The sequence below is a fragment of the Anabrus simplex genome, chromosome 8 (genome assembly GCF_040414725.1).
Source record: "Anabrus simplex isolate iqAnaSimp1 chromosome 8, ASM4041472v1, whole genome shotgun sequence".
NCBI lineage: Eukaryota > Metazoa > Arthropoda > Insecta > Orthoptera > Tettigoniidae > Anabrus > Anabrus simplex.
In genome coordinates this window covers 33637113-33925470 of record NC_090272.1, presented here as the reverse complement: position 1 = coordinate 33925470, position 288358 = coordinate 33637113, and the positions used below count along the sequence as shown (strand labels likewise).

At 38.6% G+C, this 288358-nt stretch overlaps 1 protein-coding gene and 1 pseudogene across 1 annotated transcript; both read right to left on the bottom strand.

Moving 5' to 3' along the window:
• Positions 1 to 72478, bottom strand: part of LOC137501895 (uncharacterized) — a 142756-nt pseudogene extending 70278 nt beyond the window's left edge.
• An 11863-nt stretch (positions 72479 to 84341) lies between these two features.
• Positions 84342 to 239310, bottom strand: Rassf (Ras association family member). Its single transcript, XM_067153106.2, has 9 exons — positions 239193 to 239310; positions 238326 to 238420; positions 226846 to 226985; positions 193292 to 193367; positions 181325 to 181480; positions 150730 to 150927; positions 133246 to 133831; positions 106968 to 107187; positions 84342 to 84937 (listed from the first exon to the last, which is right to left on the bottom strand). The coding sequence occupies exons 1-9, from the start codon at positions 239230 to 239232 to the stop codon at positions 84877 to 84879; spliced, it is 1572 nt and encodes a 523-aa protein (XP_067009207.2). The 5' UTR covers positions 239233 to 239310; the 3' UTR covers positions 84342 to 84876.
• Positions 239311 to 288358: the final 49048 nt, after the last annotated feature.

The following is a 288358-nucleotide window of genomic DNA, read 5'->3' as shown; positions in this document are numbered from 1 at the left end:
ATTTTCATTGTAATGATAGCCCCGCTTGCCTACCATCAGTCACAACCAGGTTGGGGAGTTTTCATTATAATGGCAGACACTCTCCACGAGCCATCTTACATCCTCAGAAAGACTGTCTTAGTGGTTTTCCCAACTGAAATGAACATAGGTCATTGCAATGACGTCAGTAGGAATGGCGCGATTAAAAACAATGCTTTCATATGAAATACTCCATCAAATGAAAGACCACACACTTTCTCACTTTTAACGAACAGTACAATGCTGGAATTCCAAAGCTGGGATGACCAAGCCGCAGACAGCTGTGATCCGTGAACACTCTTCGTCTTTTTTTCGGCGGTGCGGGAGGAGGGGGGATGCGAATATGGAGAGTTCCAGGGCAAAAGCTATGCCCTTTTACCAATCTGTTTCCTAGGAGTACCCGATGAGTCGGAACATTTCAATTCACTACACTGGCAACGGAAAAATCTGACTTGGAGGCAATTTTTTCCTCCAAGCCAGAGGAGAAGCCCCCTCTTCATTGCTAATTTGGAATTAAATGAATGTAGAATTTAATAAAAGTGAAGAGGAAGAAGCTTTTCTTAAGAAATGGCTCTTTTCAGGGTTGACTTTTGAATTATTTAGTGAATTGTGGTGCTATAATTTGAAACGGGCTTAAATTGTAATTCTTGACCAGGTCATACTACTACTACTACTACTACTACTAAGTGAGCCTCTGCCGTAAGTGCGCATATAGCTCATTCAAAACAGCGCGTCAGAGTAGGGATCGAATAGCTGGAATACTATGACGAACCAGTGTGTTACGTACCTGCAGTATCAGAAAATGTAAGAACCAGAGGAATGGCATGCTAAAGAAGAAAGTTTTCCAACTCCCCAACTATTTCCCGCCAGTGTTCAGTCAGGTTGTTATACTTGGTACGCAGTAGTAATCCCATCTACCGGAGTTGAGCGGCACCATAAGAAACGAAGAACATCACAACAAACAATGGTCAATGTAAAGCTATTGTTGATCAGTGTTATGCGCTTTGGATATTGTAGGTCTTCTGAAATACCACTCTTTTCATAGTGGTACCGTAAAACAAAATGAAACATAAATGATCGGAAATTGTATTGTCTATAAGTTTTGTTATGTAGTACTGTACTTTACGATAGCACCAATAACATAGGTACCGGTATTTAAAAATTAAATTTTTGGCGCCTTCCCCTAAACTACCATTTCATCTCGGGAAAATAAAATTATTTACAGCCTAGACTGTAGTTTCTTATTCCCCGACTCTATATAGCGGTTTTCATTAAATTCTGTTAACCCATATTCTCGTGACTCGGCGTTGATATGGACTTAGCAACAAAAGTACAAATTCATTAATATCTGTGTTATCAGAGCCGGTACGGTAAAAATGTATAAGACATAAATGATTGGAAATTTAATTCTATATAACTTTAGTTATATAGTATTTATCGATAGGACCGCTAATAATATAAATATTCGACAATTAAATTTCAGTCCTTCCCCTAAACTACCATTTCACTCAGCGTGAATAAAATTATTTATAGACCAGATTGTAGCGGCTCATCCCCCGACTTTACATACCGATTTTCATTAAATTATCTTCAGCCGTTTTCTCGTGATGCGTGTACATACCTACAGACAGACAGACAGACAGACAGACAGACAGACAGACAGACAGACAGACAGACAGACAGACAGACAGACAGACAGACAGACAGACAGACAGACAGACAGACAGACAGACAGACAGACAGACAGACAGACAAAAATTACGGAAAATTAAAAAGTACATTTTCTTGTTACTATGGACATGACTGATACAGAAATTCCATTTTTTTCAAATTCTGAGCAATGTACAGACAAAACTCTTATTTTATATATATAGATATGAGCAAAGGAGTGGAATCGGAGGTAAGACTTTTTGCGGATGATGTTATTCTCTATAGAGTGATAAATACGTTACAAGATTGTGAGCAACTGCAACGTGACCTCGAAAATGTTGTGAGATGGACGACAGCAGGCAATGGTATGTTGATAAACGGGATTAAAAGTCAGGTTGTGAGTTTCACAAATAGGAAAAGTCCTCTCAGTTTTAATCCGGCATTACTCGCTAGGTCTTTACGTGCACCGTTACTCGCTGGTGAGCGCTCACCTTTATGTTTAAAGGCTATAATATGTCCATATGAATATGGAGGTATTTTTAATATGTCCAGTTGAGATAGTTATTTATTTAGGAACACGGCCGAGTGGAGTGGCTATGGAGGCAAGCTCAACATTCGGGAGACGCGTGAGTTCGATCCCCACCGTTAGCTGTCCTGAGAATGGTTTTCTGTTTACGCTTCCAGGCAAATACCGGGGCAGTTTCTATTCACAGACTACAGCCGATACCTTACACCTGTTTAGCCAACTTCGTTCACCATCATTTATTTCGTCTTTATTAGCTCTTCAACTGAGGTTGACGTCATGAAGGGCATCCGGTCGTAAAACAAGCTATGTACATTGATATCACAGTTTGCTATAAACGAAAGTTCCTCTCCTTCCCCAGAACTTGCAGACACTCTGAAACAGAGTTATGATCACTTCCGTAAACCTCATCTGTTTCATACCATCAGTCTTGATGTTCAAGAACTTCCCTCCTTCGTTTCACACAACCACGAAAGTATCTGATCACTGGATGCCACAATAACTTGTAAATATTGTCTAACAACACCCACAGTATAAACATTTCGCATTAAACACAAGCATAAAACGAAACCTGACTTATTACAATGAGCGAAATATAAGTAGCACAGTTCCTCGCTACTGAAGGCACCGCTCACCAAACATACACTGCCGTGCCTAATAATGAATTGCGGGTGTTTATCTTCAAAGATAATGAAAATGACTGACACATCCCCTTCATAATACTCTGTTACAAAGGTACAGGGACTTACAACGGTGGAGGTTTTGTAATATTCCAACAAGAAGCAATATACTACGAAGGTGAGCGCCGCGCTCACCATGCGAGTAACCGCGGGTTAATTACTGCCTTGATGGAGTGAAAGTTCCCTTCGGGGATCATTGTAATCACGTAGGTGTTCATATAAGGAAAGATCTTCATTGGGGTAAACACATAAATATGGTTGTAAATAAAGGGTGCAGATCTCTGCACATGATTATGAGGGCATGGGCGCCCGCAAGGGGGGGCAAGGGGGGGCATTTGCCCCCCCTGGAATTCTAAAGATGTTGATGTTCAATTGTTTAATATCATACCAGATTATTTCATAAACTGAAATTACTGACAGTCATCTAGCATATGTTATAACTGGAAGTTTCTGTAAACAATTTAATGTTGCTGACGTTATATTGGTTTTTATATTCAAGAAAATTGTTAATGTGCCCCCCCCCCTGGAAAAGAATTCTGCGGGCGCCCATGTATGAGGGTGTTTAAGGGTTGTAGTAAGGATGTAAAGGAGAGGGCATATAAGTCTCTGGTAAGACCCTAACTAGAGTATGGTTCCACGATTACCTGATTCAAGAACTGGAAAAAATCCAAAGAAAAGCAGCTCGATTTGTTCTGGGTGATTTCCGACAAAAGAGTAGCGTTACAAAAATGTTCCAAAGTTTGGGCTGGGAAGAATTGAGAGAAAGAAGAAGAGCTGCTCGACTAAGTGGTATGTTCCGAGCTGTCAGCGGAGAGATGGCGTGGGATGATATTAGTAGACGAATAAGTTTGAATGGTGTTTATAAAAGTAGGAAAGATCACAATATGAAGATAAAGTTGGAATTCAAGAGGACAAACTGGGGCACATATTCTTTTATAGGAAGGGGAGTTAGGGATTGGAATAACTTACCAAGGGAGACGTTCAATAAATTTCCAATTTCTTTGAAATCATTTAGGAAAAGGCTAGGAAAGCAACAGATAGGGAATCTGCCGCCTGGGCGACTGCCCTAAATGCAGATCAGTATTGATTGATTGATTGATTGGAATTAGAGAAAAGTCTTCCCTAATCTCAGACTTATTCGCAAAATTATGTATGCACACTACAGTTTTGTCATCAACTTCAAAATAATCACGATGCAGCCCATATTCCTATTTCAATTCTCTCTTAATGTTTTATACCGTAGGAACTTACGAATAGTTGTGTGAGAGGCATTGCCATAGTTAGACTAAAACCTGGTTCACAACACGATCTAAACAATCACATTCTCACATTACTGTGTATAATTACAGATCCTAAGTGTCCACTGACTCATATAAATACACTCGCACACTTATATTCTACAAAGAAACTAACATTTATAGTTTTATTTATTTAATCGTCTCAGAAACATACACTATGCTTACAATTATAAGGACAATAACAAATCCGGTACCATAATCATTAATCATGGCAGGTAACGATGTGATTTAAGCTCTACATAAATGCAAAATTAATGAAATGTGGTATGACCAATAAGCGGCTAATTTACATGCTTCCTTGGTAGTGTCGATCACATTCTGGAGAGAGCAAGTAGTTGGACAGAAGTTACAAACAAGAAGATGGCTCATTGTCTGTTCTTCACCATATTCACATAGAGTGGAGTCACAAACAAAATCCCACTTTCTCATGTCGGTCTTTGTTCTTCCAACTCCTGAACGCAACCTGTTGAGCGTCTTCCATGTTGACCAGCTTTCCTCGTGGCCTGGAGGAAGTCTTTTGGGAGGCATCATCCATCCTGCAAGGTGGCTGGATCTGGAGCGCCATGAATTCACTCTGAAGTTCGATGGTGATTTAGTGAGGCTTTCAGTTGTATGGAGAAAGCTTTTCCTTGATTTGAGCCGTTGGGTGGCTGGATAGTACCCACATAAAGTATGGGTCGTCAGGTTCAGTGCTTTAGATTTCTCCAGTCTGGATGCACACTCACGGCGAATATGTGGAATTGGGACACCTGCTGGACAATAAACTTTATCAAGTGGTGTAGGTCTCAAACATCCTGTAATGAGTCTGCAGGTTTAATTTAAGGCGACATCCACTTGATCAGCATGACTAGATCTACACCAGACAGGGCAGGCGTATTCTGTTACTGAATAACAGAGGGCTATTGCTGATGTTCTTAAAAGGAGAGGATGCGAACCCAGGTTGAACCCGATAATTTCCGAATAATGTTGTTCCTTTCAAATACCTTCCTTTTGGTGTTCAGACAGTGTGTTCTATAGGTTGGTGCTCGGTCAAGAGTTACTCCTAGATATTTGGGAGTGAAGCAGTGTTCTAATATTTTACCTTCCCAAATCACTTGCAATTTTCTCGCAGTCTGTCGATTTTTTAGTTGGAAGGCACAGACTTCTGTTTTTGCTGGGTTTGGCTTTAGTTAGTTCTCTTGGTAATAACCACTTAGAATTTGTAAAGCTCTATGTAGATCTTCAGCTAGTTCAAACGTTTCCTCAAGAGCTGCCAGAGCGATATCGTCTGCATAAATAAAGCTCTTTGTCCCTTGTGGGCGAGGCTGATCATTGGTGTAGATGTTGGAAAGTATAGGTGCTGGCACACTCCCTTGAGGAAGGTCATTCTTTAAGTTCCTCTATCTACTCCTCTGGCCTTGGAATTCAACAAAAAACCTTCCGTTTTGTAGAAAGCACTCAATCATTTGGGTGAGTTTATAGTCCTTATTTATACTGTGCATTATACGAAGCGGTATATGGTGATTAACTATATCGTAGGCTGATGTCAAGTCAACAAAAACTACTCCAGTGACTTTGTTGTTTTCATAGCCGTATTCTATATATTGTATGAGGTGCAGTATTTGGGAAGTACAAATTTTCCCTGGTCGAAAGCCGGCTTGTTCTGATATGAGTAATGGGTCTATCACTTCAGATAGTCTGTCAAGAATCATTCTAAGATTTTGTATAAATGACACAACAAAGAGATTGGTCGGTAGTTCTTCGGATCACCTGCGTTCTTGCCAGTTTTGAGTATAGCTATAACTCTTGCTTTTCTCCACAGTTTTGGAATTTTGCAATATTTGATGCAGTTGTTGAATAAGTCCAAGAGCCATTGCTTACTGACAGGACCAAATCTTTTGAGTTGCTCAATACAAATGTCATCATTACCATTTTTGCATTTATTCAGCGCTCTATGTAGATCTTCCATAGGAAACCTGTTAGAGAGAATGCTGTATTCCTGATTAGTCGGCTTTTCTTCTTTTTGTTTTGATCCTCTCCCAGCTTTATTTGATTTGCCGCTCTCTACGAGCTGACTAGCTATTTCATTTGCCGAAACGTTGCTATGTACTAAGGTCTTAGATGTATCATTACTGAGGTGCCTAAGTAACCTCCACGCGTTGTAACTGTTTCTTCCCACATCCAGCTCTTCCATTCATTTAATCCATTGGTTACGTTTGGATTCTGAAATGGAGGAAATAACACGCTGTTCGCTGTGGATAGTTTCGTCACTGAAGGGACCTTTTTTGAAAAGGTCTTGATATTCTTTCAGCAAAGTGGATTTTCAGAGGTAAAACCTCGAATGTAACTGGTCCTACATCCTCTAGGAATAGCTTTTCTGGAGCAATACTAGACGACTTCCAAGAAATCTTCATATGCCTTTGGAACGGGATCAATTGTTGTAATCCTCTCATCAAGCACTGTGGTGATTTTTTGCCAGTCTGCCTTCTTGAAACTGTACCTTCGGCTGAAGTGCACGGTGTGTGGCCGGATTGCTGATACCAACTGACACATAACTGGGCGGTGTTGTGTGTTAGGAATCGGTGTACAAATTGACTTTATGCTTTGATTAGCTAATTTCTCGCTCACAGAAATAAGATCAGGGTTGTATCCACGTTGCCAACTACCACTATTAAAAGATGGAGGAAGATTATTATCATGGAAAAAGGATAGTCGATGCAGTTCTGCCCACTCTAGTACGGCATCTCCATTTGAATAATCTTGAGAATAGCCCCAAACAGTGAAATCACCAAAAATAACAGAGAGTTTCCGACTGCTGAAATTAACAGGAGGATTAAATGAGAATTCCTCATTGGGAGGCTTGTAGACAGAGGAAATTACAAGGTTACTAACTTCTACAGTAATTAGTTCAACGTTATTTTGTTCTGTGATGGAAGTCGTAAGAATCTTAAGATCTGGTTTGGCAAAAATGGCATGTATTCACAACGACAGCTAACTTCCAACTGAGCGTGCGAGTCTTTTGTTTTTCCGGGGTTCCCCGGAGCCCGTACCACACGCGTGACGGTCGACTCTAATATACATCGCCTCTGACATGCTATTAGTCCTAAGAAGAAAGAGTTAGCAAGGAGGATTAGGAAGTGATACTACAGAAGTATCGGTCTGTTTCCCTGTCAGACATGCTACCAGCCAAACTTTGTGTTGGTAAGGTGGTGTAAAAATGTCGTATTAAGGGTCAGGACAAAGCCACATAGGCGGAAAGAGAAAGATGCCTACATGTAAAACCTGATTTATCGTAAATAGCACATACAAAAATGTGGCTCTGGGAAGGTCAGGGGATAGTGTTAGTTAGGAATAGGTAACATGCAGTGGCGAAGCTATTAGTTAATTACCACGAACCTGCTACGCAGGCGTAGCAGGGGGAGAGGTGATACTCCCACGTGGCGCGTCCCAGGTGGCGGATAGGGGGGTCCTAACCGGCTTGCCGGCGGACTTGAGGGAAATAAAATACCTCTCGCGGACCAAACACACACCCCCTGTGGGTGGGGAGGCTGACGAATAATACACCCACGGTATCCCCTGCCTGTCGTGCGAGGCGACTAAAAGGGGCGACCAAGGGATGAATGAATTAGAACCATGCAACTACTCTTGATTCGTACCATCATGCGGGGAACACCATGGGTTGCATGTACTTGCGAGTAGTATCACTAATATGGTACGAAATATGTTTGTGATTCGTTGCAGTACAAAGCCTGGCCTGGTGGATTCCAGTACCCGTGCGTTGTACCCATGTGGGCAACACCGCGGGTCTGGGCGTAGCCTGTGAGTTGTACCACTATATGAGCGACACCGTGGGTCTGCGTTGCCTGTGATTAGTACTCACTATGTGCGGAACACCACGGGGCCCTTGGGACCGGCACCCGTGACTAGTACCCTAGGTGCGGAAACTCATCGGTTTGCGTTGGCTGTAAGTGACGCCATTGTGTGTGTAACACCATAGGTCTGCGTTACCTGTACGAAGTACAATACTTGTGAGTAGTACCATCTTTTGTGGAACACCGTGAGTGTTCGCTACTTCTGATTAATACCCCAACATGACACTTACCATGGTTCTATTTTACTCGCGACATGTACCATTCTGTGGGGCCTTAGACGTGGATTTTGCACCCCCTTTAGACACCAAGCATCATTGTGCTTTATAAGTGGTTCCTTGGTCGGTAATACTGTTATTTTCGTTCTCTATTGAATCCGATCCACTGGTTTTTGTTTTTGTTTGTTTTGTGTTTTGTTGGGTTCCTGTCCATCCATTCATTCTTCATGACATTTTTTATTTTTATTTTGGTCAGTGGATGCCTTTGTAATTTTTGTTCTTTCATTTCGTACCATTAGGGGCCGATGACCTTCGCTGTTAGGCCCCTTAAAACAACAAGCATCATCATCATTAGTTAATTAATGGGTAGGCAGTAAATCTTACCTTAAAGTTTCTTGTACAGTAGTTCCAAACGTCGAGTTGTCTTGGTTGCAAAATGGTCAATCACTCGGTCCTTCAATACTTGATCACTTACCAATTTCTTCACAAGCATTTTCTCGCTAGAAATGGTACGAAGACTGCCGAGTCTTTCATTGCTCATTGAATTACGCAAGTATGTTTTTATCCTCTACAGAGTGCTCATACTCCCTTCAGTGGTCACAGGAAATGTTCATATTAAAGGAATCAATTTTGACATTTCCACAACCGGGCGAGTTGGCCGTGCGGTTAGAAGCGCGCAGCTGTGAGCTCGCATCCGGGAGATAGTGGGTTCGAACCCCACTGTCGGCAGCCCCGAAGATGGTTTTCCGTGGTTTCCCACTTTCACACCAGGCAAATCTACCTTAATTTAGGCCACGGCCGCTTCCTTCCCATTCCTTGGCCTTTCCTGTCCCATCGTCGCCATAAGACCTATCTGTGTCGGTGCGACGTAAAACAAAGAGCAATAATAATAATAATAATAATAATAATAATAATAATAATAATAATAATAATAATAATACATTTCCACATACACTGGTTCGAGGTCATTGAGGACAATGTAATGTAAAAGTTTTAGAGGACAAATGTTTTTCTATATCGAAATAAATCTTAATCAATTCACTTTCTAGTCTTTTTCTATTAAAACAGCGGTAAATGTTCATAAGACTGTACAGTTTAATAGCAGGGAAGCTCTCTTTGTAAACTATGAACTGAGTTTGATCCAACAACTCAAACTGGATGCTTTCAAAATCGCCAAACCGTATTTCCATTTGCATAATTAAGGTGGCAAGAATTTCATATGTTAACATTTTGAGCTTTTGGAATGTCCTGTCGTCTACATTTATCTCGTTATTTATTTTTGCGACATTTTACAACGCAAGATGATACTGTACATTCTGATCGCAGGACCTTGAGGATACAGTAGTTTTTCTAATTTCAGTATTGCACAGAATTACATCAGGTGTGCTTCTATGTTGCAGTAGAGCAACGATATGGTCTCTACAAACAAAATTTTATCTACAGAGACAGAGCAAATAAATGAATTGGGCCTTCTTGAGTATGTTAAGCAACCCTACAGCAGAATTTTACGACTCACTGTCCCAACCCTCATCATTCTCTGCAATGTCTTCAAAAACCTTAGATCATCATAGTGTGAAAATATTGTGTGGACTGCTCTCGAGTGAAAGCTCTCACGGGTAGCGCATGCTTGTGGAAGTCTGAATCCTTTGGATGCCAGACGATGAGCTCTTTTTGAGGATCTACTAAAAATGAATGAAACGCTGTCAGATTATGAATGAAGAGCCTGCCTGATACTATTGTCTCGTTTTACACAACTAACAGTCCATGTCTGAATTGTCACAAATACAGCCAATAATGCATGGATTGTCTACTAATTCAAAAGAAAAGCACACTCTTAACAATAGGGTACTTCATTGTCACCTTCGCGCGGGGAGTTACTACACTCTCAAATAGCAAGGAGGCTTGCCTCTCTGGGCTCTAGACCTTGGGGAGAGGGGAGTGCGGGCGGTAAACGTACCCTTCCTCCACCAACCCGCGACATTCACAAGCTGACGGAAGGGAAATAAAACAAAAAGTCCTGGGTGAGACAAGTTAGAGACTACCTCCCTGTCAGAACAAGTAGTCTGCTGTCGCCATCTAGCAGGGCGATCAGCGAAGCACATCATCTGCTATCATCATGTAGCACATATCAAAAAGAGATTATTGTTGATTTAACACAATAACAACGGCAGATACATTTGTTACGATAGTTATGTTTAATCAATCAATCAATCAATCAATCAATCAATCAATCAATCAATCAATCAATCAATCAATCAATCAATCAATCAATCAATCAATCAATCAATCAATCAATACTGATCTGCATTTAGGGCAGTCGCCCAGGTGGCAGATTCCCTATCTGTTGCTTTCCTAGCCTTTTCCGAAATGATTTCAAAGAAATTGGAAATTTATTGAACATCTCCCTTGGTAAGTTATTCCAATCCCTAACTCCCCTTCCTATAAATGAATATTTGCCCCAGTTTGTCCTCTTGAATTCCAACTTTATCTTCATATCGTGATCTTTCCTACTTTTATAAACGCCATTCAAACCTATTCGTCTACTAATGTCATTCCACGCCATCTCTCCGCTGACAGCTCGGAACATACCACTTAGCCGAGCAGCTCTTCTTCTTCTTTCTCTCAATTCTTCCCAACCCAAACATTGCAACATTTTTGTAACGCTACTCTTTTGTCGGAAATCACCCAGAACAAATCGAGCTGCTTTTCTTTGGATTTTTTCCAGTTCTTGAATCAGGTAATCCTGGTGAGGGTCCCATACACTGGAACCATACTCTAGTTGGGGTCTTACCAGAGACTTATATGCACTCTCCTTTACATCCTTACTACAACCCCTAAACACCCTCATACCCATGTGTAGAGATCGGTACCCTTTATTTACAATCCCATTTATGTGATTACCCCAGTGAAGATCTTTCCTTATATTAACACCTAGATACTTACAATGATCCCCAAAAGGAACTTTCACCCCATCAACGCAGTAATTAAAACTGAGAGGACTTTTCCTATTTGTGAAACTCACAACCTGACTTTTAGCCCCGTTTATCAACATACCATTGCCTGCTGTCCATCTCACAACATTTTCGAGGTCACGTTGCAGTTGCTCACAATCTTGTAACTTATTTATCACTCTATAGAGAATAACATCATCCGCAAAAAGCCTTACCTCCGATTCCACTCCTTTACTCATATCATTTATATATATAAGAAAACATAAAGGTCCGATAATACTGCCCTGAGGAACTCCCCTCTCAACTATTACAGGGTCAGACAAAGCTTCACCTACTCTAACTCTCTGAGATCTATTTTCTAGAAATATAGCAACCCATTCAGTCACTCTTTTGTCTAGACCAATTGCACTCATTTTTGCCAGTAGTCTCCCATGATCTACCCTATCAAATGCTTTAGACATGTCAATCGCGATACAGTCCATTTGACCTCCAGAATCCAAGATATCTGCTATATCTTGCTGGAATCCTACAAGTTGAGCTTCAGTGGAATAACCTTTCCTAAAACCGAATTGCCTTCTATCGAACCAGTTATTAATTTCACAAACATGTCTAATATAATCAGAAAGAATGCCTTCCCAAAGCTTACATACAATGCATGTCAAACTTACTGGCCTGTAATTTTCAGCTTTATGTCTATCACCCTTTCCTTTATACACAGGGGCTACTATAGCAACTCTCCATTCATCTGGTATAACTCCTTCGACCAAACAATAATCAAATAAGTACTTCAGATATGGTACTACATTCCAACCCATTGTCTTTAGTATATCCCCAGAAATCTGATCAATTCCAGCTGCTTTTCTAGTTTTCAACTTTTGTATCTTATTGTAAATTTCATTTTTATCATATGTAAATTTTATTACTTCTTTGGCCTTAGTCTCTTCCTCTATCTCGACATTATCCTTGTAACCAACAATCTTTACATACTGCTGACTGAATACTTCTGCCTTTTGAAGATCCTCACATACACACTCCCCTTGTTCATTAATTATTCCTGGAATGTCCTTCTTGGAACCTGTTTCTGCCTTAAAATACCTATACATACCCTTCCATTTTTCACTAAAATTTGTATGACTGCCAATTATGCTTGCCATCATGTTATCCTTAGCCGCCTTCTTTGCTAGGTTCAATTTTCTAGTAAGTTCCTTCAATTTCTCCTTACTTCCACAGCCATTTCTAACTCTATTTCTTTCCAGTCTGCACCTCCTTCTTAGTCTCTTTATTTCTCTATTATAATAAAGTGGGTCTTTACCATTCCTTACCACCTTTAAAGGTACAAACCTGTTTTCGCATTCCTCAACAATTTCTTTAAACCCATCCCAGAGTCTGTTTACATTTTTATTTACCGTTTTCCACCGATCATAGTTACTTTTTAGAAACTGCCTCATACCTGCTTTATCAGCCATATGGTACTGCCTAACAGTCCTACTTTTAAGACTTTCCTTTCTATCGCATTTATTTTTAACTACCACAAAAACAGCCTCATGATCACTAATACCATCTATTACTTCTGTTTCCCTATAGAGCTCATCTGGTTTTATCAGCACCACATCCAGGATATTTTTCCCTCTGGTTGGTTCCATCACTTTCTGAATCAGCTGTCCTTCCCATATTAACTTATTTGCCATTTGTTGGTCATGCTTCCTGTCGTTCGCATTTCCTTCCCAATTTACATCTGGCAAGTTCAGATCTCCCGCTACAAGCACATTTCTTTCCATGTCGTTTCCCACATAGCTGACTATCCTATCAAATAATTCCGAATCCGCATCAGTGCTACCCTTTCCCGATCTGTACACTCCAAATATATCAAGTTGCCTATTATCTTTAGAAATGAGCCTTACACCTAGAATTTCATGTGTCTCATCTTTAACTTTTTCGTAGCTTACAAATTCTTCTTTCACCAGAATGAAAACTCCCCCTCCCACCTTTCCTATCCTATCTCTACGATACACACTCCAGTGCCGTGAGAAAATTTCTGCATCCATCATATCATTTCTCAGCCATGATTCAACTCCTATTACAATATCTGGTAAATATATATCTATTAAATTACTTAATTCTATTCCTTTCTTTACAATACTTCTACAGTTCAGCACTAACAATTTTATGTCATCCCTACTTGATTTCAAGTTCCCTGTTCCCTTATCACCGCTCCCTAGGCCATCCCGTTTCCCTGAATGTACCTCCCTATTACCCTCCCAAAGAAATTTCCTAACTTATACGTACCACTGCGGTTTAAATGAAGGCCATCCGAGCGCAGATCCCTATCTCCTACCCACCCATTAGGATCTAGAAATTTCACTCCCAGTTTCCCACATACCCACTCCATAGTCTCATTTAAATCCCCAATCACCCTCCAGTCAATATCCCTCCTACACAGTATTCCACTAATAACAACCTCCGCTTTCTTAAACTTCACCCGTGCTGCATTTACCAGATCCCACATATCTCCAACTATGTTGGTACTTATATCAGCTTGCCTTACGTTGTTGGTACCAACGTGAAACACTACCACCTTCTCCTTCCCCTCCTCCCTCTCTTCTACTTTCCTCAACATCTGCCTCAACCTAATTCCTGGATAACATTCTACCCTGGTTCCCTTTCCTCCATACACTTTCCCCACGTGTCTAACGGTGGAATCCCCCATGACCAGAGCCTCAACCCTACCGACCTCATTTGATCCCCTCCCCTCCTGGTCAGCCCTATCTTTCCTGATAGCTGCAGAAGCTACTTCCTCCTCCCTTTCCTCCTTCCCATGACCCTGTTCCACCTGTCTTTTCCTATCCTCTACTCTACATTTCCCTTTCCTACCTTTTCCCTTCCTCCTACTTCCATGCATCTCAGCAACAGTTCCCTGTCCCTCATCTTCCCTCTGTTGTTCTACCTGGAGTGACTCGTACCGATTTCGCACAGACACCTGTCCTGAATTCTGATCCTGAATAGAGCCCTTGGCCTGCAATCTCCTTCCCCTTAGAACATTAGACCACCTGTCTTCTACAACTCCTCCCTTTCCTTCCCCTCCCTCTTGTACACCTACTGTAACCTGTACATTGTTTGAGGGAGTCCTATCTTCCTTCCTGTCTTCTGTGAGAATCCTAATTATCTCCCTCAAACTTTCCAACTCCTCCCTCATACCCCTCAATGCCTCACCACACCCACAATAAGTACACTCGCGCTCCTTAGCCATTCTTTATTTCTTAGGGTAGGCATTGCCTCAAATGACTCCAAGTAGTTTCGCCACTGGTAACATGTACAAGTCATTAGCCTATTCCTCCCAGTCCAGTTATTCAGGTGATCAGTCCTTCTGAGCACTGCCGTAACTAGCCACGGGCCTTGCCGGTTGTGATCTATGCGGCAAGAGCCACCAGGGCCTGCCGCACCGCCCGATCCCCTTAGGGTCTCTCGTACCCAGTCCCCAATCCCGGAGAATGAGGCCAAGCCCGTCTAGGCGGGACCTGCTGGATGGTTGCAGTGCATTGCATTGGGCCTCCTTCCTCTCCGTCCAGCTCCATGGCTAATGGTAAGCGTGCTGGCTTTTGGTTACGGGGGTCCCGGGTTCGATTCCCGGCAGGGTCGAGAATTTTAACCTTAATTGGTTAATTTCGCTGGCACGGGGGCTGGGTGTATGTACCGTCTTCATCATCATTTCATCCTTATCACGACGCGCAGGTTGCCTACGGGATTCAAATCAAAAGACCTGCATCTGGCGAACCGAACTTGTCCTCGGACACTCTCGGCACTAAAAGCCATACGCCTTTTCATTTTTCCTTCCTCTCCGGCCTGGCCATGTCCCTGAAGACCGGGCAACTGCGATGAGAGGCCGGGTGCCCCCCCCCCCACGCAGTTGGCACCACCTTAAGTGCTGCGCAGGCCGTGTAATGGTGATCACCACTACAGCGGTTTCATTTCATTTGAAGCCCACATCTATCCTGACGGTGGCCCCACCTCAAGTAGCAGAAACACTGCAAGAGCTGGTGATGGGGCGTTTCGATCTCACCTGACTGCAGCGACCCGCGGAAGTCCTTTCCTGACTGGCCCTTCGTTCGACTGCCTTCCTAGGAGCAGTCCTGGGGTGCTGCTGGGCGGCCCTTTACTGATGGGCCGGCGTCTCCTTCTTGGGTCTGAGGCGGCGCCTGCTTCCAACCAGGTTGCGGTCTCTTCTCGGCAGGGGAAGAGACCTCGTCCTATTCTCCGGACCACCTTTTGAGCAGACTAAAGCGGAAGTGACGTCATTGTCTCGTCACACTCGCCGTGGTTGCCAAATGAGCCGGCGCGCGATTAAAAGTTGTACTCCACCACTATAATACAGCACGGCTCACGGATTGAACCTCGAATGAATTTAAAATAATTAGTACATTAACGTATGCGTGTTAGAATCCCGTACAGTTTTTTAACGGCTTACATCTTTAAACAATTAATTTACTGAATTACATTTTAAATGTGAAAACCTACAATCTGTTTTCCAGTCAATGACAGGGTCAGGGATGGAATAAATGAAGCCCCATCTTGCGGCGAGGACAGGAATTGAGCCGGCTGCCGAAGCCTGTTTCACTCCTCTGGGGAAGATGAAATTAAATGATACTGGAGAGTGATGCTGGAATGAAAGATGACAGGGAAAACCGGAGTACCCGGAGAAAAACCTGTCCCGCCTCCGTTTTGTCCAGCACAAATCTCACATGAAGTGACCGGGATTTGAACCACGGAACCCAGCGTTGAGAGGCCGACGCGCTGCTACCTGAGCCACGGAGGCTTTCACAATTTTAATGTACTAACTACAATTTCATAGCACAATTTCAATAAATTACTTATTACAAATATATTTTTATAAAATATTCTTCTTCTTAATCTGTTTACCCTCCAGGGTTTTCTTTACCCTCGGACTCAGCAAGGGATCTCACCTCTACCGCATCAAGGGCAATGTTCTGGAGCTTCAGACTTCGGGTCGGGGGATACAACTGGGGAGAATGACCAGTACCTCGCCTAGGCAGCCTCTCTTGCTATGCTGAACAGGGGCCTTGTGGAGAGATGGAAAGATTGGATGGGACAGACAAGGAAGAGGGAAGGAAGCGGCCGTGGCCTTAAGTGAGGTACCATCCAGGCATTTGCCTGGAGGAGAACTGGGAAACCACGGAAAACCACTTCAAGGATGGCTGAGATGGGAATCGAACCCCCCTCTACTCAGTTGACCTCCCGAGGCTGAGTGGACCCCGTTCCAGCCCTCGTACCATTTTTCAAATTTCGTGGCAGATCCGGGAATCGAACCCGGACCTCCGGGGGTGGCAGCTAATCATGCTAACCAGTACACCACAGAGGCGGACTATAAAAATATTATTACATATTATTATTATTAACATATATAATTATTTATTATTCACTATTATTATCTAAATATATGGCCTGATTTCTGATTGAAATGAGTTGCTACTCACGAGCGATTTATGAAAAAGGGAGAGAAGTGAGGATTATATATGGGCCTACTCGTACTGGAATTAACTTGGAACTGACGGATGAAGTTGGGGATCCAGCAAAAACCTGTCCCACCTCCGCTTTGTCCAGTACAATTTCAATAAATTAGTTATTACAAATATATTTTTATAAAAATATTATTACATATTATTATTATTATTATCATACTTACTTACTTACTTACTGGTCGGCGCTACAGTCCTTGTAGGTCCTTGGCCTCCTTTATCACCTGCCTCCATTCATCTCGGTCCTCAGCTTTTCTTCTCCAACGTTTAACTCCTAACTTTCTAAGGTCATCCTCAACATCATCAATCCACCTTTTCCTGGGTCTTCCTCTTCTCCTCCTTCCATCAAGTTTCCCTATAAACACCTTTTTTACGGTGCAGGTTTCTGCCATTCTCTGAACATGACCGGCCCACCTAATTCTTCCCTGCTTAATTTTAGCAACAATATCTGGCTGGCCAAACAGTCCTTGCAGCTCTACATTTGTCCTCATTCTCCACCCATCCTGCTCTCTTACTGCACCGAATATCTTTCTCAATATCTTCCTTTCCCACCGTAACAGCCACTGTTCTTCTCTGGAGGTCATCACCCAGCATTCTGAGCCATACATAACTATTGGTCTTAGTACTGTTGTGTATATTTTAATTTTTGTATTCCTGCTGACATTCCTGGATTTAAACATATTTTGCAAGGCGTAAAAGCATCGGTTTCCACTTGTTATCCTCTCCTGTATTTCCACGGAGGTTTTATTGTCCTCTGTTATTATAGAGCCTAGATATTTGAAAGATGTGACTCTTTGATATTCCTTCCCATTTAATCTTACTGGGGTCCTTCCTCTTACTCCCTCTGTATCTCCCATCTTCATATATTTTGTTTTGTTTATATTCACTTCTAGTCCTAGGTCCCGTGCTTTCCCTTCTAATACTGAGTAGCTCTCTTCAAGAGCTCTTTCATTTCTTGCAATTATTGCTACATCATCAGCATATGCTATCACTTGTACTAATCTGTTCAAAATGGTTCCCCCTGGGTTGATGGGCAATTCACGGATTACTTTTTCCAATGCTAGGTTAAAAAGAAGTGTGGAAAGTACATCTCCCTGTCTTAGTCCTCTCTCCACTAAAAACTCCTCTGACAGATCTTGCTCCACTCTCACCTTGCATACCATTGTTTTCAAAGTCATTTCTGTTAATCTAATCAATTTCCTTGGGATTCCAAATTCTTTCATAATCTTGTAAATTTTACCCCTATCTAGACTGTCATGTGCCTGTTTAAAATCAACATACAGCTGATGTAGCTGTTTGTCATATTCATAAAATTTCTCTAGCACTTGTCGTAATATAAATATCTGATCCAGAGTAGAGCGATGTTTTCTAAAACCTGCTTGGTAATCCCCTAATATTCTTTCCATCCATAATTCCAATCTTAAGGCTAGTACCTTACCAAAAACCTTGTACGTTCCATCCAGCAAGGTGATCCCTCGATAATTTCCACATACTGCCTTATCTCCCTTTTTATGTAATGGGTAAATTATACCCAATGTCCAATCCTTGGGTATTTCCTCCTTTGTCCAAACCTCCTTAATCAATTCATAAACAGCCATTTCTATTCCCTCTCCCCCATATCTCAACAGCTCTGACTCCATTCCATCTTCACCTGGGGCTCTATTATTCTTTAATGCATTAATTGCAGCTTTGACCTCTTCTAAGTCTGGCTCTTTTACTGATTCCTCTTCCAATTCTCTTTCTTCCCCATCAACATTTATATTTTCCTCCTCTCTATCATCTTCATTATTTCCATTGAGTAACTCGTAAAAATACTCCTGCCATCTTCCAAGCACTTTGCTTTTATCACCCAGAAGGTTTCCATCTTTATCCTTGAAGAAAACAGCTCTTGGTTGAAACCCTCTCTTAATGTCTTTTGTTCTTTCATAGAACTTTCGTACCTCGTTTCTATCCTTCATTTCATCCAGTTCTTCGATTCTCTTTCTTTCAAAAGCTCTTTTCTTATATCTACATATCTTATCTGCTCTTCTTCGTTTCTCTCTATACTCTTCTACTGTTTGTCTTGTTCTCCTTTGAAGCATTCTGTTCCTAGCATCATTCCTCTCTTGGATTAATGTTGAACATTCCTCATCAAACCATTCTGCTCTCTTTACCAATTTCTTCTTTCCCAAGGTACTATCTGCAACTTCACTGATAGTTGTTTTCAGTATCTCCCATTTATCTTCCACTTCTCCTTTCTCCCATAATTCCCTTTTTATTGCCAAAGATTCAGCTATTTTCTTTTTGTATTTCTCTTGCAATTCCTCATTTTTTAGTCCTTCAATATTGTGCTTTGCCTTTCTTGTTACTTTTTCCGTTCTTGCCAAATCTATTTTTTGTCTGTACTTGACTCTAACAAGATAGTGGTCTGTATCTGCATCAGCACCTCTGCAGCTTCTAACATCCATAATATCTGATGCATGTCGCCTGTCTATGATAACATGGTCTATTTGATTTCTTGTCACACCATCTGGTGAAATCCAGGTCTCCTTGTGAATGTTTTTCCTAGGATGCCAAGTACTTTTAATTATCATCTGATTTCCACTCACAAAATCAATCAATCTCAATCCGTTATCATTACTTACTTCAAGCAGGCTTTCTTTCCCTACTAAGTGTTTGTACACTTCTTCTCTTCCAATTTTTGCATTTAAATCTCCAAGGATAATTTTTACATCATGCCTTTGAACTTTATTAATTTCTTCCTCCAATTTGGTATAAAATGCATCTTTCTTCTCATCTTCTGCCTCCTCAGTAGGGGCGTACACACAAAACACAGTTACGTTGAAGAATTTTGCCCTAATTCTCACAGAGCACATCCTATCATTGATTGGAGTAAAGTTGATCACGCTTTGCTTTACTGACTTATGTATGAGGAATCCTGTGCCATTACTGCCTGCTTTTTCTCCACTGTACATCAAAATATGTTGTCCAGACATCATCATCCCTTGCCCTTTCCATCTTAGTTCCTGTAGAGCTGCTATTTTCACTCCATACTTATCCATTTCATTCCTTAATACTTTTAACTTGCCAGGTCTCTTCAATGTCTTAACATTCCACGTTGCTAATATAATATCATTTTTCCTTCTCTTTAGCCGTTTTTCTCGCCGGTTCGCCACCAAGTTTTCCAGTCCTGCATTATTCATTCTTAAGGTATCCGTAACAGTTGGTTTTTTTACGAGGTAGGGGAGTTAACCCTACGCTCAACCCCCAACCTGGAGGACCAGGGTATCACTCTTAGTCTGGATCATCACCTTAGACCTGTCCGGCTTGGGTGGCCCTACCAGGAGCAGATGCTCCCGCCGGCATAGCTCTAAGGATCATTTGACCACGCAAGCCTCCAATAAACACCCGGCAAAATATATTTTGCCTTCGTCAAGGTGGTGATACCTTCGGGAGGTTATTATTATCATGCAGGAGGATTAAGCGTCAGCGTATCTTGTGCCGCAGTAATTAACCTGTGTCACTATCGAGTGGCTGCACACCCAAATCGGAATCAGAACCGGGGTCAGCACACGAGGTAAACTAATCCCGCCGTCAATACTGTTCGCTCGGAAATGCTTATAAACAGACAGAATCATATTTCTCTCGCCGGAAGTAAATATCTTGCGTTTCTTCTTCAACTGATAACAGTCTGGTAAATTTTTGTTCGGATCCATTGCACAATAATATCCAATAACGAGTAAGAAGAAACCTACAAACGTACAAGAGACTACAAGAATTATGAATTAGCACACAATACGCACATACACTGTTTTTGTAAAAGCGAAGCACACTGATAAAATTCTCTCACTGATTCTTTAAACAGACTGTGATTGAAACTGCACTCACGTGTTCAGGACATCCACTGAGTGAGTAAGTATGGCAGCTCCGCATTGACTGCACATTGCCAAAACTCGCTCTGAGAAGCGTACCCTTCTTGCCCCCTCACCAACCGTGTGACAACACCGAAGTCGCTGCCCCTGTCGCCCGCGCCATCCCCTGGTCTATACAATCACTTCCGCTTTAGTCTGCTCAAAAGGTGGTCCGGAGTATAGTGGTCCTTCTCCTGGCCTGGTGATCGTGGAGTAGCGGGTCGCCCCGCTGCAGTGTCAGCTTCTCCCTCCAGGCTGGTGGCCGTGGCGTCGATCGTTGCTGGCATCTGTGTGCATTCTCTGCCTTATGAGGCACACGTTGATATATGCTTCGTGAAAGAGGCGCTAGCAGCCGGGCCTGGGTAGCAGCCTCTGAACGCCCGGGGCCATCCTTCTCTGTACCTCCTTCCTGGTTTGCGCCCGGGTGATGGGCCTTCCTGGGTGGCCTGCGCAGGTGGCGGACGGCTCCGTCGTCTGAGGGTACTTCGGGAAGTACCCCAGTTATTTTACCGCAAAAATTACTAAGAGTTCTGCTAGTGGTAGAATAATTGTCACGTCTTACGAAGCCTGGAGTCACTGGCGTGCCAGATTTAAAATTTAACAGCAAGCTCCAATCACTGTTCATGTTGACATGAGTCCCGTCTACTGCTGGTGCGGTGATGCCACTTGTTTGAAGAGAAACACGTGGCCTCAGTTGCTCTCTAGCCTGCATGAAACTCATGTGTTCACGGTGTGTGTAAGCCATTTGTTTTTGTTATTGTGGCATGGCCAGTGGATCATCGGAAACAATTAAGAAAAAAAACAGTTGTTATACGAGCAAATGCCGTGAATTTATACACCGGCTATGTGAATATTTTGAGAAAAAGCGTGATAAAGGTGAGCCATTTCTTCCTGTTATAAAAGTGGCGGATCGAGTTTGTGACGCTTTAAAAGTAGGTAGGATGACTGAAAAGTGTAACAAAAGAAAAGTGTCCAGTGGATTTTTACACACCTTTTAAAGTGCTGCATACTCCTGAAAAACGAAGACCAAGGCATCACTAGATGCATTTAAAATGATACGATAAGCAGACATAATAGTTATTGCATGAGGAGGGAATTTGCCATATGTGATAAACTACTTTCCTCTTTGGAGGAATCTGTCTTATTCAGTGGAGGAAAGACCAGTTTAAGTAAAGTGCTGAGAGAACTTGGCTTTCGTTGGAAGAAATTTTCAGGGAGGAAAACTGCGATGGAGAGAAGTGAAATTGTAGCATGGCGAGGTAGATTTTTAGGGAAATTCTGAAGACTAGTCCTGATAGAGAGGTGAGGTTGGATGAAACGTGGGTAAATGCCAGACATTCTAAAATGGTGGCTTGGACAGATGAAACTTTAGCATGGACTTTCAAAACACCTATTGGGGAGGGAAGTAGGCTTAATTAGCTTGATGCTAGTGGCGTTAATGGATTTGTTCCGGGAGCTATGGTTCTTTTCAGATCAAAAAAGCACTCGTAATTATCACGAAGAAATGAATGGAATTACTTTCACAACGTGGTTTAAAAATGCTTTGCTACCAAACATACGGTAAGTCCCAATTCCGTAATTATAACAACTCCGTGAAACTAAACAAAGCACAGACAATGAAAGACAGAACAAATATCATTCTTTAGTGGTTGGTAGGAAATAATGTACCGGGGATATCGGCAGATATGACAAAGGTGAAGTTGCTACAAAGTATAACACTCCATAAGCCTAGATTTTGCTCTACGAAGTAGACTCCATCGCTACGGCTAAGGGTCATAGGGTAGGTATGCTTCCTCCTTACCATTGCAACTTCAATGTAATATAGCTAATTTCGGCACAAGTGAAAGGATATCTTGCCGAAAATAAATATTTCCGTCTCACTGATGTCGAAAGCTTAGTGCACCAGGCAGTCAAACATGTTACAGAGGATAAGTAGAAAAGTGTTGTGAGTCAAACCTGGGAGGATCTACATCAGGCGAAGGAAGCTGATGGAGTTGTTGAATGTCGAGTGGAAGACTTTATTATTTCCAAGGATAAGGATAACAGTAGTGACATTAGTGACAAGGATGAAGGCACCGATATTTTCGAAGAGTGCGGCGTACGGTACTCCCTTTGGATTAGTTAATGTGAGTACCGGTACATACTTCGTTTCATTTTATTGCAATATTGTATTATTTCAGCGCAACTATTCCTGAACATGTTGACATTTTATTCTACCAGCGACGTTTTTATTACCACGGTGATACTATCCTCAGAGTTTTATTTGTTATTCTGACTTATTTTAATTACGACGATACTATTTACAGAGTTCGGATTTTAATGTTATTATTTTATTATTACGTTTATATTCTACTATTATTGAGTTACGGTTATTCTGTTCTCTGGAGTGTGCTTAAGTTAATAATATAACGTTATTTCCTTTACGTCCCACTAACTACTTTTACGGTTTTTGGAGACGCCGAGATACCGGAATTTAGTCCCGCAGGAGTTCTTTTACGTGCCAGTAAATCTACCGACACCAGATAGTCGTATTTGAGCACCTTCAGATACCACCGGACTGACCCAGGATCGAACCTTCCAAGTTGGGGTCAGAAGGCCAGCGCCTCAACCGTCTGAGCCACTCAGCCCTGCTGTGCTTAATTTTGACTGGAATGTTTTGTTGTTATATTTGCGCTGTTCTTGGAGTGCGTGCGGTTAATTTTAATTGGAACGTTTTATTATTATTATGATTACACCATTCTTGGTTTTCAATATATTCCAGGTCATTTTCGCGTATTTCCATCGCATTAACACAGAATCTGATCTACGTATGCGTGAAATATTTTATGAGTTCACGTTTGTTATATCGCACGGTTCAAAATAGGCAACACTTTCTGAGAAATGTCAGGGTCGGACAGCCGGTGGCTCGACTATAGGGACGTCCCCTGTCCTCCTCCCCCCCCCCCCCACGATGAAGCAGTCGGATGATCTTCAATAACTGGGACAACTGCTTCTCGTAGTAGGCGTAGTCGACACAATCCTGGTTGGTAGGGGGTATGAAAATCCCCCAGGGGAGGACCGTGTCCACGTCTTCGTCCCGGCCGCCCTTTGCTCGGAGAGCGCCCAGGATCAGCTGCGTCTGCATGTTAGCCCCATGCCTTTTCGGTGGTAAACCAATAGGGCCGGTAGGGCAGGGTCGGCGCGGTCCGTTCTCCCTGCTTGTTCCTTGATTCAGTACCCGGTACGCTGTGCTCTCCATCTTCTTCTGGATGCCCACACCGTTGTCCACATTATTCCTGTAGATGCTTGGAAAAGATTGGAGAAGTAGCGCTGAGAAGCGTGAACATAAAATACACAAGTAGGCGGTGCTCATAAAAGTGCACAGGCGCAGACGAATGTTTCTCTTTCTTGTTTGTACTGATGAGTACCGGTAAAAGTTACCCGATAGTACTCAGAAGTACAAATAGCCTGTCGAGGAGAGTGACTCAGCGGGAACCAGGTATGTCCTTTCGCTGTCAACTTGCTCCTCTGTCAGTGAACAAGTCAACACAGCCCCATCTTATAACAGACTATGCGTGTGACGTCACAAATTTAGCACAAATTTTGCCTTACTTTGAAGCGCTATTTCATGAAAACTACATTTCGGATTTTCAATTTTGTTTGCAACAAGAAGCCTCCTCTTTTATCTGTGAGTTGAGACATTAAACATAATCGGAAAGTGAAATACTCTAGGTGATATACGCGTTCCAGCCAAACACTAAAAGTTTCTTCATATTTTTCTTTCCATGTACCCTTACTCCTCTTTCGAAAACGAACATGTGTTGAGACTGAGAATGATATTTTGGAAAATATCACAAAGCTAGAAATCAATTGGAGAAAGTTTGAGTCTGGTTCGACCAATGTCAATTGATGTTGGTATCTGACTCAATAACACCTTTTATAATCGCTGTAGGCCAGTGGCGTATCCTGGAATCTCCACCAAGGCATGCAACTAGTAACCATGCAGTGACACAATGTAATCAGTAAATTTCAATAGTACTCACCCTAATTACATGTAGGTGAACTCGACTCTGCGATTCTTTTTGCAGAATTCCTTGATGACGTCACCGTAGAAGTCCTCACGTGTTTTCATCTCGGCAAGAAGGTCCTTCTCTACAGACATCATTCCTAATGCAGAGAGACGACTTTGACCTTGAGAGTTGCGGACGAAAGATTTTATTCGCTTTAGAGCCGAGAAAGAGCGTTCTAAAGTTCGGGAAGACCGCTGTGGAGACCACTGGTCAATAGGAATTTCTGGATTTGAGCCACAGTCTTATCATTGAAGTGTTCAGAAGTGAACATTGCCCTCAATTCGGATGTAAGTCGTACTATATCAAAATATTTTCCATAAACTTCAATCAATTTACTGAATTGCTCTTCAGGAAAATCGACGGAAAAAAATGAAAATTTCTTACAATCAAGCATTTCAATGAAGTACAGATCTCCTAATGAACAAAAGCGATATTTTAACTGTGCTAGAATAATATCATATATTTCCAGGTAAACCCTCTTATACTCATCTTTAACCGAAAATGAAGTTTCTTCCTTTCTTCTTTTCCTTGGTGGATCACATTTCTCTTCTGTTCTGTCCCAGATGTTAGCAAATCCACTGTTTCGCATTATAGATACTTTAGTTTCTAAAGAACTCACTTCTCTGGTACAATATGCAATGTCTAGTGTCTTAGATTGAAGGATGTTATATGTAACATCAGTCAATGAAAATATTTCATTAAAAACGTTCAGAAGAAAATTGAACTGAAATTCTACTAACTTCGCAAGAAACCCGCTTGCCTCATTAATTGTATTGTTATCCCAGTTTCCAGGTTCCTCCAAAATGCTTTCGTAAAGCTCTTGGAGAGGAGCACGATATTCCGCGATGGTCTGTACTAAACGGCTAGAATAGTTCCACCTTGTTGGAGCTAGTTTAGGAAACCTTTTCTTGAGGACACTGTCCAGCAGGTTAGTTCTCTTAGAAGAATTACTAAAAAATGTCGCAAAGCCACTCATCGTTGCGAAGAATATACGGCATTCTTTTGTGCATGATACGGCTTGAGAGAGGACTAAATTAAGCTTGTGAGCGTAGCAGTGGGTGAATACAGCCTCAGGAACTACTTCTTATAATTTAGCCTGCACACCATTCAGCTGACCTGCAAGCACCGCAGCTCCATCGAAAGTCTGCGCAACTAACTTTTCGCGGCAGTCAAAGTTATCCAGACACTCAATCGCAAGTCACACCAATGCATTCGCTGTCCTATCAGAACTCACATTATAGAAACCAACAAATCTTTCAACAACATCACCATCATGAACGTATCTGAGGACAATAGATAACTGTGAAAAGTTCGAAACATCAGAAGTCTCATCGATCATAATTTCTACGAATTTAGCTTCCCCAACCTGAATCTTTATTTCAGCGGTCATTACGGTGCAGATGCTTTGAATTAAATCGTTCTGGATGAGTGGAGAGAGTCCTGTAAATACACTCGCTGTTGTGAAGTGACTGTCTAATTTTTCATCAAACTCGGCTAACAATTTAATTAGTTCTATGTAATTCCCTCTGTTGTTGGATTCACTAGCCTCGTTGTGACCATGGAATGGTAACTCTTGCTTCCCCAAAAAGCATGTCACCGCGGTCAGCCGTTTCAGAATTTCTCTATTTTTCTTAACGGCTTCGTTATGCCTTAGAACATTTTCCTGCTTCTGCTTATCCGACTGCAAATCTATCCTAGTTTTTCCAAAGGTACCTAAGGATATCCATGCGTGGATATGACAATCTGATTTCCCGTGCCTCGCAATAGCAGTGTGCAGATTGTTTAGATCTGCATATCCACGTTTCTTGCTGTTCCAAGGGGAATTTTCAGCAACAAACAATACGCAAGGCCAACAGAATAATTTGTTTAGTGACTCAGAGCCGCAGAGCCAAACCGTTTTACTATAAGTTTCTGGATTGAACGTGCGAACGAAGTTCTTGTTTTCTGTTTTTAAATTTGCGAGGGAAGGGAGAGGTCTTCCGGCTTTAACTATTTTAATCTTTTCATCAAACGAACGGCCAGCAAATGGCTTTTCAAACAGATTTACAATTATATCCGTTTTAGACTCATCCATCGTTAATACCACATAGGCATAAAATATAACAGAGCACCGAAAACGACGAATTGCACAGGAACAGCACACACAGAATGAACTCACTAATCAGCAAAAAAACACAATGAATGAACTCACTAGTCAGCCAGAACTCAAGCACTGGAGGTAGGTCTAAGTCACCCCAGTGGCATTGGTCAGTTTCATCACATTGGGTTCTCGCTGGGGGTAATCCGTGGGTCCCGTTAGGTGTAAATTTGGACATGACTTTCTCCAAGTTGCTAATAGATGGCAGACGGTAGCACGTGTATGGGGTGACAAAGTCTGGCCAAGTTTCAATTGCAACGACATCATTCGGAGGGTTTCAGAACTATGTATGCCGCCGAATGCAATCTTAAAATTGAATGCCTTTCATCCTTAACTACTCCGTTTGCTGTCTCTTTCTTCCTAGAGTGGAGTAGACGGCGAGACTACACCAGCACCACACGCAGTCAAGCAACGGAACTAGTACAGTTGCGCGTAACTTTTGAACTTCTGAGAGATGAAATCGTTAATATTTGATTTGAAACAACTTAAAATCGTACATCAGACAGTTCTTTGTATTATCATAACGCATGCAATGAATGCCTTGCATTCAAGGAGAATACGCCCCTGCTGTAGGCCTAATTTGATATTTTATGGATATAAAAGTGGAGGTTCTACTAGTTCATGTAGAATTAGTCAAATAGACGCTCATTAAATAACCCTCAATTTCGTCGTCACATTGTTGGTATCTATGAAGCTCTGTGTAAAGTCTGTGAAGAACGTAAATTCTACCATAATCTAACAAGGGATTCAAGTGCTATATGAAGCTGGCTACCTGCTGGTTCCAAAAGCCCTATAAGAGTTTCAACTGTCACTGTGCTTATCCACAACTTCTATAGCAAGGGAAAGAATGTGAAACAGAGAATTTCCTCACTCCACCTTTCTACTACTCCTCTCACCTCTACATATTCGCCACCAGAATGTTGGTTGGCAGCGAATCCTAATCACTAGATTGTGTGCCAAAAGCCTGTATTCAATACCAAACCTCTCTGCAGTTCTCAAGTGGAATGAGGGCACATGATGCTGTTGGTACCGGTAACGATTCATCTGTCAGATAGGGATGTTAAGCCTTAAACAGACCCGTTGGTGTTATCTGACAGAAGTAGACTTTGAGCCAACGCTGAGTTTCACCCTCTCCGTACCCCAGTATCGTCATTATTACATACTACACAACACCCAACATATAGTCATCACACTGAACATTCATTATACTTGTGTAATGACCTTAGCCTTTGAGCAGTGGCGGCTCGTTTGGGAGGCGCTAAGGCCCCCAGGGGGTTCCATTAAATTAGGGAATTTTAATCTTAAATGTTAACAAGGGAAATGTTGTTGTTGTTTGAGTCATCAGTCCATAGACTGGTTTGATGAAGATCTCCATGCCACCCTATCCTGTGCTAACCTTTTCATCTCTACGTAACTACTGCATCCTACATCTGCTCTAATCTGCTTGTCATATTCAAACCTTGGTCTACCCCTACTGTTCTTACCACCTACACTTCCTTCAAAAACCAACTGCTCAAGTCCTGGGTGTCTTAAGATGTGTCCTATCATTCTATCTCTTCTTCTTGTCAAATTTAGCCAAATCGATCTCCTCTCACCAATTCGATTCAGTATCTCTTCATTCGTGATTCGATCTATCCATCGCACCTTCAGCATTCTTCTGTAACACCACATTTCAAAAGCTTCTATTCTCTTTCTTTCTGAGCTAGTTTTCGTCCATGTTTCACTTCCATACAATGCCACGCTCCATACGAAAATCTTCAAAAACATCTTTCTAATTCCTATATCAATGTTTGAAGTGAGCAAGTTTTTTTTCTTAAGAAAGCTCTTCCTTGCTTGTGCTAGTCTGCATCTTACGTCCCCCTTACTACCCAAGTAACAATATTCATCTACTTCCTTTAAGACTTCATTTCCTAATCTAATATTTCCTGCATCACCTGCCTTCGTTCGACTGCAGTCCATTACTTTTCTTTTGGACTTATTTCTTTTCATCTTGTACTCCTTACCCAAGACTTCGTCCATACCATTTAGCAGCTTCTCGAGGTCCTCTGCAGTCTCAGATAAAATAACAATATCATCGGCAAATCTCAAGGTTTTGATTTCCTCTCCTTGGATTGTGATTCCCTTTCCAACTTCCTCTTTGATTTCCTTTACTGCCTGTTCTATGTAAACATTGAAGAGGAGGGGGGACAAACTGCAGCCTTGCCTCACTCCTTTCTGGATTGCTGCTTCTTTTTCAAAGCTCTCGATTCTTATCACTGGAGACTGATTTTTATACAGATTGTAGATAATTCTTCGTTCTCGGTATCTGATCCCAATCACCTTCAGAATCGTAAATAGCTTGGTCAAATCAACATTATCGAATGCCTTTTCTAGATCTACGAATGCCATGTACGTGGGCTTGTCCTTCTTGATTCGATCCTCTAAGATCAGACGTAAAGTCAGGATTGTTTCACGTGTTCCTACATTTCTTCTGAAGCCAAACTGATCTTCTCCCAACTCAGCGTCAACTTGTTTTTCCATTCTTCTGTAAATAATACGTGTTAAAATTTTGCAGGCATGAGATACTAAACTAATGGTGCGGTAGTTTTCACACCGGTCAGCACCGGCTTTCTTGGGAATAGGAATAACAATATTCTGCCGAAAATCGGATGGGACATCTCCTGTCTCATACATCTTGCACACTAAATGGAATAACCTTGCCATGCTGCTTTCTCCTAAGACAGTCAGTAATTCAGAAGGAATGTCATCAATTCCAGGTGCCTTGTTCCTATTTAGGTCTCTCACAGCTCTGTCAAACTCTGACCTCAAAATTGGGTCTCCCATTTCATCAGCATCAACAGCCTCTTCTTGTTCCAGAACCAAATTATCTACATCTTTACCTTGATACAACTGTTGGATATGTTCTTGCCATCATTCTGCTTTGTCGTCTTTCCCTAGAAGTGGCTTTCTATCTGAGCTCTTAATATTCATACACCTAGATTTCCTTTCTCCAAAGGTTTCCTTGATTTTCCTGTATGCAGCATCTACCTTTCCCAGGACCATACAACCTTCGACATCCTTGCACTTCTTCAGCCATTCTTCCTTAGCTACCTTGCACTTTCTATCCACTTCATTCTTTAATCGCCTGTATTCTTTTCTGCCTTCTTCATTTCTAGCATTCTTGTATCTTCGTCGTTCATCAATCAGGTCTAGTATCTCCTGAGTTATCCACCGATACTTAGTTGATCTTTTCTTCCTTCCTAACATCTCTTCAGCAGCCCTACTGACTTCATTTTTCATGACTATCCACTCTTCCTCTATTGTGTTTCCTTCAGCCTTTTCATTTAGCCCTAGTGCCACATGTTCCTTGAAACAATCCTTCACACTCTTTTCTTTCAATTTGTCTAGATCCCATCTTTTTGCATTCTTTCCTTTCTTCAATTTCTTCAACTTCAGATGGCATTTCATGACCAACAAGTTGTGGTCAGAGTCCACGTCTGCTCCTGGGAAAGTTTTGCAATCCAACACCTGGTTTCTGAATCTCTGCCTACTCATAATGAAGTCTATTTAATATCGTCCAGTGTCTCCAGGTCTCGTCCACGTATACAGCCGTCGTTTGTGGTGTTTGAACCAAGTATTGGCAAGGACTAAATTATGATCAGTGCAGAATTCAACCAGCCGAGTTCCTCTTTCGTTCCTTTGTCCCAATCCGAATTCTCCTACTGTATTACCTTCTCCTCCTTGGCCTACCACTGCATTCCAGTCTCCCATCACAATTAGAATCTCGTCACCTTTTACATATTGTATTAAATCTTCTATCTCTTCACATATTCTTTCGATTTCCTCGTCATCCACTGAACTAATCGGCATATAGACCTGCACTATTGTGGTGGGCATTGGTTTGGTGTCTATCTTGACAACAATAATTCTTTCACTATGCTGGTCGTAGTAGCTTACCCGCTGCCCTATTTTCTTATTCATTATTAAACCAACTCCTGCATTTCCCTTGTTTGATTTCGTGTTGATAATTCGGTAGTCACCTGACCAAAAATCCTGTTCTTCCTGCCAGTTCACTTCACTTATACCAACTACATCTAACTTTAGTCTATCCATCTCCATTTTCAGATTCTCTAACCTACCACAACGATTCAAACTTCTAACATTACACGCTCCGACTCGCAGAATGTCAGTATCCATCTTCCTGATGATCGCCCCCTCTCGTGTAGTCCCCACCCGGAGATCCGAATGGGGGACTAGTTTACCTCCGGAATATTTTACCCGGGAGGAAGCCATCACCAGTACATCATTCATACAGAGAGAGCTGCATGTCCTCGGGAGTTAGTTACGGCTGTAGTTTCCCGTTGCTTTCAGCCGTGTATCAGTATCAACACAGCTAAGCCATGTTGAGTATTATTACAAGGCCATATGAGTCAATCATCCAGACTGCCGCCCTTGCAACTTCCGAAAGGCTGCTACCCCCCTTTCGATGAACCATTCGTTAGTCTGGTCTCTCAACAGATACCCATCCGATATGGTTGCACCTGCGGCTCGGCTATCTGCGTTATTGGGACACGCAAGCCTCCCCACCGCGGCAAGGTCACATGGTTCATAGAGGAGGACAAGGGAAATATTTTACTATTATTATCAAGGGCGCGAGTTGTACTGTACTGCGGCCCGATGCGCTGCTGGCCCTGCGCAGGAGGGCGCTCTCTCGTAGGGGACCAAATACTCCGAGTCTCGCTCGACTGGCCTTGAGGGAGCCAATCAGAGGCACAGTGGATGTGTGCTGTTCTAACGGAGATTCCGGCGCGTTTCTGCCGCGGCCTATCGTTGCAGACAACCTACCCGAAACATGGGTGATTTGATTTCTATTTAACAAGGACCAGTTTGTGCCATTTCTCTCCTAAAACTAGGAATTATTTTACTGAGACACTTGCCTGAGTTAAATGTGCCGGTATATATTTAAAATAGCCTTGTAATTTTTAGGACATTTAACTAACGAAACGAGTAACGACTGTAACTACTGTCTCCTCGCACTTGACTCATGTTGGCGATACTCACTGGAGAGCGCGGTGTTTAGCTGTGTGTTGATGAATGATCTCGTGAGGTGACTGTGACGAGGTGAAATTAGGAGAAAGGTTGTGATTTATATGTAGGCGTAGTGTTATGTTTGCACTTCGTACAGTCTGATTACCGTCGAACATATTAGAACTAACGTTTTCTTCTCTTTCTATCGAAAAGAAAGTCGAACTGAAGGAGTGTGGTAGGCCGACACCAAACTTCTCGTTGAAAAAACCGGAGACCAAGGAAAATGAAAATAGGGGTTTTCAAAGACAAATTAATTCTCCTGACGTATATAACAAGAACGCGCAGATATATGGAAGTGATATCTCAGAAACCTTTTACTGCATTCCTTGCCTGCTATTCACCCGTTCTAGGAAAGGAGATAAATGAATCACCACAGGGATGATATCAATAGTACCGGTACCATGGACTCTGAAATGCTTGGTAAAGTCAATGTCGTGTCTTGTTTGAGTGATCACTACAGTGAAACTATTCGTAAACATAATTCGATCGTGGACAAGAACAGGCAAATGTTAATAATAATCATAATAATAACACAAACAAAAGTGGACATGACGAACGCACAAATTCAACCCGAAGACATTTTGAATCGAAATATATATAGAAAGAAAATTGAGAAGTGGGAAGTTAGTCCAGAGAATGAAGTACCAAAAAAGAGCAGATACCAAGTGGACGGAAGAAAGGAAGAGGATCTTTAGTCAACAGATGAAAGCATCCTGGATCCTCCGCAAACGAAATCATAAATAAAGCTTCGTGTGTTCCGAAAGGGACCATTCACGCATAATAATAATAATAATAATAATCAAAATAATTGCATATGCATTGCACCGTATAGTGTTCGAAGTGTGTATCTTGATAACATGGTTTGAAGAACTTGAGATATATTATGGAATTATGAAACTAAGGTGCGCCCCCCAATGCTGATATCCACGAGCCGCCACTGCCTTTGAGGCAAGGGGCGTACATGACAGTCTTTTCATTTCCTAGGTTTTTGTGCTCTGCATCACATCATTTCACTCTACAACCATTCATACTGAAATGTAATAATTAACCAATCACACACCCACAAAAAAACCCAACACCACTCCGTACAACTGCTAAAAAAATTGCACAATAAAAAACGGCTGATCGCTTGGAGTTGGAAAATGATGATGATGAATCCTATTATATCCCATTCATGGTATAGTGTCACACTACTGAATACCACCTACTGATGCCATGTCTGTGCACTGGTATGTCCAAAATGGATGCAAGTCAAGTGGTCATACCTGAAAATTACAGCTTTCTGTGGCAGCATCATGTGTAGCTAAGAAAAGCATTGGGAGATAGAGCTATGCCTCTCAGATTGTTCTGGCCTTTAAGTGCAGATGCATAACAACTGTTGATCTGATGCAGAGCAGGTGACCCATGTAAGTTGTCAGTGTCTGTCATCAACAGTTATGAAGAGTCCAGTTTAAAATGACACAAAACTGAAAATGGCTGGAGTAAAGAAACAATAATGGACCATTTGGTATTATTAAAGAAACACAACAGTGTTTTTCACATCAAGAATTCGATCGTGCATTTAGGAGATAAACAGCTGAGTATCGAATGTGGTGACCAAACAGCAGCGTACGTGCAACAAGATTAATGCAGTTCTTAAATAAATTGGTGATAGTTGGAAGGTGCCACAGTTTTTTTATGTTTGGTTGCAATTCTAAACTTGGGGAACGAAAATCCTAACAATAAAAACTATACAAATTTTCACTGGTTCCCTAATCGTGAAAATTAACTCAAATGATTTAAGTCTTGGGAAATTAAAACAGCTACAAAGAACATTAAACCTTCTAAAACAAGTTTAGTGTGTTCAAAACACTTCAAAACTTCAATAAAGCAAATTGTAATGGACTATTAGGTTAAGACTGCATTGGAACGAAAGGTAAATATTTTTTCTTAACTAAATCAAAACTATACAGTACTAATCTGAGAAAAAAAGACAGTAGCTGGTAGATACAAGAAAAAATAATTTCTGAATTGTTATGGATATTGCAGAAACTACTCCCAAATGAACACAAAATAATACACTGATTCAATGCGAAATGGGTGAGGAAGTTTTCTGTAAAATAAAAGACACAAATGAAGAAGGGCCATTGGACCAGATGAAGATTGAGTCAGAAGAGGAAATGCATGAAGAAATGGTAGTCACAATAAGGATAAGAGGTGTAATATGTTTATTAAGTATGGTACCGTACTCAATTTTCTCCACACAAGTGTTTCAGTTGTGAGCTCAGATTAACACAATGTTTAATTTTTATGACATCTGACTCACCAATTAGGCTGCATGGAACCAGCATTAAAATATTCTCCTGACCCCAAATACTCCACAAAATTTCTGTATGATTATGAGCAAAATGAAACCATATTGTTTCAAATCCAAAAAGAACTCTACACATTCAAATAGCAGATTGCCATTCCACAAATAAACTGTTGTATTAAGAAGAAATAGTATTTTATGGTGTAAATGTGGAAGTGTATTCCCAAGCATGTACTGTCTATAGAGTTCCAGAATATAAATGAAGTAAAAGGGTGTGTAACTGCTGTTCGTTCATTTGATAACTTACTACTTGACACAACTTAGCCAAATTACGAACAATTAAAAAAAAAGAAATGTGTCATACAGTGGGATATATAAGCAGGACTGGTGGCAGATGAACTCATTAGAATCGACAGTGTCCAGGTCAGTGAGACTAATCTAGCTTGGCGTCAGGTGGCAGCTGGCTATAAAACATTTTGCCAAGCCATGCCAACCATGAGAGTAAGATCTATTTGTAGAGAGATAACCGATAGGTTGCCTCTCCGTAAAAGCGAGGCTATAGATAAATCGCCTCCTTGCAAAAGTGAGGCAAAAACTACGACACCTGCCCTTGAGCAGAAAGATAAAATAATCGGTACGTGGAACATTGGCATGCTTACCGGAAAAATGTCTGAAGTAGCAGACAATCTAGAAAGGCACAAAGTGGAGTGAAGGAAAAGCCAAAAACATCAGTTGAGCTATGAGCTCTTCTACAATGGTGAAACCAATGTAAGAATCATCCTCAACAACCATCTTATATACGGCTGATTTCAGTCACACAGATCAATGACCATCTAATAGCAGTGAATTTAGCCATGGGTACCGTCTGCCTGAATATGATCTCTGCATACGCGCTGCAGGCTGGCTGTGATGGAATCCTAAAACAAAATTCTGGGAGGACTACTATCATCTACTGCACCAGTTGCCACATGAAGAGAAGAAATCAAATTCATCAATTTAGTGTTTTAAGGGTGTATTGATGAAATATTTCATACAAAAGAAGAACGTCTACTTAGTCCATGAAGTTCTAGGCAGTACAGAGGTAACAAAAAAATAACTTTATGACTGTTATGTTATATAAAAATGTGTACCGTTTTATGCTGATCTAGAATATATCCTGAACTGTTGTAAGGGTAAGAGAAATGAAAGAAAGAGGACTGAGTAATATAATACAAGTATATCACTCCAAAACGCAGATTGCTTAGTTGGCCTCATCCTTAGCATCTTCAGGGTAGCTTCTCTTTCATCCTGCCTTCATGGGTCTCCAGTGAAGTTCTAATTTATGGTAGCAGTGTTGATGTACACCACAATTACATCCTGGGCACCAGAAATGGGTGCATGACTTTTTCTACAGTTGAACAGACAGTGCACTAGCACAGTTTCTTTCCTGGAGGTGAATCAGCTGATGTCAAAATTATTATCATTTCCTTCTTCCAAAACATCACTATCTTCTTTGTCTTCTAAATCTAATACAGTGAAGAATTTCACTGCTTCATGACAATTCGCTCATTTTAGATGCAAATATCATGGAAACATGCGCTAAGCAACGACAACAAACAAGATGGTTGTCTGCAATATGTTCTTTTCTTGTGTGTATTCCAATCTTCTCCATGATTCTAAATTATTTTACTGATGTGTTATAATTATAAACAGTCTTTCCTCTTTAAAATGATATATAATATCTGATCAATACACTGACAATTAAGGAGCTATCACAAGATTAGTAATGTGACATAATGTGTTGGGATTGCGACTTTAGTGGTAGAGCCACGCGATAAAGAGACAGCACAACCACTCAAAGATACTGGGGCTTATATCATCCCGGACATGCAGGAGAATGATGACGGCACTCCAAAGCAAACGTGGGAGATATTCCAGAAGTACTGTATCAGCAGGGGAAGGCATCACTTTGGAGTTTCTAATGGCAGACTGAAAGTAGACAAGGAAACCTGGTAGGGGAGGTGGAAATATAACGATGAGGCACCAAAGAGGAAAACACTGCATTTAAAGCATGGTGAAAAGAGACAAACAGAATGGACAAGACCTAAAGGCATCATAAAGCAGGCCAAGAGAATAGTAGCAATAGCTAAAAGTGAAGTGAAGCCCTCTATGATGACTTTGAGACACCACAGGTGTACAGCAGATCTACAAGGTTGCTGCTAAGTGCAAAAGACAATCCAGTGATATTGTCACCACCAAATATATTAAAGAAGATTGGGGAACGTTCCTAACTTATGATAGAGCCATTAACAACTGCTGGAAGGAGTATTTTGAAGGGTTACTAAATGAGGAGTTTCCACAGGACAGAGCAGCTTCATAGTGTCCAGCTGAGGAGCCTGTGTCTGAAGTTACCCCTTCTAATATTGCAGTAGCTTTATCAAAGATGAAGAATTGCAAAGCAGTTGGCCCTGATGATATTCCAACTGAACTATGGAAAGTCCTAGCTGTTGAATGAAATGAAGGGTTGACAAAATTGTTCAACAAAATCCTCACTGGATTTCCAATGCCAGAACAGTTCTATCAAAGCTTCTTTGTGTCCATCTACAAGCAAAAGGGTGATGTCCGAGAATGTGAGAATTACAGAGGCATCAAACTCATTTCACACACACTCAAAATCTGGGAGCACATCACAGGAGACTGCATCAAGGGTTCGATTAACATCCACCAGAACCAGTGTGGTTTCACATCGGATATGTCAAGAAGTGACGGAATTCAGACTCTGCGGATCTTGATTGAAAAGCACTGTGAGCTATATAAAGTCCTCAATATTGTATTCATCGATCTGGAGAAAGCCTTTGATCATGTTCCTAGAGATACTGTCTGGGGAGCACTCACTACATCCATCTACTATGGCGAAAACCAATGCAGGTGTTTCAGATAATTTCCATGTTGATGTCAGTGTACATTAGGGGCTGCTACTGAGCCCAGTACTGTTCAACATTGTCATTAACTACAGTACCTGATGGAGCAGCTGATGACAGACCTGCCGTGGATCATATTTTATGCAGATTATATTGTTTTAGTTAGCGAGTCATGTCAGGAGTTGAGGTAGTCTTGAAACGATGGTGACAAATACTAGACGATGATTTGGACGAACAACCGCTTGGTAATAGCCAGAATGATCGATTACCAATGTCAGATGAGATATACACCACTAGCAGAAGAAGTATCAGTTTCTATTCCCTGAATCCTATACTAATACAGAATCTGGTAATGAGAACATTTTTGTTGCTTGCATGTCTTATTTCTTTGAAACATTTATTTTTAAAAATAAGTTGCTAATTTTTGGAGACAAAATACCACTCCAGAACAACTGCCCTGATCTATTCTTAGGTAAATATGGGCCTGGAAACAGCTGCTGTATCTCATGACTCGTATACCAAACTCCTACAGCTCTTGTGTGACAATGAAAGGAAAGGAAAGGAAAGGAAAGGAAAGGAAAGGAAAGGAAAGGAAAGGAAAGGAAAGGAAAGGAAAGGAAAGGAAAGGAAAGGAAAGGAAAGGAAAATGAAGCATTGTGATGAATTCTTGTTTAATCAATAAATTAAGTCATATGAGAATGATGATGTATTGCCAAAATCAGGAATGGGGTTTTTACAAAGGCATTTCATAATAAAAGTAATGAAAGTTCCTTTTCTGATCTTCTTTTATTCAATATAAGTTCTTTGGTGTTAGTTCTACAACCTTGCACACATTCACATAGGCTCTCCACACATCACAGAGCTTGGCATTGTATGTCTGTTACCTCATGATGTGCAATGCTCTTGCTCCTTTCACATTTAGACAACACATGCATTTTGTATAAAAGGAAGGAAACTTCTCAGGTCACATCTGATCAGTCTATCAGTGTGTATAAAAGGTTCCATTCAAATAAATCCCATCAAAATCAACTAATACTTAAGAAAAATGCTAGTCTTTTCAGTAAAGCACAGAGACTGGGACTCACTGTATCACATACTCGACAGTATAAATGTCACATTTAACACAATAAAAACAAGAAGTATCAAGCTGCATTAATTGTAGAGTACTAGAAACCAAACACTCAAGCCAAACAGCACTATAACAATCAATGCAATAAAAAAATAAATAAATGGAATGATGAAAACATTTCTTTTAATGTGATAAAAGCAAGAAACACATAAATTCCCATGAATGGCAAAGCAGCTTTCAGACAGAACATCTGTTCTGATTAGACCACTTTATATACAGATTATGTTCTTTTCCAGTGCTGAATTCAGTGGTATACATCTCTATTTAAAAATGAAAGGTGGTAATAATAATAATAATAATAATAATAATAATAATAATAATAATAATAATAATAATAATAATAATAAGCTACAAAAATAGAATCATTAAGGTCAATTAAATACCCATCTGGCTTCTAACAATGGGAAAATGATTGGATATATTATACTTTTATTATCAAAACTTCCTTTAATAAAAGACTACCAATTCCAATTCAAGGAAAAGTTTACCACGATTAGTTTGATTTTTGTTGTCATTAGATAGAAATTTTTGTAATTTTAATACTTTACAGTCAACCCTGGAAAGTATGCCATACTTCAAAGAAAACACACATTTCTGATAAAGCGAGAATTTACTGACTTTCCAATCTTTATTTCAGGTGAAATGACTACGATGTCTAAATGCACTCAACCGAACTTCCCACATCAAGACTCAAGATCTATCAATGAGCACTGAAGCCTGCCCTCCTAATGAAATGGGGAAGCAGAAACTTGGTCATTGGGTGCTGAGAAGAAATGGATGCAGAACTGGGAATGATGTCGAGAGAGCAGTGTAAGATCTTGAAACAGTCTTTGTCCTCCTATTCCTCCCTTTACCCAGACTGACTTCTAACTGTTTTTTCAATATTCCTATCTTTCTATATATAACTAAATCAACCAAACTCTACGTTTACAATACAGATGTACATTTTACACGATTTCTGACTCAGACCTATCTGTGTCGATGCAATGTAAAGCAGATTGTAAAAAAAAAAAAAAGAAAAACCACCACCAACAACAAACTTCACACAGGAGCAATTCTGAATTTATGCAGATAGGTCTTACAAGATTTTCTTGTAGACAACATTAGTTGGTTTTCCCTCTTGAATGTTTGTATCTCAGTGCAATATTTTTCCAAGGCCCTTCTGGCTGCCTGTCTGCCTGCTAGCTCACTCCCATCTCCCCATGTGATATTTAAACTATTATTTCACTTTCAACAAAAGAATGATAAACTCTTAAATGACTCATGCAAATTATATACTGTAAAGGGCATTTTTATCTTCTTCAATGTGATAACAGTACAGCGCCTGACAATGACTATCAATCTGGCATTTCAACAGTGATGGAGGGAATGCATATTGTTCCTGAAACATGTATGATAGAATAAATAATTTTCAATCATTAAAAGTGTACTGACATGGTGGACCCAACATAAACTATTTTAAATAGTTTCTTTTATAGATTCTGGCATTTACTCAGTTTTAGATTGATCCAGTGGGTTTTCATTAGCTCACTGTGTCGAACACGGTGTTCATCGGCCACTTTGCACCAGTTGTCCACTTCACACCCCAGAAAGTCCCAAAAGTCACAATGCTTGTTCTGAAAAGGTCTCATTTGTCCATGTTATCTGGTTGTAGACCCATTTCCTTGAGGTTTTTCTTGACATTAATGTACCAGGGAATTGTTGGTTTTGAGTCAAAATTGTTAAAAATGTGTTTTGTCCATCCGTCTTAATTGACCATAGAAGCAAGCCCTGTGTTTCCGCATTGTGTCTGTGATCTTTACTATCTTAGAGTAGATTTCTTGTCAGCATTTTCTTACATACATACATATTATTATTATTATTATTATTATTATTATTTATCATCATCTTGACTGAGTTAACTCAATTAACTCACAGATCTCAAAAATCATATTCAGCATTTCATTTTAAATGTTAAAGCATAAGTTGTAAGGGTGTAACACCATCCAACCATAGCCATAGTTATCACTTATACAAAAGTAGAAACTGTAATTTGTGCTGCTGTTCGAACAATGCATTGAGAAAGAAAAATCATGCAGATTGATACATTGTAAGGTGAAACATGGCACATTGCTTAAATAATACAGGTATTTTTAAAAATCTCATAAATAAAAAATATATATATTTGATAGGCTAAACATCAAAGATAGGAACCTAGGAGGGAGGTTAGAAACACACAAAACAGGTCAACGAGTGTAGGGGGAACAACAGTACCAGCTCTCTCCTCATCAATTCTAGTCTTTCCAGATCCATTTCTTTTCAGTTCCTGATGAGCTTGTTTCTACTTCTTAGGTTCAATAGATGATGGTTTCCTTAAGGTGTCACTGGGAGGATAGATCTAAGAAGAGGGGGGAAACAGAGAGAAAGAAACAGGTGATACAAGACTGGGAACACAAGTAAAATGTACGTGGAGAAAAGTAACCCGCATCTTTGATGTATTCCAAATTGCTTGTTTCCTTTCTGTTATGTAGACATCTTTATAAATGCTTTTACTTTTCCATGGTCACTTAAGGTATAAGAAGCTAGAGCACTACATATACCACGTCTGAGCAACTGTGTACATATAACCCATTTAAAACTGCCAGTCATAAAATGTGAAACGTGACAAAATATTTCTGAAAATAATTAGCATTCTAATTCTGCCATGTCCATATCCAACCACAATCTCAACTGAACAATATCGGGTACAAAATGTATCCAAATGATTGACCTTCAAACAGTTGTACCTGACTGAAAAACTGTAGTATTGGTAATGGCTGTATTTAGCCATTTCAGTGCTAAAATCTAGGTCAAGCTCAGAACTGCACACATTAAGTACACTCTTTGCAGAGGGTATCATTAAACACAAAAGACATAGATTAATGTTTTCATGGTCTGATATCTTTTGGGTTTTTGCTGTGTGAGAGACAGACTGTAGGAATATTTTGCAAACCTTGCCCCACAACTATGATCATTCTAAAATGACAAAGTTTGCATTCCTTCTCTCTTTATCTTCCTTTTGTTGCACTTGATTTTATTTTTCATTTCCCCCTCATCTTTGAACAGCCTAATGACCTTGTATTCTCTCTTCTCCAACTCATAGACGTGAATGTTTAAAACAGCAATCATGGGACATGGAGCAAAATGGCAACAACTCTTTTTTGGAATACAATAGCTCATTGTGAACCATGAGAGCTATTCTGTATGAAACAAAGACTTTCTACAGTTTGTCTCTTTCATATGGCAAAATTCTAAAAGATATTCTACAAAAGGCTTACTCCTGGTCAGAACCCTCAGTCAAGCCAAGGTATCACAGCCAGTTCAGTCCAGCTCCTCCACTAACCAGTAGCACTGGTCACCTTTCAATGTGCCAACTGTGCTCAATGTTATTTCATTTATGAGATTTCATGGAGGTGTGTACACACACAGGCATTTTTCAATCAGTGGTATGTGTACTGCCAGTGGTACTTCAGATATTACATTGAGAAGGGTTCATTTTAGAATAAATAACTGTTACATGACCTCTAATATATAATGGGAAATTCTTCATAAGTCTGTCACCTATTAGCAGATGAAATATTTTCTTAATATCCTCTCTCTCTGTTTTGAATTCAAACACAATGGGACAACCCTGAGCTTGCCAAATTCATGGTGCCCTTATTGAAGACATATTTATACAAGCAAGAATTTCAAGGCTTGTGCTCAAATACTGTAACAGACTGCACGTCGCGACCAACAAGGCTAATACAGAATAAATTTCAGCCTGATGTAAATAAACTGCTTTCAGTCAAGGTCAACAAGACAGACAGGCCTTGGTGCTGGACTGTCTCATGATCCAGCCAGTTTCCAATACGGCGAAGTTTTATGTTGTCTTGTGCATGTCTGTTGCTACAAGATCATACATATTTTAAGAGTAGCATTTCAATTACATTCCATGAGTAATTTTGTTGAGAAGAAAGTTACCTTTGCATGTGTAACATTATTTGTTTATAAATATGTGTACGTGTGAAATTATGGTGTAGGTAAATTTCGTTATCGTTCAAGCGGGATAAACATTTCAGAAGTGTGTACAAGATTTGGAGCTTGAAAGTTATAGTAAATGGGATACATGTTTATTCTTTCTGATGAGATATCTCTTAGCACTCTTGTACACTTATACATGCAATATACTATAAATTCCTATTTCAGATAATGCTGAAATTGTGTGACCTAATGTGCAATGCAGCATGCCTCCTCACTGTAGTGTGAAAGGGTGCAAGTCCAATCACACCCCAGGAGAAGTGGCTGTTTCTATGTTTTCTCTTCCCAAGGATGAAAATTTGAAGGCTCAATGAATAAGAAAGTACCAACCGATTTCAGTTGTCTAAAAACCCCGTTTTTCTGTATCAGACATTTTTCAGAAAGTGATATTACTGGCGTTGACAAGTGCATTGTTAAAGATGAATGAAAGGAATTTCCTCGAAAAATTCCAAAGCTAAAAGAAGGTACAATTCCTTGTGTTTTTAAAAATGTGCCAAAGTATCTCAGTGAAATAAAAAGTGTACCAAAAAGATTAGCAGATGTGGAGGAAGAGCAACTCAATGTGGCAATTGCAGTGAGCCTCAAGTCAAACCAAGAATTTTTTTTTTTTTTTGCTTAACGTTGCACCGACACATATGTCTTATGGTGACGATGGGATAGGAAAGGTCTAGGAAATTGAAGGAAGCGGCCATGTCCTTAATTAAGGTACAGCCCCGGCATTTGCCTGGTGTGAAAATGGGAAACCATGGAAAACCATCTTCAGGGCTGCCGACAGTAGGGCTCGAACCCACTATCTCAAACCAAGAATTTATTAAAGGTAAGCTGATATCTAGTGCCTATGATGTTGTTTATCATTATCATGAAAGTCTGTCTGGGAAAGGATGGACATTGTAAATTTATGATGGAACAGTTTACTTAATAGATTTAACTGCAGTGCCAGGTCCTAGTATTTCAGCTTCTATAATTATTGGCGGCAACCTTGTATGTAATGTGGTTATAATGAACAAGAAGTTGGGGTTAGATAAGATTCCGAAGCATTTACATAAATTATGATCACTGGACGTACTTGATGAGCTCGGTAGATTTTGTAAAAAAAAAAAAGAATACAGTAATAGGTGTTAACAGTGGCAATGTAATAGATCATTTGATTGAAACATTATCTGAAATTGGTAGCAACTGTGAAACTTTCGATTTCCTGAAAGAGCAGTTGGTTTTATGAAAAACTTCTGCCAACAACAGGCGATATATAGGTCACACAATGTTACATGCTTGTTCTCTTTTCCTTCATTCAACAGCTGCTTATATCGCACTGTACAATAGCAAATTGTTACTTTTACTCCACCCGAGCAACATTAGGAAACTAATAGGTACTTTTTCTCTGGCTGACTGGAGTCAGTTACTTAAAGAGTAAGGTAAAACTGTTGAAGGAAAATGAGTTAATTATGAATGTACATATTGACGAGATATATGTAGGCCTAAATCCTCAACTTAATTTTAAAGCAGGCACAATTTTCGGGTCCAGTGTAAACAATCCAACCTGTATAGGTAAAAGAGCACAAGCATGCATGTTATCTGCTGTAATTTTAAATTATAAAGATGTTGTGACAATTGTACCCGTTAGCCACACGGCAGCCTTGCAATTGTACGATTTGTTGATAAAGGTTATACAAGAAATTGAGAACATGGGATTCAGGGTAATAGCTTTGGTTTCTGACAATAACTGCATCAATAGGAAGGCTTTTGAGCACTTTTCTGTCAGTCAGTTCCTGTGACAGTGACAGGAAACTCTTTTTATTTTTTATTTGATGCTGTGCACATAATTAAATGTATTAGGAGCAACTGGATAAGTAAGAGAAATGTAATTGCCTCACATTTCCATATTTCAATAATTTTGATGCAACTTCTGAAGCCAACGTTTGGAAACACTCTATCAAAATAAAAAGAATGCACTTGAAAAGTTTGGACATACTTTCCTATAAAGCTGTCTATCCAACCTCAATCGAAAACCTAGCTCTAACCATTTTCAACAAAACAGAAACAAAAAAAATTGCAGCACTTGAGTGTGTGTCTAAAGAAAATGAAATTTTTTCTGGTTCCGAGGACACTTGCCAGTTTCTACACATTATTTGTTCAGGGTGGAAGATACCAAAAAACGAAAACCCCACGGCACTTAACGCCCTTGAAAGGGCCTTGGCCTGCCCAGCGACCGCTGCTCAGCCCGAAGGCCTGCAGATTACAAGGGGTCGTGTGGTCAGCACGATGCATCCTCTCTGCCGTTACTCTGGGCTTTCGAGACTGGGGCCGCCATCTCACCGTCAGATAGCTCCTCAATTCTAATCACGTAGGCTGAGTGGACCTCAAACCAGCCCTTAGGTCGAGAGAAAAATCCCTGACCTGGCCAGGAATCGAACCAGGGGCCTCCGGGCGAGAGGCAGGCACGCTACCCCTACAACATGGGGCTGGCCATGGTGGAAGATAGCTAATGTAAAAAGTGCATTTGAAGGGAAAAGGTTTAATGATAATTTGAGAGAACCAATTAGAAAATATGGAAATTTTCAATTGAACTTTTTTTTTTTTTTTTTTACAAACATTGTTATCATGGTTAAAGGCATGGAGAATTAATATGTCTACAAATGAATCCCTCCCCGCACAAACTTTTCAGGCATTCATTATAACTGTCGATTTATTCATTCATCTCATACAGAATATGTTTCCTGTATACAAGGTAGATTACTTACAAGGGAACATAGACGTGTTACGCTGGGATTGGGTTGAAATTGGGTAGGAACATTCGTGGGAGGCAGTAGAATGCTAAGGTGCAAACTGCATGTGCCCAGCGCAAGTTTGAATGCCAACACTGAACAAATAAATAGACGTAAAATTAAAAGTGCCGCGGGAGCATCGGGGTGTGGCGGAGAGTTAGGGAGGAGCGAAGCAGCGGACGTGATTCAGCCGGGCCATGTCGAGTCGCGCCAGCACCCAGGCAGCATATAGTTAGCACGTACCCCGTAACATCTCGATCAAATGTGCAGAACATAAATATGAAAACAGCACATGAAACGATTGTCTGCTAGGACGATGTTTAAACAACGATGCCAATAAGGTTAGAAAAATTTCATGCCCGAGTTTCTATTTACCTATTGTAATTACTACGATAGTGATTGTTTACAAGAAAGTGGACAAGCCACAGATAGTGTGCACGATGCACATCCTACAGCACTTCGCTTTCACAAGTATTACATTGAGTATCGGAAGGTTCTTCTTTGAAACAATAATCGACTGGATTAACAAATGGTGAAGGTTTCTTGTTAACATACTGTAGCCACATTTGTACGAATTCTACTGCCACATGTTACAAACTCGCAGAGAGGAGAACTGGTTGTGCGTCAAAGATTGCACTTTTAAAAGGTTGTTCCTTAAATGTACATTGATGTCTAACGAGTTTAACAAAATTAAATCGTACAAAAGGCGAATAAATGGCTTCCAAATGCGGAAGCCCAAAACATCTAACGGCCGGATAAGTCCAGTGGCTCCCTTCGGAACTGTTTGAACATTAATGATTTTCTTACTCCCAACTTTAGCATTTAAAATATTTTCTTCTTTCTGTCCGGTCCATGAATCCAGAACTAAAACACTGTACTCTGGTTCTAGCTCACAATAAACATCCCGTAAACATTCCTGCACAAGTTCTTTGGTCAGTTTTGCAGACTTTGAAGGCAAAGTGTACAAGTCTGGTGTGGTAAATAGGTTTTTCCCATCTTAGGACCAAATTTGCCATTTTGTTCTTTCAACACCACTAGCAACTTTGGCAGGAGTTGTCCATCTGCCGAAATTACTGGCTCTATTGTGTAGCTATAAGTTAGCGAATTCATAGATTGTGCTACCGCTAATAAGACTTTTTCCCCTCGTTCATTATGGGTCCTCCCAGAATGCAACTCTTCATGAAAACCAGACTGATCAGTATTAAACACGCACTCTGGGCCGTGACTTTATATTAATTGTGACACTTCTTCCACAAACAGTGTCGCGTTACAATTAGTATCTTCTTGTTCAAATTGGTATTTTTTAGACATGAATTTGCAATTCTTTCCTGATCCAATTTTAAATTTCTTTTTGAAACAAATTACACAGGAATGAGACGCTCAAAACGTGTCATAGCTAATTAGACGAGCGTACTTTAAAGCCCATTTTTTTACATTTATTTTGTGAACAATTTTGTTTCGTTGTCTACTTTCTTTCAACTTATGACAAATCTTCTTCGTAACAAATTTACTTTAGTCTCCCGTTGTACCACCGTTTTCCAATTGTTGTTCCCACCTGAAAAGCTCTTCCCGGCACTTTAATTTACGAAACCTGTGTTTCACTGATGCGAAGCTCTTCTGTTTCTCACCTTTGTTTCGGCAATATTCGACGACCTTCTTCTTACAAGTTATTGGGATTAGGCATCAGCCGTTGTTGTGGATGAAGGGTTATGGTCATCATTTTCGGAGATGGGTTCAAATATCGGTATTTCAATATTGTCTTTCTCAAAAACAAAGTCATCATCTGCCATATCCAATGTGCCACCCAGTTCGACTGTCACACTGGTATCCAAAACCCTGTCGGCAATTAAGACCTCTAAAACGGAGACAAGAACAGAATTCCTGTGAACACTTTTGTTTCCCTTAAAAGCATATATATATATAAATTGATCTACTTACGATATAATTCCTATCCCAAATTTCTTTCATCTTCAGAAAAAGGAGCGTCTTTTTTGCCACACTCTTCAAAACAATTCTCAATGGACACTGCTACATTCCACGGATTGAATGACTTCTGTAGTGGGTGTTTTGTTGTATCTAGGTCTAAAAATCAATTATTACCATACAAGCTTAAAGTAAATATACAGTTACCATTCATAAAAATTACTATAATAATGTCAGATTTTATCTAGCATTGTAAGAACATTGTCTCATCGGACGACTAATCAATGTGCACCTCTCGAGCTGCTTTGATGTTTCTAATCGGGAAGAAACAAGGAATGCGCGAACTGCGCTGGGGAAGGGGGGGGGGGCATTCATTCGACTCGAGCAAGCAGCCCGACTATGCGCTCTGCCTGGTTGCTGACGCGGCTCATCACGGCCCGGCTGGCTCACATTCGCTGCTTCGCTCCTCCTTACCTCTCTGCCACACCCTGATACTCCCATGGTACTTACCATTTGACGACTATTTATTTGTTCAATGTTGGTATTCAAACTTGCGCTGGACATATGCAATTTGCACCTTAGCATTCTACTGCCTCCCACGAATATTCCTACCCAATTTCAATCCGATCCGAGTGTAACACATGTATGTGTTCCCTTGTTGGTAAATTTCAGAATGATGTGTTAGAAGGAAGGTTTAGATGCTATAGACAGTTAAGTGGACACTGCAAGTTCATGATGGAACAGTTTATTTGTTTTTAATCCTCATATCATTCTTGCAGTTAAGTGAGAGTGAGAGGAAACTCAGGTTTAAGTCTGTAGTGTTGTTAGCAGGCAAGAATGGAAATATTTCAGAGACAACACTATTACCATGCTGTGATGAAACACAGAACTCTGTGGATATTTCACCATTCAGTTCAGTTTTGAAATCAAAATTTTCAATACAATGTATACCTGAAGAAGCACTTCCAATTTTAAGTTATATTGCAGGATATGTAGGCACGCATGAAATACGACAACGAAACTGTGAATTATGAGTTTCATGGCTGCAAAGTAAGAAAACTGTGGCTGTTGAAATACCACCTTAGTTCAAATTAATTGAGGCATTAGACAGAGGTAAGCTTATGTTACCCTCATAACTGTCTTTAATTTGCGCAATATGGTTTGTAATGCAGATCATAGCTGATAATTTTAACCACTAATTTTTAGCTTGCATGAATCAGCTGAGACTTCTGAAGAAACTGACTTCACACATACTGACCAACTATCTGAAAGATTGCATTACTAGAATGGTGATAGATTCTGAAGAATTTTGTTTGTGTTCCTGCAAAGTGGCCATAAAACTTGCATTAGTAACCGTGGTTGTCAAATAATGTTGAATAATCTCTTGTAAAAAACGAAAATGATAAAAAAAGACGGAATGATGAAGGTCATGTTAAAACTTAGACTGTAAATAAATGTATGTACAGCAAATAACATTGTTTTTTTTTCTTCCCCAACATGAATACTGACTCAATTAGTCACCAGAGTTGGGAAGTAAATGCAGTGTCATAATATTTTTCAATTCATATTGTTATGAAATTAAAATATGAGTTTCATATTGTAACCGTTCATCACCATGCCATAGGCATGTTAGGAGGTTTAGTTAATTATATATGCCGTTTTCCGCAACATTCTATGACATATAATGTAATAATTAGCAGCCTACATGCTGAACCGGGATGTGATTTGCGATATTCCAGCACGAAGGGAGCAGTTTTCTGCGCTGTATCGAGAAAAGGATAGCGCAGTACTGCTGAACCTTGAAATCGCGCTCTTTTTTCAAGCGAGCGAGAAGGAAAGATGACGCTACGCGTGGAAATGCATGTTGTTGGAGAGTGGGCTGAGTTAAGGTGTGTTAACCCCTGAGAAATAAATGTCCTCTACTAATTCAACACCGCATTCATTGGTGCCACTTCACCATAATTTACTAAAAAGAGGAAGAAGAAGAACACCTTCATCTGAAATAATTTTTGAAAATTTATGATTCAGGTCTCATTCGAACCGATGTATTTAATGTTAATTGTTGATGCATATAAATGCAATACTTTAATGGTGGATCAGTAATGACGCTTGTCATACAGCAGTACGCAGAGTAAAGATGACTGCTGAAATTTGACGTGTGGAAAAAAGTGGGAGATCTTGCGTGATGAACCATGACGCGTGATTTTCTAAAAGGACGCTTTTGAGATTGTGAATGACCCACTGATCGCTTTAGTTTTATACGTGATCACTAGAAAGTAGAGGTCACAAGTTATAATTTGAGTGTTTTCACGTCACTAAAAGATTCCGATTACTGGACCTTCAATTTCAGAAGGGGCATAATTTACCTCCCTCCTGATCATTTTGTCTGGAGGCTATAAGAAGAGCCAGGACCTAGATACAGTATCTCATTGTCATTTGTGTAGCTGCAGTACTAACACGATAGGAGTGAACTTGGATATCAGTTTATGAAGTGTTGTGTCATAGAAGAAAAACACATCAGTGTGCTGTAAAATATCGCAAAATAAGCCGTGTGGTACCAGACAATGTACAGTATTGGTGAACAGAAGCCTTATCTCAACATTTTATATTTTAAATAAGAACAACAGTCAGTTGCAGCTCATGGTGCAATCATCAGTGAAAGGGCAAACGCGTCAGGTTGTTTAGAGGTAGTGAGACAGCTAATTACGTTCATTAATTAGCAATAACCGATCCAAAGCATTTTACGAGTGAGTGACGTTCAGTAAAATTAAAGAATTATTCCTGACAAAATTAGCGTTTGCATACTCCATGGACACTCGTGGTGATAGACTGTGTGATTAATGGGGAAATGAACAGTGATTTCTACAAACTTGCCATTATTTGCATTAATCTATTTAAAGTTAGCAGTTGATTTTATCATCAGTAGATTCCTTTGAAAGTACATAAACAGTGCTTAATAACCGATTTCCCATTTTTCCTGTATGTTTGTGAGTGGTTGTCGAACCTCGAGATCTGGAGCCTACAAGAATCGCGCCTAAGTGCCTGCAGTTATTTCTACAGGAAACGCCCAGAGACTTAACTAAGAAGACCACAGTTCGAGACATGGATCGTGGTAGTACGAGGAGGAACCAAGGACTATCAAAGAGAAGACCGCTCATCATGATGGAGTAAAAACCTAAGGTGTACCTCGAAATGACGGCAAACCATACCCAGTATTCGATAAGTACAACTGATTTTGTATATATTAAACCACGAGATTTGCATGCCAGTAGCAAATTTTATTTTTGTAAATATTAGAATGTTATAATTAATAATCATATTAAATGTAGTGAACACTATACGCGTGTGACTGAGAAAATATTATTTATTAATTTAATTAGGGTTTTCAAGTGATTTAAGAGTAATCATTGATATTTAGCAGGTTTATTTGCATGAATTATTATGTAGATCCCATAAATTCTTAGTTTATATGAAGCACATATTTGGGAAGAATAGCAATTTAGCTAAACTTATAATTTCTTCGTAATGCTACTATCTGGTAAAGATTTTCATAGTAGTTTGAATATAAACTACATGTTTGCTTCAAGGTGATTCAGGTATTTATAAATCCCGTATGATTATAGATGATCATTGAAGATGTCCCAAACTGAGGTATTATGCGAATTATATAGATATGCGAGAAGAATTAAATAACCTGTAAGAATGGAGTCTTCTCTGTAAATTAATAGAAAGGGTTTGAGATGCGGTGGTATGATATGGAAGAGTGAAGCTGTAACATGTTATGTTGTTGGAATGATAAAAGATAATAGTAATTATGGCTGTTGTGATATATTGAATTGGGCTGAATATATAGCCAAATAATGAATAATAAGAAGTAATGGCTCTCAAATGAACGTGAACTTGAGAACAAGCCGAGATGATATATAAAAGAAAGAAAGAAAGAAACGACAAGTTCAATGTGTTTTTGTAGCCACGGAGCTGTATACACAACTGTTGTCATGATTGACAGTTTTACTACGTGCGGACTTAGGGTCGAGGAACATTCCGTAGTTCCCAGCAAAGCTTAAGGTTTACTTGCGAGATTCCTTTCATTCGTCAGAGCAGTCTCAATTCCATTCTAATGATACGTTATGAGTAATGCGGATAATTTTCTGATTTTGCGAAGGATAGACCCCTTCCCATGTTTATGCATTGAATTAGCTCGTGATTGGAGTTTTAAATTTTTTACCTTGGAAGCTGGAGTACTTGAGTTCGACCCATGTTGGAGCGAAGAATTTAAGCAGGTACTATGGCTAGGTTAAGCCATAATCTTCGAGATGTATTGTGTGATATATGTTTGACATTTTTTTAAATGTAATGTGTTTGTGTGTTTTATTATTCCCCAAAGTGTTCTATGGTGATTGGTTCGATTCCAGCGTTGGCTGATTTTTCTTTGAATATAATTTGTTAGGTAAACCCAGGATACACGTATGTGTTCAGTGTAAATATATAATTGTCATGGTCAAATGGACCATGTGTTTGATATACGGCAATGCAATCTCGTGTTTTAAGGGAACTGTACTTATGGGAATGTATACTTTCGACAACCATGAATAAACTACAAGGACATTATTCTTGATTGTTTCTTGTTTATGTGTTGTAGTATGGTACTATATCGTGTGATTTTATCAGTATAATAAAATGTTTAGCAAATAATATTTTAACGAAGATTCTTCTCATTTAATATTTATTTATTTATTTAGTCTGATCCAGGACACCCTAGATTTGCCATAAGACACAGAATAATACACAATAACAATTTTGAGAGAAGATAAAAAGATTAATGTTTAAAAAAATGATAAGTTACAATTAACCATGTTAAATGGCATGAACTCCATATAAATGGTGACGAAGAATCGAAATGGAGTACTTGATGAGTGAGACGACTATCTCATCTTGTAGGCTTCTCGCTAGTTTATATTTTTGTCGCCATGTGACGAAAGATTTGGGAATTATTCCCCTCGCGCCAAAGAAAAGTCCAGTCACCGTAATTTTTTTAAGGTTATACGACTCAAGAAAGAAAGGGATGGTTGGATTATAGATATCCTTTTTCTCATTGTCTACGTCAGTCGGCTGAGAGGCTGAAGATTCAAAGCGTACCGTACGATCAATAATTTCTGCTTCGTTCCTCCGTCTGTCAATCGCTATAATATCAATCCTGCGAGTGTTGCCTCCTTCGGCGAGGCAGTGGACTTCTTCGTACACTTCTAGATTTTTGAGACGAAGAGCATTAGCAATCAGGTTTCTGATGATGTTATGGCGTTTGATCCTAAGCAGTTCCCCTTGAGGGCAACTCCCCAGCACATGTGGTAAGATTTCATACTCACTGCAGTGTCTGCAGTGGCCTGTGCTGGTAGAACGTCCCGGCAGAGTACGTACTGGTGCAACCATCGCTGTCATCTTCAACATCTCCCTCCATTCCGAACAAGTTAAACCATCTCTTCTGGTAACCCAAGAATTAGCAGCAGGAACTTGAGCAAATAACTCAACACCTCTTCCTTTTTGTGGATATGCATACCAAGCTTCAAATTCGCGTGTTCTAAGTATATCGCGCAGTTGTCTAACAGATTTCGTTGATGTCTCTTCATTGAGTTGAAGTTTAGATAGGCAGCGAGTTTTTATTGCTGTGAAATTTCGAACAGCATTTACGTGCGAATCATTCACAGCTTCTAGCTTAAGATTGATGTTCAGCTGTTGAAGGTACGCTTCCCAAGTAGCGCGCATTAGTGCTAACCCTTTACATTTGTGGCTCGAATATATCATACTTGTCGGTGTGTCACTCGGAAGTTGTAGAATTTCTTTAAGTGCGCTTCTGATCATGTTGTCGGCTTTTAACAGACTTGATTTGGGAATTTTCTCAACCGAAACAGTCTGGAAGGGGTATATCAGTGTAGGGCCAATAAACTGATTTATTACAGTCAATTTTTGATGCGGTTGGAGTAAGTGAGTCCTGGTAATCTGATCTAAGTTAGCTTTCAATTTTTCAAGTGCCTGATGTTCACTGAAGACTAAAGTCTGTCTGAAAGTTGCCCCTAAATATTTTATTTCTTCACTATCATTTATACTTCTAATGTTTCCAGAGACCGTCACGATATCGTCAGAATGAAGTTTACCATTTTCTATAATAATGGCATTTGATTTGTCTGCATTTATATGCAAACCTATTTCTTGAAGCAGATTTATGACAGAAGTGACTAGGATTGAAGCTGCTGCTTGATCTTTAGCTATGATCACCAGATCATCGGCAAAGCATAGGGATGTTAAAGGTACAGTGTTAGGACTCAATTGAAAACCATACATTTCTGATACTTTGATGTCTGTAAGTTCATCAAGGATGTGGTTTATACGCCAGTTAAATAAGAAAGGTGAAATGGGATCTCCTTGCATCACTCCACATTTGATGTTTATCTTATCTGTATGACCACGAGCAGTTTGAACTTGTGTTGTGTTTTCTGTGAGAAGGTTGACTAGTAACTTCTTAATGGATCTGGGTAGTATAGAGTTCTCTATTGTAGCCTTTAAGTGATTGTGTCCAATACTATCGAAGGCTTTGCTGATGTCGAGGAATACTACGCAGCCTGAAATCTTTTTCATTACAGCTGTTCGTAAAATGCCATCAACAATATTCACGTTAATGAAAGAGCCAGGGGTCATGACAAAACCTCTTTGGAACTGGTTCAAAGGGATGTATTCCCTTACAATTTTATCAAGGATCTTACTTAATATGCGCCGAATAATGGAGCAAATACTAATCGGTCTCCATTTGGACAGATCATTCTCTTCACCGCCTTTATGTATAAGAACAGTTCTCGCTGCCTTAAAGAACCTCAGGAATGAACCCACTTTCAAATATTCTTCTGATGATATGGGCTAAAATATTAGCAGCAAGTGGATCATAAACAGATTTCAATAAAACCTTATCCGGACCTGGGCTAATGTCAATTGCTATGCTCTTGATAATAGAGAAAACTAACTCTTGAGATATTGAAATTGTATCATCTAAGGTTTCATTCGTATAATCGATATAGGAGTCTCTCATGCAATCATTAGGAGTTTTAAATCTGTTCCTAAAATATCCTTCAACATCTTTCTCTAGTTTCAAATTATTAGTTCTTTTGCCACTTAAAATTTTTCTAATTGTTTTCCTCCTTTGGTAAAAATATTCATATTGAGTCACTTCATACTCGAATTTAGCCTTCCGACGTTCACGATCATTCTTAGAGGATCTCTGTGGGTTACTGGAGGTTTTATACTGTCGGTTGTTATTTTTGTAAGTGCCACGTTTACGAGCTTCAATATATCTAGTAACTGGACTCTTTGGACCTGGCAGTAGGTCTGTAGCTGTGGCAAGGAAGTTTACAAAATTAGTGACTTGTTCATTGAATTCAGCATCACTCAATTCATGCTGAAAAATATCTAGCCATTTACTCAGTTCGTCGAGGTAAGGTTTATTTTTTTGCTCTCTTTGATCAGAGGTTATTTCCAACCTCGATGACTGACCATTTTTACTAGAAATAGGAATAGGATCTGAAGGTGGAATTTTAGACTGGCTAGGTGTAGTCATAGATGGATTCAACAAGCAGGCTCTGTATTGCTCTGGGTGTGATTTACTTATATGTATCTTAAGGCCTTTATACATTTGCCCGCAAAATTGACATTGTGTTTTGTTATCAGTGGTACTCTTATTGGTGTCATTTGCAGCCATATTACAGGATGTATAACCTCGATAATATAGTTACAGATTATATTTGTCAATGATGATAATTTATTAGGCCCATAGACATTATTACTATGAAACTGTAGAATATATCAGAAAGTAGGGATGTGTAAATTATTTCGTCTTGTAAATGCAAACCATGAATTGTACGTATTATAGTGGGATATTTTATGTAGTGCCTATTTTTCTTTTTCGAACATTCCATTGCCCGTATGCTTGATGAGTTCAGCCGGTGACGAAATGAAAGTAGGGAGGACGAGACTTCAAACCTGGTAAGTGACTTCTGGAGGTTCTCATCCAACTATTCCATCTATATATCTGTTTGTGAAACCAAATTATGTAATAGCTGGCCTAAAATACCCAGTATGGTTACACTAAATAATCTTGTAAAATATTTCCAACTTTCTGAATAAGATTTTGGTTCTGAACTCTGCTTTGTTTCCTTTATTTTGGTGCCCTTTTCTCCTGTGTTATTAATGCTTTTCAGTAATTATTTTACCACTTTCACTCCTCTCTCAGGGACATCAACTGTAGTGTACTAAACTACAATGACTCTACTCATGGAAATATAAATGAACAAATACAGCAGAGGAATGTTATTTCACATTGTGAGCATTCCTTCAGTAGGACCGAAGAGAGAAGTAGGATAATGGAAAACTGGGGTAAGTTGGTAAGTTATTTTTTGTTTTCTCATGCAGTAACAAATATGAAGGAAGAGTACTGTATGAGATGAATTTGATTAAAATAAAAATGACTAGAGATATCTTTCAATCCCCAAATTAAGCTGTTTATTTCCCCTGCATTTTTCACAACGATTTCTTTTTTTTCAGTCGCTAGCGATGCATAATACAGCTAGCCATGTAAGATGCAGAGATTTCTGTTACAGTGTACAAATGCTTGTAAAATAAATAAAAAAGATAGGTATTTCATGTGAGCAAATCCAAGAATCATTCATACAAGTGCAGTTGTTCAGCAAAGACTGGACAGGTCCCGTGACTTCGCTCGCTTGTGCCCGCGCCCGAGCCTGTTTACTTGCTGGCCTTGGTTTCAGTGATGCAAGCTCAAGTATCTCATTGGTATTATTCTTTGTTGTATCTGTTGTACTCGCTTTAATAATTACTATTAACTAAGAAGATTACTTTACAGAACATGTTTCAATCTTTAATGTGTTTTTTCTTATTGTTTTAAGAATTCAGGTATTGGTGGTACTTAAGAAACAAACGACAGATATGTGATCAATGTTGATTCACAAACTGCACTAAAAGCTATCTCATCCAGTCTCACCAACCCAGCAATCATTAAGATAGAAAGGATATCCATGCTGTACTTGCAACCAACAAAATCGCACTTCACAGGATCCGAGGACACACCGGACATTACAGAAAGGAATGGGCTGATTTTCTAGCTAAAGTGGATTCCACGAGACAGAAAATTATAATATACAATAAGCTCCCATTATTCCAATGTAAGCAGAAACTAAGAGACTTCTACAAACACCTCTAAAACAGGTTGTACATATCCTCTGCAAATGTGTCATCTACAAAACTGTTCTTTCCAGATGCCGACTACACACCTACTCCCCTCATTCACCCTAGTACAATTCCTATTCAACCATGAGAAATTCTTTCAGTACCTTCACAGAATCAGTAAAGCCACATCACCAAGTGAGGAAGAAAGTCAGATGGCAGTTCAGCTTCCCAATCAATGCAAACAGTTAGTCCCAAAGAGGCCCATGTACCTCCTGCAACCAAGTTATTTCCGATCCTAGGTCAATTATATTTATAAACAAACTGTACCAGACTTTAACACATTCACACCCATCATCTGAGGGGACTAGTTAAAGGGCTGGCCCAGCTATTCCAGCTGTTGGTGGCAGAGCAAACAACAACGAATTCTTTTCACAATAAGTTCTAAACTAAACAAGATATGGAAACAAAATTTTCCACATACCTTAATGAAGTCCTCTAGTATCTCTGCAAGGTGTGGTAGGTAATGTCACACTTTCCTGGGTAAATGGAACACCATACTTCCCACAAAAATAGCGTGTTTCACTAATAATTTTACTTTTGAAGCACACTTTGCACCTTCTTGAGGAACTTGACTTTATTTGATGGTGGAAACTTCAAGAGAATATGCTCTTTTCTCTTCCCATCTAACGTAACTGGTGATTCTTGGCGGTGCCCTTTTTGACGGCAAAATCGCGGGACGTTGACTTGGAGCTGATGAAGTAGATGGAGCTGAATTTTGGAGAGAGGTGACTGTACTTGTATGTCAGGTTCAATTTTCCTCCCATATGAGAATTCCCTGATGTTCCTTTAGATCTTTTGGTACACCCCTATTTGACTGTATTATTCCACATACGGCAGTGTTCTGTTCCTGTAATTGTTTTGAGAGTCCAACGCTATTGTAATAATTATCCATATAGACTGTATACCCCTGGCAAGATAATTTTCAAGCAGCTGAAAAACTGTGCTTTGTAAATTCGCACCACTTGCATCATTTATATTGTCCCTACACGCCATGGTTACACTTCAGAACGTGATTATACACATGCTTGTGCAATCACAAACCAACTACGCAGCTAGGTAGTTGGACCAGCGGAAGGCCACCTTCAGAAACAAAACAAAAGAAGTGCATTTGGGAGGGAATATCGCCGTGGCCATGTATTTCGGGTGAGTAGAAGCATTCATCTCTCTCGCACCAATTTGTGACCAAAATAGATCCCAGCTACGTAGGAACGGCTCCAGTTCAAGGTTGCGCTTATCCGGGGTAATGTATAATATAACTATTTATAATAGTTTATTTAAATCCGCCTTGATCAATACACTCATTAAATGAAAGAAACACTATTTATTAAACCATACATGTTTCAGGAAATCTCAACCATTCCCTTCATCAGTGGTTAGATCAAAGAATAACACAATATGACACAATCTTTTGTTTTACAATTTGAAGGAGTATTGTGTCCCAATACATCATATTAAAGAGTAAAGAGAACTCGGATACGGTTCACAGCATGGTCACGCGCTATAGGCAATAACTCGGATATGGGCGTGAATGTGTTAAGTCAATGAGGCATACTAGACAAACTCGACAACTGTAAACTACATCTTTCATACACACTCTGATACTAAATATTGTGTGATATACCCAAAAGGAGAAGTGGGTTGTAACAGATTAAATATATAATTTTAAAAAGTCCCCTACCTGTCATAAGACGCAACTGAAAGGAGAAACCCCAGAGGCTCTAATCGTGAGAGCGTGTGTTGGCGACCAAGGGGACCCTAGCTGAGTCACACAGTGATTCAAATTACTTGTACTAATTTCCTCGACCACCTCATGTTCTTGTCTGACCTCTTACAGTGATAGGCCTAAGGCCTATGCAAATCAATACTCTGGTCATTTCCCTCCTCTCCAGTGAATTTGGGGTACATCCCCTAAGAATTGAGCGATATTATTCTGTTGCTACTAACCAAATGTTGCTAAAAAGTACACCACCTACATGGGAGTTTTTGATCAGATGGCAATATTTTTGCTTACCCGACTACAATCGGAAGGAAAAAGTTGTAGGCCTAAGAGGTATGTTCCTATAATTTTCTGGATGTTTTATGTAAATGGTATGTACTAATGAAGCATTTTGATCAGCAAATTTTGACCCAATTACATTTAATATGACGGAAATATAATTGATTAAAAATAAGTGAAAAGTGTACAATGAGTAATTACTATCGGTATGAAGTGATAAATAGCCAAAGAAATAGAAAACTTACTTATTTTCTACACCGGGCCATAAACGACCCATTTTAATTGAACAACAATAATATAGATGATCATAGATTATTAATTGTGGAATTAAGACAAGTAAAAATCCCTAAAATTGTACTAAAGAAACCAAAGATCAGGATTTGGGAATTGGAGGAGGAGGATAAAAGAATGACATTCCAAGATTGGATAAAAAAGAAGTTGCCTAACACGGACATACAAAGTGGAGAAGAAGAGTGGGACAATTTAAGACAGACATTTGTGGTTGCAGCAACTGAGGTATGCGGGAAAACAAAAGCAAAGGTTAAGGGAAGAGAGACACGGTGGTGAAAAAAAAAAGGAACAAGGTAAAGAAAGAAATGGATACGGAAAAGCAAGAAACATATCATCGGGATGAGAATAAGATATGACGGATAGAAAGGTTACATGTGGAATACAAAAGATTGAAACTACAAGTAAAGAGGAGTATCAAGGAAGAAAAGGAGAAATGTTGGGGAGAGTTTATGAACAAAATTGAGCAAGATAGTCGAAGAAATCAGAAACTATTATACAGAGTAATACAATCAAAAAGAATAAATCAAGAAAAAATCAGGGCATTAGAGAGAGAAGATGGATCCATAGTACATGACGAAAAGGGTCTTCGGAAAGTGATGGCAAAGTATTTTGAAAAACATAATGAGGATGAATGCCTGGAGGAAGAAGGAGATAAGAAAATGGAAATAATGGATGGAGAAAAAGAAGAGAACCTGATAACATGGTTGAAACTTGAAGGGGCAGTGAAAGCAATGACCAAAGGTAAAGCAAGTGGAAAAGGCAAATTCAATGCTGATATGATGAAGGCAGCAGGAATCAGTGGACTACAGTGGCTATATAGAGCCCTCAATGCCATATGGAAGGATGAAAGGATATCTGAAGATTGGCAACAAGGAAGCATTGTACCATGGTTCAAAAAAGGAAATAGGAAGAAATGTGAAAATTATAGAGGTATAACCCTATTATCACATGGGCTAAAAATAATGGAAAAAGTCATAGATAAAAGACAGAGGGATATAATAGAAACACAGTTAAAGGAAGAACAATATGGCTTTAGACCAAACAGATCAACAACAGACTTGATATTTACAGTGCGGATGATAATGGAAAAACATCTGCAAAGGAACAAGGAAATCATCTTCGTATTTTTGGATTTGGAAAATGCTTATGATACAGTTAAGAGAAAACATGTATGGGAATGCCTACTGAAAAGGAATGTACCAAAATTATTAATTAACAAGATAAAAATGTTGTATCATGAGAGTAAAAGCAGTGTACAAGTGGGGAGTGGTGACTCGGAAACATTTTATACACAAAAAAAGTCTCAAGCAAGGATGTGCACTGTCACCATTATTGTTTATTATATTGATGGGTGAAATCATAAAACGTGTGAAACAGAGTATCAGTAGTGATGAAGTGAATATTTTGGTGTTTGCAGATGATGTGGTGATTTGGGGAAAGGGAGAAAAGGAAGCACAAAGGAGACTGGACATTTGGAATGAAAATCTGAAGGAGTTTGGATTGATAATTAGTAAAAAGAAAACTGTAGTCATACACTGTGGAAAAGAGAAAAAGAGAAGCCAAGTGAACATAGACGGAGAACGGTTAGAGAATGTAGAACAGTTTACATATCTGGGTAGCATTATTAATGGAAGTTATGAAATCAAAACTGAAATTAATAACAGACTAAGTAAGGTACAACATTTTATGAAGTCAGAGAGCTTTTATGGGATAACAAAGCATCTAAGAGAACCAAATTAACATTATATAAACAGTATTTCATACTAATTGTAACATATGGACTAGAAACACTGGTAACTAATAAGAGACAAGATAGTAAGATCCAAGCAGTAGAAATGAAATTTTTAAGAACATCGGTTAAAAAGACAAGAAGAGATAAAATTCAAAATATTAAAATCAGAGAAGAGCTAAATATAGAACCGTTAGTACAGAACATACAGATAGCAAGACTGAGATAGTTCAGACATGTAAAAAGAATGGGAAAGGAACGGGTTGCAAGAAGGGAATTGGAAAGAGAAGTTAAGGGAAAGAGACCAGTTGGAAGACTGAGAAGAAGGTGGATGGATCAGATTTTGAAGGACATTAGAGAAGCTGGATTGGATGTGGCGGAAGTAATGGAGCAGGAAAAGTGGAAGGACAGAAAGGAGTGGAGGAGGCTTGTTAACCACACCCGGGCGACTGGAATGGGACAGTGATGATGAAGATGATGATGATGATGATGATGATGATGATGATGAACATACTGTCATTTAACGTGTGTAATATAAGTTCGGTACCTCTTAAGGACTACTTCAGTTGAATATCACGAAAATTTTACATAATAAAAGATAAAGGCATATATGAGTTCAGCATTCTTAAGAAGCAACCAATTGAGCAAGGTCTGTTTGGCAGCTTAATGGATAGCACTGAACTTAGCACAGATAAAAGAGGTAATATGACAGAAAGAATTCTTCTCAAGTGAATTTCTATAACAGTCATGTTTCAGAAATTTTGCAGTATAAAACTGTATTCACTGTTCTTCAGCTCTAACAAAATATAAGGAAACAGATGCAATGCAGAAATAATAAGAAATAATAAAACAAAATAAAATAATCTGCTTTCCATTTATTTCCTCAATTGTATTTTGCTGCTCTTTGTACTAATACACAGTCAAACTGGGAAAGGAAAATCCATAACGATATGAAGGAACTGAATATAACTAGACAGCTTTGTTTTGCATCCATTTTGTCTTTGCATTATGATGTACAAGCTTGACAATGCTTCCAGCATATTGTTTTATTCGATGATAAAATTACATCTCTAAATGTATTTCTAAATACAATATTGAGAGAGAGAAAGCCAGAATTCCAAAAACCTATTACTTAGCAATTGTCTAGCATATCAAAGTAATTAAAAATTTTAAACAATCCTGTGAATCATAGGTTTGGAAATACCTAATTCTAAACTCTGATTTGCAACTGACTGTTATGACTTCTTGCACAGGATTGCAAGCTATGCACTATATTCTTCTTTAAAACATTCTGTTTTACAACACTTTACTTCTCTAAGCTGGTTCAACCAATGATTCAGGATGATCCTGGATCGACTTATGCTGAACTTCTTGCAGTGCTACAAACAGTTTCAATTCTGCATATCATAAAACAAACTCAGCTCCACATCATACCAAAGCCGCAGGGCTTGGAAAGACTGACAGCTGGCCCCCCCTCTCTCTCTTTCTCTCTCGTAAAAACACACACACACACACGCGCGCGCGCGCACATTCTCTCTCTCTCCACTCTCGTTAACATAGTACAATTAAACAAGTTTTATTCTCTTAAAAAAAAAAAAAAAAAAAAAAAAAGTGAGTCATTCTGGTACATCTGACAGTATATGAATGATACAATTTTTGCATTCTGGTAATCTTTTATGATGACCTTAGAGTAACAGTATCTTCATCATAGCGGATGAGTATTAGAATCTGATTTTATATAGAAATAGAATACAACAGCCATTTACTGTAATTCTGCACAGTTTTCAACATCAAATATAGAGTGGTTGTAACTTAACATGTATCATATTGAGGACATTTTTGTTGTTGAATTCTACATCAATTTAACTCAAGATACATTAGTACATATTAGTTTACAACATAGCACATCATCATCATCATCATAATAACTTAAAAAGATACACATGACAACAATGGAACAGGTTAGTTCTGAAATGTCCTCTTTGAGTTTCTGTGCACATGTATGATAGGAGAGCACACTTTTCCTGTGACCACACAAGTAGTTATCTAAAGGTGGAAAATCCACATTATTGCCTTTCCAATTGCAAAAATCATTGTCTAAAGTTCCCAATCTTAGCCTTGTTTATCTTATAAACTATTAGAATTTCTACTAATGTCCTTTCCCATAACTGTGGTCCAGGCATACAACCATGGACCAGCCATTTCTCATACTTTAAAACATCACAAAATGCAGTAAAGTACTTTTTCAATATCCTCTCTGAATACAAGAGAAAATGGAAAATTGCAGAGAAACAGTAACAATGTTGTAAAATGTAGTTGATACAGATGAATGTGTAGTCTACAGTTGCATACTGGTACCTATAATGGAGAAGTGGAAAGTTACGATGTGTTAAATAACTGTAGAATTTAACAAGTTATATATCCTCAAAATGATGCACACTATGTTGATGACCACTCCATATATAAAAACATTTATATGGTCTTAAAAAAATAACATGTGAAATTATATGCACTTTTAGAAATAATTGATGAGCTGATATGGATGATAGCACCCGTTTTGTGGTATAAACTTTACAGGTTAAGAAGAAATAAAATAAAAAACACGTATATACCAGATGCTCTAGACTTTACCTTCACACAAGCTCCATGATGTGATGTGACATCAAATACAACAACAGTTACACAAACAATAAAATAAGAATTCTATCAAAATATGGAATGGTTGTATATTAATATTGTTAGCTGTTATGCTATGTGATGTTATTTTTCTCATGGAATGAGACTTGCATCAGTGAACATGATCACTAGCTGCAAGTTGCTAAGCCCAACAATGGTTCTGTCCAGAACTGAAATATGAAACAAAAATAATCTGTCCTTATGATAGGATACAATCTTCCATTCACAGTCTTCGCATTTTGCAGTAGCACTTGTGATAGCAACGAGCATGAAAAAAGGATCTAGGAATATAAAATCATACTTGTAGTCATATTCAACCTACTTTAGTACATACCTTTTCTGAAGATTATCAGAAAGGGGCAGTCAAATTCCAAAATCTTTAGTAATGCTCATTAAAATAATATGTGTCGATGTGCAGATTTTCTACATGACCCTACAGAGTCTCATTTCTGTACAGCCATTAAAAATAACCAGCTACAGCAGAACCCTGGTAATCTGAATTAATTGGATTAACTGAATTCTGAAATATTTTGATTATCCAGAAAAAAATTACCCATGTAATACTGTACATACAAGTGCCAGCCCAACAGACGTGATGTTTATGTAATGCTGACATAGTATCGCATCATCAAGCTGGTTTAGCTCCTTAAGGCAAAAGTTTATGAGTGATTTTTCTAGTTAAGCGAAAGTCACTGTTTTCAAACAAAACTGGATGTCACCTAAATTAAGAGAAAAATACAATATTCTTAAACAGTAAAAATCAGTCCTGTTAAAGAGTGCATTATAGAATACACTCATGACATTTTTATGCAACAAACACGTTTTGTATGTACAGTACAGAACACAATATGAAACTGCTTCCAGTATTAGTCATTTCTATTTCATACCCTGATTTGTATTTGAGCTACAGTATTAACAATGTACTGTAACATATGTGAAGAAGTTTTTATCTTTAAAATTAAATTCTTCTCAGTGAGATATTAATCTTTACCTCTATCACAGATTCTGTTTGAATTACTGTATCAGGAATTTCAGATTTGTGGGGTTTGGATTACTGAGGTTCTACTGTATTTGCTTGTAAACAAATGCTATTTTCATTATTTCACTCTTCATAGAAACAAATATGCCTTTGAAGAGAAACTGGTACTGGCTGCAAGAGACTCATTTCTTACAAAGCTGTGCTTTAACTCTATTACAAATATAACAAGTGTACTGTATTTTTGCCTTTAAAAGTAGAATATAATACAGTACAGATCATTCAAAAATTTCTTTGAGGATGAACACAAAGGGAACTGCCCATCAATAGAAGCATTGAAAATAGGCAGAGCTTATCAGAAATATCTCACTGCTGACATAAGCACTGAATAATATGGATTGAAACATTCATTTTTTATCCCAAGGATATAAAAAAGAATTCATTGTCTTTAAAATCATCTGTCATGATTTACAAAATAATATCACAAAATTCAAATTCAATTCTGTCATGTAAGACCTAGTTACAAAAAGATCATTAACGTACACATCTGAAAACACATCTGAGATTCAAGCCAGAAATACTCATAACATTAATTTCTGCAATGGCACTTCCAAGATATTAAGAGAGCTTTACTTCAGTAAGTGACCAAAGCAAATATTCCAAATTTCAATAGAATGAGCAATAGAACTTTAAAGCCACCAAGAGATAAAAAGCAAGCATTAGGGAAGCTGTGATGTTAATGAGTAGCAACTGACAGTCAGAATAAGTCAAAATGGACTTGGTTCAATATCCCAAGGGTGATACAGAGAAACAGCACATCATCTATACATTCCACAAATACTGCATTTGTTTGGCAGTGTACGGTATTGAAAATGAGTCAACTCCTTGGTTCATGAGAATTAAATGTCCCAGCTGCTATACATTAGGGCTTATTAAATATTCTGTTCTTGTAAAGCATACCCTACAGTGGTGGTTTGTGGTATAATTTATAGGTGGTTGCAGTTTATTTTAAAGTTTAAGTGTAAATATTGTAAGAAGGAAATGCACTTTTTAATTTTCCGTAATTTCTGTCTGTCTGTGGCTATGTATGTACGCACATCACGAGAAAACGGAATAAGAGAATTTATTGAAAATCCGTATTTAAAGTTGGGGAATAAGTCATTACAATCTAGACCAGAAATAATGTTATTCACGCTGAGTGAAATGGTAGTTTGGGAGAAGGCCTAAAATTTAATTCTCAAATATTTATGTTATTAGTGGTCATACTGGTAAATACTACATAACTATACAGTATTAAATACCTGGTAACTTATGTCTTATACATTTTTACCGTACCGGCTATGATAACAGAGATATTCATGAATTTGGATTTTTGTTGCTCAGTCTATATCAACGCTGAGCCACGAGAAAATGAATAAACAGAATTGAATGAAAATCGGAATGTAAAGTCGGGGAATAAGGAGCTACAGTCTAGGCTAAAAATAATGTTATTCACCCTGGTTGAAATGGTAGTTTAGGGGAGGGCGCCTAAAATTTAAATTACCTGTGTTATTGGTCCTATCGAAAAGTACTACATAACAAAAGTTACAGAAAATACAATTTCCGATCATTTATGTTTTATTCATTTTTACCGTACAGACTATGATAAGATTAGTGGTGAATGTTGTTATTGTTTTGGATGAATTTAGACTTTAGTTGCTTAGTCCATATCAATACTGAGAATTTGTGACATGGAAATATTGTTCAATCGTGTTAAATGATGATGGATTTTGTCATGATTGTCTTAAGCTGTAAAAATGCATGGTCACTGGTCCATATCGACAAGGGAAATTGTGAAGATGAATATAAAAATGAGAAAAAATCATAAAGGAACGATCGCTTGAATAATAAGACAAGAGGCAGTCATGAAAGAAAGGAGGATTCACTTTACATTAGATGCCCTAATATCACAGAGTCGGAAGAAAACTAAATGTAAAAGCCTACAATACAGAAAGCAGCTCATAAAATTGATCAACAATATCACTGACCATTGTTCGTTGTGATGTGCTTTGTGTCTCCTGCTGCCAACTCATCTCGGATAGGTGGGATTACTGCTGTGTACCGAGCATAACAGCCTGCCTGAATACTGACGGGAAGTAGCTGGGGAGTTAGATCTCTCTCTTCTTTAGCATGCCATTCCTCTGGTTGATAAATTTTCTGATACTAGTGGTACGTAACACACTGGTACATCATAGTATTCCAGCTATTCAATCCCTTACTCCGAGCCACTGACTGGAATAAACAGTGTGCACGCTTAATGGAATAACGGCAGAGGAGTCTTCATGGCTGTCTGCGGCCTGGTCATTCTAGCTCTGGAACTTTAGACTGTTTGTTAAAAGTGAGAAAATGTGTGGTTTTTTATTTGAACGAGTATTTCATATGATAGCATTGCTTTTAATTGCAACATTCCTACTGAAGCCATTGTAATGGCCTATGTTGACTTCAGTTGGGAAAACCACAAAGTTAGTCTTTCTGAGAATACGTGGCGTAGCACGGGTACATCAGCTAGTTCAATACTAATCACATTCTTACAATCTTTAACTTATTATTATTATTATTATTATTATTATTATTATTATTATTATTATTAACATTGGCTGAAGAAAATGCAACATTGGGACACCAGACTGGTAGAATATTCTGGATATTTCTGAATAAATACAAGAAGAGAGAACTGACTCAAAAAGTGTAGGGAAGATGAACACTACTGGGTTCATACCAGTCTTTGTGGTGGTGTATTGGAAAAATCATATAGCAGGAGTATTGCATTTTTCTTGCTAAGGTGTCATAAGAAGTAGTCATCCAGCACAGGCCAGAGGTCTACACATGTCAAAGTGAAGAAGTGACTGCACCACACCGGTTATGGAATTTTCCATTCTGAAGACAGATATAACATGTGAGGGACATAAGAGAGAGTGGAGGTTTGAAATCTTGATGCTAAGTATGATCCAGCAAATCAGAATGTAAGCTACGTGTAACTAGGAAGATATTCAGGTTGATCAACTTTGTTTCTATTAAAACTGAAATTATTTTGTAAACCAGCATTTTATTTATAAATTAAGAAGACAAGTAATATATGTGGTAATTTATAAAGCAACGTGGTTCACTTAGTTGAGTTAGTCGCATGCTAATTACATGGATCAAGACAGCTGTGCAATGTAAGTGTGGGGGAATCCCCGGCTGGCATTCTAGCCACGGGGAGATGCAAAGCTTCGATTCATTCTATGTTGACATTGGGGACTGAGCTGTTCTTTGTGGAAGTAGAGGAGGAATATGAGTTTCTAGCATCAAATAGTATGAACATTCAATGTTATACGGACGTAATCTGCCGGGATTTAATTTTGGTAAAAATAATGGGAGGACATGGCTTGTAAGTGGTGCAGAACTGCTTGTAAGGAGACTACCTTTCATCAGCCAAGGCATTATTTGGGTCCACGAACTGAGGAAAATTATTGAAGTTGTATTGTGATTGTTTACCAAGGACAATGGGAAATGTAGGCTCAAATGATAATATACTGTGCTTTTCAAATACGGTATCCATTGGACGGTGTGCAGCCGAGTGAGCTGGATGTAACTTTGTGAAATTGTATCAGCCTGTTCAGTCATAATATTGAATAAGGTGATGGATGAATACTACTACAATCATTACTTGTTAATACTTGTTCATAATATCATCAACTCTCAATTAATGACAAGTTTATTTGCAATGTAAACAATATTATACATATATATATATATGCATGATTTGAAGTGATCTGATAGATGATGATGATAATGATGATGATGCTTGTTGTAAAAACAGACCTAACATCTAGGTCATCGGCCCCTGATTTGATAGAATCTGAGGATGTTCTTGTAGAACAAAACATGTCATTTCATGTTATAGTGTTATATGTTTTATAGTTCATGTTTTCGACAGACTAAAAGGATGTAAAGTTACATTCATTTATTAGGTCATGTGATGTTCCCTTGTATGATTTTGTGGACAGAGGATCTATCCTGGTGTTATGTGTTTATGTTTCCATTGGGCCCTTTGCTAAGTTTATTTCCTGAATCAATGCAAGTTCAGGACGACTGCTAGATTTCCTGTTTATGTGGTTACAGTAACGGTCTATGGTAATCTAAGAAAATCATATTTAGTATTTATCCGGATCCAGTCATATTACTTGAAATAATGACTCAAAGAGGCTTCAGTACACTTATCATATAGGCTTTTATTACGATGGGTTCACCACTCCCAAAGGCATTTTAGAGCCACTGCCAGCCGAAACTTGTAGGCCGCTCCTAACATGGAGAACGGCCGCCTTTTGTAGCCGCTCCTCTGGAGTACAGACGCTACAGTTGATATGGGGTTTCAGTGGCATTTTCTCCACTGACGGCCCATTTCCCTCCTATAAGGACTCCTCTGCCCTTATAGGTCCTTATAGTGGGTCAGGCTATTTACTGCTGCTCAACACTCAGTGTGGAGACACTGGCTGTATGGTTTACACCATTACCATAACAGATTTTAAATATTTGGGCAGCGTGATGTCACAAGATGGAAATTTGGATGTAGAAATTGATTTAAGAATACAGCAGTCTGCAAGTTTCTACCAGTGAGACACATTGTATGGAACAAAGATGTGCCAATGAAGTGCAAGAAGGTTTTATACTCGTCCTATTATAAACCTACACTGACCTATGCTTCAGCATCCTGGACGTTGACTAAGGGGAACCAAAGTAAGATACAAGCAGCTGAAATGAGGTTCTTGAGAAGCATATAGGGAAAGACAAGAACGAGATAGAATATGAAATGAGGAAATAAGGAGAAGCGTGGGAGTGTGTAAACTTCAAGAAGAGATTGATATAGCGAAGCTAAAATGGTTTGAACACATAATGAGAATGCTAGGAGAGAGAATACCAAAGAGAACATTCATGGATACAGAGACTGGAAAGAGGCCTAGGGGACGAACTAGAATAGATGGAGTAGCTCTGTTGTGGACTGTATTGCAAATAGAGGAATCAATAGCAATAAAGTACTAGAAGACGAATGGTGGAAAGATCGAGTAAAGTCGAGGGCTTTGGTACACTACCCTACCCAGAGAGAATCTGGAAAAGGGAATGGATGAAAAGAAGAGAGAATGACTCAAAGAACTTTAAACTCATCAAGTCACTGAGAGCCAGTGGGGTATTTGTATTTCTACTTTTATCATTATGGTTATTGTATTTTCGATTTTCCTTAATTTTTGCATTTTTAATTTGTTTTACCTGCCAAAAGGCTTTTAATATAATCAGTTGCCTATATGAATGTTTCTGTTATTATTACTAATAATAATTCTGCAATATAATTGGTGAGACAGCACTCAAAAGAGTTTAAGAATTACAAGGCCTGTGGAGAAGAACAAGTTTTTGCAGAAATGTGGAAATGTGGCAGCGACATAGTTCGGACCTCCTTACACATGGCTCTATCAAAAATTTGGATAACAGCAAAATTTCCTAAACACTGGACCATGTCTATAATTCACCCACTCCACAAAAAAAAAAAAGGAGAAAAGAACAATCCAGATAACTACAGAGGTACATCTCTCCTTGACTGCACATATATGATTCTCTCCAGAATCCTATATGGTAGGATTAAAGAAGAACTAGAGCAAGAATTAGGTGAAAACCAGGGAGGTGTAAGACCTTGGAGAAGCTGCAGAGAACAGACCATCACTTTAAAATTAATTTGGACTCCACCCAAAATTAATCAAATTAATAGAAATCACCTTAACCAACACAAAATCTAAAGTTAAGTTCAGAGGGGAAATTTTCTGAGCCATTCCTCATAAAAACAGGATTAGGGTTGTGGCACTATATATTGAAAACTTAAGGTTATCTCTATGAATTACTGATCAGTATTTTTTTCCAGTGAAGAACAGACCTCTGAAATAGTTATAAAATCTTAACGGAATATCCCCTGGTTGCAACTAGCTTGTTCAGACTTTTAAAATGTATAATTTGTAGGCTCGAGGCGCCCTTAAATGCAACAGTTGTATTCCTTCATACATTGAACAGTCTGAATTATATATCGATCAGTGAGGTTTTATTTATTGAACATGATTTTTATATATCGAACGGCAAGGTTTTAAATTATTAGAATAATAACAGTAAATTATTTATTAAATTGACCACCTAATCAATACAATAAGTCATTGTCTTGGATGATTTACATTGATCTATTAACTAAAAATGGTACATGTTTCGCTTAGTATGAAGGCATCATCAGCCATAGTCTTAACCTCGAAATAAAAAATAAGCACTTGAAATAAATATAATAACATGAAACTGATTTAAAAAGTCTTGAAGAGACTTAAACTAAAATTAACATTCAAAATAACGATGTTGGTTTAAATTTTTTTTTTTACAATGTGAAGAATTACAAAGGTGAAAGTATTAAAATTATTGACATAAAAGTTGCTATAAGTAAAATGGACAAAGCAACAGACTGTGATGAACAAGTAGTAAGATTGCTAAAAATTAAGTTGACTGATTGGCGGTTATAATTATACTCTGACGAGAATGACGATCAGTCATATTTATTCAAAAAGTAATACTGAGGAAATAATGTTGAAGGTTGGTCAGGAGATGACTAAATTCCTTTTCAGGAGACAAAAGACGAAAGTCATAAGCATATGGTAGAAATGTCAATACACAACACAATACACAACTGTTATTTTGTCAAGAGTTGGACAAACTTGATTCATAACGTACAAACTACCTTCACCTCGTCAAATGATTCAACTGTCAATAAACTCATATTCTTCACAACATTTTAACATCGCTTCAAATTGAGATGGTCCACAGAGGTTCAATTTTAACACTGTTCTTCAACATTTAATCTACAACTTTTTATCTTCTCAACAGTGTGTTCTACATTTCTACCATATGCCTATGACTTTCGTCTTTTGTCTCCTGAAAAGGAATTTAGTGATCTCCTGACCAACCTTCAACATTATTTCCTCAATATTACTTTTTGAATAAATATGACTGATCGTCATTCTCGTCAGAGTATAATTATAACCGCCAATCAGTCAACTTAATTTTTAGCAATCTTACTACTTGTTCATCACAGTCTGTTGCTTTGTCCATTTTACTTATAGCAACTTTTATGTCAATAATTTTCATACTTTCACCTTTGTAATTCTTCACATTGTAAAAAAAAAAAAAAAAAAAAAAAAAAAAAAAAAAAAAAAAAAAAAAAAAAAAAATTTAAACCAACATTGTTATTTTGAATGTTAATTTTAGTTTAAGTCTCTTCAAGACTTTTAAAATCAATTTCTTATTATATGTTATTTCAAGTGCTTATTTTCTATTTCGAGGTTAAGACTATGGCTGATGATGCCTTCATACTAGGCGAAACATGTACCATTTTTAGTTAATAGATCAATGTAAATCATCCAACTTATTGTATTGATTAGGTGGTCAATTTAAGAAATAACTTACTGTTATTATTCTAATCAAATATCATCAATACGGATCAAAATGATATTTATTACATGTAATAAGGTTTTGAATACCGAACAGAAATATTTATTATAAATCACTTTACTTTAGACATTATATGACTGTAATAACATGAGCAAAATAGAATGATTCTTAAATATAAATCACAAAAGTAGAGGAGGCGATATTAATACACATTAAAACATCCTGAGAAACACACAAAAAAACAGTTTCTTTATCTCTACCATTCCACAGACAGCAGAACATGTCTTTAGTCTTCCTTATTTCTTTTCTTTCTCTTAAATGCTTCCCGGTACGCCTTTGAAGATATCGCGTATGTTTTCCTTAATCTAAACTGATGAGGTTTTTCTGATACTTGAGGAACTTTGAGAAAATCTTTGAAAGAATCCTCGCTACTACTTGAGGTGGGTGAGCAAGTTCCGAAGCAATTTAATGCTCATTCAATATTTTTGGCTTGTGAACTTTTACTCCACTCTTCAAAATGATGGCGCCAGGAAAATCTTTCTTGGGCGAAGGTACATACACCTCTAAACGTTCATCATTCCACATGAAATCACCTCTTCCCTGATCACCATCATCTTCTGATGAACTGTCTGTCATCGCTTCATTCTGATTAGTTGATATTATTTCACGTGTTGCATTGTACCGAGTTGTAACATTTTTCCAATAAGCATACAAATCTGGTTCGCCATCATTCCGTTTTTCTCCATCACATCTTAGTTTGTCATCGAACTAATCGAGAATACGAGGAGGTAAGAATTCTTCCAGGACATCAAGCACAAACTTTAACTTCTGATTGGAAGTGGAAAGGGTAGATGGGGCTGTCTTTGTCACTCTATTGATGTTGCCTTTCCACTGGGGATTTCAAAATATCTGCAACACATTTTGTGTAGTCCACAGCGTTGAGATCTAGTGGATAGAGATCACACTTACGAAAGGTGCTTTTCACAATATCTGGCCTAACAGCATCATCCCAAACTTTCTTTAACATGGGTGCAAAGTTTACCTTGGTTATTGGTGCACCGAGAGTTCGTATTTTCTTGTCTTGAAGAGCATTTTCCCATGCTCTCTTCTGCTGGTTGCAGAAGATGGGTGGCATTAGGAAAAAGGCAGTACAATATTATTCCATGATCATGACAATATTCACTGACTTGAAGGGATAAGTGACTCCTGTGTCCATCAAGAAATAAAATAACAGGAAGTGTAATTTTCTCTACCTCTAGCCATGACCTAAAGTGTTGAAGGTGGTTCAGAAACGTTGGGGCCTTCATCCAGCCACTTTCAGTTTTCTCGTAGATCCAAGGCTCAGGTACACTATCTTTGATAAGTTGCTGAAGTCATATGTTGCTGTAGACAGTCATTGTTGGGGCACAACGTCCGTTAGTACAGAAATTTCCGAGCACTGTTATGACTTCTTTTTCATTAGAGGTTGCTGTAATTTGAAGCTGTTCCCCTCTTACTCCAAGGTACTTTCCTGAAACCTTATGGAACAGAAAATTTGTCTCGTCTGCATTGAAGATCCTGCTTGGGTCTTCCATAATTGATCTTACATCCTCAGATTCCAGGTTGCACGACAGTCCAGCAAACCAACCACGTATTCTCTCTTCCGAGACAGCAGCCCTGCCCTTGCGAATAGTTTCAGCCTTCTTCCGAGACAGGGAAGGATGCCGCCCCATAAAATATTTGAACCAGGTTTTACCAGGTCTTCCATACTTAAACGGCGTGCTACTTCCTGATGACTGCACAATTTGCTGAACAGTGTCGAGTAAATTCTTTTTCTTCAACGGAAATCCTCTCTTAGCCATGCTACTATCCATTCACTAATGCCCTCTTCTTCTCGTGGACTCCGGAATGGCTTCCGGCCAAGGGCAGCCTGAATCTTCTGAAGTCCAGGTAATTTGCCGTTTAACGTTGTTAAAGGGACCTGGTATGTTTTAGATGCCTGCCTTTGAGACAACATACCAGGCTTAACCTGTTGAACAGCTTCAGTCAAGGCAGATAATGAATACTGGCACCGTTTAATTTTTTCAAAAGGTTTAACTTTGGCTTTTGGGACAATTCCCCCATTGGGCATCTTAATTTTGACCATAGTCAAGCTCTGAGCACTAAGTAACGGAAATAAGGAAGAACTGCAAAATAATTATTTTCTGCTTTGTAGTTTTAAATGGTTAAAAAATAATAAAATTGTTTTTTGTTTCAAAAAGTGAGGGGTAACTGCCCCCACACACTACCTCTTGTTGACGCCACTTTATTTGCCGACGACGAGAAACCTTGGATAGTGACAGGAGGGTTAAATAAAGTGATTAGAACAACGTACGGCATCAGATATACACACACACATTGTAAAGGAAATCTAACTATTACCCGATAAGGTTCAAAATTCAGGCCCTCTCAAGTTACAGATAGATGCCTCAGCAGTCATGACCACAGAAATCCGAACTTTGGCGCCAAATAAAACAATACTACAAATTAAGATCATAAACAGCCCAGTAATTTTCAGTGGTGTTCAATATTAAAGGTTGTTTTTGTATTAAACGAACCTCGTTTATCGAACGTCCTTTCGATATTATAAAATGGGAGTCAAATATCAAACAGTATTTTATTTTAGAAATAAATACGAAGGTAGGTGAAAACTCACAATACAAGAAATTAATAAACATGTATGTATGTTAATACAACCTATCATTTAAAGGATACCTTCTGAAGACACTATTTTACCGGCAAAAACAGGTAACAATACAACGATCTCATCAAAATCCCACCAACTCCAAAGTTCGGAGACTTTCCCGCGCTCGCCAACACGGTAATGACTTCGACCTATCGACTGACATAAAGCTAAGTTTAGAAATGTGAATTTAGAAATCTCAGGTGTTATGTAAACTTTTCGATATTCTTATTTTGCAATGAGATGTGTGAACAGTTCGATATTTAAACGGCGTTTGATATATAGTGCCATTACCCTACTACTGTTTCATTAGAAGCTAATCTCCAGTGTCCATTTTCTTCGTAGTGTTCTGTGACTATTGTTATTTTATTGTATATGTTCTTAGTGATATATTGTGCTCTGGCCAGTTTATTTGTTCTATTATGCCATGTCTACTTTTCTTGAGAGAGATTGCCTGTCACCACTGCTGTTCAACTGTGCCTTGGAATATACAAGTATAACCCGAAGACATGGGATGCTGGATCTGCAAATGTTTACTATATAAACATGAATAATCCCCGCACCCAATTTCTATGAGGGGAAATTTAAAGAAAAAGAAGAAAAAAAAGGGACTCTGTTTGTGTAGCTGTGTTAAATATTTATATTGAAAACTGCAATTATTACAGCATTCGCGACTTGTCATTAAGGGGATTGATATAGATGTTGATTCCAATAGGGAAACCAAAATATTTGTCCCAAATGAGTAAATTTATAACATAAATGGTCCGTTATTGGACATTATAAATTTTCCACCCAACTCATTCCTGGTTGCCAGGGTTTTGCCCTGAAATTTATTTATTTATTTATTTATTTTTTTTTTTTTTGCTAGGGGCTTTACGTCGCACCGACACCCTGAAATTTATAATATCCAATAACGGACCATTTATATTGGTATTAAGGGGATGACTGAAATTTTGCGATTTCCTTACAAAAAATAGATTTTCGGAATTATTGTTAAAAAATAACACCGATCCTTCTATTATCAGAAAATGGCAGAATATTTCATTTTTCGCCATTTTTAAAGGCCGTACGGACATTTTAATGGGCTGACGTGTGGGTGTCTCTGCCAAGCCCACCTCACACTGATGGCACTTTATTGCATACTTACCGAGCTCGATAGCTGCAGTCGCTAAGTGCGGCCAGTATCCAGTAGTCGGGAGATAGTGGGTTCGAACCCCACTGTCGGCAGCCCTGAAGATGGTTTTCCGTGGTATCCCATTTTCACACCAGGCAAATGCTGGGGCTGTACCTTAATTAAGGCCACGGCCGCTTCCTTCCCATTCCTAGGCCTTTCCCATCCCATCGTCGCCGTAAGACATATCTGTGTCGGTGCGACGTAAAGCGAAAAAAAAATTATTGCATACTTTGGCGGTATTTTGCTGTTTCCATTTGAATTTGGCTCCAAGGTTTGACAAATTACAGTGGTACGGTGTCAACACTTTAAGATGTTCCAATGTTTACTTCATAATTTTTATAAATAATATTATCATCAATCTGTTTTGAAACTTCTCTTCTGAAAACTTACCGCTCATACCAGAAAATGATAAGCATTTCTAGAATTGATTTTATGATGTCAAGATAGCTGATTTGTTCAGGCCTAAATTAAATATCTGAAATGATTCATGTAAACAACATGGATGCTGTTTGTTTACAAACATCGTAGATACCACACTGGTTTGTGCAAGGTTTTTTTTTTGCTTTACGTTGCACCGATACAGCTATGTCTTATGGCGACGATGGGACGGGAAAGGCCTAGGAAGTGGAAGGAAGCGGCCGTGGCCTTAATTAAGGTACAGCCCCGGCATTTGCCTGGTGTGAAAATGGGAAACCACGGAAAACGATCTTCAGGGCTGCCGACAGTGGGGCTTGAACCCACGATCTCCCGATTACTGGATACTGGCCGCACTGTGTAAGTTTTGAATGGTGTTGTTTCTAGCATGTTTTCGAATGTTGGTTCTTGGTATGGAGAGCCTATGAAATAGCAACAGAAAATTCAAAAGATGCCCTTCCAGGAGATGTCGCACAGGTAAGATGAACATTACTAGAAAGGCTGAATCAAGGTTGGAGGCAGAACAACCTGTTGCAGCAACTATACAAACTGAAGATGGTCAAGGATATTGCTGGTATGAATAGTTCTCCTTCATGTCAGAAAGTATGTGACATTTCTACAAGTGAAAGGTAGTTACAAGCCTTTTCACAGCATATATCTGGCAGTGCTGAGTACTTGTTCATGTTAGTGTGTGACAAGAGCTCATGAAACATTTAATGTGTGGTGAATGTAGCTCCAAGTCACGGTCGTTGCAGTAAATTAGTTTTGAAATGTAAAAGACATGACTATGTGTCAACCAGTGTTTACTCTTCACTGAGGGTAGAAACTAGAAATTCTCCAAGGTCTCCATTTCTAGTACACGGACAAATGGTAGATACAGTTATGAACATAAGCAAGGGGCAGAGTGTGATGCTTAAATTTTCTCAAGGTATGGGTATGCATTCTTTAGGAAAAACGCCATATACCAACCATCTAAAAGGAAGGGCAGGTGATCAAGAAAGTGGTTTTTGAAATGGCTAAACAAGCTGTGCGAAAATCCTGTGGTTGTGATAATGAACAAGTGCTTGACATTGCAGTGTCATACGATGCAACATATAAGTACAAAGGAAGAAAGTGCCGTACTCAATTCACAGACAGAAGATATTATTCAGTGAGAGAATTTCACGATACTTACTGACTGGCTGTAAGCAAGGGACCCTGTCATAATAATGAGAACCTCCTAAGTCAAGTGTGAACAGCAGTAGGCAAAGAGACCTGCCATTATAACGAAATACTCCAAATAGATTGTGACTGGCAGTAGGAAACGGAGCCTGCTATTGTAATGAAAACTCCTGAACTCGAATGTGACTGGAGGTAGGAAAGGAAGCTTGCCTTTGTAATGAATTCTCCCTAAATCAATTGTGAATGGCAATAGGCAAGAGGACCTGCCATTATAATGAAAACTTCTGAATCAATTGTGACTTCAACAACAACCTTGGACTGCATAATTTGAACAGCAGTAGGCCTTTTATAATGACAACTAGGCAATTCAATTGTGACTACCTGGAGGCAACAGATCCTGCTATTATAATGACAGCTTCCAAAGTTGAACATGATTGTGATTGTCGATTGTGACTGGTAGTAGGCACGGGGCGTGCCATTATATGAAAACTTCCTAACTCGAATGTGATTGGAAGTGGGAAAGGGGGGCCTCCCATTGTAACGAAACTCCCCAACCCGGACCTAACATGAGGAACGTTGTATGACGACCTCCCCATGGTGTTTCTTGGGTAACGCTAAGAGCAATGCAATCTGATAAAATCTATTTTACCTAGAACTCCGTTGCGAAGCATGGGCACATGCACTAGTATAGCCTAAATATGAGCACCGGGAGAGTTGGCCATGCGGTTAGGGCCGCACAGCTGTGAGCCTGCATCCGGCAGGTAGTGGGTTCGAACCCCACTGTCAGCAGCTCTGAAGATGGTTTTCTATGGTTTCCCATTTTCGCACCAGGCAAGTGCTGGGGCTGTACCATAATTAAGGCCATGGCCGCTTCCTTTTCACTCCCAGACCTTTCCTATCCCATCACCGCCATAAGACCTATCTGTGTCGGTGCGATGTAAAGCAAATTGTAAAATAAATATGAACATGGTACTTCAAAACTTGTCTGCGACTGTACTACAGTAAAATAAATTATAAAATTATGAAGCAACTTGTTGTGGAGTGTAGTATAGTGACATTTCAAAATATACTGGCATCTGGTCTTTGTCACAAATTTGAGAGTAAATGCAAATTTCTCTGGCACAAACCAATAACAAATCTATGGAAATTCACAATCCTTTCTTCATAACTGGCTGGGAGACATTGTGCAATGCTAATATTCTTATAAAAACTGAAGTTATTTCACTCTAAAACACGTGAGACATCCACAGCTATGCCTTACACCCCATAATTTAGCTCCCAATCGATACTTATCACTTGTGGCTGCACATCCAAACTGTCTCTTTTTAGTCACATATTCGCATATCCTGTTTTTGATTTCAGGACACTTCACTTTTTATCAGCAAAATGCCTGTTAGTTACTGTTTTTGTCTAGTCCTCATTGTACTTTCTTCATGCAGAGAGATTACCGATTTACTTTGCCTCTTAAATAATGTGGAACTTTTCTTCAGCCATGAATGACCTATAATGAGAACTCACACCGGTCATCCCAAATATCTGCTACAACTTGAACCGATGCCATGTAAACAACACAGTATGTACACGGCAGGTTTCTAGGTTGTGGTAGGAACAGAGTTGGGAGTGAGTGAAAAAAATACCAACTTCCAGATTTCTGTATATCCAAAGCAATGTACACTCACCTTGGAGCATATGATACCTGCACCCCAAACATTTTCTACCAAACTTTGAAAAAAAAATTAATAAGCGGGGATTATTCATGTAAATGCAGTACTGTATATCAAAAAGAAAAGTAAATGATATTTGACAATGCAAGAGCAAAATGGGCTACAAGATGGGAAAATGAAAGATTATGTGAAAATGAAGGATTATGTGAAAGAAAGTACATTACCTGGCACTCCTCAGTGCAAGAAACGGTCAAATTAGCAAGAGTCAAGAGTAGTATGTATTGATATGAGAATCATGATTATGTCAATTACTAGACATTCTAGCAACTTTCAGGCTGACTGTGCTCCAAGTGAACAGAAACTGAAGATATAATTGATTCAACAAATGCATATTGGTTCGACTGGTTGGTTCAGATGTTTGTTTCATGCTCTAGTCTAAATAGACCAACAAATTCATCCCAATTTACAAGACATTTTAAAGCACCATTATGCAATAGTTGGGACAGTTCTGAGACCAACAGACTCTTACAAGTTTCATGGATCTACGATCTTCCTTGGAATAATTTAAATCCCTGCAAACTACCAATGCTGGCTACATCTCAACTCCCCATACTTGGCAATTCAGCACCAAATCATCTAGCAAAATCTAGAAAGCATTGTAAATACAGTATTAAAAATTGCTATTGTAACAAATAAATGAAATAGAACTTTACAATAATACACTGATCAAAATAATTAAGAGAACATGTTTCTGAGTGCCTGGAATATCCTTTTATTACTGGAACATAACTCTTAGAATATAGAGTAGCCTAAAAATGTTGTCATTTTGAAACCTGTTTCGTGCCATCTCTTAGATACATAAAAACAAAGTGATCGCCAGCATGCTTTGACTATGAGCGTATTCAAACAGGACACATGGAACGAGACATACAAGTAAAGTGAACCACCACTTTAATCCTGTCGAGACATAAATGACCTACCATATCTTCTTCAGTTGTTCATCTACGTGGGTTAGAGACATGACTGCTTTCAGTACGTTAGTGTAAAAAATCAGCTCATATGTCCCCAGTCATTCAGCAGTAACGGTCAAGATCTTTCTTGACTTGATATGATGTTGCATTTATGCAAACCACATCCTGGGTTCTTGACATCATGGAGAGCTTCTGAGAAACCCATAGTATCATAGAGTCAGATCTTTTATCACTGAACAACTGACAAAGAAAATCTTCAAGGTTTATAAAGAAGTACATAGACTGGATGAAAATGGTAGCTTACGATGGACTGATACAACTGACAAAGAAAATCTTCAAAGTTTATAAAGAAGTATACAGACTGGATGAAAATGGTAGCTTATGATGGACTGATACAATAGCATTTAAAGAAAATAGCTCTAAAAGTTTTATAACGACCAGGCGAGTTGGCTGTGCGGTTAGGCGCGGACAGCTGTGAGCTTGCATCTGGGAGATAGTGGGTTTGAATCCCACTATCGGCAGCCCTGAAGATGGTTTTCCGTGGTTTGCCATTTTCACACCAGGCAAATACTGGGGCTGTACCTTAATTAAGGCCATGGTCGCTTCTTTTCCACTCCTACCTCTTTCTTATACCATCGTCAAAATAAGACCTATCTGTGTCGGTGCAACGTAAAGCAAAATTGTAAAAATTTTAAAATAAAGAAGAAGTTGTATAACAGATCCGACTGCCCATTTCGAAACCATAAAGGTCAGCCAGAGGAGGTTAGTCAAGAAAATAATTTAATATTATGAGCCAACTATTTCCTATTACAAAGAGAAGTACCACATTGAGGAGATCAAGGTTATGTACGACATTAAAAAAATGTTGAATAGGTGGACCTTCTCACGTGACAGTTGGATATTTTGTTAATATCACCAACTGTAATAGGACCGATGGTCAGAGAACGCGGCACCATACCTCGCCTTTTCGTCGATACATGGAAGCAGTTCCAACTGCCCATGAAGGACATCCACGATATTGTGGTTCTCATTCTCGGAAACTCCATCTCAGTCCTTCAATATCAAATCTGTGGTGTAAATCTGCAAGCTAGTCTTCTCGATGCATGAATTCCATTTAAATTTTCCTGTTGCCTCATTTTTTGATGAAGTCCAGTTGTTGACTTTCTTTTTGCCTTGTCTTAAACAGCAGCCTGTAATACAGGAGGCTGGTTTTTGTGTAAATAAAAAACAAAAGACATTTAAGACGCAGACCTGAGGTAGTTCTGAGACAGTAAATGCACAATTCATCCATACCTATAGTGACCCAATGCAAGGGCCATATATTATCTGTTGCATATGGCACTCAATCCAGCTTCATCAGGGACTTCCTGAAGGTAATGAACTGCTGGTGATGAGATCCACATAAAATTAAATCTCATTAAGCATAACTGATATTCCAGGGCCACACAAGAATACGAATGAATAGCTCCAGAGCGAGCCAGCAAGTTTGTGTGGAATATCCCATATAGTAGCCAGAGGCACAAACAGATCCCGTACTAAGTTGATCTCAAACAGGCTGACTGAGCAGATAAACATTAGCATGCTGAGTGCCAAGCAAAAATATGAACATTTCCTATGTGGACTAAAAAGATATATTTTTACTCTCTGGCATTTCAGAAGCAATATGCCACCATGTACTTAAATTAAAAGAAAAGAAAGACCTGTGGGGAGGGGGGCACGGCAGTCTCAGAACTGGACACTATTCATGCACATGCGTGTGCATGCCAAATACCGTCAAATTGCCAACTTATGGCCCCTGTGGATGAGGGAATGAGAGAAGAGTGAGACATGTGAGGTAAGCATGTGTTACGTGACAAGTTCAGGCTAGTTGCACAAAAAAACTGACCTCCTATGTCTCTGTGTGTTGATGGCCAACCACTAGTGTAGGATATGTTTTTTAGCCAAACAATATGAGCAGTAGTGGAACAGTCACCTGTTTGTTAACACATCCTCACATCAATTTTCTGCACACCACTCTTGGATCTCAAGCCCAGCATTGAACATTTGAGTCTTGACTGCTATACACAAGCTGAAAACTAAAGAAAATGTTTCTCTATCTGAATGTAAATGTAAAAATCGAAGCCTGTCGTGTGAATTATAATCAGGAGTTGACAGTAATTCAACACTGTCAAATCCTGTATACAAGCGAACAAGTGTGCACGGAATCAATTCTGAGTCAGAAGACACCTGTGCCCACCATGGCATAGCGGGAACAATCAAAATAGACAATGGTGTCTGCTACGGGCACTCAAACTGTCAATATTTGTCAATTATTATTGTGTGTGTGACACATTACAAACTTTGTTCACTTAATTCTTTTGACCAGATTAATAATAATAATAATAATAATAATAATAATAATAATAATAATAATAATAATAATAATAATAATAATAATAATAATAATAATAATAATATAGTAAACTTCAAGTAATCTCCATTCATCAAAAGAACTATGAAAAGAGATATTTGGTCCTCTCTACAGACCAAGAGAACATCAAGTATACAGCCCCTCGGCTATTTATAGCTGTAGCATTGACTCTCTTTCTAATCTGATAACTTCCTTTTCAAATTGATATGTCATAAATTAAACTAAAAAAGAAGTAAAAAATCTTAAAGTCGGCTGATGATGGAAGTCTGTTCAACCAGCACAAAGTAACTAAAAGAGAGGAAAGCAATGACCATTTATTGGAAGAGATTAAAAGGAAAGAAGTACAGTAGAAGTCCGCTATAGCGAGTACGGCATATAACGAGAACTCCGTCATAGCGACACTTTCTTTCCGTCCCTTCAAAATTCCTATATTAAGCTGTGTATCGTCCTTCAGTTACAGCGCGAGCCCTATCACTGACGCATCCGTTATTACAAGCGATTAAGCACGCACGATTCTTTCCATTACTGATATTTATATGCATCCAGCGATTATATTGCAAGCGATCGATTATCTTTGGAATCGTTTCCTCGCTATGTCCACTAGAGAGTTCTCTCGTCACCATTCAAGGCGATGTTGGAGTCGATTAGTAATACCCGTCGACTGCTGCACTCTTAAAAAAAATATTCAAAATAAAAGAGGATAACATGTTTTCGTAATGAATGCATAAATAACGTGGCCGATAGCAGTTGTTAATCTGTTAAAAATAAATACAGTAGTAAACGATCTCTTAATGTTAATGTTATATGGAAATTAAGTAAGAATGTGATACACCTCAAGATATGGCAGAGTACATCACTGATTTCAGAGGATAGTTCATATCTCCTCGCGTCTATTAAATTTCAGAAAGGCTATTTACAGGTAATAATTTCTCTACATGCGTTTCAAATATGTTTTCATGATGCATATACGGTTAGGTTAGGTGACGCCGTCTGAAGAAGAAAACTGAAGTGCTTGCCACAGAAACCTCTGGAGTGATACCGTATTTCCCCGAATCCAAGACGACAGGTTTCTTTCCCTGTCAGAATCTCATGCGAAAACTCACGGGTTGTCTTGCATTCGCGGCCTAACAGTGAGTTAATGGATACCCCTGGCAACTGCTGCAGTAACCATGTTGCTTCTTTTCACCCCCTCACGTGCAGACACACAAAAAACTCGTTGACAATAAACGACCGCCTCTTTATTATACATCGCTAGGCATGACAATCGATTGTACAGTGCCTGTGTGTAAATGTCACTGGATCTCGGGTAATAGTGAAGAGAGAATGACGTTCTATTAGCCTCTACAAAAATGTTTCTCAAATCTGCAGAATGGCATCAAAACATGCGAGTCTTCGAATTCTTCGAAAGGCCGGATACTCCGTGGCAGAGTTATAACGCGTCTATTATACTTGACGCTTAGTAAAATTAAGTTTTATAGACAGCAGGAATATTTTCGTGATGGATAGTCGTATTGTAAAAATACCTACGTGGAAAAGGTATTGCCGGCAAATTTTCAACTGGTTCTCATTGATATTATGATGCCAATTTTAAGTTAATGGTTATTAAACACTCGGAAATGTAGAATAATTGTGCAGCCACAAGAAAGTACAGCATAGGCCTAACTAAAGCCAATATTTGGCGTTAGCGTGAAGAGCTAAAAAGAATGCATACTGTACAAAAAAAATACATTCAGTGGTCCGCAACGAGGACGCTATAAAGAAGTCGAAGATGAAATTGTGAGGTATGTGCACGAAAAACGCAAGGGTGGAATAGCCATAACGTGGCGCAATAAACTCGTTCGTTGACTTTCAAAGTCCGTGATTAGACCTATACATCACTAGCCCCTGAAATTGGCTGAACCTGGCAAGTGAGACATGCGTTTAGTGGTAGCTGGTTATACCTGACGCTGAGTTAAACTAACAGTTTTATAGACAGCATGAATAATTTCCTTATGGATCGTCGTATTGTAGAGACGCATGGAATAGGTATTGCCAGCAAATTTTCAGTGGGTTCTCTTCAGTATTATGATGCCAATTTTAAGATAATGGTCTTTTAAACGCACAGAAATAAAGAATAATTGTGCAGCCGAAAAAAAAAGGCATGACGAAAACCAATGTTCGGCATCTAAAAATGCGTAGGCCTACTGTAAAACAAAGGTACTCATATGATTTTACAAAGTACAGTACTTTTTGAGCCTGATTTAAATTTTTTGAAGGAAAAAGTGGGGTTCGTCTTGGATTGGGAGAAATATGGTACTATATTTTTTCAGAATGAAATTAAAGATACACTTTTACGTAGTATTGGATTTTGAAAAATAACAAACAAGAAAGCCATAGTGTGGATATTATCTGTGGAAATGCAAGTTCTGAACAAACTGATTGCTGTTTCATACTTTTATACAAAAGTCGGATATAACGACAATCCGTAAACTCTTTCATAACGACAATCTGCTATAGCGAGTAAATTTTTCGCTGTTACGAATTCTCGCTATAACGGACTTCAACTGTATTTCAACCTGGCATCTGAAATGCAGCAAAGTCACTGAAAAGAACTTGCAGTCCCCTGTGTCGAAAAAGACACTAAATATCTCTAAACTACTCTCCATGCAGTTATCAGCTTTTGAAAAATGTAATACATTCCTGAATTAAAGTTTGCATAAGAACTTACAAATAGTTGTGATTCATGTAAACTGATACTAATTCTGGGTGTGTGAAGGGCTAGAAAATTGGTATGGCAGTGGATTAAAGGTGCTGATGAGCCAAGAAGTTATCACACCAGAGAGAGAGTCAGGTTCTTCCTCTAAACATTAATAACAACAATAACAAGCTCTAGGACTATAATTCAGTAAATGATGTCTTGGTCACTTAAAATAAATTAGTTTCTTACTTTTAAAAAGAAAATATCTACTGCATTTGAAACTCAAATAATAATAACTCTTCATATATACTAGAGAGCAATTCATTAATATAGCATATCACCTTCCAACTGCCTAATATCATCATAATCTTACCTTCAGGTCTTCCATTCTCTGTTTTATTCTTCTTCGCATTTCTCTGAATCTAAACAAATAAAAGCAGAAATTTAAATTACCAAGCACAAGCAAAAAAGTCAAGCATTTAACAAAAAGAAAAGGCTGACATCTAAAACACAGATGAAATTTATAAAACATATATACATACATACATACATACAGACCTAAGATGAAACGCTCGTTAATAGAGCAAACGCCTGAAAAGCCTTACATCTGATATGTTTTTGACATATAAGAGCCCCATCCGCAGTTGCGTCATAACAGGAGGGGCCTTGAATTCTTGAACTTCACAGGATAAATTGCACCTTCGGGAAGGAAGCCATTAGCCTCAGAAATGCTCAGTTTTGCTTGCCGGTTAGCAGTGAAACTGCAGAATAACACAATGAGCCTGTTTGTACTTGTATTTCGCATTCCATTCAGAAGTTAGAAATGTATTTCGTGTTTAGTTGTGCAGCGAAGGGTAGGGAATATTTGTCACGTGATAGCCTACATCTTGAACATAATCGTGTGAAACTGACCAGCGTGGAGCATATTTGTCTTGTGATAGCCTAATTATGGATACGATAAAAGTCATGAAATTCCTTACTAATGAACACAAAATTAAAGTCTCGTCGAAGTTTTCTTCAATTCAAAATGGTGGCCAAAGTCATTCTGTTGCAGTCACACATTAGTGATGGGTCGAACTAGCTCTTTCAAGGGAGCTAGCTCATTTGCTCCCGCTCCCAGCTCAGAGTCACTCAAAAGAGTGAAGGGAAGCGGGAAGGTTGGAGCGAACCAAAGAATTCAGGCCGCTCTCCGCCTCCAAGTTCGTTCGTTCATCCGGTTTAGGGCAGAAGGCTTTTCATGACTTCCGGTCGCTCTTTATGACTTCTGGTTGCTCTTTATGACTTTCAGGAATGAACGAGATAGCACAAATAGTTTACATTTCCCACAACAGATGGCAACACAATATCCAGTTTGGTACGCTACTCTTTCAAGACTGAATGCACCGTATGAGACGTATGTTTGAGATATTGCTACTAATCACACGTTAATAAATAATTGTTTAAAAATGTAATGCGATGTATATACTAAGGCATGAGTATTTTATTCATTAAATCCCAAAATAGTGTTATTTTACATTTTACAGATTACTCACGACTCCTGTTTTTATTTGAAGAACGAGATAGCGCGAGATAGTTCATATTTCTCACAACAGATGGCAACACAATATCCAGTTTGGCACGCTACACATAACAATTAGTATGTGCACTGCTGGCAACATTGGCAAATAATCCAATGAAAAAAGCTTTATATACAGTAACGAAGAAACGTATCACAAATATACAGTGTTAATAGATGGCATAAGTTCCATTCTTCTTAAAATGATGTCTTTCAAGATTGAATGCACCGTACGAGACATATGTTCGAGATATTGGCACTACTTCCATTCGGTCGTGGCAGTCTACTGGAATTTTTTCCAGATGAGCATGAGACGAGTCTCCATTCTTGTTCACATAGTTTACATTTCACTCAACAGATGTCATCAGAATAATCTGTTTCGAATGTAGATACAGAAAGTTTCTTGCTCCACTCTCCACATTGGAACAACAGATTCCTTCATTCAATAATGTAGCATAGGAAACATAACTGATTAAATGCAATCTTTAACAAAAATAATGGAAAATACTATCAGCAGAAATGTACATATAACTATGTATAGCATCTCTTACTACATACTGTATTTTTTTCTTTTTTCACATACAGTGTTTCACACACTCTTCTAATGTTTTTTCAAGAACGATTATACCATAGGAGACGTATATGTTTGATATGTACATAGAGGCACTCCTTACATGAGTACACTTCTTCTTCTTCTACTACTGCTTTTCCTACACTTGTAGGGTCGCGGGTGCGAACTTTTTCGCATATGTGGATTTGGTCCTGTTTTACAGCCGGATGCCCTTCTTGGCACTAACCCTATGAGGAGGGATGTAATCACTATTGTGTTTTTCTGTGGTGATTGGCAGTGTGGTGTGTTCTTTGAATATGAAGAGGAGAGTGTTGGGACAAACACAAATACCCAGTTCCCGAGCCAGAAGAATTAATCAGAAGAGATTAAAATCCTCGATTCTGCCGGGAATCGAATCTGGGACCCTCTGAACTGAAGGCCTCAACGCTGACCATCCTGCTAAGGAGTCAAACCCCTTACATGACTACATGTTAATACATAATTATTTGAAAATATATTGCGGTATATACTTTGGCATGAGTCATTTAGCCTATATTTTACAGCCGAAACTAGCGTTATTTTATATTTTCCTTAATTCGATTTAAAACTATGGTATATCATTTTATCCACTATACCGTAAAACCCAATGATGTTGGCAATATGTTGATTCCTAACTATGACCGCATTTACGAAATAGGTGAGGATTTGTCAGAATATTTCTTAATTATTTCAGACAGAATAAAACTAAGCTGTTTCTACTTGCTGAGTGGTACATTCAGTATTTGGGATAGTGACTGTTGTTCGTGCTTAGTTTAGGATAGTTAACCCGAACTTGGTATCGTTTATTTGCTTTTAACCTACTGGATCGACAGTACATCCTTCATAGATTATGAGCTTTTTATTATTATTATTAATCACATAAAGTAGAATTCGCACACTAGTAGTAGTAGTAAACTCGTGTCCTCATCCCGAGGTGGTGCAGCTCTTTTCAGGCACACCCCCATTGGAGGTGAGCTGCATGTACCATTTCAACCACATACCAGCCCTCCTGCCATTCTTAAATTTCTGGCAGTACCGGGAATCGAACGCGGGCCCCCAAGGACAGCAGCTAATAACACTAACTGTTACGGTACGAAGGCGGACATCAGCATACTAATATGATATGACCTATGTGATTAATAATAAGTACTACCATCAGCACTGTTACTAAGATGACTTTGATACAAGGATTGGGGCAAAAGTCATGGCAACTATTTTTTTCTTGTAGATATGTGAACGGATCACAAACGTATATGTGTCGTGTGGAAGTTCTGCAGGCATAGTGTGTATGCAGAACAACAGATGGCTCTGTAATAGCTGGTAGTAGCGCAGCGAGGACTGTGAAATCAGTCAGTTGGTAAGTGTCGTGCGGGATGGAAGTAACCCGTGTTGAGCAGCGCGCTTACATCAAATTAGCCGTTCTCCGAGGGTGAAATGTGATGGAATGTCACAGTGAATTAGTGGAAGACCTTGGGAATAATGCTCTACCATACCGTACAGTAGCATGGTGGGTAGGAAAGTTTCAGTAAGGACGTGTGTCAACCAGTGATGAGCAATGTTCAGGACGACCTGTCAGCGTGCGGACCAACGTGGCACATGCTGTCATCGAGCAGCTCCTGGATGAGGACAGAGGATGGACGCTACTCAAGTTAGATAGGGCAAGTGGCATCAACAAACTCACCATCCACAGGATATTGCGTAATGAGCTGCAACTGCGCAAAATCGCATCGGGGTGGGTACCGCTTGCACTGACGGAAGTTCAAAGGTGGGTGCGCTATGCAATATGCTCCAACCACCTTGCACGCTGGCAACAGGATGGCGATCAATTCTTGTCACGAATAATCACCATCAATGAATTTTGGGCCAGGGCATACGGACCAGAACTGAAACGTCAGTCCGCGGAGTGGCGACATGCTGGATCACCAAGGAGGCAGAAGGTCCGTCAAAATCCTTCCCACCGAGCTCGACAGCTGCAGTCGCTTAAGTGCGGCCAGTATCCAGTAATCGGGAGATAGTGGATTCGAGCCCCACTGTCGGCTGCCCTGAAGACGGTTTTCCGTGGTTTCCCATTTTCACACCAGGCAAATGCCGGGGCTGTACTTTAATTAAGGCCACGGCCGCTTCCTTCCAATTCCCAGGCCTTTCCCATCTCATCGTCGCCATAAGACCTATCTGTGTCAGTACAACGTAAAGCAAATAGCAAATTTAAAAATATCCTTCCCCAGTCAAATTGATGGTGATCGTCGCGTATGACGACAGGGGTGTAATTGTTTACCACTTTGTTCCACATGGCAGAACAGTGACCGCACAGTACTAGAGGGACTTCCAGGTGCGACTGGTACGACGTGGCGTTCGGGAGAATCGTCCGGATCTTGTGGACAGTGCAATAATCCTGCACGATAATGCAAAACCACATAAAGAAGAGTGTGTAGGGCAGCTACTGCGACTTTGGGGATGGGAAGAATTGGAGCACCCACCATACCCTCCCGACATTTCGCCCTGTGACTTTGATCTCATTTGAAAGATTAAGGAACCACTATGTGGTAGGCGGTTTGCAACATGAGAGGACATTGCTAATGCTGTGCACCAACAGGTAACCCGATTCACACATGGTGCGGCAAATGCTGAGGCAGATGGTATTCAGCGCTTCCCACACCGTTGGCAGCATGTGGTGTCAGTAGCAGGGGACTACTTAGAGGTCTTTGGGCACAGGTTTGTCATGTCAACTTTATGTGTATTGTGTTGTCATTCTTTTGCACCGGGAAGGCCATATTGCCCTGTATGCTGCTATAATAAATTAGTGTGTTACGGTATTTCAGTACTATTCATTGTCCACACATGTAGTTAACACCTTGTCCTTTCGTCTGTATATGTCATATTTTCCAACCGGACTGGTATCTTCAAGAGAAAAAAAAATCGTTGCCACGACTTTTGCCCCAACCCTCGTATTTTATAAGGATTATAATTTGTAGATTATGAGTGCATACAGGAAGTGAACTGGTATGTACTGCTCAATAACATGTTATTTATTTCATTTTATTGTTTTGTTAGGTAGCAGGTTGCCAGAACTATGGCACAAATAACGTACATAGCAGACAGACCACAACCACTGGTGCATGGAGTGCGGGAAGAGGCTAGACTGGGTAGTCTATAAAAAAGAAATCGGCATATGTACGTCACCTGATTATCTGAAGCATGGTATTGGCTGGAAATGAACGAGAGTCGATGTTACGAGCTAGCTCTTTCTTGGAGCCGGAGTTGATGGTGCAGGTCGTTCGTTGATAAAAGAGTCGGCTCGTAAATGAACGACTGGCTCTCAAGGAGAAAGGAGGGAGCTAGCTCATACAAGAGTCGACTCGTGTTTGAACGACCAGCTCTCAATGAGAGAGAGCTAGCTCTCTCCAATGAGTCGTTCAAAAGAGTCAGTTCGTTCATGAACGACCCATCACCATCGCACATGGCCGTGTATAACCTGCAATTCATTGTCCAAGGGCTGGTATTATAATAGAGGGTTAAACAGTTGGTTCAGTTTAAACTTCGGTTTATCTGTTAGTCATGTATTATAAAACTTAAGATTAAGTTTACCTAGAGATTAATTTTACTGCCACTCCTCTACCGTTTAACCCTCTTGGAGCCAGGAGCCGATCTGGTCGGCTGCTCACCATCAGCTGGAAGAGGCCAGAGCTCCGCCTTCACTCTACTACTGTAAAGAGCCAGGCCGTTTTTAGTGGAAATACATGTATTTTAACATTCATGTATATCTACCGGTGTATGGCAAATACAGGCAAGAAATTTTTTACACGTCGACTACATAAAATAAACAATTGATCCAGAGTGATATGAAGAATTAAAAAGTATTATTGTTGATATTATAGTTGTCAATATCGTTTATTTTTAGGAAGAGAAAAACATTTTCGCACTTTCTCTCTCAATATCTACTTTGAAAATATCACCTAGGATGCAAAAGAATATACGTGATAATGTAGAATTTATTTCTAAATATAATTCTATAAAATAATTACGCTGAACGGGAAAAATAAAAATATAAAAAATAAAACTTCAAACATTTGCCACTAATAAAAATAAGACAATTTTCCTCACCGATAAAATTCATGCATATATCGATGTATGGCAGATACTGAAAAGAAATTTTATATGTGTGGACTAGATTGTATAAAAATTGTTCTGAGCTATTAAAAAGCGAAAAATAATAGTTGAGATTATAGTTTTATTTTAACGGAAAACCCTTTTTCTCGTTTTCGGTTCCAGTATCCATTTTTAAAAGCATTTTACAATACAATTCAATATGCGTAATTAAGACGTGTATGGCACTAAAGCCCTGATGGTCCTTGGTCTACCAAGCGACCGCTGCCCAGCCCGGAGACCTGCAGTTTACGAGGTGATGGATGGTCAGTGAGACGAATTCTCTCGCTCATTATTCTTGGTTTTCTAGACCAAGGTAGCTCTCTCAGCCTCAGATATCTCTCAATTGTAATCACTTAGGGTCACTTAGTTTGAGTGGACCTCGAACCAACAGTCAGACCCAGGTAAAAATTGTTCACCTATCCGGCAATCGAACCCATGACTTCCGGGTGAGAGGCAGCCACACTACACTTGATCCGTGGGGACTGGCATTTACGTAATAATAGAGAATTTATTTCTGAACAGAATTATAAGAATTACTCTGAACGAGAAAAGTAAAAAACAATAAACGTGCAAATTCAAATTTATCATGTCACTAGTAAAAAGAAGGAAAATGACAAAATAAATTTACTCACCGAAAATTGTTGAGAAGAAGACGCATCACCAGCTATATAATGTTGTTCAAAGTTTGAGACCACTGTTGAAGCACTTAAGGGTATTTACATTAACACTAATCACTTATCACATCTCTTCTTTAGCTTTGGTGATCCCGGGGGCATGTCTGGTATAATTTCCTCACTGCTCCCTGAACTAAATTCACTATCGCTATCCGACAAATCATCTGCATTAACTTTGCATTGTTCCAAACACTGCATTAATTTATTGTCATCAATACCTGCTGAAAATATATCACGTGAACCACTTGCCACTCACTGCAAGGAGCAATCTTGTACTGACCGGTTAGCGGTATTTCTAAACACAGGAAACAACTCTCGTGAAAGCTAGAACACCCTCTTAGAAATTCCAAAGCTAGGCCAGGCACACAATAACTTGTAGCCCCTTTACTATAGGTTGTCACATATGTATGCACATCACTGTAGGTTGCCACAAAATTATACATATCATAGAATTTTCTGGCAACTTCCGACTGGATATTTAAAATGTAGGATGTTAAAAGGTTTGTTTTATCACCTATTCAATACATATAAATTTTATAAATTAGGAATTTATTATTGATTCCACTTGAGACATGTTTCGCCCTTCATTGAGGGCATCATCAGTCAAATTATCACCTCAAGGCAAAAAATCAGGTACCTGGTTAGTAGTTGACATGCACAAATTAATACATATTATTAATACACATACAAAAATTAAGTATGGGAAATAGTTGTACAAAAGTGATGGTTGAACATATAGGTTTATAGATGAGAAGTCAGCACCAATGCGTAAAATTAAAATAGTAGAGTTCGGCAGTGGTGCTCTGGAGAACAGTTGACGCAATCATAGGAAAATATAAAGTTTAAAAATATTTACATTATAACAATTAAGGGAGAAAAGGTGTAGTGTTCGGCGTCAATGTTTGTAACCAAAAATTAATGTCAAAGGTTGGTAACTATACAGCGTAAATGTTTTATTACGCTGAATGTTATACCGGTAATGTAAATATTTTAAAACTTTATCTCAACTGTTCAATTGAACAATGTAAATACTGTATAGTTACCAACCTTTGACATTAAGTTTTGGTTACAAACATTGACGCTGAACACTATACCTTTTCTCCCTTAATTGTTATAATGTCAATATTTTTAAACGTTATATTTTCCTATGATTGCGTCAACTGTTCTCCAGAGCACCACTGCCGAACTCTACTATTTTAATTTTACGCATTGGTGCTGACTTCTCATCTATAAACCTATATGTTCAACCATCACTTTTGTACAACTATTTCCCATACTTAATTTTTGTATGTGTATTAATAATATGTATTAATTTGTGCATGTCAACTACTAACCAGGTACCTGATTTTTTGCCTTGAGGTGATAATTTGACTGATGATGCCCTCAATGAAGGGTGAAACATGTCTCAAGTGGAATCAATAATAAATTCCTAAATTATAAAATTTATATGTATTGAATAGGTGATAAAACAAACCTTTTAGCATCCTACACTCAGTATCTTCAATACGGATAACAATGATTTTTATCACTTGGATATTTAAAGGCCGACCTGATAGGCTCTGGCAATTTAAAGGGCGGGTGCTCGCAGTACCGCCTGACTCCAAGGGAGTTAAACTGAAGTTTAAGAATGCATAACCTTACAACATGGCAGAACAAATGGATCTCGAAGATATTTTTGAGGTGTTTGAAGAAATACTAAGCGATGACGAAGAAGTGGTTCAAATTATTGAACGACCATGGGCACCATGAGTTTTTCAAGCAAGGGCACATCACTTTCACATATAATTATAATTTAATGTATTTTACAATGTGTTGAATGGTGGAATATCCCTCAAACTCTACCTTATTAGTTAAACGTCAACACGGAAATGAAGATCATAATCTACGATACTTTCGCATATGGAACAAAACAGTTTTTTAAACAGGTTTAGGCTTACAAAAAAGACTGTCATACCCCTATTTCAGCAAATTGGTGCTGGAATAAAACATGCAATGAAAAGGTAAGAATGTAAAAATGACTTTTTGAACTGTTTAAATGTCAAAAGTGTAAATTTTAGAAAATAAAGTAACTTCCTTCTATTTCAGATATCATGCTGTACAACCTCTCAGTCAGCTACTAATAGCATTGCGGTTTTATGCCTCCGGTAGCATGTTTATTACAATGGGAGATTTCAGAGGAATTCATAAGGCCACTGTTTCACGGACTACATGTAAATATTTCTGTACTAATTGCACAAGCAATTCTATTTCCTTACAAGTAAAATTAGGACAATGTTTATTGTTTTTATCTGCCATTTTACCTACAAGAAGTAAACAAAATTTTATCGATAGTAATCTTTTCTTGCAAGTCACTGCAAAACATTATCGACAGTCATCTTTTCTCTCAAGTCACTGCTACCAAGATCATATATTTCCTCCCTTCTTCACCTCAGTTTAACTTAGGCCGGCCATTATAAGACTCAACATCGGTTTAAATTCAAGTTACAGTTTTGTTTTTGTTTTTTTGCTAGTTGTTTTACGTCGCACCGACATAGATAGGTCTTACGGCGATGATGGGACAGGAAAGGGCTAGGAGTGGGAAGGAAGCGGCCATGGCCTTAATTAAGGTACAGCCCCAGCATTTACCCGGTGTGAAAATGGGAAACCACGGAAAACCATTTTCAAGGCTGCCAAGAGTGGGGTTCGAACCTACTATCTCCCGAATACTGGATACTGGCCGCACTTAAGCGACTGCAGCTATCGAGCTCGGTAAGTTACAGTTTAACTCAATCTTCAGTTTAAACCTTCATTATAATACCGGCCCTAAGTGTGACCAGAGAAATAATGTTTAATAATAACCAACTGGTCCGAAATAAAAGGCTTCTACTATCATTTGTTTTAGAAAGAGTGCGATCTGTAGTAATAGTTTGATATTTTTATATTTGTTGTTAGGTGTTTTTAAAACTTTTAAAACTTTTCAGTGCACTATTAATTTATAAGCCCGGGATGAATAAGTTTTCATATTTGTTCTCTCATGTTTTTCACACCTTTTAATACTCTCATCTGATAGAGTTTTCACTATACCCGCGGGTATACGACATAAAATTCCATTATGTCGGAAAAAATCGTATCTAGTGTTACCATATCTCTGCTGGATAGTTTTTATTTGTGTATTCAGTAGTACGTTTTCTCGCTTAACATGTTCTTTTCCCTTGTCCCCTACAGAAATGTCTTAGTGAGGTAAACACACCTGAAAAAAAAAAAAAAAAAGAAAAAAGAAAAAATCATTTAAGTAAACTAAGAAAGTTTCCACTTTAATAAAAAACTTGTGACTGTTGGCATCTTTCACAGTCACGACGGCTAAAGAATCTTCTGTTCTGTGTAGGTCAGTCAACACCTCAGATGTACTGTAATAACCACTGTAAAGTATCAGATATATTTGTTAATTCCTCTAATGCGACTGAAAAGGCAACAGAATCCTTAGCTTTATTAATTAGCTGCCTGCTTACATCACTAGGATATGGCATGCCACCGTCTAGCATCTTAGAGACAGGGAAATTTTGTGGTCTTGTTATTTTCAGCACCATCTTATAAATGGAACCTACTGCCTCCAAGTCACAATTTTCTTCTTGGACAATTGACAGTGGCAAACAATTAAATATTATTCATGAAAACATTATTTACAAATTAAAACTTACATCAGAATTTGATTGCTGAAGACAGTCATGTGTCTGAAGCTCTCGAAGCTTAGCTTCATGTTTTTTGCCTACTAAATTATTCATCATACTCATCCTTGTAAACACCACTATAGTGACATTCTTTTGTAAATTTTTGGTGAAGTGGTGAAGTGGATTCATTCAAGGTTATGAATTTCATTATTGGTTCTGTATTGAATTAAGATTACATGTAATTTTACAAAGTTTATTCCACCTGCTCAATACTGTACAATAATTGCAATGTCTATAAATACATTACAATATGTTATCAAGGGACTAGTTTCGACCTTATGTGGGTCATCATCAGCCTAAATAAGATACACTTTTGATTTGCCAATGTCCTAAAACAAAATTACATTGTGGAAATAAAAATTAAAAGAGTGAGCTGTGTATGTGGTGCGGTAATATACATATAAAATGGTGGAGTGGATGAAATGTTCATAGATAAAATTATGTTTTACTAATCAATGACAAATAACATTTCAGGTTTACATGTGTTGCAATTAGACTGCAAGAATAGTATCACAACAATTTTCTTCAATGATGATTGAAATGTTACCCCTTCTTTTAGTGAATACTCTAAAATTGCACATTAAAAGTATAAGATGCCGGTCTGAATACAAAGTACAGATGCTTCTATTGAGTTCTATATTTCAGGTGCATCTTCAGGTAGAAAACTGAATGTTGAACATTGGCACAGAGGATGTCTGTCTTGCTTAAGGTCCAATATTTCTGATACGGAAATTAAATGTAGAACTGGTGGAGCAAAAAATTCTAAGGATATGAGGAGAATTCCCAATCCAAATTGGAACCAATAGCACCTTGCACGCAATGTGAACGACTTGACCAGTAGTCTGCAACTAGAGTAAGTACAACATAATTTTATCTATCAACATTTCATCCACTCCACCATTTTATATGTATATTATCACACCACATACACAGGTCACTCTTTTCTTCCTTCTTTCTCTCTTTCTTTCTTTCTTTCTTTCATTTTGGCCAACTGTGGACCATGTTAATTCAATTTCAGCTGCTTCTGGGCTTTGGTCTGCACCTAGTAATCCTTCATTCTTTCTCTCTGCAACTTTCTTCTCTCTTCCGTCCATGGTGTTTGGGTCCGCAGACTAATTTTTTCTCGGAAACTCTTTGTGTTCTTTATTTTCAACTTGTAAGTTTCCCTGTTGCTTATTTCTGATCCTTGTATTTCCATTTCTGTCAGGTCTTTCTTCACTTCCTGATGCCAGCGTACCACAGTTTTCCTGGTCTCAAAAAACCTTACTATCTGGTTGGTCTGTCTTCCCGGGTCCATTCTGTAGATGTGTCCAAAGAACATGGCTCTCCTCTTCCGGATGGTGTCTGAGATCTTTTCTATCTTGCAGTACAGTTCTTGGTTTGCTTTCTTTCTGTATGATCCATTCTCTGTTCTTTGGGCTCCCAGTATCTTCGTTAGAATTTTTCAATTCCACCAATTCTAACTTCTTGACCAATCCTACCTTTCTTCTTCTTCTTTTATGACCACATAGGATCACTTTAGTCAGTCCGTCGTTCAGGTCTCTTTGAAGGGATTGTTCGGGCTTTGCGGTCCTCCCAGTACTTCTTCAGATGCTCCGATCTTCGTGCCCTTTCCTCAGTTGAAAATATGCGTGTTGTTGGTCTGTTTTGTGTAAGGGTAAAGCGGAGGTTTGTATTCTTGAGTTTTGCATTCAATTTTATCTTATTTGTGGTGTCTTCTGTTGTAAGGCCTATTTCCTTCAGATCCTCTCTTACTTCTCTGTTGTGGTATTTTTTGAGACGAGATTGTGTTGTACCAACCCTACCTTTATTAGGTTCAAACATTCAGCTGCATATAAGGCTTCTGGACAGATCACTGTCTGGTAATGTCTGAGTTTTGCACTGATTGAGATGTTCTTCTTGTTATAGCTATTCATACTTAGCTTGTATGCCAAGCTCATTTTGTTGATTCTCGATATCAGTGCCTCTTTCTCTGACAGGTTGTTATCTATCCACTCTCCCAGATATTTAAATTTCTCTACTTTCCGAATCCTCCCTCCCTCCACTGTCATCCATCTGGGTGCTGTTTCGATGTTGGTCATGTACTGTGTCTTCCCGAAGGAGATCCGCAAGCCTGCCTCACTTGCTTGTTCCTGGAGCTGGGCAATCTGGTTCCGTGCCTCCTCTATTGACTCTGACAGGATCACAATGTCATCCGCAAAGGCTAGGCAGTCGACTACAGTCCCTCTCTTCTTATATCCCATTTGTATACCACCTATTCCTTGCATTTTCTTGTGCCACTCTCTAATGACCTTGGTCAAGAACACAGTTGAATAGAAGGGCAGAAAGCCCATCTCCATCTCTGACCCCTGTTTTAATCCTAAAGGATTCTGATAGTATCCCCCTGAATGTGACCTTGGATGCTGTGTCAGTCACAGTCTGTTTGATGAGCTCTCTGGTCTTCCTATCAAGACCCATTTCTTCTAGGATATGGATCAGTGTTTCTCTATCTCCCGAATCATAGGCCTTCTTGAAGTCCACAAATGTGAGCAAGAATTTTTTTGTTCCTCTGTTTCTGGTATGCTGTGATCAACTTCAGGTTCAGGATCTGTTCCACACCTCCTTGATACCAATTTGCGGTTCCAATTATTTTTCTGCTCTGAAAAGATCTTATATGTCTCTAGTAGTAGCGATATTCCCCTGTAATTGTTGACGTCTGCCTTATCTCCTTTCTTGTGAAGAGGGTGTATTAACGCTGATGTCCATCCATCTGGCAGCTTCTCTTCTCCCCAGATTGTGTGTAGGATTCTTGTCAGTTCAACGATCACTCTGTTGTCAGCATATTTCCAAAGTTCTGCAATAATCCCATCTTCTCCAGGTGCTTTGTTGTTCTTTAAGGTCTTGATGATTCTCGTAACTTCGTCCACAGTCGGAGGGTCCAAGCCTGGGTTTGGTTCCTTGTGACTGTAGTCGAATTTCTGAGACGGTGGCTCACAATTGAGGAGTTTTGGGAAGTAGTCTGCCAGAATCTAGCAATTCTCCACATCACTGTGAGCTACTTTTCCTTCTTGGTTTCTGAAGTTGAGGCATGGTGGATCATATCTACTCAAAGTGTTCTTGAATGTTTTATAAAAGTCCCGCGTGTTATTTTTTTGAAAATTCTGTTCGATCTGAATGAAGCGTTCCTTTTCATTCCTTCTCTTCACATTCCTGATGGTCTTGGATGTTCTTTTCCTTATTTCCTGGAACTTCTTCTGGTTCTCTGGTGTTTTCTGGGAACACCAATTCTCCCACGCCTTTCAGCGTTCTTCGATTGCATCATCAACATTCAGATGACCACCATGCATGTTTCACCTTTTTCTCTACAGGAACTGTGACTCTTACAAAATCAATCATAGCCTCTTTTAACTATTCCCATCCTTGGTACTGTCTTTTGTTTAATTCTGTTGCAAAATCTTCGTGCATTCTGAGATTTTCTCTGTCAAACTTTGTTGTTCGAGTTGTATTCCTGTTTTTCTGGGATCTTGGAATGATCTTGACTTTGATCTTGGAGAGGAAGTGATCTGAATCTAAATTTGCACCTCTCAGGACTTTGACATTTTGGATCTCCTTTCCCGCATGTTTTGAGATCGCTACGTGATCAATCTGGAACTCTCCTAGGTTGGGGTTGGGAGATATCCATGTTTTCTGTTTTCTTGGGAGGTGTCTGAATGCTGTAGATTTCATGACCAGATTGAAGGTCCTACATAACTCTATCAATCGCTCTCCATTTTGATTAGTCCTTTTGTGGGCTGGATAGTCTCCGATGATGGCTCTGAATCTCCTTTCTTTCCCCAGTTGTGCGTTAAAATCTCCAAGGAGTATAATCACATTGTTGTTTGGTACCTTGGATATAGTTTCCTCCAAGTCTTCCCAGAATTCCTATACTTTCTCTGGGTCTTTCTTGTTGCTCTCATTTGTAGGTGCATGTGCGTTGACTAGCGTGTAGAGTTTATTTGCTCCTTTGAAGGAAAGGGTGGAAATCCTGCCGTTCCTGGAAGTGAAGTCTGCGATTGTTTCTAGGATTCGTTTATTGATTATAAAACTCGTTCCCAGGTGAGGGACATTTTCATCACTCTCTTGCCTGGTTTTCCGTTCAAAATCCTGTACCTTTGTGATTCAAAAGCTGACTCATCTGTGAATCTGGTCTCTTGTAATGCTGTTATCATGATGTCTTGTTTGGACAAAGTATTGGTCAGATGTTTGAGTTTTCCAACTTCAAGGAGTGAATTGACGTTGAAAGTTGCAAAGTGAGTTACTCTCTTGCTTTTTAATCTCTTGCATGCTGGTACGAGCACCCTAGAATCCAAAGGCTCGCTGACGTTCTTGACAATGGTGGATTGGTTACCACCTGGGGTAGTGCCTATGCTAGATTATTCCATCATGCTGAGTCGAATGATTTTGGCTTGGGGCCGATGCCTAGACATCGACAAGAGATACAACTAAGGTTGTTAGCCTCAGAGGAGTTAGGTTCACAGCTGCTCATAACATGGAGATCAGACGCTGCCCCTGAGCCGCCCTTTATGGGTTCAAGCACTCAGAGTAGTTTTGGTAACTGCACTCTATTAATCCCGAGTACTAGGCTGCCTCCTCCACCACTTACGCCGTACCAAAGTCCACCTTCTCCGCCGTTAACGCCGTTGAGGTCTTCGCTCGTCACCCTGAGCTGGGACCCTTACTAGATGTTACACACTGGGTAAGTGTGCTCTGGGACTCACGTGGGCAGGGTCGCCACTTCCTGAAGTAGAGCTGCCTCAAAGAGGGTCTCTACCCACTACCCTAAGTTAACTCTTTTAATTTTTATTTCCACAATGTAATTTTGTTTTAGGACATCGGCAAATCAAGAGTGTATCTTATTTAGGCTGTTGCTTGTTGTTTAAAGGGGCCTAACATCTAGGTCATCGGCCCTTTAGGCTGATGACCCACATAGGGTCGAAACTAGTCCCTTGATAACATATTGTAATGTATTTATAGACATTACAATTATTGTACAGTACTGATGCATTTTGCATGTAACCATGTCTTAACTATAACGCTGACAAGAGGAGGTTGCCATGCGGTTTTATACAAAAGTGTTCAAATTTTGAGGATTTTCCTTTCATTAAAAAATATTTTAGCCCTGTTCGAGCATTTTTGCTAATGGACCTTATTTTGTTCAAAACTTGATGTTTAAAATCTATCCTCAATCTTTCATAGTCGTATTCCCGCAGATATTTCCAACTTGTCTCTGAGGCGTAGTTGCTAGTGCACTGACGTTGGGAACTAAACGTTTCGAGTTCGAGTCCGACCTTGGTCAGCACTTTTTTTTTACTGATACATCCCTTATTTTATTTTTTCAATAACTTATTTGCTCTGGTCTCTTTTGTTTTAGAGCTACTTGCAATATGTTAAATCATTATTTGCCCTTTTCACTTCAACGTGTCTTAAGTGTCATCAGTTAGAATTTAAATGCAGCATGGCCAGTACGCTACATTCATTCACACTGCACCAAATCTAATGCAGTAACGCAGGAGCCCTTCCGTCTGTTCCATCATCAAGCTAATCTTTCTGTATTATCCTAAACTCAATTGGGAACTTGTGTGAGCAATATTGCAGTACACTCTCCGTTCCGCATGTGCCGCATAACCAGGTTCGATAAGCCAGAGGTTTTAATTTATGCTTATGGAGATTCAATATTACATGTGCGCGGCTGTCTACAATCAACAGTATCTTGAATGCGGTCAGCGCGGTCATTGACGATAAAATGGGACTGATGCCACCTAATTTTACAATATTTACAAATGATGAAGACGATGAATTTGGCATTCTTGCAGTTTATTTATGCCAGTACATTACAGATGCACTGACTATATGCACGCAGACTCTAAAATTGCACAAGTTTATCCTAGAAGATTTTTAGCTCATCGTCAAATATCACGCATAAAGCAATGCTTATTGGAAAATGTTTTACAGAGGCCATTATCAAGGTACTGAAAAAAAAAAAAAAAATTTGGAAGATAAACTTTTTGTGGAAGGCAATGATAATTTCCGAGAAGAAAACTTGAAAAACATGGATATTCTAACAAGTGGCAATAGCCAGACCCATCAGCTAGCGAAACTGATATAGAAGATTATGAAGTACAGGCAGATATTTCTTTGGACATAAAAATCAACATGGTCTGTAAAAACTATTCATCAGTATGGAGGAGTTGCTCTTCATAAAAAAGTCAAGTGAGAAGGTGGTTTGTGGAAATTTCAAAACATGGTAGTTGTAGAGAAAAATATGTTATGATCGAGATATGGACCCTTGATCGATTTCACGAGGCACGGAAGCAAAGAAGGCCAGTGACTACCAAAATGCTACAGAGATGGGCATTGCAAGGTGCAGTCCAGCATCAATGTCAAGAATTTCGCTTCACAATATCCAATGCGTGGGTTAAGAAATTCAAGGCGAAATATAGAATCAAAACAACGTAAAGGAATGCATTACATCAAATCGAAACGAGGTTTGAACTTGGATGCAATTTTTCAAAAATGTGTTTCAATGAAAGTAGCCTCTGGAAAATATAAGAAAGATATGATATTAATTTAATTTCTTCGTACTGATGGGACAGCAATTCACAACATCCCATCCTTATATATAAGAAAGATTTCGGGATTAATACTGATCAGACAGGCTGTGAGTATAGGGTACATATACAAAGGACGTTATCTACCCAAGGAGAAAAAGTAACAGAAATTTACTTGGCAGATTTTATTAAGGTTACACATAGCTATACAGCACAGCATGCTGTAATGCTATCCAGGAAACTTCTTCCTATGGAATTTCTCTGCACGCAAGAACCAAAGGGCATGTTCAGCCCTTGTGTAGCCATCAATGTAGAGAAAGTTGAAAAAGATCACTTCAGAGGTTTTCTTAAAAATGTAATAATGCCGTTCGTGGGAAAAGAAGAATTTTTAATGATTTTGAATTCGTGGGGAGGACAAACAGATCCATACCTATTGAAGGGCTTTATGACAGTAGATAGCAGGTGCACGGCAGACGTAGATAATAATGTTATTTGCTTTACGTCCCACTAACGACTTTTATGTTTTTTCGGAGACGCCGAGGTGCCATAATTTTGTCCCGCAGGAGTTCTTTTATGTGCCAGTAAATCTACCAACACGGGGCTGAAGTATTTGAGCACCTTCAAATACGACTGGACTGAGCCAGGATTGAACCTGCCAAGTTGGGGTCAGAAGTCCAACGCCTCAACCGTCTGAGCCACTCAGCCCAGCGGCAGACGTAGAAATCATCCCACCACATTGCACCCTATTTTACCAACTATGCAATATCCAGTCTTTTTGACAAGTAATAAAAAAAATTAGCCTGTCTATTGAATACTTTGCTTATATGAAATAAAAGTGTAAGCATACTCTGTTTTGATGAATACTGAATTTTCACGACCGCACTGTAATCGAAATTGACTTTCAACTTATTAGGTCATGTTATGTACATATAGTATGTGTTGAAGAGATGTCAAGAACAGAACAAAAATGGCCAACCGGACACCAGTGGGATCCGATCCCACAAACTTCCAATTTTGCATCGGTTGCTCTATCAATTGCGCTATGGTGGCCTAGGTCATATTTGTTCTGTTGGAAAGGATCTAAGCTACAGGTCTGGCACAATTGCCATCACACTGCAGAGTGCGTGCAAGTCATCTGTTGTAGGCCAAGTCAATGAATATTGAATTTTCACAACCACATTGTAATCAAAATCAACTTTCAACCTGTTAGGTCGTGTTATGTACATATATTAGGTGTTGAAGAGATGTTAAGAACAGTACAGAAAAAAATGGCTAACCAGAAACCAGTGGGATCCAAACCCACAACCGGTTTTGCGTCAGTTGCTCTACCCTTGGTTGGGTCTTTTTAGTGATGTGTTAAATTTTTAGATCTTGCTAATGTTTTTCAAGTTGTGTGAGCTGTTGTATATACAGTATGGCCTCTGAATGCTGGCTGTCAATTGCATCTAATAGTATTTTTGTGTTCTTTGTATTTGGTCGGAGATGGCATTTTATTCGGCCTATACATGTGGCGCTGCAGTTTGGTTCTTGACATCTAAGCTCTTTTGGGGAAGAGGTATTTTTTTGTTCAGGTTGCATTTGCAGATGTGTCTTTGTATGTATCATAATTAATAATTTTCATGCTAAAATTTAGCATTCACAGAGCACATACATGACAGCAGATTTAACCAACCTCGATGACCAAACACATCTTCGCGCTACTAAAATAATTTACATAGTAAATAGAAATAAAAATTTAAAAGTAAGGAAGCATTCAAACACAAATCGCAAAATAGACCAACCAAACTTAACGACCATGCACTTCTGAAAAACTGCCCTCTTCAGGTTGTTAAATTATAGCAAAACAAAATTTCACACTAATTTTCATTAGCCCTTAATGAATTCCATCAGAGGTTACTCTGTCATGAAATACACCTGGAATGCGGGTCAGGTTATTCTTACCAGTACTAAATTTTATGAATTTAGGCTGCGACTTGGCATTCAAGACCGTTATGTAAGTTATTCACAGTATCACTAAAAATACAGTACACAAGGTACAAGGTACATGTTCCCTATGGGAATCAACATCTATGTCATACAAGATACTGTTTAATCTATAACTACACATTTTTTTCTTTCAAAGTTACTGTCATGCATTCATGATATTAAACGCCAAGACAAATAAGCCATGGCCAGGTAGCATTCTCCATGCCTCAACTTAACAAAGAAATTATCTTTCCGCCTCCCCTCACACCCACAATAGGAAGCAACTAATCTGGACTCAGTCCAACTGTTAGCGGCAAAGAAAGCTGGTCATGGATAATTACACAAACTATCTCAAAGTTGCAAAAGACCATCTAGATTCACATTTTATCTGATTTGTTTCATAATATCAACAATTCACAATTACTGACAAGTTTATGCAATATAAACAATTTTGTACATAATATATATGCATAGTTAAAAGTGATCTGTTAAGGCTGGTCTCCACTGATTAACATTTAACACCAACATGTTAAATTGAACATGTTAGCACTGACATGTATGTTGTCATTGCGTCTTCCAATTGTCGGCACATCGGCAACTTCCGTGCTGTTTCCATGCCAACAGATAGCTTAAACGACGTGCTTTTCAAGAAAAAAAGTACGATTATAGTTACAAGCTACAAATACAGTACGAGCACATGTCGTTCTCTCTGCAATATACTAAAATTTATAGTCAGAAATGGAAAGGAGCAAGGAGATCATTCTGGACTTAATTAATGATATAATAGGAAGGCCTTCTTTGTGGGATGTCTCATCGAAGGAATACCAAGATAAAGCGAGGAAATCCGACAGTTTCCCAGAACTCGAAATTTATTATGATTGCTCCCGCGAGTGCATTGAAAAATTGTTAGCCTCCCTCCGCTCCCAGTACAATCAAGAATTGCACAAAAAGTTCAGAAAAGTCGGTAATTGAGGATGGGAGTGGATGAAGTTTACACTGTGTGGAAATGCAGAGTTATCCCAAAGACGCAGGTGAGGTGGAATGGCGGCTCGTAACTGTGTGTCCTCCTTTCTTATGGTAGGAAGTATTTTTTCCAAAATTACATTAAAATCATGCTCAGACATTATCAGAAAGTTTTAAAATCCAAACCTGGCTTCTACTTTTAGCTCATTCAGAATGTCATCCACATTCTGCCTTTTATTGAGATATTGTCGTACCTACATTCTCCTTTCCTTCCTTCTCAAGATCTTGTAAGAAGCAACAGTGGCAATAAAAAAGGCTGAATCCTCTTCATCTGAATCCATTGTCCTTGTTTGAAAATACAAAACACCACCTGAATGTATTATCACAAACTGATATGATGAACTACCTGTATATAAACAAAGGAAGTCAAGTTTAGTAATAATGTTATTTGCTTTACGTCCCACTAACTATTACAGTTTTCAGAGATGCCAAGGTGCCAGAATTTGTCCCACAGGAGTTATTTTATGTGCCAGTAAATCTACCGGCATGAGGCTGGCTTATATGAGCACCTTCAAATACCACCAGACTGAGCCAGGATCGAACCTGCCAAGTTGGGGACAGAAAGGCAGCGCCTCAGCCGTCTGTCACACAGCCTGGCGAACTCAAGTTTAACATATTCATAAGTGTGGACACAATGTTAAATGGAACAGTATTTAAAAGTTAACCTGTTGATGGTGTCACCAGTTAACATTTAACAGTTTTAATATTTAACCTATTGTTGTTAAATGTTAAGCAGTGGAGACCGGTCTTTAAAGTCCGAGTATTTTGTCGTAGAAAGAAACATGTCATTCCACTTATATTTGCTCGTATTTTACCAATACATTATAATTCATGGAGGAAGCTTCAACAGTTGAAGTCTCTACTCCATAAAGCAGTGTTAACCAGATGTCACATTTCAACTTTTGCCTGAGTTAGAGGCAATATTTTTATGTTATGATATTTATACTAATACCACTCTGACAATGAGATATATACAGAAAGACAGGATCATTGAAAGGAAATAGGACAAACATGGGCTTTTCCCTCATCAACCCCAGTTCTTCCACATCCATGTCTTATCAGCCAGAGGAGTCCATTTCTGCTTCCCAGCATCATCAGGAGGGCACACTTCGACACTCATTGAGGTGCCACCTTGACAGAACTTCAGTCTTTAATAATAATATTGGCTTTATGTCCCACTAACTACTTTTACAGTTTTCGAAGATGATGAGATGCCAAAATTTAGTCCCACAGGAGTTCTTTAACGTTCCAGTAAATCTACCGACATGAGGCTGACGTATTTGAGCACCTTCAAATACCACAGGACTGAACCAGGATCGAACCTGCCAAGTTGGGGTCAGAAGGCTAGCATCTCAACCGCCTGAACCACTCAACCTGGCTTCAGTCTTGATATGGGAAGCGTAGGATAAGAAGAAAGCGAGACAAACACAGAAAAACAAAAGAGACAAAAAGATAAGGTTGAATATAGGTGGTAATAATAACGGTGCGTGGCCTCTGAAGAGGCCTGGATCAGGTCTTTTGAGCTTGATGCCGTATAGGCGACCTGAGTGTTTATGAGGATGGGACCCTACCTAAGATGAATTCTAATGATAAAGATTGCATGCACACACCCAGCCCCCAAGCCAATGGAACTCACTAATGAAGGTTACAATCCCCAATCCGACCGAGAATCGAAGCTGGGACTCCCTGGACCAAAGGTCAGCAAGCTAACCATTTAGCCACGGAGCCAGACACTTTAGGTTTAAGACTAAGAACATAGGACACTGCTTATAATAATAACAGTTAAGGTGGTCTTACAACATCTAAGCAAAAGAGAGGGTGGTAAGGACTGTTATTTTATAAGGCAAAACAATGAGAACGAAGAATCCTATTGGCTGTTATTTCTGGTTTTCTAGACCGGGGCTGTTACCTCATCATCAGATTGCTTCTCAATTGCTCTCGCACAGACTGAGTGGACCTCGATCCAGCACTCAGATTCAATAAAAGTCTGTGACATGGCCAAGAACTGACCTGTGGCCACCGGATAAGAGACAGACGCAAAACCTCTAGACCATGGGGCTGGCATTCCAATCCTTCAAACAATCCTAAACAAAACTGGAAGGGCCACGAAAAACTCTCTAACAAGCCCAATAATGTTGGTGTTCATCAAGTGAGGTAGGATAGTAAAGGTCAGACGGAGATATATACGTCTCACAAATTGATAGTACTCACAGACTACAGTACTTACTTGAGGCGCACTCTTTTCGTTTCCCGCTCCTCTTCCTCTTGGTACCGCTCCAGAATAGCCCGACACTCGGTAATACTCAAGTTGAGAAACTGAGCTACCTCACAGCTTATCTCTTCGGTGTTCTGTCGGTCCATAAGGAACAGTTTGGCCACATCTTCGTGAGGCCCCAGCATCACTCGTACAAGCAGTGGGTATTCATCATCTCGCAAACGGCGCTGCTCTGTGGACCATGCCATTGACTGATGAGATTGTATACTTGTAAAATATTGATAAAGAAAATATCTGATTCCACATTAACTGCACTAAATATTGGCGAAGTGATCTTTCAGAAGGCATTACACTGTAATTTGGTCACACTTTACTGAAAAATTAATAAGACAAAGATTTCACATATTACTATACAACTTGCTTTCCATGAAATCATCAGGATTATTTGGGAGAATTATTATTATACCTACTTTCAAACTTAGCATAAGTAGATCATTTTAATGTTTGATTACTTAACTCATTGCAACAATATGTTTAAGCAATATGACTTCAAAATTACCATCACTAAGAAGGACTTATCAAGGTGACATGCATCTGAGATGTTCACAATTCTAAAAAACAAAACTGGACAAATTATTAAGGAATAACATGATGAGAAAGGAAGCTGGGATTGAGACAGTGTTAGATTGCATCAGCATTGTTTAGATTGAGAAGGTTAATTTTGTCGTAAGTGAATTGTGTAACAACATACGTAAATTAGGCCTACTGTACTTATGCATAGTGTTCTGTAGGACATTCAGTTATGGAGAAGTTTACAAAAAGAATATTTTGAGAATGGACGACAGTTTAGGCATGTGGCAGAAAAATAGATGGTGAGACGACCAAGAAACCCACTGGATGGACATCCTTTTGAAAAAGTGGATGCTAAGCCACATATGAAAAGTGTGAAAATCGCTCAGATGGTGGACATTCTTATGATGACTTTAAACACAATTGTAAGCAACCGAAAGAAGACTAAGGATGCTTGTCTGGCAGGAGGAAGCAGCCAAATGAAATGTGTTTATAAAAACGAGTTTCTAGATTTAAAATATATTCTGGTAAAATGGTTTAAACAAACTCAAACTTCAAATATTCCTACTGAAAGAACAGTGATTCAGGCCAAGGCACTACATTTACAGTATTATTAAGGAATAACAAATGGGATAATGTAACTTCATGGCATCTAAAGGATGGCTTGAAGGTTTTTAAAAAAGGAATAAATTTCATATAAATCCATATATGGGGAGGTCCAGCGTCATTATCAATACTGTTCAGACTTGGAGAGATACAAGACACTGTTGGCAATCTTGAAGTACTATAGGCCTGATGATATTAATGGAGATGCAGCGAGGCTATTTTTCCAGTTTCTTCCTGATAAAATGTACGCATTGAAGGGTGAGAAATGCCATGGAGCTAAACTCAGTAAAGAGAGAGTAACAGTACTGTTATGCTGCAACAAGAGAAGTTCAGAGAAATTGACGCCGTTCATAATAGGGAAGTGTTTTTGAGAACTTCTTGTGAGCACTTCATACCAGAATGGGAGTGTGGAAGAAGAAAATTGTAGTGTTCATTTGCCAATGTGCTGCACACCCAATTGATACATCTTATTTGAGAAATGTACGTGTAGTATTTCTTCCCGCGAACTATACAAGCCAGCTCCAATCTCTGGACTAGGGCATCATCCAGTGCGTGACGTAGAAATACAGAAAGATACTCGTGCAGAATAGGTTGGATTTCCTTGAAACGGCTAAACATAAAATCTCAATTTGGGTGCCATGCATTTCTTAAAATTTGCTTGGCAGGTTCAATCCTGGTTCAAACTGGTGGTGTTTGAAGAAGCTCAAATATATCAGCCTTGTGTTGGTAGATTTACTGGCACGTAAAAGAACTCCTGTGGGGCAAAATTCTGACACCTCAGTGTCTCCGAAAACCATCAAAAGGAGTGGGACATAAAAACAATAACATTATTACATTATTATTAAAACGTACTTGGGTACCTGTAAACGGGACTACAATTCGAAACTGATTATGCAAAGAAAGCTTCGCTCATTCAGCCACTAATGATATATAAATGGAAATAATAGAATGCACTGATAATATGGATGAAGAATGTAGCCAGCTTGGGACAGATGAAGAAGAGGCAAATCTTGCCACATATGTTGAATGTGATGACAATGTTGCCACCCGCAAAGTGCACACAGTAGACAAAAATCATGAACAGATGATGAATTGATAAAGACAGTAATGAACATGAACCTGAGGACAAAAATGCAACTGGTGAGACCTGCGCAGCAGTATCAATGCATTTGGCAGCAGTGGAAGCTACAGACACAGTGCAACGTTATGTGTCAAGTTTTGTTATGGATGGCGGTGTAATGAATTACGTTACCAAACTCGATACTCAGGTATGTAATTTGAAAGAAGTAGTCTACTTTAGATATGTTTCTTACATGCAAGTGATGTCAGGATTCCCACTAGTAACCTAAATCTGTTTTCCCTGTATACTCCCTGTGTTTTACCTGGGATATACCTGTTTTCCCTGCATTCATTTAGTGGGACATGGTTCATAAGAGTGATGCTCAAGCATGTTTATCATACTCTGGAATCATCATCTAGAAACATATTTTGGAAGAACACTTCCAATGGCATAAACTAGAGCCTCCATGGCTCAGGCGTCAGTGCGCCGGCCTCTCACTGCTGGGTTCCGTGGTGCAAATCCTGGTCACTCCATATGAGATTTGTGCAGGACAATGTGGAGGCGGGGCAGGTTTTCCTCCAGGTACTCCAGTTTTCCCTGTGATAATTCATTCCAGTAACACTATCCAATGTCATTTCATTTCATCTGTCATTTATTAATCATTGTCCCAGAAGAGTGTGACAGGCTTCGGCAGCCAGCACAATTCCTATTAATTATACGTCAACACGGAAACGAAAATCATAACTTATGACAATTCTTATCCTCGCCGTTAGATGGAGGCTTTATTCACTCCATTCCTGACCCGGTCAAATGACTGGAAACAGGCTGTGGATTTTCATTTCACTTACAATGGCATAAAGAACTTGAGATAAATGTATCATAAGTCAAACAAAGTAGAACTTGTCATAATGTGCCAAACTGTGAAGTGGGTTATCAGTAATCCCATTATACACAGCCACTACAGGAAATACGACAACCAAAGAAAAACAAATTACATTGCTCACAGCAAGCCATCAGTCACTCATTCTTCAAACTAACGCCTGTGTTCATCAGGTCCTTTAATTTTGAAACTGACATGAGTGCGCTTGCCAGTTTCTAAACATACTTGTAATAGAAACAAATGGGTTAGTGTTCAGAAACTCAGGAATAAGTTCCCAGTTTCTTTAGCAAATGAAAGCGTCATTCGAATACATATGCTGGTCAACTAGTGTACATAGAAACAAGCCCCACTGACATATTCTATTCTTTGTAGAATTATTTTCTGTGATAATTTTGCTTTACCATAAAAAATACGAGCAGTCCATAATAGTTAGCACCTCTATGTTATGTAAATTACATGGGTAGCTTTTAAGACACTGGGCATTTTATAAACAAACATTAAGAAGATAAGAGTTATTGTCTTTCTAATTTCTAATACACACCTCAAAAAAAAGTTTTGCACCACCTGCATTTTTTGTGTACGTGAAGGATGTTCACTCTAAAAGTTGTTGCATGGCAAACAGACATCCGAATGACTTGCAACGCTACCTGTTAGTGGCCGTGGAGGTAATACATGCAGCCTCAGAACATTCCAAAAGAGTGTTCTGTTACCGTCACCTGTGGACACATGACAAGAGCACATTTGTGTCCTGTGCAGTATACAAACATGCCCTGACAAGTAATTACCACTTTTGACCATATGTGCATAGTGACATTGCATCAGCAAGGTCTGCATGTGAGGGCAATTGCTGGCCTGGTTGGTGTACACCATAGCAATGTTGTCAGGACATACAGTCACTATCGTGTGACACAAAATGTTGAAGATTGTCTATGCAGTGGTTGTCCACGGTCAACAACAGGACCTGATGACCATTATGTGCGAATCCTGCCTCGCAGGAACCCGCAACAGAACTGCGTAATGCCTTACGGCAGGCAAGTGGGAGGGCTGTGTCTACGCAATCAGAAATGGTCTCCATTCAGGAGTTCATTAGCAAGCACCTGCATATACATCCCAACACCATAGTGTCAGATACAGATGGGCAAGGGAACACTTGGACTAGACTCTGGAAAAATGGCAGTGGATCCTCTTTATGGATGAGTGCCAAATGTGTCTGACACTGGATTATCGTTGGAGGAGGGTTGGAGAGAGTGAGTTAATGCATACGAGTATACTGTCCAACGTGTCCATCAGGGAGGCGGATCATGTTTTGGGGCAGTGTTGGACTCCACTCATTGTCGTAGAGGACAATAAGTCTGGTACACAAGATCAGAACAGAATCCTAGGGGCCCACTGTTCAACCATACTGACAACATTTTGGCGGCAGATTCATTCTGCAAGATGACAACGCGTGGCTGCACCGCTCCAATCTTGTGAACCTCTTCCTTAGGGAGGTCCACATCCATTGGATGGATCGGCCTGTGGTGTCTGTGGACATTGAACGTGCCTGGGATATGCTGAAACAGGCAGTGCGACGATGAACGAATACACCTCTCACGTGGCTGGCGGGCTGCTGTCAAAGAGTGGGCAGGATTGACCAGGACAGCCATAACTGCCTTGTGGACAGCATGCAATGACGGGTCCAATCAGGCTTCACTGCTTGGGGTGGGGTGACACCAAACTGAGAGGCAGAATCAGATTCCTATGTTCAATAGGTGGACTGCATGTTGCCTATGAATAATGTTTGTGTGTTTAGCCTGTCATTGCCTTTTCTTTACACCAATCATGTTATGCTTGACTAAGGCCCGGTTTCATCAACGTGGGTTAAATATTCTCTAACCCTGGGTTTGTTAACTTAGGGTTAATATTTTAACTCATTCTTACAAGTCACGCGTTTCACCAAGCTGTCCTAATAATCAAGGAGGCAGTGACTAAAAATCAGAGATCATGAACACACTTCTTGCGTGGTTCTTTTGTTTATTTCTTGCGCTGTATTTCGTTTTCTTCCTCAGGTCCATGGTAGATATTCTTCTTTCGTGATCTTGAACGAAAAATGGAAGAAGTGCAGAAGAAAAATAGTGGCACGAATTTTTCTGCTTTAGAAAAATCATTACTTATTGAATTAGCCACCGAGTACCGAAGTATTATAGAATGCAAGAAGATTGACGGTATACAATTAAAAGAAAAGGAGGATACATGGAAAAGAATAACAGGGGAATTTAATAATATTGCCCACGTTACAGTGTGATCTACGAAACAACTAAAACAGTTCTATAAAAATTTTAGCTTCTCTGTGCCAAGAGTTGTTTTGAAAGTTGGCACACCTTCACAGCAATAATACATACGGAAGTAAATATACAGTTTAATTTCAAAGTGCATTTCTGTATAACCACTGCGTAATACACAGTATAATGTTCATAAGTGTTGTGCTATTGAAGTGGTGGTGTGCAGTTGCATTCCTATATGCCACTGCAGTGCTGTCGTTATCAATGTGAAGAATGATGTCATTCTCAATTCCAACATTTCTGTTCCTTCTCCTTCCTGTGAGATATTGACGCAGAGTCAAGTCCTGTGGGGGAAGTTAATCTCGGGTCTCCACAGCAATATTGTGTAATACCGCTGTTGCTACCATTACGGTCAATGTAGTTTCTTTTAGTTCGCAAGCCCAAGTTTGTTTCGATCAGCTGTGTATTCTAACCTCTCGCGAACTTCATCGACAAATTTTCTGACGACGGTTTTTGAAGTCTATCTCTTCAGAAATTATTCCTCAGATAGATTTGCAAAGTCTCTCCTTCTTATTACAGGCCTATTTCTGTTAGGAACACCGTTTAACAAATCTAAATAAAGCAACTTTGCATCAAATGCATGATTTACTGTGGCCATATTGCTTTTAACCTCGAATAAACAGTTTAACCCAGGTGAAAGGAGGGGTTAACTTAACTCCGGTCTTAACCTAGAGTTAAAAATAACCCTCCTTGATGAAACGGAATGAACAGTCAAACTCAAGAGTTAAAACTGTGTAACTCGGGGTTAAGATTTAACCCACATTGATGAAACCGGCCCTAAGTGTGTATATGCATCCCATACATTCCCTGGGGTCATCAGCAACCTAGAAACTCAGACTCCAGGTGATGCAAAAGGTTTTTTGCTGTGTGTATCATTATACTTTAAGGTTTGGTTTAATGAGAACAAAGCAATTAAAATTAATTGGGGGGAAGTCACTATCTACGAACATTTAATTTTACTATCAAAGTAAAGATCTGGAATAGCTGCCTCTATGGATCAGCGGTAGAGTGTCGGCGTCCGGATCCCAAGATAGCGGGTTCAAACCCGGCAGAGGTAGTCGGATTTTTGAAGGGTGGAAAAAAGTCCATTCGACACTCCATGTCGTACGATGTCGGCATGTAAAAGATCTCTGGTGACACATTTGGTGTTTACCCAACAAAAAATTAATTAAATCTCAGCCATAGACGCCCAAGAGAGTGTCTGTTTACTCGGTCTGCCATCTAGTGGGCCTAGAGTAAAACGGAACGTCGAAATTGACGAGCAGACAGCCAGATGGCATCAAATTGAAATGTCTGCACACGGTAGCTGAGACCATATGATTATTATTTTTTTTTTTTTAAGATCTGGAATTACGTTATCATTAACATTGAATTGTAAGCTACACCACACTTTAACTAATGCAATACTAGATATGTCACATGCCTCATGTACTGCCACCTTTGAGCAGTTAGCGCAAGTATGTCTTTTTCATTCACTCTCCTTCACTACCAAATGCGCTCACTCTGTCTGTACTTTTCTCTCAAAGTACTACTCGCTGCATATGACTCGCATAGCGTCTACTTATCAGTCTCGTTCAATCATTCCATTCAGATCCAGTCTTAGATCAAAAACTTAATTTAGGTGTGACAAATCATTTCCCTGTGCTCTCCCTGTTTCTCCAGAAAATGGGTACCCTGAACGTGCAAGTTACTGTGTATTTTTAAACGTGTTTCTTCATGCAGAGTCAAATTCTTGATAATTTTTGTGCATTTCTTCATAGTTTGTGTTTCTAGGAACGCTTTTCCTCGATTTTTTACTATGTCGGTGTTTTAAAATGTACTATTTCTTTATTCATTTCAGTAATTATAATTGCAAACACTTGTTTCTTTGTTATCATAATAATTTTTACGTTCATACCTAACCTTAAATTAACAGCTTTTTTAAAAATGTTTTAGCATACTCTTAATACTGCCATTTCTGTACATTTTCTTTTTGGTCCCCACAAAAATTCCAAATTAGTTCTGGCTGTAATCAGCAACCAAAACATTATTTGCATATCTGTTGGTTATTTCAGCTTGGCTGATGTTTATGGATTTTGAAAAAAAAAAAACAGAATATAATAAAAATATTAGTTTATCATATAGTTAAGCAAAAATAAGTAAAATATGAAAAATTAGAGATTTTACCAAAAAAAAAACAAAAAAAAAAAAAAACACAGGAATCTGCCCCTTACTGATTACAGGTTGAGAGGGTATCTGGATACTTTGAAGGTGTACTAAAAAGGAGAACTTCAGAAAAGAGTATTAACTGATTATCCGAATAAAACGGGTCATTGGATATGCGACATACATTAAAAGGTGATATATTCAATGACTCACTCTTATTATAATCACTAGAATGATGCTGAATTACTAATTTATGTATAATACTATGAATTCATTATCATCACTGAACCACCTTCAGTTACCCAGGTGCAACATCTATTTATCTATCTATGTCTAAATGGGTACACTTCTTTCCCTTGTACTTGGCATCATTCCAAACCCTTCCTTTCAGGTCCTGATTTATTTATTTATTTATTTATTTATTTATTTATTTATTTATTTATTTATATTCTTGCTCAGCCACTAGATCTCTTGCCAATTAATTCCTTTTCAAACTATTCTCTTGTTTTGTTATATGGATCCAAATTTGAAAAGTTGATGATTATTATGACAACATTGCAAGAGAGATGGACGGTATAATGAAAAGTATCAAGAAAATCTCTGGTGAACCTAATGCAACGGCTTTTGCTGACAAAGTCATGATTTGGGGAGAAACTGAGGTACAGGCATGGTTGAGACAAGATGAATGGAAGGTTAAAACGTTCACTGCCACTGACGCTTTCAAGCGTCAAGGTGATAAATGCAGCAATGCCGCTGCCACTTTAGAGTGTCCAGAGCCCTATGTTTCTAAAGCTACATAGACACGCACCAGCTTGGCGATTGGTGCTTGTGGTTATGCCGGCACTGCAGGAAGGTTATCTTTAGAACAATTTGCTGCGCGCGGTTCCATTGTTGAGTAATTAGTTGACAATCAGTATTGTTTTGAAATGGAGAAGAACAGGTCAGAGCCCGGTCTGTCTCATCCTAAGAAGAAGAAGTATGAGAGACAATTTTATACTAATGATTTAATTAAAATGTTAAGAGGTTTCTGACAATGAATCTGATATACTGCCAGGCAGTGAAGACGATGAATGGAGGATTCTGATAGTGAAAGTGAAAGCGACAACATTGCGCTGAATGGAGCCGACAACGTTCATGAAAATATGCAAATCAACATCCGCAAATGAAGAGGAAATTAACCGGGTAGGTAATCCAATAGGAGTTGTTTCCCGTTTACTAAGAAGGAAACTCTTCTTATTTGCCCAGACGGTAACCAGCCTATTGACTACTTCCATCTTTTATTGGAAGATTTATTTCTCCAAGAATTTGTAGACGAAGTAATAAAACTGGATTTCGTCACAATTTGGGACAAACGGATGTTTGTTTGCAAAACTGTGCCCTCCGATCCATCACGTTGTGCACTGTTATACAAATAATTAGTACAAAAGAAAAGTACTGCTTGAAGCTTTAAAGCGTCAGATGGCACTCTCATCCGAAACTGATGCTTTAAAGTGTCAAAAAATAAATATTGTTTAAAATACGTAATATTTACTTTTTAACTTGATGGACACGTTTTTGATAAAATTTAGTGCCATTTATTAGGACTGACTGATACTGCTAAAACAACTACTGAGAAAGATAATTTACAAAATGGTGGCAGCGAATGTTTTAAGTTCCAGGAATTCAATCTCAAGATAAGCAAAGTCAAAACAGTAGCGATGGCAATAAACAAGGAGGCATGACCAGCGAACAACATGCTAGGAAATTGTCCACTGGAAATTGTGGAAAACACTGCATAACTTGGAAGTGTAGTTTCTCAGGATACACTAGCCACAGAGGTGGCAAACAGAGTGCAGAAGAGTTCTCACTTTTATCAACAGGTAATAACACTCTAACAGGACCCCAAAGAACTAAGAAAAGACAAAGCTGGCACTTTTCAATTAATACTTCATATCGCTCTTAACCTACGGTATCAAAACAGGCACCCTTACTAAAAGGGACTTATCGAGGTGTCATGCATCTGAGATAAAGTTCGCAATTCAAAAAACAAAACTGAACAAATTATTAAGGAATGACATGATGAGAAAGGAAGCTGGGATTCAGAGATTGTTAGATTGCATCAGCATACCCAGACTGAAGTGGTTCGAGCATGTGATGAGGATGAATAACAGTTTAGGCATATGGCAGGAAAATGAATGGTGAGACGACCAAGAACCCACTGGATGGACATCGTAAAGATGGAACTTACAGATAGGGGCAGGACACCAGAGGATGTCTAACAACAGAACATTTTGCTATAAGACAGAGTGGAAGAGGCTTGCTAAGCGTACCTGGGAAACTTGACCTGTAAAATAATGATTATTATTATTTTCAATAATTTGATGAGCTGAAACATAAATTAAACTTAAAGTGAAATTATCAGGTATTTACTTATTATAATATCATTATTCCTTTTATAGAGTATAATGCATATGATTATATGATTACAGCTGACAAAATCACAATACACCACACTGGAGGTCATAGAAACATTTAAATACCTCAGAAGTATTTTCTTAGAAGGCATGTTCATACAAACTAATACAAAGGTAGGGCAAGCAGCAAGTTTTTATCAGTCTTAAATAAGACAGAAGAAGGTGGCGTCTATGAAATACAAAGAGGCATTATGCTGAGGTACATGGACCGCAACAGAAGAGAAAGATCCAGGCAGTGGAAATTATCGTATAATCCTGAATACCACCCGCCACCGAATAAGACCCACACCCTAAATTTGAGATGGCAAAATACGGAAAAAATCAAAAATCAAATAACTTACATACCTATTTCATTTTCTTCAAATATACCACAAATATAAATTCAAACAGCTTACAATTAATAAAATAATCACAAAAATCGTAAATAAAATCGGACCAATACTCAGATCATTCACAATTCACCATAATCTGAAGTTTCACCATAGGAACTTTCGTTAAAATTGAATAATTGAAAAAGAGGTTCAACCTATTCAATACATAAGAGAAAGAAATGTAGTGATTACATTTTTATTTAATAGTAATTAGAATTGGGACCGGTTTCGACCATAGTCCAGGTCATCGTCAGCCGATCAAAACATAAAAAACATGAAAAACAATGCAGATGAAAAAGAAAAAGATTAAGTGAACTCTGGATCGGTATAAGAGGCAATATAAAATGATGATGGGGGTAGAAACTGTGAGTCACTTAAAAGAAAACAGTGCGTAATTTTATGAATGGTGGTACGGCACACGCAATGATAGGTAAAGTCTCACAATGTTTATGAACAGCGGAGAACGGTCAAATGGGTCAGTTTTTACACACCGTCAGGCACAAAGTCACAACACTATCGAACAACATATGAAGATCTATCAATATGTTGAAGTCGAAGACGAATAGATTTATAGAAGCAAACTGCCAGTTTCCCAGTGATCAGCGCGGTACACTCAAGGTCATGCGCTGTAGTCTCGAACGCCGAAGTAGAATGGAGAATATCCTGAAGATCCAGTATTTGCCTCGGTTGCGGGAAATTAAGTACGTATATATAGATACATACAACGCAATTCAGTATAATTGAATGAGTGATTGTGTTACTGCTGAATTCTTGGAAAACAGTTGACTTGAAAAAACAATTGTAAAGAGAAAAAAAATAGTAAAGAGCGCAATATCGGAAAAACAAATGAAAACATATATGCACAGTGCGCTATTTTTAAAATGAAAAAATTCAGGTCATGAATGAAGTAGTCGAAGTCGGCGCAAGACAAGAGTTAAAATTTGAATGAGGAGAACCGAAATGAAGGTGGTGTTTTTTTTTTTTTTTTTTTTAGAAAAGGTACAATAAATTAATAGAGGAAGAGGGATAGTGAAATAAGAGAAGAATAAAAGAAATTGAAGTTAAATGGTGTTGAGGAAGGATAAGATAGGGAAATGAAGGAGGGGTAGTTTAGGGTGGGTTATTGGAGGTAGAAAATGTGGGTAGGAACTTTGTAAGGCATGGAAAATAGAATTGGGGTTTTGGAATTTGGAATTTTTGAGAAGAATTAGGAAGTCGAAAAGAATGTTGGGTTTTTCAGAAATGTCGTTTAGATTGAAATTAGGGTTGAAGTACTGGTCAAGGTGGATAAAGCAATTTTCAGTAATGTTTAAGAGGGGGCCTTTGTTAATGATTTTAAGTATTTTCATGTCATTGTCAATATTGGTGAAACTATGCTTGGAGTCTTGTATGTGTTGTCCTATGGCGGAGAATCTGTTGTATTTAATGACGTTGATATGTTCGGAGTATCTGATATTGAAGTTGCGGCCAGTTTGTCCGATGTAGGAGGAATTGCAGTAGTTGCATTTGAATCTGTATACACCAGATTTAGAAAAGCATTAGACTTATTTAGAGATTTAGAGTTGTGTAAAATATCAAGATTTCTATTGTTAGTTCTAAAAGAAATTTTCATGTTATGTTTTTTAAAAATATTAGTTATTTTATAAGCATCCTGAGTGAAAGTGAAGGTGGAAAAAGCAGTTGGTTTTATTGTGTTTTTAGATAAAGTGGTTTTTGGACAGTGTTTGAATTTGTTGATGATGCGGTTAATGAAGGAGTTGTTAAAGCCATTGAATTTAGCGATGTTACGGATGGTGTTTAATTCGTTATTTAGATCTTTTTTAGACATAGGGGTGTTGAAGGCACGAAAAATTAAGTTGTTATAAGTAGCACGTTTATGAGCTTGAGGGTGTGAAGAATCCTGTCGTATTGTGGTCGCCGTTTGGGTTGGCTTTCTGAAAATTTTGTAAGATAAAGAAGAAGGATGTCTAGTGATAGTTAGGTCTAGAAAATTAAGAGTTTGGTTGTGTTCTGATTCGAGGGTGAATTTAATGTTAGAGTCTAAGTTGTTGAGATGATGAAGTGTAGAGGCTGCATTGGTTGATTCTTCATTTAAAATTACTAATGTGTCATCGACATATCTGGCCCAAAAGAGGATGTTGGAGAAATTATTATTATTAATTTTTGTGTTTTCTAAGAAGTCAAGGTAAATTTCAGCAAGAATGCCAGAAGCTGGTGAGCCCATAGCCAAGCCATCTTGTTGATAAATGGTGTTGTCAAAGGTAAAATAATTATTGTTGAGAACAAATTTTAAAATAGACATGAAGTCTTGAATTTCAAGTTTACTTAGGTTACTGAATTTGTTTAGGTTGTTTATTATGGGGAATAATTTGGAAATTGGAATACTAGGGTACATGTTTACAAGGTCAAAAGAATGGAGAGAAAAATTTGGTTGGATTTCAAAATTCTTTTAATTTGTCGATTAGATCAGAAGTGTTTTTGATAGATTTGTTGGATAAAAATCTATAGTTTTTTAGTAAAAATGTTTGGATGAATTTAGAAGTGTTGTATAGGGGACTGAGTCTGTAATTGATTATTGGACGGATGGGAATGTTAGTTTTGTGAATTTTTGGGAGGGCTTTGGCAGTGGGTAGTCCTGGGTTCATGTTTATTAATTTAGTTTTTTCTTGATCTGTGAGGAGAAAGGAAGCGTTTTTTAAAGTATGTTTTAGTAGGCGTTGGATTTTTGTGGTTGGGTCTTTTTTTTACTATAGAAAAAGAAGGGTCACTGAAAAAAATTTGGTTTTATCTAAGTAGTCGGTTTTTTCTATTATGACAGTAGTGTTGCCTTTATCAGATTTGGTGATGATGAGATTGTCATTGATTTTCTTTTTAAGATCTGAAATGAGTTTATTATCATTAATTATTATTATTATTATTATTATTATTATTATTATTATTATTATTGTTATAATTATTAAGAGAAATGTTTTTTGTTATTGTTTTTGTTATTGTTAATGAAGATTTTTTCGAGTTTTCTTTTTACTTCATATCTGATTTCATCTTGTTCATCTGTTGGCATTTTGTTAATGGCTATTTCAGATACAATAATTAAATTGGTGGCTACATCGAAAGTGTTGAGATTGGGCCAATTGTGTATGAGGCCCTTCGAAAGAATTGAGTTTTCAACATCACTCAGAGTTGTTTTCGATAGATTTACAATGGGAGGATGGAATTGTTCAATAGTTTTGGAGGGGGTGTTAATGTTCTTAAACTGAAATTTATGTGAAGAAGAGTTGTTCTTAAGAATTTTGAGTTTTTTCTCTGGGGTTTGTTGTTTAATTGACAGTACATGAAATAATTTATTGTCTACTTGAGTTAGGAAGAGGTTCCATTGTGCACTCAGGAGAAGATTAGCAATTTCTAGATGTGTTTCGTATAATCTGTTGTTTAAAAATGATTTTTTCATGTATAAGAAACGAATTTTGTTTTTTAACCAAATTTTGTTGGTTATTCGTTGGGTTTTTAACATGTGAGGAGAAGAAAGGTTTTTTGTGGTACAACTTTGAAGAAATTTGGGGGTAAGATTGTAGGATATGCATTGTTTCAGGAAGTCGATGTCTTTTCCTAATTGTTTAGCTTGGTTAGCTTGTGCATTTAAAGATAAAAATTTCATTGTTCCGTATTGAAAGTATTAACGTTAAAATTGAATAATTGAAAAAGAGGTTCAACCTATTCAATACATAAGAGAAAGAAATGTAGTGATTACATTCTTATTTAATAGTAATTAGAATTGGGACCGGTTTCGACCATAGTCCAGGTCATCGTCAGCCGATCAAAACATAAAAAACATGAAAAACAATGCATATGAAAAAGAAAAAAAAAGATTAAGTGAACTCTGGATCGGTATAAGAGGCAATATAAAATGATGATGGGGTAGAAACTGTGAGTCACTTAAAAGAAAACAGTGCATAATTTTATGAATGGTGGTACGGCACATGCAATGATAAGTAAAGTCTCACAATGTTTATGAACAGCGGAGAACGGTCAAATGGGTCAGTTTTTACACACCGTCAGGCACAAAGTCACAACACTATCGAACAACATATGAAGATCTATCAATATGTTGAAGACGAATAGATTTATAGAAGCAAACTGCCAGTTCCCGGTGATCAGCGCGGTACACTCAAGGTCATGCGCTGTAGTCTCGAATGCCAAAATAGAATGCAGAAAATCCTGAAGATCCAGTATTTGCCTCAGTTGCGGGAAATTAAGTACGTATATATAGATACATGCAACGCAATTCAGTATAATTGAATGAGTGATTGTGTTACTGCTGAATTCTTGGAAAACAGTTGACTTGAAAAAACAATTGTAAAGAGAAAAAAAAATATAGTAAAGAGCGCAATATCGGAAAAACAAATGAAAACATTTTTTTTCTCTTTACAATTTTTTTTTTTCAAGTCAACTGTTTTCCAAGAATTCAGCAGTAACACAATCACTCATTCAATTATACTGAATTGCGTTGTATGTATCTATATATACGTACTTAATTTCCTGCAACTGAGGCAAATACTGAATCTTCAGGATTTTCTCCATTCTACTTTGGCGTTCGAGACTACAGCGCATGACCTTGAGTGTACCGCGCTGATCACCGGGAACTGGCAGTTTGCTTCTATAAATCTATTCGTTTTCGACTTCAACATATTGATAGATCTTCATATGTTGTTCAATAGTGTTGTGACTTTGCGCCTGACGGTGTGTAAAAACTGACCCATTTGACCGTTCTCCGCTGTTCATAAACATTGTGAGACTTTACCTATCATTGCGTGTGCCGTACCACCATTCATAAAATTACGCACTGTTTTCTTTTAAGTGACTCACAGTTTCTACCCCCATCATCATTTTATATTGCCTCTTATACCGATCCAGAGTTCACTTAATCTTTTTCTTTTTCATCTGCATTGTTTTTCATGTTTTTTATGTTTTGATCGGCTGACGATGACCTGGACTATGGTCGAAACCGGTCCCAATTCTAATTACTATTAAATAAGAATGTAATCACTACATTTCTTTCTCTTATGTATTGAATAGGTTGAACCTCTTTTTCAATTATTCAATTTTAACGTTAATACTTTCAATACGGAACAATAAAATTTTTATCTTTAAATAGGAACTTTCGTCGCTGGCATCTTTCCACAAATAGTCGTTCTCACTACCGTCCACTGAATTTGAAATTCCAGATTTCTTAAAGCTTTTGGACACTAAATCGTTGGAAATGCACACCCATGCAGTCTTGATTCAGCTGCATATTAGTCTCACTTCAGGCCTCCTCACTCGTCTGGCTGGTGTTTACGCATGATCACCATCAGACATCCATTTGGTGTACAGCTGTTTCATTGCAGTTTTGAAAGGCCAGTTCACGGACACATCCAACAGCTGTAGAATAGAAGTGAGTCCTCCGGGAATTATCGCAAGATCGGTTTTTCCTTTCCTCATCATAACTTTTACGGCATCAGTTGTATGTCCACGTTAACTGTCCAACACAAGCATGTTTCATTTTTGTAACAAAGCTCCCGGGCGATGTTGCCAAATGCACTTCACCCAGTCCTCAACTAACACACTGTCCACCCAGCCAGATTCATGTGTTCTAACAATAACACTGGATGGCAAGTTTCCTTTTGGAAGTATTTTCCTTTTCAGAACCAAATATGGAGGGAGTTTGGTTCATCTGCTAATACACACAACATTACCGTGCATTGTTGCTTTTCGTTACCACCTGTTCTGATGGTTACACTTTTAGAACCCTTAGTATCCACTGTATTTTCCAATGACATTTCAAAATAGACAGAACTACCAGAACACTGGACAACAGCCCTCATTCATCCTCTGCACAAAAAAGGGGACAAAACCGACCCTAATAACTACAGGGGAATCTCTCTCCTAGATATAACATACAAAATATTTTCAATAATCATCCTTAATAGGATAAGTTTACAACTTGAGAAAGAACTAGGAGAATATCAAGGAGGTTTCAGACCCTGGAGGAGCTGTCCTGATCAGATCATGAGTCTTAAGTTGATAATGGACTATAACAGGAGAAGAAACAGAGATATGGTGATAACATTTGTAGATTTCAAGAAAGCTTATGATTGCATCCATAGAGAATCTCTGTTTAAAATTTTAAGACACCTTGGACTACACCCCAAATTAATAAACATGATAAAATTGACTCTCACCAATACCAAGTCAAAAGTGAAGTTTAGGGGTGAAACATCAGAGACATTTGAAATTAAAACTGGACTACGGCAGGGAGATGGGCTCTCACCACTATTATTTAACTGTGCTCTAGAAATGGTAATGAGGGAATGGTTTAGAAAATGTCCCCCCAAAATAAAGATTGGCCGAAAAATCAAAACAAATTGCCTGGGTTTTGCTGACGATTTAGCATTACTAGCAGTGGACATAAAAGAAGCAAAAACCCAGATATCAGAACTTCAAAACATTGCAAATAAAATTGGCCTCAAAATATCATTTGAAAAAACAGAAATTATGCCCCAAAAACCAACACAGCTAAAAGAAGTCACCATAAATGGTAATAAAATCAAAATAGTAACTCAGTTTAAATATCTTGGAGAAGTAATAACACATAACTTAAATGAAAAAATCTCAATCCAAGTAAGAACAAATAGATTAGCTAAAGCACAAAAATTAACATGGGATATCTACAAAAAGAAATGTCTATCAATAAATACAAAAATAAAACACTACAACACAGTTATAAAACCGGAAGCTACATATGCAGCAGAAACACTCTTTTACCTGAATAAACAATCAAAGACTGACAGACTTCAGAAAATTGAAAGGAGGATTGGAAGAACCTGTATCAACAAAAAATATCAGAAAGATGGACAGTGGCGGTTAATACCTAACAAAGTCGTGTACAAAGAGCTAGAACCCATTACAGATACTATGCGTAAGAGGAGACTGGGATTCTTTGGACATATCATGAGGATGCAGGACTCGAGACTTCTGAAACAACTAGTACAACACAATCTCGTCTCAAAAAATACCACAACAGGATGTAAATGGATCAGAGAAGTAAGAGAGGATCTGAAGGAAATAGGCCTTACAACAGAAGACACCAAAAATAAGATAAAATTGAATACAAAACTCAAGAATACAAACCTCCGCTTTACCCTTACACAAAACAAACCAACAACACGCACATTTTCAACTGAGGAAAGGGCACGAAGATCGGAGCATCTGAAGAAGTACTGGGAGGACCGCAAAGCCCGAACAATCCCTTCAAAGAGACCTGAACGACGGACTGACTAAAGTGATCCTATGTGGTCATAAAAGAAGAAGAAGAAGAAGAAGAAGACAGGTGTCTGGTCAGCATTCCCAATTTGCAACAGCAAATAAGAATTTTGCTTCATCAAATGAATAATGGGACGCTGAAAGGCCATTAATTTTTCTCCATATGCCCCAGGAAGACGTTGTAAAATAGATGTACATCTCCGAATGCACAATCGCTTTCTCTGATAATAGTTTCGGATCCATCTGCGGCTTGCAGTAAAATACTGTATTTTGAGTTCTTTTGAGTCTCTAGTGCTTTCAATTGACACATTTCACTAGAAACACCATATCCTAACTCATGTTTTTCTATCACAAATTTGTGGAGTCGTCTTTCAGTTTCCGGAAATGCTGCACTCCACCCACGGAACGCTCTGTGATCACCATTACTTTTTAGAAGTATTTCCTTCATCTTCCGATAATCACGAATATACGATTCATCAATATCGTACTTTCTGCCAACGGCACAATTTCTGTATATTTCAGCTTTGTTTACAACTTTAAGTTTCTCATGCTCAGTAAATGACTACAGACGCTGTTTTGAATCCATCGCTTACTATCGAGACAGCACTTTCACGGGACAGATACGGAACTTGAATGTGAGCCAGGTAGACTTCCGTAACCAACAGTCTCAACTCTCGCAAAGTAAGATATCCCACGGGATCAGCTATTCGCGCACCCAGCATGTCAGCAACACTTGTGAAACAAATGACGATCAAGTATCTGCAGCAGCGGCTTTCATATTTACCCATATTCTTCGATTTACCGTATTTCATTACCTTACATTTTGCGTTTACAAGCCACTGTAACCGTATTGAAACAAAATCGATCCTGTTTTCTAGAACGCAACTAAAACACAATAAGACCTGAAGCCCGTTTACATGTGGTATATTGAGTACAGTAACGGTTTCAAATCTATTTCAATACTCCATGTAAACGTAGTAAATATTTACGAGAATGAACGGCTTGAATACGACCCGCACCCAAGACTTAGAACCAATACTTTGGAGAAAGAAGTGCGGGTGGTATTCGGGATTATACATTAAGTTCGAAAAAGTATGCTGGACAAAACCAGGGGGGACAGAGTATAGAAGGAAGAAATCAGGAAAGTAAGTGGAGTAGACAGAATTCAAAGCAAAACCGATACAGTAAAACCTTGTTAATTCGAATTCGTTGGGACGCAAAAATCGGACTTTGAATTATGTGATTTCGAATTCACCACCAATTCTTAATTCAGAAATCCTAACCCTTGCACGTCACAAAATTGTTTAAGACTTGTCACTGCATGCAATCACCTTGATTCACAGTTTAAACCTGGAGGAAAAAAAAAAAAAAAAAAAACCTATTTCCAAAATGTATCCAACATGGTGCATTTACAGTTTTCAAATAATGCACTTGGATAACTCACTGAAAAACATAACGTCACGTAAAGAAAGAAAAAAAAAAGCATGATTCAAAGACGAGGAGAAATCTATGCTGGCTCTCCTGTGCAATTGCTTTATTCACTGGATTACTGAAGTGTATGCTTTTTAGATGCCCTGAACTTGCACGGAAAGTACCCGATGCCCTTAAAACATTGTGGCTTATCAAACTTTCCTGTGACAAGGGGAGGAAGTCTCTAGCTTCCGTGTGCATTGCAACACAGGACAATGACCTCCCCCTTTGTACAATTTCCCAGCTGGTACTTCTCTGCTTTAAAACCGTAAGTCCGTTTGGGTTCGGGATTTTAAAAAAATGCAGTTTCATCGGCATTGACAATATTGTTCAGTGCGTACGAATTGATTATATGAGCCACGCTTTTTCACCAACTGTCGGCATCGCCAGTGTTAATAAAAGTTATATACAATTTTATTTGTACCCACCTATTCAATACAATACACTACTATTTCTTGTATTGTAGGGATGTGTTCGTAGAGGCGGGGAGTGAGTCGGGTGGGGAGGTGGTGGAACACATCCCTACAATACAATACAAGAAACTGTAGTAAAGCGACTTGCCAGATTGCCTCACAGAGCCAACGATAGTTGACTCTTTCTACTAGTCCAGGGGGTAAGCTTGTTTTGTCTTTCTCCAAACTTGTTTTATTGTTTGATACAACACTTACACATTTCTCCTCTTATTTCAGACTTCAACATGTGTCAAATTGCTTTCTATATCTCACCGAAGGCCTAGTTGAACTCCCCATTCTGTCTTCGTAGAAGATATACAAGTTTACATAATATAATTACTGCTGAATTTATTATCTTGTTGTGTCTTCGAGATTGCACAACTATCTTCAGCTACTACTGTTGGTTAAGTGTCATTTGACTAGTACAACATGGATGTATTATGGTTCAGCTTATCATTTCTCTGACACTCGATTTATTATTCCATGATAAAGAATTTTAACAATTATAAGTTTAATTAATCCACGCTTTATCCGCTTATGTATTTTATAACGTTATAACCATTGTAAAACATTGGTGCTCTTTATGACTGGTTTCTCAACCACAGAATCACTCCTTTGTAATTTTATGACGCTGTATGAATTTTTTTTAAAAACCTGCTACACATATTGTAATATTCTTAAAATACCTTTGTGTTTTATTTTACAACTTATTGTAACCAATGATTATTCTTTTATTGTAATATGGCAAACTTTAAATATGAAAAGACAGTCATAGGTTCAATTCTGACCCAGGGTCCTGACCTAATGTACAAGTATTAATGGTTGATGATGCTCGCTATGTTGAGCGAAACATGTCCTATAATTAATATGATGTAATGATTATACCCTAATTGTAAAGGGTACAGTATATTGTACTGAATAGGTGGTTACAATACGGTCACATTATGAGATTAATCACATGTAATTGCCAGTGTTGGCGGATTCTGCTTCTCCACACACCGCGTTCCTTAAAACACTGAATACATAGAATTCCGATTTCACTCGAACTTAACAAATATGAAACACACAGTAGACACAACGAAGTGTGTGAAAGTGTACAATGCTATCCCTGGACGTTCCAAACGACGCGTTCTATCATGACGTGGATAAATTTTGAATTGAATTTACTCTATAAAATACTATTTTTTCTAAAATATAAATGCAGTTTTGAATTTAAAGTATGAATTTCGATAATGGGACCAACATTGTTCTTCAAATCAATCAATCAATCAATCAATCAATCAATCAATCAATCAATCAATCAATCAATCAATCAATCAATCAATCAATCAATCAATCAATCATCTGCATTTAGGGCTGTTGTTCAGGTGGCAGATACCCTATCAATTGTTTATCTAGCTTTTCCTTAAAAGTCTCCAAAGAATTTGGAAATTTATCAAACATTTCCCTTGTTAATTTATTCCAATCCCTTACTCCTCATCCTATAAGTTAATATTTGCCCCAGTTTGTCCTCTTGAATTCCAGCTTTATCTTCTACTTTAAAAACTCTACTCAGCCCTGAAGATGGTTTTCTGTTGTTTCCAATTTTTAAACCAAGCAAATGTTGTGGTTGTACCTTAATTAAGGCCATGACCACTTCCTTCCCACTCCTACCCCTTTCTTATCCCATCGTCGCTGTAAGACATATCTGTGTAGGTGTAATGTTAAGCATAGTTGAAAAAAATAAATTATTTGCGAGGGTAATGTTTTTAGTAGGTAGGAATTCTCCTGTATCATAAATTTCAAAAATCGTTCTATGCAAAATCGTTTATAAAAGTCGTCGAAGTTTATTGCTCTTTTCTGAACATTTATGTGTTTTCTACGTGATGAAAACAGTTTTTGGTAACCAATTTGTTTTCCCACCTTGCTTCCCTACATATGCGCAAACAGTCTTACTTACACAGCATATTTCAGCTGTTAGATCCTGGCGTTTAGAAAAATCAAGACTTCTCTGTTCTTGAGACACATACTTCTTGAAGAAATTATACACATTGTAAACTATTTTACCAACACTACTACCATAACCACTGAACTACTGCCACTATTTGTATTGGGCTTTCTAAGAGACCTATCTTCCAACAGATTGCATAAAAACTATGATATGAACTAATGCAATATTAAACACTGATAAATCTACACAACCATATGAACTGCACACAGGTATCACCGCAATATGTGGTGAATGAAATAGAGAACTTCTTTCGAAGAGAATGTGTTCCAATGTGTAATTAAGGCCGCAATGTAGGGTACATTGAATATTTATTTACATAGTTTACGCCCACACTGGAGCACCTAAATCAAACCCAAATACATTTATGTTAACAAAGAATTAACTGAAGATTTAGCTTGCATCATCTTCTTCCTTTCCCAAAACCTCTTCATTCTGGCTGACCTTTCTTCATCAGATATGACATATTGTTTGTGTTGTACAGTTTTTAATGACAATCTTATTTGTTTGTTCTTGAGAATCCTTTTTTCTTCTCTATTTTCAATTTGCTTCATTGTAATATTCAGCTCTTCTAAATCATTCTGAACTTCTTTAAACCAATTATTTTTTGCTTTACTTTTCCAAAAGTAATTAAATAGTTGTTTTATTATCCTATTATCATTTAATCTAGAAAGATGACAGAAAAAGGCAATTCTTCTTTTTCTCATCGTATCTATTATAGATTCACTTTCCCTATAAACCACTGCATTAGGCAATAATCTCCACTGTCCATCCACCTGATGTTTTTTATTAATGATGGTTCTGAGTACCCTTCTGTCAACCTTTTGCAGTGTATCAGTTGTTGCTTTGGTGTTCAATTTAAATAGTGTTTCACAAGCATAAGTCACTTCAGGTTTAATGACGGAACAGTAATGTTGAAGTTTAGCATTTACTGAAAGAGATTTTTTCTTGTACGTTGGCCATGTAGTTCGCTGTGCTTTTTTTTAACTTAGATGTTCTGCTTTCTATTGATGATTTTTCATTGGTGTTCCAAGTTATAATTTCACCAAGATATTTAAACTTATTCACAATTTTAATTTGTTTGGTATTGGCTAAGGTAATGGTTGGTGCTGTAACAGGGAAGGTTGGCATTATTTCTGTTTTTTCATATGAAATTTGCAATCCAACTTTTCTTGCTATGTTATCAAGTTCTTCTATATGCAATTTAGCTTCTTCCATATCATTAGCAAGTAGTGCAAGATCATCAGCGATGCTAAACAATTGAGTCTTATTTTTCTGCCAATCTTGATGTTAGGTTGACACATCTTATTCCATTCCCGCATGATTTTTTCCAACACACAATTAAATCTTTCTGCACGGGAAGGAAATAAGGAAAACTGTCTCCCAGATATCTTCAGTCGAATCAGTTAAAATAATAAACGACAGCTGGAAATGCCATTTCATTAGATGACTGTGTTCTTACTTCTCTCACAAGTCAGGATCAGATTTAAATGCTGTGTGCGTATTTCAGTATGTCATCAATGCACATACTCCTGCTATCAGACAGGCTGCAGACATAATTATTTAATTGAAAAGATGATTGATTTACTGCAACAGGCTTCCTCCAGATAAAGGTACAAGATTGGTTTTCATTATCTTAGCAAGACTGGCAGTTGTTTACTGCATGCATGTAGTCATATCTTAAGAACCACATGAGCTAGAAACTTTTTTTTTTCTTATACACTTTCTATGCACTAAAAACATAACAGTTTTTCCCAAATACATGCTTCACCTGGAGTTTTTGGGTAGTTTTGCCCAGCACACTCCCTGCTGAATTGTAAAACACTGTATGAGTGAGTGATGATGATGATGATGCTTGTTGTTTTAAGGGGCCTAACATCGAAGGTCATCGGCCCGTATGTGACCATGCTTCAAACATCACGAGGTTTGAAACACACACTAGTTTTTTTGACAGCAGTGAGGTGATACAAGTCGTCCATTTCATGACCGTATCGATGAGTATAATCAAGAAGTTAATATAAAGAACCACCTAATCAACTAGCAGTGAAGCGAGACAAAATAATTCTTCAAAGTGTGAAAATGTCAGCGAAACTGATGTTACAAAATTATGAAACTAAATTAGCAATCATGATTCCTTTAACTCACTGGCGCAAATTTACAGAACCGCCCCGTATGCCGCCATTTTGGCCCGAACTCCAACATATGGAACTGTTCCATACCAACATATAAATGTTTGTGGTTTTAGTTACTAGTAAGTGATGAATCTTGCGCTGCATGTAGATTACTCCTTGAAGTTCAGTGAATCTTCTAAATGAAATCCACCCTTCTAAGTTCATAGAATACTGTATAAAAAAACAAAATGCTATCTGCTTGCGCTTGTTAGTAAATAAACATGGCTGATGATTAGGTAGATATTGTAAAGTGGTTAGAAAGTGATAATGAGAATGATTTTTCTTCAGAAGACAGTGATATTTCTTACACTAATGATCATAGTGTTAGGGAAAATGATTCTAGTGATGACAACACCATGGATGAAGTAAATGAAGACCGAGGTGCTTTACGAGATGGATCTTCAACATGGAATAGGTCAAACATTTCCAATACACCGAAGACAATTCCATTCACTCGTGTTTTTGGTCGCAGTGCCGTTATTTCGAGAAGACTGGGCACAAATCCTTCTGCATTAGATGTGTGTTCCAAATTTCTTGGGGATAAGTTCTGGGAAATAACTGCGATAGAAACCAATGACTGGTCTAACAGGAAGGTTATACAAACTAAAATATTTTCAGAAACTATGACATTTGAACAATTCTGTCAAATTTCACGATTTCTGCACTTCTCTGATGACATGTTTACAGATCCAAATGACTGTCTAACAAAAATCAGGTCAGTTATTTCATATTTGCAAACAAAGTTTCAGAATATCTACATTCTTGACAGAGATATAGGTACTGATGAGAGTCTTATGAAATTTCGAGGTAGGCTCCCATTTGTGCAATACAATCCTTCCAAAAGAGCCAGGTTCAGAATTAAAATTTATAAACTCTGTGAAAGTGCTTCTGGATACTGTTCACAGTTCAAAATTTATACCGGACAAGACAAACAGTGTTATTCCAGCATCAAAAGCAGAAGCGTTGGAATTAATGGAAGCAAACTTGAACCAAGGTCATATATTATATCTTGATAACTGGTATGTTTCTCCAGAACTTTTTCGCACCTTGCTGGGGAATGGAACTCATACTGTGGGTACCGTACGCTTGCTGGGGAATGGAACTCATACTGTGGGTACCGTACGCTGTAACAGGAAGAACATGTCTCGTGAGTCCCGCATAGTAAAACTGATGAAAGGTGAGGCTATCAGTATGATAGCTAATAACATTCTCGACATAAAATGGAAAGACAGGAAGAATGTGCATTTGCTTTCAACTGTTGATAAGGACTTGGACTTTGAAGTTGTAAAAATTCGAAGAAAACTAGGTGGAGGAGAAGTAGTGAAAAAAACCAAGGATATTGGAAGATGCAACAGGAAAATGAATGCTGTAGATCGTGAATACCGAGTCCTTACATGTTTCCCCACAACACGATGGACTATCAAGGGTTATAAAAGGACAATGACCGGGTGAGTTGGCCGTGCGGTTAGAGGCGCACAGCTGTGAGGTTGCATCCGGGAGATAGTGGGTTCGAGCCCCACTGTCGCCAGCCCTGAAGATGGTTTTCCATGGTTCCCATTTTCACACCAGGCAAATACTGGGGCTGTACCTTAATTAAGGCCACGGCTGATTCCTTCCCATTCCCAGGCCTTTCCTATCCCATCATCGCCATAAAACCTATCTGTATCGGTGCGACGTAAAGCGAGTAGTAAAAGTTTAAAAAAAAAAGATAATGCTGTATCTATTGGATATGCCTATCTTCAATTCATATGTTGTATTCATGAAGGTTACTGGCAGGTGGCTGCATTACACAGACTTTCGCACAGCATTTGCCAAGCAATTGTTGCAGTGTGTTGTTCTCCTGCCTAGAACAACAAAAGGAAGACCGCGCAGTCAAGATAGCTCCCTGCGGCTCAAGGCAAAAGTATGGGGACATTTTCCATTGCCTATTCTTCCAACAGAAAGGAAGAAACATCCTTCTAGGCCCTGAAAATTGTGCAAGGCTCATAAAATAAGGTCTGAAGTGAGGTAGCTATGTGAAAAATGAGGTGTTCCATTTCATCTGGAGAGCTGCTTCAAAAAATATCACAGGATGATTCACTACTGAAGACTGAAAAACAGTTAACGAATAGTTAGGCATTGATCTGTGATATATATAGCTTTGTAAAGATGTAACTTTTTGACCGATTCACAATAAACAAAATTAAAGCATAAATTTCAAAAATAGAGTTTCCTGTCTCTGCAAGTTAGACTATTAGTCAGGTTCCAATGGGTTAAGTTTCAAGTCTGACTATGCCTGAAGTGTACTGGGAAAGATTGTTGAGTTTCTTGAAGCATGGTCTTTTTTTCATTTGTGGCCTACAACCTATTTAGGTGGCCTACGAAAGTATATTTTTGCAAGATTTTTTTTTACAAAATGTACTCTTAATTTGGAAAATCATGAAATTATATAGGTCACTGCACAATCTTTGTAAACAGGAGGTAAATAAAAATTGTAAAAGCTGGCAGACTGAAGTCCACACTTACCTCCGTTGTCCCTGACAACAAACAGAGCAAAGTTAGTGGGCTTGCTATCCACCTTGTATTTCTCAAGCAGCAGGTTGATCACTTCCTGAGTGTTCACCAACGAGGTCACCCACACGCTCATTTGGCTGCCATGAGGGGGAGTGAAGAAACTAGTTTCACGGTTGTAGAAATGCCCATTGATGGAGCACCTTCTCTTCAGTTTGGTGCGAGACCTTCGCTTGGTACCTGGTCGCCGCCTTATGGCTGTGGAGCCTGTTTTGGCCGCCCTCCTCAGCACGACAACCTCCTCGTCTGCTGCCGGTCTCAAATCCTTCTCGTCCCAGTGCCTCTCCAGACACTCTGGACCACTCAGGGAGCGATTTAGATTCTTTTCAAGAGATGGGAATTCTTCCATGTTGGCGAGTTCATCACATGTGCAGCCGTTGCGATGCCCCTCGTCACTCGTGAAGCTCTCTGTCGTGTCCACGCTCGACTGTGTTGAGATGCTGTGAGAGGTAACGTCCGAGCAGTCAATGCTAGACTGAGTAGATATACTGCCTGGCATTGTTTGGTAAAGTTTCTCTGAGTCATCCACCTTTCTCTCCACCTGCAGAAAAATCACGTCATGGGTTAATTAGAACACAACATTCAAAGTTACTGTTAATAAAAATTTTAAACTTTATGAGAATGGGAAGAAAACAATAATATCACCCAAGACTTGCACATGGTCAGTATTTCTAGAGTTTCAAATTCTTGCAAGTTCTGACTGTAGTATAATGACAATCTCATTTTGATGACAGTTTCTTACTTAACATCTATATACCTATGATACCATATTTACTTGCTATTGTGTATATCACACATTGTCAGGAAATTAATTGCAAAAAACAATCCTTACATTGATAATATAAATGTAACAAGAAATCACCCTGTAGCATGCATGTTGGAACACAGTTCAAAGTCTAATGGTCTCCCTTTGTTTGGATGAAAGGTAGATAGGTGTTTATTGTACTGTATGATCTTTGGTTATCCTTTGGCCTAATGAACTACCCAGATGGAATATCAGACTGTTGGACTGTGTGTAATTCGACAGCAGCAATGACGAATAGATGAGTCAAAGTAACTCTACCAACTTTTTTACATTTGTAAATTTTAAATAACGTGTGTACTTACTGCTGTGGTCACTGGTGCCCAGTTGGTACTTAACTCAATTCACAATGAGCATGAATGACAACTTTGAAGAAGTCAGGAAACAGCAATGAGTTCACTGGAGATGCCTATCTAGAAAGACAAACTTTGTACATTCCTGCTTTTTATGTTCATCCTTTCTTCAAATATTAGCCTGTGTTGTGTATTTTATCATTCCTCTTGGCTTTGAAGATTAGCTTGAAGATACTGTAATAGTTTAATTGGTGAACTCCTCAAAGACGTTGATGAAGATAGAACAGCATAAGGCTAAACACAATTTGATAAATAAATTATATTTCTACTAGCTGATGTACCCGTGCTTCGCTACGGAATTCTACATTGTATACAGATTCTAGGTTGGGTAGTGTACACTTTGCGAGCAAGATTGTATTAAATTGCATAGCTCCTAATGTTACCCTAGAAACGCGACGGAGAAGTCACCAAACGTCTTTTCATGTATGAAGAATGGGTTAGGGAATTTTCATTGTAATGGTAGATCCGCTAGCCTACCATCAGTCACAATCAGATTGGGGAGTTTTCATTATAATGGCAGACACTCACTCTCCACATCTCCACCTGCCTTTTTACATCCTCAGAAAGACTGTCTTAGTGGCTTTCAGAACTAAAATGAACATAGGTCATTACAATGACATCAGTAAGAATGGCGCAAATAAAAGCAATGCTTTCATATGAAATACTCGATCAAATGAAAAACCACATGTTTTCTCACTTTTAACAAACAATACTATGCTGACAATCTAACGGTCCAAAGTTCCAGAGCTGGAATGACCAAGAAGCAGACAGCCGTGATCCATGAACACACTTTGTTTTGTTTTCTTTTTTCGGCGGGTGGGGTGGGGATGGGAGTGGGGGCTTGGTTTAGAATAGTGGAGAGTCCCAGGGCAAAAACTATGCTCTTTTACTAATCTGTTTCCTAGGGGTACCCGATGAGTCGGAAAAATCTCAATTCACTACAATGGCGGCAGAAAAATCTATCTTACTTGGAGGCAAAATTTTCCTCCAAGCCAGAGGAGAAACCCCCTCTTCACTGCTAATTTGGAATAAAATGAATGTAAAATTTAATAAAAGTGAGGAGGAAGATTCTTTTTTTAAGAAACAGCTCTTTTCAGGGTTGAATTTTGAGTTATTTAGTGAATTGTGGTGCTATTATTTGGAATAGACCTAAATTGTAATTGTAGACCAGGTCATACTACTACTACTACTGCTGCTGCTGCTAAGTGAGCCTCTGCCTTAAGTGTGCACACTGCTCATTCAAAACAGCGCATCAGAGTAGGGATCGAATAGCTGGAATACTATGATGAACCAGTGTGTTACGTACCAGCAGTATCAGAAAATGTATGTACCAGAGGAATGGCTTACTAAAGAAAGTTTTTCTAACTCCCCAGCTATTTCCCGCCAATATTCAGTCAGGGTGTTATACTCTGTACGCAACAGTAATCCCATCTATCGGAGATGAGTGGCAGCATAAAGACAAAGAACATCACAACAAACAATGGTCAATGTAATGTTGTTGTTGATCAATGTTACGCGCTTTCGGTATTGTAGGCCTTCACATCTGAGTAGTATAGTTCCAAAACCTGCCTTCTCCATTTTCACAAATTTTTCAGGAGAGAGGAAAAAACTGTTTCAATATGATGCTGACATATTAATGATACATGTCTTATACCACTGATACCGATATGAATTGTAGAACCAGGAAATGTTAAATCTATTTACTTTAGAGAAACCTGTTATTAAATATGTAAAGTTTAAATATGGATAAGGCACCTTTTGGAATTGTACAGGGTGGATGACTGTTTTTGGAACAAACATGGTTGGATAAGGCAGTTTATGGAACAAAAACGTCAAATATGCAGAAAGCATGTTTTGGAACTAACAAGGAAAAATGGCATTTTCTGGAATAAACTCTGGTGGTGTAGACTGGTTTTGGAAACTACATAGTGAAGGTTGCATTGCGTTAAAAGATTAAATTTTCAAGATTAATTTATAATGTTAAAAAGATTAAATTGCCAAGGTTAATTTATTAGGTACATGTTAAACATATTACCCTTTATTACATAAAAACTTGACAGTTAATGTAAATTCCAAATATAAAGCAGTATCAAGAGGTACTGAGAATAGAGTACAGATTGGATGAACCTAGACTCTCAGTTCATTGTTCTCAAAAGTCTTCTTGATGTTCGCACTGTTGGTCAGCTTCAATATCATCTGCGAGGGAGTTATTCAAAACTTCTACATACAAAGACAGTTCATTCAAGTTCTTCCAATCTTCACCGTAATGACTTTTCAACAAACTGTCGACATCTCTAAGTTTGGCCGGTTTTAGAGCATTCCCTTTATGTATTGGAAGTGGATGGGTGTCACTAATTACTTTGTTCTTCTGAGTTACGGATTGTGGTTTGTTAAGGTCACTCTGATAAAAAACTTCCCCTCTTACCAAAGTATTTGTTCTCCTTTTGTTTCTACTAATGATGAACCTTTTTGAAGCATTAAACTGAAAATGCCATTTTCCCGGTGGCTTAAGGACCTCTCCGACAGCTTCTTTCCAATTAAAGTTTGGGCACTCAGATCCAAGTTTAAACACGGTACAGTAATTAGAGTAAATGTCCCTATACTCCTGGGGTGAAATAATTGTATCCTTCTTGCGGATTTCTTTTTCAAAAAATGCGAACACTCTATCAGAGGGCATAAAGGAGTGGCCAGGAACAGGAAAGATAAGCTTAACTTGACCGACATTTGCTGGTGCATGATCAAGTAACCACTTTGATACCATTCCGATGATGCTGTTTTTATTCTGGCCCCCACAGCCATCTGCAAAGAGGCTTATAGACTTATAGCTCTAGTATTAAGGGAATGGAAAACAGCACTCGCAATTTCATTGGAGCCTTTTGGGTGTTCGTGTTCTCACCAGGTGTATGAAAAGACGTCCTTACCAAGCCTTTCTTGTGACGAACCTTCGACAAATGTAAAATTGTACGTATATAGTTGTCGGGAATAGTATGCTCTCTGATCAGGTACTTTAGGTAGTACCTGATTCTTTTGGCAATCATACGAGAGGACTAAAGTGTCTTCAGTTGTCTTTTTCCCGAGCATTTGAAAAATGCTTTAGCTTGAAGGCTATGAACACGTTTTTGAGTCATAAGGTTTTGTTTTTCAATTGCACTTATTGCACGTTGCAATTGTTCCTTAAATCTTAAACAGCATGAGCATGCATCCACTGCTGGAGCTCCGAACCCAATATTTTAATTCATATTAATATGATTCCTGAAAAAGGATTTTGTGACTTTTGAGGTTACATCTCCATCATTTTCAGACCTGGAGTTGTAAAGTCTCCACAACTTATTTATATTTAAGTCGCTAACCAAGTATTGTCTTTGTGACTTACCCCGGCAATAGTGCTTTTCTATTACTTGAATTTGGCCCATAAATTTCCCAATTGCCTCTCTTTTACTGGTATACTTTTTAGTGATCTCTATATAAACTCTTAGAGCTCAATTACTGCCAAACTATACGTTGAAAATGTAAAATCAGTAAAGTGGATAAGGCACCATTTGGAACAAACTATCAAATGGTATAATGGAAAGCAATGGGAGTAGACTGCTTTTGGAATGAAATGGAGAAGGCATCTTTTGGAAGTAACTTTTGGTGGAGAAGACTGCTTCTGGAACAAACTTTCATTTCCTTATTAGTTTTTGAATAGGAGATTTTTTTTGGAACCCATTCCTGGTTTTAAACGACGCAGTTTAGAATGTACAACAAAATGGCGTCATTAACTAAATTTCTGATTTTTGTGGAGAAGGCAGGTTTTGGAATTATACTACTCATTTAGTTTTCTTCCGACTCTGAAGTACCACTGTTATCATAGTCGGTATGGTAAAACTGAATAAAACAAAAATGATTGGAAATTACATTCTCTATAACTTTGGTTATGTAGTACTTTTCGATAGGACCAATAACATAGGTGTTTCAAAAATATATTTTAGGCGCTTTCCCCTAAACTACAATTTTATCCAGGGTGAATAAAATTGTTTATAGCTTAGACTGTAGTTTCTTATTCCCCGACTCTATATACCGATTTTTATTAAATTATGTTAACCCATTTTTTTTCGTGGCTGGGCGTTGATATGGACTTACACAAAAAATACAAATTCACGAATATCTGCGTTATCATAGCCGGTACAGTAAAAATGTATAAGACATAAATGATCAGAAATTTAATTCTATATAACTTAAATTATGTACTATTTATCGATAGGACCACTAATAGTATAAATATTTGAGAATTACATTTTACGCCTTCCTCTAAACTACCATTTCACTCAGCGTGAGTAAAATTATTTATAGCCCAGATTGAAGTGGCTCATTCCCTGACTTTACATACCAATTTTCATTAAATTCTGTTCAGCCGTTTTCTCATGATGCATGTACATACATACAGAAATTACGGTGCATTTCCTTGTTACTGTGGACATGACTGATGCAGAAATACCATTCTTTTCAAATTCTGAGTAATGTACAGACAAAACTCTTATTATATATATATATATTTCTACTCAATAAACTGACTGAGACTGATCTCAGTTTTGCCATACTTATTGTTATCTATTAAGCCGAGAGCAAAATTCTTAAAATTCTAAGAAAAGAAAAAAAGATGAGATTACAGAATTACAAGTAAAATATAAAATTAGTTATACAGAGTGTTCTCCATGTAAGAAGTAAATGAAGTGGACAGTACACATCAACACAACATAAAAAGTCCCACTGAAATATGCCCTACAGTCAATCGTTTATAAGCTATGCCTATTTAGTTATTAGTTGGAATGGGGGAATTGCTTGTCATCAGAATCATTTCCTTTTATTCAGCTGTAGCCGGGTAGGGGCAAATATGGTTCCTCTCCACTTTCTTCGGTCTTTCCACCACTCCCCCTCCCACAATGTTGCAGTCCAGATTTCTTTCTATAATACTGCATTAGATTGTGTCCTTCCATCTCAATCGTGGTCGTCCACAGCCTCTCCTTCCTTGCATTTGCATTTCCATAACCTTTTTTTGGCATTCTTTTGTCACTCATTAGCTTTATGTGCCCAAACCATCTTAGTTGGCTCTTCTCTATTTCATCATTCATTTTTTCCACTCCAATTCCTTCCCGGATTTTCTCATTCCTTATTTTGTCTCTTCTACTCTTCGTACCATACTTCTCAAGAACTTCACTTCAGCTGCCTATATTCGACTCTCATCCTTCTTTGTCACTGTCCAAGTTTCTGCTCCACAAGTTGTTGTGGGTACATAATACATCCTATACATAGTTTCCTTCGCTTCCATGGCACATCTTTGTCCCATAACATGTTTCTTACACTATGATAGAAACAGCTTCTAGCTTGAATCCTCTTACTAATCTCAGCATCCAGCTGAGGAATCTCCATTAATTCACTACCCAGGTATTTTAACGTCTCCACTACTTCCAGAGGCTTGTCTGCAAGTCTAATCTCACCTTTCCCTTCTTTCTCCCCTCTATTCATAACAAGAGGTTTGCTCTCTTCTACACTTATTTTCAATCCACATTCTTCGATCTTCCCATTCACCACATCCAACTGTTCTTGAACTTTCATGTCCTCTTCTCCCCAAATCACAATATCATCTGCAAATAACATGATGTTCATTTCTCTTCCTCTATATGTTGCTTTTGTTGTTCTCATGATGTCATCCATTACTACTGTAAACAGGATTGGCGATAGACACTTCCCTGTCTCAGCCCACTAGTGATTTTGAACCAACTTGTCCTGCCCACTTGTGTTTGCATGCAACTACAACATTCCTTGTACATTGCCATGATCATTTTTTTAATCCCTGTCCAATTCCTTTTTGCACCAGACTGTCCCAAACTTTAGTTCTGGGGACACTGTCAATGAATGTCATCACCATATCATTCCCATACTCCAATTGCTTTTCCATTAGTTGTCTGATAATGAAAATGGGCTCTATGGTTGACCTTCCACTTCTGAAACCAAACTGATTTCCCTATAACTGAATTTCAACCCTCAACCTTATCCTACTTTCCTGTATCCTCTCCATTATCTTAGCAACATGGGATATCCGAGTAATTCCCCTGTAGTTCAATACTTTCTTATCGCCTTTTTTGAAAATTGGGATGATTATTCCTTTTTCCCAGTCCTCAGGGACTTCTCCTTATTCTCCCAGACAATCCTAAGAACTTGATATGTCCACTGCAGGCCTACAGCTCCAGCTGCCTTTATCATCTCGACTGAAATTTCATCTATTCCGGCAGTTTTTCCATTGTTCAATACGGGTCTAATAATGAGATTAGTTACATGCAAAGTTTTTCCATTCTTCATCTTTCTTACTGCCATTTCAATTTCATTCATTGTAATTTCTTTATCCATTTCTTCATCAACTAATTGCCTTTCCTGGTCGTCCATTGAATGACTGTCATTCGTTTTCATTTAAAGATAAAAATTTCATTGTTCCGTATTGAAAAGTATCACAGTTAAATTGAAATAATAAATATGGTAGTTCAACCTATTCAATACAAGTAAATAAGAGATGTAGAGATTACATTCTTATTTAATTAAAAGTTAATTAATTCGTTCTCATGTTCGGCAACTTCTGAAAATATACAATAATAAAGTTTTATTATGAATCCACCTGTTCAATACATTATAATGTTGTCACTTTTAAAATAACTTCATTAGTTAAAAAGTTATATATGGGACATGTTTCGCTCCCTTACAGAGCATCATCAGCCAAATCTGAATCTCGAATAATTGTTATTTACTTAAATAATGACTTAAGAACTATTAGAACATTTTTGACAAACTTAAAACTTATTCTATTAGAATATCATAAAATATAAAATCTTTGTATACATGGCTTAATTACATATGCTTAATAGGAAGATACATTAAAATTATGGAAGAGAGAGTGCTAAAATATAAAATAAAATAAAAATATATATATCATGTCCAAAATCTTAGAGAGACGTGAAAATCAATCTTAGGAGTTAAATTTGAGGATTTTCTTGGCAATGAGATCTGGTAAAAAAGTTATTTATCCCTAGTGGATAAGAGTCTATAAAGATTCAAATTATCGTCAATTTGATGATTGAACTTGTAACAGGATAAATGTTGGTCTTCAAGAAATTTAAATGCTTGTTGTCATATGACCTCGGCGAATGCTGTTGAAAAGATATGTTCTTATAGATGTCAATGACCGTTCGTTGAACTAATGGATTTGATAAGGATGATTGAAAGGGACGTAAATCAACGTTTGTATTGAAAGCTGCTGCTTGATTTATCTTGTTGAATGTCTGTAACAAGAAAAGGAATCTTGTAAGTAACCGGAATTTGTGTTGCTATACTCCGAACGGCTCTACTTCTAAATTGACGTTTAGGCCGATTTTGGCTCTGTCTGGTGGTTGTGCACCGAAGCATAGACATCCAACCAATCCCAACCTGCCATTTATATCGATTTATATCGGCAGAGCACGATCTCGAAACCTAGTTGCCAAGTCTGATATTTACATTCACCACGTGGTTAACCTATCTCGTTCAACGTATATGGTATTCGGTACGGTTCGCGATCTTTTGCATTTTCCTCTAGTAATTAGTGTTTTATCATATAAGTTTTATCTCTCTAGTATAGTACAGTATAGCGTAGTTTACAGTTTAGCATAGCATAAGTACAGTATAGGTTTAATTATTAAATAGCTGTAGTTTTATTTACGTCCGTGTATCAGTGTACTTAGTTCGTCGTGTTTACCATGTCTCAGTGTAGTTCGGGAAAGACAAGTGGCAAGAAATCGAGACGTGTGGGACAAGGCACGCCCTTGAGAAGCCAGGCTCGTGAAATTGTGTCCAATGTGCGCGAGTACTTTGAGAAAGAAAAGGAGAACGGTGCTACATTGCTTCCTTTAGCACAAGCTGTACAGAGAACTGCCGACGCTACCAAAGTGAGTAAATACACAGTAGTGGCAATTGGAAAGGAGAAATACCACGCTGAGGAACAATCTCCTGGATCCTCTAAGTTTGAAACACCGGGTAAGAAAAGGAATCGGGCCAAACCAGTGACGAACTTGGACAGTTTCGAGAAAGATGCCATTCGTCGTCATATTTATGACTACTACCGCAGAAAAGAACACCCTACTCTTGCGAAGCTACGTGAGTCTCTGAAGGAAAGCGAACTATTTAAAGGCAGCAAGACTTCACTGAATGTTGTGGTAAAGGAACTGGGATTCCGTTACAAGAAATTAAACGGTCGCCGAGTGTTAATGGAGAGAAGTGATATTGTGATGTGGCGCTGCCGGTTTTTAAGGGACGTTATGAAGGAAAATTTTGATTCGATTGTGTGGTTAGATGAAACATGGATTAATGCAAACCATACCGTAGGAAAAGGCTGGACAGATGATTCTGTGGAAGGTACAATGGCAGTGCCCATTGGAAAGGGGGGAAGAATTATTGTGCTACATGCCGGTACCGCAAATGGATTTGTACCTAACTGTTTATATGTTCTGAGGTCTAAGAAGACTGGCGATTACCACGAGGAGATGAATAGTGTCAATTTTCAGAACTGGTTTGAATACACATTGATGAATAACCTGTCTGAAAATTGTACAATAATAATGGACAATGCCCCCTACCATTCCGTAATTCAAGACAAAGCTCCGACAATGGCAGCAAAGAAGTCGATTCTTGCTGAGTGGTTAAGGAGGCACAACATTCCTGTGCGGGACAACATGAAGAAAGGTGAACTGTTGCAGCTTGTGAAAGAAAACAAGCCACAATTTCCTGTGTATGTCGTGGACGAAATTGCAAGACGTCATGGACATAAAGTTATTCGACTTCCACCTTATCATTGCCACTTCAATGCAATAGAGAAGATTTGGGCTCAGGTTAAGGGTTATGTTGCAACAAAAAATAAGCGTTTTACTTTACCCGAGGTGGAAAACCTGTTAACCGAAGCTGTGGTGAACGTCAGTGCCGATGACTGGAGGAAAGTTGTGCGCAGTACACAAAGATTAATACGTGAGGCGTGGGAAGATGAAGATGTACTGGAGAACTCCGTCGAAAGTTTAATAATATCTTTGGGACCTGGTGATAGTGACAACGATTCATCGTTAGAGGGTTCCAGTGACTCTGAGATCAGTGGAGTGTTTCCTTTGTAGGCCATAACCTCCTTCCTGTGTCAGCCATTGGCGGTGAGTGATGTGTTATTTCCTAATTCTCTTTTATTCTGAATAATATATTCTCTTATTAGTGTCAGATGTTGTTAGTAAGTGTAGATTTTATGAATTTGTTTTCATTCCATATGTATTCGTTTTTCTGAGTACGGTATTACATTTTACTATATATGGCTGTTTACCGCGGTCGTATTGCATCAGCTGTTCTCGCGGGTGTAGCGCGCTGGCAACAGAGGATTGGCGATGCTCATTTGTTTTGCGAAACTTCAATTTAGAAGTAAGGCCGTGCGGAGTATAGTTAAGAGTGTGCTTCTAGAAACGTCACTTACCCCTCCAATTGCTGTTTGTCGGTTTGGTGTTGTCCGAGGTTATGTGGTGACTGTCTGTTCTGTGTCTACTCCTTGTGTTGTAAGAGTGAGGTTTTGGGGGTTGATGGGAGGGAGTAGGGGCAGGAGGAGAAATGTTTGTGGGTGTGGTATTGGAAGGGGAATGTCTAGTAGGAGCGCAGGGAAGGGTTGAGTTCTTTAATGTTGGATGATTATTAGTTGTTTTGGGAATGAAAACTTTGGCAAAATTACTTTTTTCCAGATTAAGCGACTTTAATAGTTTCGGTAATTGTTCGTGTAACGGATTTCTTATTTCAATTTCGTCATTTAAATTTTTTTCTTTATTGAAATACTGGTCGAAGTGGATATAAATATTTTCTAATTCTGTCATTAGTTTACCTTTTTCTATCTTCTTTATAATTTTTAGGTCTTTCTCTATGGTTGTTGATTTACGCCCCTTTCAATCATCCTTATCAAATCCATTAGTTCAACGAACGGTCATTGACATCTATAAGAACATATCTTTTCAACAGCATTCGCCGAGGTCATATGACAACAAGCATTTAAATTTCTTGAAGACCAACATTTATCCTGTTACAAGTTCAATCATCAAATTGACGATAATTTGAATCTTTATAGACTCTTATCCACTAGGGATAAATAACTTTTTTACCAGATCTCATTGCCAAGAAAATCCTCAAATTTAGCTCCTAAGATTGATTTTCACGTCTCTCTAAGATTTTGGACATGATATATATATTTTTATTTTATTTTATATTTTAGCACTCTCTCTTCCATAATTTTAATGTATCTTCCTATTAAGCATATGTAATTAAGCCATGTATACAAAGATTATATATTTTATGATATTCTAACAGAATAAGTTTTAAGTTTGTCAAAAATGTTCTAATAGTTCTTAAGTCATTATTTAAGTAAATAACAATTATTCGAGATTCAGATTTGGCTGATGATGCTCTGTAAGGGAGCGAAACATGTCCCATATATAACTTTTTAACTAATGAAGTTATTTTAAATGTGACAACATTATAATGTATTGAACAGGTGGATTCATAATAAAACTTTATTATTTCAATACGGATTAAAACATGAGATTAGTCACTTGCAACTTCTGAAAATACTCTCTCCATCTATTTCTTAGTTCTTCTGGCTATGTTAATATTATGCCGCCTTCGTCCTTCACAAATCTGGTGTTTACATGATCTATATTTTTGTTTCTAAAACACCATACAGTAATTTCTTGCTGCCCTGCATATCATCTCTCAATTTCTGTATGAATAAGGCCCAGCTTTTCCTCTTTTCTCCCTTCAGTACTTTCTTGGTCAAATTCTTTGCCTCCACATATTTTCTTATACTTTCCGCAGTCTTAGATGTTTTCCATGCCATTTTCTTTTCCTTCACTTTAATCTTTACCCTATCATTCCACCACTGTGTCTCTTTGTCTTTCACATTTCCTGATGTTCTACCACATACCTTTTCTGCACATCCAACCAGCACTTCCTTTTCCATTCATCTTCAACATTCCCCATCTCCATCCTGGGTACCAAGGGTATTATTTCCCTTTGAAATTCTTCTTGTATGCTTTTCTCCTTCAACTTCCATACTTTAATTCTTTTCTCTCTTCTTAATGGGGGTTTTTCAATCCCACTTTCAATTTTCCTATCACAACTCTATGATCTACCAAAGGCTTCTTCAGGCATGACTGTAACATCTTAAAGGTTCTTCCAGTGTTCTTTCTCTATGATTATATAATCAATCATGGTCTTTGTTTGTCTGTCTCCCCAACCATACCTTGTAATCTTCTAACTGTTCTTCTTACTAAACCAGGTGTTTCCAACAATCATTTGGTTGGTTCCTCATGCAAAAATCTGCCAACAACTCACCTTCTGGATTTACATTTCCATATCCAAAGGGCCCTACAACATCTTCCTTTTCTTGTCTTTCCATTCCAACTTGTGCATTTCGATCTCCCATCAATACACTTCCTTATCTTCTATCTGTCTCTCCACTTCCTCTAAAAAGTCCTCTAGATGTTCATCTATGCAACCCGTTGTGGGGCATACAAATGAAATAGATCTTTCATGCCATTTTCAAACTGGAGTCTCATCACCATCATCCTATCGCCGACACATTTTGTATATTCCACATATTCTTGGATTTCTTTTCTAAGTATGATGGCAACTCCATTTTTTGCTTCAGGTCTTCCGCTGTAATAAAGCCTATATCCTTCTTTCAGAGGAATCTCTCCCGTAACTCTCTTCTTGGTCTCATACAGTCCAAGTATGGCTATATCTTTTTCTTTCATGAAGTCAACCAGTTCTTCTGTCTTTCCCACCAGTGTCAAGACATTTACTGTCACAATCTGGATGAAGTTTGATCCTGGTTGCCCACTTCTCACAGTTCCCCCAGCACCTAAGGAGCTGCGCATCGCTTTTAGCAGAGGACGCCCTAACCGTTTCCGAGGCAACATATCTGCTTTATCGTTATTTATGAGTTTCATGTCTGTATTGACTGGTTACACATATATGGATAAGAAAGAAACTCCACCTTATCAATACTGTTTATTGTAAATGACTTACATCAGTACCAGTTTCGACCCTATTTGGTCAACAGCTGACATATCATGGTTTTACATCTATTAGGTATTGGTATGTATTACTTGTCTGCAAAGATGTTGTCATCCATTAGCACATCTGGATGTCTAATGGGGTATGAGTTAGATGTATGTTGTCATTTCATTTGTAAGTTCGTAAAAGTAAAATTGTTTTGAGGTTTAAATATGATTGTAAAAACTTAACCTAAGCTTAAAAACTAATTGTACATACACATTAAACACATTAAAAACACTAAAAACAGTATATAAAACACTTGATGGGTTTAAAAGTTCATGTCTTGCATATTCCTTCTTCAGATTTCCATGTAAAGAAGTTATACTGGACGTAGAGGCAGAAACTTCATAATCCACTACAACGAACATTTAAACGCAATAAAACAATCATTTTTTGTCGATAGGTCAGGACATCGAGAATGATATGAAAATACTAAATATAAATTCTAAACTCAACATAACAGAAGATTTCTACATTTCTCTAGACCAATACGCTAATCCTAACTACAATGTAAATGACATTACAGAAAGAAAAAAAATATATATCATTTTTAATAAAGCTAATCCCGCCCTAAAAAATGATTACCTCAAAATAGTTAATAAACAAACAGAGCACGTCCCAAAAAACTGCTGAACGACATGCCCAGCTCCAACCCTCACCCCCACAATAGCCACTCTCCCTACCCCTCCATCCATACCCCTCACTACAGCGAACATAAGCCCAAGGCAAATGCGTAGCAGTACGCAGCAAGCTCTCAAACAGAACACCACCCAACCACAACAACAGCAGTAAGTACGAATTTATTTCGCAAACATCCCTAGGCATTCCTTCAAACTTACAACACTTTACTCATATCAGTTTATCTTTCACAGATAACCACAGCACCGGCATACAAATACAGACAAGGAACGAGTTACCACCAAAATCCAAATTCAATCAAATTCACAAAACCAAGACTTCATCATCTGTACAAACCTTTAAGAACAAGATTTTCTTTACAGCTGAACCACATACTGTCTTTGTCCACACTACTGGATCATTTAATGACATGTGTTTTTTTATAAGCATACATGAAGATATCCTTCAGTCAAATAGAACATTCTCAAGAACCTATACCATGGTTTATGAGCACAAAAACAACCGATATAAATACATGATTACAAGACTCTAACATGGAAATCTGAAGAAGGAATAAGCAAGACATGAACTTTTAAACCCATCAAGTATTTCTTATATACTGTTTTTAGCGTTTTTAATGTCCGACTCGTTGGCTGAATGGTCAGCGTACTGGCCTTCGGTTCAGAGGGTCCCGGGTTCGATTCCCGGCCGGGTCGGGGATTTTAACGTTCATTGGTTAATTCCAATTGCTTGGGAGCTGGGTGTTTGTGCTGTCCCAACATCCCTGCAACTCACACACCACACATAACACTATCCTCCACCAAAATAACAAGCAGTTACCTACAAATGGCAGATGCCGCCCACCCTCATTGGAGGGTCTGCCTTAAAAGGGCTGCACTCGGCTAGAAATAGCCACACGAAATTAGAAAAAGTGTTTTAAATGTGTTTAATGTGTACGTACAATCAGTTTTTAAGCTTAGGTTAAGTTTTTACAATCATATTTAAACCTCAAAACAATTTTACTTTTACGAACTTACAAATGAAATGACAACATACATCTAACTCATACCCCCATTAGACATCCGGATGTGCTAATGGATGACAACATCATTGCAGACAAGTAATACAAACCAATGCCTAATAGATGTAAAACCATGATATGTCAGCTGTTGACCAAATAGGGTCGAAACTGGAACTGATGTAAGTCATTTACAATAAACAGTATTGATAAGGTGGAATTTCTTTCTTATCCATATATATCTGCTTTATCCATATAGTCTGTTGTTACAACGGGCTCGCCACTCATAAAGGCATTTTATACCTACTGCCAGGTTGAAAATTAGGCCGCCCCTAACATGAAGACAGATGCCTTTCGTAGCCACTCCTCTGGAGTACAGACGCTATGGGTATCGAAGTCAACCTTCTCCGCCGTAGATGCCGTTGAGGTCTTCACTCGTACCCCTGAGCTGGGACCCATACCACATGTTACACACTGGGTCAGTGCGCTCTGGGACTTGCATAGGCAGGGGTGCCACTCCCTGGGAAGGGCTGCCTCTGAAGAGGGTCCCTACCTGCTACATGTTCGTATTTACAACTAAGTTCGAAGTCAGGCATGCAGTTACGGACATTGCAGTACTTATCCAACATGTGGAACAAAGTTGCCATCAGGCAAGACCAATTCCTGGAGTGTTCGAATGTGTGTGTGTGACAGTTGATGAGGTGGCATGTTTAGGCATGCATTCAGGTGCATGATGGACATTTTGAGGACTTCTTATATTAGAAGAGCTTCAATGGCTCAGGTGGCAGCCCGCTGGCCTCTCACTGCTGGGTTCCGTTGTTCAAATTCCAGTCATTCCATCTGAGATTTGTGCTGGACAAAGACGCGAGACATGTTTTTCTCCGGGTACTCTGGTTTTTCCGGCCATCTTTGATTCCAACAGCACCCTCCAATATTATTTCATTTGTTAGTCATTAATCATTGCCCCAGAGGAGTATGACAGGTTTCGGCAGCTGGCACAATTTATATCCTCGCCACTAGAGGGGGGCTCCATTTCTTCCATTCTTGATTCAGTCGAATGACTGGAAAGAGGCTGTAGCTTCTCATTTCTTGTATCAGAATGCTGTATTCCATGGCAGCAGCTACTCCACATGGGATGTGCCAGGTAAAGCCATTGCCAATACTTACTGTACTAATATGGAAAATAAAGGATCAACTGTAAGGACTTTTTGTGTTGTTTTGGGGTGTACTTTCTATCTCCCGATTATTACTCACAGAAATAAGCCCCATCTCCCAATTATTTCCCACGCTTGGGAACACCCTGTATAAACTAACCTTTTACAAGCAATTTTTCCAAAAATGTTCTTTATGTGCATTATCTACATACATTACATACATTATCATTATAGACTGTTATGCCTTTCAGCGTTCAGTCTGCAAGCCTCTGAGAATTTACTAAACGTCGCCACAATCCTCGATTTCCAACTAGTGTTGTGGCCTCATTTAGTTCTATACCTCTTATCTTTAAATCGTTAGAAACAGAGTCTAACCATCGTCGTCTTGGTCTCCCTCTACTTCTCTTACCCTCCATAACAGAGTCCATTTTCTCCTAGGTAACCTATCCTCCTCCATTCGCCTCACATGACCCCACCACCGAAGCCGGTTTATGCGTACAGCTTCATCCATCGAGTTCATTCCTAAATTAGCCTTTATCTCCTCATTCCGAGTTCCCTCCTGCCATTGTTCCCACCTGTTTGTACCAGCAATCATTCTTGCTACTTTCATGTCTGTTACTTCTAACTTATGAATAAGATATCCTGAGTCCACCCAGCTTTCGCTCCCATAAAGCAAAGTTGGTCTGAAAACAGACCGATGTAAAGATAGTTTCGTCTGGGAGCTGACTTCCTTCTTACAGAATACTGCTGATCGCAACTGCGAGCTCACTGCATTAGCTTTACTACACCTTGATTCAATCTCACTTACTATATTACCATCCTGGGAAAACACACAACCTAAATACTTGAAATTATCGACCTGTTCTAGCTTTGTATCACCAATCTGACATTCAATTCTATTGGATTTCTTACCTACTGACATCAATTTAGTCTTCGAGAGGCTAATTTTCATACCATACTCATTGCACCTATTTTCAAGTTCCAAGATGTTAGACTGCAGGCTTTCGGCACAGTCTGCCATTAAGACCAAGTCGTCAGCATAGGCCAGGCTGCTTACTACATTTCCACCTAACTGAATCCCTCCCTGCCATTTTATACCTTTCAGCATATGATCCATGTAAACTATCTATATAAAATTAATTATTTGTTAAGGATCACTATTATAATTCTAGTAGAAAAGAACATCTATTTTGCAAACATATCCAAGTTTTAGTAATAAATAAGCTTCCCTTCACCACGATGTTTCATGAAACAGCCCAGGAGCCTCTGTCTGGAATATTAATATATAATGTCACCAGCAGCAGATGAGTCAGGCAAATCTTCTGGCTCCCTCCAGTGCCTGGAAACTCATTAATGACTAACCTGCAACAGATCATCCAGCTCATCCCAGTCGATCTGTTTCACGTCTAACTTGGGTGGCAGTGTGAGGGCTTTATGTTTTCTGTCTGTGTCTGTTACAAGGCAGGCGTCTGGCTCTGGAGTGAGAGGCTCCTCGACGTCCACTTCAGGTTCCTCCACTCTGTTTCCATCGACGCTGATGTCTGTCAACGAGTCCAAGTCCTGCAACCACACCACAACTAATTACTGCTTCTTGTGCAGGAACTAATCCCTGCCACTTTTGACTACATAGCTAACTGTATAACAGCGGAGGCCCAGTAGTTCGAAGTTCCACATAATTCGGTCTTGCAAAAATTAAAGTTTTACAAAATACAGTGAAGTATTCTTAAATATGCTTTCTCACACTACTACAACAGACTGACAGGTACCTTTAGGCTAATTCTTGAGGAGTGTGCATGTTCCTTTTTGTTCGTACCTGAACTAATTGAGGAACACGTTGTCTGTTGGATTTAAGACTTCCTGTCAGAAAACTAATAAATCCCCACCCAGTGGCAGCTGTGGCTAAAAATCAATCAGTGGGAGGCTAACCGTTATCGCAAACAACAGTGCACATACCCGCTGCAGAGCTTCAGTCGTTCGGTGCATGTGCATTAGGGTGTCCCTTATTTAGCAAAAAAGTAAATGTATGCTTATATTTTGGGCCTCACCCTCTAAATATTTTCCACTGGGTCAGATTTACTCACAAACCAAATTTCATCTCCAGCTGATATTGAGCACAAAATTCAAATGTTTTAAGTCAGGGAAAATATATTGATACATGTTTGATATCTAATTTTATACTACATTGTTACATCATTGTTAGATCGGGTCACCATGTCAAGACTGAGGTGGTTTGGGCATGTAATGAGGATGGAGCCAACAAGGACAGCATATGTTAACTTGGAGTGACATGTGGCAGGAAAATGGATGGTGGAAAGACCAAGAAGCCACTGGATGGACATCGTAAAGATGGACATTGCAGATCGGGGAAGGACACTGGAGGACGACATTAACAACAGAACGTACCTAAATAAGACAGAATGGAAGAGGCTCGCTAACAGCACCCGGGAAACTGGAACTGTAAAATGATGACGATGATACAATTCAATATTACATTTCATCTTTATTACCCCACCATAGTTACAAACCATCGGTATAAGGAAATAAAGAAAAAAAAATAAAAATAGTACATTGCTAGACTAACTACTTCACTACAACTAAATCTACAACTAATTTACTGACTGCTTAACTACAACTAAATTTGCAACTAATTTAGTCTAAAACTTAATACTAAGCGGACCCTACACGGGCGGATGACCAGTCCACATGCAAGGGCCCACCCTACCATCCTCTAATCTTACAACTAACTTACTTGGTGGCCCCCACACGGACGGAATACCAGACACCATGTAAGGCACCACCCCTAACTACATCTCTACTGCCTAATATTAATCTAAAAGAACTGGCTGGTCGTGCTATCTCCTTGGTAAGGAAGAAAACTGCCCGTCCTGCCCGTGACACCACTCCCAGCCACGCCTTGTGGGTCAGATGTCTTTCCCCACCGACAACTAGCCGACAATGTGTTTTCCTCCCGTTCTTTGCATGGCAGATCACACGAGATGGAAGCCAATCCATCATGTGACCCGTCTTATCTACTTACCAGCTTGTTTTTATTCAAGTTGCCTTTCTTTCACATTGTCAGCACCTATCCTTGCTTCTCCTGTTTCCCCACGTGCGGACATGCTTACTCTTTTTAACCTTGGGGTAGGTCCGTCCCACCCCACCCTTTCACTTCTTGTACTACCTCCCGCACCCCCTCCCGTATCTTTCAGTCTGCTCTTACTCACTTACATCATACACCTCTTCTATCTTATTTACATCTTGTCCTCTACAATTCACACATACACTTCATCTACCTTATTTACATCTTGTCCTCTACTTTTTTCTTGCTAGTGACTTTACGTCGCACCGACACAGATAGGTCTTATGGCGACGATGGGATAGGAAAGGCCTAGGAGTTGGAAGTGGCCGTGGCCTTAATTAAGGTACAGCCCCAGCATTTGCCTGGTGTGAAAATGTGAAACCATGGAAAACCATCTTTAGGGATGCCGACAGTGGGATTCGAACCCACTATCTCCCGGATGCAAGCTCACAGCTGCGCGCCTCTAACCGCACGGCCAACTTGCCCGGTTTTGTCTCTCTCACTCCTCATATACGTTACCACGTAACAATCAATAACTGTTTTAGATCTTCAACTCAGCTGTATCTAATTATCTTACAGCTGTCCCATTTCTTGAAGAAAGTATTCTATATTAGATGGTTATTTCTTGCATAAAAGTCTATAGACATGTTCACCCTAAGCATTCCTTGCTCCATTACCTCATAACCAGAGTTATCTTCTCCAACTTCATTCAAATTCCCAGTTAGCACAATGTTACCTCGTGTATTTCATCTTCGAGGTCTTTAACCCACTCAACTTATTTGACGTGATGTCCACCCGAGCACTGGCTAGTCCTTCAACTCCAAAGACGAGACATTCACGCACTGCACCTTGTCGTATGTACTAGCTTCTATTTAGATCACCTCTACAAGTGTTTCTCTTTTCCAAACTTCTATGAATTAGGGTTGGGCACTATGTCCCTGTTTCGGCACAATGTGTCGGTGCACAGTTATGTTCCGCTATTCCAGAACACCGAGTGTCAATTGTTCCGAAACATTCTCAAGCGAGCCGGAGTCACTGACTCGCTGTGTCGTCAGAAGCGCCACTATGCACTGCCCTTCGCCTACTAGCTGAACTGTGCAGCGGGCGCACGGGACGCGGGACTGCAACTGCGCAGTGTAGAGAGAACTTCGAGAGGCAACATTACATGCTCCGCACCAGTGGGAATGTGCCTGTACGGAACGCGCTGTGTGGTGTGTCCCTGTGTGTAGTTATGGCCATGGTCCAGCATAAAGCTGCAGGGAACGTGAACGAACAGTCAGAACACTGAAATTCGCGCCCAATAATCACGTTTAAAGGCTGCTTTTAGGTTAAGATTTTTCCTGTCAATATAAAATACACATAACACGGTTACAATGGCAGTGCAGGTGTTTAAAAGTAACCAATTCAAGAATATTTTTACCAGTTGACTGTATTGGCCTGTATTGTGAGTAATTAGTGAGTAATTAATATCTCGAAAATTTCCCTCAACACTTTCTCGGGGACTGACATTAAACATTAATTTGGACTTTAAGGAAACTTTTAAGCCCAAGAAAAATATGGGTCGTCGCTTTGGAATCAAAAATAAAACTGGATGAATACATTGTTGTACTTTCGTGCTGTTAGGCCGGGCGCACATTGAGAAGCAGTTGGCCGCAGAGCAGGGAAGAGCAGAGCAGAACAGCGCGAAGCTTAACGAAACTGCGAAGTGGACGTGAGCGCATATTGCCACACAGGGTCTCGTTGGTTTTCAGAAATAACATGTTTTCTTTAGACTCTGTGATACTGGGGCATCTAGTATAAAGAGGCTCTTTTTTCCTTTTTCTTCAAGCATTCGCGATTTTTCTCATTTTGTTAGTCATCTTTACAATTTCCCTTGTGCTGATGGCAACACGGTTATTCAGCTTAAGACAATCGCAATAAAAACAACCACCGTCGCCAGTTTACAAGACTCAACAATATTTCTATGTTAGCGATGTTCGGCGTTCGTATGGACTTTAATTTAATTCATGATTATTTTTTATATTTTTTACGTCGCACCGACACAGATAGGTCTTATGGCAACGATGGAATAGGAAAGGGCTAGGAATGGGAAGGAAGCGACCGTGGCCTTAAGGTACAGCCCCCCCCCCCCCCCCCCCCAGCATTAGCCTGGTGTGAAAATGGGAAACCAAGGAAAACTAACTTCACGGTTGCCGACAGTGGTGTTCGAACCCCCTATCTCCCGAATGCAAACTCATAGCAAGGCGATCCTAACTGCACGACCAACTTGCATGGTAAATTCATTAATAGGATCATAGTGGGGAGAGGGAAAAATATGTATTTACAAATGTACTGCTAGATTTTCATCTAGTTGTCACAAGGCACAAGATACTAAAATCAATCAACATTGACAATCTGTTGTGAAGGCGTTTGCATTTATATTTGACAAGACATGATAAATGATTTTCCGTATTTATCTCTTCACATAAATGTGATGATGGATGACGGTGACGGAGTCGGCGATGATTCTCTCCATAATCAGCATTAGATCTTTGTCTTAAATTCTGTATGTTGCGAGAACTTGGGTCACGGATTGTTTCATATATATATGAGGATTACATTATTTTGTTTGCTGTTTGTTTAACGTCGCACTAACATATCGAAGGTTTTCGGCGACGGAAGGGTGGAAGATTGGGAAGGTAGCGGGCGTGGATTTAATCAAGGTACAGCCCCAGCATTTGCCTAATGTGAAAATGGGAAACCACGGAAAGCCATCTTCAGGGCTGCCGACAGTGGGGTTCGAATCCACTATCTCCCGAATGCAAGCTCACAGATGCGCGACCCTCACCGCACGGCCACTTGCTCGGTGGATTACATTTTAGGCCTTTCTCTAAACTACCTTATTACGCAGCGTGAATGAAATGATTTATAGCCTAGACTGTAGTGTCTTATTCCCCGAATTTACATACCGATTTTCATTAAATTCTGTTCAGCCATTTTCTCACGAACATACATACATACGTACATACTGCATTGCAGTCCACATGATTCACATAGTACCTACAAAACATGGTGAGACTGAATGGCTGTGGTAATTTTCTCCTCCATTTCTTAACTAACTGCGTGACACGTGTGCAGGAAACTGTTTCGAAGACTGCGCGTGGTAGGCGGAAGTAGGTGCAGAACCGGCCTGCTCTGCTCTGTCCTGCCCTGTCTGTCAACTTGCGATGGTGTAATGATTTGTGTGGATTACAAAAATCTTCTCTGTGCTGCACTGCTTTAGCTGCTTCGCCTGCATCCCAATGTGCCTTATGCTCTCTGCACTTCGAATTCCTTCCCTCTCAACTTCCATTTACTTTCTTCAATATCTCGAAAATTTCCCTCAACACTTTCTCGGGGATTGATGTTAAAAATTAATTTGGACTTTAAGGAAACTTTTAAGCCCAAGAAAAATGTGGGTCATCGCTTTGGAATTAAAGATATAACTGGATGAAAAAATGTTGACACTCCAACACAGGGCGGCACACAGCCGGTATCGACAGGCAGACACAGGCCAAGGCCAACTAATCTATCTAGTGCGGCCTTGGGGCACGTTCGGTTCAGGCACATTCCAGCTGAAGCGGAGCATGTACTGTTGCCTCTCGAAGTTCTCTCTAGGACGCAGTTACAGTCCTGTGTCCCGTGTCTCGGCACTCTGTACCGAAACACTCCGCCTCAAGCTCCTAATGTTGTGGAACAAGTGAATGTTCCGGTCTGCCCAACCCTACTATGAATAGAACAGCAATGTGGCTTGTATACAGCTCTCCTTCAGCGAACTTGTACCGTAATTTATTGCCCAAATGAAGCCACTGAAAACACAAACATTTCATCAGGTATCAAGTCAGTCTCCTAGCCATGGCTCCAGACAGAGTAAAGACCAGTGATAGCAATGTTATTGCTGAGCTAATTGAAAGTGTTTTAGACAGTGAATCAGAGGACAGTGATGGTAATTACGATAATATTGAAGAAGAGATTTTAAGTAAAAGTGACAATTCATCTGATACGAGTGACTGTGAAATCAAACCTAAAGCCCTGCGTGCAAGAGCAAAACAGAGTGACTGGGTGTGGGTTCGCAATAGTTGGGGGGAGATCTAAACGTGCCCGAACTTAAATGAAATGGAGCTGCAAGTGAAGCCCATGAACAGAAACTGGCAAATAAGTTAATTTCGGAGGGTGGATTTACACAATTAGTACAAGCACCAACTCGCCTGAATAACTTACTAGATGTATTCTTGCTTAAACCATGGGAAATTGTGGATAATACCAAGGTAATTGAAGGGATAGGTGACCAAAAGGCTGTAGTAATGGATGTAGGACTGGTGCCAAACAGGCTTAATAAGAGGGTCACACAAGATTTGTACAGAAAAACTAAAGTTAAATTTGGAACTTACCTTAAATCACAATTCAGTTGTTGGATAAGCGAAGGGAGTAATGTGGATACGCTTTGGGCAAACTTTAAAGGAATCAGCTGGGAAGGAGAGAAGAGATTTGAACCTGTTAGGAAGGGTAAAATGACCTCAGACCCTGTTCATTACACAAGAGAAATAAGGAAAGTGTCACAAGTGAACTATGTAGTGCAAGTGGAAAGTGTTTTTTCAAGACTTTATTTGTAAAGTACCATATGTTGTTTCATTTATTATGACCTGTACTGTTATTTGTAAAGTATGATGACCTAACCTGTACTGTGTAAGATTTGTGACATATGCATTTGTAAATAGTAAAATTCTGTTCTATATTTCCTGGAAGGATCCAGAAAGTTCCATGAATTGTTGACCAGGGTGTGTTGTTTTGTGGGTAATGTATTCTAGAAAATATTTCTGACTGTTCTGGAAATACGACGTTCGCGATCAGGCGTATTCTGAATGTGTGTCAAAGTTCGCGACTGAAAGTAGGGTTGTGATTGGTGAGTCTAGGTGGCGATAGGGAACTCATGCACGCTGATTGGTTGCTCCAAGGCCGGAGTTTACCTATATATATATATATAGAGAGAGAGGCAGTGTTCATCATAATTCGGTATTCTGAATTCAGTCTTCTCTTGGCCTGACCTGCCATTTGTCTGTGTTGGTCTGCGTCGTGTGCGAGGGCTCGCTTCCGGGATGGCGCACCTTTCGGTAAGCACTCTTACTTTTCGTTCCGGTTAAAATTTCCGTAATGTTCCTTTGCAATTTCGTATAGGAGTCTGCCCTAGCCTAACCTAGATTCGCCAAATTAATTATTTAGGACGCCCTAGCTTTTCAGCTGGCCTTGCCTGTTTGTTTTCGAGGCATTCCCTTTTCTTATTTCACAAAATATGTAGACTGTAATTTAATATATTTACCTTGGGCTTTGCCTCTGGTAGTTCTGTATCACTTGAAGTACGCTAGATTTTAGAGAACCTGTTCACTTCACTGTAAATTGTATTGTATGACTGCATTGGTAACTAGATGTATAGTTGATTTGAAATTTGAATTTACACTGCTACGAAGGTATTATCAAAGAACCTCTAAGTTATGTATATCACAGAACTTATAGTTCGTAAGCTGGGATTATATTTCGAATGTATTTGTAAAAATCTTTTGTAAATAATATTTTTTCAAATCTAAGGATAACGTCGATTTATTTCGGAATCCGCAATCTAAGCCATGTCCATACCTTTGGTAGGTTCCCAGCCTTTTCCACCTTCCCGGTTTGTTGTCCGCTAGTTGGCCGTACTGATATTTATGTATATGTTGTTGTTGGAGATCCGCGTAATGCCAGCTAATGTTTTTCTGAGTGTGTAGTGTTTTCTGATATTGTGTAGTTGCTCTTACCTTCCCCCTTTACTGTGTTTGTCCCTTGTTTTGTGTAACCACTGTTGTAGAGGTTACGGAAAGTAAAAAGAAAATGTAGAATTATAAACAGGAAAATCAAAGAGGGTAGGGAGAATAGAGAATCTAGAAAACAGCTAATAAGGAAACTTAATAGAGTGAAGAAGGAAGCAAAAGAGAATTGCATGAATGGCATACTTCATCAGGATAATGACCATAAAGGGAAATGGAAAAAACTGTATTCATATATTAGGAATCAAAAGGGAAAAGGAATCCAAATTCCCACAATTTCTGACAGATAAAGAGAAAGCAAATATATTTAGTAGGGAATTCATAGATTCAGTAAAAGATTGTCAGGAGTTAGAAACTGAAACAGAATATAGAGAAGGAAAGATATATAAGGAAACAAGAAGCTTCTCATTACAAATGAGGATATTTTCCAGAGAAATTCAACTCCTTCAGCAAGGAAAAGCAGCAGGGAGTGATCAAATTACTGGGGAGATTTTAAAGACAATGGGGTGGTACTTAGGGCCTTATTTAAAATTTCTCTTTGACTATATCATAAATAATAGTGTAATACCAAAGGAATGGAAGGAATCTATAATAATACCAATTTAAAACGGAGAGGGGATAAAAGGAAACCTGAGATCTACAGACCAGTCAGCCTGACCAATAGAGTTTGTAAAATACTGGAGAGTTTAATAGCAAAGTATATTAGAGGGATATCTGAAGATAAAAATTAGTTCATGAGGAGCCAGTATGGATTTAGAAAGAAATTTTCTTGTCAGGCACAACTGGTGGGATTTCAGCAGGACATATCAGATCAGTTGGATTGTGTAGTCATAGACCTTTCCAAGGCATTTGACAGAGTAGAGCATGGAATATTATTAAGAAACTGGAGGGAATAGGGTTGGACTGAAGAGTTATATGTTGGATAAGAACACTTCTAAATTCAAGGGTTCAAAAAATCAAAGTAGGGAATCATGAATCACAAGAAGAGAAAGTTTGGAAGGGAATTCCACAGGGTCATTACTATTCTTAATATATGCAAATGATTTAGGGAACAATATAACTTCAAAAATAAGATTGTATGCAAATGACACAATTATTTATAGGGAAATAAATAACATAGAGGACTGTAGATAATTATAAAGGGACCTTCACAGTATACAACAATGGGTTGAAGAGAAGAATGCAAAGATTAATGGAGGCAAATCAATTGTCACAACATTTACAAACAGGAGCTTAAAAACCGAATTTAAATACACTTTGGATGAGGTAAATGTCCCAACAGATGGCAAGTGCAAATATTTAGGTGTGAGATTTGAAAGTAATTTGCACTGGAAGGGTCATGTTGATGACATTGGTGGGAAAGCATACAGATTGTTACATGTCATAATGAGGCTACATAAAGGATGCAACAAAGAATTAAAAGAGAAAAGTTACTTACCTATGGTTCGTCCATTATTAGAATATGCAAACTGTGTTTGGTATCCTCACCAGGAATACCTAATAAAAGAAATAGATGGTGTGCAGAGGAAAGCGGCAAGATTTGTAACAGGGGATTTCAGAAGAAAAAGTAGTGTATCAGAAATATTAGAGAAACTTGAGTGGAAAGCTTTAAATAAGAGAAGAGAGAAAACTAGACTTATAGGACTATATATAGACTATACAGGAGAGGAAGCTTGGGGGGAAATCTGTGAGAGGTTTCAGTTGGAAAATAATTATATCGGCAAGTGGGGAAGTGTTTGATCCTTTTCCAAAATCTGTTACAGATTTTCAAGAAAAGAATAAACAGCAACACAGAAAAGAAATGTTAAAAGGCATTCGACCTGTGTAGATTATTGTAAATAAAGAATTTTTATGAATAAATTAATTCCATCCCCTTGTCTATGGAGAATGCCGGCCCCGCGGTGTAGGGGTAGTGTACCTGCCTCTTACTTGGAGGCTCCGGGTTCGATTCCCGGACAGGTCAGGGATTTTTATCTGCATCTGAGGGCTGGTTCGAGGTCCACTCAGCCTACGTGATTACAATTGAGGAGCTATCTGACGGTGAGATGCTGGCCCCAGTCTAGAAAGCCAAGAATAACGGCCAAGAGGATCCGTCATACTGAACACATAACACCTTGTTGTCTGCAGACCTTCGGGCTGAGCAGCGGTTGCTTGGTAGGCCATGGCCCTTAGGGGCTGTTGCGCCATGGGGTTTGGCTTGTCTATGGAGACTGGACAGCTGAAGTAGGGAACTGCCTGTAGGGGTGAAGTACAGAGGGGACTTCGAGGGCCTTGGGACGGCTGCGGTAGCTGTGAAGGCCCTTCAGAAACTCTGAAAGGCAGAGGCAAAAGGGGCTCTGGTTAAGACGCAGCAGGTCATAATGCACGTTAGGTACCAAAGTGGGTTGCAACGTACATTTAAATCTTATAGCAATTGTACAGTATTTTTTGAAGTGATTTCACATACTGTATAATATGAGTTCATTATATGTGAAAGTTACAGAAGATATTATAAATAGAATTTTGTAAATAATTTAAATTTATTAAGGATGATCTGTGTGTTTAATAGAAAAATTGTTAATGTAAATTGTATAATACTGTATTTTAGGAAAAATGTTTTCATTTTAATTTAAAATTTAGTTGTTGAGAAAAATTTATTTTTGTGTATCATTTGCCACCACCTCATTTGCAAATAAAGTATTTTGATTTGATGAAATTAAGGTCTACTTTGCCCTCTGCATTCTCATATCCCAAGGTTCATAAGCCTCACATCCAATTATATTCAACAGAGATAAATGTATTGAGACCCCAAAAAGTGCTAAGTGCCTCTACATATATGCGAATGTTTCGAGATTTACCACACAAAATCTTCATTCTGACATCATTGATGATGAGTACAATTATTCTAAATGGTTCACTAAAAACTATGCATGAAAATTCTGGTTGCTGTTCCATTTACGGCATTTATTTCAGAGCGGAGCACAGTAGTTCTGACTGCATGGCTTACTCGTTTTGTGGGCATTTTAAATCAGATTTCTAAATTAGCGCGCGGGACCGCTACACCAGAAACTATTGGGTTAAGGAACTTTTCCTTCTCATCATCATTGCACTGTTGCTGTGGGACATTCATCTGAACTACTATGAAACTGAATTTTTCCCAGGTTTACTCTGGCACTGATGATTCCTTCAGTTACAAAGGAGACATCTGTGATGCCTCAGTATCCTTGTGTGGCACCAAAACCACTCCTCCACTCCTCCATTTCTTGCCTCCTAGCTGTTACCATTCCAATACAACTTGTAACCTCCGTTCAACTTCCCTGACTTTGTCCCTTTCCATTTCGTCACACTCACAACTAATACACTTATAAGTAATTGAATTAGAGATGCCTGGTTATTAGCGGATAGTGCCCAATTTCAACTGGACAACACATCAGAAGCTTTAGGGAGACGAACTGGTCCAGGACCATTGCACATCCTTGCATAATGCTTGGAGAATGGTTGGAAGAGAGTCCAGGCTACACAAATTTCTCTTGGCAGCATCCCACTTGTATTTAATAGGATTGAGGCTGGTTGAGTGAAAGTGATTGTCCTCCTGAAAGTATTTGTAGAGAAAATAAGGTGAGTGGGGAGAAATATTTCCTAGATTATGGCCAGTCATAACACAAGTGTTGTTTATACTGAGACTTTGATGTCAGTGACCTGGTCCTGCTTCCCCACCGGTCACCCTTCTCCCCCTCCCCTTCACCAGCGATAACAAGAGGCATTCTCAGGGAAACTCTTGCGATCCATCCACAAGCCCTAAATGTTGCCATATTAAACGTGCTGTCATTAATGGTTCACACCGATTAAGTATAAACCCCCTTTGATAATAGTAATACCTTGCACTGCAAATGTGTAATAAAGACTTTGTTAAAACCCTCACTACACTAAGATTTGTTGAGTTAAATAACATGACTTTGCATAGTCTTGACCATAGAAAACGTATTGGAGAGGGGAAGGAGGTGCCAAATACAATTGTTACAAGGAGGATTTCATTAGGATAAGTTCTAAATTTCAAATTCCTAGGTGTTAAGACAGAAATAAACATAAATATTTCCAAATACCGAGGGTAACTTGATAGAATTTGATGATGTTCTTTTAAGACTGAAACAAGTCATTTTTTTTTTTAGTTCCATTTGGGCCTGCTATGGACCACGTGGTTCTTATCTTTACATATCTTTTTATCTATCTTTATTTGATAGTGTGTATTTTTACTCCTTGTTTAATTGCTTGTGCTTTTTACAGGTATGTTATAGTGTAATATTTATATTGAACTTGCGTGTTTGTAGGACTGAAAATATTTCTAAGTTATACTTGAGCCGTGTCAATTCCTATCGACCAGAATTTATGTTTGTAGAAGTTTCGACTGGCAATCAAAAAGTACTGATCGGAGTTGTTTATAAAGCCCCAGATGCAAGACACGTATCTAACACAGAACTTGGCTTAGCCAGTTTAAATCCACTGCACAAAAATTATACCTACATACCTACATACTGCCTCTAAATGCTATTTACCACGTACACAGAATAAACACTCTGACTGTCTTAATCATAAATAACAATCTTCTGAACATTTTAAATCATGGACAGTTTGCAGTGCCGGGTATTTCTACCTGTGATCGAATATATATCTGCTATTCAAGTGGGATCAAAAAGTTTCCATTTGAGGGCGTTGCTGCAGTGGATATGCAACGTTGTGCGACTCTGAGGGGGGTATATAAGCACGGACGTGTAGGCAATGGGATTACTGTGGCAGTTGTGACATGGCGAGGTGCATGCATTAAATACAGCCATGTGAACTATGGAGACATTACCAAATGCATCCAAACAGGACCAACATGCTATTGTTCTGTTCTTGGCTGCCAAAGGACAAACACCAGTGGACATCCATACGAGAATGAAGACTGTGTATGAGGTAGCATGTCTGTCGAAAATCACTGTTGTGGAATTGTGCACCAAGTTCCGAGTGGGTCGTGTTTCAATACAAGATTACAAGTAACAAGTAACTAATGTCACTTTGTTCCGTATTGAAGATACAATAAGTAAACTCTTTCAAGATTAAAATTACTGTGTCCACCTTTTCAATAAATATATATATTTTTAGTGGTTAAATTCTACATGAACAAAACACACCAGTTAGGGACGTTTCGCGCTAGTTATGGGCATCTTCAGCCTATATTAATCCTAAGGTCAAGAATTAAAAATATAAACATTGGAACTTATAGTAAACAAACTTAATACCAAATACAATTGTCTTATGCTATTTACACAGTTTACAATATGTACAGTATGTACAATAAGTGCATTAACCTTGCCAGAATTTATGAACAATGAATTACATTTTTTACAATGACCAGACCTCCAATTGCAGACTGGATTGATCAAAACTTGAATTGGGGCTTCTCCATAGTACTGACTAGAATTTATGACTGTGTGAGTTGGGGTTTCTTCAGCTGTTATAGTCGCCTGAGTCATAAGAATTTTTACAACACTGGAATCTTGGATAAAATCGTTAATATTCAATTTATAGTCCACATGTAGTTGGAAATGAAATCCATTCAAACAAAGACAACATTTGGGCCAAAAATGAATGAAATTTATATAATTGTAAATTTAAGAGGGCTTTCTTTTTTACGTTGCTTTAATTACATTTCTTATCCAAATCTCGTTGACCTTATTCTGAATTCTATTCGTATTATGAACAATGAAATTTGAATTAACTTATTTTATAATGACTAAAATTCCAATTGTGGATTGGATTGGTCAAGCGTGATTAGGGGTCTCTCAAAATGTATTGACTAGAATTTATCACTGCGTGAGTTGGGATTTCATCAGCAGATATGGTCGCCTGAGTCGTAAGAAATTTTAACAATACCGGAACCTGGGTTTAAGTTGTTCATGTTAGGGTTTGAAACAGTTTGAATATTCCTTTAGAAAGAAGCATGGTTATGTTTTAATAGAACACCAGGCAGAACATGGAAAAGCAGAATCCACGAAAACTGGTGAGGGATGACATTTATGAATTACAAGATGGCTGTTAATTCGAAATTACGTAATTGGAAGTCCGATTTCTGTATTACAAAGACTTTGAATTAACGAAGTTTTACTGTATCGCAAAACTAACATCAGATTTTGCCGGTGTGTCTATTTCAAGCGTTGACATTGCACGAAAAGAATTATCCACCACTGGTCGTGTTAATGTCCAGTAAAAAGAGACCATGTGTGAGAAGTATATTAGGCCTGTATTCACCAACATCGGTACTTTTGCTGTTATCTTAGATTTCCAAAACTCGGATATGTCATTATCTCGGATAACGCTCGCTTCCGTATTCACCACAGAATTTATTATCTTGATTTACCAAAACTAAGTTTTCATTTCAATCTGAGTTTGAACCGCACATTTTTCATACTGACGTACGGAAAACAAATGACTACGTGCTGCCGCCACTACGGAATTGTAAACAAGTTTTTGATTGCATTTGGGGTTTGCAAATAATTTGCATAAATTATGTCCGCTATTGAGCAGAAACGAAGAAAGAAGCCTAATATGACTTTCCAAGAGATTGAATTGTTATTGAACTTGGTGGCAGAAAGCATTAACAAAGGGAATAAGAAAACCAATTATAGCCTACACATTGTACGTCACTCAAAAAATAAGGCAGTAATCCTTAATTCTTCATTAAATGTCACCCAGTCGTGTGCCGTACATGATATTAGCTATAATCGAGAATTCATTTTAGGCCTACCTATGTGTTGGGAATTCCAGGTTATGTTCGGAAGCTCTAGATAACCTAAATGTGTCTGAAAATCAGAGTCGTTGTAGTCCTGGAAATATGTCACACCTTGTTTTATCCATCTAGGACGTTTATTAATTGCATAATCTTGATCATATTACTCGTCGCTGTGATTTTATCTTTCAATTAGATATTCCAGCCGCTTACGGGCTGCCATCTTGGAAGGCTATTATCTTACATTTCCCATTTTATTGGTCAACCAATCTCCAGTAAAATTTTAAACCGAGATAATACCCGTTATCCGAGATAATGTTGTTGGTAAATACAAACTTAACTGTTATCTGGGTTTACGTAGCTTTAAACTGAGATAAAAGCGTTTACTCACGTTGGTGAATATGGGCCTTAGACGTGGAGCGTGACGAACTTGTAAGTAATTTAGGAGAGGATTCTAGTGATGCAAGAGACAACGAATCTTCCCATCTACAGGGAATCGAACTTATTGCAAGTTCAGATTAATGAAATGCCTGTCACGTAAGTAGGCCTACTTGCTCACTTTCATGGAAAATATATTTCATAGCAGTGATATTTGTGTAAAGACCACGTGGACCTCGCGGAGTGATACAAAATATTTGTTTATGCCTACGTTACTCTTTCGATGGAAGGAATTTTAGTTCGTTTAATTTTTTTTCAAAATGAGCCTTCCTAAAATGAGGGTGTGGGCATTATTCGGGTAAATACGGTATTTAATACTAGCTGTAGTACACAGCTCTCCTTGGCACTTTCTTTGAATGTTTATTTTACGATTTGTATTAACTGTTTGTGTCTGAAAAACACTGTTTCTATATTGTGACAGTAACTGATTGTTTACAACTTCTTTTTGTAAATTTAGAGTTACTGATATGTGTTTAATTTTAAGTATTAGTTTGAGATTATAATTTCGTGTTAAACTACTGCATTTCCTTGTGGCTGCCCAGATTGTCAGGCAAGTAGCTGATCCTTTCAAACAAATAATAAAAGTAAGTTATAACTGCATGAATTTACACCCCACGAAATAGATATCATGTACACTATTTCAACTGTCACTGGAACTGTCAGTAATCAGGCTAGGGACCCCGAAAACCGTGGACTCAGCACAAATATCGGTCATTTTGAACACACTCTTGTTCGCCACTTCTCAACCCCCATGCTGATGGAGCCTGAACTCAGAGTTAAACAGCACCCCGAGTGTAATAATTCATCTCAGCAACCTCAAAAGCCATGGATTCGACACACACATGCATCCATAATCTCGGTCATTTCTGAACATTTCCTTCTCACCTCCTATGCCGATGGGGACTGATGATTCGACACTATTTTAGATTATTTTTATACCCCACCCCATTTCCACTCCCACCCCTAGGGGTGGCTTACGTCCACAGCGTTTGTCTCTAGATAGTAAGTCATAAGTGTACCACATTTGGTTGAAATTGTTCCACTGGTTTAGGAGGAGATGGAGAAAGGTACTTCATAAAACAAGGCAGCATGTTCTCACCCTCCTATATACAGCACAGCATTTCTTACCGGAGTATCATGATACAGAGTAAGTTGTTGTCGCCTAGCGACAATCTGAAAATCAAGGTCAATCCAAATCTTGGTGCGACTTAGTATTATTATTTATTTACATATTTTACGCCCACATTGGAGCACTTAAATCAATACATCTGAGTCAATTTCTTCTTTTTCTTCTCCCAGAACTTTCTCATCCTCTCCGACCTGGAAGCCCTTTGTGTGTCCAATATAGTATATTGTTTCCGTTCAACTGTTTTTAGTTTAAGACTTATGCTTTTGTTCTTCAAAATCCTCTTCTCTTTTCTGTCTTTGATTTGTTGCTGAGTTATACCCAATTCTTCCAAATCATCCTGAACTTCTTTGAACCAATTATTATTGATTTTATTTTTCAAAAAGTAATCAAATAGTTGTTTCAATATCCTGGTGTCTGGTAATCTTGATATGTGACAGAAAAAGGAAATTCTTCTTTTACGCATTGAAGATATTATTGATTCACATTCACGATAGACAATGTTGTTAGGCAACAATCTCAACTGTCCATCAACTTGGTGTTTTTTATTAATAATTGTTCTAAGAATTCTTCTATCAGTTTTCTGTAATTTGTCTGTTGTAGATTTTACATTTAATTTGAATAAAGTTTCACTAGCATACGTTGCCTCTGGTTTAACTATGGAATTATAGTGTTTCAGCTTAGCGTTTATCGAAAGAGATTTTTTTTTATAGGTTGGCCAGGTAAGTCTTTGTGCTTGTTTAAATTTAGTTGTTCTGTGTTCTATTGCTTCTTTTGCATTTGTGTTCCATGTTATTATTTCCCCATGATATTTGAATTTCTGAACAATTTTGATCTCTTTATTACTGTTCAGCTGAATAACTGGTAAATCAACTTTAAAAGTTGGCATCATTTCTGTTTTTTCAAATGAAGTTTGTAATTCCATTTTTTTTGGCTATAATTTCTAGTTGTTCAATTTGAAATTTAGCCTCTTCTATTGTATTTGCAAGTAATGCTAAATCGTCCGCAAAAGCAAGGCAGTTGAGTTTAATACTTCTACCGATCTTGATAGTTGGTTGGCATTTCTTCTTCCATTCACGCATAACCTTCTGCAATGCACAATTAAATAACAATGATGAAAGTCCGTCTCCTTGTCGAAGTCCAGTTCTTATAGTGAATGATTCTGATAATTCACCTCTAAATTTAACTTTTGCCTTTGTATTTTTAAAAGTCATACTAATGAGGTTAACAAGTTTTTGGTGTAATCCAAATTCTTTAAGGCTTTTTAATAATGAGTCACGATGAATACTGTCATATGCTTTTTTAAAATCTACAAACGTGATGACTAGACCCTTACTTCGAACTCTTTGGTGCTTCATTATCCATTTTAAACTAATGATTTGATCTGGACAGCTTCTACCTGGTCGAAATCCTCCCTGATATTCTCCAAGTTCTTGGATGAGTTGTTCTTGGATTCTTGTGTATATAATCTTGGATAAAATCTTGTATATAATATCAAGCAAGGATATCCCCCGATAATTATTTGGATTGGAGCGATCACCTTTCTTATGCAGCGGGTGGATTATCGCTGTATTCCATTCCTCAGGAAGCTTCTCCATGTTCCAAATATCAATGATGTACTTATGTAGGTTTTGAATAGTCTGATCATTAGCATTCTTCCATATTTCTGTGACTTAGTAATTAAATTAATTACATAAAATGACTCATCATTAAAAACTACAAATTGGATTTAGTTCAAACCACTTCCTAAACACTCTCAGAAGTAATAAGAACAAATTGTGAAAGTTTTCAGCAAAATCAATCCAGTCATTTTTGAGTCCATTCGAGACACAAACATTCATTTTTATATATTAATAAGAAGAAATATGGCGTAGGGATGTGGCGACCCCACCGCCCAGTGGGAAACCACTGCAATCAGTCACCCGAGTATTGGTGGGAAAACCATAACGTTTGAGGGGTATGGAGGAAATGCCTACTCCCAGTCCTGAACGAGTAGATCCAGATCACATCTGAGAATGTAACTCCTGACCACGGTCAGAACATTGATCAATGATCAGACAATCAACTTATCATGGAGAGTCTTCTAAAGAAAGAATTCACCGGCTTGGACATCCAACATTCTACACCCAAGCAGACACCATTCGGATATGGTGGGGTATCACATACAGTGAAACCTCGATTATCCGTTCCCCGAAACTACGTTTTCCCGTAATATTCGTTCAAATTACGTGGTCCCGCGAGCATCCCATTTAAAACCTGTATTAAAAATCCCGCGTTATCCGTTCCTCGAAGAAACGATTTCCTGCATCAACCGTCCAGAAATTTCAGTCCCATCAATGCTAAATCCTCGATCAAGCGTTTTTCAAGATTTTGAGAATGGATGGCAGGAATCGAATTTGCGAGTCCAGCGTATTTTAATTTCGTCGGATATCTTGCGCGATGATACTTACGGAACATTCTGTACCAGGCTAACAATGAAGGCCTCTGCCAACTTGCACTTTGTTAAGAGCTTTCTGTTGAATGTTTCGTTCAGTTGGCTGTGTTACTAGCTGGTGAAAACCAACAATTTACGCAGTCGAGTTTCGGTTTGCTTACACAGTACAGTACTGAAATGGCGCGACCTGTAAAGCATGTGAAAACCCTGCAAGAAAAACTTCAGATTATAGAGGAAGTTGAAAGAAATCCAACAGAAAAAAAAGTTGACATCGCGAAACGTTTAGGCTTACCTGCTTCGACACTGAATACAATAATAGGGAAAAAACAAGAGATACATGAACAAGTAAAAAAATGTGGATCCTCCACAAAGAATAGAAAAACGGGGAAGGAATCAAGATATTCTAAAATGGAAGCAGTTATCTTTTCTTGGTATGAGCAAGCTCGGGCGTCGAGAATTCCTGTGGATGGTAACATTTTGCGCGTAAAAGCTCGAAGCATTGCTGCAAGAATGGGTATCAAAAATTTTTCTGCTTCGAATGGATAGATTTCCTGGTTTAAGGAGCGTCACGGGCTGGTGTATAAAAAGCTCGCCGGCGAGAGTGCTGCAGTTGACGGTTCGGCTGTGGAAGATTGGGGGAAAAATCTCCCAGAGCTGCTTGAAGGATACGAACCGAAGAACATCTATAACGCGGATGAAACTGGCCTATTTTTCAACTGTTTACCGGATCGCACGCTGGCTCTTAAAGGAGAATCTTGTCGTGGAGCCAAAAATGCGAAGGACCGCATAACTGTTTTGTTGTGCTGTAACAGTGACGGATCAGACAAACGTATCCCTATCGTTATAGGCAAAGCAGCGAAACCGAGATGCTTTAAGAACATGAAGAAGTTACCAGTGCGATACTACGCAAACGGTAAAGCTTGGATGACCACAGACATTTTTTGGATTTTCTTCACGGACTGGATGCTTCTATGGGTGCTCAAGCGAGAAAAATAGTTTTGTTTGTAGATAACTGTGCCGCCCACCCGCAGGAACTTTCTTTCTTACGAAATGTGAAAGTTATTTTCTATCCCCCAAACTGTACCAGTGTCCTTCAGCCTCTGGATGCGGGGGGTGATAAAGTGCTTTAAAGGGTACTACCGCAAGCAGCTGGTGGAAAGGGCTGTGTGTATGTTGGACGCTGGGAAAGAAGTGGAGACGAAGTTCAATATTCTACAGGCAATCCACTTTGTAGTGTCAGCATGGTTCAACATTTTGCTATCCACCATTCAAAATTGTTTTCATAAATGTGGCTTTGGCGAAAGCAGAGACACAAACGACACCAACAACGGCAGCGAAGAACAACTTTTCAGTGAGGACTGGGAGAAGCTCGCGCCGAGAGATGTTAACTTCGAGACGTGAGCTACAGTCGATAGTGAGCTCGCCACTTGTGGTGTAAAGAGCATAGAACAGCTGTGTGATGATGCTACTGCCACAACCAGTGCAAGCGCCGTGCATGACATCGCGAGCGAGGGGGAAGACGAAGATGAAATTGAACCCCTGCCAACGTTTGCAGAAGCATTAGCCGCCTTTGACAAAATTCATGACTATATTACTGCGTATGACACAGACAGCAGCGAACTACAGAACGTTTTAAATATTGAGGGAGCACTGTACCGTGTTAAGGCACGACAAAACAAAAAACAACTGACGATTAAAGACTTTTTCACTACAAAGTGACTACTGTATTCTGTGACTGAAGAAATGACAATTTAAGTGTTGTGTGTGCAGTGCGTAGCCTATATTTGTGCGATGTGACACTTTATTTTTGTGAGTGCGAGAGTGTTTCATTACATCTTCTGGGATTTAATGTATTTTGGTATCATTTTTGTATTTGTGCGTTGTGATTAGCTTACTTGATTATGTGACTGGACGTGTTACAACCTATGCTTATTTACGTGTTTTCAGCTATCTTTCCTAACTATAATACCACAGGTAGGTTCATGTGAACTGCACCAGTAATTATGCCTATCATGCAAGCCACATTTCTCGCCTGTTTATCGGTAAAAAAAATCATTAATGGAAAGTACCGAGGCCTAAAACATGGGTGAACTCGAAGTTAAATTTCGCGCCGTAAGTTCGTAAAACGTTAAAAAGTTAAATAATTGAAAAAGAGGTTCAACCTATTCAATACATAAGAGAAAGAAATGTAGTGATTACTATTCGAGTTGAACCTCTTTTTCAATTATTTAACTTTTTAACATTAATACTTTCAATACGAAACAATGAAATTTTTATCTTTAATTGTAAGTTCGTAATACAGTACGAAAACCTTTACTGATAAATAAGTTACATTGTTCTTTTTTAAGTTATTAAAACAAAGTCTTCTAATTTACATGAGACTGTCGTCAGATAACGATTACTGTCAATAACTGTACCTGTTCCAGTTAGATTTATTCAAGGTGAAAAAAACAGAGGTAGCTACCGTAGACGTTTTAAGTGACTGTATTATAAGGTTTTCCCGATCGGCATAATAACTCCGATACACTCTCCTTGCAGCAATAGTGAAACTGGAGTCTCAGATGTGGTTTTAAATTTCTTAGATATCAATATAATTCTGATAACTTATTTAGTAGAATATTTTTCGATGAGCTTGACTGATGAAAGTTGTTGGCCTGAAAGACGTTTTCACGGGAAAGTGACGACGTTTCTCGGTAAAACTGAATTTAAAATATAACGTTTTTAAACTTATGTATTTAATGCAGGCATTTTTGTACAAATAAAATGATATATATATTTCATTACTTGAAGTACAGTCAAACTGTTGACGGTTTTAATTCGTTCCCAGATTTTCCGATTTTCCGTATCGTACGTTTTTTCCCCAGGTCCCTCCAAAAACGGAGAATCGAGGTTTCACTGTAGACGATCCTGGCGAGTCGGAGCGCCTGAAAGCCCAACAGACGAACCACAGATACAGACACAGACTTAAATTCAGTAAACCAGGAAAATTCTCTTTCTTTGCAACATTAAACATCAATTCAATAATGAAAGTTGGGAAGTTGAAACACTTAACTGATGTCATGGATCAACACAGGATTCTAATCACAGCCCTAATTTGAATCTGGGGGATATCGTCTTTAGAAAGGACCTCCAGGAAAGAGAGTAATGAAAAATGTTCCCCAATTTGGAATGGGATTCCTGATTCATACTAACATATTAGATTCAGTGGAGGACTTCTCATCAAACTCATCAAGAACTGCAACCTTAACGATTAGAGTGGAGAACATAATATATACACTGATTAATGTCCCTGCGCCAACAAATGAAAAACACAGGACAAATAAATACGAAACTGAAATGTTTTGGGAGGAGCTTGACCAACTGATTTCAAATATCCCTGACAACCATGTTAAAATTATGCTTGGAGACTTCAACGCGAAAATTGGACAACAGAGAAAATATCGCACAGTGGTAGGAAAATGGCCAGCACACAAAAAAATTAAAATTCTCGCGCACCGTCTATAGACGAGCGTAGCACTGATGGACCGGCCGTGTCAGCCCGTCTATAGGCGGGCGTAGCACTCATCGGGTTAATTGATTGCTTTTATTCTTTACTTTTGCTTTTATTTTATGATATCAATAAACCCTCTTCATTGGTAATGAGGGTCTTTTCAAGTTAAAGGCTGTGTACTTTGGCCTTTCCTAGTCACTATCTATGCCTCAGATCTCCCGATACATTCGTTTGTGCTAGGTTAGCCTTTGGTACGGGAGGGAGTGTGGTTCAGTATTCATCATGAGTCATTACTTAAAATCCTTAAAGAATTTGGGTTACACCAGAAACTCAATCTCAAGAACAGTATAGCAAAAGTTAAATTCAGAGGAGAGTTGTCTGAATCATTTGAAATCCGGACTGGACTTCGACAGGGAGAAAGTCGTGCGAGAATGGTCTAAGAAATGTCAGCCAAACATCAAGATTGGCAAAAATATCAAACTAAATTGTCTAGCATTTGCAGATAACCTTGCAATACTTGCAAGTAGTGTGGAAGAGGCTAAACTGAGGCTAAATTGAATAAGAACGAATAGCAGCAAAAATTGGATTACAAATCTCCTTTGAAAAGACGGAAATGATGCCATCCTTCAAAGTGGAAACATCACCTATCACACTGACTAATAACAAACAAATTAAGGTTGTTAATAAATTTAAATATCTTGGAGAGATTATAACTTGGAACTTAAAAGAGAAAATAGCAGTTGAAAATAGAATTACCAAATTAAAACAAGCACAACATATTACTTGGCCAACCTACAAGAAGAAATCTCTCTTGATAAATGCAAAATTTAAACACTACAACTCCGTTAATAAGCCTGAAGCAACCTATGCTAGTGAAACCTTATTCAATTTGAATATGAAATCAATTACAGATAAATTACAGAAAATAGATAGACGAATCATTAGAACAATTCTAAAGAAGAAACACCAAGTAAATGGACAATGGTGATTACTACCTAATGAAGTTGTATACCAGGAGACTGAGTCTATAATAGATGCAATGCGGAAAAGAAGAGTTGCTTTTTTCTGTCACATATCATGGCTACCAGAGACTAGGATACTCAAACATTTATTCAACTACTTTTGAATTAGTAAAACTAAAAATCACTGGTTCAACGAAGTCCAAGAATATATTTTTTTTTTTGCTAGGGGCTTTACGTCGCACCGACACAGATAGGTCTTATGGCGACGATGGGATAGGAAAGGCCTAGGAGTGGGAAGGAAGCGGCCGTGGCCTTAATTAAGGTACAGCCCCAGCATTTGCCTGGTGTGATAATGGGAAACCACGGAAAACCATTTTCAGGGCTGCCGATAGTGGGATTCGAACCTACTATCTCCCGGATGCAAGCTCACAGCCGCGCGCCTCTACGCGCACGGCCAACTCGCCCGGTCCAAGAATATTTAAATGAATTAGGCTTGACAATTCAACAAATTGAAGAAGAGAAGAGGATCCTGAGAAATAACGACGTGAGACTTAAACTGAAGACCTATACACGCAAAGAGTACAACATGACTGACGAAGAATGGGCAGCCAGGTCAGAGAGAATGAAACATTTCTGGGAACAAAAGAAGAAACATCAACCAAATTTGTAACCAATATTCATAAGACTTGACTGTATATAGATTGATTTCAGTGCTCCAATGTGGGCGTAAAATAAATAATTAAAAAAAAAAAAAGAAGAAGAAATAAGATGTTTAGTATAAGTATTTTCACCTTTTGCATTTGAGTTATTGTAACGGTTAATATTTTTTTCAAATCTCTATTAAGTAGGTGGCTCCTTCCTTTATATATTTTTTTGTCTTAAACATTAGTATTATTTTGTAGTTCTTGGTATTTTAATCAGTTTTAATGTCACATTTTTCACCTAACAACAGCACCACATCTTTAAGCGTTCAGGACAGTTTTTTTCATTTTTATTCTTTGTCACATTTCAGAGACATACAAATGCATTTAGCATTCTTAACCGGAGGGAAAGACTACAAAGACTGGCACATACTAGTCTCCTCTTTTTGCATAAAAACGGTTTTGTTCCGAGCAATATGACATTTAAGTTCAGTGGTGCACCTTCTGTTTTCTGATCTTAGTGAAGGGCTTGACTTGTTTAACGTTAAGAATTTCATATTTAGGTTCCGTATTGAAACAAGATTTACATCAAAGAAAGGACAATAAGTTCCACCTTTTCAATACTATATATTGTGTGAAAGTTTTACATTACAGTTAAAACATCACAACTTTTGTACATTCGGTACCGGTTTCGACAGATTCCCTGTCTATATTCTATATTGTACCGGCAACGCCGCTACGTGAAGGAAGTTCGAAGTATGTTTGCACGAGGTGGAAGATAGGTAGCCTGCCGAACTCGCAGACGTACTCAGCCGTGACGTAGCTGCTTCGAGTGAGCTCATCACAGCCAAGCGTGACCATATATGGTAATGTCCCGGCCCATGTGCAAAAGTCTATTTAGCGTTAAAGTATTGTTGTTTGACACCGCCAATGTAGAGGCCATCATAATAGATGCAACCCGTCAAATTCTCGAGAAAATCCACCGTGTACTTTGGGAGTTACAGAGGTGGATAATACGCATGTTCTAGATGCTTCATCACAATCTGGTATAAAAGGAGGGCAATCCGGACTACAGATTCAGTGCGTGTTACTCCACCGTATCTGCGACAACGGTGACGGGTGGAGCTCTACAAGTGCAGACCAAACCTATGGTCGGAGGAGTCTTTGCATTTCGAGTGTTCGGTTCCAGCAGGAACTTTATAATTTTCTTCAAGTGCCATGTTAGGACTTGTGTTTCAGTGACTAACTGAAGGAACTTAGAATTTCTCTCGTGAGTGTCGTAACTTTTCCAAGTGCTACATTTGAACTTGTCTTTCGTAAACAGAATTTGGGAACATGAAATTTTCCGAGTGTCTCATTGATCTTGTGTTTTTTTTTTTTTTTTGCTAGTTGCTTTACATCGCACCAACACAGATAGGTCTTATGGCGAGGATGGGACAAGGAAGGGCTAGGAGTGGGAAGGAAGCAGTCATGGCCTTAATTAAGGTACAGCTCCAGCATTTGCCTGGTGTGAAAATGGGAAACCACGGAAAACAATTTTCAGGGCTGCCGACAGTGGGGTTCGAACCTACTATCTCCTGAATACTGGATACTGGCCGCACTTAAGCAACTGCAGCTATCGAGCTCGGTGAACTTGTGTTTTGCGACAAGCTGTGGAAACATAAAAGTTTTCTTATGAAAGTTGCAATTTTTCGAGTACCACATTGAACTTGTGTTTCGTGACGAACTGTGGAAACTTAAGAGTATTTCAGAGTATTACGTTCAAATTTATGTTTCATAACAAATTGCGGGAACGTGGAATAATTTTCGAATGCCACATCTGGACTTGTGTTTAAACTTGTGTCATCGTAACAGACTGTGAAAACATAGAGTACCCATACCATATCTGAGTTTGTGTTTTTCTCTCGTAAAGTTCCGAGGGAACATAGACCTTTTCAGTGTCATAATTGAACTTATAATTTATACTTCGTAATCATTTTTTGGACAGTGTTAGACTCTTTCCAAGTGCAATTTTACTTCAATGATCACTTAATGACATTGCTTAACAGTCTTCAGGTACACATAATTTTGTTCATCGACGGAATAGGACATTTCCGAGTACCATTTAATTTGTTTAATTTATTACGAATGTACTGACGTGTCCTGAACTTGCATAAACTGTGCATCTTGTGCTTAATATTGTGTTCTAATCATAAACTGATGAGATCAGTGAGTTAGGAACTGTGATGACAATGATTAGTGACCCAATAGAACATTACAGTCTGCAAAGCCAATGTTAGCAAACTTATGCCATGAACTTGAAGTTATAAATTATACATTATTTTCTCAAGTATTAATTCAACTGACATCTAACAAATGGTCAGATATTTAGTTCAATCGTCTTATTTTCAAGTGATAATTTATGAACATTTTGATTCAGCGAGGTGTTTGAATCAAGATTCTAGTGTCAATTTCCTTAACATTTGACATTCCATTTGCAATGAGTGAACGCAATATTTAAAAGTCAATTTATTTAACAGTGCTACAAGTAAGTTGAATGCCAGATGGGGGACTTGTGTGTGAATCACGCCTCACCTTTCATCAACATTGTCGTGTGAGATCGAACCCCGCAATGTGTGCGCCTAGAGAATCGAGAACTCCCAGATCCTCGAGAAATTCAAGAAATTCTAGAACGTTGAGAACTTCACATCCAGGACGAGCGTGGTTCCTGTCCAGGCCGTGCCCAGTAACCATCCCGGAGTCTGGAGATTCCAGCCTGCTACAACGCTTCAACTCAACATGTATGAAAGCTGATATGAATTTTTCAATGAGCATTAAAATCAAATACTCAAAAAATCTAAGTTCAATGAACTAACACCCCTCTCTGTACTAACTAAAATGTTTTTATGCCGCACCCTTAGAAATAGTCCATGCTCTTCAAGCTAGTGTCAGCAGCTTCAAAGACAGACATTTTTTCCCGGAACAATATCTTAGGCATAATGAAGAGATTTTGGGCATTTCAAAACTGTGAAACATTTATTTTCCAACCACATTTCTGCAACATTGATGCAATTCTTGACAGCACTGCCTGCAAGGCAGATGGGCTTCCAAATAGAATGGCCTGACAATCTGCTGACTTAATTACCGTATTTATGCGAATAATCCCCGCTGCTGAATAACCCCCGCACTCTAATTTTAGGGAGGCTCATTTTGATAAAAGAAAAGAACTAAAATTCCTTCCATTGAAAGAATAACGTGGGCATAAACAAGCATTTGAGAAATGCATTATCACTGCTATAAAATATAATTGCAATGAAAATTATCAAGTAAGCCTAGGTATTTCATTAATCTGAACTTGCAGTAGGCTCGATTCCGTGTAGATCGAAAGCTTCATTGTCTCTTGTATCACTAGTATCCTCTCCTAAATTACTTACAAATTCGTTACACACCACGTATAAAACACTTTTCACACGCGGTCTTTTCTTTACGCGGATATTAACACGACTGGTGGTAGGTAATTTTTTTCGTGCAATGTCAACAGTTGAAACAGACACACCGGCAAACTCGGCTGTTAGTTTTGCGACAAGGTAAAACCTTGTTAATTTAAAGGCAGAAATCGGACTTCGAATTACGTGATTTCGAATGAACCGCCAACTTGTACCTCAGAAATGCCAACCCCTGCCGCATCAAAAATTTTTTCTAAGATCCGTTATTGCAAGCAATTAACATTGATTCACAGTTTAAACCTTTCAAATGCAATGGAAAAGAACTATTTCCAAAATGTATCCAACAAGGTGCATTGACAGTATTCAAATAATGCACTTGGATAACTCACTGACAAACATAACTTCACACAACGAAAGAAAAAAATTCAAAGACGAGAAGTATATGCTGGCTCCCCTGTGCAAGTATTTTATTCATTGTCAGTCCCCGTAACGTAACGGTTAGTGTTATTAGCTGCCGTCCTCGGGGGCCCGGGTTCGATTCCCAATACTACCAGAAATTTAAGAATGGCAGGAAGGCTGGTATGCCATTAAAATGGTACATGCAACTCACCTCTATTGGGGGTATGCCTGAAAAGAGCTGCATTACCTCAGAATGAGGACACGAGTTTACTCTTTATTCACTGGATTACTGTGCTGTATGCATTTTTAGATGCCTTGTATTTGCACGGAAAGTACTTGATGCCCTTAAAACATCGTGGCTTATCGAACTTTCATATGACGAGGGGAGGCTGTCTTTCGGTTCCGTCTGCATTCCAACACAGTACAGTGACCCCATCTCATCAAAAGGTCTGTTAGGGTTGGGCTTAAAAAAAATAATGCAGTTTCATTGGCATTGACAATATTGTTTGTTGCGTACAAATTGATTATAATTATGAGCCACGCTTTATCGCCAACTGTCAGCATCACCAAGGAGAATCGCCAGTGTTCGCGGATGGTACATGCAACTCACCTCTATTGGGGGTATGCCTGAAAAGAGCTGCATTACCTCAGAATGACGACACGAGTTTACTCTTTATTCACTGGATTACTGTGCTGTATGCATTTTTAGATGCCTTGTATTTGCACGGAAAGTACTTGATGCCCTTAAAACATCGTGGCTTATCGAACTTTCATATGACGAGGGGAGGCTGTCTTTCGGTTCCGTCTGCATTCCAACACAGTACAGTGACCCCATCTCATCAAAAGGTCTGTTAGGGTTGGGCTTAAAAAAAATAATGCAGTTTCATTGGCATTGACAATATTGTTTGTTGCGTACAAATTGATTATAATTATGAGCCACGCTTTATCGCCAACTGTCAGCATCACCAAGGAGAATCGCCAGTGTTCGCGGATTCTGCTTCTTTGCACACTGTTATATGATACTGTGGCACTCCTTAAAACTCTGAATACAAAAGAATTACTATTTCACTCAAACTTACCAGCTATGAAACAAACTGTCAACACACCGAAGTGAGTGAAAGCGAGGAAAAATACCCCTGCACCTTCCGGAAGACACATTCTATCGTGACATGGAGAAATTTTGAATTTAAATTACTGTGTAAAATACTATTATTTTAAATGTAAAGGCAGCTTTAAATTAAGTCTGAATTGTTTTCCGTTTAAATATGACATATGGGGCAGTTTTCTTCCATCTGCGGTTAAACAAAGCATAACTGTACACTCAGTTTGGAAAACTAGGTAAGTTGAGAGTGTGTTGCCAACACTGACGCAAATAAAATCCGCACCCCAATTTCGTGCCTCAATTTCTTAAAAAAAATATGCGGGGATTATTCGCGTGAATACGGTACTTGTATGAGAATTCCATTGATTTTTATTCCTATTGTTCCATACAATGTCTCTAAATTAATGTTTGGAGTGGAACAATGGAGGACTGGGAAATAAAACTTAGTAAAGAGATAGGAAAGACAGTTGCCATTGGAATGCAAAGAAACCCTTTACAAAACTAACTTTGTACCAATCCTGACACATGGAGCAGAAACAAGGGTTATTACCACCATGGCCCAAGAAAGGAATTTACAGTCCAGTGAAATGAAGTTGCTGTGAAGTATGCTGGGAAAAACAAGAAGGGATCATGTAAAAGAGCTCAGAATAAATAGTCCCATTTGAGATGGTTTGGGCACCTACAGAGAATAGAGAAAATGAGAGAACAAGACAAGTATTTGAAATTAAAGGAAAAGGCACAAGACCCCGAAGCAGATGGTTTTAAAGCAGATCTAGGAAGAAGAGTGACAGATGTGGAGGAGGTGTCTGAACAGGAGTGGTGGAAGTCACTGATCCATAATCCAACACAAACTTAATTGGAGAAGAGAATGAAGAAAAAGAATATATCAACCAGACTGGCAGAATCGTGTTGCTTGCACAATTCCTAAATTGATTTTCTAGTAAAATCTTCTATTGTGTGATATCGTGCTGTACTGTCTGCTACTTCTTGAGGTTCATTTCTTATCTTTTATCCTCCCCTGCCTGTACTGTTTCTAACTGCTGCAATTAATTCATAATTGTTGACATTTCGATTTAGGATGAATAAATATGAGAAAAACCAACTCTAATGCCCGGTTTCTGGAACGTGAGATATCGAACTTATAGCGATATCGAATGGTTAACTTGTTTTTTGATGTTGCACGAACGTAAGATAAATCACTTGCTAACTTAGAGCGCTCTGAGCAGGAGATATCTATTATTGTTAACTTGGTGGGCGCGTAGGCAGTACGTCAGTATCACCAGCTAACATTGTGTTTGTTAAAATTTTCTATGGCTTCCTCATCTTCTTCCGACGAAGAAATTGTAGAAATGGTCAACATTCTAGAACGACCACGATTATATCATCGTCGGTCTAATGTTCTAATCAAGTATAGTGAAAATTAATTCAAAGACAGATTGAGGCTAAACAAATATAGCCTACTGCCATAGTTTTGGTAGAGGTTAAGGCGACAATTTGCGTCCTGTGAGAAATAATTTTCCATTGTCTCCTCTTGATCAAATATTAGTTACGATACCCTTTAAGAGGCAGTACTACTGAGTATCTGTGACTGCATTCGCATTCATAAAAGCATTGGTATACCAGTAACTGAGTATAACAGATAATTACACATTTATCATAGTAACGATGTTACATTACAAGGAACTAACAGGTTATATAACTATTTACCCGATATATATCATTATAGGCCTACTGTGGTCAAACAATGTTCATATTTTGGAATAACGGGGAAGAGATAACGTACGGTATACATATAAGGCTCAGTGCACACTGGATCGCGCATGACATGTGCTACTGGTGTGCATATTTCAATAGAAATCCTCAAACAATGTCAAATTCTTCTGACAGTCCTTAAACCCTACGAAACTGCAAGAATTAGTCGAATACCAATTTTTCGCTGCATGGCAAAGAAGACACAATAGGAGCTGCATGCAAAGCGCATTAACGATGCATTAGTTCGCGCATGCACCTGGCAGCCTAGGGAAGACATCTAATGAAAAAACAAACAGTACAAGTGGTGGCATTTAGTGTGTATTTATGAAACTTGATCAACGAGCCAATAGTTGACAGTTCTATAAGTTATTCCGCTGTGCAACGCAGCGAAGATTTATCCAGTCGATAGCTATAACAAAGCAATAGCTATCAGAAAGATATCTCACCATGTCAGAAACTGGGCATAAGTCTGGTCACCTGAGATGGCAAATAGTATGAAATTTATTCAAAGCTAATTCACCAAACGTTGGTAAATGCGAAAAACATACCTCAAAATCTACACCGTTGTATGTGTCACCTCGGCAGGAATTGCGTTTCCGAATGGTGACCACAGTGCGTTGATCATCGTCCTCTTTCAGATGAATCATTCCCAAGACGCCCCAATGGATGCGGAGAGCTCCTTCCAGGACCAACCTCCCATTCACCTGTAAAGTTCATCATAAATGATTAAGAGAAAGGAATTAGAGCATTGTGCAATAAGAAGGTACTAGGCAGAGGTTCTTCTGAAAGACAGAGTGATAAGCTGGGCTGGATCAATGAGATAAACTGGTAGTGTACCTCACTTTTCAGTTAGCTTTTGCATCTGTTCAATCATGTACAAGTTAGATTTCTTTTATAGGCCGACTCTCTCTATAGTTCAGTTCTTTTGAGTTTCGACTTGACATCTGAGCGCTGCCTTTTGCGGAGAGTAAGTGAACTGATAAACAGCGAATCACAGGCAGTCGATTGCTCCGATACAGCATGTTAGTCTCCAGTTCTGGTTATCAGTGTTGTCGATCTGTTGTTTACTGTAACCACGTGTTATCAGCTGTGTGTTGTACTGTACTCAGTTCTTTTTGTGGTCTTTGTGCTAGGTTGTTATTCATTTACAGTACATTTCATAGTGTAAAATTCATAAATTTATTGTTTAGTATTTTTTAATAGTATAGCGCATTATATGTGGTGAATAGTGTGTAACAAGGTACAATAGTGATTTAGTTTATATAGTAGCTTAGTTTAATATTTTGTTTGGTAATTATATAGCAGGCTAATCTTAAGGTACGCTTATGCTGCAGCTTTGCTGCTGGCACATCGCCCAGCCTCGCTGCTTGATGTTAGGCGATGATGAAACAAACCAATGGATCTCAATCCGTGCTTTTACCCTGGAGTCCGCCGCTTATAGCTGTGCTGCTATCCTCGCCACATTCATGGTCTCTAACACTTTGATTTTCAAGCCTGGCAAATCGCCGGCTATCCTGTAACTTGGACTGTGATTGGTTCTTTCATGGTCCCCCGCTCTCCCACTCTTCGCACTCTATACACATGTTAAAATTATAAAATCCTTTTAATAACAACCACCTACTCAATACATTATATTACTCATTGAATTATAAAATAATCATGAGGTGTCTTAAATAAAGGAACATGTTTTGTTCGACATAGCGAACATCATCAGCCTTAATTTACAAAGATTAGGTCAGGGCCCTGAACTGAATGATAAAAATTGTTAAAAGAGTGACAATGCCATAATAAAAAGTAAAATGATAATATTAGACATGAAATTATAACAATATGTACAGATTAACAGCAAGTATGTAGAGGAATACTTTGAACGATGGTAGTCTATAAAGTTAAAACAAACATGAGGTTGTTAAAGTAAAAAGATATAGATATAATGGATCTTAAAATATATGTCAATGCGTGAAGCGTGGATTAATTATTGACTATGGAGTTCTTAAATTGAGCAAAACAAAAGTTGAAATAGAGTTTATTGAATAGTACGAGTCAAACTGAGTCAGTTAAAAGGCGCATGGCGACGAAACTAAGGTTAAAATGACATGAACTTCAGTAGTTAGGAATTCTGTAGGAGAGCCAACACAATGCCAGAAGGAAATACCAGTTGAACTAGTCCGTATTTACACGCTAGCAGTAGAATTAATCTTATACAACGTAGGACACCAATGTGGACTCGTTGAGTAACTATAACTTGAAAGTAGGGAGAGTTCCAGCAAACCAGAGATGAATGGAGCAGATTATGGCACAATTGGAGTTAGAAATCCTTGGGACTAGTGTGAGGTGTTCGCTAACGTTGGCTGCGCGAATCAAACTTTGATTCTACTGCCGTCCTTTTCAAAATATTCTGGTATATATATATATAGATAGATAGATAGATAGTACCAGGAACTGTTTTAGCCAAGTACATTATTCCAAAAGTTACCGGAATATCTATCTATCTATATACATATGTAACTTTTCTAAGATTACAACAAACAGTATTGTATAGGTGAAAACCTTTAGCTTTTGTTTTACACTGTATTTGAATAATGTAAATGCACCTTGTTGGATACATTTTGGAAATAGTGTTTTTCATGGGCATTTGAAAGGTTTAAACTGAGAATCAAGTTGATTGTATGTATTAATGGGTCTTGGAATACTTTGTGACGTGGCAAGATTTGGCCAGAATTACGAGACAAGGAGGCCATCGACAGGTGTCATGGCAGAAAATCATAACTTGATAGTCACTGTACTGTGTTGTAATACAGATGAAAACGAGAGACTTCCTCCCTTCGTCACTGGAAAGTTTGATAAGCCATGATGTTTTAAAGGCATTGGGTACTTTCCATACAAGTACAAGGCATCTAAAATGCATACAGTACTGTAATCCAATGAATAAAGCACTTGTACAGGGGTGCCAGTATATAAATTTCTCCTCCTCTTTGAATTTTTTTTAATTTCACAGTGTGAGGTTATGTTTATCGGTGAGTTATCCAAGTGCATTATTTGAATATTGTAAATGCACCTTGTTGGATGGATACATTTTGGATTTTTTTTTCCATGGCATTTTAAAGGTTTAAACTATGAATCAAGGTTAATTGAATGCAGTAACGGGTCTTAGAATACTTTGTGTCGCCGCAAGGGTTGACATTTCTGGATTACGATTTGGCGGTTAATTCTAAATCACGTCATTCGAAGTCTGATTTTTGCATCCCAACGACTACAATTAACAAGGTTTTACTGTACATACTGAAATTTGAGGAAATAATTTCTGAAAGTTGCTTATATTTCACACTGAAGTGTTATTTACTATCCATGAAATTAGTTTTTATGTAAAAAATTTTGTTTTGAAATGAAACAAAACTTCCGGTCTGAAGCGGTAAACACCGTATTTACGTGAATAATCCCCGCATATTTTTAAAATATTTTTGAGGCACGAAATTGGGGTGCGGGTTTTATTTGCATCAAGGTTGGCAACAAGCTCCAGGCTCACCTAGTTTTTTTTATGTTGAGTGTACAGTTATGCTTTGTGTAACTGCAGATGAAAGAAAACTTCCCTTATGTCATATTTAAATGGAAAACAATTCAGACCTTTAATTCTAAACTGCCTTCACATTTTAAAAACATAGTATTTTACAGAGTAATTCAAAATTTCTCCGCGTCACGAAAGAACGCATCATCCGGAACGTGCACGGGTAGCTTTCCGCAATTTCACTCACTTCGGTGTGCCTCTAGTGTGTTTTATAGTTGAAGTTTGAGTGAAATCATAATTCTTTGTATTCAGCATTTTAAGGAACGCCACAATATCACGTAGCAGGCAGTGTGCGGAGGAGCAGAATCCGCGAAAACTGGCGATGCCGACAGGTTGGCAAAAAAGCGTGGCTCACAATTATCAATTCGTATGCACCAAACAATATTGTCAATGCCGAAAAAAAACTGCATTTTTTAATGCCGATCCCAAATGGACTTGTGGTACTGTTCTGTGTTGCAATGCAGACAGAAGCGAAAGACTTCCTCCCTTGTCATAAGAAAGTTTGATAAGTGATGATGTTTTAAGGGCGTCGGGTACTTTCCGCGCAAGTACAAGGCATCTAAAAATGCAAACAGTACAGTAAACCAACAAAACAAAGCACTTGGCACAGGGGAGCCAGCATATAATTTGTCCTCGTCCTTGAATCGTGTTTTTTTTTCTCTCATTGCGTGAGATTATGTTTGCCACTGATTTATCCAAGTGTGTTATTTGAATAATGTAAATGCACCTTGTTGGACACATTTCGGAAATAGTGTTTTTCCATGGCATATGAAAGGTTTAAACTGTGAATCAAGGTGACTGCATGCATTAATGGGTCTTAGAATACTTTGTTACGCAGCAAGGGTTGGTATTTAGCCATGGCGGGAAAACATACTGTAGTGCAATGCAAACGAAAGAGAGAGATATCCTACAGGTTTAATTCACTTATAAACTTGTCCCAACCTCATTTATTCCAGAAACGTCCCTTTTATTATATATAAGACTAGTGGCTGGACGTAACGCGCGAGCCAAGTCCAACAAATACAAACAAGAAGAAGAAGCAGCGAGACTTCCTACTTCCTTCACTCATCATAGGAAAGTTCTCTACACCACGATGTTTTAAGGGCATCAGATACTTTCCGTGCAAGTACATGGCATCTAAAATTCATACAGTACAGTAATCCAATTAATAAAGTACTTACACAGGGGAGCCAGCATAGATTTCTTCTCGCCTTTGAATAATTCTTTTTCTTTCGTTGTGTGTGAGGTTATATTTGCCAGTGAATTATCCAAGTGCTTTATATGAATACTGTATGTGCACCTTGTTGGATACATGTTGGAAATAGTTTTTTTTCATGACATTTGAAAGTTTTAAACTGTGAATCAATGACAATTGCATGCAGTAAAGGGTAGAGAATATTTTGTGACGCGGTAAGGGTTGGCATTTCCGAATTACAAGTTGGCGGTTAATTCGAAATCACGTAATTTGAAATCCGATTTCTGCGTTCCGAAGACTTCAAATTAACGAGGTTTTATTGTATCGCAAAACTAACATCCAAATTCGCCGGTGTGTCTGCTGGAAGTGTTTACATTGCACAAAAAGAATTATCCACCAACGTTCGTGTTACTATCCAAGTAAAAAGAGACCACATGTGAGAAGTGTTTTAGACGCCGAGTGTGACGAATTTGTAAGTCACTTAGAGTGTTCTAGTGATGCAAGAGACAACAAATCTTCCATTCTGCAGAGAATTGAGCCTATTGCAAGTTCTTGCTATTTGTTTGACGTCGCACCGACACAGATAGTTCTTATGGCGACGAGCAGATAGGAAAGGCCTAGGAATGAGAAGGAAGTGGCCGTGGCCTTAATTAAGGTGCAGTCCCAGCATTTGTCTGGCGTGAAAATGGGAAACCACGGAAAACCATCTTCAAGGCTGCCAACAATGGGGTTCGAACTCACTATCTCCCTCCCGGATGCAAGCTCACAGCTGCGCGCCCCTAACCGCACGGCCAACTCGCCCAGTATACTGCAAGGTCAGATTAAATACAGTCACGTAAGTAAACCTACTAGCTAATTTTCATGGCAAATATATTTCATAGAAGTGATAATGTATTTTTATCATCTCAGATAAAACGGCTATATCCGTAAATTTACATGTTCATATTTGCGTTAAGATCACGTGGACCTCACAGAGTGATATGAAATATTTGTTTTGTACCTACTGTGGAATACCAACAATTGAAGAAGAGGGCAATCAAACAACTGAAGTCACAATACCGCAGCCCAAGTCTTTGACTGTCAGCGCGGCCATCAAAGAAACAAGAGACGCCTCACCAGCGCAGATTCACGCCAACTACAGAGGAAAGGGCCTCGATAAAACACAAACACAGAATAGGGAAGCGATGGAATCTGGGCAAGGCCAATAGGTCAACGACCATAACAGAGGGTGGAAGGAATAAGGGCAGAGCAATTCACAACAATAACACTCTACGTCACACTTAAAGACCAAAATTTAATATATATATATAAAATAAGAGTTTTTTCTGTACATTGCTCAGAATTTGAAAATAATGGTATTTCTGTATCGATCATGTCCATAGTAACAAGAAAATGCACTTTTTACTTTTCCGTAATTTCTGTCTGTCTGTATGTATGTAGACGCATCACGAGAAAACGGTTGAAGAGAATTTAATGAAAATCGGTATGTGAAGTCGGGGGATGAGCCTCTACAATCTAGGCTATAAATCATTTTACTCACGCTGAGTGAAATAGTAGTTTAGGGGAAGGCCTAAAATTGAATTCTCAACTATTTATGTTATTAGTGGTCTAATGAAAATCGGTATGTGAAGTCGGGGGATGAGCCTCTACAATCTAGGCTATAAACCATTTAACTCACGATGAGTGAAATGGTAGTTTAGGGGAAGGCCTAAAATTGAATTCTCAACTATTTATGTTATTAGTGGTTGTATTTTAAAAAAAATGGGTATGCAAAGTTGGCGAATAAGTTGCTACAATCTAGGCTATCAATAATTGTATTCACGCTGAGAAAAATGGTAGTTTAGGGGAAGGCCTAAAATTTAATTCTCAAATATTGTTGTTATTAGTAGTCCTATCTTGACGAAAATCGGTATGCCAAGTCAGGAAATAAGTCGCTATAGTCTAGGCTGTAAAGTATTTTATTCACGCTGAGTGAAATGGTAGTTTAGGGGAAGGCCTAAAATGTAATTTTCAAATTTTTCTTATTAGAGGTGTAATCGATGAATGCTACATAACGAAGGTTATATAGTATTAAATTTCCTATTATTCATGTCTTATACATTGTTACCGTACTGGCTATGATCACAAAGATATTAATGAATTTGGATTTTTGTTACTAAGTCCATATCAGCGCCGAGTAACGAGAAAATGGGTAAACAGTATTTAATGAAAATCGGTATGTAAAGTCGGAGAATAAGAAACTACAGTTTATGGTATAAAATATTTTACAAATCACAGAGTCGAAATAAAGCTAAATGTGAAGGCCTACAATATAGAAAGCTCATAACATTGATCAACAATAACATTACAATGACCATTGTTTGTCATGATGTGCTTTGTGTCTTCTGTTGCCCCTCATCTCCAGTAGATAGGATTACTGCTGCGTACAGAGTATTTTTATTTGATTTACGTTGCACCGACATAGATAGGTTTTATGGCGACGATGGGTTAGGAAAGGGCTAGGAGTGCCTTAGGCCTTAATTAAGGTACAGGCCCAGCATTTGACTGGTGTGAAAGTGGGAAACCACGGAATACCATCTTCAGCGCTGAAAACAATGGGGTTCGAATCCACTATCTCTCGGATGCAAGCTCACAGGTGTGCACCGCTAACCACACGGTCAACTCGCCCAGTAGTACAGAGTGTAACAGCCTGTCTGAATATTGATGGGAAGTAGCTGGGGAGTTAGATAACTTTCTTCTTTAGCATGCCATTCTCCTGGTTTATAAATTTTCTGATACTACTGGTACGTAACACACTGGATCATCAATCCCTACTCTGAGGCACTGATTGGAATGAAGTGTGCATATTTAGCGGAATAATGGCAGATGAGTGTTCATGGCAATCTGCGGCCTGGTCATCTCAGCTCTGGAACTTTGGACTATTAGATTGGCACCGCAATCTAACCGCAGCACTGTTCGTTAAAAGTGATAAAACGTGCGGCTTTCCATTTGATCGAGTATTTTATATGATAGCACTGCTTTTAATCGCTACATTCATACTTACGTTTTTGTAATGACCTATGTTGATTTCAGGTTAGGAAAACCATAAAGTCAGTCTTTCTGAGAATCCCGTAGCGAAGCACGGGTACATCAGCTAGTATAATATAAGAAAGAAAATAAGTCGGGTGGGTGGTGCAATTTAAATATATAAAGTAAATTGAAAACAATTAAGTTTTTAAAAAAAAGGAAAAACTAATGACAAGGCTCACCTTGAAAATTACTACCAAGCGTGGTCACGAAGCTAGAATTCCAAGAATTTCAATCAAATTTAAATAATATTTTCCAGACGGAATTAACTTCAGTTAGACTTAGAGGCTCATTACAATTTACTGTTCGAGCTCGAACCCATCTTCCTTTAAAAGAAGATATTATAATAATAATAATAATAATAATAATAATAATAATAATAATAATAATAATAATAATAATAATAATAATAATAATAATAATAATAATTTTCCAAGTCATTCATATCTTAGGTGCACCTATTTGAGTACGCACGCCCCTATAAAATTACCCAAACAATTTACCAAATTGTTATTGAACAATTAAAAGCCAACAAGCATTAATACAATAAATTATTACATGTTTGAGATCTCTCAGTGGACATGGAAACGTTTCAAATGAAAACATCTAACCGCGTCCCCTAACAGACCGACAATGTCCTCAAGTAACCAAAGGTAGGCTAAAATACATTAAAAAAGAGCCCACGTCAAAAGAGAAACAAAAAGATTGAAAGAAAACCATAATAATGTTACACAATAATATTAAATCAATTACACTCATCTCGTGATCCAGTTCATCACACCAACGGCATACGTTCACCGCACAAAAACAAACGTCAGCACACCTCACGTATTGTTACACTGACCATGCCACGATAATGCAAATTAATCAAACCGTTATAAAAAATAAAAAAAGATGGAAGCATACTCCAACAATGCAATAAAATGGAGTGTAGCTTCAGAACAGTAACTATTAATCAAAATTTAAAGGAAAATTTAATAAAATAATAATAATAATAACTAAGAAAGAAAATTAATTTGAAAAAGCAAATGGAATTCAATTCAATTCGACCCAAAGCACGCTTCAGTATTCACTTGGGTTTTAAATCAGCAACCATTACATTAATTTTAAATACTCCATCGCCTTTATGAGGCTAATGATACAACAGACTACACACCATTTACTTGTCACAGCTCCTGTTAAAAGAGCAGGTCATTTTAAAACCACATGGTTTGTGATGTAGAAGTATGTCCTTTCAATGGAAATGATTAACTCCCCCAAGAACAACATAACAGCTGGGCATGCTTAAAACTTGCAGAATTAAATAATTTCAACCACAAAATGTTCACTCAAACTTAATACGGTCGGAAGGCGAATGGTATCTTCAGTCCAAAAACGTAATTAATATTACATGCTGAGCCGACATTTTGAATTTCGTTCACCAGTAAGACTGACGCAGCCACGCTAATCAATCTCACAGAGACAGTTTATATAACATATAAAGTTGGACTTACCAAGGTGATGAGGCTGTTTCACAATATTAAATAACTTTTAAAACTTACGTCCGTGGCGACGTTATGCCCATGTATTACTGCATGCTTCAATGGTGAAAGGAAACTGTCACATTAAAACTTTTAAAATAAGAACTGCACACCAAAAGAGTATCAACCACTCACCACTAACTGGCTACCAACAACCCAGTACCAGCTGCTTACGCTAGGGCATGCTAACCAATACCAACTTCACAACAATAAAGCTCCACGGAATATCCAATGGTGATGGATCAGCCCACCGTTATATTACAATTCACACCAATAAGAACCTAAAATGCATGACAATTAGTTATCGCAGTGCTGCGTTACATTTGGCAAAGTTAAACAATGGATTCCTTTCTCTCTTTCTTTTAAATTCCACATGAACAGATTTCCGGTGTAGCTGTAATTCCACACAGTCCCCATAATACCGCTACACTACGTTACTCTTTCGATGGAAGAAATTTGAGTTCATTTAATTTCTTTTCAAAATGACCTTTCCTAAAATTAGGGTGCAGGGATTATTTGCATAAATACGGTAATACAGCATATTAATGTGATGTAACGTAGCAGTACAATACTTGGATCATTTTCAACCCAAAAGTACTTGCTTAAAAGGAAGCTCTTTATATGCAATAAAATTTACTATTTATAGTTTTTGAAGTCATAAAATACAGTACAAAAATACCATATACTCTCGAATACCACCTGCCACCGAATAAGACCTGCACCATTATTTTGAAGGAACAAATTTTTAAAAAAATGAAGTCAAAATTATTTACAATCTTTACTAACACACATCAAATGATTAGAAAATACAAATAAAAGTAAACAAATATTTCCAGAACGATATCGAACGAGTTCATTCATTCATTCATTCATCATCATCAGTACCAAGTTCGGAACTTTCATCACCATCACCTTCCCACAAAATGTCGTCATCGCTGCCATCCATAGCATTAGAAATGCTACATTTCCTGAAGCTCTTCCATATAAGGTCTCCAGGGATACGATTCCATGCCGTCAAAATCCACGAACACAGCAGCAGTACTGCCAGGCGCTGAATGCGACCAGTTGGCATCAGTGTGCGATTATCAGCCACCATCCATTCTCTATAGAGCGGTTTCAAGGTTGCTTTAAATGGACGGTTCACACAGGCATCTAGCGGCTGTAGCATAGACGTCATCCCACCTGGAATGACTGCTAGGTCGGTTTTTCCATCCTTGATATGTTTCTTCACAGCATCTGTTGTGTGGCCGCAGTAACTGTCGAGAACAAGCAAGCTCTTTTGTCCCAATAATGCACCAGGGCGACGTAGCCAGACACACTTTACCCAGTCTTCCACAAGTGAACTGTCCATCCAGCTGGAGTTCTGAAATCTGAAGATAACACCAGCGGGCAGATTTTTAGGAAGCGTCTTTCGCTTGAGAACAATGTACGCCAGCATTTTGGTTCTGTCGGCGAGAATACACAACGTTACCGTACACCGTTGTTTTTCATTACCACCTGTTCTAATGGTAACACTTTTCGCACCCTTAACATTCACAGTCCTGTCCACTGGCATTTCAAAGTAGACTGGCGTCTGATCTGCATTGCCAATTTGGGAAAGCAAATATGCATTTTCCTTCCACAACCGAATTATGTGACGCTGAAACGACAATAACTTCTCATCGTAGGCACTAGGAAGACGCTGTGAAATTGAGGTACGCCTTCGTACACTCAACCCATTTCTTTTATAAAAATTACAACCCCATCCTCGGTTTACCTTAAACCCTTCTAATGAAAGTTCCTTTGCGATCTCTAATGCCTTTAGCTGACACATTTCGGTGGACACACCATATCCCTATCCCCGCCTTTTTGTCACATTTTTACAAAGTTTTTTTCAATTTCTGGAAACTGTACACTCAGTCCATGAAAAGCTCTACAATCACTATTACATGTTAATAGCACATTTTTCTTCTTTCTCCAATCGCGAATACACGACTCGTTAATATCGTATTTCCTACCGGCAGCACGATTTCCAATAATTTCAGCTTCCCAAACTACTTTCAGTTTCTCACTCGCAGTAAAAAATCGCAAACGCTTTGTGGAATTCATGTTGATACTCCGAGAACGTGGGTGAGACCGACGCCAAGCGCGGAAGTAGCGTATACTGAGAGCAGAGAGAGCATTGTTGCTAAGCCATGCCGGAGGTAATGCCCGATTTACATGCAATCGGAAAGATAAATTTCCCAAACTTTTAAATAAGACGCGGACCCAATCTTGGAAGCGATATTTTCGAAAAAACAGTGCAGGTGGTATTCGAGATTATATGGTATATTAGTGACATTTCACATAACATTTCAATGTACGAAGAGCATTTTCATTGTGACCCAATAACGCACAATCAACACTTGCCTATAAGATGTACCGCTAAGGTTGCTATAAAACCAGAGGACGTTCCATTTGAAAAATGCTTTAACTTCAAGAAAGCCAGCTGGAAGAGTTCACTGCATATTTAGATAAAGCTATTGTAGCCATACCTGCATGTCCAGAGAACTAGGACGACTTCATTGCTGCTATCAAAGAAATCTCAAGGAGAAACATCCCCAGGGGCTGCCAAACACACTACATCAAAGGACTTTCACAAGACTCCAAGCCCCTACTGCACAAATACCAACATCTCTATGAAGGAGATCGTTTAGTGAGGAAACCATTACGGCAGGAGAGGAACTCCTATTTCACTTTCAGAGTCATTATCGTCTTCTGCATCAACTATTTAATCTTTTCTTAGTCTATTTTGCACCATCTTTACTATTACAGTCAGGGATATATTACATTCTTAAGTATCTCTTCATTGCATCCTTTATTTGTGAAAAAATATAACAAAAATCTGCGTCAATAAAGTGTCGGAACTTGTTACTGCATAGGACCACAAACATGTAGCTACAACCAAGCCTGTACAAATTGTGGACAGGTATTTTAAATCAAATCCTATACTCAAACCCGTAGATATTACAGACATTTCAAAAGAATAGAAGACCAAAATAATCTACAAGCATGATTGCTAGATTGCAAACTTAACTACAGGTATGTTGCACGAAGCGTCCCTCCTCGGCATTTCTAAAATCTGGCAACCTTGTCGTATCACTAGCTTCGCACGTAACACTATGGAACTGTGAAAGAACTGTATGCATACCTCTCTACTTCTAACTTCTCCACTCTTCCCATCATAGAAGCCGTTGAACACCTTCAATTTGGATTCCAAGTGAGACCTGAAACAGACACAAATATATCTACAAATATTTTGTATGAATATATAGCTAGAGAGAACAGGATAAAAACAATGGAAGACAACAAAACAAATCAGAGGTAAGGACCAACTTCACTGCAATCTTCAGAGTTACGGATATTGCATATTCTGACTGCTGACCGTGCCATATTTTCGCCAGGTGGCAGGACTTGGGACTAATAATTTTTGTGACATTATTTGCGAGCATACTGCATTTTCCCCTCTCTCAATGAAGCTAGGATGACAAAACAAGTTCATCAGAGGCTGAGAATTGGGATTAACATGGAGAGAGCCTGTATGTAAAGACAGTCCAATAAGAGGAGAAGTTTGTCCTTAGCTTTTTGTGTATCATGTTCCTCTTTTTGTTGCCTGCGAACATTTGCAATGGTCTCCCATTCAAGAACAAAAACAAAAAACAGCCTTAAAATTAAACAGATTATATGATAACTAAAACTTATGTATACCAGACAAAGACAATGTTGCAGGAATAATAATTATAACATTAAAATACATATAACAAAAATTAGGGTTATGATCAGGGGCTGTATTTTTTGGTAATAGCAATACACACAAATTTTTTCATATCTTCTTTCTTGCCTATATATGACCTTGTAGGTACTTTTAGCAAAATGCACTTGTGAAATATTGCAAAATCTGATTTAGTGCGTGAACTGGGCCAATAATCACGAAATATACCCCACTTGGTACGAAAAATGCAAAATAGTACCGGAAAAACTCTCCAATAAACGTTGAAATGCTTCTGAGAACTTGACCATTGTAGTTTCCTTCTCAGTTGCTTGATAGGCTGTATATTCTCTGCACAAACGCACACAAAGCGATGAGCACTGTGTATCAGAAGTACGCGTATTCAGTTCTGCGATCTCTAAGGCAATTAATACAAATCTGTATATGTTATCGATTACAACAAATAGCGTTGCAGTCGTAGATACAGCAGTGCGCATTATGCTCTTTGGCAGTGAGAGTTCGCTACTGGCAAATGTCCAGCATTTAAGTATAAAAATGCCAAAAACTAAGGTCACAACAATTTTATTTTTTGATGGCCGACCTTCATATGAACACCTCACTACCTCAAGAATTACTTGGACATAGGTCTTAAAGATACCATCGAATATCAACTATGATTCTTATTTGTTGGTGAAACCTTTATTTTATATTAATCAACACTTTGGTGTTTCACTTCAATTTTCCTCTCAGCAAGACAAATAGTTACATGTATTTTACAGTTTTAATGACCCAGATTCATCTATCTTTCACAAGCTTTGTAAGATTTATCATTGTATTCGTTTATCTTCACATCAAAAGATTTTTAATGTCCCAGTCTAACGCATCATATTTATATGTTATACAGCTCCATGTGAACTTTCATCACAAACAATTGTTTTTAACTATTATTTTATGCCTTTTTGCTTGTTGTTATGTGTCTGTACACTGATTTTGTGTTTTTGCATTGTATACTTTCTGAACTATTGGCTGATGACGACCAAGATCTGGAGTTGAAACGGGTACCATTTGTAAATGATATGTGATATAACTCGCATAAATATCCTTGTATTGAGTAGATGGAACCAAAATACATACTTCATTTATCATAACACTTTACACATCGCAAAGAAGTTGAAAAGTGATAGAGAGCAGTTTGTAATACACAACAAAAACATTCATGAAAGCCAGCCTTCCTATAGAAAAACTAGATAATCCTGGCATGAGGACATGGATGATTATAAAAGGAAAGATAAATAATACTGTATCTTTTTGTAAAATACGACAGTATTAGTAGGCCTGTTGTAAATAAATCACCCAGTTGAGTAGTAATAATGTTGTTATTTTTGTTCTACTGACTACTTTTATGGTTTTTGGAGACACCGAGATTTGAATAATAACATTAAGTTAATTTATTAATTTGACCACCTAATCAATACAATAAGTCTTGTCTTTGTTGATTTACATTGACATGTTAACTAAAATGGTACATGTTTCACCTTGTATATAGGCATCATCAGCCATTGCCTTAACCTTGAAATAAAATCAGGCAACTGATTTACATATAAATGAAATAAAACAAATTTTTAAAAAGCCTTGGAGAGACTTGAACTAAAATTAACCTATGGTAAAAGACTTGTAATAATGTTGGTTTTAAAGATATTACAATGAGTGAAGAATTTACAATTGGTGAAAGTATTTGTAATATTGACATTAGAAGGCTTCTATTATAATTAAAATGAACAAAGCAACAGCCTGTTATGAACAAGTGATAAGATTGCTATAAAATTATGTTGGCCGACCAGCCATTACAACGAAAATGACGATCAAAATCGTATTTATTCAAAAAATAATGTTGAATAAAATAATGTTGATTATAAAAGGAAAGATAAATAATACTGTATCTTTTTGTAAAATACGACAGTATTAGTAGGCCTGTTGTAAATAATTCACCCAGTTGAGTAGTAATAATGTTGTGATGAAGAATGTCCCACAATTTGGAACAGGATTTTTGGTCAGCCTTAAAATAATAAACTCAGTTCAAGAATTCAGATCACAGTCTCCACGACTCTCAACGCTCACCTTAAAGGCATCTAATAAAATCTATACTATAATAAATGCTCATGCTCCCACTAATGATAAAAACAACTCCTCAAAAGACCAGGAGGAAACAGGAGAATTTTGGGACCTATTGGACCAGACCATAGATAACATCCCCAAACACCATATAAAATTATTAATAGGCGACTTCAACGCTCAACTAGGCAGAGAAAGAAAATACCGTGACATCATCGGAAAATGGCCAGCACACAAGAAAACAAATAAAAATGGAGAGAGACTAGTTGACCTGTGTAGAAACCATAATTTAATCTCAAAATCTACATGTTTTAAGAGGAAACCTCAAAAACTCAAAACATGGAAACACCCTGACTACACTAAAGGAGAATGGCAACTGGACCACGTCTGCATGGACAAATACCACCACAAAGAGATCTATAACGTCAAAGTCCTCCGAGGAATAGACACAGGTTCAGATCACAACGTAGTTAAAATTAAAATTAAACTCACTCCCCAGAGGAGACAACAAAAGCAAGCCCTTAAAACTAAAAGAAAAATAGATCCTACCCAGCTAATCAACAACAAAAATTACCAGAAAGCAACTGAAAAAATAAAAATCACAGACAAACTTGAAGACTTAGTACACAACCTTAAACAAATTGCAGAAGACCTAGCTCCAATTAAACCACGTAAAAAACACCAATGGTGGAACAGTGAATGTGATGAAACAGTGGAGAAAAGACATCAGGCATGGCTATTACATCAGTCCCAAAAGACAGAAATATCCTATCAAAAGCTAGTAAAACAGAGAAAAGAAACTACCCAAGTCTTAAGAAGAATAAAAAGACAACATCATAAGGACACCCTGCAGTTAATTGAAGAACAGTTCAGTAAAACTAAATCAAGGGACTACTACAAAACCTTCAGAAAGCAGCTCCAAAAATATGAACCCCCGACCCTACTGATGAAGGATGAAGATGGTAAGCTGGCCCATAACAATAAAGACAATGCAGAAATTCTGGCTAAACATTTCAACAAGCTTTTAAATTGTGAGGAACCTACAGAACTCCTTCATTTGGACACCAACACCCCGATAAAAACATCACCAGAAAACATCAATCCCCCCACAATAAACGAAGTCTACCAAGCTCTGAATAAATTAAAAAACTACAAAGCACCAGGAGAAGATCAGACCTTTGCAGAAATCTGGAAATATGCAGGAACCTCAGCAAAAGTTGCCCTCCATCAACAACTTGTCTCTATCTGGATTAAAGAAGAACTACCAGAACACTGGACAACAGCCCTCATTCATCCTCTGCACAAAAAAGGGGACAAAACCGACCCTAATAACTACAGGGGAATCTCTCTCCTAGACATAACATACAAAATATTTTCAATAATCATCCTTAATAGGATAAGTTTACAACTTGAGAAAGAACTAGGAGAATATCAAGGAGGTTTCAGACCCTGGAGGAGCTGTCCTGATCAGATCATGAGTCTTAAGTTGATAATGGACTATAACAGGAGAAGAAACAGAGATATGGTGATAACATTTGTAGATTTCAAGAAAGCTTATGATTGCATCCATAGAGAATCTCTGTTTAAAATTTTAAGACACCTTGGACTACACCCCAAATTAATAAACATGATAAAATTGACTCTCACCAATACCAAGTCAAAAGTGAAGTTTAGGGGTGAAACATCAGAGACATTTGAAATTAAAACTGGACTACGGCAGGGAGATGGGCTCTCACCACTATTATTTAACTGTGCTCTAGAAATGGTAATGAGGGAATGGTTTAGAAAATGTCCCCCCAAAATAAAGATTGGCCGAAAAATCAAAACAAATTGCCTGGGTTTTGCTGACGATTTAGCATTACTAGCAGTGGACATAAAAAAAGCAAAAACCCAGATATCAGAACTTCAAAACATTGCAAATAAAATTGGCCTCAAAATATCATTTGAAAAAACAGAAATTATGCCCCAAAAACCAACACAGCTAAAAGAAGTCACCGTAAATGGTAATAAAATCAAAATAGTAACTCAGTTTAAATATCTTGGAGAAGTAATAACACATAACTTAAATGAAAAAATCTCAATCCAAGTAAGAACAAATAGATTAGCTAAAGCACAAAAATTAACATGGGATATCTACAAAAAGAAATGTCTATCAATAAATACAAAAATAAAACACTACAACACAGTTATAAAACCGGAAGCTACATATGCAGCAGAAACACTCTTTTACCTGAATAAACAATCAAAGACTGACAGACTTCAGAAAATTGAAAGGAGGATTGGAAGAACCTGTATCAACAAAAAATATCAGAAAGATGGACAGTGGCGGTTAATACCTAACAAAGTCGTGTACAAAGAGCTAGAACCCATTACAGATACTATGCGTAAGAGGAGACTGGGATTCTTTGAACATATCATGAGGATGCAGGACTCGAGACTTCTGAAACAACTAGTACAACACAATCTCGTCTCAAAAAATACCACAACAGGATGTAAATGGATCAGAGAAGTAAGAGAGGATCTGAAGGAAATAGGCCTTACAACAGAAGACACCAAAAATAAGATAAAATTGAATACAAAACTCAAGAATACAAACCTCCGCTTTACCCTTACACAAAACAAACCAACAACACGCACATTTTCAACTGAGGAAAGGGCACGAAGATCGGAGCGTCTGAAGAAGTACTGGGAGGACCGCAAAGCCCGAACAATCCCTTCAAAGAGACCTGAACGACGAACTGACTAAAGTGATCCTATGTGGTCATAAAAGAAGCAGAAGAAGAAGAAGAAGAAGAAGAAGAAGAAGAAGAAGAAGAAGAAGAATGTTGAAGGATGGTCAAGTGACCTGTAATTATTTGTTTACATGAGATAAGAGTCAAAAGTCAATGGCATATGGCGAAGTTGTGGTTCACTTTGATCAAAAAATACAAAGTTGTAGTTGAAGGTTGAAGAACACCGAGATGTCGAAATGTTGTCCTGCATAAGCAAGTGCCAGTAAAACTAGTGACATGTGACTGACGTATTTGAGCACCTTCAAATACCACCGGGCTGAACCTGCCAACTTGGGCTCAAAAAGTCAGCGCCTTAACAGTCTGAGCTACTCATTCCTGGTCGGGCAGCACCAGCATATCCATGAACATCTTCCAAGGCTATATATATGGCTTTGAAATGCAGTGAAAGCACATCTGGTACAGAAGAAGAAAGAATACATTGTTAGTGAAGTTTTAGTTGGAGTGATAGAAGACAACAGTGAATTTGCATCCAAGTGTTTGCAAGCATTTTGGTAGTATAGATAAGAAATGCGTTCCACCGATCAATACTTATTTATTGTAAACGGATTTACATTAGTACCAGTTTTGGCCTTCCATGGTAGAACACAGCAAGTCTCCAAACATATCGGTACACGCCTCAATAACAACAATAATAACAACCACAACACGAACACAGATGAGAGAGGTGTTGCCACCAACTGCTCCCATCAAAATTTAAACTCAAGTCTTGCAGTTTATCATATAAAAATGAAGTAGGCCTACATCAACAGTTGGATTACATAGTACCAAAAAATTTTTTTTCATGACAAGGGTTCTTACCACGTATCAATATGACATATATCAACCATAGAACAATCTCGAAGATCACCTCATACAACTAAATCAACATGATTCAGAAGCACAAAAACCACAAAGAAGATTGAAGAATGAAATCCACGCAACACGAACTCAAATTTTAATAAGCATTTTAACATATATATACCATATTTTAGTGTGTTTAACTTTTTAAGTGTTTTATATTGTGGCCTATGTATTTTAATATGTTTAATGTACTCATGTCCAATGTGCACTCAATAGGTTTTAGTTTGTTGTAGCCTTCACCACCACCTTTGATCATAGATTTTTAACACTACTGCAACCCGATAAAGATAAAAACAGGAATGATAATAAAAACCCATAAATAGCACAAAATGAGCATAAGAAGCAAAATACTTACCACTGAGCGGCAGCAGCATTAAATATACTAGCATGGAGGGCAGAGAACATAAAGGATAAAGGGCAGGATCATAACTACATGAGGTGTTGCCAGGTCAATATTGCTAACTACTAAATGAAAGCAAAATTAAATTTCAGTAAATTAAACTTTACTTAAAAATTAGGAAAAATAAAATACTGATGAATGAAAATTGGGGAACAAATAATTGAATTTTAAATAACCTCTTTGAATTATGGATTAAAATCAATTTTTAAAGCAATAAAACTATGAGTGCGCACTCGGATAACAACGTAAAATAATTTTTATATAGTAATAAATAAATGAGAACATACATAAACTCTTACAATACAGAGAATTTAGCAAGACTGCAGCTTGCATTAGAATCAATAAATGACAAATGTTAAAACGAATCCGTGCTTTAAAAAATTCATTACACCACTGACCAGTGTTTTTGTAAGCGGGTGTACTACAATAAATCTCACTAAACTGAAATTTGTTTCCAGACCCTGTACACAAGGACTTCAATCATCCCAGAAACATGGAAACACACAAAATATTAAAGGCAAAGATAGCCAACCAAATATTCCACATATAAATAATTAAAAGAACAGAAGAGAGAATAGCACGAACCCAAATAAAAAAATGTCCCAAATTATTTACAAATTACGAAGGGAAACAATTAAAATTCCACAGAAAACATAACAATGGTACACACGAAGCATGCAGCTTCCCAAAAACAACCCAACATCCACATTAACAGCTGGCATGGCCCACACAAAATTAGCGTGCCGGAGATAAGATAAAAGTCTGACATGCAATAATGAAAGAAAGAAAACATGGACGCGAATAGTCTGAGGAGGGTAAACGTATCTTTAAGAAATGGGAGAAACAAATTTCACTTTCTTACAACCACAATATTACAATAATAATGTATAGTATTTTGAATTTAACATTTCCTTCAACAAAATATTAATAGAGGATTTAAATGCCGGTTAATAAATTTTAATTTTAGGAAGCCCTGGGAAACGGTAATGCCCGAATAAGACCGGAAATAAACCATCGCATTAAGTAATTAAACAATGATCCACTACGAAAACAATACTAGCACACAGCATCATCCAACACATTGATAACAGTGCAATGAATACCACAAATATGAACCAAGAAAAGTAGAAGGAAATCCACCAACTAAATTAATAATAATAATAATAATAATAATAATAATAATAATAATAATAATAATAATAATAACAGCAACAACAACAACAATAATAATAATAATAGTAATAATAATAATAATAATAATAATAATAATAATAATAATAATAATAATAATAATAATAATAATAATAATAATAATAATAATAATAATAATAATAACTTTAAGTAACAGAAAAAGGCATCACAACGATAATCTCAGTTAAATAAAACAAATGGAATAATTTGCCTCTCATCTGCGCATATACCAAGTTCCAGAATTACTCCATAATTAATTATAATTTGGATATAGAATTTTACAAAAATCTAGTTAGGTTACATTTTAATAGTTTGAAGATACAATTTATAACATTAAAATGGCTGATGCAGAAGAAATTCCAGTTTAATTTAATGAATAAACGGTGGCCAACATGTCCATAAACTATAGGCCTAATTTCAATTACAGTTACGAAGTAGACATGAAATGCATTGCCGAAATTCCCCACAAAATTAATGTCACTTATACCGTGTTACTCACATTCTTCTTCTCCAAATAATCCGGCAGTAGAACAGTCTCGAAACAATTAAGATGATACTAGTACTTACATCTTTGGGTGTCCAATTTAATATAATCCGATAGCTTACGTTGTTAGGTCATCTTGCAATGACGTACACTTACTCAGATATTCGCATCTAATTAATATAAAAGAACGATGAATAGAAACTACATTAGATATATAATTACGCTATAATTAGGCCAATGGCCTAATTCCATGGTTATCAGACTGGAGAATCAGACTTCATTTCACCAACTTTCAATCGAGTCTTGTAGACAACAACTTCTCCAAAATGCGTCCATCATTGCGCTCAGCTGGCAACAGACTGGCTTCCAGCTAGCGAGAAGCACAGCGCTCAGTTCAAAGCAGTAGACCGGGTGCGTGCGCACTTCAACTGGTTTATTGGGTGAATCAGAAATTTCAAAGCTACCGACTTAACAATAGCAAAATATGCATTTTAAATGGGCATAGTTCAGGCACATAAATTAACGGCAATTCAAACAATGGCCGAAAATTGTAGATAAAGTCCCCACACATAAACACATATGTCCAACAAATGAGGGTAGCGTTAATTCTTGTCTCACAATGTGCACTCAATAGGTTTTAGTTTGTTGTAGCCTTCACCACCACCTTTGATCATAGATATTTTAACCTCACACTATTGCAATATATTTATTCCCATCCCCATTAGACATCCGGATGATCTAACATAACAACATCTTTGTGATTTTGTCTAATGGCTGTAATATAATTGTGTACAAGCTGATGATGGCCATGGAAGGCCGAAACCGGTACTAATGTAAATTCATTTACAATAAATAAGTATTGATCGGTGGAACACATTTCTTATCTATACATTGAATCCAATCAATACGGAAAATGAAACTTATAAATAATAATAGCATTTTGGTTTCCGACGTCTAATGTGGTCAAAGAAAGGGCTTCTCTGCTTACACAAAGATACTTCCTGGCTGTCACACAACTCTGCATCCTGATAATGTTAAACCACGCTTACTTTGTAGACAAGTAATTCAAAATGTAAAAAAAAAATTAAGGTATGTATAAATTCATATACTGATATTTATTTCTATAACTTTTTGTATATTTAGTTGTTCTAAGATTTAATAACAGTTTAATACACTACAAGAATTCTCTTTAAAACCCCTAATCACAAAATTAGATTCATCCCATACTATAAGGAAAATATCACAAGAAAAATTTATCAATATGACATTTTCTTTCAAGAAATACCTACCGAAATAGTATCACTTTTAACACCGAAATGAACAGTTTTATTTCACCAAAAAATAAGGCCCTTAGTTTTGAAGGCTATTTTGACGTCATGCTTTTTTTTAAACATGTAACAGAAACACAGATATTTTACACAATACCACTTCTATTACTCATAGCAATAAGTTCATCAAGGCAGGTGTTTATAGACTCAATTGTAATATTTGTAATGCATCTTATGTCGGTCAATCACGTAGGAGCTTCCATACAAGATACTTAGAGCATGTTAATGCTCTGAAATATAACAGACTAGCAAGATACCCACGCTTCGCTATGGTTTTAAACTGAAAATTATTATTCAAAGTTTTACATTTTGGAGAGTCTACTGTCAACTGAGCCTGCAAAATACACCCTCAGTTCATAAGTCAAACAGTTTTGGGGGAATGATTATTTATTTTCTGATCTAACACTCATTTGAACCCCATACGGAAGAATTTGAATGTTTAAACCCTATTTTATTTAAAATCTAGGATGCAAAAAGAGACCAACCTGTGAAATTTTGATTGTGTACGTTGAACAGTAATGAAGGAATGAATAACTTTTAAAGGGTGAATGTTTTTAAGTATTTATTAACATCTAGGATATTGAAGACCACCCTTCATAAAAAAAATAAGGTATTGCCTGAAACAGTTTCGGAAGAATGGATATTGTATTTTTGAGAGTCAACCACCATGTAAACCCCTTAGGGGAGAAATATTTTCAAGTATACACTATTTTACACCTAAAACATAAAAGAAAATCTTCTCGTAAAATTACAACTTTGCACATCAACCAGTTTTGGAGGGATGAATAATTCCGTTTACGGAACTAATCTCATTTAACACTTTAGGGGTGGAACGATAAAAAAAACTTCCTATTTCACACCTAGGATTTAAAATACAGTATATACCGCTATTTGGAATTTTGTCTTGTACGTTAAACCATTTCAGAGGAAGGAATTAATATATTTGTTTTCGGATCTTAACCCCCATTTAACTCTCTGAGGGGTTAAATTTGTTTCAAACCTTGTGTTATTAAACACCTAGGATATCATTTGAAATTTTAACTTCATGATTCAAACGGTTTCATATAAATGCATATTTTTGTCATCATTCCTCACCCCCCAGTCACTTCTTTCTTATTTGTATCCTCATAAATAGAATACAACTCCTTTTACACCCCTCCCTAAGTTGATTCCACATCCCCCTCCCTCGCCACAAAATACGTGTGTCTCTATTTTTAAACGAGATTCCAAATACCAATTTTCTCGACCATACCATCCTTCATTTTCGAGACATATGTATCCTCAAACAAAGAATTCAACCCATTTTTCAATTCATTTATCTCCCATAATTGGATTTTCCAAAAACAAAAGAATATGCGTTTCTTTATTTTTAAAGGAGATTCCAAATACAAATTTTCATGGCTGTATCACCTTCAGTTTTTGAGATATAAATATCCTCATAAAAAGAGTTCAACCCCTTTTTCAGTCCTTTCTAAACCAATTTTCATATGTGGTAAGTTTTTGAAATAGAAATAGACTGTAGATATGCTCATTTTAAAAATTCACCCCCTCCCCTTTAACACTTCCCCTTAAGTGGATTTTCAGAAAACAAATTATCCGTATTCCTTTACTTTTACAGGAGATTCCAAATACCAATTTTTTACATCTGTAACATCTTCTGTATATGATATATATAAGTATCCTCATAAAGAGAATTCAACACTTTCTTCACCCCTTAAGTGGATTTTCCAAAAAAATTGTTTCTTTATTTTTAAAAAGATTCCAAATATAAATTGTTATGTCTGTAACATCTTCAGTTTGAGATATAAGTATCCTCGTAAAAAGAATGCAAACCCCTTTTTCAGTCCTTTTTACAACCCCCTTAAAAGAATTTTCCAAAAACAAAAATATGTTTCTTTATTTTTAAAGGATATTCCAAATACTAATTTTTACGTCTGTAATATCTTCAGTTTTGGAGATAGGTCTACCCGAATCCTAATAAAAATAATTCAACCCTTTTTCCAGTCATGTTTACCCCCTCTAAGTGATTTTTATCAAACACAAAAAATATGTGTTTCTTTATTTTTAAAAGAGATTACAAATACCAATTTTCATGTCTGTAATATGTTTAGATTTTGGGATATACAATAGGTATGCTCATTTTAAAAATTCACCTCTTTTAACACTTCCCCTAAAGTGGATTTTCAGAAAACAAATTACGCATGTCCCTTTACTTTTACAGGAGATTCCAAATACCAACTTTCACATCTGTAACATGTTACGTTTTTTGAGATATACTCATTTTAAAAATTCAACCCCTTTGGCACTCCTGTTTACTTGCTCTTAAGTAGATTTGTTTCTTTGTTTTTAAAGGAGATTCCAAATACCAATGTTCATGACTGTAAAATCTTCAGTTTTTGAGATATAAGTATCCAACTTGTGAAAATTTAGATTCTATAATTCCACCTTTACAATACTGTAATTGTCTTTATTACAAAGACTACATAAAATTACACTCGTGAAACATGTTTCGTCCTCGTATAGGACATCTTCAGTCACAAATACAAATACATAACATTAAAAATAAGGCGAGGACACATTAAAATAAGTAGATGCAAAGTCTTTGTATTCTGTGACGTGGCGTGATAGCGTCTTGTCAATCTTCAATGTTAAAATGGTGCAATGCGAACATGATATGAAGCATGAAGTCCAATTAAAATCATATGTTAAAACTGTTGTTCAAAACAACGAATTGTCAATTATAAAACTCCGTAAGTGGCTATGCAAATAAAATTATGTGCATATTGTACATAAAACAGTGTTCTGGTGATGCCACATTGTAATAGATTTCTTGATTAGGAGATGGAGTTATACTGATGCAAGTTGAACCTGATTGTGTGTTGACAATAGGGGCCTAAAAAGAAAAAGAAAATATGAATGAACTGAAGAATAAAATGCCGTTAAAATGATCTAAGTGCCCATCCCGTCACTCACCTCCTTGCCCGTCCTACATCGACCACTCCACCTCAAGTGCTAAGGCTAAATGAGTGACGTCGTCGAAAGTCGTTGATGACTGACTGTGAGGGTAGGTTGAGAGGAGTTTGACGTAAGGGGAGAGGCGTGAGGTGACGTATTACTCACGCGCCTTCGTGAAAAGAATTTATTGATTAATTCCTCGAAAAGTATATTGATATCCTCCGATATCTCATTAAGATTATAAATCGGGTTGCATTTTTGATCAATATTTATAAAGATGTTTTCTAAAATATTCAATAGATTTCCATTCTTTCATAAATGGAGAATTTGAAGGTCTTGTTGTATGCCCGTGAATGTATGATTGGTATCGTCCATATGAGAACCGAATGCTAAGAATCTGCTGTACTTTGACGCATTAACATGTTCATTATACCTTATGTTAAAATTGTGGCCTGTCTGTCCAATATAACTGGCGGGACACTGCTGGCACTTTAATTTGTAAACGCCTGATTTCTGAAATTTGCTATTGCCGTTATTGATAGTGTGCTGATTGAAAAAAAGATGAGTGTTGTTATTGGTTGTTTTAAAAGAAACTTTCATATTAAGTTTCTTGAAAACATTCGTTCGTCGCCATAAGACCTATCTGTGTCGGTGCGACGTAAAGCCCCTAGCAACAAAAACATTCGTGATTTTGTATATTTTACTGTGACTATAAGTAAAAAGGGCGTAACTATCTTCTTTCTTTTTGGTATCCTTGGTTAATGTGGAAAATGATTTTTTCTCAATTTTGCTAATAATTTTATCTACAAACTGCCTGTTGAACCCGTTTCTTTTTGCTACAAAATAAATAGTATCCAATTCATTTTTACGATCTGCTTCTGACATGGGTATATTATAAGCTCTATAAATCATACTGTAAAAGGAGGCCCTCTTATGTGCTGCCGGGTGTACGGAATTTTGTTTAATTACGTTTGCCGTTTGAGTAGGTTTCCTAAATATTTTAAACCTAAGTTTATTAGAGTCATTAATAATTGTAATGTCAAGAAAATTTAATGCTTTATTATTTTCACTTTTGAAAGAAAATTTAATCTGTGAATCCATATTGTTTAATTGTTCTAATACCTCCTGTCCATTAGTAATGCTATGGTCAATTATTGTAAACGTATCGACGTATCTCAACCAGCTTATTATTCTTTTAATATTGTTAATTTTGATATTTTCAAGAAAATTCATATAAATTTCCGCCATAATTCCTGAAGCTGGGGCCCCCATAGGAAGACCTTCCTGTTATATATTTGACCGTTGAAAGTAAAGTAATTATTAGCGACGACAAACTCCAAAATATTAATAAAATCGGCTATCTCTTGCCTACTCAAATTACTGTATTTAAGTAGATTATTCTTTACAAGATTTATCGTTTTTGATACTGGAATATTCGAGAACATATTTTTGACGTCGAATGAATACATCTTATGGTTCGACTGTATGTTTAAATCTTTAATACGATCGCAAAATTCTTTGGAATTCTTAATAGACCTATTACCATCAAATCTATAATGTTTTTTAAAGAAATTGTGTATAAATTTAGACGTCTTATATATAGGGCTATTTCTGAAATTAATGATGGGTCTTATAGATATATTCTCTTTATGCATCTTCGGTAGTGCTTTAGCCGTCGGGATACCCGGGTTCATATTAATAAGTTTTTGAGACTCCCTTTCATTAAGGATGAAAGAAGATTGTTTAAGAAGTTTCTTTAAGTTTCTCTGAATGATATTCGTCGGGTCTTTTTTTTATAATTTTGAATGAATTCTCTGCGAAAAAGGTTTCGGTTTTCTGTATATATGATTCTTTATTCATAACGACCGTCGCATTCCCCTTGTCCGCCTTAGTCACAATCAAACCATTCTCCTTAATTTTCTGTTTCAATGAAGCTATTGTTTGGTTATGATGTGTAGAAAGTCTATCTTGGTTATTATTTATTAAATTAGAAAGTTTTTTCTTTATATTAAATCTCGTCTCTGTTTGGTTCTCTATCGGTAACTTTTGTATAGCACTTTCAGCTTCCGCCGTGATCGTGATTGCGTCTTTAAGTTTAAATTGAACGGGCCAATTTAATTTTGGGACCTTTCTCCATAACACTTATTTTGGACTTATCAAAATAAGTCTCTGAAAGATTAATAACTGGCTCTTGAAATACAGGAATGATTGAATGAGTCTGATTATTATGATCCTTAGATGAGGGAGAATCAGTCTCAGTTCTCTTAGTATTGCGCCTAAGTGTAGTAGTTTTGTTGACTAACTTGTTCTGTTTATCTACAAGTAGGTATGCAATTTTATCATTTACGTAATTTTGAAACGAACTCCATTCTAATGGGGCAATGGAGGCAGACGCGATGAGATGGGCCTCGTATAACTGAGTGTTAAGTAATGCTTTTTTCCTATAAAGAAATTTAATTTCGTTCCTGATCCATAGAATGTTGGATTTATCTTGTGTCTTTCTATGCCAGTACGACAATACATTCTTGTTTTGAACCGATTTCAAAAAATTAGGGACATGACCCTCCTTGAGGCAGTTTTTCAAGAATAGAATGTCCTTACCTATTTTCGCAATTTTGGTCTTAAGATTTAAATAATTATAACGTGCAATATAAGTATCCTCATAAAAGGTAATCAACCCCTTTTTCACCCCCCTGAAGAGGATTTTCTGAAAACAAAAATACGTGTTTCCTTCATTTTAAAGAAGTACCAATTTTCACATGTTTAAACGGTTAAGTTTTTGAGATACAGATACACTCATTTTAAAAATTCACCCTCTTACCGATGGAATATACAAAAATCCTCCCTTACTGAGAACCTACATTGTAATATAAATGTATCCTCAAAATTTCATTTCTTTATGTCCAGTAGTTTTGGCTCGGCAATGATGAATCAGTCAGTCAATCAGTGAGTCAGGACATGTTATATGCATATAGATTTTCGGCCATGGGACAGCACATGGGTGATACTAACTCTAAGTTCACTAATATCAACCAAAAGTTGGACTCTTTAAGTTACCTCTCTTCCGTTGTCAGTTCAATATGGATATAAGATGAAATTCTTAAATTTAAATATCAACCAAGAAATGAAAATTCCCTCAAAGTTATATAAAAAGGCCTCTGGCTCAATATTATGGAAACTTGTTTTATCCATTTGGAATAATTTTTCAATCCAAATGAAATTTCAGAGAAATCAAACATTTTATTTGACCTTTTAATTTCTATCTTTAGTAATCATGTACCAGATAAAACAAATTCTTTCTTTTATAATCTCTTTAAATTCCCCTTTCAGCAGCAGTCTTTATTTCCGCATTCTTCAGCCCCACCTTAGACACCCCTTCTCTCCTTCTCCCCTCCCCTCCTTATCTACTCCAACATTACATTGCGTGCTTCCTACAACAAGTCAGTGGTTGTTCCCTATCCACTCCTTTGTTTACATGGCCTGCTGGCTTCCTCCAGCAAGCCAGTGCTTGTCTGCATCAGATATTAGAGGTGAGGGTCATAAATAATTTTTCTCCTTTTTAATTTCTTTTCTGCATTATTATTCATTCCTAATTCTGGCTATCATTTCCAGATTTTCTTCTTTGCCTGAGGTCCTAAGTCAAGTCACAGACATATTATGACAAGAAGATCATAACAATAATTTTTGTTATTTTAATGTTATAATTATTCCTGCAACATTGTCTCTGTCTGGTATACATATGTTTTAGTTATCAAAAAATCTGTTTAATTTTTATTTGGCTGAAGATGGCCACTAAATGGCTGAAAGTAGTCCCAAGACTGATGTAATATCATTTACTTAATATATTGTACTGAAAAGGTGGACCCTCTTCTCAATTTAATTCTTATAATTACACTTTAATACAGAACAAAAATTATATTTATAGCTTATAATTAAAAGGTAAAGCCAATTGTAAAAAAAAAAATCATGGCATTGTCTAGGAAGTTTTGTAATTAATTTATTGATTTGGCACTTCTCTAACATCTCATTTCACAACAAAAATAACAAGTGTATTACTTATTTGAACCATCCTAGTATCACCTCAATGACCTCAAAGTTAAGGGTCTTATGACTGGAGCCAGGAGCACGACATCTTTCTTTCCAATATAATTGGTCAGTTACCAGAAATTATACATTTTTTCAGCTAACTCATTCTTAGTTTCCAGCATTTCAGCGCAGTGTAGCTACTTGGAGCCTCAAGCAGTGCCAATGCAATGTAAGCGACTTGGTCTCTTTTACAAATAATGAAAAATTACACATTCTTTGAAATCATTTGTATTTCGCTGAAAATGAAGGTTATTACCATCCATCACTGATGCATAACAGCTGCTATTGCTTGCGATATATCTGTGTTTTATTACATAGAGCTTTGATAGAATTATCATCATTTTCATTTTATTACCCTTTTCTGTAGGTATTGATTTGTCACTGGAATTCTCTACTCAGCAAGAAGTTGACACACCATAGGAACCCTGCAAATTATACCAAGTGACATATTGATCATCAGTTTTAACAAACCATTGTAAGCATAAATGGACCTACCTGAAATATTGTCGTAGAGTATTAATATTAAGACAACTGTTTGACTCAGGTGTAGTAAACTGATATAACCCAAAAACAATATTCTTTAACCCATGGGAAAATAATGCAAGTATTGAGCTCAAATCATTATTATTATTTTTTATGATTATTATTATTATTATGACTTGTGATGTATGGCTATGAAGTGTTTATCTCCACTTATTAGTATTAGTATCATTATTATTTACGATCACATTGGCTGTGAGGTTATGTCATGAAACATGTGCTGTATAAATATATTTATATGAGTTTACTTAATGTAAGAACCTGTAATTAATGGTATATAATTTATTATTATCTGTAAATATGATATATAATCCACAGCAACATTGTGCAACACACTGTAACATCCAGAATAACGTATCTTTGGCACTAGATGGTTTTCGAATGTTCTTTACATTATAACTATGTTATTCGACACTCTAGAATTTACCAGAAGATATGTTGTGACATATTCTTCTAGAAGCCTGGCCAGGCAGCCTATATAAAGAGACAGTCTCGATGATGGAGTTGAGTTATTGTTTAACAGGAGTCGTTCTTGTGAACTTGCGTTGTGTTTATGCCGAGATGCTAGTAGCAGTCAACTGTTCAAGATGGCAGTCGTAGTCTTGTGATGTTTTTGTAGTAGTGTTTTGTTTGTGACGGTAGTTGATTAGGTTATGTGTGTATTCAATGTGACGTTAAGTTGAAAATAATTTAATGTACGCAACTGACAGCGTTTTGTGTGCGTCTTTGTGTATACATCATTACATTCTTCCTTGTCCTAAAACCGTTGTCTTAATATTAGCCTTTTCACTGCTGAGTTTTGATGACCAGCCAAGCCCTGTGGGCCGGATTTCTTTTTAAGGAAAAAATACTTTGACAGATATATATTTACTGATACTATTAATGGAATGCATATCGTCCCCTTAGCCCTGCAGCCCAATACGATGTCAGGGATGAAGTGAGATATTTTACACCATATTTTACGACCGGATGCCCTTCCTGACGCAAACCTCAGTTGAGAAAATAATGAATATGGTGAATGAAACTGGGTACAGAAGTGGAAGGAATCGGCTGTGGCTTGTGAATAGGAACTGTCCCGGCATTTACTTGGGAGTGCAAAAGGAAAACCTCAAAGAAAAGAAAAGAAATTCTCAAGACAGTTGATGATGAGGTTCGAACCCACTCGCCTGCCGAGTGCAGAGCTTGGCTCCATAGCCGGAGCATGTTAATACGCACGGCTACTCCGCTCGGTGATACTATTACTGTACCCGATGCATTTACTGGACGTATTAAAAATGGCGCCTACGGAAGGTAGAGGCCAGCCAAGGCAAAGAAATGTATAATAGGATATCGATATTGATGTATGCTAGAAGGCCATGACTAACTTAAACCTACCACTATGAAGGCAGAGTACAATGGTGTAGAATCGATAGAATTGTTTTTAAAAAAATAAGAAGGATCAAACAGATTATTATAAAAAACTGACTTCAAAAATTGACGTGGTAAGGACAAGATATCCCGAACATCGCTCTCAAAAATAAGCGAGATTGGCAATATTTAGTGTGAAGTATTAAGCTGAGAGGACGGAAATATTGAACGAATCGAATAGATAAACGTTGAAATATTGTAAAGAGGGAATAAAATCCTGAAGCTTTGAAAAATCCGTCCAGATACGTAGACGCAAAGTCGTTTGAAAACAAGAAGTTGATTGAGACGTGAGAGCTCGAGGTTGAGCCACATTTAGTGAAAATAATCGCAAGGACAACCTAAATAAAGAAGCAATCACCATAAAATATATATATTCTACGCTGAACCATGATGAATTTATATTTTCCAGAATCAACACATATTGTCCACTGTGTTCCTGAACAGATGATGGCTTGCTAAATCGGCATAGACCAACCTGGAGGGAGATGTCATCCTGGCTGTTAAAACCACCCGACCCGTGTGGAGGAGGTCACTCTACCTGAAATACCAGTGGTGGAGATCCTGCCCAGTTCCCGATCCAAGGCCTACGACCAGACCGAAGAGCAACTAAGGCCCGAGATATTGAATGGCGAGCTAAGTAATAGTATTAAGTAGTATAATTTCTTATGTAGAGTATTACCAGTATATACAATAGATCTGAATAGCCTAAGCGTGAGATAATTAAGTGTGCTGTGAATATAAGAAAGTGCAGTGTGAAATATTTAAGACGATATCTTGTTACAGAATGGTAACGTGTTTACTACATTATTTTACCCAAGGATGAAGGAATACGATTTAAAAATGCGACATAGTGTAACAGCTGTTTTCAAAGAATCCCGGTTAGTTAGAAAGATCCATGAGTGATGTAGTACCAGTCAAACCCAGTTACGTCACAGAGGGACGCATGTTGAATTGGTTAAGTCAAGTTACCATACTCTTTGCTGTGTGACTATATTGAAAGGATAGATACTGAATTTGGGGTTATATATGGTATTGTATGACAAAAATGCGTTTTGAGGAACGAATTCTGCGCTATTGATGAGATACATATCGTTGTGTTTAATTAATATTGGAGGTTAAACGCGGTAATTATGGATGTTAAATGAATTAAATATGAATTGAATTGTAGGTTAATAGTGAGATAATGGAAGTGTATATAGTATTTTAAATGATATATTGCGCAGATTAACAGGAAGTAAAGCGTATATGATATATCTAATGTGCGATGTTGGAGCACATATAAAGCGACTACAGAATATTAGTATGCCCCAGGGAGGAACCATAGCAAGGTATGGACAATAAAATTACGCATATTTTAATGAAGTGTGAAAGTGGTTTGACAATAATAACAACCGGTGATGGGTAAATGAATACATGATTATATCATATTCTGAATGAATGGTTATTGCATGGAAGATCAAACTTGTATGCAAGTAGTATGATAATGTAGTGTTGAAATATCTTTGTGTAGGCATTAGCACACCTATATATGAAAAATGCTTACAGGCTATGTGTATATTGAGCTGGAATACGATACATAAGAAATTATTTAGCTAGAGTAGGGAAATTATTTGAGATTTACGTAGGATATCATCGATGTTTTGTTAATCTGAAATATTATTAGAGCGAATATTTAGTTAGGAGCCGTAATTTAAGTGGCAATCGGACCGAGAAACTTAGTGCGTCATTCAATATTTCATTTTCTTCACTGTAGGCTGCACCAACGAACTCAGATAATTTTGAATGTAACTTAGGTCACTGATATTTGTATTCAGGACACATTATTCAAATTCAGTTCATTTCTGCGGTAACTTGAACAATCTGATGGTTGTATTTTCAATGAGGGTGTATAATTAACACCGTGAGTGATGGAATAATTTATTGATATACCGAATTTTGACCGTGGTCTGGAGACTTTGATGTAATATATACTTAAGTGACCAAATGTAAATTTTAATGGGAAGATGAAACAAAACAATAATTCATTTCAGGAATACGTGACCCAGAATGTTAAGATGTAAACTTAGTTTAGGGATAAGGCAGCGCTGACCTTAAATATTTGATTCAGTAATTAAAATATTTATTTATTAGGTTGATAATTGGAAGCTTATGAGCCATATTTGACATTAACCATTTCTTTTGCGAATTTTGACAGTTTAATAAATGTGTTTCTTTATTAGTTTTTTATATAATGAAATGAGTTTTCATTTATACTGGTAATCAATAGTTGTACTTAGTGAGTAAGGTTCTCGTTGTGCGGATATATATATTTTTTTTAAGGTTGACTGAAGTTTACGTTCACAAAAACTACTACTGAGCGTTGAATTACTTAATTCTGAACCGCGTATGATACCGTTACTTTCTCTTTGAACACACGTTAAACCAAACATAGAAAAATTAACCATTTTTCTGGAGGCATGAATACCCTGAGATATATATAACTGACTAGTTGGGAATTACTGTGGTTACCCTGACCCGTAGGGTGCATTACTAAAATAAAATATAAAATTATTTATCCAAGAACTGGTATTATCAAAATCATTTATATTTGGGGAAAAAATAATTTATCTGAGGAAGGGGTGACAATCCCGCATGAGACTCATCATTACTACTTTGTCTCGCACTTTCTTGTAGTTCAATGTTGCCATTTAGATATTCTCCACCTTCATTATCAAAATACAGCTCTCCAGAATCGCTATTTATGAGGAAACATTCAGTTTCTTCGTCAACAAGAGATGAATGTATACTTCAAGACTCCATGATGGCTACATGCAAGCGGGAAAGATGTTCCACTCCAACGAAGCTGAAATAACACCAGATCGCTTTCAAAACATGCGAAATGGAGTGGTATATCTGCAGTACAGAACTTCTTTGAGCATTTCCACGGAATCTCAAAGCATGACATTATATCGCGTTCATTTGTGAGGTCTGTGAAGTACACACAGCACCAAAATGTAGGCCTATATATACGAGTTTGGTGGACATGGCATGGCATTCATAAACATATATCATACCTGCCAACTTTTGAAAAGAGAAATCCGGAAGATCCTTACGCGGAAAATTTTTAACAACACACACATGTGTAACAGTCTTGAGACATAATGAAAAAGGACGGCAGGGGGGGATTATAAACAATACTAATACAAGTCAAATACAGTAGAACCTCGATGCATCGTTCCTGGAATTGTCGTTTTCCCGTATACATCGTTGAATTTATTCGGTCAAAAAAAATGTTCCGTATAAACCAATGTTAAATTTCCCCGCATCTATCTTTTCTCAAACTATCGTTTTATCGCATCAATGGTAAAAAATTATTTGTCCTCGGTCACAATTTTCCCGCACCGATCGATCATAAGTAAGAAAAATATAGGCAACATTTTTTGAATTTAGAGGGATTGCTCAATACTCTTAGCATATTACAGCGGCAACCAGTTACGCGAGAATGTACGAGCGATTCAGAGATGCTAGTCTTGTAGGCTGGAGTGCTGTGCGCAGGTTATTCATGCGCAACCTCACTACAACCCTCCTGGTGCCAACACTTCTCCTCGACCCACTAACTGAACCCTACAAGTATTCTTATTTACAAGAATTAAAACGTAGACAGCGTAAAACTCAAATTTGCAAGTTATGAATCTCTTCCGTACTGACGGTTATCACTTTACAAAAGAAACCTCAACGTGCTTTTAACTCACCAATCATGATCACTGTCACTTCACATCATTACGATTTTTAATTTGTTTGTATATTATGTAATCATTGTTTTACTACTGAAGATGGCCTTGAGATTAGACTGAAACATGTATAGACTTTGCTTCATCTAACAGATGACTTGACTTGTATTGATAGGAGGATTATAAATATTTTCTTTTGTAAAGTGAAACTCAAATTTGTCACCATTTTCTGCGTTGGTGTAGTTTGGCTAGGGCTGCCAACTACATTGAAAACAGAGAAAATTGAGCAGTGCACCAGATTCGTTTCAATTACTCACAGGGTGATTAATCGCGTCGTACCTTGTGGAGTGTGTGGGATGCTAGAGGCCTGTTGGCCGCTTTGTTGCCCTCTGCCCAATAGTCTTGTTACAAGCCAGACCTAACCAAGCCAGACCAATGATCTTTCCTCATAGCCTAGTCTTGTAACTAGTTCCTAAGTTGGCAGCTTCACACAAGCCGCTGTGACATCGTTCGAGACGCGCCACGTTGAATTTCTAACCTCTGTAACATCGTCTGAGCTGAGCTGCACCGTGTTGGGTAACTAACCTATTGTTCGCAACGGGTCTACGGAATCTTTTTCTAAATACAGGTTATCACCGTAATATCCACCTATATCTTTAATTTGAAATAAGAGAACTGATCTTAAAGGTTTTCAATTATTACAAAATGTGTAAAGAAAAGTGAAATGAAACGGCCTAAAAGTCACGCTTTTTATTTTCATCTCATAGGCCCATATCATGGTTGCAATATTTTGACACGGTTATGTATGGTATGAGCTAAATGGTTAGCACGTGTTGGGCTTTGGTTCAAGGGGTCTCGACTGGGTCGAGGATTTTAACTTTCCTTGGTTAATTCCAACAGTTCGGGGGCTGTCTGTTTGCCCAATTAAACATTAGAATTCATCTTGTGTAGGGATGCATTTTCACATGCGCGTGGATCGCCTATCACGCGACAACTCGAAAGACCTGCACCCGGCTCCAGAGACCGCGTGCCATTATTGTTGTTCATATAATAATAATATTTACATAATGAATAATGTCCCAATACAGTACCCGTACTTTATTATTTTGCTTTCCTCTTATTTTTCATGTTGCCCGCATTTCTAGTTTTCCCGCATCCGTCGTCATTTTCCCCCTGTCCCCTAAAAAATGATGCATCTAGGCTTTAGTGTATATGTTATGATCAACCCTGAAATTAAATATACAAAGTTATATCTCGATGATTACTCATCTGTTTTCACTTAATGCTGGGAACACCTTCTGTGATCATATAAAACAAGGAAATTAAGCAGAATAAGCCTCACAAAAAGACTGATAATATCGTTTGTTAGTAACTCATTATGAACACCACTAAAAATGCTAAATCACTTACAAATTCGTCATACAATTCCACGAGTTTCAGAACGACCACCAATGTTACACACGCACACAAACAAAGCCTTTCAGCTGATACGAAGCACGACGCAGTTCCTAAAGTTGCTTTATATACATTCACAGCCTTCTACTTTTCACAGATTTTTCTTCAAAATCGCATCCTGCTACTTGTTGGGGAACATCTCACTGAATGAAGTAGCAGTCGAGGTCAAACAGGTGACAAAAGCACGGTGATAATCAATAATATGATTATCGATACATTTACCAGTCAAATTTCAAACACTGCATCTCGTATTACCAGCTACTATTGAAAGTCAAACAAATCCGATTAGACCACAGAAAGCGAAAATAAGTGCGGATATTCAAAATCCGTACAATAACGTTGTTCATCCATACAACCGCAAAACACACTCAAAATCCGTACATTTTACGGATAAACCGGAATACTTGGCAGGTATGATATATATATATGGGTTTGGCAGTGACTGGGTTAATACTCCACGACAATATTTCAGATAAGTCCATTTGTGCATAAAATGGTTTGTTAAAACTGATGAACGATATATCTCTTGATGTAATTTACAATGTTCCTATGGTGTGTCAACTTCTAATACAGAATTCTAATGACAAATTGTCTAACATGTGTACATATGCAGTGACAAGGCATATCTAATAAGACAACTGTTTTAGGACAAGCAAGAATGTAAAGCTTAGGAATTCCAACCTTTGTTTTTAGTTTATTTTATGTAGAAGTAATAATTTTACAGTTGACGTGTTTTAGACATGCTAAGTTAATTTTATCATTATGGCTGATGACGGGACTGGTAGCATTCCCAAAACATGTACCGCATATCATCATTTTCAAGCGCCAGTTTCCTGGGTGAGGTGTACAAACGCTCACCACTTCTTTCTGGGAAAGTAGAGTTTCTGTTCCTCTATCTCCTCCCACTCGACATTCCTCTTTCTAACCTTAAATTTCACTGTGTCTATCCATCGATTTCTTGACCTCCCTACTTTCATTCTCAGTCAAAGTAATTCTTTGCTGTTCTCGTTATGTCCATCCTCATAACATGTCCAACCACCGCAGCCTGCCAACTTCCTAAAAACTCAGCAACAGGTATTTTGATGCCAGCCACCTTCCTGCTTGCTTCATTTCTAATCTTGTCTTCTTTCCTGGTCTTTTGGTTCATTGTTCTGATGAATTTCATTTCTGTTGACTGGATTTTACTATTAGCCTTGTTATGTAGGGTACATGTTTCGAGTCCATAGGTGAGAGTTGGAATGAAGCAGGTATGAAATACAGTCAATTTTGCTTTCTGGGGTATTTTATCATCCCAGAATTGATTTCTCACTCAAAAATAAAATTGAGAAGCTTTCAAAGTCCTATTAAGTATTTCTTGGTTTATTGTGTTATCTTTTGAAAAGATACTTCCAAGGTATTTGAAGTTATAAACAGATTGTAACAGAGTTCCCTTCAGGAAAATGTTTGACACTGTACCTTTCCTGTTGATAGTCATTTCAACAGTTTTTGTTTTACTGATGTTTAGTCCCTATTCTTTAAACTTGCCATTCCAAAGATTTAGTTTCTCCTGTACTCCTGCCTCATTTTCTCCCCAGATCAGAACATCATCTGCAAATACTTCCAATGTTCTTTAATAGATTTTATGATCAGATCCATGATGATGAACAGGAGTGGTGACAAGGCACTTCCCTGTTGGACTCCTCTTTTGTTTCAAACCAATCTGACCTTCCATCCCCTACTTGGAAACAGCTCAAGCACTTTTGATAGAGCCTCTTTACTTTATCAGTCAGGAAGTTTGGCACACCTATACCTTCAAGGCATTCCCAGATTATCACTCAAGGCACACTGTCATAGGCTTTCGCGATGTACATAAAAACCAACATGAAGTTCTTACCATGTTCCCAATGCTTCTCTGTTAGCATTCTGATGATAAATATCAGATCCGTAGTGCTTCAGTTCTTCCTGAACCCATGCTGTTCCTCCTCCTCCAATAACTGTTCTACTATATTCCTGATTCATTTTTGAATTATCTTTTCCAGAAGTTTAAGTGAATGAGAAAGTTAAGTGATGCCCCTATAATTGTCATATTTCATCCAGTTTCCTTTCTTATACAGGGGAATAATGATACCTTCCATCCAGTCATCTGGTATCCTGTTCTATTTCCAGATGACAGAGAGAGAACTCTATACAACCATTGTACGCCCTGTGCTCCAGCTGCCTTTATCATGTCAGCAGTGAGGTCATCAAACCCTGTGGACTTCCCATTTCTCATGTTTTTCAATTCAGACTCCACTTCTAGCCATGTTAGCTGGTGATGTGCTCCATCACTCGCACTTAAACTGCAGTCTTCAGTGATATTTTGAGGACTTTCCCCAATTAATGAAGTACTGAAGTAGTTCTTCATTTCTTCTCAGATGCCATGATCTATCTTCACCAGGTTCCTATCATCTGTTTCCAGTGCAAGGATATTGCCATGCTCTCTTTTTCTGGTCTTGACTACTTTATAAAGCAACTTCCTATTACTCTCACAGTCTTCTGTTAGCCTGGTAGTGAACTCGTCCCAACACTTTTCTTTTTCTTCTTTAATCAGTCAGTTCACAAATAGTATCTTGTTCCGGTACCCCTGTGCCAAGTACTGGATTTCATCTTTTTGGTGCACTGATTTCTGTTTTTTGTTATCTAGCCTCTTCTTTGCTGCATTTCTTTCCTTCACAGCAGTTTTCACCCTCTCATTCTACCATAGTATTTCTTTCTACCTGCATACTGCATGTGTCTTTCCACATAGTTAGGGGCCGTATTTTTTGGTAATAGCGATAAGCACGAAATTTTTCATATCTTCTTTCTAGCCTTTATATGACCTTGTAGGTACCGTACCGTAACGTATTTTAGCGAAATGAACTCGCGAAATATCGCGAAATCTGTTTATTACGCGAATCGCGCAAATAATCACGAAATATACCCCACTTGGTAAGAAAAATGTGAAATCGTATCGGAAAAGATCTCCAGTATACGTTTAAATGCTCTTGAGAACTTGACTATAGTAGTTTCCTTCTCAGTTGATTGATAGCGATGTATATTCTCTACACAAAGGCACACAAAGCGATCAGCCCTGTGTATCGGAAGTATGTGTATTCAGTTCCGCGATCTCTAAGGCAATCATTAAAAATTGATATCTGTTACCGATTACAGCAAATGGCGTTGTGGTCGTAGCAAGTTCGGTTGTAGATACGGCAGTGCGCATTATACTCTTTCGCATTGAAAGTTCGCCACTTATGAACCTTTATCAGCAAATGTCCAACATTTAAGTACAAAAGTGTTGAAAACTAAAGTCACAACAGTTTTTCCGAGGGCCGAGGAATATAACAGTGAGGCGTTCTATGTATTTGATGCTCCAAGAAAGATTCTAATGTGTAAGTACTGTAATGTTCGCATTACGTGAAAACGAAGAGATGCGTGCGATAAATACTGTAGAGAATCAGAAACACACAAAAAGAAGAAGAATGAAGCAAATTAACATAATTTTAAGCGGCAAATAACAATCGGCGATACTTTACACATCGCAAAGAAGTTGAAAAGTGATAGAGAGCAATTTGTAATAGACACAACAAAAGCATTCATGGAAGCCAGCATTTCTATAGAAAAATTGGATTATCCTGGCATGAGGACATGGATGAATATAAAAGGGAAGGTAAATAATACCGACTTATTATAAAATATGACGATATTAGTAGGCCTATTCTAAATAAATCGCACCGAGCTAGATAGCTGGAGTCGCTTAAGTGGAGGCAGTATCCAGTAATCGGGAGATAGTGGGTTCGAGCCCCACTATCAGCAGCCCTGAAAATGGTTTTCCGTGGTTTCCCATTTTCACACCAGGCAAATGCCAGGGTTTTAAGCCCACGGCCGCTTCCTTCCAATTTCTAGGCCTTTCCTATCCCATCGTCGCCGTAAGACCTATCTGTGTCGGTGCGACGTAAAGCAAAGAGCAAATAAATAAATAAATAAATAAATAAATCGCCTGGTTGAGTTGTAATAATGTTATTATTTTTACGTCCCACTAACTACTTTTACGGTTTTCGGAGATGCCGAGATGTCGGAATGTTGTCCCACTGGAGGGTTTTACGCGCCAATAAAACTAGTAACACAGGGCTGATGTATTTAAGCACCGGACTGAACCAGGATTGTACCTACCAACTTGGGCTCAGAAAGCCAACACCTTAACCGTCTGAGTTACTCATCCCCGGTCTGGCAGCACCAGCATATCCATGAATGTCTTCCAGGGATATATGGCTTTGCAAAATGCAGTGAAAGAACGTGTGATAGAAGAGAAGAAAGAAGACATTGTTAGTGAAGTTTTAGGAGGATTTGCACTAAGTGTTCGCAAGTACTATGGTTTCCGACGTCTAATGTGGTCAGCGAAAGGGGCTGCTTTGTTTACAAAAATATACGTTCTGACTGTCGCACAACTCTGAATCCTGATCATGTTGAAACCATGCGTAGTTTTTTACTTTGGAGACATGTCATTCAAAATGTTAAAACATGTGGAACCAAACCAAACCCCACGACACTTAACGCCCTGAAAGGGTCATGGTCTGCCCAGTGACCGCTGCTCAGCCTGAAGGCCTGCAGATTACGAGGGGTCGTGTGGTCAGCACGACGCATCCTCTCGGCCATTATTGTGGGCTTTCGAGACCGGGGCCGATATCTCACCGTCAATAGCTCCTCAGTTCTAATCAGGTAGGCTGAGTGGACTTCGAACCAGCCCTCAGGTCGAGAAAAAAATTCCCTGACCTGGCCGGGAATCGAACCTGGGGCCTCCTGGCGAGAGGCAGGCACCCCTACACTACGGGACCGGCAAAAACGTGTAGGCTACGTATAAATTCCTAACTTCCGCCTAACTACATTTTGAGGTTTCAGTGATTTATATAGGCCTACCGGTATTTATTTCTATAACATGTTGTATATTTGGTTGTTCTAAGGTTTAATAACAATTTAATACATTACAAGTGTTCACTTTAAAACCCCTAATCACAAAATTAGTTAGATTTACCCCACACCATAAGGAATATTTCACAAGAAACATCGATCAGTATGACAATTTATTTCACGAAATACCTACCGAAATAGTGTTAGTTTTAACACCGAAATCAACAGTTTTATTTCACCAAAAAATAAGGCCCTTACACATAGTGATTCAGCTTCTGAAACCAGGGTGTTCTTGAAGGACAGCCACTCTTCTTCTACTCCCCTTTTTTCATTTTTTGGTAATTTAGCTGAGATCTTTCTTTGGTATTCTTCTTTCTTCCCATCTTCTCCTAGTAACCAGATCTTTAACATCATTGATGAACTGGCTAGCACATCTGTCAGTTGGTATACAGCATATTACTGTCCTCTGCTTCCCACCCCAACCGTAGTGTGTGATTTTTTGACTGTCTCTCTTCTGAAACCATGAGTTTTGTATGCTCAGATTATTCCATGCACAGAAGTCTGTCAGATTTTCTTCCTCCTGGTTTCTGCCACCGTAGCCACGGGGGCCTATGATGTCTTCGCAACCTTACCTATCTGCCCCAACTTGGGCATTCAGGTCTCCCATAATTGTGATGTTGTCTTCCTTTATTTGATTCTCTAGATGTACAAGGAACTGATCTTTTTCAACTGTAGGAAAGCTTGCCTGTGGGGCATATACTTGGAAAAAAGTATGGAATACCTGGCCAACTTGTAATTTAATTTGAATGAATCACGTAATTATGTAAATAATAAATATGAGTTTGTACTTGTGAGTATTGACAAGGTAGACACATACAAAAGAATATACCGTATTTACTAGCGTATTAGACTTCTTTTTTTCCCCCCCCCACTTTTACAGCCAAAAATACTAAAGGGGGGTCCAATATGCGTTAACCTCAAAATTTTGTGCAGCGAACACATGACTTCTAGGCTATAAAGAGCTATAAATTGTATGTGTAAACATTCTATACTATTATTTAACAAACTTAGAATGTATTTAAGTTATACTGGCTATTTTCGTCAGAAGGCAGTTTTTCTAAACATAAAAAGACAATAAATGGTGAACACGACTTTTAGACCTACGGTACATATAAAAGTCTGTTTTAGTTACTCATATTACGTCATTCGTTACATCTCATTAATTCCTCTGGTGAGGTTGACGTCAGGAAGGGCATACGGCCGTAAAAACTTGCCACGAACATTTGCCTCACTTCATACTCGACCCCATACAGCAAAGGGATAAGGGTATCGTGTTATCATATAATTAAATATTGATACAAAATAACTTAATGGCCAGTCATTTGTTTCTGTCAGTTCAGCAGTAGGCCTACCACACAGTAAATCTGATCACTACTTTCATTTGAATTATCGCCTTGCGCCGCCAACTTCCCTGCCCTGCTACCGGCGTGTCAGAATTCCGAGTGACGTCATCTTCACTGCCCGTCAGTCGCATCAGCCATGCTTCATTCTCTTTGAGCCATGCAATCAAGAGCAAACGAGGTCCCGTCTTTTTGAACCTTTTAAAAATCAACGTTCGCAACCAGGAATGAGTTAGCTGGAAAATTTATAATGTCCAATGACGGACCATTTATATTTATATTGGTATTATAAATTTACTCATTCGGGACAAATATTTCAGATTCCCTATGGGAATCAACATCTATATCATCTGATGGCCAAGCAGGCATCAATTTTTGGTAAAGAGACAAAGTCTCTCATAGTGCATTGGCACTGCCGGTGGCTCCAAGTAGTCTACGCAGTGGCCTCCACGGTATGCACTAGCCAGCGTCTTGGTAGGTGTGCTAGGTACCAACTGATGAGCCCAACCTAGCACACGAGGGCGAAACGCTGGCAACCAGGAATGAGTTAGCTGGAAAATTTATAATGTCCAATAACGGACCATTTATATTGGTATTACAGTAAAACCTCGTTAATTCGAAGTCGTTGGGACTCAAAAATCGGACTTCGAATTACGGGATTTCGAATTGACCGCCAATTCGCAATTCAGAAGTACCAACCCTTGCTGCGTTACAATATATTCTAAGGCCCATTACTGCATGCATTTAACCTTGATTCACAGTTTATAGCTCTCAAATGCCATGAAGAAAGAACTATTTCCAAAATGTGTCCAAGAAGGTGCATTTACAGTATTCAAATAATACACTAGGATATCTCACTGGTAAACATAACCTCACGCAACGAAAGAAAGAAAAAAAAGCACGATTCAAAGACGAGGAGAAATCTATGCTCGCTCCCATGTGCAAGTGCTTTATTAATTGGATTACTATACTGTATGCATTTTAGATGCCTTGTATTTACACATAAAGTACCCGATGCCCTCAAAATCGAACTTTCCAATGACTCTATTCTTGTACGATTTCCCGCCATGGCACTTCTCTCGTACTTCAGAAATGTAAACACTTGCCACGTCACGAAGTATTCTAAGACCCATTAATACATGCAATCACCTCGATTCACAGTTTAAACCTTTCGAATGCCATGGAAAAACTATTTCCGAAATGTATCCAACAAGGTGAATTTACAATGTTCAAATAATGCACTTGGATAAATTACTGACAAACATAACCTCACGCAATGAAAGAAAAAAAAAAATCGCAGGATTCAAAGACGAGGATAAATTATGTCGGTTCCCCTGTGCAAATGCATCATTTTTGGATTTCTTTACTGTTTGCATTTTTATTATAGATGCTTTGTACTGGCATGGAAAGTGCCCGACGCTCTTATAACATTGTGGTTTATCGAAGTTTCCTATGACGGGGGGATAAAGTATCTCGCTTCCATGTGCATTGCAACGCACTACTATGACCCCCATCCCTCACACTGTACGATTTCCTGGCTGGCAATTTCTCCTTTAAAACCATAAGACCGTTTGGGCTCGCATTAAAATAAAGCAATGCAGTTTCACCGGCAATGTCAATATTGTTCGGTGCCTACGAATTTATTATATTTGCCACGGTTTTTCATCAACTGTCGGCATCGCCAGTGTTCGCGGATTCTGTTTTCCTGCACGCTGCATGTTGCATGATAGTACGGCGTTCCTTAAAAGGTTGAACACAAAAGAATTCCGATTTCATTCAACGTAGCAATCATGAAGCGCACTGTAGACCCACCGAAGTGAGTGTAAGTGCGGAAAGCTACCCCTCCACGTTCCGGAACGCGCGTTTCGAGTTGAAATTACTCTGTAACATACTATTGTTTTAAAATGTAATGGCAGTTTCGAATTAAAAGTCTGAATTTCGGTAATGGGGCCGACATTGTACTTCGAATTATGAATTATCCGTATTTCGAATTAAACAATTGAAACAACATGCAAAACTGTATCTCATGTTTCCGGGAACGAGAGCTTCTTCGAATTAGGCGGGATTTTGAATTAACCGATTTCGAATTATCGAGGTTCTACTGTATAAGGTTACTCATTCGGGACAAATATTTCAGATTCCCTATGGGAATCAACATCTATATCATCTGATGGGCAAGCAGGCTTCAATTTTTGGTAAAGAGACAAAGTCTTTCATACTGCATTGGCACTGCCGGTGGCTCCAAGTAGCCTACGCAGTAGCCTCCACGGTATGCACCAGCCAGCGTCTTGGTAGGTGTGCTAGGTACCAACTGATGAGCCCAACCTAGCACACAAAGGCGAAACGCTGGCAACCAGGAATGAGTTAGCTGGAAAATTTATAATATCCAATAACGGACCATTTATATTGGTATTATAAATTTTCTCATTCGGGACAAATATTTCAGATTCCGTATGGGAATCAACATCTATATCATACCCTAGTATGTTTTGTTTGGCGTCTCCGAAAATCGTTAAAAGTACGTGGGGACAGAAAATTATTATTATTATTTGTTACGTACGTTGGTGAGTAAAACAATTGTTGTAATTGGATAGCTTTTATCATGTTTTAAACTTACTTCTCTCCAAATATATACCTATATATACGAGATATTAAATGACTACTTTGTTAATGATCTCGCCTGCTGTATAAATAGCAATAACCGCCAATGCGCAAATATTTCTCAACTAAAGTAAACTCGTTTCCTCATCCCGAGGTGGAACAGCTCTTTTTAGACACACCCCCAATGGAAGGAAGTTACATGTACCACTTTTACCGCATATCAGCCTTCCTGCCGTTCGTAAATCTCTGGCAGTACGGTACTGGGAATCAAAGTCAGACTCCCAAGAACAGCAACTAATTGTGCTAACCATTACGCTGGCGAACATTATTAACTAAATAACACAGACATATAGCATGACTGATGCGTGCTTGCAATGTGCGGGTCGGACACGAAGCTAGGCCTATTCATCTATTTGTGTGACGTCATCAGAGCTGCAGTAGACCTACGCTACGGAGGCGGACATTTCTTAACTACAAAACACAGATGTACCGCATGGATTCGACACGTTTTCATTGCGTAGGTTGAACGGACGAAACTATTCACAAATTTGTGCGACGTCATCAGAGCTGCAATAAGACTTGTACCCGCTTTGAAGCGGAACCGTTGTTCTTCGCTGACGAATTACGTTGGGTGGTCTTATATGCGAGATTTATTATTTTCATTTTCTTCGCCTCGAAAAGCCAGGGGGGGGGGTCTAATATGCGAGGGGGTCTAATACACGAGTAAATACGATATTAGTTCAGGGAAACTACCACAGGAAAACAGGATCTACCATAAGAAGTAACAAACCTGGGTAAGTTTGGTCCTCCAGAACGATTCTCCACTTTCCCAAAGCTGGTATGAGACTCCACTCGGGTTCCGTGGCCAAACAGCTGAGGTCCAAACAGGGCTCCATAACATGGAACATGGCAATAGGGAACACCTTTATGCTGAAATTGAAACCCACAATGGTATTAGTATTCTTCTCCAGAACGATTCTCCACTTTCCCAAAGCTGGTATGAGACTCCACTCGGGTTCCGTGGCCAAACAGCTGAGGTCCAAACAGGGCTCCATAACATGGAACATGGCAATAGGGAACACCTTTATGCTGAAATTGAAACCCACAATGATATTAGTATTCCTTAAAGAAAAGAGAAAAATCTGAGTAAGGATGATGATGATGATAGACTGTAGCTGTAGATTTTCAGAGATGCAAGAATCTTGCAATATTGTCCCACAGAATTTTTTAAAGTGCTGAAAGCCAAGAATATGGACTTGTTGCATTTAAACACCAATAATACCACTGCCCATAACTGTTATCTTGAGAGGAGAACAACAACTAGCTGATGGCACCACTGGAGTCGACCAAAGTATCTGAATAAAGAACAGATTAAAAGATTACCGGTAGTCAGTCAATCCAACAAACTGTTCCTCTTGGCATATGACACGAAAGAAACAACATATTTGCACGGAACATAAACTACCTAAACAGATCATTTCTAACAGAGTAAACTCATTATGTCAAATTTTTCTACTCAAAAAAAGTAAGTTACACACAAACAATTCTAAATGTCAAATTACACGTTTTGTTCATGTATGCTGTGCTGAGTAGTTCAGGCGGTAGGGCACTGGCCTTCTGAGCCCAACTTGGCAGGTTCAATCCTGGCTCAAGACACTGGTATTTCAAGATGCTCAAATATGTCAGCCTCATGTTGGTAGATTTACTGGCAAGTGAAAGAACTCCTGTGGGACAAAATTATGGCACCTCAGCATCTCCAAAAAACCATACAAATGTAGTTAGTTGGACATAAAACCAATAACATTATTATTGTACATGTGTTTGAGTGCCATACAACATGGATGACCGAACAACAGTTTGTATACTTTACCCTTGGTTCTAATGGGCATTTTTTAATCACACTACACCTCAACTAAGATTATGCCATATATTTCAAGCTTCATTTATTCCGTGCATAACATCCGCTATTCTATGTACTATCACTTGCGAGTACTGACTGTTGAACGCCATGTGCATGTTTGTCCGTCAGAGGTCAGCACAAATCAGACTGCTATATCCCCAGTGGAGACAGAGTCACGCGCCTCACTGGGCGTCAGTGAGTTACCAAACATTTTGGTCCTCCGGGCCGGATATGAACCAGCGACCTATGGACCACTATAGTACTAGCTTGGCTTGCAGGAGAACCCACATCGTGGAAAATGTTTGGTGGTAACCGAGTGTCTGAGATACAACAACTTTCGTCTGTAGAACAATGGAACCATGTGACGTCAGAGGACAATCCAGCTGACATCATTTCGAGAGGGATTGAACCACATCTTCTTCAAGACAATCTGTTATGGTGGGCGGGACCATCCTGGCTCTACCAGCCACCGTCAGCCTGGCCTGTCAGCGACATGAAGAAAACTTCCAAAACTCACTGATGTACCAGAGCAGCAGAAACCAGCTGTTTGCTTACTTGTTGTCAGTCATTTCCTTGAAGACTTAGTCCAACGCTTTTCTTCTTGGTCACGGCTGGTGAGAGTCATGGCCTTCATACTGAGATATATGAACAACCTCAGGCTTGCTGCTTCAAGGAGACAGGTGGGAAGTCTGACTGTAGTAGAACTTCAAGAGACATCGCACAGGATCATTCGTACTGCCCAAGAACGAGAATATGGTAAGGAGCTTCAAGATCTGCAACTTGGCAGACCGATCGCAAAGGACAGCAGGTTGAAGTCTCTTCATCCCTTTGTAGATGCAAACCAGATGCTTAGGGTGGGCGGCAGATTGGAATAATCTCAAGCTCCGTACAGCCAGAAACATCCCATCATCCTACCACCTGATCATCATGTGACCAGGTTGTTGGTAATGTCCGAGCACATGCGACTTCTGCATGCTGGACCCCAACTTTTGCTTGCAACCATTAGACAATAATATTGGATACCTAATGGTAAGTTTGTCATTAGGCACATAACACACAAGTGTCTCCCTTGCTACAGGTTGAAGGCAAGTACATCAAATCAACTCATGGGCCAGCTCGCACACCACAGGGTAGAACCCAAGAGACCATTTTTAAACTGTGGAGTTGACTATGGCGGTCCACTTTACATTAAGCAAGGAAGCCATAAGAGCAAAACAAAGGTAAAATTCATCTGCATGGCTACCAAGGCGATCCATCTTGAACTAGTCTCTGACCTGACCTAGCTGCTCTGCGTAGATTTATATCGCGTCGGGGTATCTGCCGGAATATCTACAGCGACAACGGAAGTACATTCGTGGGAGCAAGAAACGAGCTATGGGAGTCTCGCTAGTTGCTCTACGTCGCACCGACACAGATAGGTCTTATGGCGACGATGGGACAGGGAAGGGCTGGGAATGGGAAGGAAGCGGCCGTGAACTTAATTAAGGTACAGCCCCAGCATTTGCCTGATGTGAAAATGGGAAACCACGGAAACCATCTTCAAGGCTGCCGACAGTGGGGTTCGAACCTACTATCTCCCGAATACTGGCCGCACTTGAGCGACTGCAGCTATCGAGCTCGGTATATGGGAGTTTCACACCCTCTTCAGATCTCAAGTACATCAGAGGAAAGTGGATTATTATTTATTTAGCATATGGCTTATACAGACAATATCAGTAATATATATACATATTTACAACTGAGAAACAAAGTAATTTGTGCTTCACAATTGAATATCAAGTTTATCAATCCAACGTACAGCATCTGGAGATACCAGCAGGAAGTCATAACCACTGTGATTGGCTTGAATCTTACATTCCCTGTCGATATGACGAATAGTCTGGTGTGGAGCTCCACAGTCACAGTCTGGATTAGGTAGCTTTTTCCACTTATGGAGAGCGGCTCTGCACCGGCCATGTCCTGTTCTGATTCTATTCAGGGCAGTCCAGGTCTTGTGTGATAGGTGGGATCCACTAGGAAGTCTGGGACCTGAGAAGAAGGTATGAAGGTGCTCATCTGTTGCTGCTTCCCATCTACTTTTCCACTCATCGAGAGATTTAAAATCCTTAGCATCCATGTTAGCAGCATCACACAGAGTTGGATGGCGTGATTTTAGTCTATTAAGATTCAGAAGTGGCAGGTCACTGTTCACAGGTAGACTAGGATTGCTCGAGATCTTGTGGAATTCCTTCATAAAGGCATTAGATTGGCGTAGATCAGGTGGCATTATACCAGATAGTAGTGGAAGCCAATAAACTAGAGTAGATGTGATTGCGCCAGATATGATGCGAATTGTGTTATTAAGCTGGGTGTCAACAATCTTTGTATGATGACTGTTCATCCAAACAGGTGCACAATACTCAGCACTTGAATACACCAAACCCAAGGCTGAAGATCCCCAGGTAGTTCCACACAGTTTATGAAGGATGTTATTTCGAGACTTCAACTTTTGTGCTAAGGGTAGGAGGTGTTGTTTGAAGGATAGTGTACGGTTCAAGATGACACCAAGGTATTTTGGGTTCCAGTTATGACGAAGAATTCTCCCTCTGAACCTAACATTCAGTTTCACGTTCACCAAATGATTATTTAAATGGAAGCAAGACACTTCTGTTTTACTCACACTGGGTTGAAGTCTCCAGATTTTGAATTAATTTTCCAGTAAAGACTGGTCTTTGGTCAGAATCTCTTCAGTCGTCTCCATTACCTGATCTTGTACAGCTAAAGCCAAGTCGTCGACATAGCAGAATTTTCTGGATGAAGTGTCAGGAAGATCAGAGAGATATAATTTGAACAATAATGGCGAAAAAACTGATCCTTGGGGCAATCCGTTGTTTAGCTTCCTCTCCTTGCTTCCAGTGATTACTTGGAACTTCTGATCACGTAACATGTTGTTAATAAGTTTAGCCATCGTTCTGCATGGTATGATATGAAGAAATTTGTAGATAAGGCCTTCCCTCCATACAGTGTAAGATCAACAAATGCTGCAGATGTTTTCAGCTTCATTTGATATCCTGCCTCAATGAAGGATGTAAGAGACAATACTTGGTCACAGCAGCTACGTCCTGGTCTGAAGCCTGCCTGTTCAACTGGAATATGCTCTAGGATTGCGCTACTTATTCTGTTATATATCAACCTTTCATAAAGTTTGTAGCAGCAGATAAGAAGGGCAATGGGTCGATAGCTTTCTACCTTGTTGCTGGGTTCGCCAGGTTTGAGAATAGAAATTATCTTTGCCTTCTTGAACTCCAATGGAAGTTGACCAGTCAGCAGGATGTCAGTGAAGAACTCTGCAAACCATTTCTTACCATATTCTCCCAAATGAATCAGAAATTCTGAATGGATGCCATCAAAACCAGGTGACTCAAAAGGTTTGAGGTCCTTCAGTCCCGTGTCAATGTCTAAAACTGTGAAGGGACGTGCATATTCAGAAGAGGGAGATGTCGTCTTTTTCAAATCATGAAGCTGTCGTCTAATATGTTTGGTATGTTTCTTGTCGGGAGACACTCTTTATGCGGTAATGATGTGGGAAGCAATTTGGTCAGCTGTTACTCCTGAAGGTTTTCTGCATACTGATCCACTTCCTCCCAATCTCCTCAGAAGGCTCCATGCTTCCCTGATTGAATGGGTAAAGTCCATACTTTCATTTCTTCCTTCGAGATAAGTCTAAGCTGGTCAAAAGTTCTGTAGCTATCTCTTGGTCACTACTTTGCTGGAATTGTTGGTACAGTGTTTCACTTTCATCATTCCATCCTGGGATATACGGTATTATTTTCGATATCCTCTTGGCATACACTTTTTAGGTATATGGAATTGCTATGTATGTTCGGAGCAACCTAAACGAGGAAAGTGGATGACTTCACATCTCAGTATGGAATACAGTGGCATTTTATCCCACCACATGCCCCTCATTTTGGTGGGCTGTGAGAGGCTGGCATAAAGTCTACTAAGTCCCATTTGAAGAAGGTTGCAGGAAATCTTGTACTGACTTTTGAAGTAATGTCCACGTTGTTAGTCCAGATTGAGGCATGCCTGAATTCGAGATCAATTACCAAATTGTCTGATAGTCCTGATGACTATTCATTCCTGACTCCCGGTCACTTCCTGATTGGAGAATCTCTCACAACCATCCCACAGACAGATTTACTTACAGATTCAGGTTCTCATCTGTCCAAGTGGCAACTACTTCAGCGTTGCAGGCAGTACTTCTGGAAGCGGTGGTCAAGGGACTATCTATGTCAACTCCAGCAGCGGACTAAGTGGTCAGCAGGAAGGGTCAACCTTCGACCCGGAACTCTGGTTCTTCTCAAGGAAGACAACTTGCCACCTCTCGTGTGGCAGACAGGGATCGTGGTAGACACGCAAGAAGGGGCCGACAGCTTGGTGCGAGTTGCCACTATTCGCACTCCCAAGGGGACCTTCAAACGCCCAGTTGCAAAACTTTGTCTCTTCCCAGAAGAGGTTGAAACTGTCAAAATCAGATCAGATGTAAGGCTTTTTCAGGCATTTTGCTCTATCTGCTCTGAAAAGCCTTACATCTGATCTGTTTTTGACATACTCTATTGGTGAAAAATATCTAATTCCCTCCATGGGAACTTAGAATTTTTGAGGCTGAAACTGTACATAGTGAAAATGTGTAATTAGTGAAAAGGTGTAATCTTTCATGAGCTAACCTTTCGGTTTTACAATTTGACATTTTCAGTGTGTGTGCTAATTTTTATTGTTCTTAACAATATTTATGTTTGTAATTTATATATAAATTAGGTGGGTGGTATGTTGAACACCATGTGTATGTTTGTCCGTCGAGGTCAGCACTTAATCAGGCTGCTACATCCCCAGTGGAAGGGGGAGACAGAGTCACGCGCCTCACCGGGCGTCAGTGAGTTACGAGACTTGAACAGGCGTGGGTAGCGGTGTTGTATTTGGTGCGCTACATCATCATGGACCACCGCGTCCTAATGTATATTTTGTACAGTGTAATTAGTTTAGTGAATAAATTATTATGTAATGTACATACTGAATATTGGCCTACCCTTTGCACTTAATGATAATGAAGTACATTTCGTGGAATGTGGGAAAAGCTAGGCCTCGTTCGACATGAGTGATCCATTACACGTTATAATTCTCATGTTAGGTCCGTATTGAAATGTACGTAAATACAAAGTATGTTACAAGTGTTGTTATTTTTTATATCCACCTGAGTGATCCACTCAAACACGAGACCAAACACTGACCCCAAATAAGGGTATGTGTTGACTTTTCTTAATATTCCTCAGTCTATCATTACACCAACCAGCAATGGTAGATAAGGTCGAATACTGAAGATATAAGGCATATATTCAGTCTTAGTTTGATTTATGTAGAGACTGTTATGAAGAAGATACAAAAATTTAAAAAATTACCCCACTAAACTCTAGTACAATGTTGATTTTAAAATCTTATTTATTATGAAAGATGTATCATTAAAATATTAACTCAATATTGACAAGAACATGGTAAAGTGTATTTGCCAACAAATTCTCTTTATATAACACTACAGGTATAAAAATTTATACAAAATGGATTTAACTGATATCATAATCTTATACAGCCAGCCCCGTGGTGTAGGCGTAGCGTGCCTGCCTATTACCCGGAGGCCTAGGGTTCAATTTCTGGCCAGGTCAGGGATTTTTGCCTGGACCTGAGGGCTGCTTCGAGGTCCACTCAGCCTGCGTGATTAAAATTCAGGAGCTGTCTGACGGAGAAATAGCGTCCCTGGTCTAGAAAGCCAAGAATAACGGCCGAGAGGATTCGACCACACGACACCTTGTAATCTGCAGGCCTTCGGGCTGAGCAGCGGTCACTTGGTAAGCCAAGGCCCTTCAAGGGCTGTAGTGTCATAGGGTTTGGTTTTATAATCTTACACAGGTGCAGCCAGTTCACTCAGAAAGATGTGGGTTTGACTCCTAGTCAGGAAGTAAAAGAATTTAGAAATAAGTTTTTCTTTTCTGGAGAAGCCCCGAGATAATGCTAGACATAACTGGACAGATCAGTAACTGAGACAGGTCACTTTTGTACTCCAAGAACGCTGTATGACCAGTTGGCTCCTGTATGATCTCAGCTCATGATAGCATACAGAAGATCACTGTGTTCATATGTTCAGGTAGGTCATTAGGACTTGGTGCCTTAGTGACTTCTTAAGTTGTGAAAAGCAACAAGTACTAATCTACAAGTAGTCCAGTCATCTAAGAATTGTGGATGAGGGAATTTAGCATGACTTGATATCTCATCAAAATGTTCTTGCCTTATTTCCAAGAGCATCTGCGGGCTACACAACTGTCGACCAATCTTATCTTCATGCACAATTAGTAATCAGTTTCTTGCAAGGTTTTTGACCATCCTGGTGACTAATACTAGATAACCTCTTGGCCTTCAATAATTTCCAACTGGTATCTACTAGTAGTCTAGTCTGATCGAGCCAGTCTCTTCTTCCTCACTTTGCCATAGATGTTCTTCATTGATGACGTCCTCAAATGTAGAGCTACAGCAGTTGCATACTGTTGACAACAGCTGTTTGTGTTTCAACAGCAGCAAGGACAAAAAGGTTTTGTTGTCGCCTCATCTGCTGCAACCAGCTGTTCTCAGGCATTCCTCTTTTTCACATCCTGGGTAGCTAAGGTCAAGCACTGCATTTTTAAAAATTGTTATTTGTTCGGGGCGTCGACCTAAAGAGATCTTTTGTCTCTACTTGCTCCATATCTTATGAACCTGCGTGTATTTGGAAATTGTGGAAGTGTAAAGTGTTGAATATGAGTAAAGGAACGTTAAGGACGACACAAACACCCAGTCCCCAGACCAGGGATATTAATCATTTACAATTAAAAAACCCTGACCCAGCCGGGAATCGAACCCAGAGCCGCTGGGGGACAGGCGGACGCGTTGCTCCCTACACCGCGCGGCCGGACATCAAGCACTGCGTAGATCTCATTCTGTTTATTCACCTTCTTGAAGTCTGGCTCCATGGCTAAATGGTTAGAATGCTGGCCTTTGGTCACAGAGGTCCCAGGTTCGATTCCCAGCAGGGTCGGGAATTTTAACCATAATCGGTTAATTCTGCTGGCGCAGGGGGTGGTTATGTGTGTCGTCATCATTTCATCCTCATCACGACGTGCACGTTGCCTACGGGAGTCAATTCAAAAGATCTGTACCTGGCAAGCCGAACTTGTCCTCGGACACTCCCGGCACTAAAAGTCATATGCCACTTCATTTACCTTCTTGAAGTATATTACCCATTTGCGTTGAACTTTCTCCACACTGCCTCCTTCCCGTGTAGCATGTTTCTGATGTGCTCATTTTGGATGTGATCCACCGTGGCGTTCAGGTGACACGTGCTGTTTATACAATCTCCAGTATTCTACAACATAAGTCAGTGGTCATGGTGGCGGTTATTTTTGTTTTAAGAGGAAGTACAACTTGGTAATCATCCTCTCTAAACAAATTAGTGGAAAAGAAATTCAAAATGAAATAAAAATATATATTCAATGAAGGAATTTGGAAATGAAGTACAAAATAAAACAAAAAATTATTGAATTAGGCCAAAACATTACTAACGAATCAAAATGGAACATGTGTTCCCTGAGTAATAGTACACTTGTAATTTACATACCCTTGATTAATCCACCGTCGCACATAAAGCGGATGACGAGATCAGCAGTAGTTGCGTCATCGGCTATTATGTGTTCGAGTGTTTCCTGCAGGCCAAGGCTCTGTCTTAGGCCAGAAAAATCGGCGCGCTTTGTGAGGATGTGGGCCACGGTGAAGTCGACACCACAAGAATACACTGGGGGGTCTTCCCTCTTTAGGAGATAAAAGTGTGTAGATCATCCATGACCTATCCTCAGCCTAGACAATACTATGGCCTCTCCCCATGAAGACCAGAAAGAGGACCAACACATGGTAGTTGTCTTCTTAACTGCTCTCAGCTTGTTGGGAGTTCGGATAGCTAGCCACTCCGATTCCCAGGACGCCAAGATGGTTCAATGTAGCTGAGAGGATATATCTTTAGCAGGTACAATGGCAGGTCTTGGAGGTAAAAGTACCACTTCCTTTCCAGCTTCATTCACAAGTTCGTTTCTCGCAATCCCAATGTGGCTTGGAAGCCACGCGAAAGCGATTCTGGGGCCAGCATCACTTAACCTGGCTAGAAGTCATGAATCTGCTGCACTAATTAAGAGATAAGAATTTCATAGTGTTCTGCTGAAATATAAGTTCTGTACTATAGCAAGAATTTACTGTTAACACATTATCACAAGGGCTTGAAATATTTATTTATTTGTGTCAGTAGCACAATATAGATTACAGATGGCAAATTAGATAAAATATATGAAATTAAAGGACACGAGAGAAACCTTCCAGAAGGGTGTATTTACATGTAATATTGCCATACATCTGGGTGTCTCCTGGGCAACGGACTAGGACTATTCCTAGACGGCTGATTCTCTCACTCCAGTAGCACTATTACTAAGGGCTTGAAGTGACAATGGCCATTATGTTGCAAGCAAAACCTCCCAAGTCGAAAATTAAATCCTATTTATTGTGGAAATACTGTAACAGTTGTATATTTATTTTCAGTTATATGCTTCCCAAGTCCTTCAACTATTATTAGCATAACACACATACCAGTACTACAAGTACAAAATGGAAAGCATAGGTACATTGTTTTTTCCTGAAATTTTGGCTACATTTTACTGGCAAGGGTGCATGCTTAGAAAGGAGATTATCACGCAAAAATAATGCGAAATGATACCTTAAGTAGCGAAGATGTGTGATCCTTCATTTATGCTTGCTAGGGACCCACCAACCTGCCCCTAAAAGTACTTTCACTTACACAGAACAATTAAAACGGAGCCTGTCAATCAGAAAAATCAGATTATTTTCTGTGTTCCTATTGGCTGAAGTAGTTTGATATTGTCTCCATTGAAATCATGGAGGTGTATCTACAACGTGAAGCCTGACCAATGGCCACACCTAAGTTAGCAGCCTTGTGTGGCATATTATTATGCCATGTAAGTCACACCCTGTAGGATTCTTAACCTCTGTTTTGAACCCCCATTAGTAAAGTTTACCGAAATACTTGTTAATAGAAGACTTTGCACCTAGAAAACTCACACATTCTGTATTGTAGACAGTCATTTTCCCATGACATTTTCACTTTGTTTTTATGAGGTGCATTACCCAGCCTGCATAATGAATTACCATTGAAAGAAATGCTGCAACCTAATAAATTTCACAAGCTCTTCAGCGGCAGGGGGGACGGGGGGAGTACAAAAATACCTCTGTTAGCAACACTTCCCTCCTCCATATCAAGCATGGTGGCCCTCCAAATATTGGCCTGTAGTTTGTATTCCCCAGCATTTCCTCTCCTAAATATCACAATAAAATACCGAGGTCATCATCATCACCATCATCATCATCATTTTACAGTTCCAGTTTCCCGGGTACTGTTGGTGAGTCTCTTCCATTCTGTCTTATTGAGATACGTTCTGTTGTTAATGACGTCCTCCAGTATCCTTCCCCAATCTGCAATGTCCATCTTTACAATGTCCATCCAATGGGTTCTTGGTCTTCCCAGCATCCGTTTCCCTGCCACATGTCTCTCCAAGTTAACATATGCTGTCCTTGTAGGCTCCATCCTCATTACTTGTCCAAACCACCTCGGCCTGGACATGCTGACCCGCTAACAATGATGTAACAATCCCAGCTTCCTTCCTAACCACATCATTCCTTAACTTGTCCAGGTCAGGTAAATCCTGCTACCGTATGCGACAGTAGACGGTACTACCTGCGACTGTCTGGCTGAGGGTTGGGCAGCTGTTACCGAACCTGACGAACTAAGAGAGAACCAATGGCTATGGGCAGAGAAGTTCACCCGTAGAGGGCTTGTTGAAGCCAATGTGTAGGAAATGACACTTAAATTCAACTGGAAGCTGCTGCCTGGCAGATGTGTTAGGGGACTGCTAAAGACTAAGGGAGATAACCCTGAAAGAAAATCTTCTCTAAAGTTAGGCCTAGCAAGTCAGTTATAGAGCCTCGGATGCAAAATACTGAGGTATGTTTCTTAAATATTTACTTTTTGGCAAAAGTGCTTTGAGTAGATTCCCAACTAGTAGAGAATAGCAAATAATAATAATAATAATAACAATAGGAGAAATACTGCACAAATGTGTAGGCCTACATATATATCTATATATATATATGATCATTTTCTTTACTGTAGCCATGAAAGAATGAAATACACAATTCCATCACAAATGCATTACCAACCTGTGTCATAACAAAATAAAAGACCCCCCTACCTCTGCATGCTGGCCTGGATTTAAGCGTTTCCCGCATTCCTCACACCTGAGGCATTCTGGATGCCAGTCATATCCCAAAGACTGTTTGCGTTCCGCTGAAAGAGACAAGCAATCAAAATAAAATATGGCAAATATGCTAATAAAAATCTAAACTGTACGGTAAAAGCATTCAAAAGAATGAAAGTTAATTGAGAATTGTTATCCGGCCTTAATGAACCAATTTAAGTTAATGAACAGTTGAATTCACATGGTTAAGTTCAAGGACAAGACTGTAATAATAATGATAATAACAATAATAATAATCATCATCAGCTCAGCAGCAGCAGCATAGGCCCAAATAATAATAATTCTATATCAAGGTATATAGTCGGTTTTATACATAGAATCAGAAAGGACAATCATCTTCCGTCTTATTAGACTTTAGAAACAAATAAAATAATGGCACCAGGGATGGTATGAGGGAATGCAATACTTTAGGAATAGATATCATTGTAGCTGAAGTTGAATGATATTGTAATTTTCTTTTTTATAATACTTTTACGAATTTCTATATACCCTAAAATCAAGTTCCACGCCCACAACAGTAAAATGTAAATTAAAATGAAGTTGGAAAAAAATGGACGGTCAAGGTTATGACAACTAACCTTAAGAAATAAAAATAAGTATATAGGCTATTGTATCGCATAATCGCATTGACGAATACAGTTTTAAACCCACAAATAAAAATACAAGTACTTGTCAGCATATTCTACGACCGTAGAACGAAGCACCTGCTTCTTCTTTTTAACTAAGTTTGTATCATCAAACATGTAAAACATTCGTTTTCTATTAAAACTTCACTTTATAGCGGAATACGTGCTTACTTACCAAAATAAACAGGTTTCCCACATTTATGACACTTCCACATGTTTTTACACTTTCCAAAATAGTTTTTAATGGTTAATATTATTCAAAATCCATTCCGACAAGACAGCGAATTGTTTACAATTTAATTGGAAACAATTGCCTCTACCTGCCCTCCAGGCGCCACTGTAGTGCTGAATAGGCGGTTAATTCAAATGAGTTAGAACTCATCAGAGGTTATTAACATCGTACAATAGCTTATGCCCATAAATATGAAACAAAGTTACGTAGTATAAAAAAATAAAATCCTATTCACAATAAATATGCCAAATAAATATGGATAAAATGTTCATAATATGGAATGAACGATAAAAACACTTTTGATTCGGTTTATAATTGAGATGTATGTCCACGCCTTGTCCCGTTTATCTGCGGGGTTGGGTATGAAGTGAAACAAATCTTCGTAGCGAGTTTTTACGAACGGATGCCCTTCCTGACATCAACCTCCTCAGAGGAGTTAATAAGACAAAATTAATTACGTGATATATGACAGGAGGGAGAGGGTGAAACCCGGTGCCTCCTTATAGCCTACTGCTGTTGAACAGCATCAAGGGGTCTACTCAAAGTTTTTCAGTCCCCATCTGATTGACGAATCACCATCAACAGCATCATATGCCCTGACTCCATATGAGCACTGAGGAAAGGTTTGGAATTTTATCCAGGCTTTAATCACACAGTCTAGTGATTAGAAATTATATACCTACCCTACTGGACAAAATTCTGATGGTGATTTTTTTTTTACTAATGGGACTCGATCCAATTAACCATCAAAGTCAGACAATTCCTTTCTTGTTGAGATGTTTTCCAAGAATATTTCTCAACAACAGCGACATAAACATACTTCTTCAAAACAGTATTCAGCATTTTTTCTTTTTAATTTTAAACAAAATATATTTACACCATGGCTGAGTGTGATAACAAATTGCATCAAACAAGACTAACATCATCTCCTCTTGAATGCACAGGGATATTTGAAGTTGAACAGTTACCAGGAAGAATGTCTGAGGCTTACCCAAGCAGAGTACCAAGAATAGCAGTGTTTGCTTACAGTCAGTATAGGGCATATATAGTACGCGAACGTCTTCTTGAGCCCTAGTTCCCATTCATTACTATGGAGCTCAGGGCTCAAGAAAAGGTTCGCGTACTATAACTATATCTGAATCTGAACCTGAATCATCAAAGAAAATAAACTTTCCAACTGTTTAAATAGTTGGAATTATATGGTAACTTAAAGTGAACTTGAAACTCGAGTGAAGATACACAGAAGAGTGTTAATACAAAATAACAAAACAAGTTATACTTTCAGAAGTACCTAGCCTATATTATAATATCCCTTTTCCCTTTAATCAGTATTGATGTTTAATAGCCTGCCTGGTGGCCATGATCATCAAAATATTAAGTCTGTAATGGTCTGACACCGTGGATAGCTGGTTCGAGTCTCGCTGGTCGAAAAAGTTTTCATCATAAAAATGTTGGCCTGCGGGCCAAAAGCCTGAATTAAATTCCACACTTTTCCTCAGTGCTGATATGGAGTGAGGGCATATGACACTGTTGATAATGATTCATCATCTGTCAGATGGGATTAGATTGATTAGATTGTTTCTGCTTTCAACACTCACAAGGAGCCATCTTGACAGATCTTTAGTCTTGATGAAGGTAGAGTAGGATAAGAAGAAAGCTGGATAAATACAAACAAAGGGAAGAAATGTAACATAAACACAAATACAGGAGGTAAACGATTAGGAACACAGAACAAACAATGGGATAATGTATGTATTGAAAAAGGAAGTTCCAAGTGTCAAATCAAGTCATATGTAGAGAGATAGGAATATGAAAAGAAACAATATTAGGATAAACACAATGGGAAGTCAGTGTAGGAAAATGGAACAATAAAAGAAGAGACAAGGACAAACATGAAAACACAAAAGGACAGCTCATCGGGGCTGAGAGATGGATACCAGTATAGAAAATCTGGAGTTTACGAGGAGAGAGCCTGTCTGTATGAAGACAACAGTGTATGAAGATGTGGAGTTTGTCCTTGTCCTTTCAAGTTTTCATGTTTGTCCTTGTTTCCTCTTTCTACTGTTCCATTTTCCAATACCGGGTTATCATTACGGTATGTTTGTCCTATTGTGGGTTAGTTTCCATCTTCTATTCTCCCTTTATATTGCTTGACACACGCAACAAAAATATAACTAACGAAACTACTGTAGTTCCATACTTCATTATCTGTTTCTTTTTGTGCTCCTCAATTAATCAGTCAATCACAACTGATCTGCATTTAGGGCAGTTGCACAGGTGGCAGATTCTCTATCTGTTGTTTACCTAGTCTTTTCTTAAATAATTGTAAAGAATTTGGAAATTTACTGAACCATCTGCCTGGATAAATTATCCCAATGAAACAAATATTTGCCCCAATTTGTCCTCTTTGAATTCCAACTTTATATTGAGATCTTTCCTAATTTTAAAAACACCACTCAAACTTTTTCGCCTACTAATGCCATTCCACGCCACCTCTCCACTGACAGCTTGGAACATACTACTTAGCAACAATTGTTGTTGTTCTTTAAGTCATCAGTCCATAGACTGGTTTGATGCAGCTTTCCATGCCATCCTATCCTGTGCTAACCTTTTCATTTCTACGTAACTACTGCATCCTACATCTGCTCTAATCTGCTTGTCATATCCATACCTTGGTCTACCCCTACCGTTCTTACCACCTACACTTCTTTCAAAAACCAACTGAACAAGTCCTGGGTGTCTTAAGATGTGTCCTATCATTGTATCTCTTCTTCTCATCAAATTTAGCCAATACCAATATAAATGGTACGTTATTGGACATTATAAATTTTCCAGCTAACTCATTCCTGGTTGCCAGCGTTTCGCCCCCGTGTGCTAGGTTGGGCTCGTCAGTTGGTACCTAGGACATCTACCAAGATGCATGGCTAGTGCATACCGTGGAGGCCACTGCGTAGGCTACTTTAAGCCACCGGCAGTGCCAATGCACTATATCAAATTTAGCCAAATCGATCTCCTCTCGCCAATTTGATTCAGTATCTCTTCATTTGTGATTTGATCTATCCATCTCACCTTCAGCATTCTTCTGTAACACCACATTTCAATAGCTTCTATTCTCTTTCTTTCTAAGCTAGTTATCGTCCATGTTTCACTTCCATACAATGCCACGCTCCACACGAAAGTCTTCAAAAACATCTTTCTAATTCCTATATCAATGTTTGAAGTGAGCAAATTTCTTTTCTTATAAAAGCTCTTCCTTGCTTGTGCTAATCTGCATTTTATGTCCTCCTTACTTCTGCCATTGTTAGTTATTTTACTACCGAAGGAACAATATTCATTTACTTCCTTTAAAACTTCATTTTCTAATTTAATATTTCCTGCATCACCTGCCTTCATTCAATTGCACTCCGTTACTTTTGTTTTGGACTTATTTATTTTCATCTTGTACTCCTTACCCAAGACTTCGTCCATACCATTCAGCATCTTCTCGAAATCTTCTGCAGTCTCAGATAAAATAACAATATCAATAACAATATCATCAGCAAATCTCAAGGTTTTGATTTCCTCTCCTTGGATTGTGATTCCCTTTCCAAATTCCTCTTTGATTTCCTTTACTGCCTGTTCTATGTAAACATTGAAAAGGACGGGGGGGGGAACTGCAGCCTTGCCTCACTTCTTTCCGGATTGCTGCTTCTTTTTCAAAGCCCTCGATTCTTATTACTGCAGATTGATTTTTATACAGATTGTAGATAATTCTTCATTCTCAGTATCTGATCCCAATAGGAAATTATTTATTGTCCACGTATTCAATACTATCCACCTTTAGGTGGTTACAGTTTCGTACAATTATATCTCTTTATGGTACATGTTTTTCTCAATTAATGAGCATCCTCAGCCTTAACTTAATCTTAAAGTGATGAACTTGAACAATTGTGAACATATTAAAAAATCAATTGTCAGTATTAAAATTACACCGTAGTCTCTAAAACTAATTTGCATTACGGTACATCTAAAAGAACATTAAACACTTCTTAAAAACATGATGACTTGAGTGATTAAAATTATCACATTTTCAATCCAAAGCCTTGTGTCTGAAAATTTCGATCTGTTTGAGACTATAAAAAGCTTACTACTGTCTATATTATTAGTTTCAGACACAAGGCTTTGGATTGACAATCTGATAATTTTAATCATTCAAGTTATCATGTTTCTAAGAAGTGTTTACTGTTGTCTTTTAGATGTAATGTAAATTAGTTTTAGGGACTATGATGTAATTTTAACACTGACAATTGATTTTTTAATACGTTCACTATTGTTCAAGGCCATCATTTTAATATTAAGTTAAGTCTGAGGATGCTCATTAATTGAGCAAAACATGTCCCATAAAGAGAGATAAATAATTTCCTATTATAATTGTAATTGTATTATTATAATTGTTGCTAATAACCATGAGGATAATGACCTGTAATATATACCACTTAGTCGAGCAGCTCGTCTCCTTTCTCCCACGTCTTCCCAGCCCAGACTTTGAAACACTTTGTAATGCTACTATTTATGTCAGAAATCCACCCAGAACAAATTGAGATGCTTTTCTTGGGATATTTCCAGTACCGTACTCAAATCAAGTAATCCTGGTAAGGCTCCTGTAACTGAAACCATACTCTAGTTGGGGTCTTACCAGAGACTTTACACTTTACCTGGACAAAGAAATCTAAGTTGTCTAGGGCCACAGATATACGTGATCAGTGGCAACCAGAATACCCTGAAGAAAAGGCTATTCACATGGCTCATTAACAATTATTACAAAGTAGATCAACTTGTAAATGCCGACTTTTTTGTCGATCCGGTAAATGTTGCTGCTTCCAGACCATATGTCAGTACAGCTACCAGAAACATTTTGTACAAGTTGATCTTGGAAACTGATGGAAATATTCATCCCAAAGTATTTGACGTACAGCATGATAGAATTCGGAAGCTTTCTGCGTCCTGTTGATAATCTCTTGCTGTATGGTATATTCTGAGGGCAGAACACTACCTAAGTACTGGAAGTTGTCTACAATATCCATCTCCTCATCTACAATCCTTACTACAACCCCTAAATACCCCTATAACCACATGCAGAGATCTGTACCCTTTATTTACAGTACATACAGTTTATGTGATTACCCCAATAAGGATCTTTCCTTATATTAACACCTAGGTACTTACAGTGATCCCCATGAGGAACTCTTGCCCCATCAATGCAGTACCAATTAAAACTGAGACGACTTTTCCTATAAGTGAAACACACAACCTGACATTTAATCCCATTTATCAACATCTGTCCATCTGCTGTCCATCTCACAACATTGTCGAGGGCTTTTTGGAGTTGCTCACAATTTTATAACTTATTTATTACTCTATACAGTATAACATCATCTGCAAAAAGCCTTACCTCTGATTTCAGTTCTTTACTCATATTTTATTTAACTTATTTACTTGGGTCAGAAGCTATATACATTTTAACATGATATAATTGTGTAAAATAAAGGAATATATATTATAGAAGAACAATCGAGTAATTCCATCACTATGGAAAGAAATTGGGCAACAACAACTGCATTTTTTCAGCCTTCAATAACTCTCCACATTGCATGATTCAGGGCAGAGGGAGCATTGGCAAAGATGACTCACTTTCTGTTCTTCTCCACAGTCACATTGTGTTGGTTCTTTGGAAAAGCCCCATTTGAGAAGGTTTTCCCTGGATTTGCCAGCACCTGTTCCATGATCTCCAGGTTAACCAGTCTAAAGTACTACATCCAGAAGGTAAACATTCAATGGGTTTCATCCATGTTTGAAGATGGTCACATCTAGCTGTCCACACTTGTTTTCTGGCTCTTTACAGGGACATAGTTAGCGCTGATGTTGAACTGAGGAAACTTTTCCTGGTTTTCAACCCAGATCTTGGTGGTTGATGACCATGGATTGGGTGTAAGTAATTGACATCAGCCTTCTTTCCCTCAACATCTGCTGTTACTTTCTACTGTATATCAGATGGTGCAATATGTGCCAAGCACAAAACCTTGTCTATAGGTGCTGGTGTCAGACACCCAGTGATCAGTCTGACAGTATCATTTAGCATGACATTCACTTGCTTTGCATAAGTGGAACTGTGCCATACAGGACATGTATACTCCCCTGCAGAGAAAAAGAGTGCCTGGTGGAAGTTCTTATGACTTAATGTTCATTTTTTTTTTCTGCTAGGGGCTTTACGTCGCACCGATACAGATAGGTCTTATGGCGACGATGGGATAGGAAAGGCCTAGGAGTTGGAAGGAAGCGGCCGTGGCCTTAATTAAGGTACAGCCCCAGCATTTGCCTGGTGTGAAAATGGGAAACCACGGAAAACCATCTTCAGGGCTGCCGATAGTGGGATTCGAACCTACTATCTCCCGGATGCAAGCTCACAGCCGCGCGCCTCTACGCGCACGGCCAACTCGCCCGGTAATATTCATTTATAGGAAGGGGAGTTAGGGATTGGAATAACTTACGGTACCAAGGGAGATGCTCAATAAATTTCCGATTTCTTTGCAATCATGTAAGAAAAGGCTAGGAAAACAACAGATAGGGAATCTGCCACCTGGGCAACTGCCCTAAATGCAGATCAGTAGTGATTGATTGATTGACTGATTGATTGATTCCAGGAATGTTTAATGAACAATGGGAGTACTCAACCACTTTCTGCTTTAAATTACCTATACATACCCTTCAATTTTTCACTAAAATGTGTACAACTGGCAATTATGTTTGCCATCATATCCTTAGCTGACTTCAGCAGGGTTTGAAATAATTGCTAAAAACAATGACCGACTGATAGAAAATGCAGCGCTCAACGAGGACAGAATGGTTGAGACTTTAAATCTGCTTAACTGAGCAACAGCCATTTAGTGCAGTAAGTGTTTAAATAGATGGCCTTCTGCAGTAATAATAATACTCTATTAACAATAATACCATTTTACAAGACATTAGAGAAAGAAAGAAAAAATAAAAAAGAAAGGAAGAATATGGTCAGTGGACTACAAGAAAGAAAGAAAGAAAGAAAGAAAGAAAGAAAGAAAGAAAGAAAGAAAGAAAGAAAGAAAAATGTACGGTACATTTATATACAGAGGTTATAGTACGGTACAAGTACGCACATAAAAGTAATAATCACTTCTGGAAATTCTGTAAGTTATATCTAAATTTTAACAATGAGCAATTAAATATATCAATACCCACTTTATTTAGCAATCTTGACATCCATTCAATTGGCCCTCGTGCATCTGTCAGGTATATGTAAATTATTCTTTTCTAGGAGTTGGGGGCAATTCACCAAGGAATGGAGGAATTTAAAAATGAAAAGTGTATCCAGGAATTGATAATGTTGTGACAGACTATGAAGATTTAAAAACTGTTATAGGGCTGTATAATCAACATTATCATAAGAGAACCAAACCAAACCCCATGGCATTACAGCCCTTGACAGGCTGCTCAGCCCAAAGGCCTATTTAGAACATTTAGAATGTATATAAAGGAAGAATATGTTGTACTGAACCTAGCCTACAATTAGGTCTGCTGAGAAGGGTTCCAGACAGGTGTACAGTATTTAAGTATAGGGCATACCATAGATACAAACAACAACCAATAGGTATCTACGTCAGAAAATCCTTTAGAATATCTATTATTGCAAGGTAATGATTGTAATGATTTCTTACAAATATTTCCAATATGTTCACTGAATTATATGTTATTATTGAAGAGATAGAAAGTCCTTATTACAAAATTGGTATTGAAATGATATTTACTCCTTGTTTTTTTTTTTTTAAATTATTTTCCATTTTTCATGAGTAAGTTTCAACCCACTTTGCATACAATATTTTCCCGGATGATGTAAACTTCTTGAAGTTTGTTTTAATCATGTGAGCAATTAACTTTTATAAAAGAGAGCTGCATCATCAACAAACAAAAGCAATTGTGAATTCTTAAGTACTGGTACCATACCAGTATATTTATGTAATTTATGTAGAGAGTAAAAGGTAAGGGAACAAGGTGTGATCCTTGAGGAACTCCAGTAGTACAGGTAACAATAATAGGCACAGAAAAATATGCCTTATTTTAACAATCTGTATGGGATTTCTTAATATACGATTCAAACCAGTTAGTTCTTGCAGCAACATATCATGGTTAATAGTGTCAAAAGGACTTGAAAAGTCTGTATAAATGCAGTCCACCTGAAAATGGTTCTCTATAAAATCTAAGAAGAACCTTCCACACCCCTAATTCTAGGAAGACTATCAGTCTTGGAGAGCAGCACGTCTCAGTAGCTTCCTCATACTCAGTCTACTGCCGGTCTCCACAGTACTTAGTGTTGGAGGTGTTACGTTGTCTCTCGCAGTGGCGTGCACTGAACCCCATATTCCCCAGCGCTGTTGGACTAAAATTCTTTGTATTAACATTTTCTAATTATTCCTTAGAATGCTTTCTATAATGTTTAAACAATTGCAAATATTTAAGCCAAGCCAAATACAGCTGTCTCAAAAATCTGCTTGCACTACCGTAGTTCAGATTCTCCAGCGAGCTGGGTATCCTCGCCAGCGCGATAGAGAGCTACCCCAGCAAAATTTAATGTCACTTGGGTGACGCATGCACTTGAAGCTTCCTCAAGGCGGAGCTGTGTCCCCTCCCCCGCAGCAATTTACAGTGAAGGGCCAGCTGGCTTAGGTAAGGGGTGTTAGTTTTAATACTTGACACTCGAAGTCTTCAGCACCACACGCTAGAGACTGCAAGAAAAATAAAAAATCTTAACAGTATAGCCACTTGCACATCGTCTAGCTGATAAAAATAGAGCCAGTATATGAAATCAGTTATAATATAAAAGAATATATTTTAGTCTTGGGTTCTGGCACATATACAGTTTTTTCAAGCAATTCATTGATGTCACGTGTAGCGTATGAAAAGTATGAGCTAGGGGATTCTGAACCACCTGGTCAGTACTTTGTCTCCTGAGTCAGGACCCGAGGTCTTAGACCCCGGTCACGTGGCCATGACGTCACGGCCACGTGCTATTGTTTGTAATCAAAGCCACGTGCTCTTGACAGAACGTCGCTAATCTCACTGCTACCATCTTAACAGGTCCTAGCCTCACTACTGCCATCTTAACCACGTGCGGCGCGGAATTTGAATAAGTGACAGCTGCCGTCTTGACAGGTCCTAACCACGTGCATTTGTTGAACAAGTGAACGTCGCTGACTTCACTGCTACCATCTTAACAGGTCCTAACCTCACTGCTGCCATCTTAACCACGTGGGGCGCGGAATTTGAATAAGTGACAGCTGATAAGATGACAGCTGCCATCTTGACAGGTCCTAAACACGTGCACTTGTTTGCCGCGGATTTTGAACAAGTGAACGTGGCTATCCTCACTGCTGCAATCTTGACAGGTCCTAACCCCATACACTTGTTAAACAAGTGAAAGTTGTTCACCTCATTGCTGCCATCTTGACAGGTCCTAATCTCACTGTTGCCATCTTAACCACGTAGGACGCGGAATTTGAATAAGTGACAGCTCTTAAGATGACAGCTGCCATTTGTGAGGTCCTACCAACGTGCACTTGTTTTGGCGTGTAACTTTTGCACGTGGCTAACTTCACTGCCGTCATCTTGACACTAGGGTTGGGCAGACCGGAACATTCACTTGTTCCGCAACATTAGGAACTTGAGGCGGAGTGTTTCGGTACAGAGTGCCGAGACACGGGACACAGGACTGTAACTGCGTCCTAGAGAGAACTTCGAGAGGCAACAGGACATGCTCCGCTTCAGCTGGAATGTGCCTGAACCGAACGTGCTGTGCCAAGGCCGCACTAGATAGATTAGTTGGCCTTGGCTGTCTGCCTGTCGATACCGGCTGTGTGCCACCCTGTGTTGGAGTGTCAACATTTTTTCATCCAGTTATATCTTTAATTCCAAAGCGATGACCCGTATTTTTCTTGGGCTTAAAAGTTTCCTTAAAGTCCAAATTAATTTTTAACATCAATTCCCGAGAAAGTGTTGAGGGAAATTTTCGAGATATTGAAGAAAGTAAATGGAAGTTGAGAGGGAAGGAATTCGAAGTGCAGAGAGCATAAGGCGGGGCCACTGATCTCTATACATGGATCGCTGATGGCAGGTCTCCGCTGCAGGAGAAAGTACGCCAAGTTGAACGCGCGGTTCGCCATGTTGGCGTACCCAACCTCGAGCTTTCCTTATGGGGAAGCAATGATAATATAGTCAATTTTAAGTCGCAATTAATGGCGCATTGGAATAATTAAAAATATAGAGACATGTTCACTCAAAGCATAAGGACATTGGGATCACTGACACGTCATTCCGAGGTCAGTAAATCTCCGGGATAGCAATAAACATGAGTGTATAATAACGGCCGGCAAATATTAACTTAGGTGCTGAATACATGCAATTAGCGATCGGTAACACAATACGAGTGAAAACCAGTTTCTGGAAACATTGCTGTAAATTGATACATGTATGCCACGAAATTATGCATTCTTAAAATGATGTACCTATAAACGTAGCTCAATATACAGGCCTAGATTCGACATATCGTAATCGGTGCTTGATAATGAATTTCTGTTTCCTGTTTCCAAGAAATAACGCGCATATTATCAAATTAAAATATCATTGAAGCAAATGTACACATTTATAAAACCAGGAAATATTCAAAACTAGTCAATATATCACATTACCTGCAGCTTAATGTACTATTACAGACCTCTTTAATTAAATTAAGCTCGCAAAGCGATATTGATAGTCATCATCAGAAATATGTAACACCAGTTAAAAGAGTTCCAAATACCACGAATAGTATAATGGAATAGCCCCAAACACCCACCACACTTTTCCTTCTCCCACCACTCCAGTGTCTGAAACCCATAATTATTACTGATGTAAATAAGGTCTAGAATTCCTCCAGACTTCATTTTCTAAGATTGTTATAAGGTCACGTCAATTATTTCATCGAAACCGTCAGTTTAATTATGAGAAATACACTGACTGACAGAGCAAATGCAACACCAAGAAGGAGTGGTCAGAACTTTATGCCAATTGCAGGGTAGACTGACGTCACTGAGGTATGCTCATGATGTGAAATGCGCCGCTGTGCTGCGCACGTAGCGAACGATAAATGGGACACGAGCGTTGGCGAATGGCCCACTTCGTACCGTGATTTCTCAGCCGACAGTCACTGTAGAACGTGTTGTCGTGTGCCACAGGACACGTGTATAGCTAAGAATGCCAGGCCGCCGTCAACGGAGGCATTTCCAGCAGACAGACGACTTTACGAGGGGTATGGTGATCGGGCTGAGAAGGGCAGGTTGGTCGCTTCGTCAAATCGCAGCCAATACCCATAGGGATGTGTCCACGGTGCAGCGCCTGTGGTGAAGATGGTTGGCGCAGGACATGTGGCACGTGCGAGGGGTCCAGGCGCAGCCCGAGTGACGTCAGCACGCGAGGATCGGCGCATCCGCCGCCAAGCGGTGGCAGCCCCGCACGCCACGTCAACCGCCATTCTTCAGCATGTGCAAGACACCCTGGCTGTTCCAATATCGACCAGAACAATTTCCCGTCGATTGGTTGAAGGAGGCCTGCACTCCCGGCGCCCGCTCAGAAGACTACCATTGACTCCACAGCATAGACGTGCACGCCTGGCATGGTGCCGGGCTAGAGCGACTTTGATGAGGGAATGGCGGAACGTCGTGTTCTCCGATGAGTCACGCTTCTGTTCTGTCAGTGATAGTCACCGCAGACAAGTGTGGCGTCGGCGTGGAGAAAGGTCAAATCCGGCAGTAACTGTGGAGCGCCCTACCGCTAGACAACGCGGCATCATGGTTTGGGGCGCTATTGCGTATGATTCCACGTCACCTCTAGTGCGTATTCAAGGCACGTTAAATGCCCACCGCTACGTGCAGCATGTGCTGCGGCCGGTGGCACTCCCGTACCTTCAGGGGCTGCCCAATGCTCTGTTTCAGCAGGATAATGCCCGCCCACACACTGCTCGCATCTCCCAACAGGCTCTACGAGGTGTACAGTTGCTTCCGTGGCCAGCGTACTCTCCGGATCTCTCACCAATCGAACACGTGTGGGATCTCATTGGACGCCGTTAGCAAACTCTGCCCCAGCCTCGTACGTACGACCAACTGTGGCAAATGGTTGACAGAGAATGGAGAACCATTCCTCAGGACACCATCCGCACTCTTATTGACTCTGTACCTCGACGTGTTTCTGCGTGCATCGCCGCTCGCGGTGGTTCTACATCCTACTGAGTCGATGCCGTGCGCATTGTGTAACCTGCATATCGGTTTGAAATAAACATCAATTATTCGTCCGTGCCGTCTCTATTTTTTCCCCAACTTTCATCCCTTTCGAACCACTCCTTCTTGGTGTTGCATTTGCTCTGTCAGTCAGTGTAAAAAAATATATAAGTAAATCTTTACTTGCAGTTAATGTTCAGTAAAATTGAAAACAGTTGGCTGTACATCACTTCTAAGGTGTACAGTTTGTCCATTTCTATCAAAACAGTCTTCCTCTAAGTGATCCGAGCAGAGAACAGCTGTTTTAGAAGGCTCCCAATTCTCCCGCCTGATACGCCTAATCGATGATCTTAGATGTTTGGGTCTCGAGAAAGGAAACATACAAAAATTAATTGCCATTTTGCTCCCGGAATATGCGAAATAAGATACAATAAACCTAAAACTCTAAACACTACCCTAGGAAGATTCTTATGTACAGTATAAAACTCCCCGAGCCGGGCTGAGTGGCTCAGACGGTTAAGGCGCTGGCCTTCTAACCCCAACTAGGCAGGTTGGATCCTGGCTCAGTCCGGTGGTATTTTAAGGTGCTCAAATACGATAGCCCCGTGTCGGTAGATTTACTGGCACGTAAAAGAACTCCTGCGGGACTAAATTCCGCCACCTCTGCGTCTCCGAAGACCTTAAAAAAGTAGTTAGTGGGACGTAAAGCAAATAACATTATTATTAAAACTCCTCGATGAAATGATTTCTCCTTCTGCTGATCGGTTCTGTTTGTACATCCATAAGCTGAATACTGCGGTATGTTAATACCCCGCAGAAAGTGTCTTCTTTCATATTTCAGATAAATACATACATATTTAAATTTAATCTTGTAATTCACAAGCATACTACAAGGCAACGAACCTAAATTCGTAAAATACACAACTATTTACTTTGCAATAACACAGCACAGAACAATCGTGAAACTACAATCAAGAGGCCTGGCGTCACTGAACTAAGCATAAACAAAGCAAGCGCGCTCCTCGTGGTCTATTGCACCATGCGCTCTCTGCCATCTTACGACGCCAGTCATCTTCTATTCGGCTTACTGCTACCCAAGCTACCAGCCATCGAGGTATAGAGATCAGTGGGCGGGGCGCACATTGGGACGCAGAAGAAGCAGCTAAAGCAGTGCAGCGCAGAGCAGCTTTTGTAATCCACACAAATCATTGCAACATCGCAAGTTGACAGACAGGGCAGGACAGAGCAGAGCAGGCCGGTTCTGCATGTACTTCCGCCTACCACGCGCAGTCTTCGAAATACAGTTTCCTGCGCACGTGTCACGCAGTTAGTTAAGAAATGGAGGAGAAAATTACCACAGCCATTCAGTCTCACCATGTTTTGTAGGTAATATGTGAATCATGTGGACTGCAATGCAGTATGTACGTATGTATGTATGTTCGTGAGAAAATGGCTGAACAGAATTTAATGAAAACCGGTATGTAAATTCGGGGAATAAGGCACTAAAGTCCAGGCTATAAATCATTTTATTCACGCTGCGTAACAAGGTAGTTTAGAGAAAGGCCTAAAATGTAATCCACCGAGCAAGTGGCCGTGCGGTTAGGGTCGCGCCTCTGTGAGCTTGCATTCGGGAGTTAGTGGGTTCGAACCCCATTGTCGGCAGCCCTGAAGATGGTTTTCCGTGGTTTCCTATTTTCTCACTAGGCCTTAATTAAGGCCACGCCCGCTACCTTCCCAATCTTCCACCCTTCTTCCGTCGCCGAAAACCTTCGATATGTTAGTGCGACGTTAAACAAACAGCAAACAAAAGAATGTAATCCTCAAATATCTATGAAACAATCCGTGACCCAAGTTCTCGCAACATATAGAATTGAAGACAAAGATCTAATGCTGATTATGGAGAGCATCATCGCCGACTCCGTCGCCGTCATCCATCATCACATTTATGTGAAGAGATAAATACGGAAATTCATTTATCATGTCTTGTCAAATATAAATGCAAACGCGTTCACAACAGATTGTCAATGTTGATTGATTTTAGTATCTTGTGTCTTGTGACAACTAGTTGAAAATCTGGCAGTACATTTGTAAATACATATTTTCCCCTCTCCCCACTGTGATCCTATTAATGAATTTACCATGCAAGTTGGTCGTGCGGTTAGGATCGCCTTGCTATGAGCTTGCATTCGGGAGATAGGGGGTTCGAACCCCACTGTCGGCAACCGTGAAGATAGTTTTCCGTGGTTTCCCATTTTCACACCAGGCTAATGCTGGGGCTGTACCTTAATTAAGGCCTCGGTCGCTTCCTTCCCATTCCTAGCCCTTTCCTATTCCATCGTTGCCATAAGACCTATCTATGTCGGTGCGACGTAAAAAATATAGAAAATTAATCATGAATTAAATTCTTTGCTTAGTCCATATGAACGCCGAACATCGGTAACATAGAAATATTGTTCAGTCTCGTAAACTGGCGAAGGTGGTTGTTTTTATTGCGATTGTCTTAAGCTGAATAACCGCGTTGCCATCAGCACAAGGGAAATTGTGAAGATGACTAACAAAATGAGAAAAATCGCGAATGCTTGAAGAAAAAGAAAAAAAGAGCCTCTTTATACTGGATGCCCCAGTATCACAGAGTCTAAAGAAAACATGTTATTTCTGAAAACCGACGAGACCCTGCGTGGCAATGTGCGCTCACGTCCACTTCGCAATTTCGTAAGCTTCGCGCTGTTCTGCTCTGCTCTTCCCTGCTCTGCGGCCAACTGCTTCTCAATGTGCGCCCGGCCTAACAGCACGAAAGTACAACTATGTATTCATCCAGTTATATTTTTAATTCCAAAGCGACGACCGACCCATATTTTTCTTGGACTTAAAAGTTTCCTTAATGTCCAAATTAATGTTTAACGTCAATCCCCGAGAAATTTTTCTTGGGCTTAAAAGTTTCCTTAAAGTCCAAATTAATGTTTAACGTTAATCCCCGAGAAAGTGTTGAGGGAAATTTTCGAGATATTAATTACTCACAATACAGGCCAATACATTCAACTGGTGAAAATATTCTTGAATTGGTTACTTTTAAACACCTGCACTGCCCCTGTAACCGTGTTATATGTATTTTATATTGACCGGAAAAATCTTAACCTAAAAGCAGCCTTTAACGTGATTATTGGGCGCGAATTTCAGTGTTCTGACTGTTCGTTCACGTTCCCTGCAGCTTTATGCTGGACCATGGCCATAACTACACACGGGCACACACCACACAGCACGTTCCGTACAGGCACACTCCCAGTTCCCACTGGCGCGGAGCATGTAATGTTGCCTCCCGAAGTTCTCTCTACACTGCGCAGTTACAGTCCCGCGTCCCGTGCGCCCGCTGCACAGTTCAGCTAGTAGGCGAAGGGCAGTGCATAGTGGCGCTTCTGATGGCACAGCGAGTCAGTGTCTCCGGCTCGCTTGAGAATGTTTCGGAACAATTGACACTCGGTGTTCTGGAGCAGCGGAACATAACTGTGCACCGGCACCTTGTGCGAAACAGGGACATAGTGCCCAATCCTACTTGACACATCCTAACTACGTGCACTTGTTTGTCCCGCGGAATTTTGATAAAAGTGATCGATCCCATTACCTCACTGGTATTATCTTGACAGGACTTAGCTACATGCTTTTGTGTGCCGCGGAATTGTTGAAAGAGGGAACGATCCTAACCTTACTGCTATTATCTTGACGGGACATAGCCAGCGGGCCTAACCACAGAGGATTATAATTTTAAGACTAGCTGCCTTTCTCGAGATCCCCCTTCCCCGCCAACATCTTAGAGGGGCCTAACCTCGGAGGATTATAGTTTTAAAGCTAGTTGCCCTTCTCGTCATCTTCCCTTCCCCGACACCATCTTAGAAAGTGGCCGACAGGAGTATACCATGTGCCAGCAACAGGTTTCTCCCTTCCTATTATCAATTATCACATCGTTTATTTTATCTTAATAACTCCTCTGATGAGTTTGACATTAGAAGGGGCATCCGGTTATAAAAAAACCGCCCCCGCACGGCTAACTCGATCCGTACCACGAAATTATAGACCTTGCAAATATAGTACTGTTATTATTAATATAATACTGTTATTATTAATATTGCGTGCCTTTTACCCGATAACCCCAGCTTCGATTCCTATTTAACCTTCTAGAAAAGTACACTTCAACCTAAAAACTAATAGAGAATACTAGTTAAACAGCGTTTTCTTAAATATGTAAAGCAGGAAACTTTCTAAGAAGATCCTTGAACAAATTTCATGTTATTTATCTTGTGTGAATCAATAAAAAAATGAGTGACGTATACTGCGAGATCCAGCTTGTACATTGCTCGCTGACGTGACCGGATAACTCAGAAATACATGTGCAGTGCTTGACCTTGTCAGGACACAAGCAAGGCAAACCCCTCTATTATTATTATTATTATTATTATTATTATTATTATTATTATTATTATTATTATTATTATTATTATTATTATTATTATTATTATTATTATTTAGAAATTGCTCTTGTCGTTATAATTGTATTTTATGTTTGCTATTAAAAATAGCACACGACCTACTAGCCTTCTGTAAAACCATCATCAGGGGCTGACAACAGTGGGATTCAAACCTACTATCCCCCGGATGCAAGCTCATACTCTCTCTTCTGACTATCCCTGTCGTTACGCTCCTCGTAATAACGAAATTAAACTAAACCCTATAACACAACAGCCACCCGAAGGGGCCTTGGCCTACAGTGGGCTTCGAACCGCATTCTACAGCCGCGCGCTCCTAACCGTGCGGTGAATACAATTATTATTTTGGAAGTAACGCTATCTATTCACAGTTGCGATATCTTCAGCGGCTGGCCTCTTACCCTGAGACCTCGGGTTCGATTCCAGGTGAGGTGAGGGATTTTTAGCAAAGGCTCGGGGCAATGGGATTCAAACCTACCATCTCCCGGATAAGGACAACTCAGCCTACGTGATTATGGTTGCGATATCTTCAGCGGCTAGCGACAGTGGGATTCGAACCGAAGTTTACAGCCGCGCACTCCTAACCTACGGTAAACACAATTATAATTGAATGGATGAAAACCATAACGGTATAAGTACCGTAGCAGTTTGGTCATTCAGAGTAAAAGGCATTTAAACATCTTAACACTCATATAAAACATGCTATTTGTAGTTATACCACCCATCACTAGAGCGCAGAATATTACTGCTATCACTTCTATCTCTTTGCTGGTGAAAAGATACCCTCCCCGGCCAAATTAATAGAATCAACCCAATTTTGTCACAAAATTTTCTTTAATTGCTAATTGCAATAGATTATTATTACATTTATTCCAGTAAATGAGTGAACTTCTGTTTCTTAACCCTTTAAAACAAATTTACATGACTAGTTAGGAAATTCCTTAGAAATTATAGCAAATGTCCTTATGCCTGTGCAGTTTCAATATTTTGTGCTACCACCCTTTGCATCTATCAGAGCCTTTACCCGCCTGGGCATGCTTTCGATGCAGCTCTGGACAGTTTCCTGTATGCGAGGGTTATGGTACCAAACCTCATTGAGCTTTTCTATGAGTCTCCTCTTTGTAGTTATAGTCTCTTTTGCTATCTCTCGCTTTACCAATTCACACACATTTTCAATTGGGTTCATGTCGGGGGAATTTCCCGGCCATGGCAATAACGGTATGCTGTGATGGCGCAGAAAGTCTATGACCGACTTAGCTGTGTGGCAGGGTGCTCCATCTTGCATTAAAGTCATCTTTTTCCCATTGGGAAACCATTCCTGAATCTGAGGCAGTAGTTCTGTACGCAGAATTTCCTTGTACTGGTCCTGACGCATGGTACCTTCCACTATATGGAGACGTCCTGTTCCTTCACCACTGATTACTGACCAGACCATTACTTTATCAGGATGCTTCACCGTCCGGGAAACACAATCTGGGTGATATTTTTCGCCTGATCTACGACGAACAAACTGGGACTTCTGCGCAAGAATTTTAAAGGACTCATCACTGAAGCAAACCTGAAATTTAATAAAGGATAACATCAGTTCCTTACATAACCTCCAAAATCTCTCTAATAACCACCAAAATCAACAATAGTTAATATCATGATCTCTGTGTTCCTTGGCCCACTTTAATCGCTTAGCCATCATAACAGGCGTGAGCCTTGGTTTTTTGCAAGGTCTGTGCGCTTTGAGGTCTAAATCTTTCAGCTTTCGGCGTGTTGTTCATTCAGAAACTTGGACTCCGTTTGCTTCCAGTTCAGTTTTTAACATTTTTACTGTTGAATAACGGTTTTGTTTACAAATTTTGGTAAGGCATCGTTCACCACGCTCTGTAAAAAGAGGTTTTCTGCCACAATGGCCTTTCCTTTTTACACTCAGATCTTCACCAAAAGCTAGTTTTTTATTGATACGGTTCACTGTAGGCTGAGACACACCTACCTTATTGCTAATTTCACGCTGAGAATACATTCCTGTCTCAATTAGGACCTTTATCTGTGCCATTTTCCGAGGTGTTATGTCACCAGACATCCTAACCTGCAAAAAATTAAAAGAACTCCTTCATTTCCAAACAATACTTCATTTCTATGTGAATTGCATTGTAAAATCACCAAACACAGTTTAGAAAATGAAGTGCAAATAGTATTATGGCTTACCTTTGAATTATAGTGTCAAACAAACAATGAAAAACCTATAGTTGCAATAAACCAGTTTGGCGCCAAATGCCACCCAGCAGTAGACAGTTGCACATCGAACGCGGTAGTGACAATTGAGTAACACTAATGCAATTGTACCAACTGTAAATATCTAACTATTGAATGTAGCTTCTTTTCTTGCATATACCAAGCCTTCAAACCAGTTTTCAATCGCTTCAGATTCCATGACTTAAAGAAAATCTTGCTGATTCTATTAATTTGGCCGGGGTTACATCCTGCACTTAACTCATTTTTTTAAATGCCACTTATACCGTTATGGTTTTCATCCATTCAATTTTGGAATTAACGCTATCTAATCATTATTTCGATATCTTTTTATCGGCTGGCCTCTTACCCTGAGATCCCCTGACTAGGTCATAACCCGATTACACTGTTTAGATTCAATGGTTCAAATCCCCTCTAGTTACTAGATGTGTGCGGAGGCGTAGACATATACACACTATTATCCCCGGGTTCGATTCCTAACAAGGTCATACATTTTAACTATAACTGAAGGGGAGCTGATTGCGACAAAGTATAATCTAGGCTACACAAATATAATACTGATATTATTATTAACATTATTAACATATATATTGGTCATTTCATAGTGTGTAGAGGCAAGGCAAGACAAGGTACACAGGAAGCAAGCATTGCTGACTCGTATAATTCCTTTTTATAAGCTCGACTGGATAAAGCTCTGTTAAGGGCACGTCAAATCCACACGGCTGTTGCCTGGTGTAAAAAATGCGAAACCACTGAAAACTAACTATCCTCATGGCTGTTGCCTAATGGAAAACTACAGAAAACTATCTTCACCGGCTGACGACAGTGGGATTCAAACCCCAAACTAAACCCCTATAGCGGAGGGGGCCTTGCCCTACCAAGCGGCCGCTATTCAGCCCGAAGACTTGCAGATTATGGGGTTACGTGTAGTCAGCACATCAAATCCACACGGCTGTTGACTAATGCGAAACCACGGAAAACTATCATCACCGGCTGACGACAGTGCGATTCGAACCCCAAACTAAACCCCAATAGCGAGGGGGGCCTTGGCCTACCAAGCGACCGCTGTTCAGCCCCGTAGACCTGCAGATTACGGGATGTCGTGTAGTCAACACGTCAAATACACCATGGCTGTTGACTAATGCGAAACTACGGAAAACTATCATCACCGGCTGACGACAGTGCGATTCGAACCCCAAACTAAACCCCAATAGCGAAGGGGGCCTTGGCCTACCAAGCGACCGCTGTTCAGCCCCGTAGACCTGCAGATTACGGAATGTCGTGTAGTCAACACGTCAAATACACATGGCTGTTGCCAAATGCGAAACCACGGAAAACTATCATCACCGGCTGACGACAGTGCGACTCGAAACACAAACTAAACCCCAATAGCGAAGGGGGCCTTGGCCTACCAAGCGACCGCTGTTCAGCCCCGAAGATCTGCAGATTACGAGGTGACGTGTAGTCAACACGTCAAATACACCATGGCTGTTGCCAAATGCGAAACCACGGAAAACTATTATCACCGGCTGACGACAGTGCGACTCGAAACACAAACTAAACCCCTATAGCGAAGGGAGCCTTGACCTACCAAGCGACCGCTGTTCCACCCCGAAGACCTGCATATTATGAGGTGACGTGTAGTCAGCACGTCAAATATTCACGGCTGTTGCATGGTGCATGGCGACAAAGGACTACCGTACACAAATATAATACAGATATTATTATTAACACACAGATATACTGTCATTTTGTAGTGTGTAGAGTGAAGACGCAGTGCAGTGCACAGGATGTGTCATTTGCTGACACAAACACTCCTTTGATAATCTCCACTCTGGACTCTGTTAATGGATGTCGATGACTACATTAAACGGACTTGTGCACTTGCAATTGATGTCCCTATCGTCGCTTTAAGACCTATCTAGTAGAGGAAAGGGGAAATAAATGAACAATAATAATAATCGTATAGCCGCAGCTACCGTGTGCAGGCAAATCCCACAGTCGTCAGCCGCTAAAAATAGTTTTCTATAGTTTTACAATAGGCAAATGCTGGGTCTGTGCCTTAATTAAAGACACGAGAGTGAGTTGTCTGTGCAGTTAGGGGCACACAGCGATAAGCTTGCATCCGGGAGATAGTGGGTTCGAACCGTACTGTCAGCAGCCCTAGGGATAGTTTTTCGTGCTTCCCTATTTACACACCAGACAAATGCTCTGGGTGTACTTTAATTAAGGACACGGACGCTTCCTTTCTACACCTACTCCTTTCCTGTATCCGATTGTCGCTATAATACCTACCTAGTTGAGAAAAGTCGAAAGAAATAATAACATCCCGACATCGTGTCGAATATTTTTTCAACCCTTCAAATAAACCAACTGCCTCTGTCGAAATTGAACCCGCTATTTTGGGGTCCGGAGGCTGACACTCTACTACCGGTCCACAGAGGCAGGTATAATAATATTGAGAGAGTAGCTCTGCTGTTAGGGTCGCCAAGTTGTAAGCTTGTATTCGGTAGTAGTGCTTATTGATTTAAGAGGCAAATCGAGGACACAGCTAAGGGCTCCGTTTCGCCGGGAATTAATTGAAAAATCCGACTGCCTCTGCCGAGTTTTAAACACACTATATTGGGGTCCGGAGGCTAATACTCTACTAAAGATCCACAGACAAAGGTATAATAATAATAATAATAATAATAATAATAATAATAATAATAATAATAATAATAATAATAATAATAATAATAATAATAATAATAATAATAATATCGAGAGAACGTAGCTGTGCTGTTAGATCGCCTCATTTGCGAGCTTGTATTCGGTAGTAGGGATTATTGTTTTAAGAGGAAGTACAACCGTTAGGGTCGATAAGCTTGCATCCGAAGTGATAACAGGTTCGTATCCTACTGTCGGCAGCCCTAAAGAATAGTTTTCTGTAGTTTTCTCTATGCAAATGCTGGGGCTGTACCTCAATTAAGAACACGGTCGCTTCTTTTATCTCCTTTCTTATTGTCGCTATATGATCTGTGTCGCAAAGCCACTATTAAAAATAATACTTGTATAGGTTATTCATGTCGCGGCACACTGGTTACATCTGCCCATGACGTATCGTATGAACAAAATACAGGAGTGGAACAGTACTTGTGCGCAGTGTAGTTCCTGCTTAGTTACTCGCTCTGTTCGGATATGTTTTATCACTGCAGTTAAATATAATCGTAAAATCGAATAATTATGATTGGTTATTCGTTAACTGCAATGAACAAATAACTACGTGCGAGTGTGTAAACGTAGAGGTGGATACAAACCAATGTACTTATCTATCAGCTACTAACAATGGGTTTCCGTGTTTTGACATTTTTATACCAGGCAAATGCTAGTCGCCAGCCCAGAAGATAGTTTTCCGAGAAAAGTTATGCATAGACACTTGTTCTGCTTAGCTGTGTTTATCAGCACATTTTTTATTTTATTGTAAAATTGAAGAATTATTATTCGTTAAAAGCAGTAAAACAAATATAATAACTGGGGTGTGTGTAAAACTTTGCGGCAAACCGCAATCCAATGTGCACATCGTTTTATAAAAAATGCTGACGGATAATGGACTTTGATCGATACGTGCATATATATAAGAGAACAATGAATTCTCCCCATCTCTCACTTTTATCGAAGCAGCCTTCGCGACAAGTTCACCTAAAGGTAAGCACATATGTGTGTGTACTGCTTGTAAAAAGGAATATATATTTGTATTTAAAAAGTGAAATGAATGATATATTTACGATTTTTCGTTTTAGAAAACCATTATTAGTACTATCATTATCGGTGATTGATATCTGCTGTCTACTCCATCATCATCGGTGATTGTTATCTGCTGTCTACTCTTATTATAAAAAATCGCGCGGCTTGATTTTCTATTTTCATCTGAAAAGTAAGTTGATTTTTAAAATGTATAAAATATTATTATTTTTATTTTTATTTTTAAATTTGTTTTCTTTTTAGATATTATCTTTATTTGTAAAAGAAGACGCAAAATATCAGAGTGACAAGCGCCGTATAGAACGTTTACTAATCCACATCGCAGAAAGGAATAGGCTGCTTTCCTGCATCCACATTCAAAGATCCCAGAAATGACAGGGGAGCTGTTTGCTGTATTTACTTTCAACGCGTATATCATTTAAGTTTTAAAGGTATATTTTATCTTTTCATTATTCAATTATGCGATTGTTAAAAAACTAGTCTAATAATAGTATTTGATTTTGGAAAAATGGAAAGGATTAACAATCTAGGACGGATTACTGGGACACCTTCAAGGCGACTAACGATCCTCCTGTTAATAAACAATTTAGTGTTATTTCACTTCAGAGATTAAGTACAAGATTTGGAAATAGAATATTGTGTACCTATGAAGACTTTAAGGTATTTATATCTAATAGATTTAATGCGTTAACAGATTTGAAATTACAAAATATAAATCAACGAACAATTGCCTTTTTATATCATGGAATAGAAAACAACACATTTGTTCTTAGTTATGTTGATATTTAAATAACGCCCACATAGCAGGAATTAATGTCATTATTTTTAATGTCATGGCACCGAATCGGGAAACTATTCATACATGTATTGCTTCTCGTATAATAAGTGGTATTATAAAAATCATTGTATATATTAGATCCAAATTCGTTTTTAATATCATGCTATAATGTATTTAAAGAAAAAAGCATCTTCTATGCTAACTTAGCATATTGCGCTTAAGCTAAATGCCTCAGATGCATGTTCATTTATTCTTTTTGAAAATAACGATGAAATTCATGAAACTTTTTACATATAATCGAAAATAACAACACTGTTATATTCTGATAATATTTCAGAATGGTTTCGTGAACACGTTGTAGATGAATATCTTGCCAAATTTCAAAAGTTTGAAGAGGGTGCGAGCAATAAAGCACTACAGAGCAAAGTTTTTGTCATCTTCATATTAATGTCTGTAAATTTGATCTATTAAATTCAGGTAGACATCCGCCATCCGAACATCCGCAAGCCAAATGCCTATCTGTCAGGCTTCGAAATTAAATGGAATTTGAAACCGAATTTACATCTAAAAATTACTAAACTTAATTACTAATTACGAATTACTAATTACTAAACTTAATTTAATGAGACTATCCTGGTCGTGGGGTGTAAGGATACTAACCGTTAAATGCCATGTGGAAAAACCATAGGGAACCTACTAAAAAGTAAATTATTTAACTATGTACAAAGAAAAATGTTAAATTCCATAAAAGGATGAAATTACGTATCAACAATTTATTTCCAAACTTGAAACTTACTGACTGAGATTACAAATTAAAATCTACACGCGCGGACTTGCGATAACAGGGCTAACTAAAGCTCACCGGAGGTTGAACTTCTCGTCGTTTGCTTGCGTGGTTGATAGTTTTCGTGCCTCCTCCAACAGCATCATCCTCTTCATCTGCTTCATTATATGGATTCCACCCTGAATCTATCACTCCTATTGTGGTAAATACCAAAAACCTAATAGCAGCCTTACAAGATGAAATTCCAGAATTAATTGGATAGAGAGGGCCGAAAACATCCAGTCCTTCTATATTATACGAACTTTACTTGCTAAATACTCTGAGTAAGTCTCACAGTCCCGATAAGGGATATTGAGTGTAAGCACATCATAAGCGGTGCACTCAGACAGCAGACTGACCCTCTTAAAATCGGTGACTACCTGAGCATGGAGACTCAAGAAAGCTGGATGCAGAATAATTCCTCACCACGTAGTGTTGTTGTATATAAATCATCTTCACATTTCCACTTCCTCCCTCGATGTCACATGACGAGTCGTTCCAATGGGAGCTAATGTACCTCACCACCCTGTCGATATATAGATGTAGTGTCTGTCCTTGACAGAAAAAGCTCTCCTAATAGGAGCACGTGATGTGAGGTGATTTAGTGTCACAACAACAAAATTATACCGTTCCCTCGTACTGTTGCGTACGTTTCCAAGAACCGACCAAAATTAATCTGCTGTTCCTGGACTATTGCGAGACCCAAAGTACACTGTTAGCGCAATATCTACTGTCTTGACATTACAACGGAATATTCTAGTATATTACAATTAAAAAGTATTTCTCGTTCTTACGTACCAATTACATAAATGATGATGATGGACGTTAATAGTGAATAAAATTACATATGAAATATGATATATATACACAATTAATTCGGGTGGGCAATCAAGTTATGTAAATGTCGTGGTGACCACGATATTAGACTATGATCTATCGTAATGGCATTAAACCAGCAACAAATATAGTACAAGAATTACAGGGTATAAAGATATGTTTATTGAGTTGAAACAGACATTACCTTTTAACGGTGTTACGTTTTCAAAGGACTTAACAATTCCAAATTTGAGGAAAACAATCCTAATTCTACATTTTCTGTGTATGGTGTAAACGGAGAGAGCATTGTAGGACCAGTATATGCAGCTTCTTCTCCAAAACAACGCCATATTCATATTTTGTATGTTTCCGATGAAAACACAAGCCACTACTCTCCTATAACAAACCTTTCATGTTTGTTAAACTCTCAACTTTCATCGCACACAGAAAATAAGTTTATATGTTACCGATTCTTGCAACAATTTTCAACAGGAAGCATGTTAGCTACATACATAGTTGATTGTACAACACAGCCAGCCGAAGAAAATGTTCTTCCAAATAGAGAAAATGCCGAAATGAAATTTGAGAATTATTATCGCCAGGAACCTGTTTCGTTTATTGTTTATGCAATTTCGAATGTTTTACAGCACCTTTCCATCGTTGCCAACCAGACTTGTTTGAAATATATACTGATTATATACAGAAGCATACACCGTTTCCTGTAGCATACAAAGTTTTTTTATGTATTGAGGATAAAACTGCACTGAATTCATGTTACATGAATTACAAGAGTTAGCACATCGTGTTGATTTTCTTATATTACCGGTACATCTACTTCCAATTCAAATGTCATTGGATAATATGATTATGCATGATGAGGCAGATGAATGTCACATCTGTAAACAGCCTATTACATTACCAGATATTAAGGTTAAAGATCACTGCCACTTTACTGGGAAATATCGTGGACCTGCACATCGTTCATGCAACATTTTATATCCTGTTCCTAAATTTATTCCTTGCTTTTTTCATAACTTGTCAGGCTATGACAGCCACTTCATCATTCGGAGTTTGCACGATTAAATTGCACAAAGTTCACAGGAATTGCACAGAATCATAAGCGCTTCATTTCATACAGTCAACGTGTAAGCGATATTAGTATTCGCTTTCTAGATTCCTCTAAATTTATAAAAAAAAATTCTCTTGATACACTTGTAAATGGACTTTCAAGAGAGTACTTAAAATACATTCATGAGTATTTTCCAGATCCAGATAAATTTAAACTTTGTATAAGGAAAGGTATTCTACCATATGACTACATTCAAAGCTTTCACACCTTAGAAGAAACAAAGTTATCTCCTCAGACTGCATTTACTAGTGTATTAAAAGAATGTATTACACCATCTCTAAGCTCATCCTCATATGATAAGCATACAATATCGATTTTAGATGAAGACTATTTGCATGCATGTAATGTGTGGTCAACATTTAATATAAAGTCATTAGCTGAATACGCTGACTTGTATTTAAAACACACATTTACTCTGTGATGTGTTTGAGAAGTTCCGTGAAATGTGTTTATATATTTATGTATTAGACTCTTGCTATTACTACACGACTCCCGGTCTTTCGTGGGCTGCAATGTTAAAGTATACAGGAGTTAAACTTGATCTTCTCACGGATGTAGACATGCTTTTGTTTCTTGAACGTGGAATTCACTGTGGACTTGTTTCGCTTGTTAACAGAGATGTCATTAAAATAATCCATACCTCATGAATTACGATTCAGAGAAAGAAGATTCTTATCTTATATATTTTGACTTTAATAATCTGTATGGGCATGCAATGTCACAGACATTACCATATAAAGAGTTTGTATGGGTGACAGAAATTGAAATTGAACTTTTGATGCTTTTCTAGCTGCTAAAGATCCTAATCAAGATTTTGTGTTAAAAGTTTTTCTTGCATACCCTTCTAATCTGCATAATTCACATTCTGACCTTCCTTTTTGTGTTGAAGAAATGATTCCGCCTGATAGTACATCAAAGCATGATAAACTGCTAGCTACTCTATTTTAAAAACAGCTGTATGTTATTGGCACTCAATGTCTTGTTCAATGCCTAGAATAAGGTTTACAATTAGAGTGTATTCACCGTATTATTGCATTTAAGCAGGAAGCATGGTTTGAACCGTACATGGATCTAAATGCAGAGCATCGTCAACGTGCTAAATCAACATTTGAGAGTACGTTTTCCAAGCTCTTGAATAACTCCATCTATGGTAAAAATATGGAAAATGTACGCAAACATCGCGACATTCATTTAATTAATAAATTAGAGGGACGGTATGGAGCAAGCAAGTATATCTCAAAACCGAATTGTAGATCCTATCGTGTCATTGATCATGACCTTATTTCTGTTGAAATGGAAAAACTGAGATAGTTTATTCGAAGCCAATTTATTTAGGAATGTTCATACTAGATTTCTCGAAACAAAGGATGTTTGATATTCATTATGGATTTGCAAAGCAGCAGTTTTCAGACCTTTCACATTTGTATATAGATATTTATTTATCGTATTCGGAATACAGACGTTTACAATGTAATGCGAAACAATTCTCAAAACTTCGACACTACTTCTTTTTCACCATGTAATTATTTGACATTAAGCCACTTAATAAGAAGGTTACAGGTCTTATGAAAGATGCATGTGGTATTAATATTATGATAGAGTTTATTGCTTTAACACCCACAATGTACGCATATGACACAGAAAATTCATAATCTGTAAAAAGGCAAAAGGCGCACGTTGAAGTGTAGTAAGTCATTTACATGTTCAACACTATCGTAATGTACTAGCATTTAAAATGCTGCTTTTTGTAAACAGATAAGAGTACAATCACGCAGACATCCTGTTTTTACTATTGAGCAGAATCAATATTCATTAATTCCATATGATAATAAACGTATGGAATATGATTCTCTTATGAGTGTACCATGGGGGTACAACAAGATGTAGCTTATTGTTATGTCGTGGATTTTATGTAAATAATATTCATAAAGCTTTCATTATTGCAAATATAATAATTATGTGTAAAAATGGGAAATATTGTCTACAAAAATTATTATATCATCATTACTTATTTTAAAATTCTATTTTTATTTCTATATTCAAAATGTAAAACATCATTCGCATATCCAAAATGTAACATTATGTTTATTTTAGAAAAATTAATGAATATATAAAACATTTTTTGAAAATTAGAATATTTCTATATTTTTATAAACTCAGAATATTTGTCTGCAATTTTCGAAAAAAATCACTAATAATAATGATGATAAAGAAAAATACAAACAATGCAATATTGTTTTATTTTCTGTAATGGATTAACTTTTAATATTCAAAAAATCCATCAATAATGATGACAATAAAAATTATGAATAATACAAAACAAAAATGGTCTATTATTTTATTTTTACTATAATAGATTATCATCACGTAAGTCCGGCTCCATGGCTAAATGGTTAGCGTGCTGGCCTTTGGTCACAGGGGTCCCGGGTTCGATTTCCGGCAGGGTCGGGAATTTTGACCATCATTGGTTAATTTTGCTGGCACGGGAGCTGGGTGTATGTGTTGTCTTCATCATAATTTCATCCCCATCATGACGCGCAGGTCGCCTACGGGAGTCAAATCTAAAGACCTGCACCTGGCGAGCCGAACATGTCCTCGGACACTCCCGGCACTAAAAGCCATACGCTATTTCATTTCATCACATATGTATTCCTCTTCCTTTGTCCATTACTTTATGATTTTAGAAAAACTTGTTATGAATATATAAAGAAATTCAAAGGGGTAAAAAAGTATTACCTTTTCCTTACCGCATCCTCCTCTTTCATGTACCGCTCCCTCATCTTTTATCGAACGCAAAGTGTAAAAATAAAGAGAGGGTAAGTAAAAACTCATTCGACACATCATATCAGGAGGTAAAGAGAACAAGAGGACAACACTACACCATGCTTTCCAGTTTAATAACATAACGTAAGTATATCTGCATCTAAAAGATAATATAAACGATAAATATTTGACTAATCCTATAATCCGCTATTCTTTGCAAAACTAGACTGGGAATCGACTTCAGTTAGCTCTTTAATTGCATTAATAACAAATTAGAATTTCTAGCAAGATAGTGACGAGAAGGGCAGCTAGTCTTAAAAACTAGGATCGTCTAATAAACGACGTGATAATTGATAGTAGGAAGGGAGAAACCAGATACTGGCACATAGTCTACTCCTGTCGGCTCCTCTCTAAGATGGTGTCGGAAATGGGAAATTTCGAGAAGGGCAGCTAGCCTTAAAACTAGGATCCTCTGCTTTTAGACCCCTCCTATATGGTGTCGGGAAGGAGTATATCGAGAAGGGAATCTAGCCTTAAAATATTAATCCTCTGGTTTTAGGCTCCCCTCTAAGATGGTGTCGGGGAAGGAGGATGTCGAGAAGGTCAGTAGCCTTAAAACTATAATCCTCTGTATTTAGGCCCCCTGGCAATAGCAGTAAGGTTAGGTTCGTTCGCTTTTTTAAAAATCCGCGGCACACAAAAGCATGTGGCTAAGTCCCGTCAAGATAATACCAGTGATGTTATAGGATCGATCACTTTTCAAAACTCCGCTGCAAAAACCAGTGCAGGTGGTTAGAACCTGTCAAGATAACAGCAGTGAGGTTAACCACGTTCAAAAATTCCGCGCCAAACAAGTTCACGGGGTTATGACCTATAAGATGGCCGCTGTCATCTTGTCAGCTGTTCAAATTCCGCGCCCCACGTAGTTAAGATGTCAGCAGTGAGGTTAGGACCTGTCAAGATGGCAGCAGTGAGGTTAGCCATGTTCACTTGCTTAACAAGTGCACCTGGTTAGGACCTGTCAAATTGGTAGCTGTCATCTTAATAGCTGTCACTTATTTCAAATTCCGCGCCCCATGTAGTTAATATGGCAGCATTAAAATTAGGACTGGCAAGATGGCAGCAGTGAAGTTGGCCACGTTCACTTCTGCAATAAGTGTACGTGATTAGGACCTGTGAAGTTGGCAGCTGTCATCTTGAGAGCTGTCACTTATTTCAAATTCGGTGCCCACGCGGTTAAGAAGGCAGCAGTGAGGTTAGGATCTGTCAAGATGACATCGGTGAGGTTAGCCACGTTCACTTGTTCAAAATCCGCACCAAACAAGTGCACGAGGTTAGGACCTGTCAAGATATAAGCTGTCATCTTGACAGCTGTCCCTTTTTTAAATTCAGCGCCCCACGTGGTTAAGATGGCAGTGGTGAGTTTAGGACCTGTTAAGAGGGCAGCAATGAGGTTAGCCACGTTCACTTGTTCAACCAGTGCACAGGGTTAGGACCGGTCAATGTGGCATTGTGATCTTGACAGATGTCACTTTTTAAATTCGGCTCCCCACATGGTTAGGATGGCAGCAGTGAGGTTAGTGACGTTCTATTGTTCAAAATGTGAGGTTAGGGTCTGTCAAGATGACAGGGTCAATGACCTCGGTTGCTGGCTTAGCAGCAAAAGGCTGACGAGGTGATTTAGAATTTAGAATCCTCCTAGCTCATACTACTAGTATGTGTTCCGATAGCCGCAGAATAATATTTACCTTCCCCAGCATGAACACAGAGTTAAGCGCGAATGGTTGTCTGTGATGGTAGGTGTATAGTGAATTTTTGTAGTTTTGTAGTGTTCCCCTTAGTTTATAGGTGAAGGTTTCGCGAGTTCTGTGGCATTATTCATGAATATAACGTGTGTTGTACGTCGTGACTAATATTTCCCCTTGCTTTTCGTTGATGCACGTACACTCAGTATGCGAGTGAAAATATAACACGTCAACGACGGTAAAATACCAGTTACATTTTGCTGATTAGTTTAGATTGTTAATCAATCAATCAATCAATCAATCAATCAATCAATCAATCAATCAATCAATCAATCAATCAATCAATCAATCAATCAATCAATCAATCAATCAATCAATCAATCAATCAATCAATCAATCAATCAATCAATCAATCAATCAATCAATCAATCAATCAATCAATATTGATCCGCATTTAGGGCAGTCGCCCAGGTGGCAGATTCCCTATCTGTTGCCTTCCTAGCCTTTTCCTAAATGATTTCAAAGAAACTGGATATTTATTGAACGTCTCCCTTGGTAAGTTATTCCAATCCCTAACTTCCCTTCCTGTAAATGAATATTTGCCCCAGTTTGTCTTCTAGAATTACAACTTCATCTTCATATTGTGATCTTTCCTACTTTTATAAACGCCACTCAAACTTATTCGTCTAATAATGTCATTCCACGCCATCTCTCCGCTGACAGCTCGAAACATACCACTTAGTCGAGCAGCTTTTCTTCTTACTCTCAATTGTTCCCAACCCAAACTGTGCAACAGTTTTGTAACGCTACTCCTTTGTTGGAAATCACCCAGAACAAATCGAGCTGCTTTTCTTTGGATTTTTTCCAGTTCTTGAATCAGGTAATCCTGGTGAAGGTCCCATACACTGGAACCATACTCTAGTTGGGGGTCTTACCAGAGACTTATATGCCCTCTCATTTACATCCTTATTACAACCCCTAAACACCCTCATAACGATGTGCAGAGATCTGTACCCTTTATTTACAATCCCATTTATGTGATTACCCCAATGAAGATCTTTCCTTATATAAAAACCTAGATACTTACAATGATCCCCAAAAGGAACTTTCACCTAATCAACGCAGTAATTTAAACTGAGAGGACTTTTCCTATTTGTGAAACTCACAACCTGACTTTTAACCCCGTTTATCAACATACCATTGCCTGCTGTCCATCTCACAACATTTTCGAGGTCACGTTGCAGTTGCTCACAATCTTGTAACTTATTTATCACTCTATAGAGAATAACATCATCCGCAAAAAGCCTTACCTCCGATTCCACTCCTTTACTCATATCATTTATATATATAAGAAAATATAAAGGTCCGATAATACTGCCTTGAGGAATTCCCCTCTTAATTATTACAGGGTCAGATAAAGCTTCACCTACTCTAATTCTCTGAGATCTATTTTCTAGAAATATAGAAACCCATTCAGTCACTCTTTTGTCTAGTCCAATTGCACTCATTTTTGCCAGTAGTCTCATATGATCCACCCTATCAAATGCTTTAGACAGGTCTATCGCGATGCAGTCCATTTGACCTCCAGAATCCAAGATATCTGCTATATCTTGCTGAAATCCTACAAGTTGAGCATCAGTGGAATAACCTTTCCTAAAACCGAATTGCCTTCTATCGAACCAGTTATTAATTTCACAAACATGTCTAATATAATCAGAAAGAATGCCTTCCCAAATCTTACATACAATGCATGTCAAACTTACTGGCCTGTAATTTTCAGCTTTATGTCTATCACCCATTCCTTTATACACAGGGGCTACAATAGCAACTCTCCATTCATCTGGTATAGCTCCTCCGACCAAACAATAATCAAATAAGTACTTCAGATATGGTACTATATCCCAACCCATTGTCTTTATTATATCTCCAGAAATCTGATCAATTCCAGCCGCTTTTCCAGTTTTCAACTTTTGTATCTTATTGTAAATGTCATTTTTATCATATGTAAATAATATTACTTCTTTGGCCTTAGTCTCCTCCTCTATCTCGACATTATCCTTGTAACCAACAATCTTTACATACTGCTGACTGAATACTTCTGCCTTTTGCAGATCCTCATAAACACACTCCCCTTGTTCATTAATTATTCCTGTAATATCCTTCTTGGAACCTGGTTTTACCTTAAAATACCTATACCCTTCCATTTTTCACTAAAATTTGTATGACTGACAATTATGCTTGCCATCATGTTATCCTTAGCTGCCTTCTTTGCTAGATTCAATTTTCTAGTAAGTTCCTTCAATTTCTCCTTACTTCCACAGCCACTTCTAAATCTATTTCTTTCCAGTCTGCACCTCCATCTTAGTCTCTTTATTTCTCTATTATAATAAGTTGGGTCTTTACTATTCCTTACCACACTTAAATGTACAATCCTGTTTTCGCATTCCTCAACAATTTCTTTAAACCCATCCCAGAGTCTGTTTACATTTTTATTTACCGTTTTCCACCGATCACAGTTACTATTTAGAAACTGCCTCATGACTGCTTTATCAGCCATATGGTACTCCCTAATAGTCCTACTTTTAAGACCTTCCTTTCTATCACATTTATTTTTAACTACCACAAAAACAGCTTCATGATCACTAATACCATCTATTACTTCAGTTTCCCTATAGAGCTCATCTGGTTTTATCAGCACCACATCCTGGATATTTTCCCCTCTGGTTGGTTCCATCACTTTCTGAATCAGCTGTCCTTCCCATATTAACTTATTTGCCATTTGTTAGTCATGCTTTCTGTCGTTCGCATTTCCTTCCCAATTGGCATCTGGCAATTTCAGATATCCCGCTACAATCACATTTCTTTCCATGTCGTTTCCCACATAGCTGACTATCCTATCAAATAATTCCGAAATGAGCCTTACACCTAGAATTTCATGTGTCTCATCTTTAACTTTTTCGTAGCCTACAAATTCTTCTTTCACCAGAATGAACACTCCCCCTCCCACCATTCCTATCCTATCTCTACGATACACACTCCAGTGCCGTGAGAAAATTTATGCATCCATTATATCATTTCTCAGTCATGATTCAACTCCTATTACAATATCTGGTAAATATATATATCTATTAAATTACTTAATTCTATTCCTTTCTTTACAATACTTCTAAAGTTCAACACTAACAATTTTATGTCATCCCTACTTGATTTCCAGTTCCCTGTTCCCTTATCACCGCTCCCTAGGCCATCCCGTTTCCCTGAATGTACCTCCCTATTACCCTTCCAAACAAATTTCCTAACTTATACGTACCACTGCGGTTTAAATGAAGGCCATCTGAGCGCAGATCCCTATCCCCTACCCACCCATTAGGATCTAGAAATTTCACTCCTAGTTTCCTACATACCCACTCCATAGTCTCATTTAAATCCCCAATCACCCTCCAGTCAGTATCCCTCCTACACAGTATTCCACTAATAACAATCTCCGCTTTCTTAAACTTCACCCGTGCTGCATTTACTAGATCCCACACATCTCCAACTATATTGGTACTTATATCAGCTTGCCTTACGTTGTTGGTACCAACGTGAAGCACTACCACCTTCTCCTTCCCCTCCTCCCTCTCTTCTACTTTTCTCAATATCTGCCTCAACCTAATTCCTGGATAACATTCTACCCTGGTTCCCTTTTCTCCACACACTTTCCCCACGTGACTAACGATGGAATCCCCCATGACCAGACCCTCAACCCTACCCACCTCATTTGATCCCCTCCCCTCGTGGTCAGCCTTATCTTTCCTGATAGCTGCAGAAGCTACTTCCTAATCCCTTTTCTCCTTCCCATGACCCTGTTCCACCTGTCTTTTCCTATCCTCTACTCTACATTTCCCTTTCCTACCTTTTCCCTTCCTCTTACTTCCACACATCTCACCAACAGTTCCCTCTGTTGTTCTACCTGGAGTGACTCGTACCGATTTCTCACAGACACCTGTCCTGAATTCTGATCCTGAATAGATCCCTTAGCCTGCAATCTCCTTCCCCTTAGAACATTAGACCACCTGTCTTCTACAACTCCCCTCTTTAATTCCCCTCCCTCTTGTACACCTACTGTAACCTGTACATTGTTTGAGGAAGTCCTATCTTCCTTCCTGTCTTCTGTGAGAATCCTAATTATCTCCCTCAAACTTTCCAACTCCTCCCTCATACCCCTCAATGCCTCGTCACACCCACAGTTCGTGCACTCGCGCACCTTAGCTATTCTTTACGGGGAAAAATGAAATTAAAAACAAAACAACTTATTTGCAAAAAATAAATGAACGGAGGGATACATTGTCTGGGATAGTACTCAAAGATCACACTACAATAAGGTAATTAATATACGACTACACTACAATACTACTTAGTCGTGCTCTATTTTTATCCTACAACCCCTAACAGGATAAAAACTGCAGTTAAGTATTGAGTATCGAAAGTAATACACAAGAACTACACAATTCCAAACTGCAATTAAGCCTATCCTAATTACAACAACAGTATTTTAGTAAGAGTTTCTACGGATACTTCTACTACACCAGTACTACACAAATATTTTACAATAATAAAATAAGCACACTAAATTATAATAGGATATTACTCGTATACTACTGTACAGTACAATACAGTAATTTTTAAACTACTTTCAGACGTATCCTAATTACGATACCGGTACCGTATGTCACTACTAAGCACAACAGAAATGAAATTTGCAAGAACTACTGTACTCAAAGTTTACCAACGAAGCTAAATGCTTAGACAAATTATTATTTGTATTACGGTATAATAGATACACACGAATATAGCAGGCAAGATACAATGTCTCTACACTACACTACACTACACTACACTACACTGCGTTTGGTTAAATGCTTAAGTATCAAAGGGATTGCCGTACACGAAGAAAAACACGAATATAACTGGGAAGATACTATTTAATTATTATACCTTATCTTCACTACAATTTTACTGAAATGTGGTTATGTGATTATTACAGCTGGTGGATTACTATTATTTTCCCTACTCCACGGGACGGAGAATAAAAGTGTCCTTAATTAGGCCTGCTGTAAAAATACGAGGTTTCCCTACAATAATAATTTCTCAAATATTTCTATCAAAACTACTCCTACTACTCCAGGGACTTGAACTGCAATTACTGGGATATATGAACTTTATTATTATTAGCTAACCGCTCATAAATACTGAAAGATCGATTAGGCGTTTTAAGCAAAAAACAAGTAGTTCGTCATTGTGTTTCTTTGTGAAAACCATGACTGCACTATCACGAAGCGCCACTGGATGAAAATGTGAGTACATTGTTTAAAATCTGCTATAGATTTAGTTATTGATGGTGTCGTCACTGGCGTGAATATTAAATTTGGAAGTATGTGCGAGCATGTGGTGGAAAATATTCTTGAAAGATCTTTCTCAGGTAGACTTTTCCACGAAAAATGCAGCCTTATAAAATGACAATGTTGACTTTAGAGAGTGTGGTGGGGCTACGATTGTTTATATTTAAAAAGCTATCTTTCAGCTGGGGTAATGAATATGTTCACCGCACGCCTCTGGCTCTCTCGTATTGTTAAAGCGACGTCCGAGCGATTGTGAGTGTGTAAGTCAGTGACAGGTTGAGCATTTTCTGAACTCATTGTGTTTATTTGTTTTGCACATCTGTTGATAAGGCCACATGGAAATGGGGATATCTTATATTACAGTCCAATATAATACCAAAAAGGTTTATCAGCACATATATTGTTCACCAATCCTTCAATGAAAGAACTGTACTTAGAATAAAAACTTTCGTGAAACAACTGATTGGACCACACCGCGAGAAAAAATAAAGAACAAAAACAAACGCCTTCCACGAGAACTGGGATTTTCTGTCGGTCGAGTTATGGGAGTCGAAGTACATCTTCATGAAGATCTGGGCCAGGAGGACAAACTACCGAGGGATGCAAGGAAGACATGTCAAATTTGTCCATCAATAAGAAAAAAAAGCTACTTGTGTCGCAAGTGCAATGTTCCAATTTGTTTGGAATATTCAAATAAGATATGTCCGCAGTTAAATATGGTCAATTTGAGTAGCACAGAATGTTTCTGTGTGATTTATATAAAACTAGCATGTACCCGCGGCTTCACCCGCGTTTATTAATTCAGCCCTTATATGTTTTAAACTATTTAGTGTACGAAAATTACAAACCGTGAGTTCTGCTCAACGGACAAAAGCTGAGGTACAATCCTTTCCCAGAATATTTTGGAGTCACTTTAGATATAATCCTGAGCTACAAAGAGCACATCACTAAGCTTTCTCATAAAGTCGCCGCAATACACAACATACTGCATAAGCTCTGTGGTACCTCCTGGGGAACTCCTGCTGATTGTCTATCTTTAACTGGCACCAGGCTTGTCTACTCAAGTGCTGAGTACTGTGCTCCTGTCTTGTTGGAAAATGTACCTGTGAAGAAGGTAGCCACAAAATTTAACGATACAATGCGTTGTATTACTGGTACCATCAAATCAATCCCATGTCACTGGTTATCTTTGCTGAGTCACATCCCTTCACCTCACTTAAGGCGGAAGCAAGCTCTACTAGGGGAAGCTTAGAAAATCTTTGCATCACCTTCTTTGTCATTGCACCAAGAATTCTGCCATCCGTCACAGCAGCGACTCCATTCAAAAAGACCAGCTAGTGTCACTGCAGGGCAACTCATTGCGGATGGATTTGATCTCAATGAAAGCTGGCAGCATGAGTGGTCAACAAAAACATTGAGAACAAGTGCCCACCATCTTGATCCCACAAAGAAGCCAAACGGTTTTGACCTACCGAGGAACCTCTGGGGGCGCAGCAACAGGTTAAGGACTGGGCAAGATTGTTGCAATTATTTCAGGTAGAAGTGGGGTTGGATCATTTCACCAATGTGTGATTGTAACCTGGAAGAACAGACGATTGCAAACTCTATTGATGAAAAGGTATGTTTGTGATTCACCAGGAAGGTTATCTAAAATGCACTGTCATTCATTGGTGCTAAAAATTGATCTTTCACACAACCACAAATCTTTTATATTGAGATTGTGAACATCATCGTAAATTCGTAAATACTATTTATTAAAGTTTCAATGTCCGCCACAACCTGACAATGACTGGAAGGTAGTCCTATATTATGAGTATATTATTCACTTATGAGCACTTCCCCAATCCAACATCAAGGAGAATTTGCTCTTATGTTTTCTTTTAAAGAATGTTTTTTACAATGTCTCCAAAGTACAGAACGTTTTCAAGAGGCGTTAATTTAATTCGCTCGCGTACATTTATTGACAACTGGTAATATTTGTCTAAAATCTGCATCGAATAAAAATGTTACTCATCCAAATAATAGAGTAATACCTCTTAGGTCTTGTATTGTTCTGTTCACGGCTTCGATTGAAATGTTGTTCGCCATAGTACATTCGTCCCATACTACAAAGACACACTTGTAATACACTGACTGATAGAGCAAATGCAACACCAAGAAGGAGTGGTTCGAAAGGGATGAAAGTTGGGGAAAAACAGAGACGGCACGGACGAATAATTGATGTTTATTTCAAACCGATATGCAGGTTACACAATGCGCACGGCATCGACTCAGTAGGATGTAGGACCACCGCGAGCGGCGATGCACGCAGAAACACGTCGAGGTACAGAGTCAATAAGAGTGCGGATGGTGTCCTGAGGAATGGTTCTCCATTCTCTGTCAACCATTTGCCACAGTTGGTCGTACGTACGAGGCTGGGGCAGAGTTTGCAAACGGCGTCCAATGAGATCCCACACGTGTTCGATTGGTGAGAGATCCGGAGAGTACGTTGGCCACGGAAGCATCTGTACACCTCGTAGAGCCTGTTGGGAGATGCGAGCAGTGTGTGGGCGGGCATTATCCTGCTGAAACAGAGCATTGGGCAGCCCCTGAAGGTACGGGAGTGCCACCGGCCGCAGCACATGCTGCACGTAGCGGTGGGCATTTAACGTGCCTTGAATACGCACTAGAGGTGACGTGGAATCATACGCAATAGCGCCCCAAACCATGATGCCGCGTTGTCTAGCGGTAGGGCGCTCCACAGTTACTGCCGGATTTGACCTTTCTCCACCCCGACGCCACACTCGTCTGCGGTGACTATCACTGACAGAACAGAAGCGTGACTCATCGGAGAACACGACGTTCCGCCATTCCCTCATCCAAGTCGCTCTAGCCCGGCACCATGCCAGGCGTGCACGTCTATGCTGTGGAGTCAATGGTAGTCTTCTGAGCGGGCGCCGGGAGTGCAGGCCTCCTTCAACCAATCGACGGGAAATTGTTCTGGTCGATATTGGAACAGCCAGGGTGTCTTGCACATGCTGAAGAATGGCGGTTGACGTGGCGTGCGAGGCTGCCACCGCTTGGCGGCGGATGCGCCGATCCTCGCGTGCTGACGTCACTCGGGCTGCGCCTGGACCCCTCGCACGTGCCACATGTCCCTGCGCCAACCATCTTCTCCACAGACGCTGCACCGTGGACACATCCCTATGGGTATCGGCTGCGATTTGACGAAGCGACCAACCTGCCCTTCTCAGCCCGATCACCATACCCCTCGTAAAGTCGTCTGTCTGCTGGAAATGCCTCCGTTGACGGCGGCCTGGCATTCTTAGCTATACACGTGTCCTGTGGCACACGACAACACGTTCTACAATGACTGTCGGCTGAGAAATCACGGTACGAAGTGGGCCATTCGCCAACGCTCGTGTCCCATTTATCGTTCGCTACGTGCGCAGCACAGCGGCGCATTTCACATCATGAGCATACCTCAGTGACGTCGGTCTACCCTGCAATTGGCATAAAGTTCTGACCACTCCTTCTTGGTGTTGCATTTGCTCTGTCACTCAGTGTACTTTGCGTTTATGACTATTTTTCGATACACTGCAGACTGGATTTTCTATACGCTCTGCTTCTATTGGTTATTAAAAACGGAATGTGCTGTTTTCCCCCAGGAAGTAAAGTTGCAGCTATTCCAGAAGATGCGGCTGCTATGGCAATATTTGTTTTTTTTGAACGTATTTTGGCCAGTAAAATATTTATGAAAAATGTCTTGCTTGTACCACCTGTAGCGTCTAAATGATATACACCACCGGCGTTAGCAGCATTCACACTGTCAATGAGGAGTCGGTAAACTTGATTTTTTCGTTGTTTAAACTTGGTTCATTCTAATTTATCGTATGTTGAAGTTCAACTGGATCAAAATTTGTGTGTTCAATATATCCTCTGTTCAAAAGATCAACAATCCCATCGGCCACTTGTGGAGGTGGTAAACCACAATAAGGGAGAGTACTGCAGCCTATGGAAAGAAGAATGTCTTGTAACGCAGAGTACGGTGAGTATAGTTTTGTAAATGAGCATTTATGTCCGCATCAGGGTAATGTCGTTGGAGGTCTCTTACATAATCTTTCATGAAATGATCCTTAAACTTGTCCCATAAATCTGAGAGATTAGAAACATTGCAAAATACCAATATAATGGCAAACAGTTCTCGCAATTGAGATATACTGCTACTTATACTGACATATGTTAATGTGACGCACCAGTGATTATCGCCGTCTAGTAAACAAGTGCAAGGCATGCTGCTTGATATGTAGTATGTAAAATACTATTCACGCTTTTGAGACTTTCGAAAGGGTTTGGCCCCTTGACAGCATTTAATAACTTCCTTAGATGATAACATTCCCGGTTATAAGGATGAACTGTATAAATTAAAAAAAAAGAGTACTATGCACATGAAATATGCCGGGATGACCCTCCCCAGGAGTACTTCGGCCTCGCCTTTTGAATGTGCCATTTTCTGTATTAAACGTGTATAAGCTGGCACTTCTACATGCAATAAACTGGCTGTGAATTCGTTATCATGGCACAGATAGAAAAACGCCATGAATGTGGTATTCCTCGGAATCTCCACCGCTCCATGGACATTTGTTTAGATAAAAATAAATTCTCTGACCATTTTCTAAATGGATACCCGGATGTGTTATTGCGGAGAAACGTTCGTGAATCGAAAATTACAATATGCACCAGATTGCTTCGGAATTACGAATATATTTTGCATTTTGATATGATGTCACTTCATCGTTAACATTTTTCACCCCCTTTGTTGACATATTTGCTAATATATTTTATTGATTTTTACACTGCTATAGGGGCCGATGACCTTCGATGTTAGGCCCCTTTAAACAACAAGCATCATCATCATCATCACACTGCTATAAAGTTCAATCCTGATATGTGCTCTAAAAGTGCGCGACAGTGCCGGGGCTAATGGAATAATTCAGCGATTATCGATGTCAATACAATTAGTTCGTGATCGAATTGTCGTTCGTATATCATCGTTTTGAACTGAACAACGTCTGTAAACTTGATAACCATCCTCCCCTGTAACAGTCTCTGTAATGAAAGCTTTAGGAAATCTTTTACAACAGATACTGTTCTTCATACACGTGGATTGAGGATTTTAAGAGCCGTGTACCGTGTAGGTTTTTACAACATCAAATAGTTCTGGATCAATTTCTCGGTCTGGCAATTCTGATCGAATAACATCATCAATTTGCTGTGATCTTATTTCCGTTTCTAAACATATCAAATGTGGGCATGGGGCAAACCGCGCTTCTGCCATTCTACACTATACCTAAAACAGTGAACGGAACCGTACATTTTTCCTTTCACCATGGGATCAGTCATTTTTTCAGTTTTTGTTCAAAACCACCTGCCACAACATCATGCTGAATCAGAAGCCAACTGCCCAGTAAAATGTTCGTTTGTAATTTCATCCCATTTCGGGTTGGCCGTGAACGTTATGAAAATATCGGGACGTCCGTATTTCCTAACATAACAAAACGCATCCTGTGTGTATTAGTACATATATATATATATATATATATATATATATATATGTGAGTCCTCCCTTAAACGATGAAGATAGAATAATTAACTGATCCAAGTCCTCTACATTCTCATTATTATTGATTGCGCCTTGAAGGTGAATATAATTGTCAACTCGAAGCTTTTTTATTTGTTCATATAAAATGAGTCCCTCTGTTTCGATGTTAGAGCACACGTCAACTAAGTATTGATTAAATAATTCTTCGTAATAATGAAAATGATTGTACTCATACTCTCTAATCATTAACGGTAACGATAGTATTGTAGTGCGGAATCTATTTTTTAACATTTTGTTGGCCAATGTTTGGGTCGACTTGATAGACCGAAAAGTTATATCATTCTTCCCCATAACCAGACATTAGAGGATACATTAGGGCATCATAAAATCTGTGAGTTTCGGCGATTCTCAGCAATCTATTGTCATGTCTGCAAAGTACTATGTCCCGTTTATCACAGTCTTGAATTACCATTAATACAGACATATTGTTTTTGTCGGTTCGTTATAGCGGCCTCTGTGCTCTGTTGAAGGTCTCCGATCAGCATTTATAACTACTTTATAGTCATTTTCGCTTCAATTTAGTACAAAGAACTGAAGAGCAGTTTTGTAATCACGAATGTGAGTGTTTATTTCAATAAGGATACTGTACTTTGCAAGTTTTCTACTAACGAAAGGTTTAGATTTGGAAAACATTGTAACCTTGCGTCCCTTTGTAATACATAATCGCTAATTAAATGTCCGTCTCCATGGCTAAATGGTTAGTATGCTGGCCTTTGGTCAAAGGGTTCCCAGACACGATTCCCGGCAGGGTCGGAAATGTTAACCATAATTTTTTAATTTTGATGACACGGGGGCTAGTTGTATGTGCCGTCTTCATCACCTATTCATACACATCACTACGCGCAGGTCACCTACGGGAGTCAAATAAAAAGACCTGCATCTGGCGAGCCGAAATTATCCTCGGACCGTCCCGGCACAAAAAGCCATACGCCATTTCATTTGTAATGAAATATTTCTTTGTAAAAATGATTCTCTCGCATTATCTACTGGACGAAAGAAACCAATTAAATGATACACCTGCCCCTGTATTTTAAACGTGGGCATATAATTCCCTTCATGTACTTCTTCTGCCCCGAAAGAAGTAATTTGAAAAGCCGAATTATAACAGCTAATATTATTCATGAAATGTTGAGATTCATCATGTTTGTCACATAACAAAGACTTATGTGGCTCAGGTGGCTGCTGAATCGAGTCCAAGCGTACTTTCCCAGAAGAAAAATAAAGTACTTTTGACTCATCTTTCCATCTTAAAGTTTTACAGTAAATGAAACAAATATTCAGAGGGCCTGTTTCTGATGCTGCAGAATAATGCCGTATTACTTCTTATTTGGTCATTATTCAGTCGTTGTTACCAGTTCTCTTCACTTTCAATATCCCGAGAGCAATTGTCGTTTGTCTGGCATTTCTCGATCCACATTTGTTTCTGACTCACGAATGGTACAGAGCTGTGGTAAGCGCTCGATTCTCTGTCCTAGTGATTGATGATATCTGCGTCCTCCTCGGCTCTGGCGCAACGGTGGGACACTGTAATACATCGTACACTATCAGGAGCGTCAGTCCGTCGCCGTTTTTTACGGTCTGGGTTACCGGCGCGTCGTCCACTTTTTCGCCTACCTTTGGCTAATGCGCATAAACATGCTAGAGTGCAATGGTGTATGGAACGGCGTCACTGGGGAATGTAGTGGCAGCAGATAATGTTTTCAGATAAATCCAGGTTCTGTTTGTTTGAAAAGGATGGCCAAATTTTGGTTCGCCGCAGACTGGGGGAGGGGTATCACATTGACTGCATTCAACAAGACATACAGCGCCGACTTAAGGCCTTATGGTGAGGCGTGCTATTCGGTACTACCACAAATAACAGTTGGTGCATGTCTAGGGCGCTGTGACCAGTTTGAACTCCGCGAATGACATCGTGCGACCCGTAACCATACCCTTTCTACACGACACCCCAGACGCCATATTTCAGCAGGACAATGCGCACAACATGTTGCACGAACACTTGCCGTCTTGTTGTCACAGGATGTCAGACTGTTGCCGTGGCCCGCCCGATCGCCGGACTTGTTGTCAATAGAAAATATGTGCGATATGGTGAAACGACGGGTGCGGCGCTGTGATCCAATGCCAACCACCAATGATGAACTGTGGAATCAGCTGAATGCTGCATGAATGGCAATACCCCAGGACGCCATTCGCGCCTTAAACGCGTCGATGCCATCTCGCATGGAATACGTAATTAGTGCTCATGGAGGACTCAGTGCCCACTAAGCATCAGGAAACGTGCTGAAACTTTGTGACTAAATGCTAACCGTTTCTGCAGAACGTACTTATGAACATGTCCTGTAAATATGAGCTGCCTACCCCTAATATTTCAAGGTGTTCTCTTTATTATGTACATGAACGTATACAGACCTACGCATGTTTTAAGTGATTTGATAGAATCTGAGATTGTTCTTGCCGGCCCCGTGGTGTAGGGGTAGCGTGTCTGCCTCTTACCGGAGGCCCCGGGTTCGATTCCGGCCAGGTCAGGGATTTTTACCTGGACCTGAGGACTGGTTCGAAGTTCACTCAGCCTACGTGATTAGAATTGAGGAGCTATCTGACCGTGAGATAGAGGCCCGGTCTAGAAAGCCAAGAATAACGGTCAAGAGGATTCGTCGTGCTGACCACACGACACCTCGTAATCTGCAGGCCTTCGGGATGAACAGCGGTCGCTTGGTAGGCCAAGGCTCTTCAAGGGCTGTAGTGCCATGGGGTTTGGTTTGGTTTTGAGCTTGTTCTTGTAGAACGAAATAGGTCATTCTTTGTATAATAGTGTGTTTTTTAAACAGTTTTTACAGTTGGGTTATACTTTATATTGAAATTGTTGTGTGTTTGCAGACAGGAAAGTTCTTGTTTCATCTATATAAAATTTAAGAAAAATTGAAGTGTATGTTTGTAATGTCAAGATAACAGCGTTTGCCTAAGTTTATATTAAAGTATATACTGTATTTAAAACAAAAAACAATTTTTACCATTTTTGTCTGTCTGTCGATTTGTTCCGGCTAATCTCCGAAACGGTTGGACCGATTTTGTTGGTACTTTCATTTGCAGATAGATGATGCTTATAATGAGTAACTCAGGCTACTTTTAAATTATCTGTCTGCTGTCTCTCTGCCTGTTTGTTCCGGCTAATCTCCGAAGCGGTTGGACTGATTTTGACGGAACTTTCACTGGCAAATAGCTGATGGTATAAGGAGTAACTTTGGCTACTTTTAAATTTTCAAAGCAATTAGAGGGGCGTCAGGAGTGAGATAAAATAATAAGCGAAATATCGAATTTGTCGTACAGGGTAAAGCTCATTTTAAGCTGCTTGACGCAAAAAACGAAACTCGGTAAGTCCTGGGAGTCCGAAAACAATGTTTTAGGGCCCTAAAACCAACCGTTATGGACATTGGCGGCTCGTGACATAATTTTCAGGGGGTCACAACAAAATATGTATTCACGTCTCAAATATACCAAAGTAGAGTGCAAATCAGTTGAAAATAACTTAAATCATTTCACTAAAAGTTCCTTGTACGGTTGCTTCTCCACTCATAATTTCGTGGAACCCCTATACGGCCGATGACCTAGATGTTAGGCCCTTTAAACAACAAGCATCATCATCGTAACCCGTATAACCGAGAAGGCATTTTTCCGAGACTAATCGCTGAGTGTAAAACAATACTAAAATTACGACTGACGGGCTGCGTGGCTCAGACGGATTTCTGACCCCAACCAGGCAGGTTAGATACTCAGCTCGGTAAAAGTAAAATTCACAGCAACTTTGGTACAATGCTGTATTGTAACGAATATTAAAAGACGAAAACACTATTCTTGGATTTACATAGCACTTTAGTATGACAAGCATAAAAATAGTGCGTGCAGTTATCACATTTACCAGCACTCAAATTAATAGAACTTGAAACGATTCTCCACCCACAATGTGAAGCAAACTTCCCGTGATTACGAACCCTGTACACAATTACCTACTAGCGAAATCTTACAGCGATTTAATGCAATAGTAACTTCTGAGAACTCTGGCCAACAGAAACAGGGGAGATGGCGGACTCTTGTAGTCAACTGTAATACTATCACTTGTTTGAGGAGGGTTGTATACTGAAAGGCACATACCAGCGCCTCCTAGAGAACAAGGCCTGGCAACACGAATGTGAGTAGCTGATGACGTATGTCCAACTGGGCCCATGCCGGTAATTCTGTTAGCTTGTTGGTGTAGTCGGACGCGTTTCCCTGTTATGTATGTCTTTCATCGATTATATTAATCTTAATCGAGGCTTGTGTGTTAACACTCGCCTAATATTCCTATTAGTGTAAGTTCAGTTAAAGGTGTTAGTACTTATAAATTGTTAATATTAATAAATTGTGCTTAAAGTGCCGGCGAGGCTGCCACGTGAGGTTAGAACTGAGCTTATTTTTAATGGTGTGTTGTTGTTAATTGCGATCACGATGCCTCAGAAATGCAATGTCCCAAATTTCAAGGGCAATTATCGCACTGGCCCTAAAGTGAGTATTTTCTCGTTTCCAACTGACGACTCGGAGAGAGCTGAGTGGTTAACAGCTATTCGCCGAGATGATTTTGTTCCTTTCAAACATGCAAAAGTAAGTCTTAGTTATTAGCATATTATATCTGATTTCAATCATTCAATGACTTAAGTTGTGGAATGGTCCTTGAAATGAAGTCCTGTGTTGTAGGTGTACGAGCTCCATTTCGAAACTCATGAGGTTGAATGGACGACCAGCATATATGATGAGAGTAATGGGAAACAATTGACTGCACCTTTATCTCATCCAAGGCTTGTGAAAGGTTTGTGGATAGGTCTATTATATCTTTGCTATTTGTAAATGAAATAGTAGATTTTTCGGGGTGATTTATATCTTACTGATTTAAGCAGTTGCTATATTGAATTTATCAGTTATTACATTTAGTTTGGGATTTGCTGATTAATCACCTCACTTTATAGGACTACTGTTGTAGGTATAGGGATATTCTGAGAAAACTTTCAGGGCCTAAATTATGAAATCATGTAAGGAATTGGCTTTCAAATACTCCTTCTGTGCTGGACCCTAAACTGCAAATGAGAAAGTTCTATTTATTATATCGCATGAGGGAATATATCTCTTAGTGTATGTTAATATTTTAAGTTCAGGCTAGACAGCAATGTTATTGTGTTTATTGCAATTATGTTAGGTTCTGTATAATTATTGTAAATTACATTCACTCAATGATTTTTCTCTGTCTCCTTGTGTGCTATTCATTTTATATTAAAATCAACCAGATATATCTAAGACATGACATGGTCCTGTAAAATAAGTGGTGCTATGAATTAACAGACGAAAGCATTTATATCTAGGTGAATATATTCTAATTTGGTCTAAACGTTTTAGGAGCTGTTCCTTCTCAGTTTCCAAACTGCCCAGAGTACTTGTCTGATACCAAATGTGCCCACCGAAGACTCCAGGTAATAGGCGTTGTCGAGTAGACAATAAAATATTGGCCAAGGCTCTTGCTCAAAGTTTAGAGACCTATCAAGCTCACGTCAGTAATGCTTGTTTAAAGAACTTCCAGAAATTTAAAGAAAAATTAAGTCCAATATCTGTAAAATAACTGGAACTGCATTGAAAAGGAACAATGCGTTTACTTCATTTTAGTCAAGAAAGAGCCTATCCCACATATATCCCGCACCGATGGTAGTGAATACAGTATTTCCTAAACTAGAAAACCTTGCATTTATATTGGTGTTGTTATTTGCTAGCTTTGTGTCTCATGCTAGGCAATTTAGGTCTTACAAGATTTTTCACTTCTTGTGTTAATATGAAGTTTTTATTATTAAATGCATATTAAAACACAAAATTGTCTTCATCTCATTTTCGCCATAGGATGGTTTTACTACTTATGACAAAAAATAATAGTGTCTACTAAATCTCTCAATGCAATGGTTGGTTGCCTTTGTTAATTTAAGTGTAGCAATATTTTTGTTTGAATTGGTAACAAGTGTTTGAGTACCTGTGGCAACACAAGTGCTCCATCACTCAAAACTGCGGTAATTGTGCTACTTGTTTTGCAACAATTTTCATCCAGTACAAGAATTGCTTATGCTGGGGTGGGTTTGTAGGTTCCAGAAACTCCTACCTGGTATGGGTATGGTATTACTGAACTTTGGTATGCTTGTGGAATACTTGAGTAGGCAAGCTGAGGGGGTTGTATTTTATTATTGTACATGCCATATTATTTATGTTGATAATGTGACAATATTTAGAAGTTTATTGAGCTATTCTTTAATGTTTTGGGTAACAAGAACTCTGTATCTACAATAATTACTTCTTGATACATTGCCAAATTTAGTAGCTGTGTTTTGCATAGTAGTTCCTTTAGAAGAGAGCACAGTAATAACACAAGAGCACATTTATTTTATTGTATTTATTGCCAGATGTCATGTTTTCAGGGAGTGATGTTATATTTGAGAAGGCACCTTTTATGTTAAACAGGTATTTTGTCATTTGACAAATACGGTTCATTACCTTGGGGGCACATATCCTACAAAATCATTAACAATCCTTTTCTTTTGTCTGTGGTAAGCTGAGGCTTTCTCATTTTTTTCAGTACATTGCTATTATTAATTACTGAGTTGATAAACCTCTATGAATATCATTGAAAGGAATGTGTAAAATCTGAATTATTATTCACTTCTTGTGTTAATATGAAGTTTCTATTACTAAATGCATATTACAATATAAAATTGTTATAACTTCATCTTATATACTTCATAGGGTAGTTTTACTACTTATGATAAAAAGTAATACTGTCTACTAAATATTGCCTTTGTTAATTTAAGAATCGCAATATTTTTGTTTGAATTGGTAACCCGTGTTACTGAAACAGGCGCTAACTTAGAGCAGTGAGAGACAGTGTTTCCTCCAGTTTCACAGCTGAATGTTACATTGTTAACAACAGATGCATAAGGTGTGTAAACAACTAATGCTCCATAGTTAGAATCGTAATATATGTTCACCTTTTTTCTCATTGTTTACAACAATTGAACCCCAGTGTCCAGCTGCTGGACACTTAGTTATGTAATAAAAGTTCTATGATGAAAGAAAATTATTTCTTAATTCTTTTCTCGTGTTTTTTGATACCGAACTGAATTCAGAATGCGAAAAACAAACTTGTAACAAATTTCATTGCCTTTTGGGGCCGAGGGGGTTATTTTTCATAAGGAAGT

What these genes read in the sequence shown, in the direction of transcription:
- Rassf (XM_067153106.2), bottom strand. Translation starts at nt 239,232, where the DNA reads ATGTGGAAGTGTCATAAATGTGGGAAACCTGTTTATTTTG. An exon ending in GAGAAGTTAGAAGTAGAGAG is followed by an intron (nt 181,481 to 193,291) that starts GTATGCATACAG and finishes TGAACTTTACAG; the next exon opens with GTGAATGGGAGGTTGGTCCT. An exon ending in ACAACGGTGTAGATTTTGAG is followed by an intron (nt 150,928 to 181,324) that starts GTATGTTTTTCG and finishes GTGTGGTTGCAG; the next exon opens with GACTTGGACTCGTTGACAGA.